Genomic DNA, 249,692 nt, shown 5'->3' with positions numbered 1-249,692 from the left:
AATGAACATATGCTTTATAATTGTTACATTTGTGATGACTTAATTTTTCAAGTGTTTTTTTTTTTTTTTCATTACATTTCACAGCATAACAGTGATCCAAAGCACTGTGAAACCAATAGACATTTCATACACATAGTACACAAATCAAAATCAAAAAGAAGAAGGTAGAGGTAAGGAAATGAATCTTCATGTATCAAAAAGTGCCCTTAAAACAGTACATAGGCGGCGCCACCATACACTGAAGTACCTAGACCCCACACCTAGTATTTTATATAGATGTGCACCCGTGCGACCGTGAGGGACAGAACATACGCAATGCGACAAAATTAAAAACACGTTTTAACATTTCTGACAACATACCAAAAACAACCTACGTAATTTGGTCGGGTTATTTGCTGCCCCTCCCCCATTTCATCTCTACATTATTATACCTCTATGGTTTATGTCATAGAGTCTCCTTTAAATTATAATACCCTTTGGTCTCAGAGCCTACCTAGCGCCACCGGAGAGATTAGGAACTATTATTTAAAGTTGAAAGCGGTCTCTTTTGCAACAATTCTGCCATAAGAGATTGGCATCCTTTCTATACCATCCATAGTTTTTATAAAGAGACACATCAAGTCAAGATCGCGTAGTCTTTGTCTACTGCTAAGAAACCGAGGTAGGTATAGGTGGTCAAGTTGATGCGTCACGCGGTGTGTCTTACGCATTACGCTGCGTAAGTTACGAAGCGTCTTACGTAAGCGAACAACTCGCGAACGCGAAGCGAAGCGGCGCGACGCGGCGGGCCCACGGCGTTCGCGTTCGCAACGAGATCGCTCACGTAGGACACTTCTATCAAAGGATTGATTCACCCCGCGCCGCATCGCTTCGCTTCGCGTTCGCGTGTTGTTCGCCTACGTAATACGCTGCATAATTTTTGAAATACGAGCGATAGAAATTGGGAATTTAGTGGCATTGACCACTTGTATTCAATTCTATTAGTGGAATTTAAATGCCTAGTGGTGGAGATATTATTGAACGAAATACACGAATTCGAGCGATCGAAATTCAAAACAGCTCTTTTCCAAAATGACGTAAGGAATTTTTAACGTGGGGATTTTTGAAATTTTTAATTTATTAATTCATCATAGCTTTCTTTTCGTTATCAAACAATAATTAAATGTATAAAAATATAAAAAAGGCACTTTTTACCTTTTTTGTAGTCGTATCCGATATCGGTTTGAGAATGAGAATGAGAAATTTATTGATAAAATTATAAATAATTTTATGAATTTGGACAATGTTAAAACGCTCTCAGGTCTAGGCTTGAAGTTGAAGCTGTTTCTAAAGTATTTTTTCAGTCATAAATAAAAATCAAGCAACCGTTTTTAACCATTTGAACGCAAGACGGCGAAGGGATATGCCGTGCTCCGGACGCCAAATTGAACTTTACCAGGCGTGGCTCTCTCCGCGATTTAGTCGCGTCGCAACAAGTACATGCGGCTTACACCAATTTTGGTGTCTAGGCATAGTAATTGCCGCGCACCGCTACGGAACGGACGCCTGCTGCCGCTTGTGCCACCTAGCGGTCATATCTGTCGTAATAAACGCGTTTTGTTAGAGTGTGAACCTTCTGTACCAAGTACTATTATTTATTCTGTGACTAGGAGTCCCGCGTAAGTCCCTATTGCATTGGCGAAGCTGACGGCTGTGGCCGTCGTTGGCGTCCTTGGCAAGACTCCGATGACGTCCACAGCCGTCTGTGGCGGTCAGGGTTTAAAAAAATATTCGTACAATGAATGCGATTAATATTTTAGTTTACATTACGCCATTTAGGTACACCGCTGTTTTGAAGGGGTTATATGTTTTGTGTCTAACCGTGTGTGTTTAAAGTAAGTAATAATATGTAGTTTATTTGTATTTTTTGATCCATTGCATGCTTGTTTACACATTAAAATGTTTTTAACCCTTTTAACGCCAAAGACGTACTTATTTAATATACCTATCATGATGGTTTAAAATATATACTTGTTATCTTGTAACAATAACATGTTGGCGTGGGAGTGATGTTTTTAGGGTTCCGTACCCAAAGGGTAAAAACGGGACCCTATTACTAAGACTCCGCTGTCTGTCCGCCTGTCTGTCTGTCTGTCCGTCTGTCACCAGGCTGTATCTCATGAACCGTGATAGTTGAAATTTTCACAGATGATGTATTTATGTTGCCCCTATAACAACAAATACTAAAAACAGAATAATATAAATATTTAAGTGGGGCTCCCATACAACAAACACAACACCAAACGTGAACAAACGTGATTTTTTTGCCATTTTTTGCGTAATGGTACGGAACCTTTCGTGCGTGAGTCCGACTCGCACTTGGCCGGTTTTTTATATGTAATATCATCATACCTATGGCGGTTTATCTGTATAGGGCCCTCCACACTCGTGCGCGAATCGCAGTGCGAAGCCGCGAACGCGAGTGTGGAGTCGATTTCGCTGAATAGCGAACTAGACTCCACACTCGCGTCCGCGGCTTCGCGGCGGGATTAGCGCATGAGTGTGGAGGGCCCTTAAGGTATAATTATACATATTGTAGGTATTAAATTCGCCATGTTTAGTCCTTACGAGATACTTTCAAAATAATTATTTTATGTTTACCTACATTACATGCATTCTTATGATTTCAGACCCGCCTGTGAAGAAAACGGTGAAGAAGAAACTATGCCAAAGTAAAGGTTGAATTTTTAGTGTAATTTTGCATTTATTATAAACAATAGACAATTTTGTATTGGGTGGGTAAGTTATAATATAAGGGCACGGACAGATCTGAGGAATAGTCAAATATTTAGAATGACTCGTCTGTCCTCACCTTATTACTGTGTTAGTTTTGAGTCATAATCTTAGAGGATATAACCAAACGGAGTAGCCATTAACAGGCGTTCCCCTCTGTCGAAAATGGTCATACACAATGTATGGACTGACGTTTATCTGATATGGTCTGTAACTTTCTGCCGATTTTTGCAGGGTGGGGCACGTCAAATGTATACGACCATTGGTCATAGAGTTTGGACAGAGGGGAACGCCTGTTAATGGCTACTCCGTTTGGTTATATTCTCCATGGATAATAAAAGAAATTATTTACATTACGAGTGTTGGATTAGCTGAATGCGAGTTATAAAAACATCACACGAGTGTTTATATATAAAATATATTATAAGCTCTCATTGATGTGTTCAGGAACCGCATGTTAAGGCCTTACGGCCGTCATTGTGGCATTTAATCACACTGCAATTTAAATCTCATTTCGAATGATCTCGACTTATACTAGAAAATTGAGGTAAAATCAAAAAGTTTTTCATAGATGTTCGAAATGTGAACTTCATAATTAAATCGATAGGTATCGACGTTAGAGTTAGACCAAGAAAAGTCTGCAGAGATTTTGACAGCACACGCAGTGCCAGTGTTATTTATACGTAATAATTTCATAGAAATTTGACGTTTAAAATAACACCTGCACTGCGTGTGCGGCCAAAATCCAGATCCGCAGACTTTTCTTGATTTGACTATTATTAGGCAATAATATAATTTTCACAGATAATACATTAGTTTTATATTAAAGGAAAAAATGGAAAAAATCCCGGAAAATGCCGGAAGTGTAACTTTTTCCATTTTTTCCTTTAATATAAAATTTGGAGTATCGCTCGCAGACGTATCTGCATGTTAAAAAATTGAATACATTAGTTGTAATTTATCTTTATGGTGAGCGTACCAGAGGGTTTATAAAACGCGTAGATAAATTTATTTTTATTTCAAAAATATGAGTATCCGTCCATTATGGTAATTAATGTTTATTAACTACAAGATAACCTATCTCATCAGCATCACTTAGTCGTTTACGAGTAGGTATATTTTGTGTTTCATTATTTATTCACATTATGTTATGATTATTACATTAAAGTAAGTAATATTTGTAAGGGTTTGATTTTATGATTTTAATGCATCCTAATATAATGGACAGAAGACGTTGATTTTCTATAGAATAGCATATTTATAGTTATATATAAACTGAGCAAGCTATTTATAATTTTAACGCGATTTTAAAACAGCTCAAACCAAATATTTTTAGATAATTTTTAGTTTCAATCGGATTCATTTTTTTTAGTTACAGAATGCATTTACATTTTTAAATAAGTGTCATTTTATTTTCCATGTGTATGCATTGACATAATTATGTATGTAAATGTGATGACATCAAGAGGTTCTTAAAATCTTTTTTAGTTTAAATTGGTAAATTAATTAAAAGCCAAGAGCGCACTACGATTTTAATTTTTGCGACACGATTTTAGAATCGCGCTGTAATACATATTTTTTGGTCGTGGTACAAAAAATCGTAGTGAGCGCTTGGCCTTTCTAGAAATGCATAGTTTTATTGTAAATGTTTTATTTATATTTATTTTATAATGATACAAGTTTACCTATATTTGCTCTCTCGATGATAAAAAAAATCTTTATTTAAATACATATACTCAAACACACACAAATTGTCAATAGAAAAAGGCGCAGAATTCAAACTTTCTATGGGCGATCAACCCTTCGCGCCTACATTTTTAAATTTGCCGCCTTTTTCTACTGACGAAGTGGCTGGGCCTAAAAAAAAATGAATTTAGAATTTAGAATCAACTGATTTCATAACGTTTTTTTCAAAAATCAGGTGATGTGTAACATAGGTATAATATATTATGAAAATAAAATATATTGGTCATTTCATTGTTTTACTTTGCCTAATTAACCTTTTCGACGCCGTGTCAAACACAAAAGCAGTCATCCAGACGCCACGTCACCGAAGTGTCAAAACTGAAATTGAACTTTATGCATATGCATGTAGGTCTATGTTGCTCTGTGGTCTATGACCGATTAATCGGTCTTTGGCGTTGAACCTACACCTACGGTGCGTATATATCGGTCATTGGCGTCCAAAAGGTTAACACACGTAAAGCCAATGTAAAAGGAACTAAAATAAAATAAAAGTACATTACATGCATAATTTATAACAGTACAAATGTATTTTCAAATAAATATATCAAACTGTAACATTGGAAATAACACCACAAATCCAAACGCAAAGACTGACAATAAAAATACGCGTAAATTTAGCTGGATGGCAATCGCAAATATTTTGGTATTTTAGCAACTATATAACCCTCATTTGCGACTGTTTCTGAATATATCTGTAATACTGCCTTCTTAATTATTTGAGATTGTAAAATATCAGCTTTATTGATATTGTCGCCATCTTTTATCTTACATGAGTCATCGTTTTTTAAAATTACTTTATATTCTGTAAAAGATGAGTTTTGAGACTTACAGGGGTCCATGTTGGTAAGAATTATTGCATCATCTTTACATGCATTTACTCGTTCCTTGATGTTCTGTTTAGTGTTACAATTTTTTGTCTGAATTTTCCTTGGTGCCTTTTTCCCACAATACCAACAAATTGGTTCACCTTTCTGGAATCTATTTTCCTTTCTTTTTGACGTATCCTTAGATTTCACAGTTTGGGAAGAAATTTCTACACCATCTTGACTTATAAATATAAAATCTTCGAGTGTTTTGTAAGGTTGCATTACTGGGTTTACTAAATGTGGAATATTCATGATGTAGTTAGCAGCAATCTGCCTTTTTTCTTTAATGTTGAAATTTGTTGGTCTATTTCCATCTACTTCAACACGACGATGACTAGTCAATTTCCTGGTCAAAATGTTGCATCTGCTACGAGAATCGCCTGATTCTAATTCGTCAAAAGATTCTTCACCGTTGAACAATTTAGCTTGATATTTATTATTAGCTTTCTTCGTTGTCATATTTAAATCACTTAAAATATTTACGAACTTTTTGCGTCTCAACATTTGTTCGCTTAGCGTCGTGTATGTTTCGTTATGTTCTCTGGAAATCTCATTCATAACAGTAATTCCAGCGAAGTCACTAGCTTTTACCATCATCATGGCGTTAAGCATTCTTTTAATTTCTACTACAGGTTTCGTAGGACCAACTTTATCTACTGTGTTATTACTCAGTTTCTTGACATAATTTTTTGCTGCAATATTATTCGAATAATTTTCTGTACGTGGTGTTTCTACATTTGCTATTAAATCTTCTAAACCAACCCCATGTGTAGTGTTCAATCTTGTCGCTTCCATAACGTAAATGGGTAATTTCTTGCCAAGGCACATATCATCGATTTGTGAGTGTGATTTTGAGATCGAAAGTGATTCCAGAGATTTATGAACTGAATTTTGTTGATCACTTTGTAAATCACCATTTGAGTTATGTTGTAAGTTAGAATATATCTTAGTGGCCTTCTGACCTTCTACGGCTGCTTCTTTAGGCACGTGATCTTTAACAATATGATCGGAGACTGGATTTCTGCTGTTTTTTGCTGCTGAGGTAATATTGGTAATGTTAATAAAAACCTTAACATTCTTGTTTGCAATTTTATTATCAGACTGCTCTATTGAGCATATGCGGTTATCAACCACGTGTTCTTGACATTTCGTTTGATTGTATGATTTTATGTTTTTGACTTTGTTGGAGTCAAAATTATGAATGGATATCTTAGTGATCTTATCACCGTTCTTTATTTTCAGACTTAACTTCACAGATTCACTTTTATTTAAATGTATGCGAGGTTTATCCGAAGAGTACACATTGTTTTTAAATGTGGGTATATGTGTAACGAATTTCGCATTTCTCATTTTCTTTGTTTTAATGTTATGAGTTTTTGTTTTCTGACACTCTTTGTCATCATAGTTAGAGCTTTCTTTTATTTTTGTTGCCCTCTCTTCTAGTTTACCGCATGATTTTATAAGATCAACACTGTTTTCGGTTCCATTCTGTATCTGACTGCTTTCACTAATTTCTTCCTGTCTTCTATTTTCGTCATCTGATTTCTGCCACTCTTTGTCATCATAGTTAGAGCTTTCTTTTATCTTTGTTGTCCTCTCTTCTAGTTTACTGCATGCTTTTATGAGATCAACACTGTTTTCGGTTCCATTCTGTATCCGACTGCTTTTACTAACTTCTTCCTGTCTTCTATTTTCTTCATCTGATTTTAGTTCGACGTTTTCTAGGTTAGTTTTACACGCTGTAGGTTTGCAATGATTATTGTTCTGATATTGTGGCACAAGGAGCTGACTGCATATACAATTTTGTTCAATTCTCTGTTCAGCATTTGCGGAGTTGAGTGAATAAATAGATGATAAAAGATGAAACTGACGTAAATGTTGTTGAAGAAAGGGAACTGAAGGGTTGAATGCAAATTTCATAAGATTGTTCTCGGCTGGAATATTGTGACTTGAGCGAACAAATCGCATTCGCTCTATAGGTTTTCTATAATTTGAGGTAAAATCTGGTTCTACATTTTTGCATTGTGACCCAGTAAATTTTATGGACACTGACATTTCTTCTGTTGTTTCATTTGGACATTTTACACGCACTAGAGGTTCACAAGATATAAGTTTTACTGCTGTTTCGCCTTTTTCGGTCTGAAGCGCGTGTACTGAGCTAGAAGATTGTATTGGGCTTGGTAGTTTTTCAACAATCAAGGGTTTCTTAGGTATTCCCACTTTTTCAGTAGTAAGCAAGGTGGGAGACGACAGTGAAAATTGTATGGGATGTATTGGTTCATAATGCGCGATAGAGTGTTTCTCCGACTCTACTTTTATTCCTTTTTGAAGAAATATGTGAACTGACCGAACAAGTCTTAAACGCTCAAATGGTATCTTTAACTTTTGAGGAAGTGGCTGAGGTCGAGAACTATTTAGAGGTTTATAAGGTTTATAAGAACATTTAGGTTCTGATACGATTGTGGGCGGTTGTACAAGGCGGTCTTGAGGTGATGGTGTTCTCGATTTGCACTTAGGTGTTTTTAATAACCCCATAAATAAATTCCAATAAACGGACAGTATAACAGGTTTTCTACAATATATACCGATTAGACTTTCTGAAATCGTCTTGTTTGCCTTGTCTCTCCATTGAACAAGATTATTGACGACACTGTGATTACTTCTTCTTTTGAAATTTTTTTTCGATCCTATTTTATTTTTAACTTTGTTTTCCGAGTAATCATGATTGTTTGTTTCCATGTCATTTTCTACATTTTCAAGGGTGACCGACAGATTATTTATATTGGCATCTTGATCATTAATGGATGAGTCTTTGTCACCTGAATATATGTAGTTTTCAGAGCGCAACAAGGAGTCATCGCTCAACGGCATCCAGATAAGACATTCTTGCTCAATGATTTTATCCACCAGAGAGCAACTCCTTATGGGGAACGATGTAGATGCAATATCGTTGTCCGTATAGTATTGTAGTTGTAAAAATGAGCTGAAAAATGTGAACATGCCTTATTAAAAGATAATATGAATGGTTAATGCTAATAAAGATTCTGCCTTTTATGTTTACTTATTTTTTCTTAATTACCGTAAAATGGTTTTAAAACATCATAGTTTGAATACAGTCACAAAATTAGGAGTAATTTTTACTAACCTACTCCTTGTTTTGGCATGAATAGCTGCATTACTATGAATTAATAACTATATGAATCTACCTACGACCAAACACCAGCATAAAAATATTATTGCTTAAAAACTGAAAATTGTAAGTCACCCCTGCATTTCAAACCGTGGTGTATACCGTATTATCTTGGTCCCAGTCAAAACTGGCGAAGTTGGACAGAATACAAATTTAATTTTATTTTATTCGGCAAACATAATGATACAATTATGAAATATTTATCAGTACTGATAAATATTTTGAAATATGTCTCACGATAGTTTAAGTGCGATACAATTATGTTTTAGACTTACTTAGTTGGCTTAGATTCCGACTCCCTTCGTGTTACATATTGTTCACAGTCTTCAGATCTCTCGGGAAAACGCAAACTTCGAGTCCCTTGGACCATATAAACATGTTTATTCGCCAGATAATTAGTAGTTCCATTCAAATCATATTTCTCATCACAAATCAAATCATCATCATCAATTATTGAATCTGATTGTATTGTTTCGTACTCAATTATTTTACATACTTGTTCATCGCTTGATGGGATTCTTTGCTCATTTTTTGTGGTAGGAACAGGACCAAAGAAATCCTTGGGTAAGTGTATTTTAAAATAGTTTGAACTAGGATAACTTCTACTATTTAATTTTTTTTTAAAAGGTAACTCGAATAAATAGGGTTTTGATCTATGGAGCAATTGTGTTTTCGATATCACTTTCTCGGTTTCATATTTCTTGTCGGTTTTCATTACATTTCCAGGCATATAAACTGGTCCAGGTACGATCATTTGAGGCATCATGTAAGCTTTAAGATTTTGCTTATATTTTGGATTATTGGATGACCTTGGAATTCTGGTCTTGGACTTATGTATGTTTTTTTTCGGCATTTTTTTGATTTCTGACACTGATATCTCATCGCTTTTCGCGTAATCTTTTATTCCCAATTGTTTGTAGACATTGTTGACAAGCTCGAATACTGTACTACTACTTTTAGTGTAAAAAGCTTTATTGGTCCACCGCATGTATAAGCCGTTGTTTTTACTGTCTTTCGAGCTATCTAAGAATTTTTTGATCCAGGTTTTGGGCATCTTTTCTTTATGTTTTTCCTTTGGGGGTTTTGGTTTTTTACGTTGCGGATTCCCTCCAATTTTGATCATGAATCCAGCTTTGTTATTTGCCTGACCTTGTTTCGCTGAATTTATTTCTGATAGCTGTTCCGGTCTAATTCTGTCTTTACTTGTTGTTTTCATAAATCCTTTCCCTATAGACATTTTGTCACTCAACCTTTCGTTACTACTATAATTACGCAAGTTTATTCCAGTAGCTTCTCTCTTTTTCCATGATAAACGTGATCTCAATGATTTTCTTTCTACTACCATATTGTCCTTCTTCGTTTTTATCTTGCTGCAAACATTTTTATTACTCATTTTTGGGTTTTCAGTTTGCAAAACCATATCTTTTTGTTGACCCTTAATGTTTGTTGATGACTTTTCGTCTTTCACGCCGCTGAAAGATTGGGCTTCCAATGAAGGTGGATCTGATGGTATAACATTTTTATAATTAGGAGCATTAGTTATGTCGGAACTACCCAATTCGTTTAACATCTTCTCTTCTTCGTATTGTTTAAGTGCACTTAATAATGCTTCAAGTTTGCTTCTAACCCCTGTAGCAGCTTTAAACTTCTCCGACGGATTTTCTTTCTGGTTTGGCAATTTCGAGGGTATTTGCACTCTCTGAGTGCAGATATCCCTGAGTGCAGCACTATTTGTGTTGTGGCATTCCAGATCATAAATATTTTGTAACAAAGAACGTGAAGAAAAATCTTCATGCTCTCTATCTTTTTGAAGTAAAGATAAGATCTTACAAATATCAAGTGACAAGTTATTTGCTTCTTTAGATAAATAATGAGTTTTCGGGTTATCATTATCTACGTCAGTATTAGTCGGTTGTTTTATATTGGTTGTGGTAGTACAGTCACACGTGAAGATTGGGGATAGTTTTCTAGTTACTTTCCTCGATAATTGTGTTTGTCTTTTAGGACAGTAGCTTGCTGTTTTGTATCTTGGTGCCTGGAACCTCTCCATTTCCTCGTGTTCCATGTATATGGAGGATGCCCTTCTTGTGTAATAACCATCAGGGTATCTTTCTCTTCTATACGGTCTGTCGAACACTTCGTTAGGATAGTAGCTTTCCATGTTATATCTTGGGTTTCCTAAATTAAAAATAAATCGTTATTCAAAATTTACACTTGGTAAATTTGTGTGGGCATTAAAAAACCTAAAATAATTACTCTCTTGCTAGGTTGTCTCTTACAGGTCTATTCACCAATGACACCAATTCTCACGCTGATTCGCGGCCTGCTATTTCAGTCAAGGCAAACCGGCTAACTCTATGGTTTTGGTTAGTATGGATAGGTACTAACTATACCTACATATTTTGTAGTAAACCTGAGGTGGATGAGTTTTCTGTAATATGAATATGACGAAACCATGGCTACTTATTTTTCATTGCTCAAATTAATTTAAGTAAGTACGCCAAGCCAAGGACTCAGGTAAAGTTAAAAAATTTGAAGATACATACGAACAAACATCATGGACTCGTCAGCACTGCTAGCCCCCCACTCGTTTTCTGGGAGGTACACCCTCCGCGCTCCGTACCTTTGACTTGCTCGTCCGTAGTTGGTAGAACTCCTGACGGTCTGGTAGTACACTGGTCTTGGTATCGTGCAGTACCTTGGCTGTGGAAACGGAGATAATAAGCCCTGTCATTTACGTACACTGTTTTATCATTACGACAGATGCGACAATTGTCAAAAAAACTAGCTTTGCTAGGATCCATAGCTTACTGTAGCTTCCAACCATCAGATGTGATGTATGCTTGTTTGCCACCGATGTGCCATTAAATTAACACTATTATAAACTACCGGACAAGTGCGAGTCGCACTCGCCCACCGAGGGTTCCGTACTTTTTAGTATTTGTTGTTATAGCGGTAACAGTAATACTATCACGGTTTATGAGATACAGCCTGGTGACAGACAGCGGAGTCTTAGTAATAGGGTCCCGTTTTTACCCTTTGGGTACGGAACCCTGAAAAAGTGGGCTACGTCTAATAGAGCTTCAGAATTAGCACTGTTTAAAAGCTGATAAAACTGACCTGCCTATATCTGTTAGCCTGGCACCCCAACTCCTGCATATACTTCCACCGCGGCACGTCGAAGATGTCGTACTCATAAGCCCTCAGTACGTCTTCTCTAATCTTCCTCTCGGTCACATTAACGCCTCTGTTTCTTAACATTTTATCAGCATCTTACTGTTCATTTTTAAATGGCACGGCAAATGAAGAACCTGTAAGGTTTTCGACAGTATTCAGGACTCTTATAGACTAATGTCAATGTGAGGAAGACAGTAAATACTCTTTCGTCGCTTTTAACTTGCGTTTGTATCAATACTCCACTTACAGAAGGTACGTGCTGGTTTAATTCACCTTACAAAAAGCTTTGATCTTCGGTTGAAATATTGTCTTCTCATACATGTGACGTAGTACTTAGCGTGTGAGCGTACGGTGTTGACCGGGAACCAAAGTGTAGAAATGCTGAAATCGCGAGGTAAGCCCTAAGATGATGACGGATGAGTGTTTAGATAATCTTGCACCTAAGTTTATCCCTAGTCTTGAATAAATGTTTTGTTGTATTGTATTTATTACATTTACCGTGTTTAAATGTGCTTCATAAAATTTAAACCATATCAATTATATCTGTTTTTTTGAGTTTTACTGAAATTTACATTAAATTCTCAAAATATTTACAACTGTCAATGTTCTTGACAGAAGATGAAGATGCAGATGCAGAAGCATATATTATTATACTCTTTGTGCAGAAGATTGCCTCTACTTTTTTACTTCTAAGAAGGATCCATATATTATGGTCTTAACGTTGTGTTATATGATTTTTGCCTTATGACATAAATACCTCTATATGTCCTATGTCATTTTGAATGTTGACACTGGACCATTTATAATTTTATTTACAATTTGTAGTAGTTTTTGAAGGAAGTTTTATTTAAACGTTTTTATTTTTACATATTTCTAGTGAAAATGAACGAAAGTGTTTCAGAAAAATAATAAGAACCTCATGTAAGAAATATTTCCATTTTTTATCCATTTACACGCTTTTATTTAGTTTCACCTGGTTTTTTACGATTTGCCGATAGAACTGAAATTTAGCATGAATTCTATGACAATGTTCTGGTCCCATCCAGCTGATCCAGCGGCCATTGGGAGTTTCTAATAAAACGACCTCATGGAGTCTGGGTTCGTTACAATCGTCTTGATTAGTACCTAGTAGATAACTTTCTAAAGAAAACGACAGTCCAAAATAAAACCATTATAATGAAGCAATGCATTGCTTTTAATTGTTATCTTTATTTGTTGATTTCAGAAACTCGATGGTTCCATATGCTAGCTAAGGAGCGACCTAAAAAAGTTAGAATTTATATTACTACTTACTCTAAACCCAAAACTAAATATATCGTCGAAATGAACAAAACTTACGGCTCCAGAAACGAAAATTCAAGATTCATATGCTCGATATGTCTAAATAGCAACGCAAGAAATGAGGAGCAAAAAAATGTCGACTGCGAAAAAAGAAAATCTAAATCATGTCCGATGTGTCAAGGAACTGCCACAAATATATCGCATGTCGCAATCAATAAAACTGACAAGACTGAAAATAAAGTCGTAGATAGCAGGATCAAAACCGTACCTCCGTCCAAAATAAATGCTGATCATGGACTAAATCTTCTAACTGAAGTGTTGACTGTTTTTCAAAGTCAAAAGGAACATAATGATAAAGAAAAAAGTAGATCTATCTTATTAAAAGACGCTTGTGTGTCAGCGGAATTAGGGAAGACTAAACCAAAATTGTCTTTTAGCAAAACTTTCCAATTATCTATTGAAGGAGGCTGTGTTCAAGAAAGCGGAAAATTTTGCTTAGTCAACGCATGCCAGCCTAAAGTAGCTACCAACTCCCAGTGTTCTATAGATCTGATAAAACACAAATCTTCTTCGATACCCCAAATGAAGATGGAAGAACTGAAGAATTCTTTGAAAGAGAAAACTAAAACTAATAAAGATGCTATAGAAGAAGTTAATAGAATGTTTGCTACTGTAAAAAGAGACGATAACTTCGATAATATAAACAGACCTCTGATTAGGAATGGACCAAGAGTATTGCCAGTGGTAAAAACCTCATCGGAGAAACCTTCTCAAAGACAATCAGATGAGGATTCTGATCAAAGCCATAAGGAAATCTGCAAATGTTGCCAGAATAACCAGAACTATTACTTGTCTAGTGGGGATTCTTTGGCGAAAAGGGAACGATGTGAGAAAGGTGTCAACGTGGAATGTTGCAACAAAAATCACAACCGTGTACCTAAAGAATTGAAAGTCTGTGAACATTGTCGGAAACCTAGTTATGGTTCTGATTATTAGATCAGTTTATGTAGATGAAATAAATCGTCGAGTAACTAGGTAACTTTTGTGGCTTTTCTTTGATATTCCAAAATTTACCTTACACATCTTGAATTTTCTGTTCGTTTTTTTTATTTATTTTATTTTTATCTTTCTCGCACTAGCTAGGAACGGACTCGCAATTCGACTCGAGTTTAAGAACACCAATCAATTGTGAATACTAGACGCATACATTCTTCATAATAAAAATACCTACGACGATTATGATGGCACAACCACATTCTGTCGCTGCAGACTCAGGTGGACTCTATTTTGACGGCAAGCACTTAATACATAAACACATTAATGATTAAAATTAAGTATTTAATAGCAGTAATAAGAGTAAATTTTACTGGTGGAAGATTTAGAGTCAGTCCATGCTAAGTTTGCATCGACTTAGCAGTGACAACGACAATGTATGGCTACGCCGCCGTAACACTTGGTCTCTACACTTAGCGTAGGACTACGTTGTATATAAAGAAACAATCGAAGTAAATTAAATCGTTTATTAAAGTAATAGTAATCCAATAATATAAATCTTACAACCTTGGCATTTTAAGTTTATGGATAAGGATATCTCCATCGTCACCACATTATTTTCTTTCTTTGGTTCGGGTTTTCGTTTTCTACCAATCTCTGGGAGAACTGTAACAAAAACGAAAAACGGCGGTCGTATGATGGTCACGATTACTTGCCGTCGGGAAGTTTCTATATTTGCGAAGTTTTCCACTTGATATAAATGGCGGCCAGCTAAAATATACTTATCACTACATAGTATAAAACGAAGTAGCTTCCTGCTATGTGGATGTCTGTCCCTATGTATGCTCAGATCTTTAAAACTACGCAACGTATTTTGATACGTTTTTTTAATAGATAGAGTGATGCAAGAGGAAGGTATATATGTATAATAAATACATCAGCATTGTAGAATATAGAAAATGACATGATTAAAAGAAAGAAGGAAAGAATGTAGCTTCAGGCACTAGATTTTTTTGATCCACTAGATAGGTTTCTAGTTTTATTACCGATGATAAAAGCTCTTACAAATAAACTATTCTATTCTATTCTATTCTATTCTATTCTTACTAAAGTGCCACTGGAAAGATTTCATAATTGTGAAATTTCTACAAGGGAAAAATTCGTAATTTTTTCATATTTCGTATGGAGATTGTACTGTACTTACTCTCCCAACCTCAAATCAAAGACCGGTTCAGCTCGATGCTCAGTCCTATCACTCCTACTCTTCGTATCCAGCTCCTTCGTGAGCACTTTCTTCAGCATGTTGGACGAATCCACAAACTTGCACATGTACTCGTTCAGGGTCTGCATCTTCTGGAACAGTTCGTTCTGGTCGTGGGGTTCTGTGGGGCAGTTCACTATCTTCTCCAGCTCGCTGGTGATCCGTTTGAAGTTGTCGGTTAACCCTTAAAAGGAATGGAGAATTAGACTAGAACCTTCTTAATGGTTTATGGGCGTAACTATGGACTAAGCTCGCCTTTGTACCTAAATTTATATGAATTTCATGTTAACAATTTTTGTTTTGTACAATAAGTGATTTACTACTACTACTACTAATTCCTAAAATAGTATTTTTTCTGTTCCTGATAGTATATATTTATAATAATGGTGAAACGAATGTTTGATTTACAATTTAATAATATAAGTCACAATTAGCTATGAAGCTACTGTATGAACTGTATCCTTAACTTTTGAGATCAGAAGAGACAATTTTTAGGGTTGCGTACCCAAAGGGTAAAAACAGGACCCTATTATTAAGACTCCATTATCCGTCTGTCCGTCTGGCTGTCTGTCTTTCCGTCTGTCTTTCACCAGGCTGTATCTCATGAACCGTGATAGCTAGAGAGTCTGTTGCCGCTATAACAACAAATACTAAAAACAGAATAAAATACATATTTAAGTGGGGCTCCCATATAACAAACGTGATTTTTTTGCCGTTTTTTGCGTAATGGGAACCCTTTGTGCGCAAATCCGACTCGCACTTGGCAGGTTTTTTTATGCTTGAGTATATATCAAATTAAAGAAGTAATATCGTAAAATGTTTCCAAGGAGCGAGATAAATCCTCGCTTGCCGCACACTCCCCCGCATCGGGTGACCGGCCGTAGCGTACATGACGTAAATCCTATCGTTTTTACAGTCCCCGAGTCCACAGACCACAGACCCACGGATTTTGTGCGTGAACTTTACTTTAGAAAATATGTGGTATTTTCTATAAAAAGGGACCTTATTGTCGATGCGGCTTACGCCATTATAAACGATGCTCCGATATAAATACAATCTCGCGCGACGCTGTGCGGCGTAAGCGCCATCGACAATAAGGTCCCTTTTCATAGAAAATGCCCCATATATGCTGATACCTGTATCCTCAGTATTAGTCGCCGTATGCTTCATTACCCTGACTCTCGGCGCTACAGTCTCCGTAAACTCTCCTTCTTGCAGCTGATATTCCATTTCTTGCGGTTTGTAGTATGTTTGTCTCCTGTAATCAAGAGTTATGAACACGTAAATATTCCCCATGTTTTTGCTTTTAGAATATGGAGATCTGAGGCAAAGACAATGGAATTGGTACTTTACATCTTAGAATTGATCATCTCATGACGTGGCAATCATTTCATGAAATGAAAAGTCAAACCTAACCTAACCATATCATGAAGTGATCAATTTCTAAATTTTATTATTTTGCCACGACATGCGGATTGTCAGAAGTTAGCACTCAACCTAGTTTTCCACCCATAAATTAGGCAAACATTAATTTCCGAGGTAAAATTTGCGGCTAAAACATTTTAAATTATCTTACGCGTCTCAGTTTCCTTTGTCTATGCCATGAACATAGAATGAGAAGAAACAAGAAACCCACTTATATTAAAGGTGACTCAAGGCGTACCTAAACGGGTCGGTGTTATTTTCCTCAGAGAGAGCGTTTTTCGTCTTCGCTATGACCAGCTTGAGTAGATTTTCGATGCCGATCTTGTGGTCATTCAGGAGGTGCCGGTCCAGGACTGTTATCCTGAAATTAAGTTGGATAAATGTGTAACCTATTCGTTCCTGGACCATAATTTTTTATCCGCAACGCAGGCTTTGTCAGGTGAACACAAACTCACAATCAGCTACAGGCTTCGTCACAAAATAATACAGCAATAAAATCTGCAACAGGCTTCGTCAACTTACTGTAAAATTATACATTAAAAACCCTACAAACAAAACACACCCTCTAACTCGCCGCCAGCAGACAGTGTGCCTAGCAGGCTGGCCGCATTTCCCCGTTGAATGGCGATGCTAATACCTATCTATAGTATCTATATTCGTTCCTACAAAATTACTTACGAGTTCATACTTAAGTCCTAGAAGATTATAAGGGCATTTTTACTTAAAAGTGTACCGTGTACCATCTACTTTTTTTCGAAAATCCATCAACTTTCGGGTTATTTCTACTCAGTGTCACGAGGACTATAGATGTAAAAAGAAAATAAAAATATGTCCCCAATAAAATTACAGTTTTGTAACGCATTTTCAAATACATTTCGTATGGACCGTTACAAAACTGACACCCAAAGTTTGAATAAAAAATTGGGGACACTTTTTTTCGGTTTTGAAAAAAGTAAATGGTACCATTTTTTCAGAAAACCCCCATGAACTACACGACAAAGTATGCTAGCAAGCCTAAGGGCCCTACCCTTAGGCTCTGTTGAGATTAAGTATTTCAGCAAAACAAGTCAAAACCTATCAGCCTCGAAATTGCAGAGATGACATCTGAAAGTCTCCCTCGGTAGTCGCTCGTGTCCTGCGAAGTCGCTTCGAGTGACCATCAGTGGTAGATCTTCTTTAAATGCCTTGGATGTACACTCGCTCAGCATGCACATGTCCTGGAAACCAAGTGTTATCTTTAACGGCCTTTTAGAGTTAAACCAAGAAAAGTGCAGAGATTTTGACAGCACCAGGGGTGTGAAACTCCTATAGCTTTGGGCCAAGTCGGCTCCGTTCGGCTCAGCATTGCTCCGAGCAGTTATTAGGTTTGGCACAACTTGACGTCCCTTTGCGTACACGACCACAGATAAGATAATGACTTAAAATTTTGACAACCCTAAATAGCTGAAAGGGATAGTTCCATATATTAGAAAGGGCATATGGCTATATGATTCAACCCTAAACCGCTGTCAAACTTCGGTTTTGTAGGAAGTTTCCTTTCTTTATTTATTCTGTGACAGCACAAACAGTGCAGGTGTTATTTTAAACGTCAAACTTCTATGAAATTATGACGTATAAATAACACGGGCACTGCGTGTACTGTCAAAATCTCTGCACTTTTCTTGGTCTAATTATAGTCTAGTCGGTAGTGACCCGGGCTCGAATCCTGGCAAGGTAGTCGTTTTTAGGGTTCTGTACCCAAAAGGTAAAAACGGGACCCTATTACTAAGACTCCGCTGTCCGTCTGTCCGTCCGTCTGTCTGTCACCAGGCTGTATCTCATGAACCGTGATAGCTAGACAGTTGAAATTTTCACAGATGATGTATTTCTGTTGCCGCTATAACAACAAATACTAAAAACAGAATAATATAAATATTTAAATGGGGCTCCCATACAACAAACGTGATTTTTTGCTGTTTTTTCCGTAATGGTACGGAACCCTTCGTGCGCGAGTCCGACTCGCACTTGGCCGGTTTTTTAAGGTTCTGTCTCCATAATAGTTTTATCATTTTAGGCACTTCATATTTTCCTGTGGACACCTTGTGCCATAATTTTGTGTGTAAATTTATATTTGACGAATGACGACCGGTCTGTCCTTGTGGGTAGTGACCTTATGCCTATGAAGCCGAGTTCTGGATTCAAATCCCGGTTCGTATCCTAATATAGAGTATACCCACCCATAGTGGGTACAGGCAAGCTCGGCCGAAATTCACCTTCCCATACAAACGGAGTTTCGTTCTCATTTTAAAACTACGTGTTGGATTGTAATGAAACTTTGCATATACAATTGGGTATTACATACCTAGTGTAATTAGTTTATATTTATAGCTCTAAAACAAATTTGTATGAAACACTTAAATTCGCTGTTTTTTTTTACTTTTGTATCTGAACCTACATAAACTAGTTACAGACCTAGATATACCTTATCCTATTGTAAGTACAAAGTTTCAGAGCAATCTAGGTAGTCGTTTTAAAATGAGAGCGTAACTACGTTTGTATGGAGAACCGAGCTTGCCGGGGACTTAAGGTACATTCGGTGTTTGTGAGGTGAGATACGCAGAGAGAGATTCACACTGAAACGGAGTCGGTGCCCGCTCTTCTTACCGTATTATCCTCGGCGGGGTCTTCAGGATGCGAGAACAGCGTGCGCCCGCGCCCAATGCGTGCGCGCAGCTTCTCGAACAGCCGCGTCGCCGACGACGTCCGAGCAGGCACTGTACCACATTCAAAGAGCCCATCAACGTGGTGAGAAATGAAAAGGTACGTTAGGAATATTTTCTATAATGTTAATATCAAGGGAGGAAAATGGGGACGTGTTTGAGAAGTGGTCACATGAGTTCGTCCCCTTTCGTCTGAATTTTCTCAGGGATTTTTAATGTTAAAGGTTATGTTAACTTACGTTTAAATTCTTTACTGGACTTTGCATGGATGAAGGTGGTCGTAGAAGTTCCAGCGAGAGTGTGACTTTTCTGGAAACTCAAATAAATTTAAAAAAATATGGTTGTTTGTAAAGCCGGTTTACGGACTATAGTTTTGCGTGATAACGTCATAAGAAAACATTGATGAAAAGTCCGTAACGTTACTATGGAAATCTGTGCACAACGTGACACTTTTTCGTGCATGCTACCGGTGTTATCACGTCAAAATGGCTGTAGCGATAAACCAGACTTGATTCTGGAAGACAACAATTTGAGAGTTCACTATTCGCAAACAAACTGTTTCCTCAGTTTGCAAAAATATCGTAAACCTAGAACCTAAGTTTTTTCTTAAAATAAGAAGAGGGAAATGAAAAAAAAAATACTCTGCCACGCATACGGTCCTTTGACTCGATCTTCGAGACACGCCCACGTTGCTAACTTTAGTCTGCGGCCGGCCTAGCGAAGGTGACAATCGCTATCGCTACGACAATGAAACTGTTTGTGTCTCTCTATCATTACGGAGCGCTTTCAGGTCGCTAATGGAGCGTTAGCGATTGGCATGTTGTCTACGGGGCCAGCCGGCCTAGAAAAGGTGACAATCGCTATCGCTTCGCCATCGAATCGCTGTGTGTCTCTCTATCACTCTTCCATATTAGTGCGACAGTGACCGTTGCGTTTCGTTCGCTTCGTAGCGTTAGCAATTGGCATGTTGTCTACGGGGCCTGTTTCCTCAGTTTGCAAAAATATCGTAAACCTAGAACCTAAGTTTTTTCTTAAAATAAGAAACAGGAAATGAAAAAAAAATACTCTGCCACGCATACGGTCCTTTGACTCGATCTTCGAGACACGCCCACGTTGCTAACTTCAGTCTGCCGACGGCGGCCTAGACAAGGTGACAATCGCTTGCGCTTCGCCATCGAATCGCTTTGTTTCTCTCTATCACTCTTCCATATTAGTGCGACAGTGACAGCGTTTCGTTCGCTACGGAGCGTTAGCGATTGTCATGTCACGTTGTCTACGGGGACAGCTAGCCTAGTTAAAGTGACAATCGCTATCGCTATGACAACGAAACGGTTTGTGTCTCTCTATCACTTTCAGGCCGCGTAGCCAACACGCCAATCGCTTAAGGGGCCCACTGACTATCAGTCCGCCGGACGATATCGGCCTGTCAGTTAGAACAAAAATTTGACAGTTCCGAACAACTGACAGGCCGATATCGTCCGGCGGACTGATAGTCAGTGGGCCCCTTACGCTCCGAAGCGATCGAAACGCAACTGTCACTGTCGCACTAATATGGACGAGTGATAGAGAGACACAAAGCGTTTCGTTGTCGTAGCGCAAGCGATTGTCACGTTGGCTAGGCCGGCAAGATCGCTAATAGAGCGATAGCGATTGGCATGTTGTCTACGGGGCCAGGAGGCCTAGCCAAGGTGACAATCGCTTGCGCTTCGCCATCGAATCGCTTTATGTCTCATCTCTATCACTCTTCCATATTAGTGTAACAGTGACAGTTGTGTTTCGTTCGCTACGTAGCGATAGCGATTGGCATGTTGTCTACGGGGCCTGTCGGCCTAGCCAAGGTGACAATCGCTTGCGCTTCGCCATCGAATCGCTTTATGTCTCATCTCTATCACTCTTTCATATTAGTGACAGTGACAGTTGTGTTTCGTTCGCTACGTAGCGATAGCGATTGGCATGTTGTCTACGGGGCCAGGCGGCCTAGCCAAGGTGACAATCGCTTGCGCTTCGCCATCGAATCGCTTTATGTCTCATCTCTATCACTCTTCCATATTAGTGTGACAGTGACAGTTGTGTTTCGTTCGCTAATGGTTCGCTACGTAGCGATAGCGATTGGCATGTTGTCTACGGAGCCTGCCGGCCTAGCCAAGGTGACAATCGCTATCGCTACGACAACGAAACCGTTTGTGTCTATCACTACGAAGAGCTTTCAGAAGCTTCCCTCTGGACCGCATCCAGCGAAGAGCGATTCGAATTGTCGACTGCCAGCGTATTTCGGAACGGCTTGACTCCTTGGCGCTGCGTAGAGATGTGGCCTCGCTCTGCATTTTTTATCGCGTGTATAACGGGGAGTGCTCCGAGGAATTGTGCGGATTAATCCCTGCAGCTTCTTTTCGCCATCGCCCTACGCGACAACATTACCATCCTCAACACTTAGATGGTTGGCAGTCCTCAACTGTGCGTTTCTCTAGAAACTTCCTGCCTCGCACAGCTAAACTGTGGAATGAACTGTCGTCTGCGGTATTTCCGGACCGATATGACCTTCAAACCTTCAAGAAAAGAGCGTATTCCTATCTTAAAGGCCGGCAACGCACTTACAACCCCTCTGGTGTTGCGGGTGTCCATGGGCGGCGGTAATCGCTTACCATCAGGTGATCCGTCTGCTCGTTTGCCTCCTATTTCATAAAAAAAAAAAAAGATTTTAAGAAACACCTACCGCTAGCTCGAGAAAGTTAAGTCTATGTCTTTAGGTTTTATTGTCTGTGGCGTGATGTAGCGAGAAAAGTGGCGCTGTATTGTGTCGGAGGCATGTTGGGTTATTGAGCCGACGAGGTGTCTTTGTTACCTTCATGTCGCAGGGATTGAACACTTCTCGGCTTGGATCCTCGTGATGAAGCTGCTGGTGCATGATGAGGGCACTCTCGAAGTTCGTGGTGAAGTCGCATTGGGGACAGCTGAAAAGAATCGGACAAGTTAGGGTCATTTAGAGATTTAAGGCTTTAGGTAGACCGTGCAGAATAGGACAAGTTAGGGTCATTTAGAGATTTAAGGCTTTAGGTAGACCGTGCAAATCGGACAAGTTAGGGTAATTCAGAGATTTAAGGCTTAGGTAGACCGTGCGACAACTTGCATGCGGGTTTCGTAACATTGCAGTATTTGATCGATAGATTTAATTGGTTATGCCGTAGTGGTACCTAAATGTGACGTTTTCAAGTAAAAAGGTACCACATTGTCGCTTACCATAAGGACGAAATTTGCTAGTATCTTTATACAAATAACCTGTCAGAGCGAGCGTCCTTATGGCAAGCGACAAAGTGGCACCTTTGGCTCGAAGACGATACAAATGTAACGAAATTCGCACGCGTCGTCTAAACGAGCGCACATTCGTGTCTTTCCTTTGGACATCGCCAAAGTTAGGCCTAATTTTTGGTAAGGCTTATAATCAGCATAAGAAACATCTCTTCTATAAATCTGAGCGATAAAAATTCAAAATTATTTTTTTCCACCGTTTAAACCAAACCGCTGGAGAGACGAAGTGCAGAAAGACCTCAGCGAACTCGGCGCCGTCGACTGGACAGAAACGGCTTTGGACAGAGTAGCATGGCGGTCTTTGGTGTCAGAGGCCAAGATCCACTTCGGGTCGTTGCGCCACAGCAGTAAGGTAAGTTTAAACCAAACGGTTAAAACGGTAAGTTGGCGTAACTTCGTGAATCACCGGCGTACGAGTATTTACGTCCCATTGCTCAAGCTAAGGCTTTACACAAGCCTCCCCTCATTACAGTGGCGTAACTGGGGGGGGGGGTCACGCGCCCTGGGCGCCGATCAAGGGGCCATTTCCTCTAGCTACTATCTGTCTCATTATATAAGTTTGGACTATGGTCCCCACACTCAGCTACACCACCTATGCATATCTTTACCTATGCAGAATTCCTCAAAATAGTTTCCGTCACCAAGTCGCTACTGATATAATAATTATAATATTACTAGCTTTTGCCCGCGACTTCGTCTGCGTGGAGTTAGTAATTTGGGTAGCTTATTTTTTATCCAATCTGCTTTTTATCGATTCCCTATACAAACTTCCACCTCCCTTTTCAAACCCATAAAGGATGATTTTTGGGATAAAAACTACCCTATGTCCTTCCCCGGGACTCTATACCAAACTAACTATCTCTATACCAAATTTCAACTAATCGGTTCAGTGATTTAAGCGTGAAGAGGTAACAGACAGACAGACACACTTTCGCATTTATAATATTAGTATAGATATTAGTTGATGTGGCTGAAAACTTATAAGTTGGAGGTGAATTGGATTGAACAACTCAACTGAAGGAACCCATGACCTCCGGTGACGGTTCCAAAAGATGGAATTCTTAGATTTTAGGTACTTACCAATAAGTCATAATTAAGTCTAAACAAAAACCTTAAATATAAATATATCGTTATTCAACACAAAATCTGTCAAAACTATCTTTAATGAAAGATGACAAAGAAGTAAGGAGACGGCAGCTTTAAGAAGTCTTCATGAATTTGTGATAAGGTTTGACAGCAGAGTCTGTAACATATATGGTACCATAGAGCACACAACTCAGTACCTATTGTACCTACATACGTTACTTAAGCCTTTCTATATACTTACTGTACTCTTTGTCTAAGCCTAAGTGAGACAATCGTGAGACAGGGTCTCTTTCAAGCATAGACATAGTAGTTATAGACATGAAACCGAGGGACCAGGGGTAAGAGACAGGTTAATGTATAGCAGCATAATCCTTTTTCTTTTTCACTTATAAATTTCGGTATTTCGCCATCGCCTCCTACCTATGCTGCCATAACCCGACCATGAAAAAAAACCCGGTCGCTGACAAGGACAAAGCAATAAGACTATCTTTCTCTATCAAAGACTGTCAGGCCCTTGCTTTCAAGTCTCTTAAAGAAATTGCAAACTGTCAAATGTCAATATATATATATTTGTATAACTCGTATATTTTCCCATTTCCCATTAATTTCCACAATTTCTGTGCATTTGAGACAATTGAGAATCGTTACCGTGTAGGTAAGTATAATTTTTAATAGTTGATAGACAGATAAATACTATAAATAGTAAAATCTTTCATACATAATTTTTTGCAGATAGGTATCCAATGGATATTCAGAAAATTCCTTGAAGGCACGGTATTCTGACGTGCACATAAGATGTAGCACGCGCTAGACCTGGTGAATATTATAGTATTGGTACCTACGTAAGGTAAGGTCAGTATTTTTATTTATGACACGGAACCCTTCGTGCGCGAGTCCGACTCGCACTTTTCCGGTTTTTCAACCCCCGACGCAAAAGGCGTTTCTGGCAAAAAATGGATTTTTTTGTCATATACTTAATGTAGGATGTTTTTTAGGATTCCGTACCCAAAGGGTAAAAACGGGACCCTATTACTAAGACTCCGCTGTCCGTCTGTCTGTCTGTCACCAGGCTGTATCTCATGAACCGTGATAGCTAGACAGTTGAAATTTTCACAGATGATGTACTTCTGTTGCCGCTATAACAACAAATACTAAAAACAGAATAATATAAATATTTAAATGGGGCTCCCATACAATAAACGTGATTTTTTTGCTGTTTTTGTAATGGTACGGAACCCTTCGTGCGCGAGTCCTACTCGCACTTGGCCGGTTTTTTTTTACATGGTTATTAGTGTTATTACAAATATAGTTGGTCAAGCAAATCTTGTCAGTAGAAAAAGGCGGCAAATTTAAAATATGTAGGCGCGAAGGGTTATCGGCCCATAGAAAATTTGAATTTTGCGCCTTTTTCTACTAACAAGATTTGCTTGACCCACCGCTGTGTGGCGCTGTCGTCGTGTACGGTCCCAATATGACATGCCTATATCGTCGCTACACTTACTCAACCTCATATCTGCAACAATAATTTGATGGAAATGTCGCTTTTCTTTCATTCGGAAAGCGGGTGTTTTTGTCATCAAATGAATGTTGCAGATACGAGGTTGAGTAAGTATAGCGGCGATATTTTAATATTGGCTTCTAAGGGCCTGTTTCACAGTGTCCAAGTAAAGTATTTGATAGTTAATTAACAAATATCTTAACTGCCAGATAAAACTACCTTCAGTTGTAAAGGTATTTATCTACCAGTTAAGCTTATTTGAAGATTGTGAAACGCCAACGATGACTTTATTCTTCAGATAAGTGGCATATTCAGGACTTTACTTGGACATTGTGAAACAGGCCCTAAATAAATGGAAATAGTCAACACTCAACATGCAACGATTTAGTTAATTATAATTTATAATATTCATACAATGCAACATTTACACAGTAGGTAAGTATGTATGTACATTTTCATCCAAAAAAAATGCATTGCATGCTCAGTAAATGTACGCAGGCAGGCAAGCGGGAACTAAAGAAAAAGCGTTTTCCCTATGGAGTTATGAAGTTTCTAGTAGAATTTATTTTCTTAAATGAAATTGGTACATTTCATGAGGATATAATACATTAAAATAAAAGTAAAAATGAATGAGCATCGCACATTATACAAAACAAACAAACCAAAAACAATAACAAATTAATTTAAAACTTTTTTTTTGTCACAAGTTCACAACAACAAGTAGGTAGCACACTGCAGGTAGCATTATAAACATATTATGTATGTGTATATACATATACAGTTTTTGTCTTTATACTTCATTTTTGTATCGCAAGTGTGATGAAAAACATTGTGTGTATCTCGGGGGGCGTAATAATATTGCAAACTCGAGTTTATAAATCGCTCCGGTAAGCCGTCGCGATTTAACTATACTCTCGTTTGCAATTTTTTTTTCACCTCAGCAGCTCGAACAAGCCTACTTTCGTCACTCCCTGGAGTGAGGAAAGTGCGACTTTCCTCACTCCAGGGAGTGAAACAATGTAGCTTTTTAATTTAGTGAAGGCCATGAACTTCATACTTTTATTACATTTTTTTTATGGTATGGTACGGTACGGTACGGTACGGTCCGGTCCGGTCCCGTATCGTATCGTACATATTATAATACTTTTTTTTCTGTTTATTCTGTATAATTCGAAATACATTTTAACCTTTAATATGTTCTCACTACTGAGGTGAAAAATTATGTGTGCAACACGAGAGCAAAGTTATTTTACATCTCGTGTTTTTGAGTCCCTCGCTACGCTCAAGATTCTACCTTAGAATCACTCGCTTCGCTCGTGATTCAATTAAAGAATCTTTCGCTTTCTCGGGACTCAAAATAAACACTCGCAAGAAAAACCAACTTTCCTCTCTTGTTGCACAAATAACTATTTTAACTTACGCCCCATGTTGCACAATGTATTATTATATAACAAACGACTTCAACGCGAGTCTGAAAAATGTGTCTGCACTTTGGTATGATAATACTACTTATTCTGTGACTGGTCTGCGGGTTTTTTTTTTCATAGATACAAAAAAAATACAAAATACAAAAAATTTTTTCGTTACCAGGCATAGATGAAATATAGGATAAAACAATTGGTTTAACTTACAAATATGTCAATTTGGTTAGCAGTAGCCCTCACACTAGGTCAAGCCTGTATCGTGAGGACTAGGAAATTCAGTAGATTTATCAATAACATGATGCGAAAAAAATCAGATAAAATACGAGTTGCAAATATGAATCTAAATTAAACTACGTTCATTAAAAATATACAAAACATATTAGTAATATAATAAGCCTTTATAAAAAAGCTTTACCTATATATTATGTCATGGGTATTCAAAATAAGCGAAAAAAAAACAACTACGAACCATCAGGGGGCCATTTCTCGAACGGTATTAGACTAATATTATTAGTCCACGAACTGTCAGATCGTATGGGTTACCATGGCAACACACTATAATATTAGACTAATACCGTTCGGGAAATGGGCCCCAGACCACCACCACCAGTCACCAGTCCTTTCTGTTTACTTGTGTACTTACCTATCGTTCTGCTTTAAGTAGATTTACATTCAAAATTGGTAATGAAGACCTTAAGATGCAGACAAAAAGTCGATTTTTTAATAACAGCTACCCAATCGCCTAAGGTTTAAAGTTATCAACACAGCTTAGACATTGAAACGTGTGAAATCTTAACTTTTTTCCATTCAAATCTCATACAATTACTTCTTTTTCTTGTACAAAGCGATAAATACTCCTTTGTAATTTTATCACGATTATTCCTTTAGACAAATTTAATTTTGCTCATAAAAAACCATAGTATCACTAAATTCACACTTACTCTTTTGAAATAAGGTTGTGGTTTGAAAACGCAGGTTAAATTAGAAAGTGAGGTTATGTTTGTTAATTGTATAGCCTTTTCTGAGCGGTAACATTGCATACCACTCAAACAGGTAGGAGGTATAGCAGTACCGTGCGGGGAGCCGCGTCCGTTGCACGCTTTTACGCTCAACTAAAACAAATCTTCAAACTCAAATTAAACACTCAAATAACACTTACAAAACATAAATAACAAAGCAGTTTCATTGATAAACTAACTATAAGTGAGTTCAACTTTGAAATAACGTCCAAAAACTTAGTAAAACAAGTTTTAGGTAGCAGTTACATAAAGCTAACTTTTCTCTTGTGCTTCTTTGTTTTGTGAATTCATCAAGTTTTAGTTTTTGAAGTGGTTTTTTGATCTTTGTGGAGTGAAATCGGATAATAGTCAGGTGAGTTGGGGACCTTTTTTAGCCGCTTTCACTTAGGGTTAAGCGTTTGGTTCGTTCGAGCGTTTCGTTCAAGGAAAGGTGTTTTATCAAGTTGTACCTACTTAAATATTAAAACCGTACATCGTACACGCAAGCCAGCGTCTATGTTGAAAACCAAAGGTTTGTGATACCATAAACGACCACTCTATCATTGAACCATTAAAAAGTTTTTAATTTAGAAAACGAATGTAATTTTTTCTGTTGATATTTATGGAGGTAGTACCAATTTCTTTATAAGTTATAGGAATGTCTTACTTATCTAAAAACAAGGCGTTTCCGTGTTGTTTTGCTATATATGGAAATGTAGGGTAAAAACAAAGAAATATATTAATGAAACAAGTTTGTAGAATGTGGCAAAAAAAAAAACAAAATAGCAACCTACACGAAAAATACATATGTTCTTGTTGTTATGGATTTATTTTCACAAAAGTAGCTACAGAAAACCCGTAGGTATAATTTCTTGGTTTTAAATCAACACTAAATTGGATATGAATGTTTTTTTACTGAGAGGGGACGACACAAAGGATTTGCCACACTGGATGCGTTCTGCGGGCAGCGGTCAGGTCAAACTTCAAAGGTTGCTGTCAATGTTGTTCATACATAATGCGGGTTTGACCTGACCGCTGACCGCAGAACAGAACGCATCCAGTGTGGCAAATCTTTAAAGGTACAGAGCCCCTGATAGACACAAATCGTTTTACAAGCTTTTATTTAAATTATAAACTGAAATAGAAATCATGCACTAAAGAAAACGTGACCAGTCCACCGGTGGCCGAGGCGGGAAGCAGGTATGTTTGGGTCAAAACTTGCAAGCTAAATTACACCTACTTCCCATTAGTCGATTGAACTGAAACTTCACATACATATGTAAGTTGGGTGACAATGCAATATTATGGTACCATCGAGCTGATCTAATGATGGCCACAAGGGGTGGCCATAGAAACTCTGTGATTAAAACAACGCAACCTAAGTGTGTTTGGGTTTGATTGGATGGGGCTCGATGAGTACAGATAGATGGATGATAATAGATGGATACAGTCTAAGGAAAAAACGTGCCTCAAAAAACACGAAAATTTAATTCTCGATCAGATGACGCCACTAGCTTTGGCCTACTCTCGTATAGAGGGCGTTGACGGATTCGTTTGTTATTTATAATTTTAACGCATATCAGTGAAAGAACATGGGTCAAAATCATATAAAAATAATTAATGCAAACAAAAAAATCATTTATCCATATCTATAATCCATATATATTTAAATACATTTTAACGTATTTTTATAAATCTTCATTTTTAGTTTTAATGTAGGTCGATAGATGGCAGTGAATTTACAGTGGTTACAAAATTTACTATGACAGTACCGCTCTATCTTATTATATCCTCTTTGGTAAAGTTGTTGTTGAATGAAAAGTACAGTCAGTAATAAAAGCTTTTTTCTACTCGTCGACTGTAATGCTTAAATCAAAGATAGATATAACTCCGTAATAGATGGATACAGTCTAAGGAAAAAACGTGCCTCGAAAATCAAGAAAATTTGATTCTCGTTCAGAGGGCGCTACTAGTTTTGGCCTACAGTCGTATAGATGGCGTTGACGGTTTCGTTTGTTATTTAACAATTTTAACGCATATCAGTGAAAGAACATGGGTCAAAATCATCAAAATAATTAATGCAAATAAAAAAAAATCATTTATCTATATTTAAATACATTTTATCGTATTTTTACAAATCTTCAATTTTAGTTTTAAAGTGTGTCGACAGATGGCAGTGAATTTACTGGGGTTACAAAATTTACTATGACAGTACCGCTCTAGTATATGTTACTCTATGCTTAAATTAAGATTTCGTATACCATATTATAATTGCGTACTTTTCAGTTTTCATGGGGATGGGTTCCCTACTCAACTATAATATTCATTTTCATATGCTGGCGCTGTAGTCAACTATAAAAGAATTTGATCAATCACGTGTTGCTATAGAAAAGACATTAACGGGCGACAACCCGACAACGACAATAGTCGCGCGTTTATGTCTTTTGTACTAAATTTTTGTGTACTTTTTGTATACTTACCAATTTTTCATTAATTATTTAGGTTTTATAATAAAAAAAGTATAATTTTAGATGACTCGTAGAAAAAGTATTATATACAATAGTGATATAATTAAGCTTTTCAATCTCGTACCTTATTTAGGCAACTCAGCAAGCTTCGTAGCCTAAACACGGTACTCGACTGAAAAGCTCTCTATTATATCACGAAAATATTTTTTTGAATGGCAATTAAAATTCAAATAAACATGAGATTTCATACCGCTAAATAGATTCAATTAAAAGATAGGTAGTAGGAACCATTTTAACCGTGTTGAATAAAACATTTGTGCCTACATACAAGTTCCCATACAAAGTTGTTCACTGGGCGTAGAACGGGTTACATTATAGCTAACACTTGAATGTGTCTTTGTATGTCAGCCTGTCGGAACGGGTTTAAAGTAAGCTAAACCACGGACGTAGCGGAGACTAGCACATTTACAGACTGTCAATATCCCATAAAAACGCATAATTTAATAATTGTAACACAAAAAATAGGTAAGTATGACAATTATGAAAGAACTTTCGCACATTGATTCAACCAAAAGAGTATAAGCAAAGAGGATATAAAAGAATAGAGCGGTACTGTCATAGTAAATTTTGTAACCACAGTAAATTCACTGCCATCTATTGACACACTTTAAAACTAAAAATGAAGATTTATAAAAATACTATAAAATGTATTTAAATATGGATAATTTTTTTATTTATTTGCATTAATAATTTTAATATGATTTTGAACCATGTTCTTTTACTGATATGCGTTAAAATTGTTAAATAACAAATGAAACCGTCAACGCCCTATATACGAGAGTAGGCCAAAGGTAGTGGCGCCATCTGATCGACAATCAAATTTTCGTGATTTTCGAGGCACGTTTTTTCCTTAGACTGTATCCATCTATTACGGAGTTATATCTATCTTTGGTATAAGGATAGAGGGGTGAGGGGTACTGTCAGTAAATTTTGTAGTCACAGTAAATTTACTGCCATCTATCGACACACAATTAAAACTAAAAAAAAAGCGCGCGATTGAAGTAAAACTTCTTTGACGATGATGTTTATCGCTATGTTGGCACTTTGTCGTGTGTCCTATCCTTCCGTCAGAAAAAAAACCGAGTTACGCTTGTTTAAATATGTTTTTTTTTTAAATTTGTACTTATTATTTTTATGATTTTGAATTTTTTGTGTTTGTTAAATAACGAAACCGTCAACGCCATCGGCCAAAGGTTGATATTTGTGGTAGCGCCGTCTGTGCGAGAATATTTTTTTTTTTATTTCCGAATCACGTTTTTTCCTTAGACTTTATTCATCTTATACGGAGTTATATAGGTCTTTGATAGTTTGAAGGTGGATATTTTATGTTTTTGCTGATCACTCGATTCCACGAAGACGAAATCCTCTCATGGTTGAAATTCCGGTGTTCCCTTATTTCAATCGCTTCACTTACCGTCGTCAACACTGTTAACTGACATTGAACCTTATGGGAATATCTTAAGGTTCACTTTAGGTGCTGTTAGTACTTTCCTGTTATGTATGTCGAAAACGGGCTGCACTGTTTTTCGAAGAATAGTATACAAGTAAGTACCTATGGTGTTTGCTGATGCTTGTTTTGCTAAACATACGTTGTTTATTGTTGTTTAAAATACACTTTATTATTATATATACTTTATTTATCAAGCAACATGGCTCATAAAAGCTGTGAAACATTAAAATAATTAAAATTAAAATGACTTGACTTTGACTTATGGTCCTATATCCCCTAGATGGGGCAGAGGGCATCCACAGTGCTCCGCCATCCCGTTCGGTCTTGAGCTTCGCGCTTCATTTCGCTCCACGTCTTGCCAATGGTCGCCGCCTCTGCGATGATCGTCCGCCGCCAGGATTGCTTAGGGCGACCACGTTTCCGCTTTCCTTGGGGATTCCAGTCTAGGGCTTGCCTCGGGATGTGATCCGGGTCCCTTCGGAGCGTGTGGCCGATCCAGTTCCACTTGCGGCGTTTGATCTGCTGGTCGATCGGAGTCTCACCGCAACGTTCCCACAGATCTACGTTGGATATTCTCTCGGGCCAGTATACACCGAGGATACGGCGAAGACAGCGGTTGATGAAGACTTGGAGCTGACGCGAGATGTTGTTAGTGACCTTCCACGTCTCACATCCGTACAGCAATACGGTTCTCACGTTGGACCGGAATATCTTGAGCTTAACTCTCCTAGTCAGTTTCCGCGATTGCCATACCGGACGGAGCTGTGCGAAGGTTGCTTTCCCCTTGGCGATTCTCGAAGCGATGTCCTCTTCGGTCCCTCCTGTTTCCGACACTACACTACCGAGGTACGTAAACTTGTGGACCTTCTCCACTCCCTCTGTGCCGATGAGCAACGGCAACGAGCTCGTCGCTCCGCACCTCATTTCCTGGGTCTTCCGGATGTTAATCTTTAGTCCCACCTCCAAAGCGTCTCGCCGTAGGTCGTCCAGTTTGGCTTGCATGTCGGCGCGCGTGTGGCTCAATAGGCATAGGTCATCGGCATAGTCCAAATCTTCCAAGACGTTGGACAGTCCCCACTCTATGCCGCGGCGCTTGCTGTTGGTGGTGTTATTCATGATGCCATCGAGGACGACAAGGAATAGGAGAGGTGAAAGGAGACACCCCTGACGAACACCCGCATGGACCGGTATGTCCTCCGAGACGAGGCCGTCGTGAGTCACCCTACAAGAATACTTCCTGTAGATGGCCTTAATCATGTTCGTGATCTTCTCGGGGACTCCAATTTCACGCAGCCGGTCCCAGATACAGCTCCATCGCAGCGTGTCGAAGGCTTTTTCGAAATCCACAAAGGTCAAGTACATTTCCCTCTGCCATTCTGATGCTTGTTCGAGTATTATGCGCAAGGTGTTGATCTGGTCCGTACACGATCGGTTGGGTCGGAATCCAGCCTGCTCTTTGCGAAGAAGAGGTTCGACGGCCCTCGACAACCTGTCCAGGATGATCTTGCAGAGCACCTTAGAAGGAATCGAGAGCAAAGTGATGCCTCTCCAATTGCCACATTCACTGAGGTCTCCCTTTTTGGGCACGGTGATAAGAAGCCCTTTGTTCCAGTCGTCGGGTAACTCCTCGGCTGACCAGATGTTCCGTAGTAGGGGCGTCAGCGCGTTCGCAGCGGTAGAGACGTCAGCTTTCAGCATTTCCGCTGTGATGAAGTCGACTCCTGGGGCTTTCCCGTTCTTCAGTGATCGGATGGCCTTCACTACTTCCTCTCCTGTAGGGGGAGACACATCAATGTCCAGCCTTTGTGCGGGCGAGCTGGCGGCAGGTGTGTCTGTAATAACGGGGTCGTTCGGGACTCGGAAGATCTCCTCAAAGTGCTCCCGCCAGCGTTGAAGCTGCCCCTCTGATGTCACAATCAACTGGCCTCTCTTGTCCTTCAAGGGCTTCTTCTTCCCTTCTTCTTCTTCTTCTTCAAAATTAAAATACAATTACCAAAATTCTATTGACCTATGGGAAACATGTCAGAAAATACAATTAAGATATAGAAAATTATAAACGTATTTTTATTTAATTAATATATTATACAGGGTGATCAATCCAAATGGGTCAGTATGGAGAAGTCAGAAACCATGAGAGATTTTTATGCATACATACATACTAATAACCTGTATATTTAAAGTAGCAGAGAAAACGTTAAACCCGCATTTGATTGACAGATAACAGAAATCGAAATTGCAAATGGAATTGTATACTTACAATACTTACATGCCATTTTTTTTGTATGTTCATTGTTCATCACAAATATTCCTGAGTTGTAGATGGATGATTGAATGATTACTTACTGACCTGTAAAACAAAATCACAAACGTTTTAATGCATTCAATCAATCAATTAAGTTAATCTAAAAATAAAATTAAGGATAGGTAAGTCTAATAGAATAAGTTTTTGACAAACATTTCTGACTGTGCTTTTCTTTCTACGGGCAACTAATACTCATCCAGACAATTCTAACAACCCCAAACAAAATTAGTTTGCATTGTTTTATCACACAGTTCCTATGGCCACCTCCTGTCTACATCATCAGATCAGCTCCATGTCCTCATAATATTGCATTGTCATCCGATTTACATACGTATGTATGCAAAGTTACTGCTCAATCGGAAATCGGGAAGTGGGACAAATTTACCTTCCATAATTCGACCCACACGGCAAGTTAAATAGTAAGCGTCCGGGGTAAGACAGATTCTGGTACTGGGGCAGGCATTTATGCAAATGACTTTAGTAGTAGCATAAGCATGGGCAATTACGCCACTGTCTTCCAAGCCGAGACATACGCTATAATTGCCTGTGCACATGAGAATATAGTTAGGCAAACCCAAGGGAAGAATATCTATATTCTCAGCGACAGCCAAGCTGCACTCAAAGGCGCCTAGAGTGGACTCTAGACTGGTATACAATGGCATCCAAGCTCTGAACAAGCTTGGAAGGCAAAACAAAGTGCAACTGGTGTGGATCCCAGGGCACGAGGGATTCATGGGCAATGAAAATGCAGATGAACTTGCCAGAGCCGGATCTGCAAACAACCTTATAGGTCCGGAACCATTCGTGGGGCTCTCACAGGGAACCATCACAACGGCTATCAAAGACCTTACTAAGACCAAACACCAGGAAGAATGGGACAGTCTGACGGGTCTAAAGCACTCAAAGCTCTTTATACAAGGGGTAGACTCTGGTTGGAGCAAAAAGCTTTGGAAACTTAGCAAACGGCAACTCCAAATAATAACGGGGGTGTTTACTGGCCATTATGGGGTCAAGGGAATCCTGGCCAAGATGGGGCACGCTGACAACACCGATTGTCGTATGTGTGGCGAAGAGGAAGAGACAATAGAACACCTTATGTGTGAATGTCACGCCCTCGCCAGACAAAGAATGAAGGACTTTGGAACAGGCTACCTGGTACCAAAGGAATTCAAAAAGCTACCCATAAGGTCCATCATCCGGCATATGGAGATGGTGGGGAAGGCTCTTGAGTAGCGGACGGATCTTTTCTAGGGGGTAACTGCACAAAAGATCCCTATGGGTCGAAGTGTATCCGAAAGGGCCCCCGAAATTATAAGATAAGATAAGATAAGCGTCCGGGGTTTTACCCCCTTTTGAAAACTGCCCAGACGGGTTTCGATTTGGAACAAATCCGGGAAAACCTGGAATGTGTGTAATTATGTTTAACAACTCATGAGTGGCTAACGTGACGTGAAGACACAAAAGAACCCCCTTATCTTATTTATGTGCATGCGCGTGCGCTTTAAGAACAGGTGTGATCTATTAGCGTTTAATCTATGGATATGGATGGTATAGAAAGGATGCCAATCTCTTATGGCAGAATTGTTGCAAAAGTGACCGCTTTCAGCTTTAAATAATAGTTCCTATTCTCTCCGGTGGCGCTAGTTAGGCTCTGGGACATGAGTATAACATGAACCATATAAGGCAACAAATAACCCGACCAAATTACGTAAGTTGTTTTTGGTAGCATTTCGGTGTATGGTGGCGCCGTCTAATTACTGTTTTTTGATGGACACTTTTCATACATAGAGATTTGGCTCTTTTATATAATCTCCATGGTTTAATCTTTTCGACGCCGTGTTGTCAAACACAAAAGCTGTCATCCAGACGCCACATCACCGAAGTGTCAAAACTGAAATTGAACTTTATGCATATGCACGTAGGTCTATGTTGCTCTGTGATCTATGACCGATTAATCGGTCTTTGGCGTTGAACCTACGGTGCGTATATATCGGTCATTGGCGTTGCTTAGAACCATGTAATAGGCAAATATTCTACCGTACGTGGATCGTGGACATTACAAATTGTAATGTGTAAATTATTTTTAATTATATCCATGTTTCAGAAGTATAAGTTTGTCTAATGATAGGCAGTTCTGTCATAGATTTACTACTTACTTACTCCGTTAGCTCAGCGACAAAAATGAGACTTGACGTCCGACACAAGACAGCGCCACTTTTCGGTCCTGTGCGACCTCTCGCCAATTGGTGACTCGAAGTTCGCGCAGATCCGCCTCCACCCTGTCGCACCAGAGATACCTGGGGCGTCCGATAGGACTTCCTGCTGGGCGGCCCAGTTATGCTGTTTTCACGTCACTGTCATAGATTTGCTTATCTTTTTCATCATTTTATTATTTTGTAGGTATCCTGTAGCCAAATGTTTCTAGGAAGCAACCAAGTGGGTTTTTTTTAATCTAGATTAAAAAGCTGATGCAAAAGCCAGTTTGGTGGGAAACGGCTTGCAATAACTTCAAATAAAACTGGTTACAAAAACACCGTGTTACCTACTATGGCTGCTATACTTGCATAAGGCAGCCTTTCCTCTGAGGCGGAGATGAGCGGAGACGAGAGGAGACGTGCGGGAATCATCCAAAAGCATCGCTTCGCTGGATCAATGGCGCCATTCAGTTATTACGTAAGACGATTTAGGGGGGGAGGTTGGAAATTATCTTATTTTTTCTTACAAGGGGGAGGGAGGGGGTTTTCATAGTTCTTACGTAAAATCACAAAGATGCGTAATTTTTTAGTTTCTATGAAATTTCGGTCTTCTATCTCCACCTGACTCTCCACCTCCCATTTTTCGCTCGTGTCGGCCCCAGAATCTTTCGCAGAATCTTCCTTTCCGCCGCTTTGACGTATTTCTAAGTACCTATGTTTTATCAGATGGCTTGGATCCTACCTACACTGACACGGAAGGTGTTTAATTAAACACACACGTACGAACATAATGACTACATCTTCCTCATAATTTAATTGATTGTGAGATAGGTAAAGGTATCTTATAAGGGTTTCTATTGTTTCCCATATAGTTTCAAGTCATAATGTATTGTTTGTCCACATTTTCGTTAGTCATAATTTGGTTTTTCTCAGAAACGCGTAACTTTTCGGGATTGCCATAAAACAAACCTAACCTAAAAGTTAGCCTTTTCAGAATTATGACTAATGACAATCATTATACATTATGACTTTCAATAATTATGTCAAACAAATTGACCCCATCTTGTAGCCATATTAATATGACTAATTATTAAACATAAAGTCAAACAAAAACGTCTTTGTACCTAAATTTGGAAAATAAAGCGAATTAATTTATTTTTGCCGAAATACAGCGACTATGAAATTTTACATCACAATGTACAAGTCATTATCAATGATACTATAGTTATATTTATAATATCGTTGGTAATTATAATAACTACCAGACTACCAGTCACCTACTGGTACCTGGTACCTTTACCTATTCTTCCTTATGGTTTATGGATTACCACGGAAGGTTAGAATCGTTAAGTAGCTATAAACAGTTATTGCAATTATTATATTACATAGTACGAATAGTGGAAGCAGTTATGAATCGCTATCGCTCCCATACATAACCCAAAAAAATATTATTAAGCTATGAGCTTTATCAATGTTCCTTGAGTAATTCTAAGCAATCAGAAATGTGCGTCTAGTCCGGGAGGGCGGGGGACAAAGATGGCCGCCACCCGTCGTCTTTTAAAATAGACATTTTAAATGTCTATTCTAAATACACATTTAGACAATTTATATTTGACGCGCCGAATGCTGATTCCTATGACAGTTCCTCTACGCCGGTTCGAATCCAGCCTTCACCATTAGAGGGTTTTGTCACCTATTTTTAATATATGACATCTATTTCAGTTCCTCTAAGTTAAAAATATATGTTACGATATTTCAAAGGTAAAAGATAGTTTTAAAACAACAATTAACAAATCAAATGTTTATTGTACAAAATATTTACCTAACTATTTAAAGCAAATACATAAATATTTAAAATATCACCAACCTTACGCGAAGACGTCTCGTTCTCAAGTGTCAAATGTCAACCGTGACGGACCGGTTGTAATGTAGCCATTCGTTTATTATGAATTTAGCTAGCAAAGTGTTGCCAGTGCAATATTAATAGTCACGTTACATATAGTTGAAGAAATATGTTTTACCGTATTTTTCAAAGACAAAGACAAAGCATTTCGATGCCTCGAATCGAGCCCTGAATTTAAAGCCCCTACGGTCAGACACATACTGTATTCAATAAATTGCAAGATTCATAACGGGGTTCGGTTAGGAGTCATCCATAAATTACATCACACGCACCAAACCGATAAGGAAAAAAATACACGAATAAAAACAATTTATCATTGTAAAAACTAGTTATTTAACTGTACCTACAAGAATTAGAAAAACGTACATTTTTAAAACAAATTTCGGTTATAGGTGAAGTTAAAGTGACGTCACAAAAGTTTGTGACTCCCCCTTCCCCCTTGTCACAACAAGTCGCATTCTCTTGACTCCCTCCCTTCCCATAAACGTGACGTAATTAATGGATGACCCCTTACGATATATTTGGCCGTCGTTATGTAGGTTTTTGATCCCGACTGTACGGGTCTAATAATAGTTCCCTGATTATCTGTCCATTAAAACCAGCTTATGCCTGGCGGGCGTTAGAAACCCTAGCCGCGCTTGAGCTTCTTTCACCGCTTTCATAACTAGTTCATGTGTTAACGCCTGCTTCATATTAATGTCCTGTAATAACAGCAAAGCCGATTCTAACGTTATCGGTGGTGTAGTGGTCAGGGGGCCTAGCCACAATGACAAACGAATAGAAAAACCAGACAAGTAAGAGTCGGGCTCGCGCACAAAGGGTTCCGTACCATTGCGCAAAAAAACGGCAAATAAATCACGTTTGTTGTATGGGAGCCCCACTTAAATATGTTATTCTGTTTTTAGTATTTGTTGTTATAGCGGCAACAGAAATACATCATCTGTGAAAGTTTCAATTATCTAGCTATCACGGTTCATGAGATACAGCCTGGTGACAGACGGACAGACAGACAGTCAGACATACGGACAGACGGACAGTTGAGTCTTAGTAATAGGGTCCCGTTTTTACCCTTTCGGTACGGAACCCTAAAAAACTTAAGTACATATGTGTTAGTTTAGAGTATATAGATAAAATTGCAATACCCTTACAGGGTGTCATGTTGTGATACATTATCGATTAAGAACATCTGTAATACCAAAGATAGATATAACTCCGTAATAGATGGATACAGTCTAAGGAAAAAACGTGCCTCGAAAATCAAGAAAATTTGATTCTCGTTCAGAGGGCGCTACTAGTTTTGGCCAACTGTCGTATAGATGGCGTTGACGGTTTCGTTTGTTATTTAACAATTTTAACGCATATCAGTGACAGAACATGGGTCAAAATCATAAAAATAATTAATGCAAATAAAAAAATCATTTATCTATATTTAAATACATTTTATCGTATTTTTATAAATCTTCATTTTTAGTTTTAAAGTGTGTCGACAGATGGCAGTGAATTTACTAGGGTTACAAAATTTACTATGACAGTACCGCTCTAGTATAAGTTACTCTATGGTAATACCAATGTGAAAGCAATAAATATATTATATTATATATTATTATATTATATTATATATATATAAACGAGATGACAGCAGATGCTACGGATGCACTTGGCCGGGTTTCTTTACTTATATGATAAGATGTATTTCATTTTATACTCCTGTTCCTTCTGTAGTTTGTAGTGGAGCTAATTTAAGTAAAAAAACGTGTGAAAATCACAGTTTATATCAGTTCATACGTAACCATAGTAACAACTTACAAGAAAACCCGACTAATCAACAAATACCACGCTGATTAATCTAATACACCAGTGCGTACCAAAAATGCGTTTGTTTACATTACCCAACGTATCCGGTGCGACGTAAGCCGGTTACGACACGCCGAGGCGGAAGACAGCTCGGTTGCCTTACAGTCGGTTACACCTACTTAACAACATTAACAGTTAATTGATCAGTGGACTTTATATCGTTGGAATAAGGTTTAGATTTATCAGGTCATAGTGTGTTGACAAGTACTTATGGCCCTGGCAGGGAAATGATGAAGATAATTTTACTGCGTGATAATTCTCAGATAAATTTTACTGGTAATATGAGTGTGTACTCTCTCTTGCGAAAATCGTTTTTTCCAGATCGCAATTGTTGCCATTCGCAGTTTTTACCATTTTATTTTTTTAAGCATTTCTAACCAATCGCATATTTTCCCATTAGTTTTATTTTCCATTAGCTTATTTTCCTATTACGTTTTCTAACCAGGCGCATCTTTTCCCAATTTTTAGAAAAGGTTAGAAAACCTAACAGAAAAATAAGCTATTCGAAAATTAAAAAAATGGGAAAATATGCGAATGATTAGAAAACGTAACAGGAAAATCTACCGGAAAATAAAATTAATGGGAAAATATGCGAATGGTTAGAAATGCTTTCGGGAAAGGAAGCTATTGAGAAAAAATAAAATGGTAAAAATTGCGAATGGCAAAACTCGCGATCTGGAAAAAACGATTTCCGGAAGAGAGAGTACACGCTCGTTTGTGAGTAGGTACAATTGTTGTCACGCATATTAGCGATTTTCTAAATTACCTTCCCCGTTTTCGAACTTATCCCAATGCACCTTAGATGAAATTTTGGTATGGAGATAGTTTGCGTCCCTATTTTTCTGATTGAACGTTGCGCGTTGATCCGCAGTATCCGCACGAAGGGATTAACTAAGTACACAAGCTGTTATGTGTTGCCTATTGTCCAGGAGTGTCAATTTATGTTTTAAAATCCGTGACCCATCACCCGAGCTAAGCCGACATTAAACAGGAAGCATACATGCGTGGGCGCATCTTTGGGCATGCGTCATTTCAACCGAAAACTGACCGAGAAATACCGAAAATTCCGGAGATACGAGTCCGGAAACTTCCTACTAAACGCTAGATTAGAAATACCATAAAATGTACCTACTTTGCTCCTAAATTTTTGCGGCAAAACTGGCAAACAAGCATACGGCCCGCCTGATAAGGGGCCCACTGACTATCAGTCCGCCGGACGATATCGGCCTGTCAGTTGTTCAGAACTGTCAAATTTTTGTATAGGCAGAGCTAATCGCAAAGTATTATTTATTTTTGCTTGTTCATTACTGCGTTTAAACCTATTGTAGGTAAATGATACATGTCGAATTTCTTAACATTTACCGTTCAAAACAGTTAGTGCGGTATTTCCGGATCGATACGACCTTCAAACCTTCAAGAAAAGAGCGTACTCCCATCTTAAAGGCCGGCAGCGCAATCGCTTACCATCAGGTGATTTGTTTGCTCGTTTGCCTCCTATCCTATACGAGTATCATTTGGAAAAGGTAAAGGAATTTTGTATTTACACGAACACATTGTTAAGGCTGACTCACACAACGGTCCGATTTCGAACTGAGGCGGCACATATCGTTTTCTATAGAAAGCGTCACCGATCACCTATCATAGAACGAAGTGTCGGACGCCTCGGGCCGGACTCGAACCGTTCTATCGTGTTATGTTTACCCTTCTCCTTCAAACAAATTATTATTGTTTTCTTTGTGATTTTAGAAGTGAATGTGATGAGCTCAGTTATCATCCTGAATATTTACGTGTAGCAAAGCTTGTTCACGATGCACTGCTGATCTATTTAAGGCACCTAAAATTAGTTTAGGCCATTTACTTAGGGCCGGTACAGATGGCTTGCCAGTGGCGTAGCTAGACGTGGGCGAAGGCCGTCGCCCACGGCCTCGCGCCCCAAGGGGGACCACGCGCGAGGCCCCTTCGGGCACAGTGAAAGAAAAGGGCCTCGCAGATGCGATTTCGCCCACGGCTAGATTAGTTCACGCTATTACGCCACTGCGGATTGCAACCCGACTTCAATTTATATGGAAACCGCACGCTGACTGCACGCCGACTGCACAGTTTCCATACAAATTGCAGTCGGGTTGCAGTCGGTATCGGCCCTTATACGTAGAAATGAAGCCAAATTGTATGTTTGTACATGTACCTATGTATTATAAAATCTTTAGAGAAAACTGAGACTAAGTATAGGGATTATTACATATATCCCTTTACATAACACTTTTGTACCCAATGTATAAGTATTACTGTCTAGTCTCCCAATTTGTGTGGCTGTGGCTCTAGCTGTTAAGGTACAATTGTCAACTTAAATAATAATAATAAACAAATAATAATAATAAACTGCTGAGAAGGTCTGGGAATAATATTTTGTCGTTTCCACTCCATGACCCTCATAGTAATAGTTATGATTGAATTTAAACTATCGTGAGACATATTAACTTAGCGGTTTCACTCACATGTCGCGCGAGTGACTAAAAATACGTGAGTGAAACCGCTAAGTTAGTTAAGTAATAGTTATGGTAATATTAGCAACTGTAGCAAAATGGAAGTGTACGGCGAAAAAATATAGATGTAATAAGCCAGTAACCCTTTATTTATCTATATTTTTACATACTTTTCATAAATATTTATTACTTTTGTAATTTGCGGATTATTATGTGTCATCTCATCACTGAATGGGTCCTATGGAAGACTAACGCAGGTTTCATAGCTAGCATTATGCAGAGTTGGTCCCATTTCGTGACGCACACTTAATGATCTGTTATTTCCGCTTTTGTTGTCTGTACATGTTCGTACATGTTTTGTAAACGTCACGAAAAAAACGCCTTGTTTTCTTTTATCCTTATTATGGTCAGTCCATTTATAGTTTAGGTATACCTATTCTATTTATGAACGTTGATAATTGGGGCTATTTACCGTAAGTAGGTAGTTTACAGAGACATAACTCAACACTCATCCCATTACCATCATACTCAACCGCTTTATTTAGAAATAACTGTTACGGCATGAGCATCACGGTATATAATAAGATACCAGAAGAACTAGGCCAGGAAATGAATGCTCAAATAATGTTATAGAGGGAAATGCTTGGAACACAATTTTTGACTTCAATTAAATTCAATTTTTTGTTTCAATGTGATACCATAATTAAATTTGGCACTCCCGATTGGCACTTCTTTGATGTACAGTCGAAGGCAAAAATATCGATCCAGACAAATAGCTCAAATATATGTGAACACGACTTTATTGTCTAAGGTGTAAGAGCGTACACATATTTTTGAAACTGGGAATGTATATATATTTATGCCCTTGACTGTAGATACCAAAATAAAATTGAGAGCCCCAAATAAACTTTCAATAGAGAATATCTTGTAAACTATTCAAGATATCGTAAAACTTGACTAAATTAAACTTGTAGGAAATTTAAGTAATCAGTTTTCGTTTTGTTTAAGTAGTCATGTCGCTAAGGCGCAAAGTTTCCAAGATATGTGAAAAACCAAAAAATGGAACGTTCAAACCCCCCTCTCCTTCCCGGCACCAGGCTTACGTCCGGGGACTTTTGATATGTTCACCTAACTAGTCCAAACAAAGTTACGGAGTTAAAAATTGTGTTTCTAGAATTTCCCTCTTTACCTTTTCTTATTGCTTGGCCTAAACTGCGGAAACTGAAAGATCCATTATTTTATGACAAAATAAATAAATGTTTTTACACAATCAAAGAATTTCTTGACAAATAATGTTAATAATAAATAATAAAAGTAATGTCAAGAAATATTACATTTGGAAATTTATACCTATATATGAAGTATGTGTAGTTGTGTAAGACAATAATGATACCTTTAAAGTAAATAATGTATATTCAATTGAATCAATTAGCTACAATGGAAAATCTGTGTCATGTAAATAGTTTATTGTGTAAATAATGTATATAGCTTAATTTTAAGATCAATATTTGCATCCTGCCATTGGCTAAACATGTGATACTGCTTATAATGATTATGTCAACTTAAAATTACCATGTTTAAATAAATTATCTTATCTTATCTGTTCTTACTCAATAGTCTCACAGATAATTATTTTCTTATAAGTCTGTTGTCAAAGTGATCTTATTCTGTGTTGGGGGCTTTCCCCAAATGCAGTTCTGGGGGCCTAGCTTGTAGTACAAACGCCGAAAGAAAAGAAAACTTATTGGGATGACAGATGATACGAAAAGTAATTAATGTCATTACCGGATCTAACGCGATTAATATTCATTATTTTACCTTTTCATTCATTGAATATATCTAAGCATATAACAAAACGCAATGCATGACAGTGACAGCTAACGTCACTTGATACATATTTCCGTATCCGTTTATATATTGCTATCTCTCTCTTCCCGAGTGTCCGTAACCTCGTTAACTTGTTGTGCGCGAATTCATTTTGTATTAATTATTATTGTACCAATCTTGACCTGCAAATGGTGCTTTTATTATGGAAATAAAAGCTCCGTATTTGTGTAACGTAAAGTGAAGTTTATTTTTAAGATTCCTCCAGTCCAGCCTAAGTGTGCAGTACACCAAATTCCACGCTGATACTACGCCGGTCCACCGCGACCTTTCCAATATAATTATGTGTACAAAACGCGAGAGTTACTGATATGATACGAAAAGTGACTAGAGTTAGACTTCATAATTTCATAAAAGTTTAAAATAAAACTTGCACTGCGTATGCTATCAAAATCGTTGCAGACTTTTCTTGGCCTAACTCTACCTATTTCCATACATTATTCAAGGTTTTATTGGTATTTTCTATCAAATTGTAGTTGTGTATTGAGGCATTTCAGCCCTTAAGAGCGTTTTTGTATAACACCATAAAAATGTAGACAGATCTTACATAATGATTTCTAATTTCGCGTCTTTTTCTACTTACAAAATTGGTTTGCCAGTACCAGACCATAGGCACTAAACAACCATTTTTCCGGCAACCATTAAAGACCTATCAACCCGCATTAGACGAATCCCAGCGAAAGTGAACAAAGAAAAGAAAGTTGAAGCCTTTTAAAGCTGCCTCCATCACATTGTTAACTGCCAATTTGAACCTTATCGCAAGTGTATAAGGTCTACTGGTGGTTTATGAAAGGTTCATTGTGCGATCATGCGCGAGGTTTCCCGCCAATTTAGGGCGTCGATTAAAATGATTGTTTACGTGACTTGTTTATGGTACGTTTGAGTAGACAATAATATACTCTGGCAAACCAACTTTGTCAAAATTCTGTGAAAAAGGCAGATCAGGTGCTTCGTGCTTACATTTTCAGGGCTCCATACCCAAAGGGTAAAACGGGACCCTATTATAGATAAAATTTTCTCTACTGAGCTCCTTCACTTACCTGTACTAACAATGGCATTCTGTTAAACAAAAGCCATTATTTCTTTTGGGTGAGCGTGTGGCCATTGTGCCTGAGCGCGTGGCCATTGTGTGTGAGCCTCAGGCACAAAGGCCACGCGCTCACACAGAATGCCATTGTTAGTACAGGTAAGTGACGGAGCTCAGTAGAGAAAATTTTATCTATACTAAGACTTCGCTGTCTGTCTGTCTGTCCGTCTGTCACCAGACTGTATCTCATAAACCGGGATAGCTAGACAATTGAAATTTTCACAGATTATGTATTTCTGTTGCGGCTATAACAACAAATACTAAAACCGGAATAATATAAATATTTAAGTGGGGCTCCCATACAACAAACGTGATTTTTTTGCCGTTTTTTGCGTAATGGTACGGAACCCTTCGTGCGCGAGTCCGACTCGCACTTGGCCGGTTTTCAAATTTGCCGCCTTATTCTACTGACAAAGCTGGGTTGCCATAGTATTTCATGTATTTCTGCATGCTCCATAGTAGTTTCTAATTCTTGCGTACGCATACTCCACTTACACAAGGTACTCCACATTGATAGATAGATAGATAGATAGATATATAGATAGATAGATAGATAGATATATAGATAGATAGATAGATAGATAGATAGATAGATAGATAGATAGATAGATAGATAGATGATTTATTTGTGCAGCTGCAATTACACACAATATAAATTTACAAACACATCAGAGAAAAAAATACTAATTACTACTTACACTAACAAAGAAAAACAATTGACCTTAACAAGTTTCTTATACTTAAGGGGCTACCTGAAGTTTTCATCGATTTTTGACAAGTTTTGAATCGTATCTCCTACTTTTGCACTACATATAAAATTATAAGACAAGCGGCTATCGGTTCTTCAATCTTTTATCTCCATTTTTGTCTACCGGATTGTGAAAAAAATGAATACTTATTTATTTATGATTGTTTTAAACATTGTCTAAAAAAACACTTTTTTCGTATCTTGATTGCTGTGAAAGATCTTACTTGTACGAAATCTACATATTTGGGTTCGTCTTAGACGTCTCTAAAAATTTGTCTAAGGTTTTAATTTTAAACTAATTAACACAAAAGTTATGGCCAGAAAACCAGTTTTTTGGCCTAAAATTGTTCAACTTTGATGGAAAACAATGAACTTTGAAGTAAATATGGGAAAAATATATATTGCTAAAATCCGTTGCTGTTAATATGATAAGCTAAAAAAAACATTAGAAAACTAAGGGATTCAAATCGAAGGTCATTGGGGCATGGGATCCCCTTAAGTGCTACTCTCGAATTTTTAGATCTAGTTATGTGACATTGCATACAATACTTTATTTACGACGGAACAACTTAGTTTAATACCTAAATAAAAACAATGGATGAGATGGATATTATGATTTTTGCATCATCATATTTTTTTTACTTTTTCTTGTCCTTCAAATACGACAAATTTTAATCGACAGTCATACATATTAGGGTTACGCTGCCGCTGCGTCTTAAGGGGCCCACTGACTATCAGTCCGCCGGACGATATCGGCCTGTCAGTTAGAACAAAAATTTGACAGTTCAGAACAACTGACAGGCCGATATCGTCCGGCGGACTGATAGTCAGTGGGCCCCTTTACGCTTCGCTTTCGCGTATTGTTCGCTTACGTAGTACCAAGTAGTACGCTGCACGATGCGTTAAACTGGACTGTTAACTCCCGAGTTTAAACGGTTAACTCAGTTAGTTGACTAACTCTGGAACACGGTGGCCCTTAGTTTGTTAATATGTACGATGCCCTTTTCTAAAGGGATTCCTAGTAAAAAAAAAAATCACAGATCCCATTACATCATTTTATCATATATTATTATGTAATTCGTTTTAAATGTTTGTATCCTCATATGGAAATATTTTTCGGATTAAATAATTTCATTCATTCATTCATTCATTACAGCAAATCTTATTTTATTTACCAGGAAATTCAAAATAAAATGACGCAGTATTCCAAAAGTCCAAACCGCGCTATCAGTGCAAAAGTTCGCTACGTCACTGTATAACTGTTAATTAACAATTCACCTTATTGTTAAGATAATAAGGTCCACCTTCGATCATTTAAGTTGGTGTTTATAGTCCGGCGGATGACACTGCGTGGTACATGCTTGCACACTGACCTGTTTGATGGTGTTATGCAACATGTATTCATATTTCAGCCATGACACTTGGCTGAGTCAGTTTGTTCGTTGTACTTGTTTTATGTATTTAGTTTTAGTATTGTGCTCGCACGAAAAAAATCTTTTTTAATTCTGATTGTATGTTACTAGCTTCTATTCGCGACTTCGTCAGCGTGGAATGGGGATGATTAATAAAAACTACCTTATGCCTGTTCCCAGGCCTCAAACTATCTCCATACCAAATTTCGTCTGTCGGTTCAGAGGTTTAAGCATGAAGAAATAATAGACAAAAATACATAGTTATTTTCGCATATCTAATATGGATTAGTAGGGATTTTAATTAAACGATACAGAATGCAAAAAAATCCAATACACTATTTTTTTAATAGCAGATTTGGGTGTCTTTTAATGTAGGGTTACCAGATACAAATTCCTGAGAAAATTCCTGAATGTGAATATTTTTCCTCCTCGTTGACGACGACGACGACTTGCCCTGATTAAACAAGATCATTTATCTACATGATTTTTGCAAATGCGACTATGCGAACATTTATGTATGTAAAGTACGGAGTAAAGATTTGTTAATTAATAATTACGAATTAAAAACTGTAATAGATGTCATATATTAAAGAAAAAGTGACGAAGCCCTCCAGTGGTGTCAGTGGTGAGGGCCGGATTCGAACCGGCGTCTTTAGCTATCGCGGCTAACGCCATGAACCCCTAGGCCACCCCGCCACGGCGGTGCCCGTCCGAATTTCTCGACTATATGCCATCTTAGTAAGACTAGGCGTAGGTAGTAGACTAGGTAGTGTGACTACTTAAAAAACACAAATCAAAATATTTAATAAAATAATTTGATTTGTTCCCAAACTTGTTAATAATTACGAAGTTATTAAGTTGAGCGGATCTCCGAATTTAAACTGTTGTGAGACATACTAACATTAAATAATTTTACGGTTTAAACACCTGTTTTAAATAGTCACTCGCTTGCTTATGTGGGTGTTTTATTCATGTTGAGTGGATCTCATTTATTTTATTTTTTTACATTGTTTTGGATTACATTTAAGCAAATAAAAAGGTACTTTATAAATAAATCATATTCAAAAAATTCCCGACATGTTCGTGTTCCGTCCGCATTCCTGACAAAAGACGAAAATTCCTGACATCTGATAACCCTATTTTATTGCGACACGCATCACCGAAATTGCTACACAACAATGTCGCTTATTATTGTTTATTGACAAGACAAGACAAAACATATATTGCGTACATATTAAGCACATAATTACATATTATGGACCCTCCAAGGGCGCAGCAATATTACAATTAAATAACAAAATAAAACTACTACAATAGTTTACATTAAATTATTTCTTATCATACATATTAATTAAACATTCTATCTTCAAATAACTCCTGCAGCGTGTAAATAGACTTTTAGTAGTAGTAGTAAACACTTTATTGCACAAAACAAGTACATAACACAGAGAGAATACAGTAAATGTGTACAAAGGCAAACTTATCCCCTTAAGGGATCTCTTCCAGCTAACCATTAAGTAACTAAGTAACTTGTCTATTAGATATACACTAAGCATGACATACATTGTAGTTGGGTTTTATGGTAATAATGAGGGCTATCGTTTTTTTGCTCACCAGTTGGCGCCTCTGTTGATGGTGGTCCAAAAGACTAAAGAACAGCTGTCAGTCATTGAAGTGACAAGTGACATTTGACATTTCGAACTATGGAAAAGACCACCATCTACACTAGCGCCCCTAGCGGCGAATTCATACGCGTTAGCCCTCATTGCACTGTATATAGGTCACTCTTAACAATAAGGCTTCAATTGGCTTGTTTCTTTCTGATTTGTTAGGAGTGGCCAATTACTATAGCAGAATAAGAATAAGAATAAGAATAAGAATAAGAATAAGAATAAGAATAAGAATAAGAATTACATTTATTTGTATAACCAAGTATAACACAGGTGATATAAAGGATCTTAATATACACAGTATATAGCAGTTACCCTACTCGTACCTACGTTTCAGATAACTCATTGTTGTTTCTGAGTTTACAGTGTATGACGAAGATTATATGGGTGTCTTCGTTAAAGTAAATAAAGCAATGCTTTATTTATTTAGTGAATTAGTGTGCTATAGTGAACTTTAGTCACGTGAACGTTTGTTTGATGAATATTTATTTACATCATCATCATCATCATGTCAGCCGATAGACGTCCACTGCTGGACATAGGCCTCCCCCAAGGCTCGCCACTCCGACCGATCCTGTGTCGCTCGCATCCACCGAATTCCCGCGACCTTCACCTTCAATAAATCTTCATATTTACATAGGGTGTTTCAAATGCCGGTAAAGTCAGTGCATTCAGAAATTCAAGTGTCGAAGAAAAGGATTACAATAAGAAAATAATAGCACGGAACGTTAGGTATAAGAATTATATCCCATAAACTTGCATCATTTTTATTTTTATTATTCAAAACATTTATGTTAAATAAATAAATATTAATAGCCTTTATTTCTACTATTACTACCTTCAAAGAGGGATATAATAAGATAGAGCGGTAGTCATATTAAATTTTGTAACCGCTGTAAATTAACTGCCATCTATCGACATACTTTAAAACTAAAAATAAAGATTTATAAAAATACGTTAAAATGTATTTAAATATGGATAAATGATTTTTTTATTTGCATTAATTATTTTTATATGATTTTGACCCATGTTCTTTCACTGATATGCGTTAAAATTATAAATAACAAACGAAACCGTCAACGCCCTCTATACGAGAGTAGGCCAAAACTAGTGGTGCCCTCTGATCGAGAATCAAATTTTCGTGATTTTCAAGGCACGTTTTTTCCTTAGACTGTGTCCATCTATTACGGAGTTATATCTATCTTTGCTACCTTACAATAATTTAACTTACAATTTAATATTTAGTAATTTTATCCTTAAACAGTTTTAATCACTTAAAGTCGTCGTCAATAGAACTTGCAAATAATGTAAACTAATATGACATATTTTGTTAGCGTTAGACACATAACCTGACATTTTTACGAAGGTTATTTTCCCTGAAATATTAAGATTTAACATTTATTTTATTACAAGGAGATATAACAGAAGCATACAAGTGAAGAACAATATAGACAGAATATACATAACTATTATAGATTATGTTGTTTCCTTAAGCATATCTATATATTTAATTTAACTAAAAAATTATATAAATAAAATATTTAAGTATTGTAACTGTTGATAACGTCATGGTCGTCCTTTTAAAGAGCGAGAATAAGTAATGAAGGTAAAATGGTTTGTTTACATCAAAGATAGATATAACTCCGTAATAGATGGATACAGTCTAAGGAAAAAACGTGCCTCGAAAATCAAGAAAATTTGACTCTCGATCAGAGGGCGCTACTAGCTTTGGCCTACTGTCGTATAGATGGCGTTGACGGTTTCGTTTGTTATTTAACAATTTTAACGCATATCTGTGAAAGAACATGGGTCAAAATCATAAAAATAATTAATGCAATTAAAAAAAATCATTTATCTATATTTAAATACATTCTATCGTATTTTTATAAATCTTCATTTTTAGTTTTAAAGTGTGTCGACAGATGGCAGTGAATTTACTGGGGTTACAAAATTTACTATGACAGTACCGCTCTAGTATAAGTTACTCTATGGTATTGGTAGTGAGCTCGCCTACAAAACAGGAGGACCCAGGTTTCGAATCCTGGTCAGGGATTTATTTGTGTGTTTTCCAAAAATATTTGTTCCTTTATAATTTAACTATATATGATAATTATATATATCATCGTCTATGATCCACAGCGGAACAAGTCTTATTGAGTTTACTGTAGGACCAAATCGACCTGTGTCAAATTCCGTACACGGCGGGAAGAAGTTGAAAAGAGGCGGGAAAAAATTGAAGAATTTTGAATCTTATGCAATTCTATTTCTAAGGGACACTTTTATTTTTCATTTCTACCTTATTGGGGTCAAGAATCACACCAATCTGTGCCAAAACTGATATTCAAGTAATGTTAGGAAAGTAGGACGCTTTCTACGAAAGGACATTAGAAGTCGTAACAGAACGTACGTTATAAAGTTAACGAAGTCGTTAATTAATGTCATAATATAGACCGTGATTACCATGATGCATGTAACTGCGTCGAAATATCGGGAGCTCACAAATAATACAAAAGGTAATCACGGTCTATATCCCGGTCAATATAAGTCTAGTGAAACTAACCGTGAATCATTCAAAACTCTAATGTCATAATACTCATAATTATGCTAATGAATCGGCCAGTTATGGACTAAAGTAATTTTTAGGGTTCCGTACCCAAAGGGTAAAAACGGTACCCTATTACTAAGACTCCGCTGTCCGTCTGTCTGTCACCGGGCTGTATCTCATGAACCGTGATAGCTAGACAGTTGAAATTTTCACAGATGATGTATTTCTGTTGCCGTTATAACAACAAATACTAAAAAGTGCGGAACCCTCGGTGCGCGAGTCCGACTCGCACTTGGCGGGTTTTTTTAAGTACTTAAGAGGAAAGGGGACGGCCGTTTCTCCATACAAACGTAGTCCCCATCTTTCTCTCTGTATTTTGACATTATGGAAAATATTTTTACATATTAACTATAGCCATAACCCCTTTGACTTTTTTTCATGTTTTGATTATAGTAAAATTAGGAGCGAAAAAGAGATTAAATACAAATTTTTAAATGCTTCTTTTATAAAAAAAAAGCAAACGTGGTTGATATACAATAGATTGTGTCAACATATTTTCAATAATCATAGTATCGAGAGAGGAAAAGGAGGACTATACGTTTGTATGAAAAGGCGATTTCGCGCGGGTCCTCCATTAGTTTTCGTCCTAAGGAAAACATTGAACGAATTTGCGGGGTCTTATAATAATATTATTATTATTATTCCATGTTATTGTGACCGTCACTTGCTACAATACAGTCAAGGAGAGAAGAGTTCGAATCGGAGTTTCCAAAAAAAATGGAAAAATTCGAGAAAATTTGAAAAAAAAAAACAGGAAACAAAGGAAACTTTCATTTTGGAAATGCAAAAACTCGATTCCGTATCCGAAATTTTTCCATGTGGAAATTTCACAGTTTCATAAACTTTTTGACGGCGACGGCACACCAGTAAATAAAAATTATAAGAGGAACAAATTGTGTCATGATACTCATGATTATCGAGATGTCGCTTGTCCTAGTTCCGCTGAACTTAAATCATCCCAGTAACCATGTTTCCAATTTTATCATGTACCTATACTTAAATAGGGGATATTACTGCAATGTTCTGCCACCAGAGTGCAACACTAGCCTTTTTAGTAAACCATAGAGTAACTTATACATATTTGTGAAGCGTCTTGCATGGTTACTCTAAATTATTCCCAACACAACAATGGAGGTACTTACAGGTACTCTGACTTAACCAGTCCTTTGCGATGCGTCCTCTTTGACCGCCCCAACCCAAGTGAACGAGTCTGTCCCCGTTACTCCGTGCCCCACCATTTGCTAAAACTCCCGTGTTGCCAACAGTATAATGTTACTTTCCCAGCTACCCCTGTATTAATCGGGGTAACGTACTAATGTTGCCACAGTAGAATTATTATTTAACTGCTATCTTAAATGTTAACATAAATCATGACATACTGTACCTTTAACAGGTTTTTGACAAGTTTTCAGACATTGATGCATCAAGGCGGTTTGTTTACAGAGGATCTACCGGGAAACGCGAATCCGAAATTTCGCTATCTGCCTCTTTATCGCTCGAATACGCAAGTGACAGAAATGTTAGTTAACGAAATTTCGATTTTCTTGTTTCGCGATCGCGATAGACCCTCAGATTGTAGTGGGGCCCCCTACGCAGAGTTTCGCGTAATATTCCCTATTATATGCAATTATTCATATTATAATGTTTCACAAGTTATGGGACTTAGGAGAAACTTTAATTCCTGTATTAACCCTATTTTATTAATGTAAACAAACATTTTTCCGCAGGTTTTCTAGGAAATATGCGAGGTAGCAATTTTTGTGGTTTTCCTCAGGACGGCCGTAGCAGTACCAACGGCCCAATTCGAACAATGCTTATTATAAATTGTCACAGCATGACATTTCTTCAACAAAAAACGTCACTTTTGACACAGACAGATCGGTATCGTAATCGTATCGCTGTGATAACTTATAAGCATTGTAAGAATTGGGACGCAAGTGGATGATTTGCAAAGAGTAATTAGACCTACGTGCGTGACTCACAGGTGAAAGGTACTCATCTAGTTTAACACAATCCTTATCACCGGTTATATATTTAGCTACACTACAATAGTACGTAAATATATTATATATATTAATAACGGGTCACTCACGTATTTTAAGTAGAAAAACGCTCGACATGTTTCACTCCGTACCGAGGAGTGTCATCAGGAGCTTGCGTTGACGGTGACTAGGTAAATAAGGCGGTGAGTAGGTAAATAAGTAAGATTTGGGAAAATATGAAATAATATTCTCTTATATGCTAGTATGTAAGTTTATCACGAAATAAATGATTTATGATATGATTATAATTTTTTTTCCTCTAATAAGTCTAATACATTAAAATACATTGCATAAAATATAGTTAAATCGAATTAAATAAAAACCGGACAAGTGCGAGTCGGACTCGCCCACCGAGGGTTCCGTACTTTTTAGTATTTGTTGTTATAATAATAATAATAAAATAATTTTACTTCGGACATAAATCCATAGTTGTTAGTTACATATTACATTAACTTATAATATAGTGTTAGAAGAATTACAAAACTAATCTTAACCTACATACCTAAGTATAAATTAACCTATTCTACTGCAGTGTGGAGTTTTGTCCACTGCTGCAGCAGAGGGGAGTCCCACCTATCCAACAACGCCATCATGATACTGTTAACGCTGCCCCGCCAGCGGCTAAGTAAAGAGGCGCACCGCTTCCGCATGATGGCCGCAAAGCCGTCGACTTGCGCCTCCGCAAACAGCGGAGGCGCAAGTTATAGCGGCAACAGAAATAAATTATTTGTGAAAATTTCACGGTTCATGAGATACAGCCTGGTGACAGACAGACGGACAGTGGAGTTTTAGTAATAGGGTCCCGCTTTTACCCTTTGGGTACGGAACTCTAAAAAAGTTAAAAAAAACTGTTATGTCTACCAACCCTTGCCCAAAATGTTCACTAATATTTATTTAATATTGTCTTCGGTTACCGCGATAGTTACTCATGAAATAAAACTATGAAAACGGATTATATCGCGTATATTGAATTTATAATACATCCCGACGTTTCGAACTCTTTACAGCGTTCGTGGTCAACGGGTGACTGAGGAAAAATTACAAAATGCAAAAATACCCACATACTAAAATAATGAACAATCATAGACTACAAACTTTAAGGCTGGTTGTACATGCAAAATCGGTTCATAAGGCTAGTTATACACTATAATTATTTTTCAAGTAAAGATATATATATATACGCGATAAAAATAAACTATGCCGGCTCCAACCCTACACCACGGACCCGAGAAGATTTAATTCCCTCCTAAATTGTAGGAGGGTATCCCAATATGCAATATCCTACAATTTAGGAGGGAATTAAATCTTCTCGGGTCCGTGGTGTAGGGTTGGAGCCGGCATAGTTTATTTTTATCGCGTATATATATATATCTTTACTTGAAAAATAATTATAGTGTATAACTAGCCTTATGAACCGATTTTGCATGTACAACCAGCCTTAAAGTTTGTAGTCTATGATTGTTCATTATTTTAGTATGTGGGTATTTTTGCATTTTGTAATTTTTCCTCAGTCACCCGTTGACCACGAACGCTGTAAAGAGTTCGAAACGTCGGGATGTATTATAAATTCAATATACGTAATATTTATTTTCTAAAGAAGGCGTATTGTGGGTAGTTTTCCTGTTCACGGATTTTTCCATACTGACTCTGTTTACACGAAATATACTGTTTGTTTGCTTGGTTAAAACCAAGACTTCATTCTGTCCGGATTTAATCTAAATCTAGGATCCAGGTATTATGTGCTTTATAAACCAAACAAATGAGATGTCTGACACATACTATTAACGAACATGTGCTGCTATATAGTTACGTACTGAGCTAATTATGTACTACATACACTGAACATACTACATACCTACATTGTTTACCGCAGACGTACGAATTAATTAATTAAACACCCAGGATCTTCCTCATTGTCATATCTTTTGAAGCAGTTGACACTTACACATTCAAGCCACCGCGCCATTTTCCATGCTTCAGAATCTTAAATGTTTATTTAAAAATAATCGTTGCGTTTCAAACATCTTGCATAAACGCATTCAATTATCACAGCAGTGTTATCCTACACGAGAATCGCTCATCATTACATTTACACCAATATCCAGCCCAATCATTCAGTCAGTGCGCCGCCGGACGGCAGGGTCGACGCGTGTTGTGTCAAAACTTAGTATCCAAGTCTTGAAAAAATTAAAAAAAAAGTGTGTCAAAATGGCCGAAGGTGAAATGCCGCTTGTTAGGAGTTTTGGAGGGAACGAAGTTGAATTTGGCGCGAACGCGAACGGGACCAAGGTCACTAAGAATTCGAGGTTAGTTTTTGTTTTTCAAGGTTGACATTATTGTTTATGTTTGGATTTTCATTCTGATTTTATTATGGGTTTTAGAAATAATGTTTTTTTCAATGTGAATGACTACATCGTATTGTAATAATCGATTGGAAAGCTGAAACGCGGTTGCGCCTTACTCAACAGTCGAATGGTTATGTTATGTAGGTTTGGACTTGAGCATACATGCGTAGATATTTTCTGTGATTACATGTTTATTACATTACTTAATTACTTATTACAAAGATTTGCCGGTTTCTAAACTATTCTTTTAAATACATCTTTTATTACGCTGTTTAACAATAGTTAACAGTTTTTTCACCTCTGTTATCACTATCAGATTCAGCTGAGTTGAATAAAAATGTAACTAAAAAAAAAACCACGGTCCATAACTACGTAGTAAAAAAACTTAAGAAGACTTTTTTTTTTCAATAAACCAGAGAGGACGGTTTCTTATTATGCATAATAAATATAGTTGGTTAAACCAAATTGTCAGTAAATAAAAACAAAAAAAACTATACTCATCCTTTTCTTTTGGGTGCTAGTTCTATTGTAAGACAAATGATAGTATGATTCTCTCTATATATGTTTGAAATGACAGTCCTTTGAGAAACTATAAGTAAAAATTGTAATGTCTATTTTTTGAGGATATTTGTAATCAGTATGTACTATAATTAATGTGCTGTTGAAGGAACACATGGTTTTTGCGTTGTACATAAATTATCCATATCCGATCCGACATCCGACCCCAGTATGATAATGCGGTAAAACTGTTGAACCGTAAATATACAAAAAAAAAAACAATATTGTAATGTTTTGGGAAATGGTAAATAAAAAGTGCGAATCGGACTCGCCCACCGAGGGTTCCGTACTTTTTAGTATTTGTTGTTATAGCAGCAACAGAAATACATCATCTGTGAAAATTTCAATTGTCCAGCTATCACGGTTCATGAGATAGACAGACAGACGGACAGAGGACTCTTAGTAATAACATAGAGTAACTTATACTAGAGCGGTACTGTCATAGTAAATTTTGTAACCCCAGTAAATTCACTGCCATCTGTCGACACACTTTAAAACTAAAAATAAATATTTATAAAAATACGACAAAATGTATTTAAATATGGATAAATGATTTTTTTTATTTGCATTAATTATTTTTATGATTTTGACCCATGTTCTTTCACTGATATGCGTTAAAATTATAAATAACAAACGAAACCGTCAACGCCCTCTATACGAGTGTAGGCCAAAACTAGTGGCGCCCTCTGATCGAGAATCAAATTTTCGTGATTTTCGAGGCACGTTTTTTCCTTAGACTGTATCCATCTATTACGAAGTTATATCTATCTTTGGTAATAAGGTCCCTTTTTTACGCTTTGGGTACGGAACCCTAACAACCAACTTTATATTTTATACCTATGCGTACAGTCCGACAAGAAATTGTAGAAGTTAAAGCTCGGTTCTCCATACAAACGTAGTTACGCTCTCATTTTAAAACGATTAGCTAAATTGCTCTGAAACTTTGTACTTACAATAGAATAAGATATATCTAGGTCCAACACTACCGCTCAAAGGTATTTAGGCACCCGCAATTTTCACCATACAATTGTATACAAAATATATTTTCAAAATCATACTGTTCGATCGTAGGCAAATGACTCTCTTACATATTGGATTGAATTTTTATTTAGGTAAATATATTGAGTCTCAAATTGTTGCCAAATACATCCTTTAAAATTTCAAGTTTACTTTATGCAACGATTTAAAAAACCCTTATGTACTAGTTCATGCAAAATAAAACGATTTTGTACTAGAAAACGATTTATGGATTTTTTTAAGCTTGCCATTTGGTAAATAGGCAATGTACACGAATATTCTGCTCATCATTTTGAAGCTCGATATGTATGTTAAATTAAAAAAAAAACTGCTACCCGACTGCGACTTAGCGGTATAATTCTGAAAGTCGATTTTGTATACAATTGTATGGAAAAAATTACGTGCCTAAATAGTTATGAGCGGTAGTGTATATGACATGACGTAAATGGGGTAACACTCGAAATTTCATTTTAGTGTTTGATATTTTAAACCAAGTTTATCTTTCATTTGTCACGTGACAAATGCTAAATGAGGCTACCCACAAAGACCGCAAGTCATAGGGATCTGACCTTTGCACTTGTCTGTTTTGGTCGTATATTTAGCCGCGCACGCGCACGCATATCTCGCGTGGTTCAACATAAACTCAAATGGTTTGCATCCGTTTGATGTACCTACTATTCTAATATTGTCAGATTAAGTAATTTGTGTTAAAAAAAATACTCTCAGTTCATGTGATGTGCGGAAAAAATACGCAGTTTACTTTATACGAAGGAATTAAAGTTTCCAAATAAACGTTTAATCTTTCTATTTGATCTATTAAAATAGGCACAAACTTTTTTTTTTATTTAGGGACAATCAAGCCACAGATCGACCTAGCCAAAGTTATACAGGGTGGCTAAAAATAAGTGCATTCCCGTTGCTAGGGAGGTTTTGGGATTATACTGAGCAACTTTTATTATGGGACCACCCACGAAATCGCGAAAAATAAATTACCCTCCCATAGAAAATCGACCAGCCAAAATGTATGAAACAGCCAAATTTTTTTTCTCGATTTCGGGGTTGGTCCCATAGCTTGCTCAGTATAATCCCAAAACCTCCCTGGCAACGGGAATGCACTTATTTTTTAGCCACCGTGTATGTAGTTAAATAGATAAATACTAATTTAGATACATTGACGGCTGTTATAACATACGTCTAATTCCTCGCATGTATTAGACAGCTGTTATTTGGTTTTAGCTGAAAATTTAAACAAGCTTGTGTTATGTACATATGTCCTTGCTATATAATTGTTATTGTTACATATTTGACGACCGGTCTGGCCTAGTGGGTAGTGACCCTGCCTATGAAGCCGATGTCCTGGGTTCGAATCCCGGGGCATTTATTTGTGTGATGAGCACAGATATTTGTTCCTGAGTCATGGATGTTTTCTATGTATTTAAGTATTTTATATATTATATACATCGTTGTCTGAGTGTCCATAACAAGCCTTATTGAGCTTACCGTGGGACTTAGTCAATTTGTGTAAGAATACTAAGAATGTCCCTATAATATTTATTTATTTAAATTTGCTGCTACTTATTTTTCAAGTGTTTTTCAATAAAAAGACACGTCAAGATATACCCTTATACTAATGCTAAAAAAGAAGAGGCATATAGGGATTATTACGACAGAGTTTTTCACGTGCTCTCAGATTGAATGTTCTGTGACAACCTAATCACAAGTACCTAATTTCGTCTTCCACTCATATTTGGGTCAGATCTTGTGAGCTATTTGGGGTAATATTATTATTCTGTTCACATATTCAGTCACCGCTTAATCAGCTACATATATGATGTTTCCTGTGTACTATATATATATATAATAATGTATATATGTATGTCTATTAATTTACTGGGAAGGTAATGTTCTGAATTGTTATTTTGTTGCATTATCCTGGAGACAACAGTGAATCTGTTTTTTTTTAAATATGAAACGAAAAATAAATTTGTATCGCTCGCAGACGTATCTGCTGCTTGATAAAAAAAATAAAAATAGTAAATCTGATTGTTTAATAAAACTGTCAAATACCTCATTACCATATCGAACGAGCTTATTCAATGGTCCTAATAACCACTAATTAAATTTAAGTTCTTAATAATAAATCATAAAGTTTTACTTAGACGACATATTAGGGTATTCTCCTGCTTGTCAAATTAGTTTCTTTTATGGAACTGTCAAAACGATTTGCTAATATGGAATTAAATGAAACATTACAATCACGGTCAACTCACCTACTTTTTATATTTCTATCCGATTTATTAAATAGACTTGTGTTTAAAAATAACTGCTATCTATGTTTTTTCTAATAATTATCTGGTGCTTTATTTCATGCATGGTGTGAAATAATTTATTTTAAATACAGGGCTATTATAGCAACGATTGACAAGAACCTAAATTACACCACTAAACTAAAATACATACGACTATTACGAAACTAAAGTTAATGTTTTTTGTTCTTTCTCAATATATTCGCAATTTAAAAATAATATTTATTTTTTATAATTTTATGTAGGTACCTACTTCATGTGGCTTAGAACTTTATCATACTTTACAAGATGCCTATCTGTATACTAAATAAAAACTGTTAAGCAATATTTACATTATAATTTCGCTGAATTTTTGCTGGCTACATATTACATAAACATTACATAGGTATCAAATAACTTGGTATGTGGGCTGAGGCTGAATCTATTCTTAGAAATGCTAATACAATTAGTATCAGCTGTTTATATATTTGATGTCTGAATTTTATTTGAATAGGTACGAGTACCTACTTGTGATTATTCAAATCAGTGTATTTAGAATTCTAGAAGCAACGTTTTGTTGACTACTGAAACACTGAATTAAACTTTCACGATTTTTGCACATTATTAAATTGTAAAACGGGACTTAGCCAGTCATCTCCGAGACCACGGGGAAATAAAAATAAAACCGGACAAGTGCGAGTCGACTCGCCCACCGAGGGTTCCGTACTTTTTAGTATTTGATGTTTCTTATAGCGGCAACAGAAATACAACATCTGTCACGGTTGAAGAGATACAGCCTGGTGACAGACAGACGGACAGAGGAGTCTTAGTAATAGGGTCCCATTTTTACCCTTTGGGTACGGAACCCTAAAAACACATCACATTAAATATAAACATTACCCTCCTTCTGACGCAGTCGGGTAAAAATTTTAACAACTCGTGGGACTTCTAGAGCAAGGAAAGTAAATAAATAATTTAATTGAAATTCATATACTAATCACTACATAGTATAAAACAAAGTCGCTTTCCGCTATCTGTCCGTCTGTCCCAATATGTGTGCTTATCTTTAAAACTACGCAACGGATTTTGATGCGGTTTTTTTAATATATAATGATTCAAGAGGAAGGTTTATATGTATAATTATTTAATTAATTAATTATAGTTGAACCACCCGTGCGAAGCCGGGGCGGGTCGCTAGTCATAATCATACATAAGTTAATCTGACACAAATATTTAAGTTTGCTTCGCGGCCGGTATTCGCAAGCAGTAGTATTGCCCTTGTCAACGATAATCGCATACGGTTCGCAATACATTGCGGCATTTGATCGATCGTTTGAAATCGTTGCTGCTGCTTAGCCAGCAACCTTAAGGAGGTAATGGAGTAAGTAGCCTTTCAGTAACTTACCCCTCTGTGAAAAACCTTGCAAAATGTGCAAAAAAAACGTATACAGACATTTCCATGTGTAATAATGTTTGTGTGCGTCAAAATGAGAATGACTGTGTAAAGGGGCCCACTGACTATCAGTCCGCCGGACGATATCGGCCTGTCAGTTGTTCGGAACTGTAAAATTTTTGTTCTAACTGACAGGCCGATATCGTCCGGCGGACTGATAGTCAGTGGGCCCCTTTAATTATGATTTAAATGTGCGTATGTCTCTTCGTGTTTCGACACATATTTTGTTTGCATGTGTGTTCTAAGTAAACTTCACGTTTAAATATTGATATTAAATATGTATGGTCCGTAAGGTCAGACAGAGGTCAAGAACTTCGAAATACAAAATTAATACTAGAATGTAGATTTAGACCTTGATGTAAAACTAGCACTTAGTTATATTGTACTTCTCCGGTTGCAAACAAATATATATACAGAGTGGCTAAAAATAAGTGCATTCCCATAGCCAGGGAGGTTTTGGGATTATTCTGGGCAACTTTTACTATGGGACCAAACACGAAATGTATGAAACAGACAAATTTTAGTTAAGCTTTCAAACAGGCCGGATTCGAACCGGCGTCTTTAGCAATCCGGGCTAACGCCTCGAACCCCTAGGCCACCCCGCCACGGCGGAACCGTTCCCAATTTCTCGACTATGTGCCATCTTAGTAAGACTAAATAGGCGTATTTGACCAACTTAAGGGTGAGCAGTACGCGCTTGCACCTCTTATACGAATTCCTTACGGAATTACGATATAGCGATATTTATATATAGTGTGCCTACTTTAAAAAAAAACATCAAAATATTTTATAAAATAATTTAACTTGTTCCCAAAGTTGTGTCTGTAAAATCTGTTGTTTTTATTTATTTATTATAAAATGACTAAATTGCATGTAGTAGTATAATTGCGTGTTTCATGAAAGAGTTACACGCGGCCATTATGAAATAAAAATGAAGGTTGAATCATCCTCGGCCTTAGCTCTAAAACACACTTTTATACTTAAACACCACTTAAATACTGAGTAATTTTAACAATTAAAAATAAGATACATCGTATGTTTACAGTACTTAAGCAGTTACGGAAAATTTCCAAAAAGTTGGAAATCTTCGCGGAAAATTGAGGAAAAACTCACGGGACAGTATTCCACGAAATTTCTCTTCTACAGTTGTCCCGTACAAACGCGAATTTTCTGCAGGTATTTTTAGTTTTTTATTTGATTTGCTGATTTGAGGATCGGTCGGAGTGGCGAGCCTTGGGGGAGGCCAGTGGACGTCTATCGGCTGACATGATGATGATGATGATGATGATGATTTGATTTGCTCACTTGCCCTGTTAGTATGTACTTAAATATGTTATTTTGTTAGTGTGGATCAAGAAGCTAGATTTGACCCACTTTCCGATTTCCGATTGAACTGAAATTTTGCATACGTACATATGTAAAATTGTAAATCGGATGACAATGCAATATTATGATGACATGGATTGATCTGATGATGAAGAACTCTGTGATAAAACAACGCAAACTAATTGTGTTTGGGATTGTTAGAATTGTCTCGATGAGTATTATTAGTTGCCCGTGGAAAGAAAAGTACAGTCAGCGATAAAAGCTTGAACCAAAAATGAAATTTTTAGCAAAGACTTATTGTCCTTTGAGCAAAATGAGCTAACTTAAGGTTTTAAGGCACTTTCCCTCCAGGGCCCATTCATTCTTTCCACACTGTATATATTATGTAACTAAAAAACAGCAAACCCATCTTTCCATATAAAATGACAGCGTGGCAAACGAGTAATAGCTCGGAATCCACTGAATCACATGTGACATACTCACATGTACGCCCCGCTCACATAAATGAGCAAAATGAGCTAACTTAAGGTTTTAAGGCACTTTCCCTCCAGGGCCCATTCATACTTTCCACACTGTATATATTATAGAACTAAAAAAACAACAAACCCATCTTTCCATATAAAATGACAGCGTGGCAAACGAGTAATCGCTCGGAATCCACTGAATCACATGTGACATACTCACATGTACGCCCCCCTCACATAAACGAGCAAAATGAGCTAACTTAAGGTTTTAAGGCACTTTCCCTCCAGGGCCCATTCATACTTTCCACACTGTATATATTATAGAACTAAAAAAACAACAAACCCATCTTTCCATATAAAATGACAGCGTGGCAAACGAGTAATCGCTCGGAATCCACTGAATCACATGTGACATACTCACATGTACGCCCCCCTCACATAAACGAGCAAAATGAGCTAACTTAAGGTTTTAAGGCACTTTCCCTCCAGGGCCCGTTCATTCTTTCCACACTGTATATATTATAGAACTAAAAAAACAACAAACCCATCTTTCCATATAAAATGACAGCGTGGCAAACGAGTAATCACTCGGAATCCACTGAATCACATGTGACATACTCACATGTACGCCCCCCTCACATAACATGTTTAAAAACACGTGTTGTACCATTGAGTGCCATCTCTGTATTGTTCCGTAAGTTTCATTAAAGCCTGTGCCAAATTGAAAAAAAATATAGATGTACGGTGTCGCCATCAGATATATCGGAGCGGCCGAGGTGTTCACAATATCTGAACACTCACTCTAACGCCCTGACAATAGAGGCGTGTTCAGATATTTGTGAGCACCTCAGCCGCTCCGATATATCTGATGGTGACTGTACAAGCCAACGCTCCAAAAATATATTATTTCATTTCTCATGCTCTGAAAGAGGGTCGTTGTTGTTCTAAAAGTTGTGTAGAAAATGATATATTTTTAATGAAATACAGTAAAAGTGGAAATATGACCTTGGACGTGATACAATATTCAATCAAATAAATAAGGGAAATAAATTTGATATATTTTCGTTATTAAAGTACACGAATGACAAAAATTATAGTCACAGGCGTCAGCGTCACAGCCAAAAAAGGCAGGATTTTGCAGTCATTAGAAGGTCAATTCATAGAATTTGTCATATATGTATAACGCTCAAAGTCACAGTTATATTGTTTCTAATTTTATTATGTAGTTTGATAACCACAAATGATTAAGGGAACCGTGCTCCTTGAAGATGTACATTCCAGGGATCGGAAACCGGTATTTGCTCCATACAAAAATACCGGTATTATTACGTTCTTTTTCGTTTTTTTGTTTATAATTTCATTTTTAATGGGACGTTTTAATAATGCAAAATTGTTTCCTAAATACATGATTCAGTCCTACGTAATGAGCATAAAAAAATTCAAAATATTGGGCTATTTCGGGGTTTTTAAAAAATACCGGTTCCGGGCCCTGGTACATTCATTTAATTTAAAGGATTTACCACAGCGTTTGTGGCCGGGTTTCATCGTGTACAGTATTTAGCAGTAAATGTACTATTCCCAAAACTAATATTTCTGTATTATTTTTTCAGGTAAGTTTCGAGATTAAGTAAAGGATAAGTCTGGTGACCTGTTTAAACTTCGCTTGTGTAAGTTAAAAATACATATATATTAATGTTTTCACATAAAGGAAAAATGAAAAAAAAATAAAACACTGTCTTGGGCGATAAATTCATGTTCACAATTATTCGATATCTTCTCCATTCAAAACATTAAGCGAGGTTTAGACTAGCAAGAACTTGCATGCAATTTTCATTACATTGCGTTATCTAATAAACATTTTGAATGCAGTTTACCTTAGTAGTCAGCAATGTAACATAAATTGTATGCAAGTTCTTGCTAGTCTAAACCTCGCTTTATGGTATCGATATCGTTAGCAGATATGTCTCTGCTTGATACGAAATTAATTAAAATTAAACACTTATCTACTAATTAAGCAAGGACAACCGCAACCGCTAATTAAATACTAAAAATTATATAAAAAATGAAATACTTAACCATAAAGCAACACATTTAATAACAAATAATTTACATTAACATTAAACATGTACAATTTAAACTTATGCTAACAAAACCTAAAACTAAACCTTAAATATAAAAGACTTCCCCCAAATCACCCCCTTCCGGCATGGTCGCAAGGACGCTAGCGGCGTTACCCCTCTGCACCGCCAGACTTAGCCTCTTGGCAAAGAAAGCGCCCGACCTATGATCGCCTGAGACGCCTATCAACCGGACCGACACTTCCTTTACAAAATTCCATAAAGTAATTATATAAAATGTAAGCTCCATGGAAACAGATTTAGAACAGAGCAGCAAAAACCTTAACTCTTGTTTGGAACGTGGCATTTAGCGATCACGACATTATGCCAGGTGACATTTTGCATACGCCGATTGATACCAATGATAAATGATTTCAAGCAAAACGACAAAAAATATGCATAATGCTGAGTGAATATTATACATCCTACATACGTCGTTTTTGTGACGATTTGACACAAAAGGTACCCCCTTTTCAGAAGTGTTAAGGTTGCTTTTTGATATCAAAATTTTGCCTATAAGCATTTTCATTTTAATGTTTACTTTAAAGCGCGACTTAATTTGTGTTTAAGTCTAACTGTCGCGTCCGGAATTCGGACTTGAGAAAAAGAATTTTTGGTAGTCTGGGCTCGATGCACAATGGACAGATCAATTGTTGGTTGGCAGAGCCTATATCGGACAAAGCAATCAGTGTTTACCACTTTATTGACCTCTCCCTTGAGTAGGGAACTATGATAGCACCCATGAGGCTGACATGTTCACCTAGTGTCCAAAGCCTCCATAAAAACCAGATAAAAAAAAAAAAAAGTGTCGCTATCCTGGCAATGAAAATATGTGAAAATGTGTAGGGTTTGACATTGACCGTGAGTTTTGTGACGATCGCTAATCGGCCGTTAATGGTACACAATTAAATGAAAACGGCCCAATTGGACAACCGGCAATAAGTAGCCTTTTGGTTGATAACGTCACATTTGACTAAGCATTTTGTGACATTGTAATTACATCATACGGCCTTCCTTTTCAATGGTATTGTTGTATCGAATCACTGGTAACAACTAATCGTATGAGTTTTTTCGCGCTTGTAATATTTGTAAATATTTATGTATTTATGTATATCTATAGACACGACAAGTATAACATAATTCGTAACATCTTGGAAGGGAAAATCGACGGCAATAGCATAGGAATAAGAAAGCTAACCTGGATAGACAACATTAAAAGCTGGTCCAATATTAATGACACTGCCAGTTTGTCTAGACTGGCACAGGATAGAACCAAGTTCCGTAAGATGGTCGCCGACATCCGCTGAGGATATGGCACAGCAAGAAGATGTATACAAATGTAACATATTTAGTTCATTTACAGTTGGAAGTTACATAAATTCGCTACCCATGTGCCCAAAGGTTGTGTGGAAGAGATAAGGCCCTATGTTGCTTTTACTTTTAAGATTGTGATTTTTTTTTTTTTTATTCACTTTAAATATTCATACAACTTTTGCCAGCATGCCACTATTGTAAACCTCTTTGGTTTATGTAATAGTTGGCGAGTTCGCGCGGTCCGATCGCGTTTGCTTAATACTATTAGGTATATAATTATATTATACTATTATATATATATAAAACTAATCTATACACATCAAATCTCTGCATCTATTTTATACATTACTCTAGACTTAGGTAGTATTTTTTTAGTCTTGGCATACATCTGCCGTGGTTTTCAACAATGTTAATGAGATCATACAGTACATTTTTAGGTAAGGTGTTTAGTATACATGGGAGTAGAAAGTCAGTTACTCTTTTACCGTACACATTGTTACTTTTTAGAGTTGTATATGCAGGTAGATAATCTAAGGTACGCAAATTATTGGAGCGAGTATTTTTATCTAATGATGGTATAATTTCACACTCCTCTGTAACTAAGGACAAGCAAAACCTATCAAAAACGTTAATAACTTTGCAATGTTTAAATAGACCCTTTTTATCATTTTTATACTTTCCTTTAATTTTATTTATCATTTTTATACTTTCCTTTAATTTTATTTGTAGGTAATGTTTTGGTAATCTTTTTGTACTGTGCTATAAAGAGAGTATTGTTGTGTTACGGTAAGTAAAATGGGGTGACTTTGGGAATTTTAGGGGTAATTTGGGTAATTCGGGGTCTCCTGTTACAGGTATATTTATACTTACTAGGAGACTCCATTAACTGTATTGTTAAAACTAAATATTTTACCTAAATAAATAATTTTTCATTTTCGTGATAAGCTGTATGCTTAAAAAACGTAAAAATGAAATATATTTTGTTGAGTCATTACTCATTATCACATTGAGTCATCTCACTGGCATTTAAGTCCCTTTATACCAATTTCCGTCATTTAGAAAATTATCCAAAAAACAAAATGACAGAAAAATAATATCTAACTACCCAACTTGCTCACAAAATTTTACCAGGATCGGTTGAGAAATACGACCTGTAGAGATCATCCGGACATACCAAGCTGAAACGGAGACCTTTCTACCGCTCGGTCAGTAAGATTTACGAGTTGTCAGTCAACAGTGTGGATGGTATTATGTACATAAAAGTCTATTAGATAATTTTCTTTGTCTTGTCTAAGCTAATGTATGGCTTGAGTGCTTGAGCATGACTCGGTAACTTGTTTATTCGAGATAAAGACGCAATAATCAGACAAATATCTTAGTCTTAATGAGCTAATAGCACAGCTAATAAGACTTCGGCATGTTCAGTTTTAGGTCGTGATGATTTTAGCCAGACAATGATTTATTATTATATTTGGTACGGTATTTTCGCTTTACATTTAACTAAACAATTACATAGTTTTATTGCACGCAGTTAAAAATAAATTATTGACCGCATAGTGTTAGCGAAGGTCTCCGTTTTGTCTCGGGCATTTTGCTTTCGTATATCCGATGTTCTCCTCTACAGGGGCCCGTTTCTCAAAAGCTTGTAGCTTGTAATACAAGTGGAAGTCCTTTTCCAAATGCTGTCAAAAAGTGACATCCGCTTGTATTACAATTACAAGTTACAAGCTGTTGATAAACGGGCCCCTGGTCGCAATTCTTAACCGATTCTCGTGAAATTTTATAACCAGATTCTATGAATAATTTTTTTTGTCTATCCAGTTTTTGGAAATTTTATAGCATAAATTTAAAAATTACCTAAAACAGACTTTCAAAGTGGTTCTAATTTAGCTTGCAAGATTTCATTCATTTCATTTATCATTTATTTCATGTAACCGTGACACATACATTTTGTTAGTAAAAACAGTTTCAAAAGGGTTATTTGACCCGAACAAACATATTATAAAAACAAATAACGGACTAATGTAAAAGCGGGCGGAGCGGCGGAAAGCGCCGAAATTTTAAAACGTAATAAATATAAGAGCCTCGGTAGAGAGTATCATTTCGTTCCATTTGGAGTTGAAACTCTAGGTCCATGGGGTCCCAGCGCGCATAAGTTGTTTGCAGAAATCGCGAAGCGTCTGGTCGACGTAACTGGTGACCGAAGAGCTGGTGGCTTTCTCGCACAACGTATCAGCATTGCGATACAGCGGGGAAATGCCGCCAGCATCCTTGGTACAATGCCTCAAGGGCCTATTTTAGATTTAAGCTAGTTATTAATTTCGTTTACGTAGTACCACTGTATATATCTTGTATGTAAATAAATTTGTGAATTAAAAATATACATACTCAAAAAAACAAAGTAAACAAACATTGCAAGTTAAATAAAAGCTTGTAAAAATTAATACCGGTGCTTGGTGTGGTTTCAAAACGTCTAATCCTAAATTACATCCGTCAATTGTAATTGTGTATGACATTTGACAATTTTCTACTGGACAGCTGTCGACATAATTAACGTTAATTGTTTCGTTAATGCTACTGCGGGTTGCATCAACTTTTAACGAGCTGACAATGTTAATTTTAAAGAATGGCTTGTAAAAACGTGAGATTTGGCATAGTTACTAATTTTAACCCAAGTAAGTTACGATCGCATCCATTATTCTCAGGGAAAAGGGATTTGTGTCACATTGGTATTGGTCTAATTACAAATAACTTTAGTAGTGGTAAGTAGTTTTAAAACACTATTGTAAGAAAAGCAAAACAAAACAGGAAAAATAACATTAGTCATTAGTACAAAGGCGATCTTATCCCTTTAAGGGAGTTTAACTTTAGTCTTGGAAGGGACCAATCCTCCTTGATTAACCTTATAAATATCTTCACAAAAGACTAAGTACCTAATTAAAAAATCATTTTCTTTTAGACACAAATTACTTTTTGACTATGAAAACCATGGTGTAATTTTTATGATTTCATATTATCTTAAGTTACATCGGTTAAGATAAGTTACATCCGCGATCGCTTATAAGCGACGATCGCTTCCTATTTAAACTGGTTACTCAGTCCTTTTTCTCCTCTCTCCTCCTCCTCTCCTCTCTTTTTTAGGGTTCCGTACCCAAAGGGTAAAAACGGGACCCTATTACTAAGACACCACTGTCCGTCTGTCTATCTGTCCGTCTGACTATCTGTCATCCGGCTGTATCTCATGAACCCTGATAGCTCTGCTACACAGCACATTGAACACAGATGATGTATTTCTGTTGCCGCTACAACAACAAATACTAAAAAGTACGGAACCCTCGGTGGGCGAGTCCCACTAGCACTTGTCCGTTTTTTTTTAATTCAGATAAAAATAAACAATAAGATAAAAGTTCTTCAAGCTCGCCAGGATGGTCGATTAAATTGATATTGCCCATTAATTTCTCATTATTATATGTAATTAAAGTGATTTATTCGTTATTATTGATTACATTGTTTAACAGGAAAGTGAATGAACGGATAAATGAATGGGACAAAGAGACATTCATTCGTTAGTGTGAGTAACAGTAACTGGAAGTAGTTTTGTAATATGACACAATACAATGCCACGTTAAGCTGTTAATGATCGGTGATTTTTTTTATAAATATGAAGTCATACTTAAGTTCTTATTGGTAACTTCTGTTAGTTAGCTAAGTACATGATAAAAGAATAAAAGAGGGCCCACTATATTACCCTGTGGAACACCAACCAGTTCTAGATACAGATAGCGTATTTAGAAACTATCTAACACGTGTCTATTTAGTTATTTGTCTATCTGTGGGCAGGTATCTGTGAGTAATACATGCGCATAATCAGGGGATGGTTGGAAAGAAATATATAATGGCATAGGTACATATTGTACCTTTAGAAGAATAGACTAGACTCTAGCTGCTAAGAGTCTAGCAGTACCATGTGGAACACCAATCAGTTACAGACATACTAACACAACGCGTGTCTAGTGAGTGTCTGGCCGTGGGTGGACATGTGCATATTCATATATAGCTGGATAGATGTATAATATTCGTAATTTAAAAATAAAAGTAGGCCTAGTGCAGTACCCTGTGGCGCACCAATTAATTTTGATATAAACAAATAAAAAGTTACATAATACCGATACAGATTTACAGATGCGTATTTAAAAACTATCTGACACGTGTCTAGTGCTTGTCTGGGCGTGGGTGTACAGTCGAGTTTATAAATATGTATACATTTTTTCACCTTATTGCAATGGATTAAGGTGAATAAATGTATACATATTTATGAACTCGACTGTACATGTACATTCGCGTAATCAGGAAACGCAATACGCCGGCAGATAACCTCCGCGTCTGCGCCTTTGTCCGCCTCCATTGTGAAACCGTGCAGAGTGTCGCGTTGCGATTGATTAATTACTTTATGTTTAGCTTTTATGATAATTGTTTTTAGCATTTGACTGATTAAACGTTTGAAGAAAAGTAGAGAGCCTAGTTTAGTACCTTGTGGGACACAAATAGTTTTTGCGCTGTTGCGTTTAGTTATCATTGAGTAATATGTTTAGTTTTTAGATAGGTTTGGAGAATAATGGATAATAATGTCCTTTTTACACAAAGAGTGAACAGCATAGTAAGTTTATACTTAATGAGAATAGTAATAGGACTAGATAGTACTTCGGGGACCACCGATACTTTTAGACCTTTTGAAAGTAAATCTAAAAAAACTGTTGAAAACTTCGGATTATGTTAATAATAGTTAGCCATAATTACAATAATTATTACTTGCCTAATTACTCAACCGAAGTCTGTAAGTACCTTTAAATTTTTTTTACTATGTGATTGTGCGTGACCACAGCGTGACGTTCCTGGTACAGTCGCCATAAGATATATCGGAGCGGCCGAGGTGCTCAAAAATATCTGAACACGCACTCTAACGCCTTGACAATAGAGGTGTGTTCAGATATTTGTGAGCACCTTGGCCGCTCCGATATATCTGATGGCGACTGTACTGAACAGTACCGGGCCTAGTATTGCACTTTGCGAATTAAGGTTTTGCAACTAAAAATATTCTCAAAGAATACAAACTTACTTTACAACGTGTTTTAGGTGTAGGTATACGAATATGATTTTTGATTTAATATGCTTCTAACCGAACGAAATGACTCACTAAACTAGTAAACATAGATGTGTAAGAAATATCGCGAATAGCTAAAAGCCTTGTCTAATTAAGATTTCACATGTAATACTGTTAATGCATGTTTTACATGACCACTGCTAACTCAGAATTCGTAATCCTCGTTACAAACAAAGATATAACTCCGTAATAGATGGATACAGTCTAAGGAAAAAACGTACCTCGAAAATCAAGATAATTTGATTCTCGTTCAGAGGGCGCTACTAGCTTTGGCCTACTGTCGTATAGATGGCGTTGACGGTTTCGTTTGTTATTTAACAATTTTAGCGCATATCAGTGAAAGAACATGGGTTAAAATCATAAAAATAATTAATGCAAACAAAAAAAATCATTTATCCATATTTAAATACATTTTATCGTATTTTTATAAATCTTCATTTTTAGTTTTAAAGTGTGTCGACAGATGGCAGTGAATTTACTGGGGTTACAAAATTTACTATGACAGTACCGCTCTAGTATAACTATGTTTCAAATAAGGTACATGTCGGTCATTTAATATCGTTATGGTGGTACTTTGATAACCGAATCGCGAGGGAAATTCCATAAAGTTCGTATTAACGAGAAGTTTATATAGGTATAGGATTTGGTTCGTTTAAAATAAGTTTTAGTTACAGAGGTAAAACCAACGAAATATTCGTATTATAGAGGTAAAACTTATTCTTTCTTCAGGTCTCAAATTTTCGAGGTGACGAAACAATACTTTTTTTATCTTTTATCTTTTTACCTTGTATCTTCAGAGGTCTTATTTAATTTTTCGAGTTAATAATAGAGGCTCAAACTTTATTGACTTTCAATGAAGGCAAATCTTTGATGAAGGGAATCGTTGGGCTCTTCGTCTTGAGGTTTAATATCGAGTTGTAGAGGATTTTGGCTTTGAAGGCAAGGGAATAACGTTAATTTCGTGATGTTAAGACGCTATTCCCTTCCCTCCATCGAGGTTCAAGTTATAGAGGTTCCACAGTATTTAGTCCAATGACCTGATAATGTGGTGACTGGTGACTGTAGTCACAAGGCCGTAATGGCCGGCGATAACCTCTAGTCGGCGGTCTTTGACAGCCTTTGTTATATTTAGCCATTCATGTCTGTCCCGTTGTTGCGGTTCAGGATGTTTCAAACGCGATTACATGTGTGGATAGAGTTAGAGCTTGAAGCACATATTATAGACATATATACGTATTATAAAATGCGGGTGTATCAATCGTTACTTTTGTAGGGATGAATTTATATTTTGTTTAGTCAATAATCCGAGTGCAGCTATAAGCGCTGCGCGCCGTACAGGACGGTCTAATGAGCGGCCCTCGGTTGCAGCGCTGACAGCGATGCATTGCGCCCGCCGCCCGCAGGCGCAGTGAGCCCTTGGAGACGCATGACTGTGTTATTCTTGCTGTCACGTAAAATTACATTTCAAATAATTTGTACGTTAAATAATTGTTTTGCATGCGGTTTCGCTCCTTCTCCTTCTATTTTATATAGATGTGTATAGTGCCTAAACTGTTACTCTAATAAATCGGTGTGTACAAAGTGGTGCCTAATTATTACCACATCTACACTTTCATGAATTGGTCCTACACGAGAGATTTTCGATTACGGGTACATTAAACTACCTCCATCTACTACCTACCTAGTACCTACTAGTCTAGTTCTACCACTAACGCCACTTAACCTATACATAAGTGATCATTTAGTGAGATAAATAACTTAAATAAGTACAAACATATTGAAATGAGTTATGATAACGTTCTTACGTTAATTTTGGCGTTTTTTTAACAAATTTTCAAAGTAACGGTTAAGGACAAACGGATAACAACAACATTTAGACATTATTTACACAACAGTTATTAATTTATTAACACTTGTAAAATGAATGTTATTAATGGCTTGTTCCCATCTACTACTAAAACAGGATCTATCAATAAAGCCGACGATTGAATCTGTTAACCATCAGTTCAACCCATCATGTCTTAATGAAATACAAATGGTTCAAAACAAAACACAGCTGTGTTAGTTTTTGGATCTATGTTATATAATTATTGCTCCGTGATTGATAATAAAATATAAAAGATACGTACACAGAGAAAGAGAAGTAGAGTAAAAATGTTACTCCTGTTCTCCAAAATAGATACAGATTGTTATCAAAAATTTGGCTGTGGGTCATATAACTCATATATTAAGCAATTATATTTTACACAATGAAAAATAGGACAATGCGATGAAAAAGAAACATCGCATAACATTAAAGTGATCATAATCAAGTATTATATTTCCACACACGCTCCACTTTAATTGTTGTGCAAGGACCCAGGTGAATTAAAATTATTAGAAATGCATCACAGTAAGGCATTACGCAAGAAGGATTACTGTAAGCTGTTGAGAATCGCAAATTGCAGTTACCAAATTGTACGAATTTTTACTTAGAGAATACTTAATGAGTAAGTTTTGCTAGGATTATTCGTAAACGCCTAGCACTAGTTTTTGGTCTCAACCTCCCACGGTTACAGGTTTTCTCTCCTGTTCATTAAAATGAGTAGAAATTTTATCTGAGGGTTTAAATTGACCCACTGGGAATAAATAGGTTAATAACTATTATATCATTATCATCAGCCAAAAGACGTCCACTGCTGGACTAGGCCTCCCTCCCCTTCGCCACAACCATTCTACATATACGCGTATTTATATCCTTTACTTTTTTTAATTTATGTTATATTTCCTCCGCTTATAAAAATATTTGTGAACGATTAAAAATTAGCGCTAAGCTGTCGTTATTATATCTCGCTCTAAATCTTTCAATCTTTTTAATACATTAAATCTATCAATCCGCAACAACTTTAATCTTTGAAGATTATGTGATTATTGTCATTTTTATGCGTATTATTTGAGTACTTACCTACCTAAACCTATCTACCTTACTTTTTTTTTAGAGGGGAAAATGCTTTTCGCATACCACCCAGGCGCGGGGACGGGCCTGGGATGGTTATGTGGGATTCCCGCATAGGCTCATGAGACCCACGGTTTACCCACTAAAAACCCCTCTTGACCGCCTCAGGGCTATAAGGCGAGGCCACAGGAACACTGGAGCACTCTCTTACCTACCTACTTAAACTGTATTGCTTATTGCATTGTCATACATTTACATTACACACCTAAATTGTACAGTCGAGTTTATAAATATGTATACATTTTTTCACCTTATTGCAATGGATTAAGGTGAATAAATGTATACATATTTATGAACTCGACTGTACCTTGAAAATGCCTTTCTTGTTTAAAAAAAACCAAATGATTGCGTCACTTGTTACTGAAGTTTCACAAGGCTCATACAACAGTCAACAATAGATTTTACGACTATAAATTACGATAGGAATATATAAATGCAAATTTAAACCAACAGTCAATTAAAAACCAGAGGTATATAGGTAATCTAAGCGTACATAACGTTAGTTGATCAATCAAATGTTGTCAATGCATCGTCATTGACGCAAACATCAGCGAACCCTCGCCTAGCCAAATGTTGTCAATGCATCGTTATTGACGCAAACATCAGCGAACCCTCGCCTAGCCAAATCTTAATGACACGGACCCATCGCCGATGACAATAAAAAAGATGAATGGAAACTTGTTCAAAACAAACGACGGCGGTCATTTAAACCAAAAGTCATTAAGGGTACCGCAACAAATACTTCCCTGGAATGAGTCGACGTGCAGTCTATATGCATGTTTCTTCAGCATCAATTCATCAACAGCTGACATAATAATAAATACAAAAAAAACCGGCCAAGTGCGAGTCGGACTCGCGCACGAAGGGTTTACGAAAAAAAACAGCAAAAAAATCACGTTTGTTGTATGGGAGCCCCATTTAAATATTTATATTATTCTGTTTTTAGTATTTGTTGTTATAGCGGCAACAGAAATACATCATCTGTGAAAAATTCAACTGTCTAGCAATCACGGTTCATGAGATACAGCCTGGTGACAGACAGACGGACAGACGGACAGCGGAGTCTTAGTAATAGGGTCCCGTTTTTACCCTTTGGGTACGGAACCCTAAAAAGCGATATCAAGTATCAACGTAAGGCCTCTACAAACGTCGCGTCGCCGATAATTACATACGATTTGCTTGCGTACCATTGCGGCTTTTGTATCGTACCATTCGTACCGCTTTAATCAACTCAAGAATACATAAAAGGGCAAAGTCGATATTTAGGTCGAACCATAATATTCTCATTCGATATGTAATAACACCACTAGAGTAATAAGGATAGACATATGTAAAAACAATAATACAAGACTGAGATAGCACCTTATGAATGAATAACACTTCCATTATGTCGTTGTTTCAATAAGCAAGTCCTTACAACACTAAAATCCGACTGGAAAATGATGGAAATGCCTTTAAAATAGGTACTGTACGTACTCCGTTAATAAAAACTAGTAGGTCAAGATTACTAAATACATGAATATGAATAGTCATTCAATCATTCATAGCACGCGTTGAAACTACGCACTACCTTTAATAGATCATTAACTGCCAACAAGTTTAACCGTCAAAATACGTATGAGCTCGAGATCGACCCCGATTCAACAATTTGTTATGGTTTTGATCTTGTTATGATACGACCTTGACGTTCGCTAACGCTGACTGGTCTGCGCGAAACGGTTTGTAAGGACGTAGTTTTGCAAACAAGAACCCACCACATGAATAAAAATTTGAAAATCGAACCAAATAGTGCTCAAAAAAACATGAATTAACATTTTTGTTAGAGATTTAGTGTGGGTTTGTTCCCGTTTGCAGAACTACATACGTACGTGTGACAGGAGCCGCGTCAATAGGCATCTTACGCGTACCAGCGAGACGTATCAAGGTAGTATCATAACAAGATCTAAACGATATTAATTTGTTTTCACAGAATCGGCTTCCTTATTTAAGTAAATTCTGATTAGCATCGTTGTGAAAAAAGATCGGGAAGATTGCATATTTTTGAGGCATTCTCAGATAAAAGTTAATTGATTAAGTAATTAGTGAAGAACTAATAATAGATAGTTTAAGAAGTGTAACGCTCTTACGGTAGATGTCGCTAGGGTCCCCTAGACCCATATAGTGGGAAGATTTGCTATGGGTGAGGTCTTGGTGGCTCAGTTGGCAGAGCGCTGGAGTATCGATCCAGAGGCCGTAAGTTCAAGTCTCACCCAAGGCAGTAATTTTTCCACATTTAAATTTATTCTTAGCTTAGAATCGTTCGCAGACGTTTCTGTCTGTTAAAAATTGAAAATTAATTTAATAATAAGTAGATAGACAGCAATCGAGTCTTGAAAACTGGTTGAGCAGGTGATCTTTGCTCTTTTTTCAAGTTACAATTTTGATGCACTCGTAATAGAAATCATAGTAAAATGGCACCAAAAAGTATCTATATAAGTTTAAAATCTATTTCTTTTTAAGCATTTATTAGCAGAAAGTATTAACAATAATGATCTCAATTGGTCTCTGATGTCAATAAATGATTTTTGAAATTATTTCACCCGTCGCCAAAAAGCCGCTCCCATGAACAACATGAACATTTCTACTATAATGTTTATGTACATAGACAATTAATCGTTAATCGTTATGCGTGTATTAGTTTATAGTTTATTATTGTACGCCCGAAATGGGCAAGCTGATGAACTTAAATGATATTTAAAGGACCTATGTACCAACACAGCTTTGACAATATATAAATCTTATCTTATCTATGTTCACAAAAGTAATTTGTAAAAGACACTAAAACTCCAAATTAGTTTACAATAGATTATTTATTTTGAGTTTTCCATAATTAAAACAATACAAATCTCTTATCCAACAACTTGCGTTTTTCTCTCTTCTTCTTCTTCTTCTTCTTTTAAAATTATGGCTTCAGCCCAGTGGGACTATTTCGCCAGTATCAAGGTATTGAGAGGTTTACAAACGACAAAAATTGTACGGTTGTACAAGACAGTGTACGGTGATTTGTTAGCTCTTGTAAATCGATAGCTAGTCTTTACAAGAAGCACGTGGACTACCGGCCGTTGACTCCAAGATGGTGGTTAAACGCGCTTCAAAATTAATTCTCCATTCACTGCACACTACCACATTAGTTTACTGTATAATAAGCTATCGATATTACACTTTAAACAATATTAATAAGCAAAAAACAAAGTAATTAATCACGATGCTAACTATCAAGATGGCGCTCGAACCGGAAGTCCCGTTTTTCTCTCTGTCTTAACTTAATCTCCTGTCAATGTCATTATTGTCCGAAACCGCGGCAAACCATCTGTCACTTGTCAGATATTTTAAAATTAAAACTAAAAGACCGTTTGGGATATCCTCAACATCTAATATTAATATTTGGAATAATCAAAGGTTAGAAACACATCATTCATTAATATGGATAGGTTGTAACTTATAACTCAACTGCAATGCCAACACTATGAATAATTCCAAACTTACCCAAATTAAAATGCAACTGACCCAAAATTCAAATTCGCAACATCTGTTCAAGCTGGCCTCCTTTGCCGCCATTGCCGCCGAAACCGGGTGAACGACCTTTTGACACAACAATGACCAACGTATTTCAAAACTAAACGGCAGTAAGCGTTAACAATAGTAGATTGTTAACCAAGGGATGAAAGGCAGTCATTTCTGCCGAGGTATTTTTGGCGCTCGAACGCAGTGAGAGCGCCAATAGTCCGAGGCTGAAATGATGCCTTTCACCCGAGTTAAACACTCTACTTTTCATTTCGAATACGAGGAAAGTAAAATGCATGTCTTTTTTAAAACATGACCAAGTATAATTTTTTATAGTATTTTTAGGTACCCTACCTTCAGTTAACAATTTAGGCAAAAGTGTCTCTATTTATAGAATGGAGAGTCAAATATCAGAATGGAAATTGTATAACAAATACATTTAAATTCAAATTTCAATTGCTTATCGTAAAAAAAAACAAAAAATCGTACTTCGAACGTAAAATGCTCTAGTGCAGACACGTATCATTTTCTGCACACCTTTTAGAACAACAATGACCCTCTTTCAGAGCATGAGAAATGAAAATACATTTAAAATTTAATCCTAAGCGTATAGCTTTAGATTTGGAATTACATTGCTTTTTCAGCTGGACTTATTTTGTTTTTAATTTTGTAACAATTTTACATTTGCGGGTAGCGAAACTTAAAACTAGAATCGCTTGGTACTGAATGCTTGTCAATTGTTTCACAGATGCAATATGTGATGGTAAATGTAAGTTTGTTTTCGTTCAGAAATGGGTCACAGATAAAGATAAAGCAACGTTTGCTTTTCTTGCGTGGAACGGAACGTAATTCTTCAGTAAACGCGGAAGTTTAGTCAGACCTATGGTCCGTAAGAATGCAACGAAAATATACTAAAACACACCCAATTTGTCAGTAGAAAAAGGCGTGAAATTCAAATTTCCTATGGTCGCTGTGCCAAAGTATGTATTGGTGTTTACACTATTGAGCGTAGGATTTGCTGTGGAAATGTCGATCATTTTAATACCAACATATTATCAAGAGGCCATTTGCTTCCGCCGTGTTTGCTTGTGTGAAGAAATTTCCTGATGGTATAGGCTAACCCAAAAACTGATGATTCCGAGGCGGATTTAGAAATTTAATTTAGAAAAACACGTTTTTTTTTCTTACCTAAGGAAGCCGTACAATATGCCAAAGTCTATTCCTATTTCTATTACATACTTCATTAAACAGCTAGGTTTAAGTCACGGAGTAGGATGGAGATGGCAAGTGGGCGTTCCCGTCTATCCGACAGTTAGTAGCGACCGACTCACTTTATGCACAGACTATGCTCAGTTGTTGTGTAAACTTCATGCTCGAATGACATTCACGTCGTACGTACGCTCGTCTAACAAAAATTGATAATTAAATTTAAAATGCCGTATTGTGCAGTATTAAGCTGCAGAAATCACAGCGGTTTAAAAAATCTTTCACGTGGAGGTATTTCCTATCACCGGTGGTTATTTATTTAAATATAATCCGATAAATCTGTTTATTTTTCATTATTTACGAATGTTGGTTAAGTAAATCTATATTTTATCAGTTAGAACTTAGAGTTCACAATCCTTTGTCACTATTCTTTACGTTTATCTGGAATATTCGCTATCCTAAATGTCAAATAACTTCGCTACTCAGATGCTGCGCAATGTCGATATTTATATCGATAAAGTTAAAGTTACGATATTTCAAGTTTGATGTTTGGTTCGGTAATAAATTATTATTTTAGACACGTTTCTAATTATTATTTGGGATAATCAATGTCTTAGTAAATATGGCAGCTCTGGTCATCAAGCACTAAGTTAAGTCGGGGTCATTTCATGGCAACCTTTCAAACCTTCGTATTCTTTTACATACGTTTTTGTTTTTTACACCCATCATATTTTCATCGTTAATATAATTAGACTAGGTACTTAATGCACTTATGCGTACAATGCATGCAATGTGCCATGAATAAACGTTTTATATTTTCTATTTTTTTATTATTAATTATTGTAGGTTACCACAAGATGCCGATATTAAAAATAAATGGATCAATGCTACTGGGCAAGAAAATTAGTTTCCGCAAAAATATAGCACCATTTGCTAGGAGCATTTCTTAGAGAAAGATTTCTGGGGATAAAATTGCCATACATCGCATCTAGCGTCCACACGCCTAAAACTTTGTTACTAATTTAGTAATTATTAGTGACATTCGGGCTCACTAAATTAATAAAAAGTGTTCCGTACCACGCAAACTAGCGTCAAATATTGGAATTTTGCCGCCCCCCTTCCTGATTTGATAGGTCACAATCTTACAATCAAATCAAGTGGGATCGATGAGCCAGTTTCATGTATGCTTTCACACCATACAATTAATATGACAATTTAATCAGGTTGTCCCATCTAGATTGACCTTAAATGCTGCTACAAGTAAATATATTGTTAAAGACGAATACTTACCTATGTAAGTAATTGCAGATTTGTGATTACAAAATAACAGCAATACCGAGTTAATAGACCTTTAAAGAACTATGATTTTATCTGTTTGACTTTAAGATATATTTAATGTTCACATTAACAACCTAGTTGGTCAATTAATAAGAAACAAATTTCTAGTTAGATATTTGTTGTACTGTACTACATATTATTTTTCATACAATCACAATTATCACTACCTATATTATAATCATAAATAAAGTATCATCTAAATGTGTTAAAACATACGGTAATGAAATATCAATACCTAACTGAAAACACAAATATCGATAAAACACTCCGATTACACTGTCCCCTCCCTATATCGTCGAATGGAAAGAAGTTCCAACGGTTAGCTACTCGCAGGCGTGTAGTGATCTCGAAAAGACCATTGTAACGTGACCGTGAGATCCGTAACAAACCATGCGTAATTAGACCTTACTTATACTGGTTTTTTAGCCCTTTTCTCGCCTGTAATAAGTAAGTGATTTTAAAATTATATAAAATAACGCCATCTGGTGTCAAGTAGTTGTATTAGGTGAACGTTGAGCGAGCTTTTGTGAGATGAATAAGATAATGAAAGAGTCGTATGTCATATAGCTTTGACATTATATTTTAAACCGTCAGTCATGTAGCCTACAGTTGATATTCGTTCGAGAAATGTCCACCGGTAATAACCTTTTGGTATGGAAAGTTGCTACGAATCAGAGCAATTTTGTAAGTGTGTGACGTATTTTAACGTGGCTATGAATGTGTGAGTTTAGCGACACTGGTTTTCATACTAAATAGGAGTCATTTCACATCCACTAGTTTATTAATTCGTGGTTTAAGTATCATTTAAAATTCCAACTGAGAGTGGGTTTGAATATTGTATTAGGGTATTTGACTGTATTTAAAATAAATTATTTTACACCATGCAAGAAATAAAGCACCAGAAGATTAATAGAATCGTAGACAGCAGTTAATTTTAGACACAATTTCTAATTTAATACCCGTTATACCCGTATATAACTGTAAAGAGTAGGTAATTTGATTGTGACGGCACATGCTAGTATTTCATATAAATTCCATAGTAGCAAATCGTTTTCACAGTTTGAAAAAAGGCTGTACAGTCAAATAATTAAATTTCCTACTTTCTACCCATTCATCCAATTTAATTTCGTACCTTGTCACAATGACAATCGATATGAAACTCGCAAGGGACCTCATACTATTTTTACTGTGGCAAGGTACAAAATGGGTAGGAAATTATATTCGTTTTACATTTATTTATGTACCTATTTGTATTAACATGACGTTTTATAACTTTTTTTTCGTTTACAGGTAAATAAACGGAATAGACCTTCAACTTCAAGTCACGTATTAAAGGTATCGAAACGTTTTCGGCTTAAACGAATAGGTAATTAGCTCCATGCATGAATTTGTTTTTATTTTTTGATTCATAATTTATATCGTTGGAACACCGGAAATGATAAAAATACTTTTGTAAACCTTAACATTATTTTATTAAAAAATATTTAAAATGTTGAAAATTTTTGAGCGGTTGAAACGCTCATCATTTTTGGCGCGAACTCGACAGAGCGTGATGACGTCACACGTTGGGCGGCCCAACTGACGTTTGTTACTAATGACACTAATCTGTCGAACGCGTGACGTCACGTGGCGTTTCGAGAGTTTCGCTCACTAGCTTTTCGCGGGCAAATTTTTGTACTTTTTATTTATAATTTTAAGTAATTAAATGGTAATTTAAAAACGGAAATGCATTTGTAACATGATATAACGGTAACAAACATCCGAATAAAACACATTTCGTTCAAATATAAACTTCATGCATGAGGCTAATTGTAAACTCACTTGTGTCCTTATTCAGCTTGGTTTCATTTAGCATTTTTTTTTTGTGACGAAAATGGCGAGCCAAAGCCAAACCATTTTCCGAACCGGTTAGTTTAAATTGTACGACCACTGGTTACCATGGGTTAGGAATAAAAATTATATACCTATAATTAATTTAAACATATTGTCCATATATGTAAGTAGGTACATATATTATAATCAACCCATTTTTACGAAATAGGGAATATTACGCGAAACTGCGTAGGGGGCGCCAGGGCGCCACTAACACTACAATCTGACGGTCTATCGCGAAGCAAGAAAATCGAAATTTAGTTATCTAGCATCTGTCACTCTTGTATATTCGAGCGATAAAGAAGCAGACACCGATAGGTCCTCCGAAAACAAACCGCCTTGAATACGCCTTGATGCACCAATGTCATATTTTATTTTCTTTGAAAACTTGTCAAAAACTTGTTAAAGGTACAGTATATATAAGTTACTCTATGGTTTACTAAAAAGGCTAGTGCTGCACTCTGGTGGCAGAACATTGCAGTAATACCCCCTATTCTTTCTTTTTAATGGGTCCATTCTGAGATGCAGGCTTTCTAATAAAAAAAGTTCGAAATAGGTTAATAAAACAAAACTTAGAAGGTTAAAACTATCGTTTCTGCTTAAAAAGCCTGTTTTAATGTTCACTCAAAATGTCTCGAATGATTATACTTATGATAGCACTGCAGAATGATGAAGTGCCAAAATCAACTGTAATCCACTGTTATTGTTTCGGCTGATTGTGCGCCATTGTGCGTGTGTTAAAAAAAAACAAAATGTCATGCCTTATTTATAAATAGAACAGCTGTGCGCAGCGTCGATAACATCTTGATTTTGCGAGTCTTCCTTGTATTTATGTCTAATTTCGTTTTTAGGGTTCCGTATCCAAAGGGTAAAAACGGGACCCTATTACTAAGACTCCGCTGTCCGTCCGTCCGTCTGTCTATCACCAGGCTGTATCTCATGAACCGTGATAGCTAGACAGTTGAAATTTTCACAGATGATGTATTTCTGTTGCCGCTATAACAACAAATACTAAAAAGTACGGAACCCTCGGTGCGCGAGTCCGACTCGCACTTGGCCGGTTTTTTTCACCAGCGATGGAATATAGATATAGTTGTTGTAGATACAAACCAAATTGTCAGTAAATAAGAACAAAAAAAACTACTCATCCTTTTCTATTGGGTACTAATGTAAGACAAAGATAATAATTATTATTCTCTCTGTCTGTTTGAAATGAGACAATCCTTTGACAAACTATAGTAGGACATATACATATATGTAGATGAAGGCTGACACTTATTTGACACATATCACTGAAAGTTATCCCTTCTCTTCTCCGTAAATACAGGGTGGAAAAAAATTATGGGCCCTCGAGGGAAATTAATTAAGTGCCTTTAAAACCATAAGTTAGCTCATTTTACTTTTTAAAGGAAACATTCTTTTATTTTAAAAAAGAAACAAAACTGCGTTCAAAGATTTTTTTAATTTCGCTTGTCTAGAAATATTCTTGAGTACTAAATGTTCGATTTTATGGATATTTTGTACGACAGACGATTGTAAGACCTAAAGGTTCTTGGAGAAATGTTATCATTAACATAACCTCACTGTATCGACTAGTAGAATTAAATAGCGAGTATTTATTTTTTGGAATTTTTAGTCGGTTCAATTCCCGGGAATTTAAAAAAATCTTTGAATGCAGTTTTGTTTCTTTTTAAAAATAAAAGAATGTTTCCTTTAAGTAAAATGAGCTAACTTAAGGTTTTAAGGCACTTTCCCTCCAGAGCCCATATTTTTTTCCACACTGTATACTATACTAAATATACCCCGCAAGCAGCTTTTATTACTTTGGAAGAGATTTCGAGGTTAGTGCTCATTCTATTGTGCTATATTCCCCTCGCGCTATTAGATATACATTCTGGTTTAGACCACATCGGATTGGATTCCCTTGCGTACTTCCGGAGGTCTGTCCTTTAGTTTAGATAACGGGCAGTGCCAGTGAGATGGGTTGATGTTGGGTTGGACACTATAAGTGGTGCTGGTGCAAAGGGTTCAGGTAGCATTGACTTTTTCGGAACTTTTTTATTTATTTATTTATTATAAACTGATCGGCGATTGGCCCTAGTCACACCTGATGGAAAGTGAAGACAGGGCCTAAGATGGAGCTCACCGGTTCGTAATAGCCTATTCACTCTTGCTTTAAAGAGACCGAGGTCATATTGATCAGGGAATACAGACGGCGGGAGCGCATTCCATTCCTTAGCCGTCCGTACCAAAAAGGAGGATGAACGTTTCGTGCGAACAGATGGAACGTGGACCACGAACGGGTGCATTCGCTCCCCGCGCCTGGATGTCCGATGATGGAAAGGGGAAGGTGGGATCAGGTCGTGGAGTTCCTGTGCGCACTCTGCTCACGCGAACTGTTCGAATCATACATACATACATATAATCACGCCTATTTCCCGAAGGGGTAGGCAGAGACCACGGATTTCCACTTGCTACGATCCTGACATACCTCTTTCGCTTTCTTCACTTTCATGACATTCCTCATACACGCTTGCCGGTTTAGGGTGCTCTTGACCTGGCCTTTCTTTAGGATTTCCCCGATCTGATCAGAGAAAGTCCGCCGAGGTCTGCCCCTTCCTACTCTTGAACTCCCGAACCCGAACTGTTCGAATCATCTGCGAAATAATCCAAAAGGAGATCCTTAACCTGGTTTTGACCAAAGCACATATGATCTGATCACTGGCTACAAAATACGATCCCTTACCCATAAGATAACTCCTTATCTCACATAGGCATTCTCGTACAGTACCTTGCAATAATAATTTTAGAGTTTTGAATGATTCACGGTTAGTTTCACTAGACTTATATTGACCGGGATATAGACCGTGATTACCTTTTGTATTATTTGTGAGCTCCCGATATTTCAACGCAGTTACATGCATCATGTTCACGGGTGACTGAAGATAGCGGGTGGGTGTCAAAGTTGTGTAGACAGCGCTCTGAGCTCAGAAATAATACAAAAGGTAATCACGGTCTATATCCCGGTCAATATAAGTCTAATAATAATGTTACTCTAGGCCGTAAAAATATATAGGACACGCTCTTATGGCTCTACAAATACTGTCCGCGCGCGAATTCCGTGCACGGCTGAGGAATTTTAGGAATGTTGGGCGTCATGACAGAGTAGTGTAATTTTGTACGTACGGGTGCGGCGCACACCCTCCCACTTCCTCGACCTCCGAATGCACGGAATTGGTGCGCGGACAGTTAGATCGTGTCAGATATTTTTGCGGCCTTCGTTGCAGGCTAGGTTGTTGTAGGGAACATATTATTGCAGGTGACTGTATTTATTTTGTAGTTAAGTATAAGAGCGCGACCCATCTTTAACCCCCGGCGAAAAAATAGGGGTGTCTGTCTGTCTGTCTGTCCGTGGCATCGTAGTTTAGTGGAAACTATACAAAATAGCTGAAGCAGGCGTGTCTCACTCCGCGATTTCGTCGCGTCGCTACAACGCGTTTTGTTAGGGAGTGAAGATTTATAAAAATAACAAACGAAACCGTCAACGCCATCTATACGACAGTAGGCCAAAGCTAGTAGCGCCCTCTGATCGAGAATCAAATTTTCTTGATTTTCGAGGCCATAGTATCCATCTATTAAGGTATTATATATTCTGTGGCTGAGGTAATATATAAGATTCGTTAGATTCGCAATGTAGACCTTGCTGGGCAAGGCTTGCTCACACCGCTAGTACAATCAAAGATAGATATAACTCCGTAATAGGTGGATACAGTCTAAGGAAAAAACATGCCTCGAAAATCACGAAAATTTGATTCTCGATCAGATGTCGCTACCTTACTCACTACCTTTGGCCTACTCTCGTATGGAGGGCGTTGACGGTTTCGTTTGTTATTTAACAATTTTAACGCATATCAAAAGAACATGTGAAAGAACATGGGTCAAAATAATAAAAATAATTAATGCAAATAAAAAAATCATTTATCCATATTTAAATAAATTTTATCGTATTTTTATCAATCTTCATTTTTAGTTTTAAAGTGTGTCGATAGATGGCAGTGAATTTATTGTGGTTACAAAATTTACTATGACAGTACCGCTCTATGCTCTATAGTATTATATTATATCCTCTTTGGTACAATTTATGACTTCATCGAATATTGGTCGGGAGCGTTTCACCACGTTTAATTAGCAATGGCCGATAGAAATGCGCGCGCAGTGACCGACTTTCTACCTAAGGGCGCCGTGCCCGGACTTGGCTACTGACATTTAGACCTGTCTTCATCTTCTCAAATGACTTTTTCGTCTAAGACGGTAATCTGTTAAACATAAGCCATTGTCTCTTTTGTGCGAACGGTCGGCCATTGTGTGCCATTGTGTGTGAGCGCCGCACGCGTCGTGGCACGCGCCAACACACAATGCGTTGGATATACCGAATCAAAAATTCGGTACAAAAAAAAAAGAAAAAAAAGAAAAATTGTCGTCATTTTATACACCGTGTTAAATGTGACCCTAATTACCGAACCGAACCGAACCGAAATATTTCTTGTATAAGTGCTAAATTACACGTGTAACGCAGAAGAAGTTGTTTTACTGCAAATCGATTTAATTTATGTTTTGGTACATTCAAGCGGGGCTCTAATAGGCTACAGAAATCCATAAGTGGTCACGATTTTTAATTTGTTGACTGTCTCTCATACTATACTGTAAGTACATACGTGACGGGCTATTTTTTGCACCCTCTCAATATACCTCGCGCGTCCAATGATGATGTCACGAAAAATGTTTGTAGACATTTGATGGAAGTAGATATAGCACATTAATTTTAACTATAAAACTCCCGTGAGACCTAAACTTATTAGATTATTTTAAACCGGGTCACTCACGTATTATTAAGTCGAATAGCTCGACATGTTTCGGTCCAATTTACGAGGACCGTCTTCACGGAGACACGACACGTCTTCACTGGTCGAGGGCGCGGCCCTCAATACTAAGAACAATACTCAATAATACGTGAGTGACCCGGTTTAAAATAATCTAGCACATTAATTTATTTAGAAATGTAACATTTAAATAATAAAAATAAGGTAAAAACATATTTTTTTATTTTTTTTATTTTATTAAGCCCAAGCAAAAGAGATTTGAAGTAACTGTCATATATGACAGTATGATGACCCTATAGGGATCATTATTCGACGCGACCATAGACATAGTATATACAAGTAGTTATAGACATGAAACCGAGCGAACAGGGGTAAGAGAAAGACATATTCATGTATTGACAGTTTCATGTATGGCAGCATAATCCCTTTCCTCTTTCACTCTTATAAATTTCGGTATTTCGCCATCGCCTCCTCTTGCTATGATGCCATGCCATAACCCGACCATGAAAAAATGCCCGGTCGGTAATAAAGACATTGCACTATTTTCTCTTTCCTCTTATAGGAATCGCAATAAGACTATCTTTCTTTATCAAAGAGTGTCAGGCCCTTGGACGCGACAGATATAACTACGTCATATTACCTAGATCTGTGGTACGGGTCCGTACCAGGCTCCGTTGGGCTTAGGCAAGCCTCTCAATAATATAAACGCATCAATTGCGTACGTATCAATGTGTGACCTCTTTAGTTGTGACCTTTTTAGTGTTTTGGTGTTGAAGCATTTCATTGTAGTTATTTAAAGGGAAATTAGGTCAAACGTTTAGGACTAGTGCTTTTGACTAGGATCGGAGGAATTTTCGAGGAAGTTGGCCAAATAAACTATCATTTCAAGTAGGTAGCGTCTGATGGGACAAAAGAAGACAAAGTAGATGTATCTGTATATCTATCTCTATCGAATCCCTTTCGTTAATTGAGCTTGTAGTATCAAATTACCAGCTTAAAATCGAAAGTAGGAAGACTTTAGAGTCACCGTATCGAATTCGTGAGTACTGAGTATTAAGTTACGTAACATCCGAGCGTGTCAGTGAAATGCGATAAAGGCTTTAAGTCAGAAATATTTTTTTTACATCACCAACTCGAAAAAGGGGTTTTTCTTCCCTGCTAGGAGGGATCAAAGTGGCACTTTTCTTCCCTGCTAGGAGGGATCAAAGTAACACTTTTCTGTTATAGGATATAGGACACGATTTTTTTTGCACATTTTTTTTAGCTTATATAATATTTTTAAACATCATAATTACCTCATAGGTGATATGAAAAGCAGTATGTGTCACATGGTAGCAAAATTATTTCCATCTTGGGCGTAACACACTTGAATCCCTCACTACGCTCAGGATTCTACTTTAGAATCGCTCGTTACTCTCGGGATTCTATTATAGAATCCTTCGCTTCGTTTAGGATTCAATGTATACCCTCGCCGTAAATATGTCATTTTGCTCCCTTGTAACACAATCTACTATTTCGCTATTTCAAGGTTGGTCCTATAGTAAAAATTGCTCAGTATGACCTGCTGTATATTCTCAATGCAAAATATTGCAGGCATATAAAAAGCAACTTGTATAAATAACCAATGAAATTTGCGCCTGTGTCTAAAATATTTTGGAGCGGTCTATTATGGCGAGTAACCCATAACATCTATAACCAGTAATAAAGTACCGTCCACAAAAAATAAAAAAAATACGAATACCTACACCGTAACAGAGAGGTTATGACACAGCAAAACTCAATGCACCATACAATTTACAACTGCCTTCATTATTTCCCAAGTACTTATAATACCTAATCTAAATTCATCAATCATAACTCATTTCCTAGAAAGCCATTTAAAACGTGTCATAGACATTTTTTTTTTCAACAATCTCTACACATCGCAGTCTATGGCACAATGATGTTGCCAGACAATTAACCGTTTATCTATGGTTAGGATTCCCACGTCTGTTGTGATAATTAAAAAAAAATTACGAGTGTCACGCATGTTGAGATTTGCGTTTTTTTATTTATTTCGTTGACTAGTCTAATTTTATTATTTGACATTTGATTAACATTCGCTGATGATTCGCTGATTCGTTTTTGCCTAATTTAGAGACTTCGCGTATCTATGACCGGTTTTATCTAGCGGTAAAAACGAGTATGAGGACAGCATCGTGTTGATTCCGCTTAAATTGAAATTGCTTACCACGTTTTAGTTTTTAGTTAAAAAAAATCAGAGCCAGACATAACGAGAGGAGTGTGACTGGGATTATTGTTAAATAATCAATACTCTCTCGACTCGGGGTGTAATAGATTCCTCTTAATTGCTTACATGCTGACTGAAAGAGATACCTTCGCCTTTGTACCTACTCTAAAGGGGCCCACCACTCCCACCAGTTAATCGCAAAAGGCCACACACACACTAACAGTTCTCGTTCAGGTTTCGAACACGAACCGATAGTGTGTGGCGGTAAATAGTTGCGGGATTCAAACCCAGAACCACTCGCAGGCGGCGAGTATAGGTATAATTTAATACCTCAATCTGACTTTCGTGAAGGAGTGAATTTTCTGTACGGTAGTACTATTAGTTATTCTGTGCCAGAACCTCCATCTTCATAAAGGCCTGTTTGTTTACACACTTTTTTTTTTTTGCTACTTTTAGTGACAAATGTTTGAACTCTCACTATTAAACAGTAAACACTAATCAATGTGTAAACAGGGCCTAGTTACAACTAGTCTACACAACTACAACAACAACACAACAACTACAACAACAACAACTACAACAACTACAACAACAACAACTACAACAACTACAACTAGTAAACATTTCTATTCTATTCTATTCTAGGGTTTACTAACATTAGGTACAAATGGAAAATTGTCCACTTGAAATTATACGTCAAAGTAGAAAAATGACTTAAAATACACCAACGCGCGTGTAATACCTCTGGTGTTGCAGGCGTCCATAGGCTACGGTAACTGCTTACCATCAGGCGGGCCGTATGCTTGATTGCCACCGACGTGGTATAAAAAAAATCAACTAGGAAAATTATCTATCCAGCATAATGTCGAAAAAGAATTATGTCCAATAGTAAAATTGTCAAATATGATACGGTCGAAAAATATTTGTCCAGTTTTGTTTACGTATGTCGTATACTCAGAAAAAATATCAATTGTAAATAATTTATAATGGACAAAATTCCTTACTGGCGAAATTAATTTACGATTACAAATTTGGTTAGAAATGGTGTTTAGCACAATTACATTTTGACTAGATTCACTTTGGGTACTTCACTTCACTTTGGACTTCAGAATGATCATTTCAAGTGGACGATTTTCCATTTGTACCTGTAATAACAGTAAACCCAGTCTAGGAGGCGTTGTTGCATATCCAGTGGCGTAACTAGGGGGGGGGGCAGAGGGGGCAAGTGCCCCGGGCGCCATCCAAGGGGGGGTGCCAAAATGGGCAAAAGGCAGCATCAGGGAAACTTTTGTCAGTCGTAACTTGAGGCTACTTTTCCACAGAGGTTGAGACGAGCGAAAATAAATCAACATTTGTTGTAATCCAGCGGAGCGGATAAGAGATACTTGTAGTAAAATACCACAAAAATACCAATTCGACTTGCAAATCCCGCAAACTCGAGGTCACATTACGCTGGTTCGTGCGAACTCTTGCGCGCGCAACTGATGGTCAGTCGGCCCAAGGTCACTGGTCGCGTGATACTTGTGTAAAAACTGTCATAACAAAAACACGATCGCTCAAACTCGATGGTTGGGAGAAACCAAATAGCTGATGATTTTGTAGTACCTAGAGGTAGCTGAGTTTTGGGACTATAACTACTTAGTATATGATTTTTTTTTCTTTTTTTTTTCTTAGCCTACGTGAGTGTCCCACTGCTGGGCAAAGACCTCTTCCCTGGTTCTCCATAACTCCCGATGTAGCGCTTCTTACGGCCAGTTTTTAACTTACTTAACATAATAAAAATATATTTCTACTTAAAGCGATGAGCGTTATCAAAAAAATGAATCTTAAAAATTGTTCAAATAGTTCTTAAAAAGCCGAAGAAAAGTCTAGAAGCTGTATGCTTTTTGACCTAATAGAAAGACCATGACTATCTATCAAGGGCCTGACACTCTTTGATAGAGAAAGATAGTCTTATTGCGATTCCTATAAGAGGAAAGAGAAAATAGTGCCATGCTTTGTCCTTATCACCGACCGGGTTTTTTTTCATGGTTGGGTTATGGCAGCATAGGTAGGAGGCGATGACGAAATACCGAAATTTATAAGAGTGAAAGAGAAAAAGTATTATGCTGCCATACATTAACCTGTCAATACATGAATATGTTTTTCTCTTACCCCTGGTCGCTCGGTTTCATGTCTATAACTACTATATTATGTCTATGCTATCTATCAATAGGTAGGTACCTTCATAGACATAGTATAGGTATACAAGTAGTTAAAGACATGAAACCGAGCGACCAGGGGTAAGAGAAAGAAATGTTCATGTATTTATTGACAGTTTCATGTATGGCAGCATAATCCTTTTTTCTCTTTCACTTATAAATTTCGGTATTTCGCCATCGCCTTGCTATGATGCCATAACCCGACCATTAAAAAATGCCCGGTCGGTGATAAAAACAAAGCATGGTGCTATTTTTCTCTTTCCTCTTATAGGAATCGCAATAAGACTATCTTTCTCTATCAAAGAGTGTCAGGCCCTTGCGGTACCTACGAGAAAACATTCTACATTTGTGCAGTAGGGGGGAAATAAACATTGCTCTATTGGCGAATCAAGTAAAAAATTTAAAAATATCGATAGGTATGCTTATTTCCTCGAAAAAGTCATAGAACCTCAAAAACGTGTATGTATACCTAATTCATCGATTTATTTGATCAAACAATTTTAGATATCACGAATGCCAATGTCATTGACAATTTAACAAAACAAGCAAACGACATCGAAGTTCCATTAAAATATTTACGATTTTTCTCACAACGCGCAACGATAATATCACTAACACAGTTAACTAATGTAAACCTTATGGCAGCGAAATAAAGTTTACTATTGATTAGTTAAATGTTGATGTTAGAACATACCTACTTAATTTTGTTAAGTTCCTAGAATTTTGCGAATCTAACAGGCCAATTCGAGCTTTAAGCCCGTTATCGATTTTAGTCGCAAAAATGTAAAATTGATAGATTTAGTCGCTGTAGTTTTTTGATACGTAATTTGGTAATAGAAATAACAAGTACTGGTTCCTATTAGCACGTCTTCTCATCTTGCCGTTTTACAGATCAATTTTTTGAAAACAGACCCAATAAATTAGTAATGTTTTTTTTTCTGATGGACGTTTAGGTAGACGCGCCAAAAGCACTGATTATGTCGCTCTTATTTGTAAATTTCGTAAAGTTTGGACGGTTAAAAATGGTATAATTTTGTATTACACATATCCTGTACTCCACCTCCACCGGACGATATTGGCCTGTCAGTTGTTCGGACTGTTTTTTGTTCTAACTTCTAACTGACAAGCTGATATCGTCTGACGGACTGGTAATGGGTGGGCCTCTTTAGTGACTCTATCTGTTTCCGATATGATTGCCATTTCTTCAACCAAAAACGTCACTTTTGACACTGGCAGATCAGTATCATATCGGTAACCGATCGAATAACTGAAACTCGAATAGGCCTGTTAATTATAGGTGCCCGTACTGCCCGTCTTACGTAAGCTCACTCTGTCTCAGTCTCTGGCGTCTCTGCACCCAATTTGCATTTTTAGGGTTCCGTACCCAAAGGGTAAAAACGGGACCCTATTACTAAGACTCCGCTGTCCGTCTGTCTGTCCGTCTGTCCGTCGGTCACCAGGCTGTATCTCGTGATCTGTGATAGCTAGACAGCTGAAATTTTCACAGATGATGTATTTCGGTTGCCGCTATAACAACAAATACTAAAAACAGAATAAAATAAAGATTTAAGTGGGGCTCCCATACAACAAACGTGATTTTTGACAGAAGTTAAGCAACGTCGGGCGGGGTCAGTACTTGGATGGGTGACCGTTTTTATAGTTAATGGTACGGAACCCTTCGTGTGTGAGTCCGACTTGCACTTGGCCGGTTTTTTTTTAAGCAGCGACAAAGTGTGGCCAGTGTAAAGTTCATAACTATTTTTATAGGAATTTGCATTAAAAAAAACTTTTATTCACAGCTCTTGCTTACAACTTACAACTAAATACTTAGGTATTATTCTTCTGCCAAACCACAGTGCTTTGTTGGCAGACGAAGCTCCTTTACGTTTGTGTAAGCTAGGTAGGTAGTTGATATGTAACTTAAACTTATCTTAAACTTAAACTTATCTACTTAACCCTTTACCGCTGCGCAGCCGCATATGGCAGTTATAGTTTACAATTCTATTGATAGCTATTTAAGTTCATTTTTAAACGAATACTTTTTTATTTATGACATGAAGGGGTTAACTTTATAATCTGAGCGTACAGTATAAAAATGCTGTCTTTCCACCGGGGAGCAGATGAGAGGAGACGTGCGGGAATCAACAAATAGCAATGGTTGTATAGTTTGAATCTTCTCAAATGATTTTTACGTCTAAGACCCGCTAAAGACCCTAATCTGTTAAACAAAAGCCATTGTTCCTTTTATGCGAGCGCGTGTCCATTGAGTCTGAGCGCGTGCCACGCCACGCCCTCAAATAAAAGGAACAATGGCTTTTGTTTAACAGATTAGGGTCTTTAGCGTAAAAATCATTTGAGAAGATTCAAACTATAATAAGCGAAGCGAGAAGAGAATCAATGCTATATGGTTGATTGATTCCGGCACGTCTTCTCTCACTTAACTCCGAGCTCCGTGGAAAGGCACACTGCTTATGAATCTCCATAAGTTACTCTTTATCATAATCTATAGCTTCCGCTCGCGACTCCGACTGCGTGGAATGATAAAGATGATGAAACTACCCTTTGTCTTTTCCTGGGCCTTAAACATCTTCATAGCAAATCTTATCTAAATCCGTTCAGCGGGTTAAGCGTGAAGAGGTAACAGACAGAGAGACAGACAGAACATATTAGTAGGGATTACTTTTTATTATAAACAGCGCCCTCTATTACCCTAAGAGTGTTTTCACATTGTCCGATCCGATATCGGATGTAGGATCCTACATCCGCGTAGTCAGGCCGCGGGGGCGCGCCCGGGCGCCTTTAGCGGTCACGCACACTACAACAAGCATTTTGCCTACACATACGCACATAAACAAATATTATCGGTCCGATAGCTGACGGGGGGCTCCGACATGGCTGAATTTATCGGAACTTTCCGATATCGGATTTCGGAAGGCGCCTATGACAAAAACAGCGACAGGAGAGTGCCATTGGCATTTAGTCCGCCTTTTTTGCGTTATTTATCGTTTTTTAGTAATAATGATTTATTAAATACATAAATAAATACAAAGAAACACATATATCTTACATTTTACTTTCTTCCGACATCCGATATCGGATCGGACAATGTGAAAACGCTCTAACGCTGTAACCACTCAAACCAAGATGGCGCGTGGAAAATGGCGCGCGATTTGAGGTTAAAAGTGAAAGAACCCGCCTCCCATTGTTCTGTATTGGCGACGTAAAGCGCCGTGAAATGTTTTACTAGTTTTTATTACAATATTTACAATACAAACCTTATTGAATAACTTGAGAACGAGCTTCTAAGCCAGACATTCGGTATTCTATCGGATACATTCCGGGGAGTGCGCACAGGAACTGCACGACCTGATCCTACCTTCCCCTTTCCATCATCGGACATCCAGGCGCGGGGAGCGAATGCACCCATTCGTGGTCCACGTTCCAATTGTTCGCACGAAACGTTCTTCCTCCATTTTGGTACGGACTGCTAAAGAATGGAATGCGCTCCCGCCATCTGTATTCCCTGATCAATATGACCTCGGTCTCTTTAAAGCAAGAGTGAATAGGCTGTTACTGAACCGGTGAGCTCCATCTTAGGCCCTGTCTTTACTTTCCATCAGGTGTGACTAGGGCCATCGCCGATCAGTTTATAATTTAAAAAAACATCTTGGGTTCGAATTCGAACCCCGGCTTGGACCAAATTCTCATCTGCTGCGGTACCATGTACGTATTTTTATCACTTGTCATGTCATGCGTTACATACTTGTTAAAACGTGACAGGCATGACAGATGATAAAAAACCGACCATCTTAGACCTACCGAATAACACAAAAATTGCGAGAAATAATTGTAGAAGTAACGTAAGTTTTGGCTATATACTCTGAGATCTTGAGGTTTTCCATATGATTTTTATTGGGAAAAGGTAAAAATTTGACAACAATTTTAGCTGATGGTAAGTGAAAATGAAGTAGAGGGTTGCATGCTTACTTAAAAGGTGTAATTCTGTCACGATTTAAAAAGATCTAGGTTCTAAGCTGGGGTACAGATTTAAGTAACTCGTCGAGTAGAGCTGAAAGAACCTTGCGGGTTGCGGTGGTCAGTGGCGTAGCTAGGTGTGGGTGGGCCGTCGCCCACGGCCTCGCGCCCCAAGGGGGGCCTCGCGCGAGCCCCTCGGGCACAGTGAAAGAAAAGGGCCTCGCAGATGCGATTTCGCCCACGGCTAGATTAGTTCACGCTACGCCACTGGCGGTGGTGGCTTAACATCAAACGCTTGCATAAAAAACCAGCCAAGTGCGAGTCGGACTCGCCCACCGAGGGTTCCGTACTTTTTAGTATTTGTCGTTATAGCGGCAACAGAGATACATCATCTGTGAAAATTTCAACTGTCTAGGTATCACGATTCATGAGATACAACCTGGTGACAGACAGACAGACGGACAGCGGAGTCTTAGTAATAGGGTCCCGGTTTTACTTTTTGGGTGCGGAACCCTAAAAAGCGTAGCGAAAAAACCGTTTGCATAAAAAAGCTGATGGAGTCAAAGAGAGAATAGTCCCGTAGAAAAAAGTCATCATCATCACTGATCAGTATGATAGGGAGCGTGCATCAACTATAGGGGGCAGCACTCGAGCCGTCAGATTATTGGCGTGAGGCGTAAATGTAAAGTTTATGCTTCCGATGTAGCCCACAAGATGGCATTCCTGATCAAATTGCTCATGACCCCGAAATCACCGAGTAGGTAGGTAGGATTACTTAAATGCACATTTTTATGCGACATTTAGAAGATTGTCATTGAGGGCTACCGTTTTTGTGCTGACCAGTTGGCGCCATTGTAGATGTAGGTCCAGAAAAACAGATCTCAAAATTCTTCTATCCTTATTTTTATAAAATCAATATTTTCTAATACACAAAGGTATTTTAACGTCTAAATGTGCCATTTTTTCAACCTGTTTAATTTTGCATATATTTTAGTTGGCACCTTTTTTAAACCACTAACATTTATTGAGCTATATCTATTGTTTACCATGATTAATAAAAGATGGACAAAATTTTACCACAATTATGAATAAGGACTAAAAATTCGCGACAAAAAAGCTTCAAACACCCAAAACTTCTATGCATTTGACATTTTGAAAGACCTCCATCTACACTAGCGCCCATATCGGCGAAATTAAACTCGGTAGCCCTCATAGTAAGCCGCTTTAGTGACCCACAGCGTCGTAACTTCATTTACCAGTGACATGACGAATGACGAGGCACTAAGTGTTAGAGTTAGAACATCTGTGTCTAGGTCACCGGTTGCTAAATACTGAATTATATAACACTTGTTAGGTACTCTTCTATATGGACATGTGAAGGTCTGCGGTCCCCGGTTCAACGCTAGACGAGTCGCCTAAGGACTTATCGCGAATATCGAAAATCGAAATTTAAAATATTTTTTTGTCAGACAACAGAGGCGTACATACTATAAGTACATTACAGACAAACATTCTTATCCTCATACTCATTTATTCATAATGTCAACATCAGAAAATAAATTATTATCATCACATAATTGAGAATACAATAATTAGGTATAATCTTAAAAATTAAGTCATTTTGCCGATACAGCAGTTTTTTAGGGTTCCGTACCCAAAGGGTAAGAACGGGACCCTATATTACTAAGACTCCGCTGTCTGTCTGTCCGTCTAGGTAGTAGCATAGAGTAACTTATACTAGAGCGGTATTGTCATAGTAAATTTTGTAACCCCAGTAAATTCACTGCCATCTGTCGACACACTTTAAAACTAAAAATAAATATTTATAAAAATACGATAAAATGTATTTAAATATGGATAAATGATTTTTTTTATTTGCATTAATTATTTTTATGATTTTGACCCATGTTCTTTCACTGATATGCGTTAAAATTGTTAAATAACAAACGAAACCGACAACGCCATCTATACGACAGTAGGCCAAAGCTAGTAGCGCCCTCTGAACGAGAATCAAATTTTCTTGATTTTCGAGGCACGTTTTTTTCTTAGACTGTATCCATCTATTACGGAGTTATATCTATCTTTGGTAGTAGGTACCATAATATTGCATTGTCACCGGACTTACTTGTATGCAAATTTTTAGCTACATCGGAAACCGAGAAGTGGACTGGAGTGGAGCAGACTCACAGACAGACAATGCGACAGGTGAAGCTAAATAAAAGCTTATAAAAATAATGTATGGCTACCATTTGGCTACAATTGATTTAACCCGGTTTTTTAGGGTTCCGTACCCAAAGGGTAAAAACGGGACCCTATTACTAAGACTTTATGGTGCACAATAATAAAGAATATTTACTTACTTACTTACTTATAAAGAATATTTACTTATTTACTTACTTACTTACTTACTCCACTGTCCGCCCGTCCGTCTGTCCGTCTGTCCGTCACCAGGCTGTATCTCATGAACCGTGATAGCTAGACAGTTGAAATTTTCACAGATGATGTATTTCTGTTGCCGCTATAACAACAAATACTAAAAAGAACGGAACCCTCGGTGCGCGAGTCCGACTCGCACTTGGCCGGTTTTTTTATCCATGTCATCTATCGGCTTTTTTAACTATTAGGTTACTAACCCAATAGCTACGTTAGGAAATAAGATGGTTAGAGCTCCTATATAAATAGGTACTTTTGTCAAACTTTTAAAAAACAGAATACCTAAATACTGTAATTTAACCGCACTGTTTTGTATACACAATCCATCATAAATTGATGGCCACTTAAATGTTACGTTACGATTATTACAAGGCCTTATAAATATCACGTACATTGACCATAAATGAACCTTAATAACTTAGTAATAAGATCCATCAGCTCAAGCAATGGTGAGTGACGCTGCAGATTTGACTTACAATCCTTCATCCATTGACATAAATGCCATTATAGATTGACAAATTGTTTAACCTTCTAAGTACCGAATTCCTTTTAAATAGTCAAAATTAAGTCGAATTTAGAACTTTAATGGAATTAAAGAAGATTCCAAATTCAAAACTGCGAAAATTACTGGATCTTATAAGGTTAATACGTTGATAATTTAGCTCCTTAATACGTTGACATAAAAGCCGTTATTGTGCGACAAAAATTGAAGTCTAATCATGTAATGCTGGTTGAAATTGACCCTCGAAAATTTCAATGTCAGTTTTGTGATGTATGTATTATTCCGCCGATGTAAATCAGTCGTGTGCAGGTCGTATGACAATGATAACTACAACTAGGACTTAAGTTTATGTGGCAAATAGCCGTAAATATAGGTAGAGTATAGATGTATACAGAGTGGATTTTTAAATACGTCAGTAGGGGTTCATGCTATTTGAATAATAACCATAGGTAATTGTTACTAACTTTTGTGTGAAGGCTTGTAAATTTACAAGTTAGGAAATACAGTTTCGCCTTGTGTGTGTGCAGCATTAACGTGTGTGTGTGTGTGTAATGTAATCGCAGCCCTCAATTAAATGATTTAATATTTATTTTTATCCAACAATTGAATACCTATCTGTGAGTAATTCTCATTCATTCACTCTCATTCCATAGGCTACGGTAACTGCTTACCATCAGGCGGGCCGTATGCTTGATTGCCACCGTCGTGGTATAAAAAAAAAGTTAACTGTGAGAAAATATTAAGGTAAAACCAACACGCGCGTGTTATGTCAACGCATCGTGTCGTGTCAACGACATCTCAACTTTTTAAATAGTGATGCGACTTGACCCATTAACATGAATAAAGAATAAAGTACCGATTTGAACCTTCGCGCACGGCTGCACAGATAAACCGGCATAAATTATAAACAAACATTAGATTATGTACCGTATAGTATTTAATGTACCGTAGGTCCAGAGAGCGGAGTTTTTGACAAGTCGTAACGCTTTTTTAGATCACAATACGGCTGCCAAAAATTTAATTAGTGAGTGAACACGAGCCTACGGGGCCTTAATACCTTGTGATAAGGTTTAGGAATGTAAGTGGGACGGCGATAATTGTAACCCAATTGTGTGTAAAGTTTATCGGCGGGTCAGCGGTTCAAAAAATTTATTTTAGTAGAACTTGTTCATAGAATAGAATAGAATGTAAGATAGAATATTCAAATTATTGTACATATTTCAGATAGGACATATTTACAATTGATATTTTTTTCTGAGTGTACGTAAACAAAAATGGACAAATATTTTTCGACCAGGGGCCCATTTCTCGAACGATATTAGACTAATATTATTAGTGTGTTGCTATGGAAACCCATACGATTTGACAGTTCGTGGTCTAATAAACTAATACTAATAATATTAGTATACTATTCGAGAAATGGGCCTCTGTTATCATATTTTACGTTTTTACTATTGGACATAATTCTTTTTCGACATTATGCTGGATTGTATAGACAATTTTCCTAGTTAATGTATTTTAAATTTTTCTACTTTGACGTATAATTTCGAGTGGACAATTTTCCATTTATACCTAATGATAGTAAACCCACGTAGCTACCTATAGACTGTCGGCAATCTTTATATATTTCACAATTATTAGTCTGTAGACTTCAGGCCGTTCCATCGGTTTGCCGCTGTCACTGTCACGTTTCGCAAGAAAGAACGGGATAGATCATGCGCGCCAAGCGTCAATTTTGATCGAATTTTGTTGATTTTTATTTTTTTTAAAAACGTTACCTTACAATATCGAAATTCGAAAGCTATGAAATTACTATTTAAGTTAAGATTGTTTTTTCTTCTTTTTTTGTTTATAGTATCACATAATAAATAACCGAGTAAAGTTGGATAAAAAATCCGAGTTAGAGGTTACTTTGGGAATTAATTGTATCGAGCGAAGTGTCATAATTCGTGTATTGGAAGCTATGATATTAAAGATAATATAGTCAAGAACTACATATATTTTTTCCACGTCTACGAATATCAACACCTCTTAGGAAAACATGATCATATAAGAAGATTTTTCGCCTTCTGGCTCAGGGAATAGGGTTGCCACCTTTTTTCTATACACATATAGTATTTTTGTCAAAATATTGAAAAAATATAGTATTTACTGGGTTTTTTTTTTAAAAAAAGGCACCGATTTGAGGCGAATTAAAAATCCAAGTCGCATACGATGCGATATCAGTGACATTTGTATACCCCATTCTTGAGTGATAAAAATATAGTATTTTTCGTACTATATTGTTTTTGTATAATATATAGTACAAGTGACTAAAATATAGTACGATACTATATATTATAGTATGGGTGGCAACCCTATCAGGGAACCGCCTTCAGTTTGACAGCAATCCTAACAATGCATGCACATATCAGAGCGCTATTGCAAAATTGTTACTAGGTCAGACGCACTATAGGAAAAACCTGGGGTCGTAGCACGGTACGCTTATCACCAAGCCTGTCACGTTCTAACAAGTATGTGAGTGCGAAAGTGACGGACTTAGTGATAGGGGAACCCTGCTGCGCGGGCTGGAGTCTTTTGTCTATTGGTACATAGCTCAAAATCCGTTGCACCGTTTGTCTATGATACCTAATTGTTTCGTGGCGTGGTATTGTCAAATATATTTATTTTAATTATGTTTGCATGTGTATAAACACTTTAATCTAAGTATTGTAAGCTAGTTTCGAAATTCAGCAATTAAATATTACAATTAGGCCAATGTTATAATAATTACTTATTCTGTGCCAATGTCGTCATGTAAGTGTGTTAATATTAAAATAGGCCCTCTTTTTAGGGTTCCGTACCCAAAGGGTAAAAACGGGACCCTATTACTAAGACTCCGCTGTCCGTCTGTCTGTCTGTCACCAGGCTGTATCTCATGAACCGTGATAGCTAGACAGTTGAAATTTTCACAGATGATGTATTTCTGTTGCCGCTATAACAATAAATACTAAAAAGTACGGAACCCTCGGTGCGCGAGTCCGACTCGCACTTGGCCGGTTTTTTTGTAGTACGAGTAGCATAAACGCTAGAAAAGTGTTTACAGCTGGCAGAGTTGAAGGAGACAGTAGTAAAAGTGCTCTCATTACCATATTAATACGGTTATCCTTGCGTGAAACTAATGCAATTAGCTCCATGCATGAATTTATTTTTATTTTTGGATTCATAATTTATATCGTTGGAACACCGGAAATGATAAAAATACTTTTGTAAACCTTAACATTATTTTATTAAAAAAATATTTAAAATGTTGAAAATTTTTGAGCGGTTGAAACGCTCATAATTTTTGGCGCAAATTCGACAGAGCGTGATGACGTCACACGTTGGGCGGCCCAACTGACGTTTGCTACTAATGACACTAATCTGTCGAACGCGTGACGTCACGTGGCGTTTCGAGCGTTTCGCTCACTAGCTTTTCGCGGGCAAATTTTTGTACTTTTTATTTATAATTTTAAGTAATTAAATGGTAATTTAAAAACGGAAATGCATTTGTAACATGATATAACGGTAACAAACATCCGAATAAAACATATTTCGTTCAAATATAAACTTCATGCATGACGCTAATTAATAATGGGCTCATTACTCATTAATGAGAGTTTAGTTATGATAATACTATTACTTATTCTGTGGTTTAGTCTAATTATGTATTATCACAGAATAAGTAACTTAGCATCATGTGGGCCTTATGCTTGTTTGCCACCGACGTAGTATAAAAAAAATCATCTAGCCTACTCGTATTGTAGCTTTGTAGCCAATACTTTTTCTTAAGGAAATCTTGTCTTTTTTCCCTGTTGGCGGTAACAACTACAGTTCAACTAAGTTCAACTGCACAGAAACCGCACAATCTAGCATTTTATCAGATGACGAAGCCCACTTCTGATGGTTGCGGTCGCACATTCTAATTCTAGGTACAGTCGCCATCAGATATATCGGAGCGGCCGAGGTGCTCACAAATATCTGAATACGCCTCTATTGTCAAGGCGTTAGAGTGCGTGTTCAGATATTTTGAGCACCACGAGCGCTCTCATATATCTAATGGCGACTGTACTTTCCAATTATTACAGAGGCTGTCATTTTCCTTGAGTGAGTCGAGCCGTGGGACCTTCGTGGGACCTATTAGCGCCACTTGCACCATCCCACTAACCCACTAAACCTGGTGGAGTTACCGTCCAATTTCACACTAAGTTATCGGTTTAACCGGTTAACCCCGGGTTATTGGCCTTAGTGGGATGGCGCAAGCGGCGCTTAGAGTCTGTCTAAGCTTAATATCGCCGCTATACTTACTCAATCTCGTATCTGCAACACTCATTTGATGACAAAAACCAATATATATTCGTATTCCGAATGAAAGAAAAGCGACATTTCCATCAAATGATTGTTGCAGATATGAGCATAGAGTAACTTATACTAGAGCGGTACTGTCATAGAAAATTTTGTAACCCCAGTAAATTCACTGCCATCTGTCGACACACTTTAAAACTAAAAATGAAGATTTATAAAAATACGATAGAATGTATTTAATTATAGATAAATGATTTTTTTATTTGCATTAATTATTTTTATGATTTTGACCCATGTTCTTTCACTGATATGCGTTAAAATTGTTAAATAACAAACGAAACCGTCAACGCCATCTATACGACTGTAGGCCAAAACTAGTAGCGCCCTCTGAACGAGAATCAAATTTTCTTGATTTTCGAGGCACGTTTTTTCCTTAGACTGTATCTATCTATTACGGAGTTATATCTATCTTTGATATGAGGTTGAGTAAGTATAGCGACGATATATATGCACCGACTAATACAACAAAGAATAATATATTAGGTATTTTCTGTAACAGGAGCATTAAATTAAGCTGTAGGCTGTACTCCTCAAACTGACCAACATTTGTTCAGCAACTTTAAAAAAAAACTAGTGTTTTGATTTTCATTACACTTTAAAGTTCATTCTAAGACGCAATGTATTGCAAAATTTGTTATGTTTAAAGGGTGACAAGCAACGTGAAACACGCAGATGGCAGCGTACATTGAAAATAATATTTAATTAGTATGAGAAAGATATAATCTAAAAATTTCATAATTTTAAAAAGTTGCTGAACAAATGTTGGTCAGTTTGAGGCGTAAATCCTCCAGTTTAATTTATTGCTCCTGTTACAGGAAATACCGTGTATACAACGAAGTGTAGTGGCACAGTATAACAATTATTCAGTGGTATCCTTATAAACATGTTTACATAGAAATATGACATCTAAAATTACATTTACACACGTCATTATCATTACAAATGCCATGCAGAATTAGCTTGACCTGACTCTACCTCATCAAAAGACAAAAATATAATTTAAAAAAACCGGCCAAGTGCGAGACGGACTCGCGCACCGAGGGTTCCGCACTTTTTAGTATTTGTTGTTATAGCGGCAACAGAAATACATCATCTGTGAAAATTTCAACTGTCTAGCTATCACGGCTGATGAGATACAGCCTGGTGACAGACGGACAGACGGACAGAGGAGTCTTAGTAATAGGGTCCCGTTTTTACCATTTGGGTACGGAACCCTAAAAAAGTGCGAAGCAATTAAATAATAAACCTTAAAGGGGCCCACTGACTATCAGTCCGCCGGACGATATCGGCCTGTCAGTTGTTCGGAACTGTCAAATTTTTGTTCTAACTGACAGGCCGATATCGTCCGGCGGACTGATAGTCAGTGGGCCCCTTAAGAATCCTTTGACGACGACAAGATTACCTACATTAACATCATGGACCAATAAAGAGTCTCTTTATTGGTCCATGATTAACATTATGCGTGTTCCAAGTCATAGAAATTATTAACGATGCTCCGATATAAATACGATGCCGCGCGACGCTGTGCGGCGTAAGCGCCATCGACAATAAGGTCCCTTTTTATAGAAAATACCACAATTAACAGTTCGTAAACCTTATTACAAAGAGCATAAGGTCCACGGATGGACAGAGTGTTGCTGTTTGTACTATATGCAATTTACTTTGCATCTAATTGCAACATAATTCCCTGTCCCTGTATATATTTTACTCCTTTTACAATATTTTAATGTCATATATTAGAATACCGCCGTTTTTTTCTTCTTCTTGATAGACTTGAGGGCGGTGTTGCCCGTAGCCAATGTCAAGTAAAAGGGTAGGAACAAAATAAATGCTCTTAGAGCACGACGTTGTTCGGTGGTTGTTGTAGTTGTCTCGTAAAACCGATAGCTGGATTTTACGAGAAGCACGTGGACTACCGGCCGTTGACTCCAAAATGGTGGTTAAACACGCTTTGAGATTAATTCTCCATTCACTGCACACTCCCACATTAAATTACTGTATAATAAAGCTATCGATATTACACTTTAAACAATATTAATGAGCAACAAACAAAGGAATTAATCACGAGGCTACTATCAAGATGGCGTTCGAACCGGAAGTCCAATACCGCCGTTTTTCATTTCACTATTTATGAATAAAACGTTTTTATTTTCAGGTAAGAATCGGATCTATTGCATCCAAGTTTCAACATCTTCGCTTCAGATGCGCGTACGCGTCCTATGGTTAGAGTTTTCCTTATTTTGCATTTTTCATAGCGTATATTGAACAACAATTTCAGTTTAGTTTAGTTCAGTGTTTTTGGCTATAAATTAAAGGTGACTGTACGAGAAGATTAAGAATTAATAATAGCCGATAGAAAAAAAGTTTATGTTTACGCATATAAGCTTTATATAATAACGTGAGGTGCGTTGGGGTAAGATTAAAAGGGTTTTTCATGATAAGATGAAAAGTTGCCCGTAATGCCCCCTCATGAAAACCTCTTTCAATCTTACCCCAACCCACCATATGAGCTTTACGTATACAGCTAAAAAGACGTCGGTCGGCTCCGCGACAATGTGTTTCACTCCTATTGCGTAGATATAAAGCTTTTTCTAACGCAAAAGCCGAACGGTTAGGGATGTTCTTATTTTAACTATAGATATATCCATAGAGTAACTTATACTAGAGCGGTACTGTCATAGTAAATTTTGTAACCCCAGTAAATTCACTGCCATCTATCGACACACTTTAAAACTAAAAATGAAGATTTATAAAAATACGATAAAATGTATTTAAATATGGATAAATGATTTTTTTTATTTGCTTAATTATTTTTATGATTTTTGACCCATGTTCTTTCACTTACATGCGTTAAAATTGTTAAATAACAAACGAAACCGTCAACGCCATCTATACGACAGTAGGCCAAAGCTAGTAGCGCCCTCTGAACGAGAATCAAATTTTCTTGATTTTCGAGGCACGTTTTTTTCTTCGACTGTATCCATCTATTACGGAGTTATATCTATCTTTGATATATCCATCCGTACTTATATTATAAATGCGAAAGTCTGTCTGTCTGTCTGTCTGTCTGTCTGTCTGTCTGTCTGTCTGTCTGTCTGTGTGTTCCCTCTTCACGCTTAAACCGCTGAATCGATTTAGATGAAATTTGGCATATAGATAGGTTGAGTCCCTGAGAAGGACCTAGGATAGTTTTTATCCCGATAATCGTCCCTTAAGAAAGTAAAAAGCGGGGTGGAATTGAGATAATTAATGAAGTGTGCTAATTTGTGTGCATAATATGCTCAAATTGAATAATTGCTATAAGACTTTCTCCAGGCGCTATTCTTACTCTAGCTGGGGTTACTAAGTCCACGCAGACGAAGTCGCGGGCAAAAGCTATAAGGTAATATTATAAATGCAAAAGTGTGGTACCTCTTCACGCTTAAACCGCTGAACCGATTTAGTTTAAATTTGGTATAGAGATAGTTTGAGTCCCGGGGACGGACAGGGTAGTTTTTATTCCAGAAATCATCCTTTAAAAGGTCGAAAAGTGGGGTGGAAGTTTGTATGGGGAATCGATAAAATGCAGTTTGGATAAAAAAGCTACCCAAATTACTAACTCCACGCAGACGAAGTCGCAGGCAAAAGCTAGTACTTATATAACTACGGATAAATGTAATAAACTCGGCCATCATACTCCTGCAGAAATATTGCGCTATCCGCCACGTCACCGCCACAGACAAACATGTGACCACATTTTCTACCTTACTCAATTGTAATAAGGCCTCCGTCTCTAAACTCCCGTTTGTATGCGCAAACGCACAGTCTCTAAATATGGAGTAAAATGAAATTTCGCGACGTCGCAGTCGGGCTACCAGTTTATTGCTTTTCATAAAACATGACGAGGAAAGGCGACGTTGAAACCCACAGACATAGATATATGAAACTTATATTTGAGAGAACTTTAATAATATACGAGCTATCCAATATGCAAACCTAGAATCTAAAGTCGAACTCACTTAGGTGTGACAGTTGACTCACACTTCAAACCCGTCAGCACAAAGTCAATGCAATATAGAACCTAAACTTATGCAAATAGAGCTGGTATTCGCGAAACAGGTTGCGAGATCATTGCACTTTATAGCAGAATCAAGATCTCGTCGCTTGGACTTTGATGTCAAGGGTTTGGGGCGTTTTGTTGGAAAACGGAACTTATGTAAACATGTTTAAGGTCGATTTTTAATGATTTGAAATTGTTTTATTTTAAGACAGGTAGATCATATTATTTGATAATGGTAGTCAGATCGTCTTAAGTTTGCGGATTTTATCAAATGCAAATCAGATTAAAGGTTATTCGCTATAACTTATAAAACTTAAATTTATAAAGTATTCAAAAGTACAGTCAGCTGCAGAGATAGTTTACCCCCTCTGCGTGGACTGTTTGTTTGCAGGGGGGTGTGGTTGGGGGGTCACCTCTCTCTGCAGCTGACAGTATTTTAGGGACCATTCTATGGTCTTGCTACTTTTGGGAGCGAAATTAAATGTCGGTTAGGGAAGGGAAGGGAGTTCCTATATCGATAAATTCAACTGTCGATGATTTTTCCATCGCTTTACATTTATTTAATCTTTATTGCACAATACATGAAGGTACATAAGGCGGACTTAATGCCTTAAGGCATTCTCTACCAGTCAACCAATGGGTTAAACCAGAAAGATTAAATAGTTGCAGTGGTGCAGTGTCTTTATAAGTAAATGAATTTGTAACCAAGACTAAATGAATATAAACTATATTGATAAATTTACACATATACTTAATATAAATAAACATACATACATAGATACTATATATATTTTATTATTGTAATGTATTTACATTGTATCGAATGTACAAAACGAGTACTAACAAAAAAGTATATGAATATGACGAATCAACTCAAATTAAATGTTCACGTTTATCCGGTAAGACCATCACATATTAATAGCAAATAAATATGATATTACGGTTTTTTGTCTTCCATTCCAACATTGTATTGTTAATTATTAATGAAATCAGTCAGTCGTTATCATATTATTTTTATTACATTTTATTTCCGTAGATTCTACAGGATGTTATGTTATAATACCGGTAATCGGTATACTTATCATAATACGTGCCGCTTAACTGACTTACTGTACGTCATTAGATATATCGGAGCTGCTAATGTGCGCACAAATATCTGAACATGCACTTCTTCACATTAGAGAGGTGTTCAGATTTTAGTGCGCACATTGGCCACCATATAGGTATATCCTCGTCCTGCCCATTGTAATTCCTAAAGGACATATTCCATTTCAGGAAAATCCTGGATAGGTTGAGGTTACACTGAAACTTCTTTTTTTACTTAAAACGTGAAACAAAGGAAAATGAACTCTATGTTCCAAATAATTTGGTTTAAATTTCAATGGCTTAAACTCAGTATGGTGGGTAGGACGAGGGATGGCGACTCGACTCTCAATTTAGTCCATGGCTACATATTTTTGACAACCAAAAGTTATTAATTCTCAAGTAGTGTGTTGTGTTTTGTTTGTGTTGATCTCATTATGCTTAGAGTGGATAAATAATTACAAAAGCTTTTTTATCACATCGGTGACAAAAAATCCTCCGTCAGAAGTGACACATACGCGTTATCGAAGCTTTAAAAACATGCATACTCCTATCCTATTATTTTTAAAGAACTTTTTTTAGCCCGACGTTTGACTGGAAGAGAATACCATTACGCATTAAATCCGCCATTTGAACATTATTTTTATATTTTGTGCAATAAAGTTTAAATAAAACGATGGTAAAAAGTTATTTAAAATATCCACGCACGATGAAATAAATTAAGAACACGTTCTATTATGTATTACCATCATCAATGCAAATTGGTTTTTATATCTGGCAAAAAGTTAAGCGAAAATGAACAAAAAAACATACAAAAACACATATTGCTTTTGCTTCCTCTGAAGGTATTTTTATTAGTTTCGAGAATTGAACAGGAAAATAACTAGATGAATCTAGATGTTAGATATAAATTGGCTTTTTGCGTCATCACAACGGCTTGTTTCTATAAATAAGTTTTGCATGTAAAAATCAGTTAATTTCAACGATTAACAATTAAATATGTAGTTTGCATTCTAAGCGACTCAAAAGTGAATGTTTTGATTCTGACGTTTGATGTTTGAAAGGCATAGTAATGTTCTTTTCTATCGATATCGATAATTTGTTATATGACGTTTGTGAAAAATTGATTAATTGGCAGAAATAGATATATTAATTTCCGCTACCTAAAGGTTGCCTGAAAGAGATCGCTTTTGGCGATAAGACCGCCTGTTGTACTTGTGTTGCTGTTTACTGATTTCTTTTTGTATTATTTTCTTCTATTGAGGTGTGCAATAAAGAGTATTTGTTTTTTTTTGTTTGACATAGACATAGACATTTGTATTCATCAATTTCATCATATGTTTTTTAAGAAACTAATTAATCAAAATTGTGAATGTGATTGCTAACTATAAGAAAGTTTGCGTCCAAAAACTAATAAGAAGGAACTATGATCATTGAACATATATTTAAATTTGTTTAGAAAAAAAATTCGATGCTTTTAAAAACGTCACATTTTGCCCTAAAATTTTCGCCTAAAATTGCCTTTAGAAGGACAGGGTCAGAGTGCGGAAGTGTAATCATAAACAGCAAATTTATATCAAAATATGATTATAATGGCACTTCTTGTTACATTTTATAGGTGCAGAGTTAGCTTGGACGAACTCTATTAACCAAAGTGAAAGGCTTAAAAATGTCTATCTTTAGTAAATAAGTATCTTAAGTAGTCGTAAATGTAACATTAAGCTCGTGTTGGTCAACAATCGAGTCCTTTGAGTCTTTTGCTTTTAGACTCAACTCAGTTTTTCAGACTTATAATTAGGTCAAAAGTGCCGACACAAGATTAAGCCTTCTATTTAGATCTAGACTAGATACAACATAAAAGTGTCGCTGTCAAAATGGATTAAGTATTTGTTATTTCAGCTTGTCGTTTTAAAATGAGAGCGTGACTTAGATTGTATGGCGGCGGCCAGGTTCGTATCGAGTCTTAAGCCTTCTAGATCTAGTTACAACAAATGGTAGGTGTCGCCGCCGGAATGAATGTACCGTCACGACTATTTCAGTGAAAGGTCAACGGCTGACTCACCGGCCTCTTGTTTCACCGGTTTAGGCAGTCATAATGTTTCGTAGTTTATGGAGTAGATAGATAGAATACTCTTTATTAGCACACCTAAAAGTTACAGCTTAAAGAAAAACGATTAACAGGCTTTCCCCTCTGTCGAAAATAGTCGAATGGTCATACACAATGTATGGACTAACGTTTATCTTCTTCTTCTTCCTCCTCGCCCTTTCCCGTTATACGGGGTCGGGCTTTCCTTATTCCGAGTCTCCAGGCAGTTCTATTCTGAGCGTCTTCCTTACATAAGTCTAGGCTAACTAGGCTTTCCATATCGCTCTCAATAATTTTCGTCCATGAGGCAAGTGGTCTTTCTCGTCCTCTTCTTATGGACTTATGGACTAACGTTTCTTCTTCTTCTTCTTTTTCTAGGGGCTATGTAAGGCTCCAGAGCCTATGTATCACTGCGACCATCTCTGATCTATTGTGATCGCCACCTACTACAACTCTCGATCCAAACCTGCAACTTCAAACAGCTGCAGGATCTTTTTGGTTTCGAGAGACTTTAACTCCTCCGGGCGCAATATATGTCCACCCAGGATCAAGTCACGAGTGCGCATTAGGCAGGGGCACTCTGTAAGGATGTGTAGGGGCGTCTCCTCTGCCTCCATACAGAGTCTGCACCGCCCCATGTCACGTTTCCCCATAGTGTGCATGTGCTTATTTAGGCCGCAGTGCCCGGTAAGCACCCTGACCAAGTTGCGCAGTTGGTTCCTAGGCAGCGCCAAGGCGCTCGAAGACGCCTTTTTGCTGAAGGCCTTGATAAGCGCTTTGGAATGGTTCAACCCTGGTTTTTCCCTCCAGAGTTGAATGGTTTTGTAGTGACAGTAGGTCTTTAGGGTGAGCCGCGTTAGGCTTCTGGGAATCCCACAAAACGGCTCAGGACTGTAGTTCTTCCCCTTAGCCCCTGCTCGCGCGAGTTCGTCGGCCTTTTCGTTTCCAACGATACCCGCATGCCCCGGGACCCAACGTAGAACAACCTTGTTCCTGGCTCCAAGGTTGTTCAATAATTGCCTGCAGTTCTCAACCAGCCTCGATGTGGTGACATCAGAGGTTAGGGCTAAGAGTGCCGCCTGGCTATCCGAATGGATATACCTATAGATAGTATGGTTGCCGTAGTTGCTTTGCAGATTTATTGACGCACATTCAATAATGGCGTATACCTCTGCCTGGAATATAGAGCAAAAACGCCCTAGGTTTAAGCTGATGCTTTTCCTGGGCGCTTCACCATATACTCCGCAGCCTACTTCAGATCCGGATTTGGAGCCATCAGTGTACCACCTCAGGCTTCCTTCTTTCCACTAACGTTTATCTGACATGGCTATTTTGACGTTACGTATATATTTGACGTTCCCCTCTCCCGCAAGAATTGGCAGACTTTTTTGTACAGCAAAATACAGACGTGGCGGCTCCGTTTGGTTATATCCTCCTAGATATAGGCAGACAACGGGCGGTCTTATCACTAAAGAGTTTTGTTACATATTTAAAAATTAAGTAACCAAGCGAAGGTCTCATTGTTATGAGTCAAATGTTATGAGCAGGTTCCATTGTTGTTTTTTTTTGTCTATTCAGTTCTTTCAAAATGAGGGAGCCATGGGGGTTTGCGAGGTCTACATAGCTCACAAGGCCACTAGTTTTAACAATTAAATTAAAATTAAATTAACCTAATATTGCCTTCGTTTACCGCGATAGTCACTCATGAAATAAAACTATGACATCGGATTATATCGCGTATATTAAATTTTGTATACATTCCGACGTTTCGAACCCTTACAGCGTTCGTGCATGGTCAACGAAGGAAAAACTACAATGTGCAAAACTTCCCACATACAAAAATAATGAACCATAATAAACTTTAAGGCTGGTTTTACAATTTACATGCAAAATCGGTCCCTAAGGCTAATAAATTACAACTATTTTTTAAGTAAACCACCAAAGCTACATACCACCACCACCCACCGTTGACCACGAACGCTGTAAAGGGTCCGAAACGTCGAGATGTATACTAAATTCAATATAAATTAAATAAATAAATAAATATTATAGGACATTCTTACACAGATTGACCAAGTCCCACGGTAAGCCCAAGGAGGCTTGTGTTATGGGTACTCAGACAACGATATATATAATATATAAATACTTAAATACATAGAAAACACCCATGATTCGGGAACAAATATCTGTGCTCATCACACAAATAAATGCCCTTACCGGGATTCGAACCCAGGACCATCGGCTTCACAGGCAGGGTAACTACCCACTAGGCCAGACCGGTCGTCAATATACGCGATATAATCTGATTTCATAGTTTTATTTCATAAATTAACGTAATTATTAACTGATTATAGTAGTGTTTCTACTTGAAATAAAAACAAATTAAAGTATTTTCTGAAAATAATTTAATTTGTTCTAATACTTCTAACAGTAACGTAATTATTGTAGGACAAATTTACACAGATTGACCTAGTCACTAGACTAATACTGCCTACAAGCAGGAGGTCCCGAGTTCCAATCCTGGTAATTGTTGTGTTTGTGATAAATATTTCCTCTTGAGTTATGGATGTTTTCTATATACAATATATAACAATATATTATATATATCGTATATAGCATAAGCCTTACAGAGCTTACTGTGAGACTAGGTCGATCTGTGTGAAATTTTCCGATTTAATTTATATCTATATTACCTACATTCATTTCTCTAAGAAAGCGGGTTAAACTAGTTATTGCTAAAAATACGCAAACCTGCTTTGCTAGTCATGCTGTGGACATTTCCTGGCTTTTACGAGTCTGGGAATCATGTTATAAGGACGATTCACTTCACTACATACACATACTATGTGGGTTATAGCTAACCGCTGATAGTAACTGCCGCCTGCTCACGTGTTAGTTAATCAATAGACTATTCAATATTCATTCGCAGGATAAAGACAATACGGATACTGATAAGTATCCACGTATCTGATAACGTGTCAACCCACATCCATTTTGCAATAAGATGTCAACTCAAATACAAACTAAGTCTTTCTCTTATGTAGTTAATAGCCACGGACCTATTTATATGTTATTTTGTTATGAAACTATAGGTCTGATTTTCTTGTCTTTAAACTAAGTTCATAAACTATGTATGACTGTTTGTTTCTGAATAAAAAAAAAAAAAAAAAAAAAAAAAATTGACGCTTAAAGTTGACATTTTATAAAAAAAATATGGGTGGGTTAACACATTTTTGCTAAACAGTGTTGATCAATCCGACAATTTGTGGTTGGCCTTAAGCAAAACAATAGATATTTGATATAGTATTGCCTACAAAATTAATGTTAGTATCCATTTAGGGTTCAAGCTAATTTGGTTGTCAACACTAACGGTATGAATTGTCCAATGTACAGTGACCCTAAATGGCTCAACAATTAAAGTCCGGGACAGTACGTTTTACAACGCGGGTTGGGGGCTTGCTGTAGAAGACAAGAATGGCGGTCCTGTTCGTAGAGGACGCTGCACGTTATGCAACGTTAGGGAGGGGCCATTTCTTTACTATCGATAAAAACCGGACAAGTGCGAGTCGGACTCTCTGTACTTTTTAGTATTTGTTGTTATAGCGGCAACAGAAATACATCATCTGTGAAAATATCAATTGTCAAGGTTCATGAGATACAGCCTGGTGACAGACAGACGGACAGAGGAGTCTTAGTAATAGGGTCCGGTTTTTACCCTTTAGGTACGGAACCCTAAAAAGTACAGGGTAATTTGTCAAAAAGGAGTAGCACATTATAACCCAAAGAATATGGAAAGTTCTAGATTCAACGGACATTAGTAATGAACTCTGAAGGGTCGATGTGGCACTCAAAAACCCCATAATAAAAGCATTTCAATTTTATACTTGCTTCCTTTTAAGATTCCTCTACATACACCACGATGGCCCAGCGCTGGACCAGTGAGATGGCCATGCGATGGTTGAGAGCACGCACTATGGAATAAGCCACGTGTTAGATGCGTACGCACCATTGCTGGCCCACTACTTTTGATGTGCGGACGAAAAACCGACACCGTGGCCATTCCATCGCCATCCCACCGTGCCATAAGCCATCCGACACCACTACCCTCTCTAGACGCTGGCCTATCTTAGTGGGCCAGTATGATGGCATATCGTGTAGAGGAGCCATTATACCTAACTGTACTTCTCTTTGCATCGTCCACTATTTGTCTTGAAACTGCATTTCTATCATTAAATCAATCAGCTAAATCAAGTCCATTGCACTACCAAATTTCAGCTTAATTGGATATCTAGAAGTAGATAGTAAAAAATGTTTTATTAATTTTAAACTTACATTACGTAGTAACGCAAGTTTATTAGTGACTCAAATAAATTTAAAATTTACGATATCCACAAAACGCTAAAATAGGAAAAAAACCGGTCATCAAACCCAAGATATCTTACCTTAATCTATAAAATCCACTTAGTAGTTGTAAAAAAACGAGAGATTAAATAATTAATTATACAAGTAGAATGACGCTCTAAAATATAGCCCAGTATTTACTAGCGCAGGTGAAAAACGGAAAAAACCACCGTATTATGATTTGCGAATAAAATGCTAATTTATATAATTTTATATTAATCGGCCGCCACAGCGATCTTTGACCTGTCATTACAGTATAGATATTGATTTGTTTACGTTTGGTTCTGAAGTTAAGCCGACTTTACTAATATATGTATCGGAGGTTAGTTTTGTTTACGTAATGATAGAATTCGTAGCAACATACGAATAAGGAAAACTGTTTGTTTGTTTTGATAATAAACGACTAGCCAGCACATATTAGCGTATATTTATCTGCTTATCAGTAATAAATATTAACATAATTAAACACATTATAATACATAGATAACACGCATACATGCACAATTTGTGTTGGCACCGTGATACCCTGTAACAAGTACGGAGTCAATGAAGTCATTGCCTATTTCATTAGAGGATAAGATAAAGATAAAAAATGTTTTTATTGCACAGAAAGAATACAAATGTAGTACATATCACAAGTTACTGAAAAGAGTTGGTGCATAACTGACTTGACATTCGGAGGTTCCAGAGTCCCCGCACTAGGCTAGGCCTGTATCGCGGGAGACCTGATGTACATTTTTATGTCATGCGAGTTAACTAGCAATTTTTAGTATTACAACTATAATAGTCTTATTATAGTTGTAAATGTTGTAATACAAAAAATTGCATTTATCTTAATCCAGGTATATAAACCTGAATCTCATTTGTCCTCAATTGTAAAAAATATCATTCTAGTTCAAAAAAATCAAAATCGCTCTCCTTCTTGATGCGACTGGCTAATCATGTTACCTTCTGGCAACCGGATTCCCCACCGGAACCCAATTAAAGCTAATTACGTATTTAAAGCTATCCTTCTTTGTGCTTTGGTTAGGTTATTACAGTCGATAATATGCTACGTTGTCAAGTCTTAAATAAAACAAAACTGAGAAACTGGGTAATAAACTTTATTTCTAAAAACAATTAATTATCTAGTGATATAAAGCATATATCACAAACTACCAGACCTACTACTTAACGGGAATGTGATATATTTCAGCTAGGTTAAAGTAATAGAGTAATAGTGTAAATTTCATTCGATTGCGTGACTAGACGTACGCGTTAACGTTAAGTGTCATTTTGTATGGGATTTTGAGTTTCCAAAACGTCCCGCTTGGCGCGCTATTCAAAATCCCATACAAAAATAGACATAACGCAAACGCGAATGCTTTTCACGCTATCGAATAGAATTTCGTCGCTATACTTACTCAACCTCATATCTGCAACAATCATTTGATGGAAATGTCGGTTTTCTTTCATTCGGAATACGGGTGTTTTTATCATCAAATGAGTGTTGCAGATACGAGGTTGAGTAAGTATAGCGGCGATTTACACTAGGGGTTCAGTATTCATCTAAACTTATAATACTAAAAGTTTACAAAACTGAGTCTTAATCAACTTAATTGAATATAAATATCTATCGATTACATGACTTGTGTCCTACCCCAACGCCCGTGTCACCCCGTATCAAGTACGGAACTGACCGGTTATTCAACCGAGCTGTATATCAATTTGCTATCATCAATAATATACTGTGATACCCTGAAATTACAGCAAAAGTTTTCTAAAAATAAACTGTGATTAAAAACATCGATAACACGCCACGTGTTCCATCCCTAAACGCACACATCTACGGCCTGCGCTTAAGCCCCTGTCATTCAACAAGTACGGAACTGGCCGGTTATGCAACCGCGCTATATCACATTTCACTATCGTAAATAATATACTGCGATACTGAAATTATTACAAAAGTTTTCTAAAAATAAACTGTGATTAAAAACATCGATAACACGCCACGTGTCCCATCCCTAAACACACACATAGACAAGTTGCGCTTACGCCCGTGTCACTCCGTAACAAGTACGGAACTGGGCGGTTATTTAATCGTATAACGCTGTATCGCGGCGGCGCGTGCTCGCGAATATGAATCGTCTCACGTGGGTTTAGAGTCGAGATTTAACTGGTGAGGGCTGGTTATGACTGGAGCGGTATTGTTTGGAAAAAAAATATGGCGTAGGGATTGTCTGCGGAGTAAGGTCCGATTAGTCGTACAGTCGCCATCAGATATATCTGAGCGGTCAAGGCTCTCACAAATATCTGAACACGCCTCTATTGTCAAGGCGTTAGAGTGCGGGTTCAGATATTGTGGCATTTGTGGCCGCTCCGATATATCTGATGGTGACTGTACCAAACTATCTCTGCACCGTCTTAGCAAGCTGTGCAAGCTTAGCAAGTGTGGAAGCGCCACCATACACAAATTAATATGAAAATAAGGCATTTATTATAGTGGCACTAACGCACTTAGTCACTGCTGCCTCACTGCAAAATCGGTGCACTATTACAGTTACCTAGACCAAGAAATGTCTGCAACGATTTTGATAGCACTCAGTGCAAGTGTTATTTTAAGTCGAATAGATGGCGTTGACGGTTTCGTTTGTTATTTAACAATTTTAACGCATATCAGTGAAAGAACATGGGTCAAAATCATAAAAATAATTAATGCAAATAAAAAAAATCATTTATCTATATTTAAATACATTCTATCGTATTTTTTTTATTTGCATTAATTATTTTTATGATTTTGACCCATGTTCTTTCACTGATATGCGTATATATTGTTATATAACAAACGAAACCGTCAACGCCATCTATACGACTGTAGGCCAAAACTAGTAGCGCCCTCTGAACGAGAATCAAATTTTCTTGATTTTCGAGGCACGTTTTTTCCTTAGACTGTATCCATCTATTACGGAGTTATATCTATCTTTGGTTCGTCTATTTGCTCCTCTATCGCTCGAATATGCAAGGTAGAGACTGTAGAGAGGCAGATAACGAAAATTCAAGTTTCGATTTTTGCGGTAGGCCCTAAAGGGGCTCACTGATTATCAGTCTGCCGGACGATATCAGCCTGTCAGTTAGTACAAAAATTTGACAGTTCCTAACAACTGACAGGCCGATATCGTCCGCCTAATCAGCGTAATTGGTAATCAGTGGGCCCTCCTCCTCCTCCTCACTATGTTTCTTTAGATTTCTAATAGCCTAGCTAGGTTTACCCCTCGTATGCTGCCTGTCAAATTTGATTATTGAAAAAGTGACCTTGACATTTAAAACAATAGATTTAAATTCCCACGCACGGATCCGTGTCTTTTTTTAACGATGTGGTAATGCTGTTACGCATACCCCCTGTGACCTAGAGAGGCGTCGGGGGTTATGTGGGACTCCCATCTCCCATTCCTTTCTCTTAGCAAAGATAGATATAACTCCGTAATAGATAGATACAGTCTAAGGAAAAAACGTGCCTCGATAATCAAGAAAATTTGATTCTCGTTCAGAGGGCGCTACTAGCTTTGGCCTTCTGTCGTATAGATGGCGTTGACGGTTTCGTTTGTTATTTAACAATTTTAACGCATATCAGTGAAAGAACATGGGTCAAAATCATAAAAATAATTAATGCAAATAAAAAAATCATTTATCCATATTTAAATACATTTTATCGTATTTTTATAAATCTTCATTTTTAGTTTTAAAGTGTGTCGACAGATGGCAGTGAATTTACTGGGGTTACAAAATTTACTATGACAGTACCGCTCTAGTATAAGTTACTCTATGCTCTTAGCGAGAAAAGGGGGAGAAGCCCTACCCACTAAACCCACATCGGCTTTACCCGCATTGCCGTATGGGAGACGTCATGGGATCGCGAACATTCTGCCATGAACGGATCCGTGTCTAAGCAAGTAAGCATACGAGAGGTTAAGGGCGCCATGATTACATTTTAAAGTTTAATGGGGCCCACTGACTATCAGTCTGCCGGACGATATCGGCCTGTCAGTTAGAACAAAAAATTGACAGTTCCGAACAACTGACAGGCCGATATCGTCCGACGGACTGATAGTCAGTGGGCCCCTTTAAGTGCGCCGCGGACTGAAAAAGATAGGGAACCCCCTAAAGGGGCCCACTGCCTATCAGTCCGTCGGACGATATCGGCCTGTCAGTTAGAACAAAAATTTGACAGTTCCGAACAACTGAGAGGCCGGCTCTTTGAATTTGCTCCGGCTTTCCTACAAAAACTTGCCGCACCGTAGGCTAAAGACGATGATGATGTCTCATTTATCAGATTAAATGATGACTTTGATGCATTCTGCAAAAACAAAGTTGATTGTGCATATTTTTTCCCTGTTAGTTTTGACCTCTAACTAAATTAAACTTTGAAGAATTTGCCGCCGTAAAAAACCCGCAGATGTTTGTTAATTAGGTTTATTAGTACAATCGCCACCATCAGATATATCGGAGCGGCCGAGGTGTTCACAATATCTGAACACTCATTCTAGGCTTACCAATTATCGAATTATGCAATTTGATAATTGTAAGCCTATTTTGTAACGCCACATTTACCCAATTAAATATTTTCTGCTTTAAATATGGGGCATTTTCTATGAAAAGGGACCTTATTGTCGATGGCGCTTACGCCCACGGTTTTCATACTAAATAGGAGTCATTTCACATCCACTAGTTTATTAATTCGTGCTTACGCCGCACATCGTCGCTGGGCATTGTATTTATATCGAAGCATCGTTAACAATGGCGTAAGCGCCATCGACAATAAGGTCCCTTTTTATAGAAAATATCACATATAGCCTTAAGCGTAAACCATCTGTATGCAAATTAAATCGAGTAACTTCTAATCTAATTTGAGTATATGTAAGTCGTCGTAATAATGATATCACTTTCACTTAATATTATGTTTCCGTAGGTCAGTGAAGGGACCGTTATTTAAGTCAGCCAACCATTAAGAGGAAAGGGGACGGCCGCTTCTTCATACAAACGTAGTCCCCATTTTCCTCTATTCGTGTTGACATTATGCAAAATATTTTTGCATAACGATGTAGGTATATTAACCATAGCTATTTCGTACAAATTTTTAAATGCTTCTAACTTTCATAATTAATAAAACGTATAGGGATATAGCTATGGTTGATATACAAAAAATTGTGTCAAAATAAATAAATATTATCCAGAGAGGAAAATGAGGACTACGTTTGTATGAAAAGCCGATTTTTCACTCGTCTTAAGAGAAACCAGAGACAGATAAATTAAGACCAAAGATCTACAACAATGTACAGTCGCTAATGTCGCCATCATATATATCGGTGCGGCCAAGATGCTCATAAAATATCTGACCACGCCTTTATAGTCAAGGCGTTAGAGTGTGTGTTCAAATAATTATAAACACCTCGGCCGCTGCGATATATCTGATGGTAACTGTACAAATAGCAATACTCTTGACTGTCTATCAGTGGACCTTATTACAAAAGGCGTAAGGTCTACAAAGGCATAAAGTCTACCGATCTCGGCGCGGGCCACCATTGGGCGCCATTTGGTTTGGTGGTGTCTGGTAGCTGATAATCCTAAGAACTGGTTGTCCGTGGGCCGGGGTTTGGAGACCCCTGTCCATCCATGGGATAAACCTGCTTATCTGTGTCTAAATTTAGGTTATACTACGTAATACATATGGGGCATTTTCTATGAAAAGGGACCTTATTGTCGAAGGCGCTTACGCCGCACATCGTCACGGGGCATGTATTTATATCGAAGCATCGTTAATAATGGCGTAAGCGCCATCGACAATAAGGTCCCTTTTTATATAAAATACCACATATATAAATAACCGTAGTATTTGTGTACAAACAAAGTTCGTCGCACGTTGGCCTCAGAAAGTCCTTGATGTCAGAATACTCGGAATACTAATATGTTTGTACACGTGGCTTTAATACGTGAAATCTCTTTGTTAATACGATACACCTTCAGAGTAAAAAATACATTGTTTTTAGCACATTATTATTAACTTCACTTGTCACGTAACCTTCTTTTAAGTGCTGTATCGATATGATATGGGGAATTTTCTATGAAAAGGGACCTTATTGTCGATGGCGCTTACGCCGCACAGCGTCGCGCGGCATTGTATTTATATCGGAGCATCGTTAATAATGGCGTAAGCGCCATCGACAATAGTTTAGTTTAGTTTAGTTTATTCATTAACCATAACGTAATATGATCATTACATGGTAAGTCAACATTTCATACAATATTATACTTATAGAGAGAGAATTATGGATTTACACAAGGTAAATACGCTTAATAATAATTGAAATCTAAGATTTACAGTTTGCGTCAATTAAAATATGTTTAAGCGCCATCGACAATATGGTCCCTTTTTATAGAAAATACCACATTTTAGATTTAAGCTAGTTATTAATTGCGATTAGTTGTACCACTGAATATATCTTTTATACAAATAAATGATAATTTATTGAATTGAATTAAATCGAATTAACTCATACATAATGTAACCTTCGGGTCCATAGGTAATAGACAAGATAGAGGTAATAGAGTAACAAAACAATCGCAAAATTCATTAGGTATATCTCAGTAAATAAACAGTAAATTATACACACCAGTAGTTTATCTGACTTTCATTCATTCAATTCAATTAACCACAAAGGCCTAATAAAGAAACTGCAGAACGCTGACGCTCCCAACAACATTATAAAACTATTAGAAAACTACTTAGAAGATCGATCGCTAATAGGAAAATTCCGCACTATGAATGGAGAAGTAAAAAAACTACCACATGGTGTGCCCCAGGGATCGATCCTAGGCCCCGTCATCTTCAACCTATACGTCTACGACATATGGGATAGTCACGATAGGATTCGAGGTCTGAAACTATCCCAGTACGCGGATGACTTATGTATCCTAAACAGAGCTAAGAACCCCGATCACGCTACCATGAGAGCGGAGTGGGCGGCAGAAACCATTGTAAACTACTATGATAGATGGGGTTTGAAATGCAACGTCGACAAAACAGAATGTATAATGTTTACAAAGAAGAAGAAATACAAACCAACGGTTAAGATTAAAACCCAGACGTTCGCTTATAAAAAAGACATAAAGTATTTAGGAGTCATCTTTGATAAGACGCTCAAAATGAACCCTCAAACAGACAAAGTTGTCAAAAAGTTAAAACAAGTAAGAGGAGCTCTGGGACCCATCATAGGCTTTAATGCCAAAACCGATGTAGAAGTCAAGTTAGCAATCATTCAAGCTTGCATCCTTCCTATCATGGATTATGGAGTGGTGCAGCTATTATCAAGGTACAGCAACTCGAACCTACAAAAAATTGAGAGACAATACAGGATGGCACTCAAGAATGCTGGCCAGTTCTCAAGACGTATACCCACGGAAACGCTCTGGGAAATCAGCGATCTTGAAGCGTGGCACCTTCGCGCCGCTGATTTAAATCGCAGAATGCTGGACAGAATCGCAGCTCTTGGTATTGAAGACCTCGACACACCAGGGGACGCTTACCTAGCTCACGGCGAACATAACCCACTATTAACAAACCATAGAATAGGTGAAATCTTATATGTACCAAATAAAGACATGAGACGCTGGCCCCGTGGGGCAGCGGCTCCTCGTCCCCTTAGAATTAAGTAAATGTAACATATGTAACACTATTACCAACATCTTTAACTCGACACTTGTGACACAACACCTCCAGCTTACACAGATCTTTTAGACATAAGTTAGCTGACACAATCCTACGGGAATAAAAAGATGTAACTCTGCTAATTGATAATAAACGATTTCTCATTCTCATTCTCATTCTCATAGTTTATCTGGTATGCGTCGGTATAAAAAAATAAAAAAAGTTTATGCCTGGATTAGGCCGGCTCCGAACGACCGGTCATTGCGTCCGTTTGAACGTTGATCGTAAAAATGTAAATTAAATGTTTTAAAATAGGTATCCTTAAATATACTGTATCTATAGACTGTGTGTACGTTTTCAATTTATAGAAACTGAAATAGGTATATTTTCGTGAAATGTGGTACAAAAGTATGTGGTAACATCGTGTAACTTGAAGACGCGGGTTCGAATCCGGCCTCCGCCGCTGACGAGCTTGGTTATGTTTTCTTTGGTATATGACATAGGTATATTCTATATTTTAGTTTATAATTTATATATAGAAGTTCCATACTTAATATTATAAATGCGAAAGTCTATCTGTCTGTCTGTCTGTGTGTTCCCTCTTCACGCTTAAACCGCTGAATCGATTTAGATGAAATTTGGTATAGAGATAGGCTGAGTCCCTGAGAAGGACATAGGATAGTTTTTATCCTGAAAATCATCCCTTACGAAAGTAAAAAGCGGGGTGGAATTGAGATAATTAATGAAGTGTCTGCTAATTTGTGTGTATAATATGCTCAAATTGAATAATTGCTATGAAAATTTTTCCAGGCGCTATACTTACTTTAGCTGCTGTTACTAAGTCCGCGCAGACGAAGTCGCGGGCAAAAGCTAGTAATTTATATATAGAAGTATGATTACTTACAAAACACAAATCAAGATATTTAATTATTTAATTTGTATTATTCCCTAAGTTGTGTTGTATAGATGATAGCACCATCTTTCTCGCTATTGATGATTCGTAATTCGTATTCGTATAAGTAGAAGATGTATGCACGTACTGCTCATCCAGACTTGGTCGAAGACGGCTCGTATTCCAATAATTGCATATACTCAAGTAAATGGTAATATGGGGCATTTTCTATGAAAAGGGACCTTATTGTCGATGGCGCTTACGCCGCACAGCGTCGCGCGGCATTGTATTTATATCGGAGCATCGTTAATAATGGCGTAAGCGTCATCGACAATAAGGTCCATTTTTATAGAAAATACTACATATTTCCTAGATATTGATTATTGTACTGGGTTAAATAATAGTTCTGCCTTATTCGTGATCGGATCTCACGATACACTGTTACAGTGCAGATTTAGATTTAGATATACTCGTACATACAATTAATACCTCATTATAAGTAGTAGAGTTCGCGCCGCTATCACGAATGGTCAAGGACTCATATAATTAAAAATGTTGCGAATACAATACGTATGTACTTGTTATGATACACTAGAGCTAGACGACCCGCCCCGGCTTCGCACGGGTAGTTCAACAAATTTACACAAAACCTGTACAAATTATACATATAAAACTTCCTCTTGAATCACTCTATCTATTAAAAAAAACCGCATCAAAATCCGTTGCGTACTTTTTTGTTTTTATTTAGTTATTTGGATGTAGGATCTAGGAATCTGTGTGCTGTCCAATGCTTTGTATACATTTGGCAACAATATGCATTTAAGGGTTAAATATCTAAGCATACATAGGGACAGACATACAGACAGCGGAGCGAAAAGCGACTTTGTTTTATACTATGTAGTGATATGCAATGGTTCTGATAATATTATGTGCAGATTGGACTGCATTATTTTGTTAGTAGCTGTGGAGCGACGTTCGGACATTGCTCAGGGTTTTGCTAATCAAAGTCAATTATTTTTCAATAAAATCTTACCAATAAGCACTTTGAATCATATTTTAGGTACAAATAACATCTTATGCTAGTTATCAGAGAAATTTATTAATGAAATAATTATAATAACTAAAATTAAAACCCCTGCTACGCCAAACGCCAAAAAAATATATTTTATGCCAAAAATACCTTAAATAATTTTGAAAAAGAGTTGATATATACTCTTCAAAATGCTGGATCGATTTCTATCAAACATAGCTAACTCGTTTTCACGTAAAATAACTGCATATGGAACTCGGTCCATCACAGACAGATAGACAGACATTGGCGTCAAACATTCACACCCCTCTTTTTGCGTCGGGGGTAAAAAATACGAGCGGGAATAAATGTGGTATTTACTATAAAAATACAATATGTAATTTAATTTAATATTTAATAATATAATATTAATATAATATTTAATTTGTAAATAGTAGGTAGTGATATCGGTTAATTATTTTCAAATACAGTACAAAGCCTGCACCAACAAACGTCTCTCTTTGGCCCAGTGGTTGACTGGTAGAGAATGCCTTAAGGCATTAAGTCCACCATTTGTACTTATTTTATGTGCAATAAAGTATAAATAAATAAAAAGGGAACTTATTGTCGATGGCGCTTACGCCATTATAAATGATGCTCCGATATAAATACAATGCCGCGCGACGCTGTGCGCCATCGACAATAAGGTCCCTTTTCATAGAAAACGCCCCAAATGTCATTATTAAGAAAATGGTATTTGCAATAAGTTAGTCCTATGCTAACTCCTATGTGAACCTTAATATCTTTGCGATAAGGTTCGAAATTGCCAGTTGTATTATGGACGATGGTGTTGCGCAAAACTTATACGAGTATTGAATCGATCGTATGGATTCCTTACATTGTCCTGTCATTGTATTTAATTAATTTGTTGTTAAAGACAAGTTGCATACTTATTTGCTAATATTACGTACATACCTACTTGCTCATTGAAGATTTTCTATTTTCATTCCACTAAAATAGGATTGTGTTTGAGTGTGGGTGTGTTTAAAAACCTACCAATGTCTGGAACCTGGAACTCTAAATCCCAAATTCGGTGAAATCAGGGTATTACAATATCATTGTTTTTGAAGCGTATTGCTGTTATGAAAATTTAGCAACGAAATAATTAGTGCCTTTAATTACTTATGTCTTGCCTATCATTTTTACCTTGGTTTTGAATTATAATATGTAGTGAAGGTAAAGCAAGGACAATATCCTTACAACTATCAGCACAAACTCTTCATTATCCTGACAAGACATAGTAGGAGAATTCCTGCGGGGTTTGTTGGCTAGAATAGTACATTATTGCAGAGGCCGGGAAATGGCAATTCGTGGATGAGTATCGATTTTGTCGGACGATGCGACACAGAGTCCGACAAAGAAAACGAATCCACGCTTTGCTATTCCTGCCGAGGCATATATAATGCTTTTCTCCAAACATGCGAGGAAATAAGTTAAAATAATCATTATTTAAGCATCAAGCATCACTCAAATCAAACCTTCATATCAAAAACGCCAAAAACAATTTCCCTCTTTAGTTACTTTTTAAATTTTTAAGGCACAACTAATACTGCCATTCAGTACCATTCACTATTCGTTCATTTAATTTAATTGTGCTATAAAAAGCTGTATGTGCACGCCTGAGATCCTTAAAAGAAATATAAAAATTATGTAGTTTTTGATTTTATTAAGCATATATCATACACGACATCTTGGGCGTAACACACTTGAATCCCTCAGTACGCTCAGGATTCTACTATAGAACCCTTCGCTTCGTTTAGGATTCAATGTAAGCCCTAGCCGTAAATATGTCATTTTGCTCCCTTGTGACATAAACTACTATTTCCTTTACATGTGTGAATTATAGTATATATATATTAAACCATCTTAATCTTATACTGATATTCTCCTTAAGTAATCACTAATCAGTAATTAATTCCACGTGTGTAAACAAGTGGTCGTGATGGTTTTCCACAATAATATTCTATCTATGTATCATTAATACAAGATTCCTTAACATCATATGCATTTTTGCTGATTCTAGTTATTATATTTTCCATGGTAAATGCTACTTATTATTACATACTCGTACTTGTGCCAGCATCAATAAAATTATTTTTATTTAATTATGTATCTGATCTGACCAATCACGATGGATATAAATTATACACACATAATTTGAAATGACTTTAACTAAAACAGGATATTTGCGTTACTTTTAGTACTTATCCAGAGACGTTTCGAACGTGGTATTACGTTCTTGGTCGGAGGTAGGCGCAAGGCGCAAACCCTTGTAAAGTCCTGTTTAAGTTGGGTCGAGTCGATCAATGTAAAATCGTAAAAGGCCATATTGCAGCCCTTTGCTATCTCAAGATTGCGTGGGAGGTACTCAAAAATCAAGCTCTTGTAATAATCTGGCTCGTAGTTTTATTTTTGTAAAAAGCACTCAACTAATAAACGATTTTCGCTTGTTTCAGGATGTCGACCCTGCTCTTCTGGCAGGGAAAGGGCAAGAGCAACGGCGCGCCCAACGGACGCAATTGGATACACGCCCCCGACGCACTCGTGAAAGGACATGTCGCATATTTAGTCAAGGTATGTGTCAGGATGTATCAGGATGTATCAGGATGTTGACCGTCATGGGTAGAAAAAGATAGCTAGCTAGATAGCATCAAGTGGGCTAACTGGGGACATGTAGGGTAGCCGCCAGGGACTCTCATCTCCCGGCTCTTTCTACTGAGTAAGAGGGGGAAGAGCCTATCCCACTAAACCCACACCGGCGTTTCACACAATGTGCCGTTTGGGGAGACGTCCTGGGTCATGGTAGAATGTTCATTCTACCATGACCCTGGTCTTGACGCGACGACCTCGCTTCTCTCGATCCAAAACCATATGACAATGCAGTTCTCATATATCTCTGCGATAAGGTTCGAAATTGCCAGTTATATTATGGACGACACACAAACATCTGATAAGGCACAATAAATCTAATTTAACTTGATACGTCTCCGCCCCTCGTAACTGGAGCTTTGATAAACAATTAATTAATTATAGGTTGTTTATTTATAGCTAATATTTTGAAATAAATAAATAGAAATAGAAATAGCTAAGGTCGTAGGTCGTAGGGCGTTCAACCAGGCACTTACAGGGTCATCATTATCAGATATAAATTATAAAAGTCTGATTTTTAAACAAAATTTATGAGATGCCATCGAATCCCGGAGGCTAGTAGGCGCTCGAATTGGAATATTAATTATTATATTTATTTGCCATAATCTTTTTTTGTGCCAATTGTCGAATCGGCAATTCAGTTTGTCGAGGACCCCGTAGCGGTGATTCTGATAAACACACAAACAAATGCCCTTACCGGAATTCGAACCCAGGATCTCTACCTTCGTAGGTAGACCTTCGTAGACATACTTCGTAGACTACCGACAGTACCGACTTGGCTAGGAGGCTGCTTGCCCTGAATACTGATGTGCCGTCGGAAATGAGGGCTACCGTTTTTGTGCTCACCAGTTGGCGCCACTGTAGGTGTAGGTCCAAAAAAATAGATCTCAAAATAATTTTATGCTTATTTTTGTAAAATCAATACGTTCTAATATACACAAAGGTATTTTAACGTCTAAATGTGCCATTGTTTCAACCTATTTAATTTTGCATATATTTAAGTTGGCACTTTTTTTAAACCACTAACATTTATTGAGCTATATCTACTGATTACCATGATATAGAATCCATTAGATCAAAGATTTGCCACAATTATGAATAAGGAGTGAAAATTCCCGATAGAAAAACTTCTATGCATTTGACATTTTGAAAGACCTCCATCTACACTAGCGCCCCTAGCGGTGAAATTGAAGTCCTGATTTTCTAAAATTGCGAAATTTCTACATGGTAAAATTTTGGAAATTTTATATATTTTTGTATGGGAATCGAAATTGTCCATTTCCAAAATGATAGTGTTCTTTGTTTCCTGTGAAATTTTCCTGAAATTTCCGAGAACTTTTCGAACTTTTTGCAAAACTTTTCACAACTTGTACCTACATCTGTAGCGTTGACTGACCTTATGTGTCTTGTTTCGCGACGGAAGGAACACAATTTGGGAACCGCGGAACCCAGCACCAAACTGTAGATTACGAGTATAAGACAATGGTAGCACGAAACGGTCATTATTCGTGCAATTAACTCATTAACATACAAACACAAGGCCCTGGGGTGGAATTTGTACTTTATAAATTTGATTTTGGTTTGATATAGTTACGTTAGACTAACAGCAACACTTAGGCTCTGTTTTTATATCCGAGATAAAAAATAATAATTTTTTTGGGCAAACTTTTATTTGCAATTAGTTATTTTTTATTTGTTTTCGTTTGTTACCTATTTACATAGTGTTTTAAGAGTTGTAAGTGTTTTGTGTTGTGTGTTTTATGACATGGATAAATGATCCATAAACAAACATACATATACATACATATGATAAACGATTTTATATGCACGGAGCGCGCAAGATGCATCACATCAAAATGAGATTTCAATAATTAGAATGCCGTCTCGGGTCGTGTGAATACTGTGAATCTCGTGCATGATGGACTTAATTATGTAATGCATTGTGTTGTGATGGCATAACGCTACGTTCTGAGAGAATTTTATAAAAGCACGACCTATAAAAAATATAAAATAATATTCCCAAACTTTGCTTCTCTAAATGGCATTTTTAATAAGATTTGAAACTAGGCTTAGTTTTCATAAGACGAATAGGTGGAGGAATATTGTTCCAACACCTGGTTGTGAAATACCGAAAACTGTGCTTCCAGGAGCCATCGTCTGGTAGATTGTAATATAAAATTTAATAAAAATGCTATCTATGAAACATGTCAAATTATAAAATTTTGTTTTTATTTGTTGAGGCGCTAGTTCCACGAATTAATAAACTAGTGGATGTGAAATGACTCCTATTTAGTATGAAAACCAGTGTCGCTAAACTCACACATTCATAGCCACGTTAAAATACGTCACACACTTACAAAATTGCTCTGATTCGTAGCAACTTTCCATACCAAAAAGTTATTACCGGTGGACATTTCTCGAACGAATATCAACTGTAGGCTACATGAGTGACGGTTTAAAATATAATGTCAAAGCTATATGACATACGACTCTTTCATTATCTCATTCATCTCACAAAAGCTCGCTCAACGTTCACCTAATACAACTACTCAACACCAGATGGCGTTATTTATATAATTTTAAAATCACTTACTTATTACAGGCGAGAAAAGGGCTAAAAAACCAGTATAAGTAAGGTCTAATTACGCATGGTTTGTTACGGATCTCACGGTCACGTTACACTGGTGTTTTCGAGACCTCTACACGCCTGCGAGTAGCTAACCGTTGGAACTTCTTTCCATTCGACGATATAGGGAGGGGACAGTGTAATCGGAGTGTTTTATCGATATTTGTGTGTTCAGTTAGGTATTGATATTTCATTACCGTATGTTTTAACACATTTAGATGATACTTTATTTATGATTATAATATAGGTAGTGATAACCGTGATTGTATGAAAAATAATATGTAGTACAGTACAACAAATATCTAACTAGAAATTTGTTTCTTATTAATTGACCAACTAGGTTGTTAATGTGAACATTAAATATATCTTAAAGTCAAACAGATAAAATCATAGTTCTTTAAAGGTCTATTAACTCGGTATTGCTGATATTTTGTGATCACAAATCTGCAATTACTTACATAGGTAAGTATTCGTCTTTAACAATATATTTACTTGTAGCAGCATTTAAGGCCAATCTAGACGGGACAACCTGATTAAATTGTCAAATTAATTGTATGGTGTGAAAGCATACATGAAACTGGCTCATCGATCCCACTTGATTTGATTGTAAGATTGTGACCTATCAAATCAGGAAGGGGGGCGGCAAAATTCCAATATTTGACGCTAGTTTGCGTGGTACGGAACACTTTTTATTAATTAAGTGAGCCCGAATGTCACTAATAATTACTAAATTAGTAACTAAGTTTTAGGCGTGTGGACGCTAGATGAGATGTATGGCAATTTTATCCCCAGAAATCTTTCTCTAAGAAATGCTCCTAGCAAATGGTGCTATATTTTTGCGGAAACTAATTTTCTTGCCCAGTAGCATTGATCCATTTATTTTTAATATCGGCATCTTGTGGTAACCTACAATAATTAATAATAAAGAAATAGAAAATATAAAACGTTTATTCATGGCACATTGCATGCATTGTACGCATAAGTGCATTAAGTACCTAGTCTAATAATATTAACGATGAAAATATGATGGGTGTAAAAAACAAAAACGTATGTAAAGGAATACGAAGGTTTGAAAGGTTGCCATGAAATGACCCCGACTTAACTTAGTGCTTGATGACCAGAGCTGCCATATTTACTAAGACATTGATTATCCCAAATAATAATTAGAAACGTGTCTAAAATAATAATTTATTACCGAACTACCAAACATCAAACTTGAAATATCGTAACTTTAACTTTATCGATATAAATATCGACATTGCGCAGCATCTGAGTAGCGAAGTTATTTGACATTTAGGATAGCGAATATTCCAGATAAACGTAAAGAATAGTGACAAAGGATTGTGAACTCTAAGTTCTAACTGATAAAATATAGATTTACTTAACGAACCTTCGTAAATAATGCAAAAGAAACAGATTTTTCGTATTTATCGGATTATATTTAAATAAATAACCACCGGTGATAGGAAATACCTCCACGTGAAAGATTTTTTAAACCGCTGTGATTTCTGCAGCTTAATACTGCACAATACGGCATTTTAAATTTAATTATCAATTTTTGTTAGACGAGCGTACGTACGACGTGAATGTCATTCGAGCATTCAGTTTACACAACAACTGAGCATAGTCTGTGCATAAAGTGAGTCGGTCGCTACTAACTGTCGGATAGACGGGAACGCCCACTTGCCATCTCCATCCTACTCCGTGGCTAGTTCGATTCCTGACCTGGCCTTTTAGTCATATTTCCTTTCGTATCTGACATCTACTTTAGCTTATAATAGTTATAACAAATATCATAGGTATTTCCTTACTATGCTCCTTTTTACAAGCTTTTATTTAACTTACAATTTTTGTACGATGTATGTTCGGGACAAATCGTGCAAGCCAAATTAGACCCACTTTCCATTATTCGATTGATCTGAAACTTCACATACATATGTAAGTTGGGTGACAATGCAATAGTATGTTACCATCGAGCTGATCTGATGATGGACACAGGAGATGGCCATAGGAACTCTGTGATAGCACAACATAACCTAATTGTGTTTGGGTTTGTTAGAATTGTTATTAGTTATCTGTTGAAAGAAAAATAGGTACCTACAGCTAAAAGCTTGTATCAAAAATGAAATCTGACAAAAAAGTTCTTGTTTTTATTAGTTACCCCGACTCCCAAGCGTGTCAACCCCCAGCAATTTAAAACGAGACCGAAGGCCGAGCTGCGGCAGTGCAGTGCTTCCAAGCGTTCTTGTTTTTATTAGTTACCTTGAAACTGCGGAAAAATAAGCCTTGTTTAAGCTCCCTGCATATTTGTTTTTCAAACTCTAAGCCCCCACTTTACCATTCCAGTTCCTCGGCTGCACCACAGTCGACCAGCCCAAAGGCATCGAGGTGGTGAAGGAGGCCATCAAGAAATTGCAGTTCACTCAGCAGCTCAAGAAGTCGGAGACCAAGGATGCCGCTAAGTGCAGGAAGGTGGAGATCACCATCTCCGTCGACGGAGTTGCCATACAGGTATTACCGGTTTTTAGGAAATCACTAGCGTCGGTGTCACATCACTATGACCTGAAGAAGTTATGGGGGGTTTTCAGACAAAAGTGTGCCATTTAATTTTTATGACATAATTATCAACGTTTGGGTTATTTCGACTCACAAGGATTTATTGAATAAAAAAAAAAGTGTTCCCTGTTTTTCATGCAATTTTTTTGATACAGTTTTGTTTTTTAAATGAATAGTCTTTTGATACTAAATCGAAATAAACCAATAATTGTTATTTTTGCGAAATAAAAGACGACTGAATTAAGTAAGAGGTATATCAAGGCTTTTAGATGTATGTAGCCCAACTTGTGCCCTAGCACAAGTCAAGTAGGGCCATGATGGACCTATCCACCATGGCCCTACTTACAACACTGAACTGACATATATCACAGTCAAGGTTGCGTAAGCGCTCGCGAAAAGTGAAAATAGTTGCCATATTCGTTCGCGTTTGCGTGAGGCAAATAATAAAACTATTATCCAATAGCATTGAGTAAATGTTGGTTATTCATAGAATGCGAGCGTGAGATTTTATGGAAACTGCTAGTTAAGGTTTTACGCTAGATCTAATTATTAGCGACCAAGGATACTTTGGCCGACATTTTACAAAATGTAAAAAGCGTTCAAACTTTTGATTAATTTTGTGCAGTACTATTAACACATAGGGCATTCAGATCTGCGAAATCGACTACACTCGCGTTCGCGGCTTCGCGCCGTGATTCGAAATTATCCCCGATACCTAAAAACTATATTTTTGTATGTCACGTCAGAAGTTCGTCATTTATGTACCGATTAGATTTTTTTATTAAATTCAGTTCTGATCCTTTTATGTCAAATGCAGTTCTGATGATGGGATACATACAGCTATTTTTGGAGGGATTTTATTTTTGGAGGGATTCTGTGCTCTGTTATTGAGGTGTACAATAAACAGTATTTGTATTCAGTCTTTAGGCAACGTGCGGACAGTAACTGAACGTCAGCGACATGATTACAGGAAGCCATTAGCTCGATGACACGAATTATCTAGTCTAGAGCCGACTAATTTGACGCTTTCCACGGCTCTATAGATAGACTAGGAAATGTGGTAAAGGCTAGGGACTATACTCTCTGTATCTTTAGGTATTTAAATAAAAGTAAACAAACAATTTGTAATATAACATTTTAAACTTTCGCGGTTTGAACACATGTTAAATCACATTTACAAACGGGTCTATCGCGAATTTATAAATTCGTTTATTCGTTCATAATTGTGATTTAATAAACAATTTGTATATTTTCGGGTAGTTATAACATTTATTGGTTAACCAACCAAATACAAAACCGCTTGGATCTGTTTTGCTTTTCACACGATAAACACAATGCATTTAGATTTTTTTGCAAAAAAAATGAGCTGAAACGGATCCGAGTCTTCTTGTTGAGTTGAAAAGAGCTCGAGCTGCTCGAGATCCGGCTTAATTATCACTACACCTTAAAAAACAATAACCCCGACAGGTCTGTCTGTGTGTATGTATGTATGTTCGCGATAAACTCAAAAACTAGGTACTAAACGGATTTTCATGCGGTTTTCACCTATCAATAGAGTGATACTTGAGGAAGGTATAGGTGTACAATTTGTTAGGGTTTTATTTAACCCGTGCGAAGCTTTTAATAGTCAAGTCTAAGTCGAGTCTTAAAGCAGGGGACTCAAAGGACTCGAGTCTTAACCAACACTTAATTTGGCAAGCCGGTAGACAATTTTATCGGCCTTGCAAATTGCAAGTCAAGACTTCAAGAGTATCAGTACGAGATTATTTATGACATTTCAAGCTTTTACATTACATTTTATGTTTAAGGTAAAGTATTATTTGTTCCCACATGATACCTACTTATTGATCTCATTGGGATGCTATTGACATGGTGGCATTATGCAAGTTATGTCAGTCAAGTGGCAGTTAGTTTAATGAGACCGTTACGTTCGAGCTTGGTAGAATATCTATTGCTGTTTATCTGGTAATGTAAATATCTTATTCAGCTTTAAAGCAAATAGTCGTATATTGATTTAAACTAATACGATTTTCACTCATAATTTTAAAACTAACACGGGACTTAATCGTGTAAAAACTTACGTTTTTTATGGCCTGACGTTTCCAACGTGACACAGGCAGACTGGCCAGGAATTGTATCAACATCTTGCTGTGCGGGTTTTGCGAACTACCCGCACTTGATCTTGATTATTAACTTGTACGCTAGGGTTGTCACTTTGCCTACACACAACTTTGGTGTCGAGTTGCCGCGTACCACTACGGAACGGACGCCTGCTCGCGCTTGTGCCACCTAGCGGTCATATCTGTCGCAATAGACGCGTTTTGTTAGAGAGTGAACTTTCTGTACCTAGTACTATTATTTATTCTTTGCGATAGGCTGGTATCGTTGCAAAAAGCCAAGTGAGATTATAACAATCTCAATAACTCCTCCAAACAGTCTGAGCCGCAATTGCCGCAAAGTGACATTGTAACAACGACAATAATTTCTTCGAGAGTGGTTAGTGAGCTGACTGCGTTTGGACAATTGAGTGATGTACCACAGCCGTACTCTATTATCGGTTTTCTACTCGGGCGGCCACGCTCAGCTGGTCATAAATCATGGTTCACGGCACTAGCGACGTCCGGTTCACTTTCCAATGGCAAGGCCGCTCTCTATTGTCTAGACTTGACGAGTGGATTGGATTGACCCTGACAAAGAAACTAAATGTTTCATGCTACACTATCTCTCAGGCCCTATTTCTCGTGTACCCTGCCTTCTCTTACTCTCCCTGATGGCATAGCCTGTTGACAGAAACGCCAATCGCACTTAAATAATATAAAATCCAAAGTTACTTAAATGCGTAAGCGTAAATATGTGCTTCTTAACTTTCCGATGTATACATGAAAGACGCGAACGAGTTAAACATATAAAAAAGTGTAGCTGCTATCTTGTAACGTTTAGAAAAACCAAACCTTTTTATCTTTAGTTTAAACCTTCTTACCTAAATGATTTTTACGCCAGACCCTAATCTGTTAAATAAAAGCCATTGTTTCTTTTATGCGAGCACGTGGCATTAGTGTCTGAGCGTGACACGCGCTCAAAAAAACAATGGCCTCGCGCTTAGACACAATGGCCACACGCTCCCAAAAAAAATTGCTTTTGTTCAACAGAATAATAGGGTCTTTGGCGTAAAAATCATTTGAGAAGATTCAAACTATAACTACGATTGCTGTTGCACATAATTTATGTAAAATTCGGACTAGACTGGATTAAGTGGCGTAAAAATCTCACTGTCGATGTCGCGTGGCTTGTAACCACATTTCTTAATAACCGTTCACCGCGTACGTAAATAATAACAAATTTTAAAAAGAAATATATATTTCCTTATTTCCAGGAGCCACGCTCAAACAACATAATGTACCAGTTCCCGTTACACCGGATATCCTACTGCGCGGACGACAAAGGAGCGAAGAAGTATTTCTCCTTCATCGCGAAGAACGGCGGCGAAGCGAATGGGCACGTTGAGAAGCATGAGTGCTTCGTGTTCATTTCTACGAAGTTGGCTTCGGAGATCACGCTTACTATAGGACAGGCGTTTGATTTGGCGTATAGGTATGTAATAGATCAACGTCTAGCCGTTATTCAAGCCTCGCTTAATTTGGAAATACGTCGAAGCAAATAAGTACTTCTTCATCATCGCGAAACGAACGGGCATATCGAGAAGTATTTATATTCTACGAAATTTGTTCCACAAATAACGAGTCTATTAAATATTATTATTACTCTATAACTAGGTATTAAACATGCGTTCGATTTTTTTTATTCTAAACATAGACTAAATTAATCTACTAAATGCTGTTACACTTTCCTAACTTAGATGAGTAAATAATAAGGGATGTTACATTTAGGTGCTTCCCACACCTTACTTAATTCAGTAGGGAACTGCCGACAGGGACACAGTATACGTTAGGCACGGTAGAGATAGAATTGCCGCGTCCCTGTCGTCAGTTACTAAACTAAGTAACGTGTGTGAAGCACTTTGGGAGGGTATAACAAGGCTTTAATAGAATACGTACATCAACAACATCATTGACGTCTTTATAGTGATGTACCTATAGAAGAAGTAAATACTCTAAATACCGGTTTTTAAACATTTGATTTGTAATTACCGTTTTTCGTTTCCAGGCGATTCATGAATGACAATGGCAAATATATCGAGATGCAGAAGCTGTCGCTGCAGAACAAGAAGTTGGAGTTACAGATGAACACGTACAAAAATCGTTTACAAGTAAGAATAACCTTAAAATTTTCATAACAAAACTTCTATGAGGCACAGCCATATCTAATATATTCCAACCGGTTACACTCGTATTTTTCGAAAAACCAGGTACATTTAAAACAGTATGAACAGGGGTCCCCAAACTAGGCATAGCCTGTATCTTGGGCGACCAGTTAGTGAATTAAAAACTAGATTGAAAAAAAAAAAAGAAAGTATGTCTAAAGATGAAGATAGGTGCTAGTGCTAATAACCTTAGCTACTAGGGATTTACGTTGGTCAGTCTGTCGGTCAAGTCTCTTACGGCTAAGTGTCTATACCTATAGGTTAAATGTCTAATTATGTAACATAGAGTACCACTACATATGGACAGAAATTGAGGCTTATGGCCGCGATATTTAAAGCATTATACAATTATACAATTTAGAGCATTATACAATGTTTCCTTTCTCCATACAAGTGCGCTGTAGCGTCACTGCACTATCTCCTCAGTCTTATTATAATCGATAGTTAGCAACCAGTCACAAATAACTCGCTTTGCCTGTGAAACAGGGAGGTCCTTGATGTAACAGTGTTTTAGTATTGAATTGTACACTGATGTTTTTAATTATTTACACATTATATATCTTTGTCTAAATACCCACAACAGTATCCTTTTTGAGCTTACTGTGGGTGGATTTACTAGGTCGATTTGTGAAAGATAGTTCCATTCTATTTATTTGTTTATTTACCTTATCCCTCTAACGGGCAAGACAGAAAAAGCCTTAATTCAAGCCTCATCGCCAATCTATAGTCCTAAAAATTCCGTACAACAAAAAATAATGTTATATGATGGTCTTATTTTAGACCTTTTCTCTATAGTGTTAAACTTTTGTCTTTATTTACACTAAGCTCCCAAATCGCATTTTCAGGAGCTATCAAAGATTACTTACAAAGACGACCTATCAGCGTACCTCGCGCGCAACAATCTGTCAGACATCGCCGAGTTCAAGGCGCCAGTTGACTTGGACAAGCAGATCGCGTCACTCACGCTGGCCAATGGATTCAGCGCTATGAATGGTACTAAGACTCCAGAGAGAAATAGCAACGGTTAGTATTAAAAAAATACATTTAAGGTCGTTGTTTTCAACAGGCAGACAAACAACATACCAGTACAAGATGTAGTTTAGTATAGCGGTTAATTAGGCTAAAAAGAAACTAAGTGCCACTTTTAAAGTAGAGTAAAGGTAAGGGAAGTCTGGGCCGGAAGACCAAAGGGCCTAGTCAAGTGATAATCATTTATAGTTGACACCAATTGAAACTTAAATAATCTATAGAAATGATCATCTGTTATTCCAAATGTGCCAAAATGTGATAGATAATATTGAGCCGAATACTGCTACTCAATCGTAATTTTTTTTGCTTTTATTTCCAGGCCAAGACGCGCTGTCGCACAACTCGTCCACAGACACGTTCAACTCCACCAACGACAACAACCTGCTGCTGTCGACGCCGCCGCCACAACACAATGGAAAGACGAACTTCAGCACTGGGTGAGCTACCGGTATATTGCCGGTTTTTTGAACACTAGTGTCGTTTCTCCTTGTTTCTATGATGACTCGTTAAAGTCGTGAAAACTTCCCTGACTAGATTTATTTTGTAAAAGCGCCTTATCCTGTAAACGTGTAAAAAATTAAAAATCTTATTCATTTATTTAATCGTATGGCCAAACAATAGATGTCTTTTAAGGTATTATAGAGGTACCATAGTATAGAGAGGAAATGGTAGAGCCGGAAAATGACCGAACGAGATGCTCTTATGGAGCTTTAAGTCCTTGTCACAGTCTCACATTTTTTTTATTCCGCACCGTAAATTTAATATGGTTTATGGTGGGCATCAAATAACCCGACCAAATTACGTAGGTTGCTTTTGGTATGTTGTCAGGAATGTTAAAACATGTTTTTAATTTTGTCGTATTGCGTATGTTCTATTCACGGGCGCAAGCGTATAGGCTATAGCACATCTATAGAAAATATACTAGATCTATGTGTGGTATAGAATTTAGTTCCCTTTAGAGTGGATTTTATAATTTATGATTATGTTTTTTTTTTACTTCTAGACAACAAATTAGATTCGTGAGAAAAGAAATCCAAATAACCGTTGTGTTATAGGTAGTTAAACAAAACAATTAATAAAATATAATGACCCTACTTTTGCATCACATTTCAGCAAGCTCCTGAGCGATCTGTCGGGCAAAAACCCAGTCGTCGGCACCAAATTGGAAGGCCTACTGCTCAACTCTGACTCGGACAGTGGTAAGTAATAATATCCTCCTAAGTCCCAATGTCCTTTTAAAAGGACAAAATCAAATCGAATAAAATAGTGAAATTAAAGAAGCTTTGAAATTCAAAACTGCAAAAATGACTGGGACTTAAGTAGGAGGATACTGTAGGGTCTGTAGGTACCTAATTTCAGTAAGTATTTACTGCACTTATACACAATTAAATTAAATTAAAGAGTTTGAACAAATCGAAAAGAAGACGCGAAAGGCTAAAGAGTGTTTGAAGGAAAACTACCAAAACGTACCATTTAATAAGTATCCTGATGGATCGCTTTGTTAAATGCTTAAGTTACTTGTACATCCTAATAAGTTCTGGAAACCATGAAATATTTGATTTGTTACAGATTTCGACCCACGCGCGTTCGAGGCGGAAACCACCCCACGCTACTCTACGCCGCCCGACCAAGGCGTCACCACCACACCACCGCTGCGTAAGTACACCAACAGTTATATAGTCCTCCTCATCAATTTCGATGACGGCGACCTCAGCAATTATGGATTACGCCTATTATGGGCTCGAATGTGGCTGGCCAGGCCGAACTTGGTCTTAAAGACTCTACTGCAGGTGCTACAATAGAGTTGGCCAGACGCGTTATACGTATACGCGTACGAGGGCTTTGGTCTCTCTTTACGTTGTTGGCGTTTGACATCTAAGATATTGAGGCGGTTTTCCTCAAACGATTTGATGCGGTTAAAGATGGTAGACCGCCAAGATGACCTGTCTGTAGCAAGCTCCTCCCAACGCTCAGGATGTTGCAAGCGTTCAGGTGTCTTTTTAGCACGTCCTTATAACGCAGATGCTGACCGCCGTGCTTCCGCTTGCCTTCCACGAATTAAATGCAATTAAATGCACTAACAGTTAAATGCAGTATATTATCGCGACATTGTGAATGTTAGCTATGTGCGAGATGCGTGAAGGGTGAATTAAAACCACCACGCTCATCATGACATTAATGTGACTTTTATAGGTTTTCTTGCTAATAGTCTCATTGCCGCCAGGCAGGCGCCACTGTCGCGCTGACAGCTAATACCTAAGTTGACGATGGCGACGCTCATATTAAATCATATTGATCGTCGACAGTTACAACTTATAAGAGTTCCGTGCTCGCCTTGGTCTTGGTTGATTGTCAATTCATTTGATAAAGCTTATTCCAAATCTTAAGTTCTAGTTCTGTCTTTTGTAGTGTAATTCTCGAAACGCCTTCACCGACACAGTTTGCGATGGACTCTAATTGAAAATTAACTGTCTTGTAATAATTGCATTGTGGTGTTCATTATTATTTAAAAGTTTAAAATTATAATTTTATTTTATTTGTTTCAGTGGCGCCTCCACCAAAAGCGTCGAAACGCCAGAACACGCCCCAACAGCCCTCCCCGCAGCACCCTCAAACCCCCCAAACCCCCGTACAAAACGGCAGCGACCTCTTCGGCTCCACCCCCTTCGCCGTCTCCAACCAATACACCCCTCAACTAACCTCACCCTTCGCCACCACAAAAACCAACCAACCCAACTACGACATTTCCGATTTTAACCTCCAAACATCGGTTTTTAACAACACTTCGTTCACAAACGGCCTGAGCGGGTACGACCCTATCGAGCAGAAGAACAATATCTTCGGCAATGGCTACGGCACCGCATTCAATGGCTTCGGCAATCTCAGTGAGAAGCAGACGGTCGAGCTTGACAGCAACTTCAACGGGTTCTTAGATAAAACTATTTCGGAGATGAAGGTTATTGTTTAATTTTTCTATTCTAGTTTACACTATAGAAGACAGTCCGTTTAGTGTTTAGTTAGATATACCGAACATTAAGTGTGCATCACGAAATGGACAAAACTCAGCATTATGCTTACTATTAATTTATTTAAATTTTAATGAAACCAGCGCTGTTCTTAAGTAGCCCATTCGGTGATGCCACGATATTAACACATAAATATTTCTACATATTAAAACATTACAAAAATAAATAATATTCATGAAAAATATAGACAAGATACAGATACATTGAGAAAACAGAAAAAACAGCCGCATAGAATTAGTTTGTAGTGCCGATAGTAAATTTGTTTGGTTGCGGTTTAAGTTATACGTTATCTAGGCACTGCCACGATGTTTTTTATTAGCAGTTGACCTAAACTAACGTCAGCAACAATGCCATTATCCAGGAATTAGTTTAGTAACTTACTGCTTTATCTCTTACCTTCCCATGAAATGGGTTTTTTTAGATTCTTCATAATGGCATCTTTTTTTTTTTCCATGCAATTCTGGGCTTAATACAGAAGACTCCATTTTAGGAATGATAGAGTAGATTAGAAATAAAATGATTAGGTTGTTTTATAAAAGAATATTTAGTATTTTAATTTGTTTTCTACAGCTCTGCGAATGGTGAGTTGTAGCTATAACGTTATTTTATTTTATTTCTTTGCATTCAATTAATATCAAGTATTTTAATAGAATTCTTGCACTTTAAATTCTAACCACTGTTAGAAACACACCACTATTACAAATAAAATCTATACTATTCTACATATCACTATATGTAGAATAGTATAGATTTTATTTGTATTAATTGTACATTTCATTTACAATTAGAATCGCTATCATCACAAAAATGCCCCACTGCTAGGCGTACCTTTGTAATTATGAGAAAATATTGGATTATTCGTTAGTTTCTTACTGATTTTTTTTTGTTCCCAGGATGGGTTCAGCAGAGGGATCACCTTTGGAAACGATGATTTTTCAATAGACAACTTTGACCCATTGAAGAAGAATTGAGTTTTACCGTTAAGAAATAAATAAAATAGATGAAATTATAGTTAATGAAAATATTGCTTTCATCCACACACTAAATGTAATTAATGCAAGATTACAATAAAAAAATATTAATTTTATTCTATAAGCGTTGCGTGGATTTAAACAATGTTTGCAAATTGTACGAAATTTTATAGTTCTGTATTGCCATGTTATGGTATAAATTTATCTTCTTTCATTGTAATTGGCAACAATATTATAAATTTCTATTAAATCCTATTTAATATAATTCTTATATCAGTTAATATATTTTCTAAAAAAGAATCTCAAAAAACCGGTAATGTATCTTCAAGACATTGCTTTGTTTATAAAAATTTTTAGGTATACATTTTGGTGATATATTTTAGATTGTACGCGGATATATACGCTCAATGTCATTCCAAAAGTGCCTTACATTACGATAACTCAAGTAATTAATTATACAAATAATTATTAACATTTTCTCTTGATTCGTAACGCGTGGTTTCACCAATAAATTTTGAATTAAAATATATTTTGGTAGAAATTGATGCTTTAGATGTGAAGTCAGTATTGTAAATTGATGGTAAGTTTCAAAATTACCCAGTTCGAATTAAATTTGAAGATCGCCTCAAATTATTCTGTGATAATTCTTTTCAAAGTTGAGGGACTTCAAAATGTATATTATATATTTAAAATCGTCCAAACATGACTGAATTTTATTGGAGGGAATTATATCATCGCTTGTAACCAGATGTAAATAAATAATATTATTTTAGGGTCGTTTATATACATTTTATTAGTGTACGGATGACATTGTAGCTTTTAAGGGTCAACATTCCATGAACTTTTAAAATGATATTGAATTATGTTACTATTTTTACTCCTGATTATTTACAAAATATATTAATTAATAGTTGTATATAATGTGCCCGTAATAAACTGTTGTATCGCCTTGTCTCGTTAGTAGAATATTATCTTAAGTACCTATTGTTTACACTAATGTAATGTTAAGGCCAAAAGAATACATATTGTGTATTTTTAATAATAAAATTTACATTTATATTATTATGTTTCATTGTTTATTTCATAAAATTATACAAAGTAGTAGGACCAAACCTTTCTCAAGTATTGAACATGTATTGAACAAAAAATAGTGTGACAGTTAAGTTATCTTCTCTCTGGCAGTGGCAAGACGTGAGCAAAGCGGCCTGTCGCGACAAACACATGAAAGAAAAGGATCTCGCAATGCGAGTGTGCCCACGGCTAGATTAGTTCACGTTACGTCACTGCTCACGGGCCTCTACGTTCAAAGGACGCGATGACGACTGGCGTCCTACACATATACATTTAAGCCAAAATTAAGACTGACAATTTAACAAAATTCAATTTAAGCTAGCAATTTTTTAGTGGGGTGGCAACAGTCAAAGGTTTGCATAGATGGCGCCATCATAGCTTGCCCCTTTCTCTAATTGTTTTATGAGACTTGGCTTAAAGGGCATCCAACCATAAAATTTAAAAAAACCGCGACGCGAGTGTGGATTCGATTTCGCAGATCTGCGACGCTCACTCACACTCGCGTCCGAGGCTTTGCGCCACGATTCGCGCACGAGTGTGGAGCGGGCTTAGGGATTGACAGGGCAAGCTATGCTGGCGCTATCATGGCGCTATCTGTAAAATATTTCGACCGGCCAACCCCATTAACCTCCAATGGAAGAAATCAAATCATGCAAGAGACGCTATTTTTGTCGGAAATTTGCGGCCACGTTCCCGGCTTGATTCGAAATTAATAACCCGTTTAAATATGTGAAGTGAAGTCCCTCACATGTCCTCATTACAGTGTTATACCGATATGTTTTATTGATATAAATTGCATAGATTTTCAAAGTAAAATCCCGATTTCTAGCTAAAACTATAACCAGTGTTGACTAAAAAACCGGAACGAGAAACAACTAACTACATCACTACAACTGTCACGCGCATTCGCATTGTATTGTATTTGACACTGTCGGTGTCGGAAAGAAGCGAACTTTCGCGACACATATTTTACTCTTGTTTTCTTATAAAACGGCAGTGGCAGTGAAAAATATGCTTTCCCTATAATCTTAACCAGTTTATGTAGTATACCGTCACAGTATTAGAGGGAAATATCTCAGTATTAGAGCAAAATGGTGGACTTAAGTGGGGGTCAAGATGGCCCGTTGGAACACGCATTTTCTAACTCCGTTTTCATCATTCCTGGGCTTGTTGTGATTAGTTTAACAGGTATTAAATACTTCTTTAGTACTTTATAGCCATAATTATATGCGACATCGAGATTATCGGCATGTAAATGGTAATTTTCAATTTGCTCGCAAGGCATATCAATTGTTTGAAACATTAGCGTTTGCGTACGAGATTTCTATGTTAATACGTAAAAAATTGGTTCTTTAGTCACGCATGGATTAGCTAACGTGCCATTTATGTGTTAATCGATTTGTTTGTCATACTTTACGCCTTGTATTTTATTAAATTGCATTTTATTCATGTGCCCACAACTTACTTAGGGCGGCCAACTTCACGGACACATGGAAAAAGCTGGAAGAGGCCTATACCTGAGGGTTCTGGTAAAATTTAGGTTTAATCTTAGGTTAAGTTACAAATCCTTTATATGTTAACCAAAAATAAATAGCTTTTTTTTATTATTTAACGGTATACTAAAAAAAATATATAGGTACATTTTCCGCTACGGCAGAGGTGTCAATGATGTTGTGTCAAAAATATCCATAAGTATATTCAATGCATAAATATTTTTATTTAATGTTTTAGATAAATATTTCATTATTTTTTAATTAGTATTAAATGGAATGTGGGTCATGCGAGAATCTTAAGGCTATTTATAGGACATTCTTTATCAACGTTCAAATGCGGCACTGAAGTATAAAACCTGGGACTGTTCGTAGAATCCGCGACGGTTGGAAAACTTGTTTTCGGAGCTCCGGGGCGAGGTACATCTTTAATGCTTGTCCTGCCTCGCTTAAACTCATTTACCCAAAGTCAAACGTAGGTAAAATCCTTTCATGGATTTGTTTCGCAGTTGCCTTCCAAAAAAAAAACTGAATAACTCCAATTTTTCCATTTTTGTTTGAACTACTGTTAAATGTCAAATAGCTGCCAAAAATGACATGACGCCACAGATTAAATATTCCATGTTTTTACGGTATTTTTTTTATATTTGTGAGTGACTTCCACCTCACTGCTTTAGGTAGTCTAGTAGTATTCCTTTGTACGGGCGATGAGAAAAATTGGTCTCATGTATTGGTTTTTTCATAGAGGTTTTTTTTTTAATGTTAATTGTAATAACTTCGTTTTTATACTAGAGGTTTTTTAGTAATATGCTGAGTATCCTATTGTAATTCTCAGTATTTCATTGCAATATTTGTCATATATTTGTATAAAATGACTAGTAAAATATGCAATCTACAAACTAACCTATATTGTTTACTCTATACATGCTCATACGAAAACACTCAAAGGTGATATATTATTGGCCGGTACTGTATGTCTTATAAATTATAAATTAAATGCCTTGATCGTTATATCAACCAATAATATATCCATAGTTATATCAAAGATAGATATAACTCCGTAATAGATGGATACAGTCTAAGGAAAAAACGTGCCTCGGAAACCAAGAAAATTTGATTCTCGCACAGATGGCGCCACTACCTTTGGCCTACTCTCGAATAGATGGCGTTGACGGTTTTGTTTGTTATTTTACAATTTTAACGCATATCAGTGAAAGAACATGGGTCAAAATTATATAAAAATAATTAATGCAAATAAAAAAAAACATTTATCCATATATAAATACATTTTATGGTATTTTTATACATCTTCATATTTAGTTTTAATAGATGGCAGTGAATTTACTGTGACTACAAAATTTACTATGACAGTACCGCTCTATCCTATTATATCCTCTTTGGATGTAATATTCGCTACTGGCTCTTTACAGATCAAACATTAAACACTTGTGGCAACTTGGCTTAATAATTATTATCAAAAATAATGACCCAAGTTATAAGATGAGGCGTAATACTATTATGTTCTTTACTAATCAATTTGCAGGCATTTTCTATTGTTTATTTTTTATTTACTCAATAAAAAATACACAGCAATATTCAGTAAACATATTTTTTTCGCCAAAATGCATATCAATTTGCTGGCGAACGGTAGCACTCAACATTCTTCCTTAATCTACTGTGGAAGGTGTAGGTACTAACATGCAGCTACACACTTACCCGACCAGTCGTTGGGCCTTATCTCATAGCAATAAGGTTCAAAACTGGTCAGAGAACTGTGACACCGATGAAATATTTGTTTTAATTCAAGTAACATACTTAAAATACAATCTTATATCTGGTGTATCTTAAAAACGAAAAGCAAGTTAACATGACGCTAATCTGTTTTTGTGTACCTGTCTATTAAAAGCATAAATGACAATAGGCTACAACAATTTGTTTGCCATTTCTCATAACCAAACATGTTGCGCATACGCCAACATTGTTGGTGCAAGCTGTCAAATTAACCTTTTTTTTAAACTGGCTTTTACTCCCTGCAATTTTGCACAGGGTGAATTTGCCAATGTCGGTGTGACCACACGTGAGGAGAATGTGAATAAACCTTACTGGAAAACATAAACACGACACCGTACATCATAACACTTGAGTTCTTTTTGTTTAAACGGTTAAAATTATAATACTTGGGGAACTAGCATCGTGAACTTAGAACAGTTAGAACTCACAGATAGTCGAATTTAAACTGTTGTGAGACATACTAACATGAAATAATTTCACGGTTTAGACTCACTTGTTTTAGTCACTCGCGCGATATGTTTCAGAGATAGTGTTATGGAATCGCAAACGGCAGCCTACGCAGGCTGCAGTTTTGCTTATTTCAAGATCCGCTTCTTTGCCATTATGCGACAGTTTTATTCCGATGCGTTTTCGTGAAGGGACAGTGGATATCACACTGTCCCCTCACGAAAACGCATCGGAGGCCGGAGCCTTACGATCGTCCGTACGAAAACAAATGTAGACATGTAGTTTTCATCCCTTAATTTTGACATTGATGCAAATTTATAGTGTAATTTTTATCCTGAAATAAATAAATCCATCTATCTATCTATCTTATTGTCAATATAAAAATTTACATACATACATATAATTACGCCTATTTCCCGGAGGGGTAGGCAGAGATCACGGATTTCCACTTGCTACGATCCTGGCATACCTCTTTCGCTTCCTTCACTTTCATAACATTCCTCATACACGCTCGCCGGTTTAGGGTGCTCTTGACCTGACCTTTTTTTCTTCATATAAAAATTTGCTATTCCAAAATCGCTATCTCTCATACCTTAACTCGCTTACGTGGCTCCACGTTACATTTTAAACTATAGATAACTCGCCGATATCGCCATATCTGTTTACTCTGTCGTCTTGCAATTACTAAAAACAATCCTTTAATAATGGCTGACAATTTGAACCTAGAAAATCTTGAAGAGTCAGAGCTCAAAGAGTTGCTCAAAAATGGAAATCCGCAGGAGCTTAGGAAGAATTTGCTGGATATGCTGGATGATGCTGAGTTGACGGAAGAAATGAAAGAGAATTTGAGGAATATGCTGAGTGGGAATACGCCTAAAGTGTTGGGAGGCAGCGGGCCGTGGTTGGGGGTACTGTTCGCGCTTCTGATATTCTCTGTTATATGTAAGTCTAGTTCTATACTAATAAGGTTGTACCTTGTTTTGCAGAAAATTGTTTCATAGAATGTAATGTTTCACAGAATTTTCGTTTCATACAAAACATCTTTTTTCACAAAGGGTCGCGGTTCCAACCTAACCTAACCTACTTTTCTGCTAGACCTAATAGGTTCTACACAATGATCTTTTAGGTGTACCTAAAAAGTTAACGGTTTTTGAAAAAAAAGTTTCTATGAAATGAAAATTCTGCAAAACTACATTCTATGAAACAATTTTCTGTGAAAGAAGCGGACACCATAGTAATAAGTTTTACAGTAGGCCGTTGAGGGTAGGAGAGTGAGCAGAGCAGGGACATAGTGTAAACGCCATCCTGGTCGTGCTTCTGACGCTACCCTAAGGTTGCCGTCAGAGACGGTTTTTCGGATAGTGGTAGCGTCAGAAGCAAGTAGGAATAGGGTATTCTCCTACTAGTCAAATCAGTTTCTTTTTTAGAACTGTCAAAACGATTTGCTAATATGGAATTTATATGAAACATTACACAACGACGTGACGGTCAACTCGCCTACTTTTTATACTTCAATCCGATTGAGTAAATATAAATCGTTTTGAACACATATTAAATCACATTTACAATCGGGTCTATCGCGAATTTATTCAGGTAACAAAATAAATTCGCGATAGACCCGTTTGTAAATGTGATTTAATATAAATCGTGTTTAAATATAACTGCTATGAGCTATCTATGTTTTTCTATAATAATTATCTGGTTCTTTATTTCATGCATGGTGGTGCTACTTTACCGCACTAGTGCGATCACGGAGTAGGATGGAGATGGCAAGTAGGCGTTCCCGTCTATCCGACAGTTAGTAGCGACCGACTCACTTTATGCACAGACTATGCTCAGTTGTTGTGTAAACTTCATGCTCGAATGACATTCACGTCGTACGTACGCTCGTCTAACAAAAATTGATAATTAAATTTAAAATGCCGTATTGTGCAGTATTAAGCTGCAGAAATCACAGCGGTTTAAAAAATCTTTCACGTGGAGGTATTTCCTATCACCGGTGGTTATTTATTTAAATATAATCCGATAAATACGAAAAATCTGTTTCTTTTGCATTATTTACGAATGTTCGTTAAGTAAATCTATATGTTATCAGTTAGAACTTAGAGTTCACAATCCTTTGTCACTATTCTTTACGTTTATCTGGAATATTCGCTATCCTAAATGTCAAATAACTTCGCTACTCAGATGCTGCGCAATGTCGATATTTATATCGATAAAGTTAAAGTTACGATATTTCAAGTTTGATGTTTGGTAGTTCGGTAATAAATTATTATTTTAGACACGTTTCTAATTCTTATTTGGGATAATCAATGTCTTAGTAAATATGGCAGCACTGGTCATCAAGCACTAAGTTAAGTCGGGGTCATTTCATCCTTTACATACGTTTTTGTTTTTTACACCCATCATATTTTCATCGTTAATATAATTAGACTAGGTACTTAATGCACTTATGCGTACAATGCATGCAATGTGCCATGAATAAACGTTTTATATTTTCTATTTCTTTATTATTAATTATTGTAGGTTACCACAAGATGCCGATATTAAAAATAAATGGATCAATGCTACTGGGCAAGAAAATTAGTTTCCGCAAAAATATAGCACCATTTGCTAGGAGCATTTCTTAGAGAAAGATTTCTGGGGATAAAATTGCCATACATCTCATCTAGCGTCCACACGCCTAAAACTTAGTTACTAATTTAGTAATTATTAGTGACATTCGGGCTCACTTAATTAATAAAAAGTGTTCCGTACCACGCAAACTAGCGTCAAATATTGGAATTTTGCCGCCCCCCTTCCTGGTTTGATAGGTCACAATCTTACAATCAAATCAAGTGGGATCGATGAGCCAGTTTCATGTATGCTTTCACACCATACAATTAATTTGACAATTTAATCAGGTTGTCCCGTCTAGATTGCCCTTAAATGCTGCTACAAGTAAATATATTGTTAAAGACGAATACTTACCTATGTAAGTAATTGCAGATTTGTGATCACAAAATAACAGCAATACCGAGTTAATAGACCTTTAAAGAACTATGATTTTATCTGTTTGACTTTAAGATATATTTAATGTTCACATTAACAACCTAGTTGGTCAATTAATAAGAAACAAATTTTTAGTTAGATATTTGTTGTACTGTACTACATATTATTTTTCATACAATCACGATTATCACTACCTATATTATAATCATAAATAAAGTATCATCTAAATGTGTTAAAACATACGGTAATGAAATATCAATACCTAACTGAACACACAAATATCGATAAAACACTCCGATTACACTGTCCCCTCCCTATATCGTCGAATGGAAAGAAGTTCCAACGGTTAGCTACTCGCAGGCGTGTAGAGGTCTCGAAAACACCAGTGTAACGTGACCGTGAGATCCGTAACAAACCATGCGTAATTAGACCTTACTTATACTGGTTTTTTAGCCCTTTTCTCGCCTGTAATAAGTAGTGATTTTAAAATTATATAAAATAACGCCATCTGGTGTTGAGTGAACTGAATTACCAACCAACCAACTGTATTAGGTGAACGTTGAGCGAGCTTTTGTGAGATGAATGAGATAATAAAAGAGTCGTATGTCATATAGCTTTGACATTATATTTTAAACCGTCACTCATGTAGCCTACAGTTGATATTCGTTCGAGAAATGTCCACCGGTAATAACTTTTTGGTATGGAAAGTTGCTACGAATCAGAGCAATTTTGTAAGTGTGTGACGTATTTTAACGTGGCTATGAATGTGTGAGTTTAGCGACACTGGTTTTCATACTAAATAGGAGTCATTTCACATCCACTAGTTTATTAATTCGTGAGTGCGATAATTAGCACATTAAGTGACTATGTCGAAAATTTAAAGGGTCATACGTACTGTAAAACGTTGTACGATACATGTGCGAATAGGTAATTCGCAACTCGTGTCAATTTAAAAAAAAACGTGCGAAGTCGGACTCGCGCACCGAGGGTTCCGTACTTTTTAATATTTGTTGTTATAGCGGCAACAGTAATACATCACATCTGAAAATTTCAAGTGTTCATGAGATACAGCCTGGTGACAGACAGACAGACAGACGGACGGACAGCGGAGTCTTATTAATAGGGTCCCGTTACTCCCGTTTTTACCCTTTGGGTACGGAACCCTAAAAAAGAACATTGTTGCTATCTCTTTCTCTTGACACGGCATCAATAAGTAAGTAAGTAAGTAAGTAAGTATTTATTTGCAAAGAATAAGTAGGTACAATAGTGTCTTAGGTGGTAAGTGACAATTAGTTGCTTATTCTGCTATTTGTACTATACAGGTTGTACTAGCATGCAAAAATCTTAAAACTAGAAACTACTACAAATAATATAGGTTTCTTATAATATTGTTGTTATCAATAATACAGGCCACGTTGGCTGGTTACGTAAACAACTATTTGATAACAAATATCAGTTGCTATTACGTTTGCTCATAGCCATAAGACTATTGATAGTTCATAGCAATTACTCGAGTTGCTGAATGCTGATATCTCCTTTATATCAAATCATATCATACCCACCTACAAATTGGATTAAAAAGTGTATGGAATGATTATAGATTTTAAGGGTCTCCGGCAAGCACGGGTCTCCATACAAACGTAGTTCCGCTCTCATTTTAAAACGAGTAGCTAGATTGCTCTGAAACTTTGTACTTACAATAGGATAAGGTATATCTATGTCTGTAATTAGTTTATGTAGCTTCAGATACCATAGTTAAAAAAATACAGCGAATATAAGTTTTTCATACAAAACTTGGTTTTGATCTATATCGTCTGTTTTATAAACTGAAGCTATGTAAACTAATTTCAGACCTACATATACCTCATATATGTGCAAAGTTTCATTACAATCTAACACGTAGTTTTAAAATGAGAGCGGAACTACGTTTGTATGGGAAGGTGCAATTCGGCCGAGCTTGCCGGGGACTCTTAACCTTCCATATGTGTGTAGTGGTCAAAAATCGTAGGTTCAAGCCTCGGTGTAGAATAAGCTGTTTATCTTAATAAATATTCCAAGACAGAAACCGAAATGAAAGCCGATATAAGAAAATTTAAATCAAAATAAATAAGGCCAAATGCTAAAAAGGGAAGAAATCCAAGAACTATAACTAGCATTTCATTGGTAGCCAGAAAATGTAATATTTGTGAGAAAGAACAATTTTAATGACATCTAAGCTAAATCCGAACTTATCACCACACGAGGCACACGATAACGATATCGCTATCGACTCTGACATTAGATATCGCCATGACACGTAATAAAGGCGAAGATAGTTGCAGTGCCAAATAAATCAGTGTGCCGATAATTGGCTAGTTTATCTATAGGTGTCGACCCGATTACACGCCGGTGAGATTAATAATAACTATTAATAATAACTAATAATTATTATCAAAATAATTACCTGGCGTTTTAGACTTTTAACCTGCAAGTGTTCTTTGCCTCTTTTTCTAACATATATGGTTGTTAGAAAGAGGCAAAGAGCACTTACAGGCTATAGGTTTTTATGAAACGGCCCCTAGGCCCCATTTTTTAAAGCTACAATTTTTTACAAGCTATACTGGCAACACTGAACAAAAAACATTTTTTTATGAAGCAGATACTTGTGCAAGCGATAAGAAAAAATGAAAAAATCCACCGCTTCTGGCAAGACTCGAACGTGCGACCTTTTGCGAGCGATGGGACCGGTGAACCAAAAGGTCGCAAGTTCGAGTCTTGCCCGATCCGGTGAGTTTAAAAATTTGCAACGTTGGACAAAGGCTTCGCATTAAAATTCAACTTTGCCATTACGATACACACACACACATGTGCTTTGTGCAAGTTGCGGAAAAAAATAAAGGAACTGCATTTTGGAAATGTTACCAAAAATGTCTCTAGAGTTGCAAATAAATCGCGTTTCCCATTTAATATTTGTCTAAATTTTTGGTCTATCAGTGAGCAAAAGGCAAATCGCTTGTTTTAACGTATACCTAACATAAAATCAGCATAAAATGATATAAAAGTAATATAATATTATTTATAAACGTTTTCTATTGAAATTTAAATGTCGTAAACAGATTAGTGTCGATATAAAAGTTGATTCGCCCATTTATCTTTATCTCTATCGAAAATCTCTCAATTTTACTAAATTGTAGCTTTAAAAAAATGGGGTTTTTAAATATTTATGCTCTTACACTTTACCGATATAGTCAAAAGCTACCATTAAAACTGAACAAACCATCCTTGAATCTGAACGCATACAAAAAAAAACTAATTGTCTTTGGTTTCCCGCCATAGCACAATGGCTGACGAAGTCATGGATTACGAAGACGCGCCAAAAATCAACATCGCTGGCGCCATCGGCGAAAAACTACAAGAGTCCATCAAAAACATGGACGTAATGTCTATGCTCAGAAACATGGTCGACCAAGTACCTCAAGACGAGGATGCTGAGGGTGTCCAAGATAGACTAAAAGATGTCATAGAGAAATATAACGCCATGACAGATGAGGAAAGGGAAGAGTTTACCAGTAAAATGAAGGAGGCCATAGTGAGCAAGATCTCGATGAAATTGCAGGATCCTAATGCGTTTGATATGAGCGGGATTCAGGAGGCCATTGAGGAGGCTGTTAGGTTTCAGCTGATGTTGATTGGTGGAGCTGCTATTCTGTTCCTGATACTTTTAGGTATGTAAAAGATATACCCGTCTAGGCCATACGTCAGGATGTTCCCTGACATGTCAGGATTTTTGGTCCTTTGTCAGGATTGCGGGGGACTTGGCGAGTGACAGCGGTTTAGAAGTCAACTAACTGCTCGAAGCTAAATCAAAGTTCGGAGTTGGGCAGAGGAAAGGGAAGGTTATATGCTACTAGGGCTTTCGAGGGTTGGTGGCCCACGAAAGATTTGGAATCAGGACTTTGATTGGCGCTTTTATACTTTATCACTATCCATCATTATCACTTATAGTTTTTACCATTACGAGAGGGGCGTGGAGGATTATTGTAGAAACGACCGTCAAGGAAACGTCAGGATTTGTCCGGACTTTTGTCAGGAAATTCCAATCTTTCATATCTGAACCCTGAATACATTTTTGAGGTGGAAAGAATGAGGTTAAGAAGGCTAACAATGAGAGTGCATAAGGGAGAAGTAGAAGCGGGAGTTGGAAGGGGTAGACCTCGGCGGACTTTAATCGGGGAAATCTTAAAGAAAGGCCACGTCAAGATCACCTTTAACCGGCGAGCGTGTATGAGGAATGTTATGAAAGTGAAGGAAGCGAAAGAGGTATGTCAGGATCGTAGCTAGTGAAAATCCGTGGTCTCTGCCTACCCCGGAAAATAGGAATGACTATATGTATGTATGTATTTTTGTGGTTACTAGACCAGCAGTCAGTTTAAAATAGATTAACCTTTTAGCTGCTGTTTGCTCATTCATCTTCACTACAATGTAATGCGTATAGTCTGCCTAGAAAACTGTTAGGTACTGGGGTCAAATCCTAGCAACAGAATTTATTTATTAGACTTATATTGACCGGGATATAGACCGTGATTACCAAATCACGTGGTCAACATAAGTCTAGTGAAATGCACCGTGAATCATTCAAAACTAGAATTTATTTATATTTATCACAAATATTTGTTCTTGAATTATGGGTGTTTTGTTCTATATTTAAGTATAATATAATATTAATGTCGTCGTCTAGTAAAGCGTTATCGAGTTTACTGGTGGGTGTTAGGCCGATTGTCCGTAGCGTTTCAGCTTGGGCAAAAGCATGTTCGCAATGTCTGTCACAGAGCCACTAGTATTTCGGGTCTACCGCGATTTAATTTCATTGTTTTTTCCTTAAATTCCGACGTTTCAGCTGCATGAGTTGCACCAGCTGTGGTCACGGAAAGACTTAACCGCGCACCGCTACCGCGATTGAATTTCATGATGCGATGAAATTAAATCGCGGTAGACCCGTTCGTATAATTAAATACGTGTTCAATACGCGAGTTTAAAACACTAGTATTTATTTATATTATTGCATGCCCACTCTACAGTACACTATTTATTATCTATAGCTGATTACATTTTAATCATAAAAAACCCGATACAATCTCGGACAAGGCGTTAAAGTTTGACAAACAATTAAGTTATCTCAAAATGATTACTGGCTCAGCGGGTCAGGTGTCCAAAAGTATCTGCACACGCTATTATTCTCTTAGCAAAATTGTGATCCTGCGGTGTTAGCATGGTTGCATTTTTATCATCTGTCACTATGCCTGTCATTTTCGCACTTACATACTTGTTAGAACGTGACAGGCATGGTGACAGGCGATAAAAATGCTACCGGTGCTAAGCCCGCAGATCATTTTGAGCTCGCCCGCTTAGCTATTCCTGCTGATAACACACATAAAAACAGAGATACTTCGTCAAAAAATTGTCCAAAAGGTTTCACTGGTCTTAATATGGCACCTGCAATAGAACGAAGTTTTATGTATACATGGTACAAAAAATTTCTCGACAAATTAAAATCCCTCCTCCTTTTAGAAATCGATTTAAAAATAAGAATAACTAATGCCGGGGCACACTAACGAGAAACGGCGGGAAACGCCGTTGATTATCGCGACCTCAGTGTGGCCGTATGAAAAACGTCCATTTAAAACCCCAGCGTAACAAGAACGTTTTTCTCATTCCAGTATTCTTCGGTTACAAACTCTACAAGTCCATAAAAGACAAAGAAGTAAAAAGAGAAGAAAAGAAGAAAGCCAAGCAGATGAAGAAGAAGAAATGACCTACCGACCTGGCCATCGATAAACTGTACTCTAGTTTTTATCGTTTTATCGCTGTGGATAAAACTTGTCATGTCAAGTTATATGTGATCACGAATACGTGTCGTGTTTTATCCTAAAGTCAATTTCATCGCGGTTAAGAAATGACATGACAATTTTATCGATATCGATAAGCGATATAAACGTGAACTATTTAGGCTCGAAGCATTTACCATTTAACAGTTTTTATTTCTTAAGAATATAATATAATTATGTTTTATTTATGTTTTCTGTTCAATATTACAACCCCACTTTAACCCTTAAAACGTTCATAGGATTTTTTTTAAATTTGACGTCATATTTATGTGTCAAATTATTTTTAAATATGAAAGGTTACTTTTATGCTCTATCATCTGAGCTACCGAGACTACACCCGGGACAGCGAATATTTCCACCATATTAGGGCCTAGTATCTTCAGTTCCAACAATCTGGCAATAGGGGGAAAATTTCAGGTGTCGGATTACGGAGCGCTTACTGTATCTATATTTATATATCTATATTTTATTAGTGGAGCACTTTGATGACATATACAGTGGGCGTTGAATTTTATCGTTTATTGTAGTCGTCTATAGTGACGTAACGACACGATTTATCGTCGCGACAAAGCAGGCGACCAAAATGTACTTATGAGATTGTATTCGATTTTATTCTATCTTCCACGTTTTACCGTTACCGTTCACGACAGTAGAAAAGGGACTGCATACAATCTCATACATTTAGGTGGTGCTTTGTCGTGGCGATAAATGGTGTCGTTACGTTACTATAGACGACTACAATAAACGATAAAATTGCGAAAACATTAGACATTCTTGGGCTTCTTGACGTTCAAAGGGTTTAGTATTTATTACGAAAACGATCCCTTGCTCTTTTGAGTAAGTATATTATTACAATTCTATCTCGTTGTTATAAGCACAAAGTTATGTCCAGTTTTTATTATAATTTATCAAACTTTTATTGATTCGACGTGTCTTTATTATATTACTTAGACCTATAGAATATGTTTCGAAACATTCCATTATTCTTGCATAACATATAATTAAATGGACGAATTTTAAGATTTAACTAGTATTGTCATTTATGTTATTCAGAATTTCATTTTGAATGTTATGCCTGATTTAGGCTAAGTTATTTTATTGTAAACAATTTTGCATGATACTTGTATCTTAAGAAAGCAAATAAAGAACTGAAACTAACCACGAAATTTAAACTAAAACAATTTTAAACAAAACCGTAGTTTCTAGTTTAATTACATATAGGTAAGAAAGAACTGCCTCGAGTTTATGTACGAGTAGACACACATAATTGATGTTTACTTACCTCATAATCTTAATCTGGAAGTTCAACTTGCATATAAGGCAACAAGCGTGGTATACAGCGCACGACATGGCATAAATGTGCACTTTTGTGGGTCTACAATAACTAATCATGCCCATAATACATAGGCACAAGGGGCGGTCCTTAAGTTTTTGAATTGTAGCTTTGTCCTCAACTCATGTTACGAGGGGCGGCTGATAAGTCCTAAGCCCAGGGTAGAAAAAAACGATATATAAAAAATAATTTATGTTTATTTTTCAATATTATCTCCCTCTAATTCAATGCATTTTTAACATTTTTTATACAATGCTTTTAGGCCGTTAAAAAAATATTCTTTAGATTGGCCTTCAAAATGCTCCTGTACGGCCTCTTTCATCTCTTCATCACTGCCAAATCGCTTTCCCCGTAAATCTCTATTTAAATTGCTGAACAGAAAATAATCGCTAGGGGCTAGGTCTGGACTGTAGGGTGGGTGGTCGGTTTCATCGAAGCCAATTTCCTTCAGAGCCTGCCTCGCAACCCGGGCGGTGTGAACGGGTGCATTGTCTTGCAAAAACAAAATGCCTTTCCTTAATTTGCCTCTCCTTTTCTCAACTATCGCTTTTCGCATCTGTCTCAATAGATTGGCATAATAAAGTGCATTTATTGTAGCACCTTTGGCCAAATAATCTTTTAAGAGAATGCCATCACAGTCCCAAAACACAGTGGCCATTAACTTAGAAGCCGATTTTTGCACTTTAAACTTCTTCGGTGGTCTTTCACCCTTTTCAATCCACTGCATGGATTCAGATTTACACTCCGGATCATACTGCCTGATCCATGTTTCATCAACAGTTATTATTCTTGAGCAAACTTCATCTATGCCATCTCCGCACAGATCTAAAAATGCCTGGGAAGTTTCAACACGACGTTCTTTATCGAACGCCGTCAGCATTTTTGGTACCCAGCGAGCGCTGACCTTAGTCATGTTCAAATGTTCATGTAAAATCTCTCCAACCCGTTCTTTACTAATGCCTACAGTATCAGCTATTTGCCAAACCTTAACTCTCCGGTCTTCTAATACCAATTTTCTGACTTTTCTTACATTTTCTTCAGTCACCACCGATATTGGCCTCCCTGAACGGGGATCGTCTTCAGTCGACTCCCTACCCAGTTTAAATAAGCGACTCCACTTTTTGACCGTAGCATAAGAAGGTCCAGAGGCACCATAAATACTAGCCATTTCTTCAAAAATACATTGCGGTGATTTAGCACTTTTTGTAAGGAACTTAATTACAGCACGGTGCTCAATTTTCGTAACATTTGTTGATAATTCAGACATGGTGAACTTTGTCGTTGAATATCTCAAGAAAAATTCAAACAAATATGACATGATTTTGTTTTTAATAATTCGTTTTTAAATGGCCTTTCTAGTGGCCAGTAACATAAACGCATATACGACCTCGAAATACCATAGGCTTAGAACTTATCAGCCGCCCCTCGTATAATATCTGTATTTTTGTACCTAAAAAAGTGTTTATTTCTTTGTTATCTAATACGTTAATTTAATATTAACTGAAATAACTATTTTTTTCGATTTGTTCTTATACCTAGATAATACTTAGATAAAATGTATGTTGATGTGGTGCATATAAAGTGGAAAATCTATTATTGTTTTATTTAAGGCTGGTGTAAACATCGATAAAAATATTTTGAAAAATCATAACATAACGCTCATAAGCGTTCTTGGCACTATGGGAAAAACTTACATAGTTTCTAGACATTTAAAAGTTAAAAGGCTCGGGTGAAGCGGCCTTTATGGCTTTAATTTTAAATGCGATGCATGCGATTTGCATACAATTATCTAAAACCGCATGCTGTTTGTTACACCGTCTGTAGAACTATCGTGAGACATATTTCAAAATATTAGTACACTACTTGTACTTCCGTCTGTACTCGTAGGTCTCAAGGGTACAGACATCCCTGTCTATTATATTTATTTATATGTAAACTAGCTTTTGCCCGCGACTTCGTCTGCGTGGAATTAGTAATTTGGGTACCTTAATTCTTAAATAAATCTGCTGGATGTATTAAAACATCCTTTTTTCACCCCCAAATTGGTCCACACTATACATTTCCACCCCATTTTTTACACCCTTAAGGGATGATTTCGGGGATACAATTATTCTATATCCTTTCCCACAGCTCAAACTATCCCCATACCAAGTTTCATCTAAATCGGTTCAGCGGTTATTGATTCCCCATACAAATTTCCACCCCCCTTTTCACCCCCTTGAGGGGTGAGTTCTGGGATAAAAAGTATCCTATGTCCTTCCCCGGGACTCAAACTATCTGTATACCAAATTTCAACTAAATCGGTTCAGCGGTTTAAGCGTGAAGAGGTAACACACAGACAGACAGACAGACTTTCGTATTTATAATATAAGTATGGATTGAATCTATGCTAGGGCTAGGGAATTAGGGTGTTTAGGGTTGACTAGGGCAGTAGGAGTTAGGCATAATAGAGTTACAGCTCTCTCATAGATAAAATAGTTGAATCCCTTCTGGATTTAACACTACTAATATTTTATTTTTGTGCGACAAAATAATAGTGAGAGAAACCGTACTGATCTAAATACGTCTGTATAACTATTTATTTTAACTAGCTGCATAAAAAACATTGCAAAAGACATATCTTTATCACTACATAGTATAAAACAAAGTCGCTTCCTGCTATGTGGATGTCTGTATGTCTGTCCCTATGTATGCTTAGATCTTTAAAACTACGCAACGGAATTTTGATGCGGTTTTTTTTTAAATAGAGTAATTCAAGAGGAGGCTTAGGTTTATATGTAGGTATATATATATATATATATAATACATCAGCATTGCACCCGTGCGAAGCCAGGGCGGGTTGCTAGTGTAATATAAACTGGGTCAATTTGGTTTTGATTGCGTTGCGTGTCTGAACCTAACATTTTCGCATAGTCATTTTCTACTAATAACTATATGAATAATTAATAGATAATTTTTACTTTTTTACATGTACATATTTCTCTACCTACGAACAGAAAATTATTTCCAAATCTGATGGATGGAGTAATAAAGGCATCTAAATTTAAGGGGCCCACTGATTACCAGTCCGCCGGACGATATTGGCCTGCCAGTTGTTCGGAACTGTAAATTTTTTGTTATAACTGACAGGCTGATATCGTCCGGCGGACTGGTAGTCAGTGGGCCCCTTTAGATCTTTAAACGGTCGTTTAAAAAGCGAGTATAACTGACAGACGCAACCAAAGAGTATATAACCATGGACGCAACATTAAAAACTGTCAAGTGTCAACATTATGCATCAATATTTAATGAAAATTCAAGGATTTCGTTAAATTAATAAATGAAAGCAAGAATCTAGAAATAGTCGCATTTTGTAAATACCTACGCCTGAAAGTTGTTGCCTGATAAATTAACGAAAATTTTATTTTACGCTTAACATTACCTTGGGGCTGAGCACGGTCGCATTTTTATCGCCTGTCACCATGCCTGTCACGTTCTAACAAGTATGGAAGTGCGATAGTGACAGACGAGATAGGCTACCCGTCTTTTACTAACTGTATGAATTAAAGAGGGACGGGTAGTCTATGTCGCGGCGAGATACTCTCGCGCCAATCATGTGCTAGCCCGGCTGGAGCTCGTAAGTTCGTCGAGCTAATGATTAAACTCTCGCCTCGTGGCTCGTCTCGGCCACAGCTGGTAAGCTCGTCGAGCTAATCAAATTTAAACACAAACGGCACGGTATAAGGTTTGTAACCGAATGACAGCCGGGCGTTATGTAAACAGCAAGCGTGCGTCTCTCGCGAGCCCCTTTGACTCGTGCTCAAAAAAACACACTCCCGTCTCGTGGCTCGCACGCGAATCTAAACGGACTTTACAAGTATAGGAGATATTACTGCAATGTTCTGCCACCAGAGTGCAGCACTAGCCTTTTTAGTAAACCATAGAGCAACTTACGCATACTGTACCTAAGCTGTACCTTTAACAGGTTTTTGACAAGTTTTCAAACATCAAACATTTATTCAGCAAATAGGCCACACTTTTACATGTCAATTTTTTTTTATAATAGAATATGACATTTAAGCATCAAGATAATAAAATATGACATTTAAGCATCAAGGCGGTTTGTTTACAGAGAACCTACCGGGAAACGCGAATCCGAAATTTCGCTATCTGCCTCTTTATCGCTCGAATATGCAAGAATGACAAAGATGTTAGATAACGAAATTTCGACTTTCTTGCTTTGCGATAGACCCTCAGATTGTGGTAGTGGCGCCACCTACGCAGAGAACCGCTGCTGATATCTGGGAGACGGCGGTGGGCCAGCCGGTGGCGGTCACTAAACTCACTGCGCGCGCAGCGCCATCAAAGATGGCTGCCGCTTCGCCGCAGTAACGTCAAAATATTAGCAAAATCATAAACATTTAGTTGTTTTACCCACATTTTAGTTAGTACCAGAGGACTATTAGCTTAGTACCTTTCTCATTTTAAACCGAGATAACAGAGAACCTGTCATGAATATGCCTGGTTAGTTTCCAGGTTGGTAAACTATAAATTGTAATGTAAAGAAAAAACCGGCCAAGTGCGAGTCGGACTCGTGTTCCAAGGGTTCCGTACATTACACAATTTAAACAATGTATTTTTTATGTGAAATGTCTTTAAAAAACCCGTAGGGGTCGGATCAAAAACTAAGTAATTAAGTCCGACTCACGCTTGACTGCACATTTCTAATTGGTCTTCCTGTGATCTATAGGTAAAGATCTATTTTGTTTATTTAAAAAAAAAATTTACTTGGCAGTTTTGGAGATAAAGGGGGGGATTGGTAATGTTTTGCCTATTTTCTAGAATAACTTCTAAACTGTTTATCTTAAAATTATAAAAAAAATATATTTGAGATTTTTACAATGAGCTCTTTCATTTGATATGTTTGAAAAACTTTTTATTTTATTTTCTTATTTACCCCCCAAAAGTGGCCCCTGTGTTTATAATTTATTTGTTTACCTTATATGCCCGTCTTTGGGTCACAAACTTACACATGTATACCAAATTTCAACTTAATTGGTCCAGTAGTTTCGGAGAAAATAGGCTGTGACAGACAGACAGACGCACGAGTGATCCCATAAATGCTTGGCCAAACACACTCGTGCGCGCATCGCGGCTACGCACCGCGATTCGCACACGAGTGTGGAGTGGGCTGTACAACATTTTTGTATTTAGTTTAATAGAGTTCATCTAAGCTAACTCTGCAAAGATTATGCAGTGACAAAGTGAGGAAATGCCACTAATAAACATCGTATTTTCAAGACGCACAAATAATAAAGAGCGGAAAATAAACAACATTTTTATTTTCTATTACACATCACGATATCGCCGAAATATTTCAATTTTGAAGAACGCTCAAATAACTATTCACAAGCTTGTTGACAGGCACTTAAACTTGAAAATCTATTATCATTTCCTTGGCATCCTCCATAATAAAACATTTGGCACTGCTGTGTCGTTGTATCGTATCCGTAGCTGAAAAATAAATAAGGTATTGTAATAGTGCTAACAGACGGGCGTACCAGACCGCGACCTTGGTCCGGTCAGCTAATCTGAGGGCCTACCGCGAACACCGAAGTTCGCAAGTTGCGGGCATCTTCCTCTGTCACTCTAATTACGCCTTCATTGGAGTAAAAGAGAAGGATCCCCGCAATTTGCGAATTTCGATTTTCGCGGTAAGCCCTCTGTTTGTCACTTTCACTCATAGCTGCGTCCTAAGCCCCCCATTCACACTCCTACATGGTAGTCCGCCTCATTATGTAGGATTGTGAATGTGGTCGCGGACTACATGGCGTCCTACAAAACCCAGGTAGGATAGACCTGTACCGCTGGCTATATTTTGACCCCTAGGTTATAAAAATATTAAAGTCAATTCTGTTTTCGCTTATGAATACTTTGTTAAGATGTAAATCTTACATTTTGTTTTGTGTCATATATATAATTTGCTTTTCTAGTAATTTGTTATTTTGTGGTAATTATTTTTTATTTTGAATTATTTTGGAGAAAAAAATATTCGAGAGAAAACATGTAACTGTGTTGCATTTAGGATAGTGTTTTTAGTGTGAAAACATAGTTTGTGTCAATTACGTCCACTGCAATCTGATACTATGTCATAATATTCTAAATGACACAAAAAAAAATTAGAGTTAAAAAAAATTACTTAGGTCGAATTTAATCGTTTAAATAGGTCCATTAAATGATTTTGTGTCTTATTAAGGCATAGCTTCATGAGATATTTGATGATTTTGTTGTAACAGGCTGTCACCGTTACAAAAGAATATTAAAGATATTAGAGTTTACATCTTATTAATTTGAAATGCGGGATAAATAAGATGTATGAATTTGTGTCACTTGCATCCACTGCATAAACAAATATTACAAAAATATTATTTGCGTTCAAACGAAGCTAGCGGGCGGTCTGAATGGGCAGCGGAGGCCGTTCAGGGTGGGGCCGCGGCGTGACCTTGCCGTACGCAACGCATGTTTACTTCGCCTGTGCGCCAAATTAACGCAACTTATTCAAAGAAGTTACGCAAACAACACAACAACAAGCAACAAGCAAGCAAAGAATGCGTCGAATTATCTTTTACCTATTTAAAACTCATAGATATTGTACAATGTCACCATTATGCAAAAGAACTGTAAGTACATGTTTGATTTGCGAGCGAGCTGGCAACATTGCGCAGGGAAATCTTAAAAATATCGCGTTTACGTGAACGCCACATACATTTGTGACAGTGATAGGGAAAAGGTACCACTAAAGTAAAATTTGGTTATTAATACCGTGACTTTCTTTCATTCTTTGATAAAAAAATTGCTATTTATGCAACAAGTGCGGAAATCATCTTTACGCACGTGTATCATACAATGTTTTACTATGCATTGTGCGAGTAAATAAAAAGCATATCATGGCAAATAAGTTTAATTATTAAAAGGAGTGTTTTAAATCGACACGAGTTGCGAATTACCTATTCGCACGTGTATCGTACGTTTTACAGTACATATGGCCCTTTAAACTTTCGACATATGCACGGTAAGTGCTCTTTTCCGCACTAGTGCGAGAAAGTAGCACCATATGTTCTGTAACTAGTGCCGAAAAGCAGTACTTTCCGCACGATATGGCTCCGTAGGAAACGCACTTTTCGAGCACATGCATTGTAAAAAAATATATAGGACTATCTCCTAAACCATGCGTCGTAGCGCAAAAATAATAAAATTTTCGTTCCCCTTTATGTAACCCAAAAGTAATACATGAAAAATACAATGAAAAAAAAAAGAAACAAAATCTTTATAGGGCTGTATTAGCTGTATCTCCTATATCGTGTATCGAAGCGCAAAAATAATAAAATTTTCGCTCCCCTTTAAGAAGCCCCTAATTAAGATTTAAAAACGCAAAAAAGAAAAAAAAGAGGAATAAATCTTTATATATAGGGCTGTATCTCCTAAACCGTGCGTCGTAGCGCAAAAATAAACGTTTCGGTCCCGTTTATGTAACCATTAATTTATATTTAAAAAAAAACGCAATAAAAAAAAACAAAAAAAAAAACTTTATAGGGCTGTATCTCCTAAACCGTCGTAGCGCAAAAATAATCAAATTTTCGTTCCCCTTTATGGAACCCCAAACTAATATACAAAAAACACAATGAAAAAAAAAGACAAAAAAAAAATCTTTATAGGGCTGCATCTCCTAAATCGTGCATCGTAGCGCAAAAATAATCAATTTTTCGTTCCCCTTTAAGAAACCCTTAATTAATACTTAAAAAAAAAACAAAAAAAAACAGGAAAAAATCTTTATAGAGCTATATCTCCTAAACCGTGCGTGGTAGCGCAAAAATAACAAAATTTTTGTTCCCCTATACGGAACCCCAAAGTAATATACAAAAGAAAATGAAAAAAAAAAAACAACAAAAAAATCTTTATAGGGCTGCATCTCCAAAACCGTGCATCGTAGCACAAAAATAATCAAATTTTCGTTCCCCTTAAGAAACCCTTAATTAAAACTTAAAAAAAAAACCAGGAAAAAAACTTTATAGAGCTATTATAGCTATATATATAGATATAATATCTCCTAAACCGTGCGTGGTGGCGCAAAAATAATAAAAGTTTCGTTCCTCTTTATGCAACCCATAATTTATATTTAAAAAAAACGCAATTTAAAAAAAAAAATATTATAGGGCTGTATCTCTTAAACCATGCGTCGTAGCGCAAAAATAATAAAAATTTCGTTCCCCTTTATGAAGCCCCAAAGTAATATACTAAAAACACAATGAAAAAAAAGAAAAAAATAACAAAAAACTTTATAGGGCTGTATCTCCTACACCGTGCATCGTAGCGCAAAAATAATTAAAAAAAACCCCTTTAAGAAACCCCTAATTAAGATTGAAAAACGCAAAAAAGAAAAAGAGGAAAAAAATCATTTTAGGGCTGTATCTCCTAAACCGTGCGTCGTAGCGCAAAAATAATAAAATTTTCTTTCCCCTTTACGGAACCCCAAAGTAATATACAAAAAACACAATGAAATAAAAAAACAAAAAAAAACTTTATAGGGCTGTATCTCCTAAACCGTCGTAGCGCAAAAATAATCAAATTTTCGTTCCCCTTTGTGGAACCCCAAACTAATATACAAAAAACACAATGAAAAAAAAAAACAACAAAAAAAATCTTTATAGGGCTGCATCTCCTAAACCGTGCATCGTAGCACAAAAATAATCAAATTTTCGTTCCCCTTTAAGAAACCCTTAATTAAAACTTAAAAATAAACCAGGAAAAAAACTTTATAGAGCTATTATAGCTATATATATAGATATAATATCTCCTAAACCGTGCGTGGTGGCGCAAAAACAATAAAATTTTCGTTCCCCTTTATGCAACCCATAAGTTATATTTAAAAAAAAACGCAAAATTTAAAAAAAAAATCATTATAGGGCTGTATCTCTTAAACCATGCGTCGTAGCGCAAAAATAATTTAAAAAACCCCTTTTAGAAACCCGTAATTAATACTTAAAAAAAAACAAAAAAAAAACAGGAAAAAAACTTTAAGAGCTGTATCTCCTAAACCGTGCGTGGTACCGCAAAAACAATAAAATTTTCGTTCCCCTTTATGCAACCCATAATTTATATTTAAAAAAACGCAAAATTAAAAAAAAAACTTTATAGGGCTGTATCTCCTAAACCATGCGTCGTAGCGCAAAAATAATAAAATTTTCGTTCCCCTTTATGAAGCCCCAAAATAATATACAAAAACACAAGAAAAAGAAAGAAAAAAATAATAACAAAAAAACTTTATAGGGCTGTATCTCCTAAACCGTGCATCGTAGCGCAAAAATAATCAATATCCGTTCCCCTTTAAGAAGCCCCTAATTAAGATTTAAAAACGCAAAAAAGAAAAAGAGAAAAAAATCATTTTAGGGCTGTATCTCCTAAACCGTGCGTCGTAGCGCAAAAATAATAAAATTTTCGTTCCCTTTTATGAAACCCCAAAGTAATAACAAAAAACGCAATGACAAAAAAAAGAAAAAAAACAACAAAAAAAACTTTAGGGATGTATCTCCTAAACCGTGCATGGTAGCGAAAAATAATCAAATTTTCGTTCCCCTTAAGAAGCCCTTAATTAAGATTTAAAAACGTAAAAAAGAAAAAGAAAAAAATCTATATAGGGCTGTATCTCCTAAACCGTGCGTCGTAGCGCAAAAATAATGAACTTTTCGATCCCCTTTATGTAAACATTAATTTATACAAAAAAAAACGCAAAAAAAAGAGTTTTTTTTATAGGGCTTGATCTCCTAAACCATGCGTCGTAGCGCAAAAATAATTAAATTTTCGTTCCCCTTTATGAAACCCCAAAGTAATATACAAAAAACACAATGTCAAAAAGGAAAAAGGAAAAAAATAAAATAAAAAAAACTTTATAGGGCTGTATCTCCTAAACCGTGCGTCGTAGCGCAAAAATAATCAAATTTTCTTTCCTCTTTATTCAACCCTTAATTTATATTAAAAAAAAAAACGCTTTCACTAAACTGCTGTAACTCGGAAACTTAGAATCCACAAAGGGGACTTTACTAAATTATGACACATATTAAAGCCTGACCAGTAATATATGATCATTGTCAAGAGGGCGCTGTTCATTCTCATGTATAGGGTGACAGTTCAGTATATAGGTAGTATGAAAAAATATTGTATTTAATGAACATCATCATCAATGTAATTAATGTTGCTTGCCACGCTTAAACATAACAAAAATCACAATAAATTGCGTCTTAAAATAAACTTAAAAAGTCTACTAAAAATTGAAACAAAAGTAATTTTTAAGTCGCTGATGTGACATTCTCAATCAAAAGGTACCACTTTGTCGTTTACCATAAAGACGAAATTTGATTATATCTTTATACAAATAACCTGTCAGAGAAAGTGGTTTTTTTAATTACATTTACATACCTACTCCCACACTACGGTAAGATTGGTAAGGTACCTTTTGATTAGGAACGTCACAAATGTTGGTCAGTATGAGGAGTGCAGCCTACAGTTTATTTTTAATTATATTTATATACCTACTACGGTAAGATTGATAAGACAATGTAATTATGCCTCCGAATGAAATAAATACACTGTATCGCAAAACTAAGTGGCGAGACAGCTCATAATGCCATCTCTTGGTTGGTCTTAACAAGGGTAAAGGAGATAGATAGTATTAAGATCTCAGTCGCCAGCTGATATTGCGGCAAGTATAATAAGCACCCCAACGTCACAAATGTTGGTCAGTATGAGGAGTGCAGCCTACAGTTTATTTTTAATTATATTTATATACCTACTACGGTAAGATTGATAAGACAATGTAATTATGCCTCCGAATGAAATAAATACACTGTATCGCAAAACTAAGTGGCGAGACAGCTCATAATGCCATCTCTTGGTTGGTCTTAACAAGGGTAAAGGAGATAGATAGTATTAAGATCTCAGTCGCCAGCTGATATTGCGGCAAGTATAATAAGCACCCCACCCGCGTAGGTACCCTTCCCCGCGCACGCCCTTCTTGCTCAATTGAGTTTTATTTTGCCAGATAGTAAAAAAACCGTGGATCAAAATGACCCAAATTATGAATGATGTCTCAATGTGGTATTATAATATTGTAGACGTAAACTTAATAATATGAATTTTTTTTTGTGGCAGATACAGGGTGTTAATTAGAAAAATTTTTTTTTTAAATAAAAGCGGTGGATGAATTTGACACAGATTTGTTTGAATAACATATAACAATGTTCTGTAAAGTACAACACTTCACTTACCGACTCTAATATTTTTTTAGGCGTTTTAGGATCAATATTAGGTATTTATTAAATGCCATTATAGCCGTGGATGAAAATGACACAAAATGCGTGTGTACGTCGGAAACCACTTTGCCTTTACAGGGAAACAAAGAATTTCGTCTCTAATATTTTTTTTACAGAATGCTGATTGAAAAAAGAAATACCTAAATTTCTACCTAAGCAAATACCTAGTATGACACAAAATATTATTTTTAGGTTTAGTATATGGTCTGGAAACTATATATAAAAAATAAGCAACATTAATATTCTTATAACCTCAGAAGTTATTGGTACAGGTCTAGGATGCCTCTTGGGTCCTACAAGTCCTACAAGCCCTGCCCACCACTTGCAGTCCGCCGCGCAGGATTGTCTGTGGTATAACGTCCTGCGTAGCAGGACTGTCATGTAGCGAATTGGACCGTGATTGTTAATGCAGGACTGCAGTCCGCAATTTTCTTTACAATGAAAAACACAGGCTTAGCAGGTTTTATTGAAATATATAAAGGAATGTGTATGTGATGTGATCAAAAATTACCGAAATAGCTATATTTTTTTTTAGAAATAGCACATAACGGTATTGCAAGAGCACCGACACGAGGGTCTACCGCGAAAAACGAATTGCGTAATTTCTTTATCTGCCTCTCTATCACTAGATATTCTAGTTTATCGCAAGAGCGATAGGGAGGCAGATAGCGAAATTTCGATTTTCGTCTTTCGTGGTAGGTCCTCTGGTAGGTAGGACTGCAATGTAGGAAGTGTGAATGGGGGGCTTTAATGGACATATGGCAAACGACCTTCCAATCGATCGAACAGGCCGCGGACCGTACCAAGATCGCGGTCCTGTACGCCCGTCTGTTAGGCGTTTCACTCATAAAGCTCTCTCCAGACTACTCGACGCGAAGCCGCGAACGCGAGTGTGGAGTCGATTTCGCTGATTAGCGAACTAGACTTCACACTCGCGTTCGCGGCTTCGCGCACGAGTAGAGGACCCTTATAACTTATTACCAAAGATAGATATAACTCCGTAATAGATGGATACAGTCTAAGGAAAAAACATGCCTCGAAAATCACGAAAATTTGATTCTCGATCAGATGTCGCTACTACCTTTGGCCTACTCTCGTATAGAGGGCGTTGACGGTTTCGTTTGTTATTTAACAATTTTAACGCATATCAGTGAAAGAACATGGGTCAAAATAATAAAAATAATTAATGCAAATAAAAAAAATCATTTATCCATATTTAAATACATTATATCGTATTTTTATAAATCTTCATTTTTAGTTTTAAAGTGTGTCGATAGATGGCAGTGAATTTACTGTGGTTACAAAATTTACTATGACAGTACCGCTCTATAATATTATATCCTCTTTGTTATTACGTAGCGACGCTCTCGTGCGCGCATCACGAGCAACTTAGTCGCAAGGCGATTTATTTGTCGTAAAGAAAAGAGACAAATAAATCGCGTCGCGTAGTCTGGAGCGGGCTTATAGGTACGGAGGTCAGAGGGCATATACCGCGAGCCACGTTCGACGTGTTGCCTCTCTGTCGCACTTATAAATTCGTACGTAAGTGTGACAGGGAGGCAACACGTCGAACGTGGTTCGCGGTAAGCCCTCAGGCTTGACATAAATTTCTGACTTGTATTGTTCCCATAAAAGATTTGATCCTCACTAAAACACGATTGGTTGAGATTGTGTGTATTATTATTCGCTTACCTCGGAATACTGGATCGACAAGGACCAATCACTATGGGCAGGTCACAAGCAGCGTCTATACAAAAATAACAAAAAATAAAGATACACAGTGCAAGTAGTAAAATCTGATAATATATATGTTAATATGTAATCTTTAATTGAACCTAATGTAAAATTTTATAATAATAATATGTTAAAATCTCCATCCCCCATGATGAGAATCTCGTGAAAGCCGAGAAGGACAAGTCCAGTAAGTACCTAGACTTGGCTCACGAGATAACCGCCATGTGGGATGTTGATTCGACGATCATTGTCCTGATAGTCGTTTCAGCGAACGGTCTCAAGGGCCCTCCACACTCATGCGCGAATCACGGCGCGAAGCCGCGAACGCGAGTGTGGAGTCTAGTTCGCTAATCAGCGAAATCGACTCCACACTCGCGTTCGCGGCTTCGCGCCGCGTAGTCTGGAGCGACCTTCATAGCGAAGAGTCTCGACCAACACCTAGAAACACTCTCGCTAGCATAGATTAGCGACTCAAATGTACTATCCGTTTTTGAACACGAAAAAGAGCCTTTACGAACTGTTGTGGTGAAAAACTATTACATACCTGCTGCGAAGCTCATCTTGAGAACCAGAGCAAAGAGGAAAAACAATACTAGAACCTTCTGCATGATTGCTGCTGTTTTCTTGTCTGTTTTTTTTGTCTGTTGTTTTCGCTTTTTATAGTCGCAGGTGGGGAGTAAAATTAGAATCAGTGAATAAAGTAAATTTACAAAAGCAATAAGCTGATTGAACCCTTGACTAATTGAATTTGTTTTTTAATACGAGTCAACCAGTATAGTCAGATGGCTTTGCATTTGCAAATATGTATACATAACTATGAAGTTAGGGTACCTCTTTTCGGTTTATTTTTTATATACTAAGCCTGATGGTAAGCAGCTATGGCCTATGGACGCCTGCAACTCCAGAGGTGTTACATCCGCGTTGCCGACCCTAAGAGCGTTTTCACATTTTCCGACCCGATATCGAAAGGAAGTAATATATGTAACACCTCTACATATATGTATATGTATTCTTCTAACAGTTTCCCTGTATTTGTTTATGCATTTAATAAATCATTATTACTAAAAAACGATAGATAACGCAAAAAGGCGGACTTAATGCCATATGGCACTCCTGCAGCTGTTTTCTCATAGGCGCCTTCCGAAATCCGATATCGGAAAGTCGCTTCCGATAATTTCAGTTCCCAGTATTTGTTTGTGTGCGTATGTGCAGGCATATTAATGCTTGTTGCAGTGTGCGTGACCAGCGTGACCGCTAAAGACCCCGAAGACGCCCCGGGTCCTGAATACGCGGATGTAGGATCCTACATTCGATATCGGATCGGACAATGTGAAAACGCTCTCACGCCAACACACCCCATCCTCGTTGAGCTCTGACAATTTTATCTATGATACGCCCTTACGCAGGCAAAACAATTGGGACGAGTTACCACCAAGTTGTTACCAGTGGTAACTACTGGGAATTTTTTTCCCACCTTTTACCACTGGTAAAAAAAAAACAGTATATTTACCACTGGTGGGATTTTTAAAAATCGAAATTTTGTATGATGTTATTAACGGACTATGAACGATCCCTTATATGATAACTAGTACGGAACCCTGCTGCACTTTTTGCAGCAGTAGACGTGACGTATTGTTTTCTTCAGTACCATACACCAGTTTTGTATTTACACAAGTGTAATGTACTTAACTGTTTTTGTAGGCATTTGACGTTAATGAAAGTACTTATTATAATAAAATTCAACGTTTATTTTCTTATAATAAGTTATAGACAGCCTCTAGCCCGCTCCAGACTACGCGGCGCGAAGCCGCGAACGCGAGTCTGGAGTCGATTTCGCTGATTAGCGAACTAGACGGCGCGAAGCCGCGATTCGCGCATGAGTGGGACTTGTGGAGGGCCCTTAAGCTTAAGGACCTACCGCAAATCGTTCGAATATGCGAGACTGATAGACAGGCAGACAAGGGAAAAAATCGTTTTTCAAGGTAATCCCTCTTTCTCTCTCTATAGGTCCCTCCACACTCGTGCGCCAATTGCGATGCGAAGCCGCGAATTTGAGTGTGGAGTCTAGTTCGCTAATCAGCGAAATCGACTCCACACTCACTCACGTTCGCGGCTTCGCGCCGCGTAGTCTGGAGCGCGCTTATGGTCTATGGTCGCGGAATAAATTGATCTGTGTGTCTGTGTCAATTTAATTTCTGATCAAATTGTGAATTTAATTGTCCCGTCTGGATGTCAACTTTCATATATATTATATTCATTTAAAGCTCCCTCCACACTCGCGTTCGCGGCTTCGCGCTGCGTAGTCTGGGGCGAGCTTTAAGTTGTTCGTACACAGCGTTTACATTTTATTGAACATTGGCTGAATGACTGTGTGTTCAAGAAACATCAGTCCAGTCTAGTAGAAAAATACTTAAATGCCAAATTTATGTCATTGTCAATGTCAATTTAATTCTTTTTGGTTGCTGGTTGCTGCGTATTGTTTATATAATTTATTCCTAGCAAATGTTACTTGTGACGTTAATATATGGTTAATATACAGATTCATGATTAATATAGGATAAAGACCACAATCATTATTTTAACCTTTCGTATGCGTATGTCAAAAAATTGCCATATAAATAGCAATCGTGACAACTTCATGTTTAAGTTGAATATATATGGAGCAGATCTGCTACTAAGCATACGAAAGCACAGATTAATAAATACGAAAGGTTAAATGTATGTTTCGAATCTTGATTAGTACAGAGGTTCCTCCAATATTATGTATTTGCAGTCAAACTAATAACTTACTGCCTCTCAAAAAAATATATTTAGCCTCGAGCATAATAGTCTCTTGGACAAGTCTCTCTTGGGTAACGTCTTACCTACTTACTTCACGTTTTCATAACCTTTGTTTTTTTTAACTAGGGACTGTCATTGGTTTAATCAAAGATAGATATAACTCCGTAATAGATGGATACAGTCTAAGGAAAAAACGTGCCTCGAAAATCAAGAAAATTTGATTCTCGTTCAGAGGGCGCTACTAGTTTTGGCCTACAGTCGTATAGATGGCGTTGACGGTTTCGTTTGTTATTTAACAATTTTAACGCATATCAGTGAAAGAACATGGGTCAAAATCATAAAAATAATTAATGCAAATAAAAAAAATCATTTATCTATATTTAAATACATTCTATCGTATTTTTATAAATCTTCATTTTTAGTTTTAAAGTGTGTCGACAGATGGCAGTGAATTTACTGGGGTTACAAAATTTACTATGACAGTAACGCTCTAGTATAAGTTACTCTATGGTTTAATATAGTTTGTCAAAGGACTGTCTCATTTTAAACATAGACAGAGAGATTCATACTCATCTTTGTCTTACACTAGTACTAGCACGTATGGGTTTGATGATAAAAAATATTTGAGTTTCAGTTCCAAGTATAGGGAACCCCCAAAATTTATTGTTTTTTTTTTCTATTTTTGTGTGAAAATCTTAATGTGGTTCACAGAATACATCTACTTACCAAGTTTCAACAGTATAGTTCTTATAGTTTCAGAGAAAAGTGGCTGTGACATACGGACGGAGAGACAGACAGACATGACGAATCTATAAGGGTTCCGTTTTTTGCCATTTGGCTACGGAACCCTAATAATAAAATAAATTCATTTGTATTTGTAAACTATAAACTATTTTATTGTAGTTCTTTTTATTATTAATTCAATAAAATAAAAAAAATTGGTAAAATTATTCTTATATTTTACTTGGATGAAGTTGAGCATTAGCGGTAAAATTAGGACTCCCTACTTACTTACTTCTCTTAAGTCTACTTAGTTCTCTTTACAATTGCAATATTAATGAGCCCAAACTTGATAAAAATTCTTCAAAAGAAAGAAAGGTCTGCCTTGTTTTCCTAAATTCTCTGTTAGAAATTTAGATCCATTATAAAGTAGTGAAAAAATAATTTAAATAAGGAATTATTTTTTAAATATTGTTTTAATCATAGGTAAATAAACTGAACATGTCACAAGTAATTTACTGTAAATATTTATTTATTTATAAATTTAAATCACCATGTAAACTTCCATAGTTCGCATAGATAGTATATATATATATTATAGTATGTATTTTTATTTTTTTTATTACTGTACGGTGCTTAGCCTACATACCGGTCGTTAACGCTCAGTAGCGTAGCGTAGTCTCCTTCTTCTTTTAAAATTATGGCTTCAGCCCAGTGGGACTATTTCGCCAGTATCAAGGTATTAAGAGGTTTAAAAACGACAAAAATTGTACGGTTGTACAAGACAGTGTACGGTGATTTGTTAGCTCTTGTAAATCGATAGCTAGACTTTACAAGAAGCACGTGGACTACCGGCCGTTGACTCCAAGATGGTGGTTAAACGCGCTTCAAAATTAATTCTCCATTCACTGCACACTACCACATTAGTTTACTGTATAATAAGCTATCGATATTACACTTTAAACAATATTAATGAGCAAAAAACAAAATAATTAATCACGATGCTAACTATCAAGATGGCGCTCGAACCGGAAGTCCCGTAGCGTAGTCATCTCTCTCTATTGCTCTTCCATATTAGTGCGACATTGACAGTTACGTTTCGTTCGCTACGGAGTGTAAACGATTGGCATGTTGGCTATGCACCCAGTTTACATTACAAAGATCTGTCAAGGGGCCCACTGACTATCAGTCCGCCGGACGATATCGGCCTGTCAGTTAGAACAAAAATTTGACAGTTCCGAACAACTGACAGGCCGATATCGTCCGGCGGACTGATAGTCAGTGGGCCCCTTTAGCGCGTCCGCGTCGCGCGACTGCGCATTGCGAACTAAACGCCGGGCGCCGGCTTTATCGAATGTTCAATTGTTCACCCCACCCGGCGTCCGCCACCAGAGGGGCTAAGGTGGCCGCCCCTTTATCGCCAGACAACATGCTGTCTTGTTCAAACATGTTAGTGAGAGAGTGACGCATGACACGACAGGCGGTGAAAGCTCGACCATTTTGTGCAGACATGCGCACTGCACCACGTACTCCGCTATCCACCGGTTAGTTACCCAGTCAGTCCCATACCGTGCAAATAATTTACTATTTAACTTCAACATGAGCGCTAAAAAACGAAAATACAACGATGATTACATCAAATACGGATTCGTGGCTATCGAAAAAGGTGACCGCCCGCATCCCATGTGTGTTATCTGCTACAAAGTTCTAAGCAATGATGCGATGCGACCGTGCCGTCTGGAACGACATTTGTTGACAAAACATAGTGATCTGCGATGTCAAACTAAAGAGTTTTTCGAGGCTAAAGCAGCGCCTTTGAAACGGATAAAAATAGAACAGAAAGAACCTGTAAATCAGATACCAGAAGATGCGTCTTTTGCTTTTGGTCCCGAAATGTTAGAACTAGAATATTCGGGATTTGGATCCGAAATAGAGCTACAAGCCTCCTACGAATTATCGCTTTTAATCGCAAAAGAAAAGGAAAGTCATAAAATTGGTGAAAGGCTTTTGAAACCCAGCATTGTAAAAGCAGTTGATATTGTACTTGGTACCGAGAGTAAACAAAAGGTATCTCAAATACAGCTGTCTGAAAACATTATAAAAAGAAACATTGATGATATGGCTGAAGACATAAAAAATCAGGTGGTCGCCGCTGTGGATCAATCACCATTCTTTGCAATACAATTATCGGAAAGTATAGATGTTGAAGAATGCTCTCAATTAATTATTTTCGTCAGATACATTCAAGATTTTAAAATAAGAGACGAGATTCTACTGTCCATGGAATTAGCAAGGACTACGGAAGCTGCTCGTGTTATGTCAATTTTATCAGATTTTATTGCAACACATGATCTTTCATGGGATAAATTGGTTGGAGTTTGCACAGACGGCGCTCCTGCGATTCTTGGCTCATGCTCAGAATTTTTACAATTGGTCAAAGAAAAGAACCCCAAAGTTACTGTAATTCATTGTTTCATACACCGATATGCTTTAGCAGCGAAAACACTTCCAAGCGGCCTTCACGAAGTTTTAAATTTGTGTATCACTATTGTCAACTACATCAAAAGAAGCGCGCAAAATACTCCACTGTTTAAAGTTCTTTTTGAAGACATGGGAGAAGAAATAAAAACATTACTGTTCCATACCGAGAACCGGTGGTTGTCGAAAGGAAATATGTTGGCAAGATTATTCGAACTTAGGGAACCAGTGATTTTGTATTTAGGAAAAAATAACCAGGATGGATTATGCGCACATTTTGGAAAACCAGGTGTCCAAATATTTTTGGCATATCTAGCAGATATTTTCGATTCATTAAATCATCTAAGTCTCAAATTAATGGGAGACTCGAATATAATTCATCATTGTGATACTATAAAAGCGTATGTTGACAAATTGAAATTATGGAACCGTAAGATATTAACAGACTCTTGCAACTATTCCTCTTTCCCAAGATTACATGCGATGTCCGAAGAAACGCAATTAAAGGAGATTTTTGAAGATGTTGTGATTAAAACACAAATATCATACCACTTGAAACATTTAAGCGAAGAATTCCAGCGATATTTCCCGAATCCGTACGACGACGCCATTTTCAGATTAGCAACGGATCCTTTCCATATCGAAATAGAATCTTTACCAGAAAACCTTCAGGAGCAAGCTTGTGAAATGAAGCATAACTCCTCTGCAAAATACGATTTTGATAAGACAAACAAAACTTTGTTCTGGGTGAAGTATTTGACAGTTTATCCCGAAATATCAGAACAGGCATTGCGATTATTCTTACCTTTTTCTAACACATATTTATGTGAGAAAGCGTTTTTGGCTGCTGTAGATATTAAAGCGAAACAGGATCATGAAATGGATATCGCGAGTGACTTGCGATGTTACATCTCTTCTATACCACCAAGAATTAGTAACATTGTTAAACATATGCAAGACAATCCTCTTTGTTGAACAATTATTCATATTTTTTAATTATCTCAGGCAATGTCAGTGGCGTCAGTGCTGTAATATAAAGACGAATTTATTCAATAATAATAGAATACCCGGTGTCTGTAATACATATTTTGCATTTTAAATAAATAATTCTTGAAATCTTTAGTGTTTTATTGTAACCCTTAACGTACCTAGAGTCCAAAGATAGATATAACTCCGTAATAGATGGATAGAGTCTAAGGAAAAATTTGCCTCAAAAATTTGATTCTCGATCAGATGGCGCCACTACCTTTGGCCTACTCTAGTATAGAGGGCGTTGACAGTTTCGTTGTTATTTAACCATTTTAACGCATATCAGTGAAAGAACATGGGTCAAAATCATATAAAAATAATTAATGCAAAAAAAAATCATTTATCCATATTTAAATACATTTTATCGTATTTTATAAATCTTCATTTTTAGTTTTAAAGTGTGTCGATAGATGGCACTGAATTTACTGTGGTTACAAAATTTACTATGACAGTACCGCTCTATCCTATTATCAAACCCCGTAATCGAACCCGCAAATCCGTAGCAAATGTACGTCAGGGTTGTCACTACCTATGTACTACTAATAAAAAAACACAATGTTATTGAAAATATCTTTATGAACTAAATATCTTATTTATCTCAACATTATTTTGAAATAAACTATGCTCCTGTATAATTACGTCCTTATCCATAAATGTAATGTATGAAAGGCACCATCGTGAATTATGATCCATCTGAACCTTCTGCTCTATTGTATATGGTCACTCGATGTTTCCAATTCATATGGCTAGGTACTTTAGCCTGCCCGCTACACATATGAGATAGCTGACCTGTTTCTCTCTTAAATAAGTGGTGAACTAAATCCCGACACATCTTTTTAAATAATTATTATATCTGGGATTTATTTAAAAATCAGTTTCTTTGTGACATGAAATATGACTTTGACAAATTAATTTTTTGAACACTGTTCTTTTTGTATTTGCGGCCAGGACTTTTGCAGGCAATCTAAGTCTGTATACATCTGATGAAAAATGTCGACAGAAATTAAGGACGTGTTCAATGTTCTATCGATCTTCAAAATAAATTATCATAATTTTTTCTAAATTTTTTGCAGTTAAACTGCGTCGCCTACTTGTGTAAATCCATTTTAAACTCGAAAACGAGCGTTCCACATCTACCGACGTCAATGGTAAATAATTTAAATATGTATACTTTTGTAATGTATTTTTATTAATGTTTGTTGTTAACTCAGTTTCTTCTCCTCTTAAAAGCTTCTTTATTGCTGTAACAGCAGCATACCCTGGATTATTCTTTAAAACCGTTTTAAATTTGTAATAAACTAGTTTTCCTGGGAAATGAAGCCTCAATCTGGAAAGCTTTTTTTCTGTGGCATTTACAATATTCAAAGCTTCACTGACAGTAAGTTTCGGATTTTGCAATTTTTTTATGGAAGATCGAATAATACTGCCTATGTTAATATTAACAAACCCCAAATCATTTCTTAAAATGGGATCTCGGAATACTTTTTGTGCTTTTCGAATGGACACTGCTTCATTTGAATTAAATGTATAAATTATTTCCTTAATTTGGTCAAAGTTCGTGTCATAATAGGCCACAGCATCTAGCCAAGTTCCCCATCTAGTCAATACTGGTTTGGGCGGGAGGGGCATATTTGGCAGGGTTTCCTTAAATTTTGCAATCCTTTTAGGTGCTTTGTTAAATATTTTTTTGACGTTATCAATTAAAGTATTTATTTTTGGATATAAATTTCTCACTTTTTCAGCTACTCGGTTTAATCCGTGTGCAAGACATGTCACATGTGTTAAGTTACTAAACATTTGTCCGAGAATTTTTCCAGCTTTGAGCATGTAAGAACCAGCGTCCGTAACAAAACATAAAAAATTATCCTTATTTTTCTGATAATTTGTTCCCCATAAGTCTTTTAGTGTATCCTCCACTAGATTTACAATAGAAGCGTGATTCGTCGTGTTTAAAACTTTTGATGCAATCAAGTGTGATTTCGACTCCTCAGATTGTGATAATTCGCCAACAAGGACATTAGCAACGTGTTTTCCCATACCATCTTGTGTTTCATCAACCATTAGATAAATTAAAGAATCTTTCAACTTTTCTCTTATACATTCTTTTTTCTCTTCGTATATTTTATTTAAGTAATTAATCCTCAAATTTGATTCACTAGGCAAAATAGTTTCCTTTGAATATTTGCCATTGATACAATTTGTCAGAAAATCTCTGAATTTAGGATTTTGCAGCTGATTCCACGGAATGTTGGAATGGACTAAAAAAGCTGTTAGATCCTTGTTGAATTCGAACTGATATTTTTTTGAAACATCACGATGTTTATCTGTCGTCAAATGAAGATCAATGTTATGTTTTCTTTGGACAATGTAAGTATTACATGAAATACAGTAAATTTTGTTATCTTTTACCTGTAATCCTGGTTTATCTTGTAAAAGAAAATCTAAATGTGAAGAGTAACCATCTTTCTTTTCTTGATGGCTTCTACTAGCTAAATGTTTAACGACGTTGTCTTTCTTTGATTTTATATTTGCTGCACATACGATACAAAAAATATTTTGTTCGTTTTTTTCTAGTACACCAATATTTTCAAGTAACAAAGATTCCATATTAATTCAAAATACGTGCTTTTATGAATAAAATGACAGACACATTAAAACGCATTTAACATTGATGACATTGACATAATTATTACTCTATTTTCTTTGTTAGAAAATCAAACTAGGTTTTATCTAAAGAAGGTCAGTAGGTTATTTTTACTTATCATTAATAAGTACTTATACGTGCAGTAGAGTAGGTAAATTATTCATCGTAATCGCCAACCCTGACATCAAACTGTCAAATGCTACAGATTTGCGGGTTCGGTTACGGGGTATGCCTATTATATCCTCTTTGCTAGAGTCGAACCAAGCTAACTCCGCACATTCTTTGCAGACAAAGATTGGAAATGGCATTACAATCGTCAAATTACTATGAATAAATATATAACGCTCATAACGGCTTTGCTATGTTAACCTTTTGGACGCCAATGACAGATATATACGCACCGTAGGTTCAATGCCAAAGACCGATTAATCGGTCATAGACCACAGAGCAACATAGACCTACGTGCATATGCATAAAGTTCAATTTCAGTTTTGACACTTCGGTGACGTGGCGTCTGGATGACTGCTTTTGTGATTGACACGGCGTCGAAAAAGTTAAAGTTAATACAGATCTTAAACAGACTATAGGATATATTAGTTTTCCTCGCATAATGGCCGCGTTAGAAATAGTTAGCTGTTGTCTGATTTGTATGTACAAATGTAGTGCATAATTGTTTTCCATTGTATTTTCTCAGAAACATTTCTTATTTGTCATGCTACTTCAGTCAACCTTAGTATTTTTTGTACCGAGACTGACTGAAATAGTTAAACACGTAGAAACACGTTATATACGTTAATACATCTGTACACTGTATGGCGCAAAATACCCGCTGGGTGTGTAAAAATAAAATAAATTGTGACGTCTTCAACCAAAAGGTACCACATTGTCGCTTGTCGATAAGGTTGATTTCGAATTGAAGCTATATGGAAATAGCGCCTTATTGACAACCGACAATAAGTACCCTTTTGGTTGAAAATGGCACAATTAATGGACTTAGGCTGTTTTTCATATTACATTTTTATATAGTACGTTATAGGTGAAAAAGTTGAGCATGTCGTTTTAAAATGACTTCGATTCGAATGCGTAACTTTGATTGTATGAAAGCGGCTTAATAAAGCAGTAGTTAATAATAAATGCACTTGTCCTTTATAAAGACCTCTGCGATCTAAGAGGTTAAATATTAGTGTTGTTGCGGTTAGTAACTATTTTGTTCTAGTTTGATATATTTCGTTACAGATGACCCGAAAACTGAGACAAATGCAGGCAACACAACGGCTGAGCAGGAAAACAACCTTTGGAAAATATTTATGATACAGTAGTGAAAACCGAGCTAGATGATGACAAAACAGAAAACAACACATCATCCGACAGTATAAATGATACAGATGTGAGAATAACTGATTGTTGCACTGCAGTTACAGAACTTGAGAACTACCCAGCACCCGACAATATTAATAATACAGGGCTGGAAACTGGGGCAGATGCTGACAATACAGCAAACAACGCATCATCGGAGAATAATAATGACACAGTTTTGCCAAAAACTGAGCCAAATCATTGCAATATAAAGCCAAAGCTCGAGAACTACCCATCACCCATCAATATTGCTGTCACAGTGTTAAAAACTGAGCCAGATGTCGATAGTGCAGAAAATAATGCAACCTCCGGTCATATTAATAATACAGTTGTGTTAAAAATTAAGGCTGATTTCTGCAAATATAAAACGCGCAAGGTTGAGAACTCATCACCAATCAATATCAAAGATACTCGTACAGTCCCTGAGCCTTATGTCGAAAAGCCCAGAAGAAAATACAAAACTAAGCCTAGAAAGGAACACGTCTGCGAAATATGTAACAAAAAATTGAAATATAATTTCTTACTAAGAAACCACAAACGGATTCACACTGGTGAAAAGCCGTTCACCTGCGAAACATGCAATTCACACGAAAAACCATCTTGAAATATCATCAGCGAACACACACTGGGGAAAAGCCGTTTAACTGCGATATTTGTAATAAACCCTTCGCTTATAAAACTCATTTAGTCGAGCATAAAAGAATTCACACTGGCAAAAGTCCGTACTCGTGCAAAGTATGTAACAAGCGGTTTAAGCGCAAAACACATCTATCGCTTCACGAACTAAATCATATGGATAAACCATACACCTGTAAAACATGTAACAAAAAATTTACACGCAAAATACTCTTGACGAGACATGAAAGGGTCCACACTGGTGAGAAGCCGTTTTCATGTGATATATGTAAAAAACATTTTTCGGAAAAACATAATTTAACGATGCATATTCGTGTTCACACTGGTGAAAAACCATACTTTTGTATTACATGAGACAAAAGTTTCTCTCATAAATACAACTTAGCTACACATGCTAATACACGTAAGGGACATGCCATATTTGTGTGATGTGTGCAAAAAACGATTTAGGCTTAAATCGAATTGGAGAAAACATACGCGTGAACACTGAAGTTGAAGTTGAAGTTGGAGTTATTTTAAAATACAACAGCTTACGGAAGAATTGGGAAACAGCGAATGAGCAAGAAAGGTATATATGTCAACATGTCAAAAAGCGGGATGTTCTATATCTGTAGGCCTACCCTTGCCAAATTAAGCCATTTTTGATATGTGGATATCCTCGATTGCTCCGTAAAACTACCACTTTTTTCCACTTTGCAACTCACACTTAGCCAGTTTTTATTATTTCTTGTTATGCAGTACCTACATTTTGTTTTACTATCATACCATTTGAAGTTCGGATCTTTAACCACTATAGAAATAAATAAATATTGTTTTTGGGGGACCCTCCTTAAATTTAAATTTTGTTTGTTAATGTTGTGGTAATAGAAGGTTTTTATTTGTTAACGTTGGGGAAAATAATCGTTGTATATAAAAAAGCAAATTTTATATATTAAAAAACAAGATTTTGTTTTTCATTAAGAACTAGTAAGAAATACCTAGTGATAATCTTTCTTCCCAAGTATGTATGACTTAAAACTTTAAGGCGTAAAGCGCTTCACACATCTTACACACCGTAATAGATGGATACAGTCTAAGGAAAAAACGTGCCTCGAAAATCACGAAAATTTGATTCTCGATCAGATGGCGCCACTACCTTTGGGCTACTCTCGTATGCGTTGACGATTTCGTTCGTTATTTAACAATTTTAACGCATATCAGTGAAAGAACATGGGTCAAAATCATAAAAATAATTAATGCAAATAAAAAAAAACATTTATCCATATTTAAATACATTTTATCGTATTTTTATAAATCTTCATTTTTAGTTTTAAAGTGTGTCGATAGATGGCAGTGAATTTACTGTGGTTACAAAATTTACTATGACAGTACCGCTCTATCCTATTATATCCTCTTTGGTTGAACGCATGCGATGAACCACGGAATGTGGGATAATTATAGGTACATTTTAAATCAGATAATCTAATGACGTCAAACGCAGCGGTAAGTCAATCAATACTGTAATCATAGAGTAACTTATACCACAGATTATATAATACTATCATAGTAAAATTTGTAACCTCAGTAAATTCACTGCCATCTGTCGACACACTTTAAAACTAAAAATGAAGATTTATAAAAATACGATAAAATGTATTTAAATATGGATAAATGATTTTTTTTATTTGCATTAATTATTTTTATGATTTTGACCCATGTTCTTTCACTGATATGCGTTTAAATTGTTAAATAACAAACGAAACCGTCAACGCCATCTATACGACAGTAGGCCAAAGCTAGTAGCGCCCTCTGAACGAGAATCAAATTTTCTTGATTTTCGAGGCACGTTTTTTCCTTAGACTGTATCCATCTATTACGGAGTTATATCTATCTTTGCTGTAATTATTGCATGTTAGTATAAGCTACAAGTAATTTTAGGTGTTAGTGTATAAGATCTTCTTTTTTAAACTTGTATGGTGCTGTATGTAAATTTTTCCAATAAACGTTTTCTATTCTATTCTATTCTTAAGTAAGCGCTGCGGTTAAAACCGATTATTTTGACTAAATTTAATCGATTATTGGAAACTTGAATATAAGGTCACGGTTATTTCCGGGTATTTATTTATGACTTAAATTCTATGGAATCTAATCTTCTTCTTCTGCTACCATGCCCTAGCGGGCGTCGGTGGCCACCTTTGCAAAGTCTTTTCTACTCTAATAATGACTACAAAATCCTGCCTTTTTTGGCTGTGAGTGCTGTGACACCTGTGATTATAATTTTTTCCCCTCACTAGCTCGGAAAGCCGTCTTTTATCCTTTAAAACAAGCGGGGAAAAACGCATTTTATCCACTAGTGGGGAAAGTAATTTGACCTTGGATGGAGCGTGTTTAAGTAGCTTGACAGATAACAAAACGTAAAACGCTCATAATAATGGTTCGTTCGATATTAATTATCATTAAATAAATGGTTTGAGAATCTAATAAAAAATACCAGATTTAGCTTTATTTAATAATTTTAAGTCATAAACCTTAAAATTCCATACGAAACGTTAGATTTTTTATAATGATGTTAAATATAATTCTGAACGCACAAGTTGAGTCGATGCAATTTCAAAACGCATCGTTGACATTTCATACGTCAGAACAGAAATGTCAACATTGTCAACAAAATTTTTATTGTTCTGCTCACCGACTCACGTAATAATTAGAATTTCTAGTGTTTTCTGTTATAATATCGTAGAAAAATTAGTGATTCCAGTGATGAAGATGATCTAACGCCTGTGGATGTTGCACTTTCCTCGCTATAGTGAGGGGAAAAGTTTTGTGTTACACACGGGTGCAAATGTATTTTACTTCTCGTGTGTTAAAACACTCGCGGGTAAAATAAAACTTTGCACCCTTGTATAACAAATAACTATTGTCATTCGTGTAGTTTAATAACGAAAACATTTTGATTAAATATTGTACCACGTCCAAGTTCATATTTTGACTTTACTGTATTTTATTAAAAAAACGAAGACTTATATTCACTTTCCCTAATACTGTACCTTTATTTTCGTAATTTTTTTAATTACTTGATTGTAAATTTATCATTTTTTGTCGAAAATAACCTTAACCAATTATAACCGATTGCCGGTTATCCTAGTAAGCGCATTGTCATTTTAGCCTAGTTCGGCCTACGTTATAGTAATTTAGTCAAGTGGCGAGTATTACGTGCCCGAACACCAAAAATGTAGTCGAGTAGATTGGTCAGTGATTTAGTCAAGTGGATCCATTTTATTCTATTTTTTCTGGCGAGTGAGTCTCCCCCCACCACTCTTACTCTATTCGACAAATTTTTTGGTGTTCAGACACGTTTAGCGTTTAGTAACTAAAATACTCAAACCAGCATTTCATGTTTTACTCACTTGTAACTGGCTGGTCTGATGTTAATTGATCAGTGGACCGATTTTAGTTGACTAAAACACTCGCCACTTGACTAAAACACTCGCCACTTGACTAATTACTAACGTAGCCGAACTAGACTTTTCTCTAAGCGCCCTCCACACTCGTGCGCGAATCGCGGCGCGAAGCCGCGCGAACCCGAGTGTGGAGTCTATTTCGCTAATCAGCGAAATCGACTCCACACTCGCGTTCGCGGCTTCGCGCCGCGATTCGCGCACGAGTGTGGAGGGCTCTACATTCCGTGCTCTACATTCCGTTGTTACTAAACGTGTCTGAACACCAAAAAAATTGTCGAGTAGAGTTCTTACTCTACTGGGGGGAGACTCACTCGCCAGAAAAAATAGAATAAAATGGATCCACTTGACTAAATCACTGACCAATCTACTCGACTACATTTGTTTTGTGCCGCTACGCACCAGGTCATTGTGCGTACGCACCCATAAGTAAGAGCGAGAAAGCAATATCTCTTCTCTTCCTCGCTAATGCGTGCGGCTGCGGTAATGTGTTAGCCGCTTTATGTTTCAGCTGATGGTCAAGTTGCCAATGCTCGTAATAAAAAAAAGTTTGAATTGTTTATTTGTTTATTGTCGAGCGAAGTCGACTTGTTGAGTATTTGCGTTTCAGTTAGATATCTTTTCTAATTTCTAATAATTAAATTTTAGATACCTTTTCTATTAATGATATCTGTGAATTTTCGCAATTTGTTGGATTAATTAGTTACATCAGCTTGAGGACACATGCTCGGTACATCATGCCCATAGAATTGTAAGTTTAGTTTTCTATTATTCGATCACATGCCGGTATTCGTTTCACAAATAAGTTTATAGTTAAACCCGAAAATAATAAGAAAACGATTTAATTTGTTTCAGATATGTAAAAAACCAGGAACTGGGTACTTTCTTAAGACTCAGATGTGTAGTCAACTACAGTTCCAAAATTTCGAAAGCAAATGAAAAAACTCTTCAAGTAAGAAGTGAAAATTTTCATATAAATGACTTGGCTACTGTTCGATTAGAATTTGAAAACAGCAAAAGTGCTTTTACATGCAAGATTTTAGCAGTAAATCATGAAAGCGCTAAAAATTGTAAAGTAAAAGTGAATGTGTCTTGCCAAGACGTTGATACTCCATTTTATTCAGAATGGATTTGTGATGATCAGTGGAAAGTATTTGGGAAAAAGAGTACATCTGATACAGATTTTCTGAATGTAGTCACTGATGTTTTAGATATTAATATTACTGCGTGTAAAGTCATCGAATCCTTCATTGTGAAGCTTTACAATGATGTTTACTTCACTGATTTCAAATTGAGCACGGTTGAAGGCAGTGTACCAGTTCACCGAGCATGTCTAGCGGTGTGCAGTGATGTATTCCAAGCTATGCTTACACGAGAATGGAAGGAGACATCCGAAGGCCGGATTGAGATAGAAGGAGTCTCTTTAAGAACACTTCAGCATCTTAAAGATTATATGTATCTGAACACGCTACCCGAAGATGGTCTGGAGCAGTTACTGAAACTCGCTTCATACTATTTGATTGATAGTTTGAAAGCGGAATGTGTTTCAAAGTTAGCATTAACCTCTAAGCCGCAAGATTGGGGTAGGCTGCTTGAGCTCTCCGTGATATACAAAATACCCGAGTTAATGTGTGCTGTGCAAATGATGGTGAATCCAGCATTGGCTTTGGACGGAAAAATAATAGGCTATCTAAATGTGTCAAAATAACATTCAGTGCCAGTGACCCAATAGTAGGGTTCTCTGTTCATAGTTGCTGTTTTTTATATACGGGATTACGCTCACTGGCACTGAATGTGTTAATTTAAATTAATATGTGACTTTCCTCGGGTAAAGTTACCTTATGGCAGTTGGCACGTGAGTAGCACCACGTTATTATTGGAGCGTTGTTAATAATAGCGTAAGCGCCAACCGCCATAAGGTACCTTTACCCGTGAAATGTCACATAATTTTCTTTATCTGATACAATTACTGTATAAGTATGTTGTAAAATATTACATTGAATAATACTGGAACATCATTTGACAGCAAATGGAGGAGCAAATTTTTTTTTATGTTGATTGTTTTAATAATTATTTAAATTAACATTTTTTTATTATCTGTTACAATTACTGTATAAGTATGTTGTAAAATGAGGAGTGTATTTTCAAAAGGGTTTATTTCTCTATGAAAAACCATACAAAAATAAGCCTTGTCAAAAGAAACACAAGGCTTATTTTTGTATGGTTTTTCATAGAGAAATAAACCCTTTTGAAAAGACACTCCTCAAATGTTACATTGAAATAATACTGGATCATTATTTGACAACAAATGGAAGATCTAAAAAAAATATATTTTTTAATGTTGATTCTGCTGTGTTCATTGTATTAAGTTTTTACTTTTAGGTATTTAAAATGTTTAAAAAATAGCATGCGACTGTCATGTGGCTCAATTTAAATTACTTATAGATAAATATGTATCTATGAATCATAGACTATGATTAACTGTTGTCTATAGTAGATAGGATTTTTTTTAATTCAGGTAGGGTAAGAGTACAGTAACAAAAGCAAGAGGAAGATTCATTCATTCATTCATTGTCATACATGTTGGATTCACCCCAATCAAAATAAACTGTTGCATTTACCCCTAAGACTTACTTAAAAAAAAAATGTTTATACTGGTTAGATATAAGAAGAAGTGAAGAAAACAAACCATTTCATTTAATTATTTCAGTTTAGTTTTGCTGAAGAGAAACTTAAGTTTAAAAAAGTAAAGTTTTAAGTTAAGTAGGGCCTACCCCATGGTACACATGATTGGAAACAAAACTTTATTTTTTCATATGTTTATTCTTTGAACTTGTTGTCTAACATTACTATAACGCTATTGGCACTTAATAAATGCATAATTTTGTACTTAAACATAATTCATTTCATCAAAACGGCGCATTTATTACATATTGCGTCGGCTGGATATATTATTTTTATTTTCTAAATAAATAGTTAAAATACTAAGCCATTTTTCATTCCAACTAGATCGGTAATAAATACAATTTTTTTTAATACTTCTAAGTACAACCCCATAACAACCCATTACAATTGTAATAAAATGTCCTAACCACAATAGTTATCTTTGCCCTATTATTTTACTGGACTTAAGTTACTTAATAGACAGTCATAAGTGCGTCATATCTGTGAGCAAATAATCATGCCCATGGCCATTTCACAAGCAAAAAAAAAACAATAAAAAAAATTACGCGACCACAGACCCAGTTTGAAATTGATAACTTCATAATACAAGCCAGCCGAGGCTCTTATTCCTAAGCAATAAGGCTCACTTTCGCTTGAGCACGCAGTTGTTTAGTACGTTATAGTTGAATCTGTATCCGTACTCGTTGACGTCATCTGTTACCAAGTTGTCGCTGTGGAAGTGGACGTATAGAGGGCCGGGCGGGGTAGCTGTAACAGAAAACAATGTGAGAATTTACGTAAGAGTGAGGGTAAAACAGTCTTACACACTTAAGGCACAGGGCGGACACGCTATACACCAAAAATCACTTGCGTTTCTATGTGTGAACAGTGTACAGACGTACACGCGTCATGTGTCATAGTGTGAGTAAGATGCTTAAAAATAGTACTGAGCGGCCGTCAATCTGCTGTCGCGGGGCGGGGCGGTGCGTGGCCGTTCTGTAAGATAACACTATTACTTATTCTGTGCTTAAGGTCAATCTGGAGAAAACCGTCTATAAGGGAAGATCGTCTACAAGCTCTTAAGTCTGCTTCAGACTACGCGGCGCGAAGCCGCGAACGCGAGTCTGGAGTCGATTTCGCCGATTAGCGAACTAGACTCCACACTCGCGTTCGCGGCTTCGCGCACGAGTGTGGAGGGCCCTTTACGTCGCTTTTAACGCTTACGTTTGTACACAATACAGGTTCCATTTATAAGTAAATAAGGTCGGTAAAATAGAAGGAGTGAAACTTCTGACTGTCTGAGCGCGGTCACCCCTGATTTTTTTTTTATATACCGGTCCCACATCTTAGCCAAAATCTTCCATTTAGCCTGTTTCAAACACCCGTCCTGAACAGACCATGAAGAAAGGGAACTTACAAGCTATAATCTGGTTGCTGGCACTCTCGCCGCAGAACTTGGCTCCTCTCAACCCGTCGGCCGTCTCAGCCTCAGGGATGAAGAGGTAGTCCTCAGACTGCGCCGCGCCTTGGGTGAACGGGTTGATTTGGCAGTCGGTGTCGAGGTACAGGTTGTCTTCCTGGCGATACGCCATGTCGAAACTTGCGGCTGTTAGCCTGTGGAAATAAATCAAAGTATGAAAATAGAATCCTGCTCTAATTATGTATTTCTATAGGGCCCTCCACACTCATGCGCGAAGCCGCGAACGTGAGTGTGGAGTCTAGTTCGCTAATCAGCGAAATCGACTCCACACTCGCGTTCGTGGCTTCGCGTCGCGTAGTATGGAACGGGCTTATCATTGCTAGCCACATCCACATTTATTTTAAGGTAGATTCTTCTTGACCTTCGTTATACATACAGGGTTCTGGCCGCGTAGCCAACATGCCAATCGCTTACGCTCCGTAGCGATCGAAACGCAGCTGTCACTGTCGTCTGTTTCAGAGATATCTACAGCCCCCTTGATTCTCGATGGGGTCGATTTCGCAGATCTGCGAACTCGACTCCACACTCGCGTTCGCGTGAAACGTCTCTATATCTGTCCTTGGTTGCTCAAAGAAATAGATCAAGAATGTACTCACTTAATACCGCACACGTCAGATGTTCGCTTAAAGCACGTGGCGTAAGCAAGGTTAGCAATATAAGGTCCGGCGCCTCTGTTGTAGTTGAAGGATTCGAAAGATCCAGAACGGTCTGGGTAATACTGCAGGCAACCGGGAGGAGCTGAAAGTAAAAGAACATGGTAAAGGAAATAAAGGCGGTAAAGAGCGTTTTAAAGTATTTATCATAGTTTCTTTTAATTTACTTTTTTATTCGTATTTTTTTTAGTTAATAAATGCAATGAAATAAAACTATGAAAACGGATTATATCGCGTATATTGAATTTATAATACATCCCGACGTTTCGAACCCTTTACAGCGTTCGTGGTCAACGGGTGACTGAGGAAAAATTACAAAGTGCAAAAAAAATAATGATGATGATGAAATGATGATGGATGTATTATAAATTCAATATACGCGATATAATCCGTTTTCATAGTTTTATTTCATGAGTAACTATCGCGGTAACCGAAGACAATATTAATAAATGCAATATTAAACTCGATGTTTTATCAAATGATAAACTTTTAAAGTTGAGTTGAGAAAACACGGTTTTATAAGCTAAAATAAAATAAGTACAATGATCAAAATTCGAGCTTCATTAATATGCCAAATAAAAGGCTGTGTGTCATATGCTATACTCGTAAAATGAGACTGAATTTCTAAATATAGGGTAGGTATGTGTGCCATGGCAAAACAAAAATTAATTGGCCATATATATCAAAAGTAATATTGCTTATAATAATAATACACTTACCAATAAGATATTCGTCTCTATCGGCGGAGGTGGACAGAGGCGATGACGGCAGAGACGAAGTGATTGCGTTCAGAATGCCATCGCGGTATTTGCTAAAAACCGAAAAGATAAGTATTAGGTGGTTAATATAGTCTGTTCGTTTTTCCAGTACTGTCATAGTAGATTTTGTAACCACAGTAAATTCACTGCCATCTATCGACACACTTTAAAACTAAAAATGAAGATTTATAAAAACACGATAAGATGTAATTAAATATGGATAAATGTTTTTTTTTTTATTTGCATTAATTATTTTTATGATTTTACCTATGTTCTTTCACTGATATGCGTTAAAATTGTTAAATAACAAACGAAACCGTCAACGCCATCTATACGACAGTAGGCCAAAGCTAGTAGCGCCCTCTGATCGAGAATCAAATTTTCTTGATTTTCGAGGCACGTTTTTTCCTTAGACTGTATCCATCTATTACGGAGTTATATCTATCTTTGGTTTTTCTAAGAACCAGTTCGCTATAGTAAATCTATGGAGAAACTGGCTCTTAAAAATCGGACAGGCTTCAAACAGGAGTCGAACAGGATCGCGTTTTATAATAGCTACAAGTTACAATGATGATCTTTACATAATTATAATTTGAACAAAAATGCCTACATATATATTAGAATTGCAGCAGTACGAAAGACACACAGAAAGTTAAATTTACCCCAAAGTGTTGAAGCACTCCAACTGAGTGACCTTGATCTTCCAGGTAGCCTGGGGCAAATTGGGCTGGGTATTGCGGTCGGCGATCTTGAAGTTAATGCGGATGGATCGGCTGTTGGTGGACGCGTTTACCCTGATGTACACTGTGGGGTAAAATGGTATAAGTTAGAAGAAAAATATTTTTTTGTCAGAAATAACATTTTTGATACAACCTTTTATCGCTGACAGTACTTTTCTTTCAACAGGCAACTAATACTCATTGAGACAATTCTAAAAAACCCAAACACAATTAGGTTGCGTTGTTTATCACAAGAGTTCTTATGGCCACCTGTATCCGTCATCGGATCAGCTCGATCCATAATATTGCATCGGTATTGTCACAGTGACAAGGTACGAAATGGTACTGAAACTAAATTCCTTGACCGTAGATTGCAAGGTAAATAAAAGCTTATAACAAAGACAACTTTATAATAGACGAGGATCAGCTGAATGTTAGCAGGTTAATGTTTGGCCAGTCCTCCATGACCTCTATGTTATCGGTAATATCGGTCATAATCGGCGAGCCAAATTGGCGTTTGCGTTGCACCACCTGATTTGATCATACAATTTAATCAGATGGCGAAAAATTATTGTTCCTACTTGGACTAGCCTTTACTCTTAAGTAGTATGCTTTGGGGCAAAACAGTAGGTTAGGAGTAAACCTAACACAACTTTAAAGTTAATGTAGGTTTAAGTTATGGCCTTTATGTTGGACACGTTTACCCTGACGTATACTGTGGGGCACAATGATACTTAGGGAAAACAAATATAATAGATGCGGATAGATAGTCTGTTAGTTTAAATAATAAAATAAAATAAAATCATTTAATTGAGAAAACATAGGTTCCATAATATGGTTAGTAACTCTTTACTTAAGAACTATGTTAGAATATTATTAAAAGGAAAGGAAAACTAAACTAAAATTAAATTAAATTAAAATTACAAAACAAAAACATATAAGATGCGGCCACCCCCTCCGCCGCTTCATGCATCCCGTGAACTCCTTCTCATAACATGCAGATCCATGAAGCGGCCGAGGACGGGCGAGTCCAGCCTGTCCGCTATCATCTGCAGTTTAGTAGATGTGTTTACTGATTAACTTTGATGTAAACTGTAGGGCAAAATGATACGTTAGGGGTAAAAATAACATAACTCATTATTGATTTTAGTGAAATTCTTAAAACGTAGATATCTCATTTAAGTAGATATTTGTAATGTCATCTCTTTCTACATTTTCTCGAGTTTATATTCTCTTCATTTTAGACAAATAGGTAAGATTAAATAGGTAAAAATAAAGATAAGTAGGTAAATACTGGCAGTAACTTTTAAATTCTTACAGTGCTGTCCATTGTTGTCGCCACAGAGGGGCGGGACGAAGTCAGAGTTGGCCTGAAGGTTGGTTACTTGGAAGATATCGTTTCTGCACGTGTAGCCCGGCCGTTGGGTGACGTTTTCCACGAGGTCGATCTGTAAAATCCATACTAATATTATAAATGCGAAAGTGTGTCTGTCTGTCTGTCTGTCTGTTACCTCTTCACGCTAAGCTGAACCGATTTAGCTGAAATTTGGTATAGAGTATATTGAATAGTAGGGTGCTAAGTTGAAGGTCTCGAAGTCAATTCTCATCTGTCAGACGTTGATAATTTCGACGCTGTATGAGCACTAGATGGCACTAGGCCTGATGATTCACGGTTTAGAGGAATATTTAAAATACCGCCATCTATTGACAAGTAGCGAAGCTTACCGTAGTCGGTGGCGCCAGATTGAACGTCTCGAAGTCAATCCTCATCTGACAAACATTGTTGTTGTTTATCTCGACGTTGTATGAACACTCCAACCCTGATGATTCACGGTTTAGTGGCGGGTTGATGAAGACCGCCACCTTGGTGTTGGTTCGAACGTCGCACGCGTTTACTGGAATTTAAAATACTATAAGTTGAATACTGAACCATGGAGACTATATAAAGGAGCCAAATCAAATCAAACCAAAGAGCAAGGGCAGACACGCTATACATCAAATATCACTTGCGTTTCTATGTGTGAACGGCACGTCTGTACACGCGTCATGCGTCATAGAGTGAGAAAGTTGCTTATAAATAGTACTGAGCGGCCGGCAAACGGCCGTCAATCTGCGACAGCAGCTTCTGGGATCGCTTTAAATTTATTTTATTGTTTTATTAATAGGTACCAATTGTTCGATTTCAATTTTAATTTTAATTTTATATTTGTTTTTATTATTTTTATGACATGTGTAAAAACTGATTATGAGCCTTGCAGCTTGAAATAAATGTTTTTTTATTTTTTTTTATTAACATTATAGAAAATATTCGATATCGAGTTGGGGCGGGGCAGTGCGTGGCCGTTTTGTATGATAATACTATTACATTACTTATTCCGCGGTCGAGCATATTGAGTAGTTATTATGGAAAACTTTCTCTGTTTTTTTTGGGGTTAAATGTTTCAAAACTTTATACTCACGGGAGCAACACGTAGCAAAGACTCCACAGAACCCAATAGCCTTCCCTCCTTGAGTGTTACACTGGTTTCTTGACAAGCAGACGCCACCAGTCGTCCTGTCGGAGCCGAGACACTGCTCGCCGTTGCCGACAGTGAAGATACTGCCTGGCGCTTGTCTGATTGCTGAAAAATGAAGCAAAATATAATAAACTCGGTTTGTGTGGTGTCTTTTCACCTTTAAGGTGACATTCGGATGATTAGGGAATATTACGCGAAACTCCGCGTAGGGGGCGCCAGGGCGCCACTTCCACAATCTGAGGGTCTATCGTGAAACAAGAAAATTTCTTTATCTAACATCTCTGCCACTCTTGCATATTCGAGCGATAAAGAGGCAGATAGCGAATATTTGGATTCGCGTTTCCCGGTAGGTCCTCTGTAAACAAACCGCCTTGATGCATCAATGTCATATTTTATTATCTCTGAAAACTTATCAAAAACCTGTTAAAGGTACAGTATGTATAAGATAAAAGTTACTCTATGGTTTACTAAAAAGGCTAGTCCTGCACTCTGGTGGCAGAACATTGCAGTCATGGAGACTGTATAAAGGAGCCAAATCTCTATGTATGAAAAGTGTCCATCAAAAAACAGTAATTAGGCGGCGCCACCATACACCGAAATACTACCAAAAACAACCTACGTAATTTGGTCGGGTTATTTGTTGCCTTATATGGTTCATGTTATACTCATGTCCCAGAGCCTAACTAGCGCCACCGGAGAGATTAGGAACTATTATTTAAAGCTTAACGCGGTCACTTTTACAACAATTCTGCCATAAGAGATTGCGATCCTTTCTATACCATCCATAATTGCAGTAATATCCCCTACGTCACTAATTTATCAAGGAAATTGGAAATTATTCATAAAACTTGAAACTTGGCCTGAATTACTTAAATTATGTTTTATCCCTTTCTTACAAATACATAAATCAAAATGACAGATAAAGACAAACGATTCAAAGCTAATTCACGCTTGTAATGCGTTTATGATTAACGCCATAAGACTATTGATAGTAACTAAGTAGGTACAACAAAGTTTTTACAACGAAGAAAGGTAACTTTGCTTGTATGTATGACACATAATTAGTTGTCTTAATTTTTTACTTAAGTATCTCTACTTCAAACTGAATTACATGCCATCGAGCCAAAGAGGATATAATAAGATAGAGCGGTACTGTCATAGTAAATTTTGTAACCACTGTAAATTCACTGCCATCTATCGACATACTTTAAAACTAAAAATGAAGATTTATAAAAATACCACAAAAATACGTTAAAATGTATTTAAATATGGATAAATGGTATTTTTATTTTATTTTTTTTAATTTATTTACACAAAGGGTACATGCTTACAAACAAAAGTTATGCATCGCCAAGTGATCGCCAAACTGTAACCAGTTTGTTGGCGATTGAAGCGCTCAATAACAAAATGGAATCATGCACCTGAACAAAATAATTAACAGCTTAGACAGTAATCCAGTAATTTATTTGCATTAATTATTTTTATATGATTTTGACCCATGTTCTTTGCGTGCGTGCTTTAAAATTATAAATAACAAACGAAACCGTCAACGCCCTCTATACGAGAGTAGGCCAAAACTAGTGGCGCCATCTGATCGAGAATCAAATTTTCGTGATTTTCGAGGCACGTTTTTTCCTTAGACTGTATCCATCTATTACGGAGTTATATCTTTGATCGAGCGCATATACTAACATCGGGATAACGTTAAGTCGGACGCCTCGCTGTACGCCACGGCGACTAGCAGAACTAATCTGCTTATTGAAGACAGCGCCATCTTGTGTTGAGTAGCTGCAATAGGAAACACTAGTTAGTTTCAAAATAGACTAAGAGCGCTAGGTGAGCAGACTATTTTTCTTTTATATTTTGATTTATCTTTGATTTTTCTGTTGAAACTGGTGTCATGACATGTTAAGGGGCCCACTGACTATCAGTCCGCCGGACGATATCGGCCTGTCAGTTGTTCGGAACTGTCAAATTTTTGTTCTAACTGACAGGCCGATATCGTCCGGCGGACTGATAGTCAGTGGGCCCCTTTAATGACAATGTTTTTTTAAGTAAAACTGCATTTACTGTACGCACTGTACGCAGCTCGCAAGGCTTGCTGTTTTTTAAAACTTCTCAAATAACTTAGGCACACATTATTTTATATTATATATGTATATTTTCTAAAGCTTTCTATCTAACATCAGAGTTACGATTAGGTATTATTTTTATTAATGTCGTAATTTAAATTTCCGTAGCCATATATACAGTTACTAGTTATGTATATAAATTACAAATACCTAACGGTTACCAATTAACGTATCCAAAAATAGAATCACAGTTACTTGTTACTTCTCATCAATTTAAAAAAAACTATTTATCAACCATAGACCACCCATAGACATACTGATAACGATAATTCAAACACCTCGTATCTGACACATAATAAAAGCTGCGAAAATGATTTTTATGCTATCAGTTTTAAAGCTGAATTTCAAATGATACTATAATCGGATATGAGGTTTTCGAATACCTATCGATGTTTCATGTCGAAATCATCCTAGTTTTGCCTAGCGGCGTACCAAAACCGGTCAATTATTGAACCAAAGCAAATCTCAACTCTATGCCTATGTATTAAGATTCAAAATCAATTTCACCTTTTAGATAAACAATTGGAAGTAGTCGTGAAAAATCAAACGAATTTAAACTTTGATGGGAAGTTTTTAGGTTGGTTTTAGATTGTTATTAGCGGATAGTTATTAGGTAAAAGTAAGTTATGATTGGATTGGTACATCAATAGTGCTAACCGGTTGGGGTCAATGAACTTTTAAGATGCAGTTTGCATGGTTAAACTACAGTTAATGTTTGGGCCCAGATTAACAGTAAACAGTAAGTTAATGTGCCATTCTCAATCAAAAGGGTACTTATTGTCGGTTGTCAATAAGGCGCTATTTCCATATAGCTTTAATTTGAAATCAACCTTATTGACAAGCGACAATGTGGTACCGTTTGGTTGAAAATGTCGCAAATATTCTATTTTGTTATAAGTTAAAAAAAGAAATAAAAAATAGATAGCAACCGGCGGTTTTATATCTAAAAGCGATCTCTTTAAGAAAACCTCTGAGTTACAGGCAACTAAGACCGAAATAAAATAAATTCCAATAAAAACATGACACAAAAATAAAGTATTCCCAAAGAAGATTGTGAGAAGTCTCCGATATTTTTCTGTGGGATTTTATGGGAATGTTGAAAATTGTTCATGCGTACATCGGAAGATGGTTGGATGTTGGAACCATAACATCGGCCTTTTGATACAGTAAATAGTTATTGATGGTTATACAACGGGTGCAAAGTTGTATTTTACCAGCGAGTATTTCAACACACGAGAAGTAATATACATTTGCACCCGTGTGTAACACAAAACTTTTCCCCTCACTAAAGCGAGGAAAGTGCAACATCCACAGGCGTTAGATCATCTTCATCACTGGAATCACTCATTTTTTTACGATAATATGATATTATAACAGAAAACTCTGGAAGTTGTGTATTTTTACGTGTCTGAGTCGGTGAGAAAATTTTTGTTGACAATGTTGACATTTCTGACGATGCGTTTTGAAATTGCATCGACTCAACTTGTGTGTTCAAATGTCAACAAAAATTTTACTTTAAAGTTTTCTCACCGACTCCGACTCACGTGAAAATACACAACTTCCAGAGTTTTATGTTATAATATCGGGCCAGATAGCCTCCTTCGAAAACAGGCAAACCATAGAGGTCAATAGACGTATTGACAACGCCTGGAAGAGCTTCTGGTCCATGAAGGCGCTATTGAAGGGCGACCTTCCCCTGTGTCTCAAGCGCAAACTCATCGACATGTGTATCCTGCCTATCCTAACCTACGGTGCTCAAACATGGTCATTAACTGAGGCGTTAAATTCCAAACTCAAGGTTTGCCAGCGAGCGATGGAGCGCAGTATACTAGGTGTTCGCAGAACTGATAGAATCAGAAACACGGAACTGCGCTCCAGAACTCGAGTTGTAGATGTAGGTGTCCAGACCGCTAAGCTTAAGTGGGACTGGGCTGGGCATGTCTGCCGCATGCACCCTGAAAGGTGGGCCAAAATGGTTACCGAGTGGGACCCACGGAACACCATAGATGGTGCTGGCCGGGGTGCAGGCAGGCCGAAAAGGAGATGGCGGGACGACTTAGACGCATTTTATCCGGATTGGCGGGACACTACAAACGACAGGGTCGAGTGGAGGAAACGAGAGGAGGCCTTTGCCCAGCAGTGGGACACTAAATTTGGCTAGTAAAAAAAAAAAAATATATCGTATTATCGTAAAAAAATTAGTGATTCCAGTGATGAAGATGTTCCAACGTCTGTGGATGTTGTACTTTCCTCGCTATAGTAAGGGGAAAAGTTATGTGTTACACACGGGTGCAAATGTATTTTACTTCTCGTGTGTTGAAACACTCGCTACGCTCAGGATTCTATTTTAGAACCACCCGCTTAACTCGTGGTTCAACTATAGAATCCTTTCGCTTGCTTGTGTTTCAATTCCACACTCGCGGGTAAAATACAACTTTGCACCCTTGACTACAAATAACTATTTCTTCGCACTTACTCGAAAAAGATCTTATTTCATGCAGGTGTACTGGTGTTCATAGGGCAAAGGCCTAAGTGCGTGTTCAGATATTTGTGAACACCTCGCCCGCTCCGATATATCTGATGGCGACTGTACCTTGTCCCCAGTGGTCAGTTGTAACTGTACTGTCAATTGTATTTGAATGGAAACTACGGAAAGTCTATAGGAATGTTTCTACACAATAGATCGTAAAAACGGGAAATTAGACATTGTCTAGGTCTAGGTTTTTGGTGAGTGTAAATGTAAACGTGGATGGACTAGTATGTATGCACATCTTTAGTTTATGTTACTTCACGTGTACGGTGTACGTACATGTACGTGTATATGGTGATTTTGAAATGGAGCATACCTTCAATCAAAGCAAAGATATTTTCTAAATGTTATTAATTGTACCAAATTTTCCAAACGTTTTATTTTGAAGTTTACATACTTTTATAATTAGATATCCTTTTAAAAACAGTTTTATTTTTCACAAAAAATACACCAATCATTCTTTAGAAATGCTTATACAATACATAGGCAATAAGGCATTGAACAAAATACATAGGTATATCGGTTAAATTAAAAATAGGAAACACTATTTTTGTGCCCAAGTATTTCATATGCAATGCAACTCTGACTATAAATAGTTTGTTAAAATTATTTTTAAATTATTCTTAATTAATTTATTAAAAAATCGATGTAAAAAAGGAACTTTAAAAGGATAAAAATTTTCAGAAAAAAGGAGACTTGCGTGGGAAATCCTAACATTGACTGGAAAACTAAAACCTACAAGCGAAAATAACCTAAAATTGCGTAAAAATAGAAAAAAAGTACGTACGTGAGAGGCCGCGTCGATCGGCAGAAAGCTTTCTTCGTAAGCTAGCGGGGGCTTTTATAGCGGACCTTGGCATTGCCCTACAGCGTAGACATTCATGAATCCGGTCTACTGGTGATTCACAAAGCTATCTGACTGAGCAGCGAAACTATGGCCACAGGGCGGACACTACATTTTTGTATAACTCAAAAATCACTTGCGTTTCTGTGTAAACGGCACGTCTGTACACGCGGCATGCGTTATAGTGTGAGTAAGTTGCTTGAAAATAGTACTGAGCGGCCGGCAAACGGCCGTCAATCTGCTGTCGCGGGGCGAGGTCAATCGAGTCGGGGCGGGGCGGTGCGTGGCCGTTTTGTATGATAATACTATTACTTATTCTGTGCTAGATCTATGGGGCTGGCAACTGTCAACGGTTGCATAGCTGGCGCCATCATAGCTTTCCCTTATCTCTTTTGTTCTATGAGATTTGGCTTAAAAGGCTGGCACCTAGGGCAAAAAAAAAAAAAATCAAGAGTTTGACACAATTCTAGGGATTGACAGAGCAAGCTATGCGCGCAATTTCTAAAATACTTCGGCTGGCCAACCCCATTCGCGAGCCTGAGGCGCCCAAAAAGCTCTAAATTCCATACAATATTGCTATATCAAAAGGACGCAGAGGCCGGGCTGTAGCCCTGGGGTCAGAATTTTTGAAGACCGCTGTTCTAGTGTGATGTATACTAGTTATGTGGCAATGGGCTGAGAACAGTGACGCCAAAGATAGAAATAACTCCGTAATAGATGGATACAGTCTAAGAAAAAAACGTGCCTCGAAAATCAAGAAAATTTGATTCTCGATCAGAGGGCGCTACTAGCTTTGGCCTACTGTCGTATAGATGGCGTTGACGGTTTCGTTTGTTATTTAACAATTTTAACGCATATCAGTGAAAGAACATGGGTCAAAATCATAAAAATAATTAATGCAGATAAAAAAAATCATTTATCCATATTTAAATACATTTTATCGTATTTTTATAAATCTTCATTTTTAGTTTAAAGTGTGTCGATAGATGGCAGTGAATTTACTGTGGTTACAAAATTTACTATGACAGTACCGCTCTAGTATAAGTTACTCTATGGTGACGCTAACAGAAAGTATCTAAAGTTGTGCAACTTTTCATAAAATATTTATTTCTCAATAGGTATGTATGTATATAGGATATTGTTCGAAAAATTCGAAAACTTTCCAAGCTTTTTGAAGCTTTCTGCTAACAATTTAAAAAAGAGAGCGTTCTTTCATAACGATTTGATTAATCTATTTGCATAAAAAAAGCTATGTCTCATTTTTGGGCAAAAATAATAATATAATCTTTTAAAAATCTTTATTATATATTTATTTTTTGCAGCAAAATGCACACGTTGAGATAAGCTTACGATACGATTCCATTACCTAATCGATTATTCGAAACAAAAAATATCGATTACTATTTATTCGAATAATAATACATCGATTTGTGTGCCTACGAGTTGCATACGAGAGGTCAAGATTAGACTGGTTTGACATTATCGTGAAATTTAACCGTTTTGTGAATCGCCCGCTGATAGAAACACAAATCGCGGGGAACGCTCGATTGAGTATTTAGTTTGTTTTATTTATTTATACGAAATTTACATTACAATTACAAGGGAGTTTATTTCGGCGATGAGGCTATGCAATACATCATATATTTGAAATAATTTCAAATAGAAGATAATATTTATTCATTTAAAACTTATGCTAATTGGTTTTATACAATGGTAAATATACAATTTATACTTAAATACTAGTACATTCATAGATTCAACTCAAAATATGTACATAGTTCGAGTTTGGTTCGAGCAAGTTAAATATTCTATAGGGAATATTACGCGTAACTGCGTAGCATCACCACCACAATCTGAGGGTCTATCGCGAAACAAGAAAGTCGAATTTTCGTTATCTAACATCTATCACTCTTGCATATTCGAGCGATAAAGAGGCAGATAGCGAAATTTCGGATTCGCGTTCCTCGGTAGCACTTAATATAGGTATTTACACAGGTAAATCGAATGGTACGAAAAGTAACACTTGCACATATTGTAAGAATGTGCTTATGTAGGTTTTTGTAACCCGTAAGAAGCCGAAGCGGGTCGCTAGTTACTTGTTATTACATGAAAGTTAATTTTTAAAACTTTTTAATTTTAATCCTTATGTAAGTATACGTAAATTAGAAAAACAGGGAAGTTTCCGTTTTGCTATTGGAAAATGCAAAAACGCGAGAAGTCTCCGAAAATGTTCGATACATTTCCCAATTTTGGAAATTTCTTATTCGAACTAGAAGCTAAATTTCCTCGTGCCAAGTTAACCTATAAGCGCCACTTGCACCACCCATAACCCGAGGTTAAGCAGTTAAACCGTTAACCCAGTGTCAAATTGTACTGGTAACCATGGTAACTCCAGGTTTAATCGGTTAACCCCGGGATAGTGAGATGGTGCAAGTGGCCCTATGCGCATTTTTTGGGATAAGTAAATAAATAAAATAATAAATACATGAATGATGAGATGACGGCCGATAGAGTGGTACGAAAGAAAAAGGCATGTTGCGTCCACAAGTGAATGGGATAAGGGCAAGCTAATGATGATGATGATATTGTGTTCTGAATGGTAGTAGGATGAAACTGTCTGCACTTGAACCATTTCATTATCATCTAAATAATAATCTCAATCATATTTCAGTCAGAATTTTTAAAAACCCTTATCGTCATAAACATACAGTTTAAAATAGAACCGAGTGCCACATAAGATCCTTATAAGTCCTAGCAAACCTAGCATAATGTGTTTCTTGTTTCAGTTGTTAGCTGATTCAAGGAATTTTCATTATGTTTTACTTAAAAGGTATTTTCTTTGGATTCACTCCGATTCCTTTTACTCTAGTTTTTGTTTGTCTAGTAATTTGTTTGTTTAGTGTGTGTGTGTGTGTGTGTGTGTGTGGTTTAAATTTTTTTAATTTATAGTTTTCATTTTTGTTTGTAAGCTTTAGCTTTAGGTAATTTACTTTGTAATTTTTAAATATAATAAATAATAATGCCTGTATTAGGTACCTTATACCTATTAAGGTCTAGACATGTTTTCATTTTTTGCTAAACTTAAATTTCTGATAGCTTTTCAAATAGAAATTCGGCAACTAAGGCTAAGGGTTGATAAAATATCCTTTTATGCCTTATTACAAAACAATAAAGATCAATACCCGACGTCGACGTATAATAACATCAATCGCACATTCTTCGTCAATTTCCACTCACGCGCAGTCAACGGCCGCCGTTTTACAGGTCATGTTTACTCTTACGCAACGCATTATGGTCATCATTCTAGGAGCCGCGAAATCTGTATCTGTCTCTGTCGCTCTTGTGAAGTGTGTAGATAGACGGTATTTTGGATTTTAAAATTCCGATTTCGTGGTGGTCCTTCACTGCATACCGTCTTTTGTTTTTTCTCATCAATTTTCTACAGAAATTCTGATATAAAGGTCGTTATTGGCACATGAACCATCCCCTTCTCTGATGGGACGCCACTAGGGTATGCCGTATCCGAAAAGTATGAAATTATCCGGATCTGGATCCGAATCCGCGGATCTTCCCATACATTTCAGATCCGTCGTGCAAACCCTATACCCCACATATGTTGAAATCTGAAACGAAGTGCGGCCCCAATGGCTAGACGCTCGTTGATGTCTTTTGTTCTACAGTTTAGTTTGGTCTTTTTTTATTTTCATTTAATAAATGTTAATACAGTATTAATACAGTATTCTTAATATACTCATAGCCCCGCGAAACTCAATAAAGAGTTTGACTGTGGGGCATCAGTCTCTAATTACATATGTACTTCACTTATTTAGCTAACTTAATTTTAGTAGTGCAATTACTGCAAAATATTGTGGTAGTGTATTTTTAACATATATTTTAATTTAGACTTATTATTTTCACATCTTATGGCTTCGGGCAAACTATTAAGTATGGAATTCTTGTCTTCAGACATGCGATGGTCAAACTGTAAGTAAAGATGTCAAGATCTTTTCGAATTGTCATAAAGTAAGATCGAATCGGCCGATTTCCTGGACACTCCAAATGGCATAAATTTTTTTTTTCTAGCAGTCATTGGCCCCCGTATGACAAGTTATGTTTGCCAGTTACCAAAGATATATGTAAGTCCGTATAAGATACGTGAAGTCTAAGAATAAAACGCCTCGGAAATGCAAGAAATAATTATGCTCGAATAGACGCCGCCATACCTTTGGCCTATACTGGTGTAGATGGCGTTGTCGTCACCGTTTGATATTTAACAATTTTAACACATATACCATCATTGTAAGAACATTGGTCAAAGTCATATGGCGTTCTAAAAAAACATTTATCCATACAGATAGTTATATAATTTTGATATTTTTGTTCTTTTTTATTTTTAGTTTAATTCGTGTGTCGAAAGATGGCAGTGATTTTACTGTGACTACCAAAGATAGATATAACTCCGTAAAAGTCCGTTACTCTATGGTGACTACAAAATTTACTATGACCGTAACCCGTAACCCTCTATACACTCTATTCTCTTTGCCCGTTACGCAATGGCTCTAGAGTCAATCTCCATATGCCTAAACACTTGAGACAGACAAACAGACAGGTCAAGGAACTTTCGACAACGCATTTTACCGAAAAAAGTAGAAAAAAGTCTCTACCACTTTAAGAATAGGATTAAATTTCGTATGTTAGTTTTTTGCTTAGATAATCTATTTGTATTTGTATTAATTAGCCATAATTTTTTGGCTTTACGTTTTTCTAAAACGGTTTAGTCGGTAACTAGTTTTTATAAGTGGGTTTGCATGTAACGCACTGGGGATTTTTGTTAACTAACAAATTAGTATAAAAACACGAAAATTCGTTTTTTTGTGTGATATCGATCTATTGCGAATTAAATTTCAAAATAGGTTGTTTTAGGGGTTTCTAAAATAAACTTGCTTTGCCAAACTTACCTACATATATGTGAAAAGTTTAATCCAGAAACCCTAGTGTTAATTTGATTCGATAGCGTGACGTGCGTTCGCGTTTGCGTTATGTCATTTTTGTATGGGATTTTGAACAGCGCGCCAAGCGGGACGTTTTAGAAACTCAAAATCCCATACAACATTACACTTAGTGCAAACCGTACATCACGTCACGCTATCAAATGTTTACACTAGGGTTAGGTAATTTACTTTTTTTCATTTGCTCGTCTATCAAGTACTTTTCCAAGACCTAATGAGCCAAAACACGATGTGTATGACTCATCTATCCAAAAAAACTGGCCAAGTGCGAGTCGGACTCGCGCACGAAGGGTTTCGTACCATTACGCAAAAAACGGCAAAAATATCACGTTTGTTGTATGGGAGCCCCACTTAAACATTTATTTTATTCTGTTTTTAGTATTTGTTGTTATAGCAGCAACAGAAATACATTATCTGTGAAAATTTCAACTGTCTAGCTATCACGGTTCATGAGATACAGCCTGGTGACAGTACTGACTGACTGACGGTGTGGTACGGAACCCTAAAAAATTATGTACCTAAAGACAAATCTATTTAAAATCTGCATAATGTTAATGAATGCTAAAAAAAACTGGCTTGGTCGCTACGGCGCTTTTCATAAAAAGTTATTTTTCTTTGAGAGTTTTTATGGAATATGTTATCTATGGTCAGACAGATGAAAAATATCCACATTAAGCTATAACATAAAAGTAAGTTATTTTTAATCCGACTTCAATATAGAGGAGGATATATGGTTCTCAAAACGTTGTGATCTTTGTTTTTAGGGTTCCGTACCCAAAGGGTAAAAACGGGACCCTATTACTAAGACAAAGTCGCTGCGGGCAAAACAAGAATAAAAAAAACCGGCCAAGTTCGAGTCGGACTCGCGCACTAAGGGTTCCGTGCCATAACGAAAAAAAAACAGCAAAAAATCACGTTTATTGTATGGGACTTAGTTAAATATTTATTTTATTTTGTTTTTAATAGTTATTGTTATAGCGGCAACAGAAACACATCATCTGTGTAATATAAACTGTCTAGCTATCACGGTTCATGAGATATAGCCTGGTGACAGACGGACAGACAGACAGCGGAGTCTCAATAATAGGGTCTCGTTTTTTTCCCTTTGGGTACGAAACCCTAATAACTAGCTCTTCTATCTAAATACCTGGTCCACAGTCACAAACGATTGTATTTTATTTGGGTCTCCGTCAAATATTTCGCTTTCCAAACGAGTTCCATCACCAAAAAAGTTTGAGAACCGCTAGTACAATCGTGTTTTTAAGTAGTAATTTTATTAAAAATCGTTTTAACTAAATGAAAAATAAATAAATGATTATGAAAATTGCTCAGAACCATGTAGACTGTTCTGATCTACTAGCCAACTTGAATTTCACAGTCCCCCCACGCATATCCTCTCGCACCAAAAAAACCTTCCATATTCCCTCCGTTCATACTAATTACAGGAAAAACTCCTTCCTTCTAAGAGCTGGTAAGTCTTTCAATCAGCTTTGCAAACATCATGATCTCATCGATCTGTTCTGCGATAGCTTTAGTTCGATACGTAAGCTAATGACTCAGGACTTTTCCCACTGTTAAGTGTTAACAGTCGAAAAAGTGTTAACTCAACATTGTATCTCTATCCTGTTCTTTTTTCTCTCTTTTGTTCTTCTTGTTAACTGTTTAAACCAATTTTCCCTCTCTAGTAAGATAAGTAAAGTATATTTATAAGTTAGTAAGTATTATTACTTAGTTGTAATTTCGCACACCATGCACTTTACGCAGTTTCTATCTGTGGAAACTTGTAATTGGCTCACTGCTTCTATGTTATTACCTAACGTGTTACTTCAGCTGTAAGTTTTCCTAATAAATAAAATAAAATAAAAGAAATTAGTGTTACTAATAAAAAAGAAAATAAAGGCATTCTTTAATTAACACGGCTTTAAAATCGTTATTACAAGTAGTGATCATGATAGTGCCGCCATTTTTTAAGCATCTCTTTTAGACTGCGGATGTATTGAGTGAGCGGGGCAAGTAGCGGAGCGAGTAGCGGATGGCACAGCTGTTTCACTTTTTTTTAGTAACCGCAGCTAGAGTAAGAATAGCGCCTGGATAAAGTGTAATAGCCATCATGCAATTTGAGCGTATTGCTTAATTGCTTATGTACACAAATTATCGGTCACTTCATTAATGATTTAAATTCCACCCCGCTTTCGACCCTCTTAAGGGATGATTTTCGGGAGAAAATCTATCCTACGTCCATCTCCGGGTTTCAAACTATCTCTATGCCCAATTTCAACTAAATCGGGTCAGCGGTTTAATCGTGAAGAGGTAACACACAGACAGACAGACTTTCGCATTTATAATATTACTAGCTTTTGCCCGTGACTCGTCTTCGACTTAGTAACAGCAGCTGAAGTAAGTATAGCGCCTGGAAAATTTTTCATAGCAATTATTCAATTTGAGCATATTATTGGCACACAAATTAGCAGGCACTTCGTATTCCACCCCGCTTTTTACTTTCTTAAGGGATGATTTTCGGGATAAAAACTATCCTATGTCCTTCTCAGGGACTCAACCTATCTCTATGCCAAATTTCATCTAAATCGATTCAGCGGTTTAAGCGTGAAGAGGGAACACACAGACAGACAGACAGACAGACAGGCTTTCGCATTTATAATATTAGTATATATATATAAGTATGGAAGTAATGGAAGTATAGATAGTATGGATTTGTAGAGCCGACGCGCGCTTAACCCCCACAGCCGTTTCGACCCAAAACGCCTCAAAAATGTATAAAAGTATAAATGTATTCTCGCTCCGCTCACACACACCCGCTCACCCTACGTTTAATACCATCATACTGGTATAAATTAAATACATCCGTATGTCAATGTTTTACGTGAGAAACCGCGGGCAATGGCTTTATAATACTTTATATAGGTTTTATTGCCCTACAAGCATTGACTACCTCCCGTAGACTGTCCACTTTGAACGCAGGTCACCAAAAATAAAGATGTATTCCCATTTGTCCCCGCCCCACGTGACCGCCGCCATAAATAAGGAGGGGACGAATGGGAAATGGGAATGATTTATATGAAGCGCCTAGTCCCATCCGTACCTGGCGGGGACAAATTCCAAAATACATATACATATACTTAAATAACAATGTAGGATTTGCAACTAACTATTGTTCGGTAATTCGGTTATCGTTTTTAAATTTTACAAATAGCTGTACATAATTATACAGATGACATAATTATCTGGTATAAATAAAATAAAATAAAAATAAAAAACCTTTTATTCTAAGCACTGAGTTTTCCTAGTTACATATACTCGTATTGTATAAAGAAAACATTTTTATTTGAAATTTGTTTTAGGTTTTTTATATATTCTTGTTTTGTGCGTTAGACCCCTTCTGGGTGAAGGCCTCCTCCATCGATTTCCACTTGTCTCTGTCTTGAGCCATTCGGATCCAGTTTTTTCCAGACGTTTTTTTGATGTCTTCGTCCCATCTTGTACATGGTTTGCCGCTACGTCGTTTGCCTAGAGGGCCACCCCATTTTGTGATCTCAGATGTCCATCTGTCATCTTCGAGTCGTGCCACATGACCTGCCCATCGAAATTTCAATTTTTTTGCATAGCACAAAGCATCTATAGTTTTTGTTACACTTCTTATTTTAGTGTGCCGAACTTTCTCAATTTTTTTAATTTTTAGGATGCTGCGTTCCATGGCTCTTTGGCATGTAGTGCAACTAACTATTGTTCGGTAATTCGGTTATCGTTTTTAAATTTTACAAATAGCTGTACATAATTATACAGATGACATAATTATCTGGTATAACCACCCAATAATTAAAAATGAAATTGCTGGCAGAAACTTAATTATCATATTAAATAAGTGTTCCCTCTTCATCGCTCGTTCTAACCTCTCCATTCAAAATAACCACAATCCCATCTTCTAGCACCATCTAGAAGATTAGATCTATAGTATACAAGTTATTCTGTTGTTCTTTTATTATCTAAAAGTGATTGTAAAGTCTCTTTAATCTAAAAGTGATGACGGTTTATAAATGTAATTCTTTATTCTTTATTCAAACAAACACAAGTATAAGTTTACAGCGACCTACGCCAAGACACTTATACTGTTAATACATAGTCAGTATCATAAACATGTATACATTTTTCGAACTACGAGTATGTCTAGGAACTTAAATTAAACATACATACTACAAAGTTACATAGGTAGAGTTTAAAAAAATCCTGACAGTACTTTGTAAGGACGGCCACTTGTCTGCGAATATGTCTGCGTTTTGGACTGAAGCTAAGAAGTTATTTAGTAATTCTATTGCTCGGTACGTGGGTGCGTTTGAACCGTGATAGGTGCGGACATTTGGATATGCGAAAAGGTTTCTGGCTCTACGTGCGCTACGCCCTACTGCAGCTATGTAGTTGTCTGGGGTAAAAATACGCATACGCTCCAGAACAGATGGGTTGTCAATTTGATTTCTTAGAAGTAGACAGTAGTGTAAGGCAAGCGTTTGCTTACGCCTTAGCTCGAGAGACTCCAACCCTACCATTCCCAGTACAAAGGATGACGGAAATAAGTACGGGTAGTATCCATAATACCTTTTGTAAAGATGTCTAGTAAATTTACGTTGGACGCGCTCGACCATGATGTTATACTTTGCTTCCCGAGGGTCCCATGCGATGGAACTGTACTCAAGCTTGCTACGGACATAGGCATTATATAGAATTATTGCAATTTTTGGGTCACGAAATGAAATTAATTTTAATGAAATTAGGTACAGTCATGCTTTATTTGCTGGCTAATGTAGAATGTAAAAGACATTCGATTGAAAAAGTGCAAGTGCAAGTGTTATTTTTAACGTCAAATTTCTATGAAATGTCACCCTACTAGATAGGGTGAGAAACGAGCACATCCACGGCAGCCTTAAGATCTAGCCAATAGAAGATAAGCTCTGGCGAATGACTAGGAGAGCCGAACCCAAATAAAATGGAAAAAGTCTGGGCAATGAAGAAATTCTCACTTTTTCAATCGAATGTCTTCTAATAATCTGGTCTTCAAGCCTGGTCGAGTGACATGGGAAGTAGCGAGGAAATAGGCAGCGTTAGGTACTTATCATGCATGCCGCAGCCGCACGCATTATCCTCACCATGCCCACATCTCCCTATTCTATCGGTTTTTTTGGCACGAGTCAAAGGACCAGCAGTCCAGCAATACCTAGTGCGGGGAGCGTCGCGATTAATGCATGAGTAGAGCAGTGTGTGGCCAGAGAGGGCACTATCGCGGCAGCGCGGGGAGCAGCGAGAGGAGCATAGTGTAGCGCGGATTCTCTAACTCCAGCGCCGTAGCCGTAGGTAAGAAGCCGGCCTCCAAAGTGACAATCGCTTTGTTGTGTCACTCTATCACTCTTTCGTAGTAGTGAGACGGTGACAGTTGCGTTTCGCGGCCACGCGGCCTGATAGGATTGCAGTTTTTTAAGCCTTCCCCTTCACACGCACCAGCTGCATAGTACTACCACATAAAATCGTTTGAGGAAAACCGCCTCAATATCTTAGATGTCAAACGCCAACAACGTAAAGAGAGACCGAAGCCCTCGTACGCGTATACGTATAACGCGTCAGGCCAACTCTATTGTAGCACCTGCAGTAGAGTCTTTAAGACCAAGTTCGGCCTGGCCAGCCACATTCGAGCCCATAATAGGCGTAATCCATATTTGCTGAGGTCGCCGTCAACGAAATCGATGAGGAGGGCTATATATATACTCCCGTCCCGATAGTTCTCGCTACTTCTTCCACCCCGTGCTGATGCTGCGAGCTATATCATAATCATGTGTCATCACAGTTATATCTTACGTAAAGATGATTCAATTAAATCATCTTCAGTATTGATATAACTTATAATTCACTCCACACACCAATCAAGGTCAAGTACACACCAGTTAACAGTAACAGTTAGCTAACAGTTATACAAATATCTGTTTAATCGACCTGTCAAACTCAACAGAAGGTGTGACGTAAGTCGCTCGTCAAGTCGCTTAATGAATATCGCATTGTCGACACAATTAATTGACCGATGGTAGTCACTATTCCAAATATGTTAAGAGCTAAGTTCGTTATGCAGCTGTATATCAGTGGGCCTAGCCAAGATGCCAATCGTTTGCGCTACGACAACGGAACGCTTTCTGTTTCTCTATCACTCTTACATGTAAGTGCAACAGTGTCAGTTGCGTTTAGTTCGCTACGGAGCGTAAACGATTGTCATGTTGGCTATTATACGCACCCAGCATCACACAACACACACGGAGCGACGCTGCGCTTCGCACCGCGGCGTTTCGTTGCCAAGCAAATGCGGAGGAAGCGTAATAACCTATTCATTTGACGTTTTCAATCAAAAGGTACCACATTGTCGATTAACATAAGGACGAAAATTGCTTGTATCTTTATACGAAAACCTGTCAGACCTTTTGCATGAAAACGACACATTATTTCTATAAACCTTGTGTATCACAAGATTATGCAATGCGTTCTTAGGGGAAATAATAATAAAAAATTAATATTAATGTAAAAAACCATAGGAAATTTTCAGTGTCATAGTGTTACTTATTACCAAGTGGACAATGTTTCTGAGAATTTAGAGGTTGAAACGTGCAGATGAAATATCTAGGCACAATTTTTTTTCGCAAGAAAACGTGTTATGTAGCAATTTTGCCCCGTTCCACATCACTCAAATCAAAAATCAAAAAGAAAAAATACAAACGGCTGAAGTGCTCAAAAATATCTGTACACAGTCTAACGCCTTGACAATGGGGGCGTGGTCAGATATTTGTGAGCACCTTAGCCGCTTCGATATATCTGATGGCGACTGTACCAGCGTACGACTTTGTACCGTCGCTAACTTTGGGGTGGCGTATGAGGGGTAGAGGCTGCGACCCCCGTTCCAGCTGATGTTTTTATGTATGCTTGATTGCCACCGACGTGGTATAAAAAAAAAGTATCTCGTACTATGTAAACGGCACTTGTTAAATTAGCCGCACCGCTCCGTATGTGTGCGTGTCAACAGCAACTAACTGTACACAATCGCTAGAGCTATGACAGCGAAACACTTTGCGTCTCTCTATCACTCTTCTATACCTCCTATGTCCCAGCTTTTTTTACACGTCATAGTCCTAGAGGCCTCTTGTTAATTTTTTTGCACATAATAAATATTTGCTGCTGAGACTATTTACAACTCTATGGTCTGTCAGAATACTCCGCGCGAGCATTCAAATTTGAAAGCGGGGGGCATCTAAATATTTTGTACCGAAATATGTACTATCGGTGTTTATTACTATAGTAATGTACTTAATTCTGGCACTGAAGGGTGACTTTTATTATGTACAAAATTTGGTACCGCAGGACTTAGGAGGCTTGAGACAGTGACGAGTAAATGATTGGCATGTTGGCTACGAACCCCAGGGTTGGTTGGGTTGGATTACTGTTCGTTGTTGTGCCAACAAAATTAGCGGTCAATAATAAGCTGAAACCGCTCTTTTTATTTTAGCCGCGCCGCTCCGTGTGTACACGTGTCAACAGCAACTAACTGTACTGGGTTTGGATTACTAGATAACCTGTTCGTTGTTGTGCCCACGAAACTAGCATCCAGCAAGTAAGGGAGTTTTCTTACTACATAGTCTGTGTGAGACATTCCTTATTTAACCCCAATCGTAGTAACACCTTCGCGTGATGTTCGGAGAGTTGACCGCAAATAAAAACTAAAACAACTAAAACAATATATATAAATGAATACATGAAACGTATAAATAATTATAAATTCTAAATATAATATAATATAATATAATGTAACGCGGCAAGTGTGATGGGCACCTTTGCACCCGGTACAGCTCGCGGAGGTCTTTTTGAATAAAATATTTTAGTTAGTTTTGTAGTTTATTGTTTAATTCCATTTTTTTTTTATTTAGAATAGTATTGTAATGTAATTAAATTATATATTGTAGAAGTCTTAATAAAGTATCTAATAATAATACACAGGTTATTTATATAGTTAGATGAATGTAACAAATAAACATATATGTAATGAATTGTAAATATAATTGTCATTAAGACTGTCTGCCTAAAAAACCTCAACTTTACCACGTGTATGTAGATTGTAGGTTTAATATGTATAAAACATAAACAGACCTGTAACGATTGTTATCAATAAAATTTCATTTTCATTTTCATTTTCATTTTCATTAGCCACAAGTGCCACAACGGAATCAAGAACCTCCTCCTTCTATAAAATTGAAGTCGGTTAAAACGGTGACACCGTTGACATCTTCTCACCTTTTTCATGTGTCATATAGTATTTTTCAACTCGGTGGTTACGCTGACAGGTGTCATCTCAATACAATTTTGCGAGATTTGGCGTTTTTAGGTTATAAATTATATAGAGATGACACCTGTCATCCAACCCATCAAGTTTGAAAAATACTATTATGATAATCAAAAATTATAATTGTAAAAGAAACAGTGACAATTAAGTTGAGAAATAGATTGGATTAGGTTTATTTATTTATACAAATGTCAATACAGATAAAAACCGGCCAAGTGCGAGTCTGGCTCGCTCACGAAGGGTTCCGTACCATAGCGCAAAAAAAAAACGGTAAAAATCTAGTTTGTTGTATGGGAGCCCCACTTATTTTATTCTATTTTTAATATTTGTTGTTCTAGCTGCAACAGAAATACATCATCTGTGAATATTTCAACTGTCTAGCTATCACGGTTCGTGAGATACAGCCTGGTGACAGACGGACAGACAGACAGATAGACAGACAGACAGCGGAGCGTAATAGAGTCCCGTTTTTACCCTTTGGGTACGGAACCCTAAAACATCATCAAATATCAATAGCAAAATAAATATTAAAACACTATAATAATATGAAAGAATACCGAAGATTAATGGCGGTTAAACTTTGTCGCAACCTTGCGGAAGTTTTTGCGCTTCCATACAGTAAGTAACTAATGCCAATTCACTAGCGTAGCGGTCCGCTCGCACCGCGCGCGCGCGCGCGCGCGTGTTGCGGAGTAATCTCCGCGAACTTCATGGCCCCACATAATTGCCCAGTCCACTATAAAGTGGAAATATTTTTTAATACTAGTTCATTGCCTCTAGTTTCGTCATTATTTGGATATCGGCCTGGGTTCCTCAAGGTGCACAAGCTGGTTAGTGTGGTTTTAACACGGTTTTAACCAGACCTCGGAACCGGTTTTCTTGGAAAAACCTGAAATAGCCCAATATTTTTAATTATTTTTTGCTCTTTACGTAGGAGTTACGACTGAATCATGTATAATGTATTTGGGGCATTTTCTATGAAAAGGGACCTTATTGTCGATAGCGCTTGCGCCGCACAGCGTCGCGCGGCATTGTATTTATATCTTCATCGCATCGTTAATAATGGCATAAGCGCCATCGACAATAAGGTCCCTTTTTATAGAAAATACCACATTTAGGTAACAACTTCGTATTATTAGATTGTCCCATTAAAAACCGGCCAAGTGCGAGTCGGACTCGCGCACCGAGGGTTCCGTACTTTTTAGTATTTGTTGTTATAGCGGCAACAAAAATACATCATCTGTGAAAATTTCTGTCTAGCTATCACGGATCATAAGATACAGCCTGGTGACAGACGGACAGATGGACAGACGGAATAATAAATCACAGAACGAAAAAGAACGTAATAATACCGGTATTTTTTGTATGAAGAAAAAACCGGTTCCTATCCATACTAATATTATAAATGCGAAAGTCTGTCTGTCTGTCTTTCTGTCTGTGTGTTCCCCCTTCACGCTTAAACCGCTGAATCGAAATAGATGAAATTTGGCATAGAGCTAGGTTGAGTCCCTGAGAAGGACATAGGATAGTTTTTGTCCCGAAAATCATCCCTTAAGAAAGTAAAAAGCGGGGTGGAATTGAGATAATTAATGAAGTGCCTGCTAATTTGTGTGCATAATATGCTCAAATTGAATGATTGCTATGAGAATTATTCCAGGCGCTATAATTACTTTAGCTGCTGTTACTAAGTCCACGCAGACGAAGTCGCGGGCAAAAGCTAGTATTATATAACTAAATGCGAAAGTTATTTTGTCTGTCTGTCTATCTGTTTGTCTGTCTATCCGTTACTTCCTCACGCTTAAATGTATTGATATCAACAGCAACTGCATTACTGTTGCAGCGTGGACGTTGCCGCCGCTGTATCTGTTAATTTCTTTGATAAAATGAGTAGGTATGGAATATTTGAAATGTCAACGATTTTTCATCGTGATCTGATTCGCCTCGGTCTATCCTAAAGAAAGCAATTATTAAATATATTAATAACGGGTCACTCACGTATTTAATATGTCTATGTCTCACGGAAGTTTTGTTATTAAAAAAGCAATTATTGCACTGCACAAAAGTTGTATAATCAATAAAATTATCTTATTAAATTAAATATTTATTTCCAAGGCTCAGTTTTCAGGCCCGGGTACTGAAGGCTTTATTTTATTTATTTATTTATTTTATTTTATTTTTTACAGGTATAATAAGCTGATCCATAATATCGTAATTTTGCAATATCAGCTACTCTAATTATTTATTTACAAAATAATTCATGTTTTTAAGTTCACCAGAAAGCACATGTTCCAGATTTCTAAAAACCGAATATTGTGTATAAATTAAAGTGGTATTAAATATGTTAAAGTTTTTTGTAACTTTAATTTTATATTTACAAAGTTATTAGCAAAAATTGTAGGTTATAACAGACTTAAGGATGACTCACGTTAGACGGGGCCGTGACCGGGCCGGAGCTTCCGGCGCTTACTTTTCTATGACATGACAGGTGATCACGTGATGCTTTCCATAGAAAACGAAGCGCCGGAAGCTCCGGCCCAGTGACGGCCCGGAAGGGGCCCACTGACTATCAGTCCGCCGGACGATATCGGCCTGTCAGTTAGAACAAAAATTTGACAGTTCCGAACAACTTAACCTTAATATGTTATTAATATGTTATTATTGTGTGTTGTATATGTTTAATATGTGTGTCCCTCATGGAAGTTTTGTTATTAAAACTGAACCTTGGAAATAAATATTTAATTTAATAAAATAATTTTATTGTTTATACATATTTTGTGCAGTGCAATAATATAGTAGTCAACCTAATATTTGCTATCATATTACCTATTATGTACATTATATATAATACTTATAATATAAACTATAACAAGTACCTACTTATCTTCAAAAATCTCCATAAATGTTAGAAAACTAATAATCTAGGTTCATTGTAGGAAACCTGGTATTTGGTTAGGGATAGGGGCGGATCAGCCACAAAAGGCAAGAGGCATGAAAGAAAACGCAAGGCAACGGATGCATATTTTAATCCTAAATTATTACCCTGCGGAGTATTTATAGAGATGATAAATCGCCCGAAAAATGAGATTTTGTACAAGCTTTTATTTAACACTAGCGACCCGCCCCGGCTTCGCACAGGCACAAACACACGCACACCTAAACCTCCCTCAAGAATCAAACCACATGAAAATCCGTTCAGTAGTTTTTAAGTTTACCGCGAACATACATACACACAAACAGACAGACGAGTCGGAGGACTTTGTTTTAAAAGGTGTAGTGACGTAGGTAATGTTTATTTATAATAATAATATATTGCTGCCGATTACATAACTGCAGGAAATGTTATGTGCTGGTTTATTCTTAACCCAACCGGTACCTTAATTTTTATTTACTTGTCATTAAATAATTTTGGTTACCTACTTTTATTTTTATGAATTTGAAAGTTTTTTTAGGAAATAAACTTCTAGCTCCTCCTCCTCCTTCCTCCTCCTCCTCCTCCTCCTTCCTCCTCCTCCTCCTCCTTCCTCCTCCTCCTCCTCATCCTCCTCCTCTTCCTCCTCCTCCTCCTCCTCCTCCTCCTCCTAAGATATGACATAGGTGCATCAAGGCGGTTTGTTTACAGAGGACCTACCGGGAAATACGAATCCGAAATTTCGCTATCTGCCTCTTTATTGCTCGAATATGCAAGTGACAGAGATGTTAGATAACGAAATTTCGATTTTCTTGTTTCGCGATAGACCTCAGATTGTGGTAGTGGCGCCCCTGTGCATATAGTTTCGCGTAATATTCCCTATTAGTATTCTTTTTTCGTACTTATACAAAGTTGAAGCGCCAATTGAAAGATGGACCAAAAAGTTTCTTTAAGGTTGTTTTTCTTTTTGTAGCTTATCGTGCGCTTAAGTCATATCCAATCATTCTTCACTCAATAATGTTTTTGCGATTAGTACTCTGGGTAGCCGTGTGTGTAATCGCTCACCTGAACCAAAGAGGAGGAGGATATAATAAGATAGAGCGGTACTGTCATAGTAAATTTTGTAACCACAGTAAATTCACTGCCTTCTATCGACACACTTTAAAACTAAAAATTGTTAAATAACAAACGAAACCGCCAACGCCCTCTATACGAGAGTAGGCCAAAGGTAGTGGCGTCATCTGATCGAGAATCAAATTTTCGTGATTTTCGAGGCACGTTTTTTCCTTAGACTGTATCCATCTATTACGGAGTTATATCTATCTTTGCCTGAACTCTCCTGCAGATACCTACATAATTTTGATAAAAATAAGATTTTTAAACGCAGGTGGTATTACCAGCTCTATACGCGTTGTGCATTCAGAAATGACGGAGCCGCAGTCAGTCCGCAATAAGTCTGGATTTGAAACATTTGTGAAAGACTCCATGTGGCTAGGCGGGTGCGAAATCAGGGTACATGCGAAATGGCTAATCTTTCAGTTATAGGATTATTCGAAATTACGATGAAATAAAGTAAAACAGTGTTTATCAATCCATGGGTCGCGAGCGGGTAACTAAGGTGATGGGAACTCGCTATGCCTTAGTAAATAAAATACAGCTTACAAACAGTCTAACAGCGGAAGAAAGGTGTAATAATCTCCTCCTTTTTTGAAGTCTGTTAAAAAATAATTTCATGTGAAAGCAATGAAAGGGAATCTCGAAAGATTAAAAAAGGATAATAATAAAATGAAATAATATTTCAGCCTATATACGTCCCACTGCTGGGCACAGGCCTCCTCAAAAAATTATGTGCATAGAAAACTGCATGAAAAAACGCGGGGCGTGGTAGTTCGAGTCGGGGCGGGGCGGTGCGTGGCCGTTCTGTATGATAATACTATTACTTATTCTGTGCCGTCTGTATCGGCCCTGACAAGGAGTAACGCTGAAGGAGTAGTGCTTCTTCAGTCGTAATCCGAATGCATTGATTGATTTATTTATTTATTGGTAAAATCATTGTTTTACAGGTCAAGATTACAATTCTTCTTAGCATTTCGTTATTATGGCCGGTGCTTAGATCTTACTGTCCCTTTTGTTTAAAAATTTATTTCATCTTCAGTAGTTCTCTTACGCTGCGTCTTACGCGAACACTCGCGAACGCGAAGCGAAGCGACGCGGCGCGGCGCGTTGGCCCAAGGCGTTCGCGTTCGCAACGAGATCGCCCACGTAGGACACTTCTATAGGTATCAAAGGATTAATTCACCCCGCGCCGCATCGCTTCGCTTCTCGTTCGCCTACGTAGTACGCTGCGTCGCGAAGTATCGAAATGGTTTAAAAATCTGGACATTTCCAAAACTGTCGTATTTAACATACTCCCGTAACTCAACCCTCTAGAGCCGCATTATTGAACCCGTATTCAGCGCTAACTACTCTGCCTTATTGTTCCAGTTTTTTACAAACGTCTAAATATTTACAGATTACATGCTACTTACCCCATGACATTGTGAAAATTGGAAATTAGAAACTTAAGAGGATATATTAGCTCTGCTGAGCCCCTTCTTAGATTTGAGAATTTTAGGTAAACATCTCCGTCGCGCTGACGGGGACGGCTCCTAAGATTAGTGCGATAAGGACAACTGCAGCTCAGGCGAAATATCCTGCGTAAAAAATCTCAGAAATTGAGGTTATGTTCTCGACATTTTCCTCCTCCAAAACATAAGGGTCCCCGGCAAGCTCGGTCTCCATACAAATGTAGTTCCGCTCTCACTTTAAAACGAGCTAGATTGCTCTGAAACTTTGTACTTACAATAGAATAAGGTATAGGTATCTATGTCTGTAATTAATTTATACAGATATTATATTTATTATTTGTTCAGATACCATAGTTAAAAAAATAAAACGAATTTAAGTTAATCATACAAAACTTGTTTTTGCTCTATTTCGTTTGTTTTATAAACTGGAGCTATATAAACTAATTACAGACCTAGATATACCTCATTCTATGTGCAAAGTTTCATTACAATATTTACAATCCAACACATAGTTTTAAACTGAGAGCGGAACTACGTTTGTATGGGAAGGTGCAATTCGGCCGAACTTGACTCTTAACTTAACCAATCGTAACGAAAATTTGGGAACGCAATGGGAATTGAAAGAGATGGCTTATAATTTTGCTTGTTGTAATTTATATTAAGTATTTTTAATTTGAAACTGTAATAGATGTCATATATTAAAGAAAAAGTGACGAAGCCCTCCAGTGGATTCGAACCGGCGTCTTTAGCTATCGCGGCTAACGCCATGAACCCCTAGGCCACCCCGCCACGGCGGTGCCCGTCCGAATTTCTCGACTATATGCCATCTTAGTAAGACTAGGCGTCTTTGACCAGCTCTAAGGGCAAGCAGTGCGCGCTTGCACCTCCTAAACGAACTCCTTACGGATTTACGTTGTAGCGAGAGAGACTGGTGCTGCCATCTATGAACAAGTTTGGGAACAAATCAAATTATTTTATTAAATATTTTGATTTGTGTTTTTTTAAGTAGTCACACTACTATATATAAATTAAAAACTGTAATAGATGTCATATATTAAAGAAAAAGTGGTGAAGGCCGGATTCGAACCGGCGTCTTTAGCTATCGCGGCTAACGCCATGAACCCCTACGGCGGTGCCCGTCCGAATTTCTCGACGACTTTAATATATGACATCTATTACAGTTTTTAATTTATATATAGTAGTGTGACTACTTAAAAAAACACAAATCAAAATATTTAATAAAATAATTTGATTTGTTCCCAAACTTGTTTATTTTTAATTTGTTTTGTTTATATAGTATCTTTCAATTTTTATAATATTCCCAAACACCAGTGTCACATTATATAATTATAGATTTTATACAATACACGCACAAAATCCCGTATTACGTCACAGACTGTTAACAAAAAAGGACGAGTCACTCAAACGATATTAACGGAACACCTGATCCGGGCCGGTGGCGCGAGTTTAACTGGAGTTTAAACATCGGTTAATTACGGATCTGTTATTATTTGGCGACAACCCCGATACAAAGATAGTAACCAATTTAGCAATAAAATTACAAAATGCCCACTGTTTTAATTTCTGTCGTAATATTTTCTATATTGTACTTTTATTTTATGTTACAATTATTAAATTGTCAATTACATATTTGCATGCCGTGGCCTCGACTGAATACTGATACATGTAAAACCTTTTCTGTTGTCATCTTGTACCATACGTATCAATCAATCAATCAATCGCGTATTCTGGCAAATAAAGAAATTCTATTCTATTCTATTCTAAAGATGTTCAGAAACACTACTACATGACTACATAACTTACGTAATCGAAATAAACTTGTGCAAGCAAATCCAGCTAACCTCCAAATGTTCAGTAAAGGCCCTTACTCAATGTCCATTCGAATTTATAACCACGTCCCTCAGTTTATAAGAAATGAAACCAAATATTATAATTTTGTAAACAAGCTCAAGAGCTACCTTCTAACTGAATGCCCATACACCCTACAAGAATTTATGAATAATTAGACAAATAATAATAATAATAATGTACTTAATAAAAATGGAGCATGATAAATGTTATAGTGATATAATAATATAGACAATGTATGATTTTAATTATTGTAATACTATAAATATTTGATTTTAATTATCTATTCTATTTGTTATTATTGTTTATAGATTTATTTTATAAGACTACCTTAGAAATAAGTAGATATAAAATGTTGCTACGCCCTAGTAGGGTCCATGATTGTACTCACTTTATTTTAAGAACATCTGTAATACCATGGTTGCAACGAATAAATGAGATGAAATGAAAATGAAACGACACATGAAAAGGTGCAACATCGAGCCCTCTCAGTGGGAAGGTTTGGCAGATAGGCGTCCTACTCCTGAGTGGCGCAATCTGGTGCAAGATAAAGTGCGTGATTTTGAAGAGCAACGTAAAGTTGACCTCGACGCAAGGCCTGACACTCTTTGATAGAGAAAGATAGTCTTATTGCGATTCCTATAAGAGGAAAGAGAAAATAGTGCCATGCTTTGTCCTTATCACTTATCACCGATCGGGTTTTTTTTTTCATGGTCGGGTTATGGCAGCATAGGTAGGAGGCGATGGCGAAATACCGAAATTTATAAGAGTGAAAGAGAAAAAGGATTATGCTGCCATATATATTAACCTGTCAATACATGAATATGTCTTTCTCTTAACCCTGGTCGCTCGGTTTCATGTCTATAACTACTATACTATGTCTATGCCTCGACGCTACGAACTGAAAACGCGCCAGGCTGCTCCCATTTACTACCACCAAAGGATATAATAGGATAGAGCGGTACTGTCATAGTAAATTTTGTAACCACAGTAAATTCACTGCCATCTATCGACACACTTTAAAACTAAAAATGAAGATTTATAAAAATAATGTATTTAAATATGGATAAAAGATTTTTTTTATTTGCATTAATTATTTTTATGATTTTCACCCATGTTCTTTCACTGATATGCGTTAAAACTGTTAAATAACAAACGAAACCGTCAACGCCCTCTATACGAGAGTAGGCCAAAGGTAGTGGCGCCATCTGATCGAGAATCAAATTTTCTTGATTGTCGAGGCACGTTTTTTCCTTAGGCTGTATACATCTATTACGGAGATATCTATCTTTGCTAGTTTACAATAGCATACTCATGTCGGATCACTTTAACTTGTGATTTTTTGCAATGACAAAGTGTGGAATGACATCATTTATTTCAAATTTCTATGAATAATGACACTGGCTTACTTTGTTAGATGTTCTCAATGTATAACAATGATAATTAAAACCGAATATTAATGTTAAGCTCCGAACATTAAGCTCCGGTTAAAACACAGTGCGACCGGCCGCCTGAGACGCCCGCTCAAAGTTTGCGACCACGTTATTTATTTACGCCATTAATTTCATAGAAATTAGTCCTGTCACATCGTTTACGGTAATTGGAAGTATTTTATATAAATACAACTCAATCTAGCTGCGAGGCAGACAGAGTTAGACCAATGTGTACCACTTAGGGCCACTTGCGCTTCCCAGGGTAAGACAACTAATAGTGTAAGCTGTACGCAAAAAAAGTGTGTGCGTGTAATCTTTACGCACGATTGAAGTAAAACTTCTTTGACGATGATGTTTATCGCTATGTTGGTACTTTGACGTGTGTCCTATTGTGCGTGTGTCACTACTGAGCGTTACTTCCGTCAGAAAAAAATCAGTTACCCTCTAGTCGCGCCTAAAGAAGTTTTACTTAAAAACCGGCAAATAGATGTACCTATACAGGTTAGCCGTTTGGCACACGCATACTAGAGGTCAAAACGAACTCTTTGACCCGCGGTTCCTAAAAAAATTTTCCTTAGGAAGGGAGTGCTGTCAGTAGGTGTTTTTTGTAGGCATGGGAAATTTTTTTTTTTAAAAACCTTTCGTATGTGGTATCTATGAAAGGGCTTTTTGGGACGATTCTAAAAATATAGCACATTTCAGCAATTTTTTTTAATTATAAAAATAATATTCAAAACATACCAAGTTTGGGCTTCTCCAGATAAAATATGGCTGATTTTTTTGTACAATATACCACAAATGTTAAGTGATACCTTCATATCTAACCCCAAGAAAGCAATTTTGAAAATAATTCGATTTAGTATGTTTTCGAAATATTGAAAAATTGTACACATAAAAAATATTTAAAAAAAAACTAAATAAAATTATTTTACATCGATTTGCGGTTTTTCTATGAAATTAGGCTCGTACGGCTTTCACTAAATACTGTATAAACGGCTAACGCAGCGTACTACGTAGGCGAAGAACACGCAAACGCGAGGCGACGCGGCGCGGCGCGGCGCGGAGCGAGGTGGATCAATCCTTTGATACCTAAAGAAGTGTCCTACTTGGGAGTTCTCGTTGCGAACGCGAACGCCTTGGTCCCGCCGCGCCGCACCGTTTCGCTTCGCGTTCGCCTATGCAGCGGTCTGAACTCTATCTGTCAAGGACACTGTCTTAATAGTTGGCAGCGTCAATCATGAATCCAAGCCATAGTACATATATAGGCATAGATGTAGGTAAAATACTTACATCCATGTATATAGGGCAATTTCTATGAAACGGGACCTTATTGTCGATGGCGCTTACGCCGCACAGCGTCGCGCGGCATTGTATTTATATCGGAGAATCGTTAATAATGGCGTGAGCGCAATCGACAATAAGGTCCCTTTTTATAGAAAATACCACATATAATAAGATTAATTGATTTGTTATAAATACTTGCTTCAAATTTGACAGCTAATGAAGATGGCGCTATACGTCTGCGAATCAAGGGCCTGACACTCTTTGATAGAGAAAGATAGTCTTATTGCGATTTTTATAAGAGGAAAGAGAAAATAGTGCCATGCTTTTTTTTTATTGATGCAAAAAAATTACACAGCATTACAGCAAACTAATACACTGTAAAATTTAAAACAGACAGTATCATACAGACTAGGTACATTATACGGTCTTAAGTAGAGGACAAACAGTAGGTACAAATGCAAAAATGAAAAACTAATACAAAACAGAAGATTCACGTTTATCCATCCACTCACAGAACTTCATGCACTCTTTACACAGATCCATCCAACTACTTGCAAATACATCACATTCCGGTGCTGATGCGAGGAGCTTTGTCCTTATCACCGACCGAGTGGCATAGTTAGGAGACGATGGCGAAATACCGAAAATTATAAGAGTGAAAGAGAAAAAATCCTATGCTGCCCAAATTTTATATGAATATTCTTTCTCTTACCCCCGGTCGCTCAGTGCCGCGTCTATAACTATGTCTATGTCTGCGAATATATTGCTCTGGAATATGGAAGGTAGAGATAAGGAAATGAATCTTCATGTATCAAAAAGTGACCGTAAAAAACAGTAAATAGGCGGCGCCACCATACACTGAAGTACCTAGACCATACACCTAGTATTTTATATAGATGTGCACCCGTGCGACCGTGAGGGACAGAACATACGCAATGCGACAAAATTAAAAACACGTTTTAACATCCCTGACAACATACCAGAAACAACCTACGTAATTTGGTCGGGTTATTTGCTGCCCCTCCCCCATTTCATCTCTACATTATTATACCTATATGGTTCATGTCATAGAGTCTCCTATATATTACTATACTCTTTGGTCTCAGAGCCTACCTCTAGCGCCACCGGAGAGATTTGGAACTATTATTTACAGCTGAAAGCGGTCACTTTTGCAACAATTCTGCCATAAGAGATTGACATCCTTTCTATACCATCCATACTCCGGAACACTGCATGGTTGTCAAAAGTTGACGTTTGGTAAATCTGTGAAATACTTGTTGTCAATTAAGGCTCAAATATATCTGGCGCTCATTTGAAAATACACGAAGTATCAAGTCAAAGGTAAAATAACGGCAGAGGCTAAAAACTCGGGGTAAGCATCATTGGCGCATATACTGTAAACATACTCAGTTTGGGAGTATTAGAGTAGGGCTGGGCGAGAAAAGTTATCGATATCGATAAAAAAAACAAGAAATGAAGCTATCGCTTACAATACAAATACTCTTTATTGCACACGTCAATTAAAGCAAACAGAAACACAAGCAGAGGTAAACAACAGGCACACACATTCACATTTTGACTTCTATATTGTATTATTTTCAACCCTGCACTGCAACTCCCCGCTATCTCAAAAACCGCTTTAGTTATCGCTGTTCAGCTAGGTCCGCCCACAAGTTTATTGTTTCTGTCCCCTCTTCCGCTTCAAAATTCTATAGTAATAATTCCTATACTTATAAATTTACACTAAAGAAAGTGACCAAGTCCACCGGTGGCCGAAGCGAGAATCGAACCCGCGTCTTCAGCTTACGCGGCTAACGTCCTGACCACTAGACCACCCAGACACGAATAATAATAATGATTCAATTTGTCCTCTAGTTCAATTCCTACTTATCAAGCTGTTCGACTTCGGAATTCTCTGCCTCTTGACTCAATGTGTGTTCAGTCTCCTAACTCTTTCAAGAGACTACTTAAACTCCATTTCTTATCTCTTCCTTGATACTTTTATCTGGTTACTTTTTCTCTATGGCTGGCACTGTTATAAATGTATAATTTAATTGCCTACCTATACCCACCTATAGTGCTAATTACCGCACTAGGGCGGTAAAGTAGCACAATAGTACATTAAAAAAAAACAATTTGTAACGAGTGGCGATAAATTAAAACACGACCGAAGGGAGTATTTTAAATCGACATGTGTTGCGAATTACCTATTCGCACATGTATCGTACAACATTTTACAGTACATATGGCCCTTTAAATTTTTGACAATAGGCACGCACGTATGCTAATTACCGCAAAGCAAAGTACAAGTTAAAAAAAGTAACTATTTGGACCTGCATGTACCTAAGATTTATCTCCTGGTAGAAAGCCATGGGCAATATCAAATTAGATACTATCGATAGTTTTATCGACATCATCATTTACACCTTTCGCAGCCCTATTGCCCCGACTCTCAACGGTGCATTCACAAAAACCTTATATTTCGTATTTTTTGCGATGCAAACAGTTGCATTCATTTTGAATTAAAAATATATATTTGAAAGGCTAATTCTTTGAAAATCCGTACATTTGATACATTGATGTTTTTTCTTTGAGTTTTGTATGGAAGTATTTGGGGTGATTGGAACTGTGAGGTAATGCAAGTAATCATGCTCGGAAAATATGTATTAAGTAGGTATTTAAACTAGCTTTTGCCCGCGACTTCGTCTGCGTGAAATTAGTGACAGCAGCTAAAGTAAGTGTAGCGCCTGGATAAAGTCTAATGGCAATCATTCAATTTGAGCATATGCTTGAATATTACGCGAAACTCTGCGTAGGGGGCGCCAGGGCGCCACTACTACAATCTGAGGGTCTATCGTGAAACAAGAAAATTTCTTTATCTAACATCTCTGTCACTCTTGCATATTCAAGCGATAAAGAGGCAGATAGCGAATTTTCGGATTCGCGTGTCCCGGTAGGTCCTCTGTAAGCAAACCGACTTGATGCATCAATGTCATATTTTATTATCTCTGAAAACTTGTTAAAAACCTGTTAAAGGTACAGTATGTATAAGTTACTCTATGGTTTACTAAAAAGGCTAGCGCTGCACTCTGGTGGTAGAACATTGCAGTAATATCCCCTATTGCTTACATCCCCCCGTTCACCCTCTTAAGGGATGATTTTCGACATAAAAACTATCCTATGTCCTTCCCCGGGACTCAAACTATCTCTACGACAAATTTCAATTTTCAACTTAAATCGGTTCAGCGGTTTAAGCGTGAAGAGGTAACACATAGACAGACAGACAGAGACTCTCGCATTAATAATATTAGTATGGATATGTATTATTTGTTGTGTTGTTGTATTTATATATTCAGAGTAAGTACTCAATTAAGATAAAAGATAAATATGTATGTTAAATTTTAATTTAGCTTTGCGTATTATATTTTGTTAGTAGTAGTAGCACCGCCCACAATCTCTCTGCTTTGCCCTAAGGTTGACTGGTAGATATTGCTTTTGGCATTAAGTCCACCTTTTGTACGATAAGTATTTCTTTTGTGAAATAAAGATTAAATAAATAAATAAAAACTCCTCGCGGTGGCTAAATCTTCCGTCGCAAGATTCCATTGCTCTCAAACCTAAATTTTGAACTTAGAATTAATATTTATAAATGCCAAATCAACTTACGATAACTATAATGATATTTAGTAAAGTTCAGCATCGCTAGGGTTGGCGACAATGCCCCGCGCACCGGACGCCGCTAATTGGTACAGCCCTAGGCGCTCCAAGTCGGCGGATGCATATTTTTCTGGATTAAAAATGAGTGGAGTCGCTTTTTTTTTGATGTAGCGAAATAGTTTTAAAAATCAAATGCTTCTTTAAAAAGAAAATATCTTGGCTTAACTGAAATAGATTTTTAGAGTTAGGGGGGGTAATGGAACCATGGGGCAAGAAAACTCCTTGTAGAGAAAATAAACAGATAGAGATACTTAAAGATATTAAAAGTCAAATGATACTAAAAATAAGACGTAATAAAATTAACTTAAAAAATACTTAGGTATGTACAGGACTTTTCTCATACGATAATCGAAATTTTGTTATGGACTTCTCTATCGCTCTTGCATATTCTATTAGCGACTGAGAGTAAAATAGAAAAATTTCGAAATTAGTTTTTCGCGGTACGTATCAGTTACATTTTATTATAAGAAAAGGAGTGTACTATTACTATACTGACCACCATTGGAGTTGTAAGTATCCAGAGGCTAAGACGGTCATCGCTTACGATAAGGTGCGTAATGTATGTTATTTGGGTTCTTATGTCTTTGGTATTATGAAAATATTAATAGTGCTATTCATAAAAGCGCTACAAGCCTAATTTAGCCATTATTAATTTCTCATAAATGAGAGCGACACTTCTCAAGTGTATGTGGTGTGAGATTACAAGATAGAATTAGGAACAGTGTGATAAGGGAAAAGTGTGGACTGAGCGAAGATGTAGTGACAAAAATTGAGAAAGGTATGTTGAGATGGTTTGGACACGTGGAAAGAATGAGTGAAAGGAGGCTAACAAAGAGAGTGTATAAGGGAGAGGTAGAAACGGGAGTTGGAAGGGGCAGACCTCGGCGGACTTTCTCTGATCAGATCGGGGAAATCCTGAAGAAAGGCCAGGTCAAGAGCACCCTAAACCGGCGAGCGTGTATGAGGAATGTTATGAAAGTGAAGGAAGCGAAAGAGGTATGTCAGGATCGTAGCAAGTGGAAATCTGTGGTCTCTGCCTACCCCTCCGGGAAATAGGCGTGATTATATGTATGTATGTAATAATTTCTCCTAATCTTTCATTTTTACTTATGTATTTGTAAGATAGTGCGATAAAACGTAAATAAGTTAGGTATTTGAGACTCGTAAGGAATTAATAAGGGATTGAGTATTTAACACCAATGTCTACTCCACACATTTCCCTGTTCGCCGAAGTTGAGTAAGAATGTTAGTTATTCACAAAAATATATAATATAGTGCGCAGGAAACTCAGTGTGTTGATACTTTCTCTTGTTAGCTCCATACACGACATTGTACTTGTACGATGTTAGAAGTGCGTGTATTTTAAAAATGCTTACAGTATTTTTCAGTATAATCAAAACAGTATTATTAAATATGTATATTAATACGGAGATTCAACATTGTCTGCGTCGGTCCGCCAACGCGTGCTCCCGTTGGAGGTCCTCGTTATGGAGCGATACATGTCGAGCTTTTTCGCTTTAATAGCAAGCCTGCAATTTGGAATCCCACTAAAAACATTTTCAATGTAAAATGTTGCCAAGACGAGACCATATAATTTTAAATTTAAGCGTTATGTTGTATCTTCTTGCTGTGTACCTTTTTCTTATTTAACTATTTGTTCATTGTGTTATTTTATGTCTTTTTTATTCATGTCTGTTACCTTCCGTGATTCTTCTCACCTGATGGTCTTATCGGAAGATCAGCGCTGGAAGCCACCAGCAACATGCTGAGATGAGGCAATTTCGTGGCACTTAATCTCATTTTATGTTTTCTTTTATATTATGTAATGTCTTGTTTGTTTGTGCTTACGTATGAAATCTTATTCTATTCTATTCTATATGGCTCGCACTGTTAAAAAGTTATCAGATCTCGTGTAGAGCCAAGCTTCTAACTCTACAAGCCCTAACTTCACAAACTCTACACCTTAGTCAAAATATGTGGCTTGGCCGTTTCGCTACCGTCACATGGGCGTAAGGTACAAAAAAAAATACTGTACTTTTCTGTTATACTATATATAGTTCTTGTAAAAACGAAACGTAACCAAGAAAAAAAGAAAGGCACCCTTGTACCTTTAGTGTAAATTTCAAAATGGGTCGGAAATTAAATTCTTTGTACTATTTGCACGTCGGCCGGTTACGAAAATCCATCAACTTTGGGGTTATTTCTACTCAGAATCGTCCTCGTGATTCGAAAGCGATTCTGTCGATTTAAAAAAAAAAAAAATGTCCCCAAAAAAAGTTCAGTTTTGTAACGCATCTTCACATACATTTTGAACGGACCGTTACAAAACTGACACCCAAAATTTGTATGAAAAGCTTTCTTTCTTTCTTTCAATAGTAGTCAAAATAACCCAAAAGTTGATGTTTTTTCGAAAAAAAGTAAAAAAGAAAACATTTATTTCAAGCTGCAAGGCTCATTAACCAGTTATTACAATATTACCTAAACCATTTACCATGATACCATTTTTTCTGAAAACCCCCTTACATGTCGATGGTTTCTCTGGGACAGCCAATTTTTTTTGATATCCTAAGAATATTAATAATACTTAATATCCACCGACAGGGCATCTAAGGCTGGTCCAGAAAATGCACTTATATATAGCAAAGATAGATATAACTCCGTAATAGATGCATGGATACGGGAACACCCAAATATTCCGAAATACGTTTTTCCGATTTTTTAACCACGATTTTCATAATCCCGATTTTATGATGTGGGTTTCCGAAAACTTTAAATCCGATTGTCACTTGACCGAAAGCTTAAAGTTCCGATTTTACACTTTTCCGAAAATATTTTTTTTCGAATTCATTGTCCGATCGGAAATTAAATAATTCGGTATACAGAAATTCAAAGACTCACGTTTTAGTAATTATTACGGGTGCCTGTGTTAAATTCGGCATAAAATATTTTTGGCATAAATATTCGTCATAAATAAATTAGGCAGAATTGCGACCCCCAAGAAAACGAATATAAACGCATTAGATTTACACTAATGTGCCGACAAGCATGGTACGAACTGCGCCAAGAAGGTTCAACCGTGTATTCTGTTCGGAGGTGTGTTCTTAAATACCTACAGAAAGTTTCGTTTATTGTCGTCGTTTAACGTTGCGTCTTACATAGGCGAACACCACTCTTTAACAATATATTCGGAATATCGTTATTCGGAGATTTAAAAATTGGGATATTTAAAATAGGAATCACGTCATCGAACTTAAACTATCGTGAAACATATTTTAAAATATTTAGATCAGTACGGTTTTTACTCACTATTATTTATAGTCGCTTTTGGCGACATGTTTCGGATTCTTTGGGAATCCTTCCTCAGGCACGAGTGTCCGCGGCGGTTGTACGTCGTGCACGTAAAAACCGTACTGATCTAAATATTTAGGAATCGCGTCAATTCGGAATTCGTGATTTTGAAAATCGTAAATGTTAATTTCGGCGTTTGTCACTTGCGGCTTGTTTGGCGGAATTGTTATAATCGGAATTATGCGGTTCGGAATTTAAAATTTCGGAATAATGGCAATTCGGAATTCGTGATTTCAAAAATTTCAAAAATTGCCACCATAGGAAGGTCCTCTGCAAGCAAACCGCCTTGATGCATCAATGTCATATTTTATTATCTCTGAAAACTTGTCAAAAACCTGTTAAAGGTACAGTATGTATAAGTTACTCTATGGTTTACTAAAAAGGCTAGTCCTGCACTCTGGTGGAAGAACATTGCAGTAATATCCCCTATTAAATTAAGACTAATCACTGCTCTTAACTACGCTTAGTTATGTAATAATTTTTTGCAAATTACTCGTATAACTTAGTAATATGGGTTAAGTCTTCGTTGACTGGACTATGTACATGTATATAAAGGTGACTTAAAAACCGGCCAAGTGCGAGTCGGACTCGCGCACCTAGGGTTCCGTACTTTTTAGTATTTGTTGTTATAGCGGCAACAGAAATACATCATCTGTGAAAATTTCAAATGTCTAGCTATAATGGTTCATACGGACAGACGGCCAGACGGACGACGGACAGCGGAGTCTTAGTAATAGGGACCCGTTTTTACCCTTTGGGTACGGAACCCTAAAAACGTACCTGAAAATGCTTATAGACCAGCACGTGTGCCCGCATAAGATCGTGCTTAAATACGCCCGTGTTGTACTGAAAACCATATTATTATATCATACGTATGGCTAGTTAACACGCATATAACTAATATTAGTTAGGTTATGGACTGAAGAAAATCAGTCATTGAACCTTAAACCGTCATAAGATCTTGCTTAAGTCCCCGGCAAGCTCGGTTCTCCATACAAATGTAGTTAGGCTCTCATTTTAAAACGACTAGCTAGATTGCTCTGAAACTTTGTACTTACAATAGGATAAGGTCTGAAATTAGTTCTTGTGGCAAGCTCGGCCGAATTTCACCTTGCCATACAATAGTTATTTGTGCAACAAGAGAGGAAAGTTGGTTTTTCTTGCGAGTTGCGAGCGAAAGGTTCTAAGGTAGAATCTTGAGCGTAGCGAGGGACTCAAAAACACGAGATGTAAAATAACTTAGCTCTCGTGTTGCACACATAATTTTTCACCTGATTAGTAAGAACATATTAAAGGTTAAAATGTATTTCGAATTACACAGAATAAACAGATAAAAAAAGTATGATAATATGTACCATACGATACGATACGATACGATACACTACAACACGACACGATACATACCATACCATACCAAAACCATACAGTACCGTACAGTACCGTACCGTACCGTACCAAACCGTACCAAACCATACCATACCAAACCATAAAAAAAATGTATTAATAAAAGTATGAAGTTCATGGCCTTCACTAAATTAAAAAGCTACATTGTTTGACTCCCTGGAGTGAGGAAAGTCGCACTTTGCTCACTCCAGGGAGTGACGAAAGTAGGCTTGTTCGAGCTGCTGAGGTGAAAACGGAGTTTTTGTTCTCATTTTAAAACTATGTGTTGGATTGTAATGAAACTTTGCACACACAATGAAGTATATCTAGGTCTGTAATTAGTATTAGTAGTTTAGTATATAAAACAAACGGAATAGAGCAAAAACAAGTTTTGTATGAAAAAATTATATTTGCTGTATTTTGTACTATGGTATCTGAAGCTACATAAACTAATTACTAATTATATACCTTATCTTATTGTAGTACAAAGTTTTTGGGCAATCTAGCTACTCGTTTTAAAATGAGAGCGTAACTGCGTTTGTATGGAGAACCGAGCTTGCCGGGGACTCTTAAGATTAGTATACAGTTGCTATCTTGTACTCAATTAGCATCAATAGTAAGAAATTTATTTATTTATTTTATTTACGCATTTTATTTATTTTTCCTTTATTTATTTTTAGTCTTAGGCTAGGCTTTATTATTAATAAAATAAATAAATTGCGTTTATTTTCAGACAAATCATAGGTCCATAGCATTGTTAGTAAGTTCTTAACTAAAAATTAAAACTAAAATTATTAATACTAAATACTAAAAAACTAAGATACTACAACTAAAATGAGTTAGTATTACTTAATAACATTTTATTTTGGACATTTCTAAAACATAGCATTAAAGGAATCTGTTCCTTGGAATACTTTTCTTAATAGAGATATATAGTTTGGCAAGCTCTTTCCATCAGTAGAAAAAGGAAATTAAAAAAAAAACCGGCCAAGTGCGAGTCGGACTCGCCCACCGAGGGTTCACTTTAGGGGTCGTGTCGTATCAAAAAGTCAAAGAGCTGGCGCGGGATAGGGAAAGCTGGAAGATACTCCACCGACAAGAGAATAACTCTTAAGTTAATGATGATGAAGAATAAAATAGAATAGAATAGAATAGAATTTCATTTATATAATGAAGTAGGATTTTACAATCTCTTTTGAATCGTCAAAAGTACATTACAACTAAATTAAAAAATAAATAACAGCTTACAAAATACAAAATTCAACAATTAAAATTTCAAATACAATACAAATACATTTCATAATTTATTCATTTACTTATAGAAGGCCATGCATCTTTATATTCTTTATCATTAATATACTCTTCGACTAAGGTTTTAAACCGAAGTACTGGCACACAAAAAGTAACCAAGCTCTCCGATGGTGGTCGGGTTAGCCGCGTAAGCTGAAGGCGCCGGTTCGATTCCGGCCTCTGTCGCTTATGGTGGTAAAAATTGGCACTAACTAATTGGAACTAATTCGTTCCATTTGGAGTTGAAACTCTAGGTCCATGGGGTCCCAGCGCGCATAAGTTGTTTGCAGAAATCGCGAAGCGTCTGGTTGACGTAACTGGTGACCGAAGAGCTGGCGGCTTTCTCGCACAACGTATCAGCATTGCGATACAGCGGGGAAATGCCGCCAGCATCCTTGGTACAATGCCTCAAGGGCCTATTTTAGATTTAAGCTAGTTATTAATTTCGTTTACGTGGTACCACTCTATATATCTTGTATGTAAATAAATGTGTTTTTTATTGGAACTAATTTACGATTATCCCCGGATTGGGCAGCGTTCTCGATTAAAGCTCTCAGCCAGCGTGATTTTTTCCGACTTAATTAGCAAATATCGTCATATTTCAATCAATTTACACAAAACCTTAACAAATTGTACGCCTTAAGGCCCTCCTAAAGGTCCTCCTTAAGGGCCTTAAGGTTAACCTTCCTTAAGAATCACTCTATTCATATGTGAAAGCCGCATAAAAATCCGTTCAGTAGTTTTACAAACAACAAACAAATTATTACGATTTAGGTACTTACTTCTCGCTTAATAGTTTCGACAAAATACGAGCCTATAGTTGCAACCGCTGTGTGGCGCTGTCGACGTGCACGGTCCCAATTCTACCTTCAAATCAGATAACGAATTGAACCGACACGCATTAAAATTGACACCGTAATCCTATCACATATCATTATCCGCGTTAAACATGGTTACCGATTAATGTCAGCACAAATGTGGTTATATCAATTCCATTCACTCATTTCATTCACTCACAAATTGCGTTCCACTGTACGCTGTAACGCCTGCAGCTATATTTCAGCATTTTCAGTACACAGTTCTGCACTTCAACTGAATTGACCATATTGTATATTGGGGACATGTTTAATTCTTATAATTTACACTACCAATTAATTGCAAATTACATTCAGTGTCGAGGCGTCAGTAGAATTCAATCTCCAGCTTGCTTAGTTTTCTAAAGAAAGCAATGTTAGAGGATTTCACACAGTATGTCTCTATACGTATGTAAAACAATTCGATTGTAACAGGATATTACGCGAGTTGTATTGATATACTCTGGCAAACCCATGATGACAGTAGAAAGAGGCGCGAAATTTAAATTTTCAATGGAAGGACAACATGGCAACCCTTCGCGCGTACATTTTTAGGGTTCCGTACCCAAAGGGTAAAAACGGGACCCTATTACTAAGAGTCCGCTGTCCGTCTGTCTGTCACCAGGCTGTATCTCACGAACCGTGATAGCTAGACAGTTGAAATTTTCACAGATGATGCATTTCTGTTGCCGCTATAACAACAAATACTAAAAAGTACGGAACCCTCGGTGGGCGAGTCCGACTCGCACTTGGCCGGTTTTTTTTTTAATTTCCTTTTTCTACTGATGGAAAGAGCTTGCCAAACTATATATCTCTATTTAGAAAAGTATTCCAAGGAACAAATTCCTTTAATGCTATGTTTTAGAAATGTCCAAAATAAAATGTTATTAAGTAATACTAACTCATTTTAGTTGTAGTATCTTAGTTTTTTAGTATTTAGTATTAATAATTTTAGTTTTAATTTTTAGTTAAGAACTTACTAACAATGCTATGGACCTATGATTTGTCTGAAAATAAACGCAATTTATTTATTTTATTAATAATAAAGCCTAGCCTAAGACTAAAAATAAATAAAGGAAAAATAAATAAAATGCGTAAATAAAATAAATAAATAAATTTCTTACTATTGATGCTAATTGAGTACAAGATAGCAACTGTATACTAATCTTAAGAGTCCCCGGCAAGCTCGGTTCTCCATACAAACGCAGTTACGCTCTCATTTTAAAACGAGTAGCTAGATTGCCCAAAAACTTTGTACTACAATAAGATAAGGTATATAATTAGTAATTAGTTTATGTAGCTTCAGATACCATAGTACAAAATACAGCAAATATAATTTTTTCATACAAAACTTGTTTTTGCTCTATTCCGTTTGTTTTATATACTAAACTACTAATACTAATTACAGACCTAGATATACTTCATTGTGTGTGCAAAGTTTCATTACAATCCAACACATAGTTTTAAAATGAGAACAAAAACTCCGTTTTCACCTCAGCAGCTCGAACAAGCCTACTTTCGTCACTCCCTGGAGTGAGCAAAGTGCGACTTTCCTCACTCCAGGGAGTCAAACAATGTAGCTTTTTAATTTAGTGAAGGCCATGAACTTCATACTTTTATTAATATATTTTTTTTATGGTTTGGTATGGTATGGTTTGGTACGGTTTGGTACGGTACGGTACGGTACTGTACGGTACTGTATGGTTTTGGTATGGTATGGTATGTATCGTGTCGTGTTGTAGTGTATCGTATCGTATCGTATCGTATCGTATCGTATGGTACATATTATCATACTTTTTTTATCTGTTTATTCTGTGTAATTCGAAATACATTTTAACCTTTAATATGTTCTTACTACTGAGGTGAAAAATTATGTGTGCAACACGAGAGCAAAGTTATTTTACATCTCGTGTTTTTGAGTCCCTCGCTACGCTCAAGATTCTACCTTAGAATCTTTCGCTTTCTCGGGACTAAAAATAAACACTCGCAAGAAAAACCAACTTTCCTCTCTTGTTGCACAAATAACTATTGTATGGCAAGGTGAAATTCGGCCGAGCTTGCCACAAGAACTAATTTCAGACCTTATCCTATTGTAAGTACAAAGTTTCAGAGCAATCTAGCTAGTCGTTTTAAAATGAGAGCCTAACTACATTTGTATGGAGAACCGAGCTTGCCGGGGACTTAAGCAAGATCTTATGACGGTTTAAGGTTCAATGACTGATTTTCTTCAGTCCATAACCTAACTAATATTAGTTATATGCGTGTTAACTAGCCATACGTATGATATAATAATATGGTTTTCAGTACAACACGGGCGTATTTAAGCACGATCTTATGCGGGCACACGTGCTGGTCTATAAGCATTTTCAGGTACGTTTTTAGGGTTCCGTACCCAAAGGGTAAAAACGGGACCCTATTACTAAGACTCCGCTGTCCGTCGTCCGTCTGGCCGTCTGTCCGTATGAACCATGATAGCTAGACAGTTGAAATTTTCACAGATGATGTATTTCTGTTGCCGCTATAACAACAAATACTTAAAAGTACGAAACCCTCGGTGCGCGAGTCCGAATCGCACTTGGCCGGTTTTTAAGTCACCTTTATATACATGTACATAGTCCAGTCAACGAAGACTTAACCCATATTATTAAGTTATACGAGTAATTTGCAAAAAAATATTACATAACTAAGCGTAGTTAAGAGCAGTGATTAGTCTTAATTTAATAGGGGATATTACTGCAATGTTCTTCCACTAGAGTGCAGGACTAGCCTTTTTAGTAAACCATAGAGTAACTTATACATACTGTACCTTTAACAGGTTTTTGACAAGTTTTCAGAGATAATAAAATATGACATTGATGCATCAAGGCGGTTTGCTTGCAGAGGACCTTCCTATGGTGGCAAGCACCGAATTTAACAATTACGATTTTTGAAATCACGAATTCTGAATTGCCATTATTCCGAAATTTTAAATTCCGAACCGCATAATTCCGATTATAACAATTCCGCCAAACAAGCCGCAAGTGACAAACGCCGAAATTAACATTTACGATTTTCAAAATCACGAATTCTGAATTGCCCTTATTCCGAATTGACGCGATTCCTAAATATTTAGATTACCTCTACCATCAGTTGCCAGAGTAAATTTCACTTACTTTAAGTGAATAAACGCGCCGTACGTCACATATTTACGTCGGTTTACGTATTATGTGCCCAACTTCACTCCACTGCAAACGATGCTGACCCTTTCTAAGTATACTAAAAAACTGAGCAAGAATTATATCGGAGTATTGTACAGCGCCTCTAGGTGTCACCTAAAGAACTAAATATCAAACGTATGAGTAAACGGTAAATTACCTATCGAAATCCTTAGCAAACTACCAGTTTTGACATTGACATATTTACTCACGTCTACGCGGTCAACGTAATTTACTTTCTTGTATATATGTATGTGTTTATTGTTAATTTAATATTAATAATATTATTTAAGGTATCATATAATGTTTATATGTTTATAATTCTCTGAATTCAAAATTCTGGGCTAAATCATCAGTGGCGTGCCTAGAGTTTTGGAGTAAGGGAAGCCGAAAGATTATGTTTTCGTAATAACTGTATCTTCACTCTTTGTACTCAAATGAATTTCCTAGCGTATCGAGGCCAGCTAATCATAGCGCACAGGGCATACTCATACTACTACTAGATATAATTTTACAAACATATCAGGGCCTACCGCGAACACCGAAGTTTGCAAGTTGCAGGCAACAACAATCCCTTGTGTTTTGTAAACGGCCGTACAGAATTTTCTCTTATGCGACTGACTTATCTGAGAATACAAAAGTCGTGTGTTGATTTTGGCGCGGAAATGATATCCCGTTTTTCTACAAAGTTTAACGATTTTACCTTGCCTTCGTTGAGTAATACGTGGAAACATCCCTTCCCTTCACAAGAAACGACTTCATCCATAGTTAATGTAGCCACTTTCATAAGTTTTACAAACAAATTAGAGGACAAATTTTATTGTAAGTACAAACGCGTAACTGAACAAGGCCACGTCGACTAAATAATAATATACTTGAAGTTGATTATTAAACACGAACTATGCAGCTAACTTCATACCAAATAAAATTGCTATAGTTTGTCAAACATGAATCTAGATTCATGCTCATTTCAAACATAGACAGAGAGAATCATACTATCTTTGTCTTTCACTGGTACTAGCACCCAAAAGAAAAGGATGAGTATAGTTTTTTTGTTCTTATTTACTGCCAATTTGGTTTAACCAACAATAGTCGGTAAATAAGGCCCCATACGCACGAGAGTTTTTTCAACGCGCGTTAAAAAAGCGTTTGAATGACAAATGGATAACCATGTATGTATTCACACGAAGGCGGTTTTTAAGCGCGGCGCTTTTTAGGGTTCCGTAGCCAAATGGCAAAAAACGGAACCCTTATGGATTCGTCATGTCTGTCTGTCTGTCTGTCTGTCCGTCCGTCCGTATGTCAGAGCCACTTTTTTCCGAAATTATAAAAACTATAATGTTAAAACTTGGTAAGTACATGTATGTTGTGAACTGCATTAAGATTTTCACACAAAAATAGAAAAAAAAAATTTAGAACTGAAACTCAAATTTTTTTTCATCAAACCCATACGTGTGGGGTGTGGGGTATCTATGGATAGGTCTTTAAAAAATGATATTGAGGTTTCTAATATCATATCTTTCTAAACTGAATAGTTTGCGCGAGAGACACTTCCAAAGTAGTAAATGTGTCCCCCCCCCCCCTGTAACTACACTGTTTAAATACAAAATTAAATACAAAAATACATTGTTTAAATTGTGTAATGTACGGAACCCTCGGTGCGCGAGTCCGACTCGCACTTGGCCGGTTTTTATCGAGCACTGTTCGATTTTCGGCGTTGAGCGTTGGCCGTAAATTGAATTGAGCATACGGAACTCCGTGTATCTGTTCCCACAAGCGTTATAAAAGCGCCGGCGCTGCTGTCAGATGGCTGTCGAGTGTCAATCTTTGGTGTCAATCGTCATGGCTCTGCCGAGACGCGTTTGAATACATAACGCATATCGTACCATTCGTAACAAATAACTATGTGGGAGCTCGATCCCGAATTATTAATTCAAGAAATCGAGTCCCGACCACTTTTACCGGAATACGGAAATAAACTACTTAAAAAATGACGCGTGTTTTTATTACTACACTTCCACAAGGCAGGGACTGCAGGGAGTACGACTCACAAGTGATTTTTAAGCGTTCATATGAACACAAATATCAGAAACGGTAAAAAAGCTCCAACGTCGGGTTTTAACGCGACGCTTTTTAAGCTCTCGTGCGACTGGGGCCTAATTTAATATGTGTTCAAAACGCGAGTTTTAAATGTTATGCACCTCTTGCTAAACCATAGTGTTGTTTTGATTACACATGATTTTCTGTATCAGAAACTGTATGTGTGAACTGGGTCTAATGACAAGCAGATTAGATCCACGCAAAAGCAAACAAAAATGGTATTACTATGATAATCTAAATTATCAAATCTCATATAGTCTTATTTATATACTTATATATGAAGTTAGTATGAGATGTAGTTATTACTGTTAGTTGTACATACTTACCAAATATGCTACAAACCTATTAAACAAAAAATACCACTTCATTTTATTGTTATTTATTACAACCTTGGAAATATTGTTGCGTTCCAGAAGGTACATCATTTTTCTAGCAAGTGTTCACAAAGTTAAATATCTAGCATAATCTACCTCTATGACTATATAACATTTTTAGAATTTCCAGTTGCCTGTGGCCTGTTTTATTTACTAATTGCATTGATATGTAGTTCGAAGCGGTTAAAGTACCTAAAGATTACTCAGGTTTAGGTGATTTATCAACTATACATCTAACTTCCACTACCAACATATTTTTAGTTCTTATTTAGTTTTTAAAAAGCACTGTATAACACTATATTCTTCAGATATCTTCCTGTTTTTATAATTTCTGAATGTGTAATGATGTTTACTGGCCAAGTCACATCCAGAATACTGCACATTCGGCCACATCAGATGATGTGGCTGTGATCATACAGTTCCATAGCTGTTACTTAAGTTTCCAAGTTTCATCAGCTACTATCATTGTTGTTATACTCCTGAAAAAGAATAAGTTTATAGGTTATTTAGTTGTAAGTTTAATGCTACCTACGTTAAGCATTATACACATTCATACTTTATACATTAGTCACTAATCATATGGTATATTTACCTTGCATTTTGAAAAGGTATCGGGACATCATAAAGACATCGATGGACAGACATGGCAGGTTGTCTGATAGGATTAGGCCTTACAATAACACTCCATCATTATATTTGTGGGGTTGTTTTCTTGGAGGAACAAAAGTTTTACTATAAGGCGTTTAATTCGACCGAACTTTACACAGTGTAGTTATTTATTTTAATATTATTTTCTAAACGGGCACTCTTGTTTGACTGTTTGACACTCTTAGCGTACGTTCAAATACTTCTGTTTTTTCGTGTGTTTTAGGTAAGTAGTGATAAAACTACAATGATTAACTAAGCATTTAAACGATAATTTAAAGACGGAAATGCATTTGTAACATGATAAAACGGTAATAAACATCCGAATAAAAATATTTCGTTCAAATATTGTTGTTTTTAAGTTGACAGAAAATGTCACATCGAAAACGCACGTATTTTTCGATGACAGCTGTCACGTTTATTCGCGTAAACGGCGTAAAGTATTTACCTAGAATAATTCTGGCTCAGTTTTTGTTATATAGTTAGAAAGAGAACGTTATAGGTGTGAAGTTAGGCATGTATCGAAAACTCACGTTAAAACGTTTGTGACTCATGGTGCCAGTTGATTTTTTTAGTTTTTTACGTGACCGGTAGAGGCACTGTACAATTACTCCATACATTGTCCTTAACTTTCTCACTTTCGACTGTCATTTACGGAACTCATGGTAGCCGTACAGTACGGTTTTTACGTGCACGACGTACAACCGCCGCGGACAGTCGTGCCTGAGGAAAGATTCCCAAAGAATCCGAAACATGTCGCCAAAAGCGACTAAAAATAATAGTGAGTAAAAACCGTACTGATCTAAATATTTTGAAATATGTCTCACGATAGTTTAAGTTCGATGACGTGATTCCTATTTTAAATATCCCAATTTTTAAATCTCCGAATAACGATATTCCGAATATATTGTTAAAGAGTGTTCGCCTATGTAAGACGCAGCGTTAAACGACGACAATAAACGAAACTCTCTGTAGGTATTTAAGAACACACGGTTGAACCTTCTTGGCGCAGTTCGTACCATGCTTGTCGTTTACTATTATGTACTACTATATTAGTGTAAATCTAATGCGTTTATATTCGTTTTCTTGGGGGTCGCAATTCTGCCTAATTTATTTATGACGAATATTTATGCCAAAAATATTTTATGCCGAATTTAACACAGGCACCCGTAATAATTACTAAAATGTGAGTCTTCATTTTAATATCACGGATTTCATTTTTCAGACCTTACAAAAAACGGAATTTCTGTATACCGAATTATTTAATTTCCGATCGGACAATGAATTCGAAAAAAAATATTTTCGGAAAAGTGTAAAATCGGAACTTTAAGCTTTCGGTCAAGTGACAATCGGATTTTAAGTTTTCGGAAATACCACATCATAAAATCGGGATTATGAAAATCGTGGTAAAAATCTTTTGGTGTTCCCGTATCCATCTATTACGGAGTTATATCTATCTTTGCTATATGTAAGTGCATTTTCTGGACCAGCCTTAGGTGCCCTGTCGGTGGATATTAAGTATTATTTCATTAATATCCATTAATTACTGAGCATCCTGTATATTTGATATTTAGTATTATTTCATTATTTCCTATTTCTAAATTAGTGGATCGATTTTAATTACTGTTGTGTCTATAGATTTGTTACTTTAATACTTACCCGGCCATCATCATCATCACTTACAAATTACAATACTTACCCATGGTACGTTACATGTCAACGTTTCAATACTTACTGGAACACTGCTTATACTTACACTAGCTTCTGTCCATGACTTCGTCTCCGTGAGATGATATAGGTAAAAATTATCCTATGTCCTTCCTTGGACCTCAAACCGTTGAACCGATTTAAGGGCTCCACTGACTATCAGTCCGCCGGACGATATCGGCCTGTCAGTTAGAACAAAAATTGGACAGTTCCGAACAACTGACAGGCCGATATCGTCCGGCGGACTGATAGTCAGTGGGCCCATTTAGACAAAATTTGGTATGGAGATATATATACCGAATTTTCTTTAGGTTTGGTCATCACGTTTCACAGGAAAAAACACTTGTTACAAAGCTTTTTTTCATATAGTTAGCTCTCTATTTGGCATACTGAAATCTTAATTAATGTAATCATCACTACATAGTATTAAAAAAAGTCGCTTTCCGCTGGCTGTCTGTCCCTATGTATGCTTAGATCTTTAAAACTACGCAACGGATTTTTATGCGGTTTTTTTAATATATAGAGTGATTCAACAGAAAGGTTTAGGTGTATAATTTGTTAAGGTTGTGTGTAAATTAGCTGAACTACCCGTGCGAAGCCGGGGCGGGTCGCTAGTTAGGTATATAAATAATTATTTTGTCTGATTATTGATTTACTTCTCGTTGTGCCTTTGTAGATTAATTTATTTTCACGGAATTATAATAGCGCCATCTATTGGTCAAGCAAATCTAGTCAGTAAAAAAAGGCGCGAAATTCTATGGGACGATATCCCCTCGCGCCTACTTTTTATTAAACTTGCCGCCTTTTTCTAGACCTTAGATTTGCTTGACCAACTATAGTAAACAAACACCTACAATACCAGCCATGTTGAGCCTATTTATAGTCCGACAAGAAATTGTAGAAAATAAACGAGGGCGCCACTTCCTACGTAACTGTCACATTTTTGACGTAAAATGCTTAAACATGGCAACAATTTAGTATGATTTATTTAAGTTCCATTTTATTTTATTTTACTATTTTATGTGGCACCATAATAAGTATTATTTATTTATTTATCCGAATGCACTTTTCTGGGTGACTCCTGCTATACATGAGGCGGGGACAAATGAGAATAACTCATATGAATGCAACTATACCATGCAGCGGGGAGACAAATGGGAATACACCCTCTTTTGTAGAAATAGTCTGACAAACCAATCTCTCAGTAGAAAAATGCTGAAACTGCGAAATTCAGTTTTTATGGAAGAACGGTCCTTGGTTTGCCAGACTACCCACAGCCATCTTATTATTTATCATCATGATTCTAACCGAATCTAACTAATCCAAACTCTATTGTTTTATAACATATTGACCGTCTTCCGTCTCCATTTGATTATCAGATTCGTTTTATGTGTATAAATTGTTAAATAAAACTATACTAACTATACTAACTTATGCTTTATTTCGGCTATCACCTAATCCACAACGCTACTCATGCACTGTGCTTGAAAAAGGAGAGCTAGGCTCTCTGAAACGGGCCTCTATTGATTCCCATAAAGTTTTAAGTCATAATGTATTGTTTGTCCACATTTTCGTTAGTCATAATTTGGTTTTTCTCAGAAACGCGTAGCTTTTCAGGATTGCCATAAAACAAACCTAATCTAACCTAACCTAATCTATCATAACCCGAGGAAAATCCTGAAAAGTTAACGGTTTCAGAATTATGACTAATAATAGTCTGACAATCATTACATTATGACTTTTAATAATTATATTAATTATGTCAAACAAAGGGACCCCCTCTGGGAACATGTCGCGCGAGTGACTAAAAACGCGTGAGTTAAACCATTCAAACAGTAAATTAGCTTAATGTTAAGGAAATAACAAGACGATTTTAAGTTATACATATTTATTTATTGCTTATCACAGACATGTACCTAATGCAAGAACAAATTGAGAAATATATGGATGTACTAAATGAGTATATTTGTTATATAAATGTGGCAAAAAAATATACAAATTACAGAATTCCAATTACAATACCATAAACGGAGTAAACATGAATAAAATGAGAATTCAGCTCAAGTTCAAGGTTCCTGTTAAGCACAATATTTTACAGTAATTTACGTAGTTTCTTAGTCTTTATTGGGTAACACTATAGAGTAATAAGTATAAGTATTTTATGGCAGTGTTGGCCGCACAGTTGGCCGAAACGTCAATGCAATTAACCGGTCTGGCCTAGTGGGTAGTGACCCTGCCTGCGAAGCCGATGATCCTGCGTTCGAATCCCGGTAAGGGCATTTATTTGTGTGATGAGCACAGATAAATATTTGTTCCTGAGTCATGGGTGTTTTCTATGTATTTAAGTATTTATATTATATATATATATATCGTTGTCTGAGTACCCATAAGACAAGCTTCCTTGGGCTTACCGTGGGACTTAGTCAATCTGTGTAAGAATGTCCTATAATATTTATTTATTATTTATTAACCAGTACAAATTGAACCGTAAACTGTAACCGTCCGTTACGGTTTAATCAATCAATCTTTTATTGATAAAATATAAGTAAATATTTTACATATCAATACAATACTTACAGCTCATGGGAACAGCATTTTATTATATTTTCAATATAGGGTACATCATTATTTTTGGGTCAAAATTTATTTTATTCTATTTTAATTCGAATTATACAGGATAATTACGGTTTACGGTTCAATTTGTACTGGTTAATGGTTAATTGCAATTAACGCTTGGCCAACACTGTTCTATGGTAACACCAGGGTGCGTAGCCAACATGTCAATCGTCTACACCCCGTAACGAACGAGACGTACTGTCATACTATTATGGAAGAGTCGTAGAGATACACAAAGTGTTTCGTTGTCGTAGGGCAAGCGATTATCACCTTGGCTAGGCAAACACAAAATTAAACATATTAATAACGGGTCACTCACGTATTTTAAGTCGAAAACGCTCGACATGTTTCACTCCGTACCGAACAAAAAATACGTGAGTGACCCGTTATTAATATGTTTAATATGTCTGTGTTTCACGGAAGTTTTGTTATTAAAACACAAAATTATCTAAAGGAAAAGGACATAGGCATAAAACAGTATCACTCAAATCTCAAATCAACTCAAATCTTCTGTCTTCTTAATAGATCCCCACGACGAAATTGTAAAGAATATGCCCTTATCAGTTCTCCGTCCAGTAGTATAAACACACAGGGCAAGAAGAATGACAAGGGCACATCGCAATACATTCAAAAATCTTCATTTTGACCCACTTTTGCCTTCAACTTCAACTTTTGAGTACAGCGCCATCTGTCGTCGAGTAGCCGAACTAACGAGTTGTAGTGAAACTTTTAGTTCCACCGAAGAAATATAGATGGCGTTTCATACCCTGCATCCTAAATGTAAGCTATGTGTGACATAGTTACTAGGTAAAATGCAGGAAATGATCGGTTTTTGACTTGTTTGTTGTGCAGCTCCAAGCTCCTTTGATAATCTGTAACAATGAAAAAGAAATATTAGATATTTTAATAACAAAACTTCGTGGGACACTGACATTATTAGACATGTTTCTATGTAAGTAATTATTAGTTGATCCTTAGAGCGGTACTGTCATAGTAAATTTTGTAACCCCAGTAAATTCACTGCCATCTGTCGACACACTTTAAAACTAAAATTGAAGATTTGTAAAAATACGATAAAATGTATTTAAACATAGATAAATTATTTTTTTTATTTGCATTTATTATTTTGATGATTTTGACCCATGTTCTTTCACTGATATGCGTTAAAATTGTTAAATAACAAACGAAACCGTCAACGCCATCTATACGACTGTAGGCCAAAACTAGTAGCGCCCTCTGAACGAGAATCAAATTTTCTTGATTTTCGAGGCACGTTTTTTCCTTAGACTGTATCCATCTATTACGGAGTTATATCTATCTTTGATCCTACCTAAGTAGTAGCGTAGTAGGTAAAGTAAGTGTTTTAATAGGGCAATGTTTTTAGGGTTCTGTACCCAAAGGGTAAAAACGGGACCCTATTACTAAGACTCCGCTGTCCGGCTGTCTGTCACCAGGCTGTATCAGGTATGTCATGAACCGTGATAGCTAGACAGTTGAATTTTTCACAGATGATGTATTTCTGTTGCTGCTATAACCACAAATACTAAAAAGTACGGAACCCTGTTTGTTATTTAACAATTTTAACGCATATCAGTGAAAGAACATGGGTCAAAATCATAAAAATAATTAATGCAAATAAAAATAAAAACATTTATCCATATTTAAATACATTTTATCGTATTTTTATAAATCTTCATTTTTAGTTTTAACTGTTTTGTGTGTCGACAGATGGCAGTGAATTTACTGGGGTTACAAAATTTACTATGACAGTACCGCTCTAGTATAAGTTACTCTATGGTAATAGGGTCCCGCTTTTACCCTTTGGGTACGGAACCCTAAAAACACATAGTATATGCAGATTTTCCGTTTATTTAATAGCTATTAGCCTAAGAACCACCATTACCTTATGCCCATTACGCCAAAAAACTATAATACAAAAACCCCAAACATCGAAACATTGTTAATTCCACCTGTCGCCTACAGTCCGCCATAATTTATTGTCGAACTACCCGCTCGTAGCAGATTTTTCAACCACGCTCTATTGACCCGACCCGACTGTACTTTGAACGGTCTTAAGCGACCACGAAAACTATGAAGTGTGAGCGTTTTTAAAGGGAAGGACTGAAAAGTTGGGGGACCGTTTTCTTAATGTTTTCTTGTATTTCTTTATTTCAGTCACATGCATAAACTTACTGCTTATGCGGTAGAGACAATGTAGTTTAGCCTCAGCCACCCGTTGACCACAAACGCTGTGTAGGATTCGAAACGTCGGGATAATTTCATAGTTTTATTTCATGAATAACTATCGCGGTAACCGAATACAATATTAGGTACAAGTTTAAAATTTATTAATTATACGTTTAACCATAACTCCCATTCCTCCTATATTTACTTATTAAATAAGAAAACTGATGTACGGAGTGAGCACTCTATGCCTTCCTATTTCTCTATGGTATCACAACGTTTTGGTTGTATGCTTGTACTCTCAGCAATGCCTCTTGCTACCTAATGTTAGTAGGTCAATTATCATTATTATTATTATTAGTGACATCATTAAATAACGGCCCTGCCACGAAATCGCGCGTGGCGGCAGCGGCGAGCGGCGGCCATAGGTTGGAGCGAGACACAGCGATCGGAGCTTTCGTTCCCACTTATGGCCGCCGCTCGCCGCTGCCGCCGCCGCGCGATGTCGCGGCCGGGCCATAAGGCCTGAGTGGACGCTCGAAGCGGAGCGTTCCGCGGGGCGTGCAGCGTGGCGTCGGGCTCACAAGTGATTTGAGCAGCGTGCACTAAGGCCGCTCCTATACGTTTGCTTTTGTTTAACATGCACGCTGCACGCCCCGCCCCGCTGCACGCCCAACTCGAGCGTCCACTCAGGCCTTACAATTAGTTAGTAGTAGACGTAGATAAAGTTCTAAAAAGAGAAGAACATCAATCCAAAACACCAGCGTAATATACTTTTTTCACGGCGTTTCAAAATTAAGGACGTTCAATATGTATCAGTACGGTTTTTACTCACTATTATTTTTAGTCGCTATTGGCGACATGTTTCGGATTCTTTGGGAGTCCATCCTCAGGCACGAGTAGGCACGAGCGACGAGGCGGGCGGCGTGGGCAGTGCACGACGTACAACCGCCGCGGACACTCATGCCTGAGGATGGATTCCCAAAAAATCCGAAACATGTCGCCAAAAGCGACTAAAAATAATAGTGAGTAAAAACCGTACTGATAAATGTTTTGAAATATGTCTCACGATAGTTTAAGTGCGACGTTCAATATGAATAAGCAAATAAAGAAAGCTTAAAAAGGCGCAAAATTCGGACCAATGCCGAAAAATTTAAGAAAGTATATCGCCTTTTTAGTGGTAGGAAACGGTCACCTACTTTTACAAAATGTTAATACCCAACTTAGTATGGCTGTTGCGGCGCCGTGATCGATAGTTTACCCTCGTCAAAGTTCTCATTAGTGCTCCAGCTATGATTGGCTTGTATGTTTGTTTATGGTGAACATTGGATCCGCACGCCGCTGCGGTGTGCGAGCGGGACATACACAATACAAGGTGTTGTTTTCAACACTTAGCCCATTACGAGGTAAAAACAGCCTGCCCAGGTAGCAAAGTGACGTCAGCGACGTCCTAATGACGTAATAATGACGTCATTGTGAAGTCATAATGACGTTGCTGACGTCATAATGACGTATAAATGCTACCTGGGTGTATACTGATCTGGACACCGGAGCGGCATGCTAATCAGATTTAGTGTGTAGGTAAACATTGTAACAAGAATGCTGACAACCCATTCTATTATAAAGGTGTCCCAAAAAGGACGCAAGATTTGAAATTGATGAAAAACACTTTTTTTTTTTCGTTATAATTCATTTGTATATAAAATCTTGATATACATAAATGGTTGTGGGCTTATTGGCATAGACTTTAGACAAAATAACCCTAAAAAGAAGTCTAAAGGCGTCTTCTCTTGCGATTTAGCAAGATCTAGGGGGCTAATTCTGATCACCGAATCGAGAGATCACACGACTAGGAATTTTCGAACCGTATACCCGCCAAACTTTCATTACTTTTGAAATATTGTTCAATAATAAAAACGCGTTGATCTTTCGTATAACCCGCCATTTTTACAAACCCTAAACATTCAGCTGCCAAATAGTTTTTTTAGGGTTGCCAGCACTAAAATACAAATTTTTGTATACGTTTTTGCATAGTTTTTTGCTGAGACTGTATCCATCTATTACGGAGTTATATCTATCTTTGGTTTTTGGGAGACACGTTACATATGAAGGGTACACGGAAAGAACATGTCTAGTCACTTTTTTTTTGGAAAATGACATTTTAATCTCAAAATGTAGAGCCCTTAATAAACTATTAGTTACAACTTCTGTTACCACCACAATTATAAATATAACTCCTTTTTGTCTCACTTTAAAAATACCTATACACGAAAATAATATGGTTCATTACCCACATCGTTCCTTTCAAACCGCGATAACTCAAAATGTTGTCAAAGTGACTAGACATGTTCTTTCCGTGTACCCTTCATATTATGTGATATTCAGTGACTGAAAATTGACAATTCCAACCTTCTGATCCCGGAGTTTTATAAAGCGTTAAGGATGACTCACGTTAGACCGGGCCGTGTCCGGGCCGGAGGGAGCTTCCGGCGCTTACTTTTCTATGACATGACAGGTGATCACGTGATGCTTTCCATAGAAAACGAAGCGCCGGAAGCTCCGGCCCGGACACGGCCCGGTCTAACGTGAGTCATCCTTTAATAGTGCTCATACAAGTGTGATAACCGCGTCTAGGGTTGTCATATGGATAATTTAACATCCTGACAAAAGTCCCGACATCGCACTAAAAATTCTGACATTTGCCGTACAGTAGTTTCTCCAAAGTCAAAAAGCGCTTTCGTAACCTTAAGAGGGTCACTAGCATAAATGTGTCGTTATCAAGCAAAAGGTACCATATTGTCGCTTGCCATAAGGACGCTCTGACAGGTTTTTCGTATAAAGATACAAGCAATTTTCGTCCTTATGATAAGCGACAATGTGGTACCTTTTGATTGAAAAGTCACATATATGCTGTAGCTAGGTACCTTTTTTCTGCTCAACTCCAACCTACTGGTGGTCATTTGAATTTTGAGGTTTCTAAAAAGCCCTCTGAAACCCGCCAAGTCCCCGAAATCCTGATAAAGGACCAACAATCCTGACATGTCAGGGTTTCGAGGAATTATCACATAAAACAGATACGTATAAAAAACTGAATAATATAATGTATAAATGACTATGTCTCATGCGATACGTGATAAAAGATCCCTTAATCAAAGATAGATATAACTCCGTAATAGATGGATACAGTCTAAGAAAAAAACGTGCCTCGAAAATCAAGAAAATTTGATTCTCGTTCAGAGGGCGCTACTAGCTTTGGCCTACTGTCGTATAGATGGCGTTGACGGTTTCGTTTGTTATTTAACAATTTTAACGCATATCAGTGAAAGAACATAGGTCAAAATCATAAAACTAATTAATGCAAATGAAAAAAATCATTTATCCATATTTAAATACATTTTATCGTATTTTTATAAATCTTCATTTTTAGTTTTAAAGTGTGTCGATAGATGGCAGTGAATTTACTGGGGTTACAAAATTT

At 36.9% G+C, this 249,692-nt stretch overlaps 7 protein-coding genes and 1 non-coding gene across 10 annotated transcripts; 4 read left to right on the top strand and 4 right to left on the bottom strand.

The window, feature by feature from the left end:
- Nucleotides 1-6,349: 6,349 nt before the first annotated feature.
- Nucleotides 6,350-11,853, bottom strand: LOC134752629 (uncharacterized). The gene is made up of 4 exons (XM_063688299.1): nt 11,695-11,853; nt 11,121-11,277; nt 9,917-10,752; nt 6,350-6,421 (listed from the first exon to the last, which is right to left on the bottom strand). Exons 1-4 carry the CDS (start codon nt 11,833-11,835, stop codon nt 6,350-6,352), a joined length of 1,206 nt encoding a protein of 401 aa, XP_063544369.1. The 5' UTR covers nt 11,836-11,853.
- A 698-nt stretch (nt 11,854-12,551) lies between these two features.
- On the top strand, nt 12,552-14,115 carry LOC134752715 (uncharacterized). Its single transcript, XM_063688401.1, has 2 exons — nt 12,552-12,672; nt 12,977-14,115. Exon 2 carries the CDS (start codon nt 12,994-12,996, stop codon nt 14,026-14,028), a length of 1,035 nt encoding a protein of 344 aa, XP_063544471.1. The 5' UTR covers nt 12,552-12,672; nt 12,977-12,993; the 3' UTR covers nt 14,029-14,115.
- Nucleotides 14,116-14,622: 507 nt separating this feature from the next.
- On the bottom strand, nt 14,623-20,063 carry LOC134752628 (uncharacterized). The gene is made up of 8 exons (XM_063688298.1): nt 20,052-20,063; nt 19,650-19,719; nt 19,355-19,464; nt 17,786-17,928; nt 16,950-17,072; nt 16,423-16,544; nt 15,230-15,470; nt 14,623-14,691 (listed from the first exon to the last, which is right to left on the bottom strand). The coding sequence occupies exons 1-8, from the start codon at nt 20,061-20,063 to the stop codon at nt 14,673-14,675; spliced, it is 840 nt and encodes a 279-aa protein (XP_063544368.1). The 3' UTR covers nt 14,623-14,672.
- A 7,747-nt stretch (nt 20,064-27,810) lies between these two features.
- Nucleotides 27,811-142,971, top strand: LOC134752808 (PTB domain-containing adapter protein ced-6). Of its 3 annotated transcripts, none has more exons than XM_063688546.1 (11): nt 27,811-28,095; nt 127,191-127,308; nt 132,356-132,520; nt 135,939-136,156; nt 136,730-136,832; nt 137,732-137,909; nt 138,235-138,352; nt 139,029-139,114; nt 139,485-139,571; nt 140,462-140,871; nt 141,835-142,971. In XM_063688546.1, the coding sequence occupies exons 2-11, from the start codon at nt 127,192-127,194 to the stop codon at nt 141,910-141,912; spliced, it is 1,560 nt and encodes a 519-aa protein (XP_063544616.1). In that variant the 5' UTR covers nt 27,811-28,095; nt 127,191; the 3' UTR covers nt 141,913-142,971. The 3 variants fall into 3 exon arrangements, with proteins under 3 accessions (XP_063544616.1, XP_063544615.1, XP_063544617.1); XM_063688545.1 differs by lacking the exon at nt 27,811-28,095 and adding an exon at nt 55,833-56,191; XM_063688547.1 differs by lacking the exon at nt 27,811-28,095 and adding an exon at nt 82,319-82,342.
- Trnas-cga (transfer RNA serine (anticodon CGA)) lies at nt 48,192-48,264 on the bottom strand. The gene has a single exon. It is a non-coding gene; the product is annotated as a tRNA-Ser (tRNA).
- A 9,041-nt stretch (nt 142,972-152,012) lies between the features above and the next one.
- Nucleotides 152,013-155,750, top strand: LOC134752691 (uncharacterized). The gene is made up of 3 exons (XM_063688370.1): nt 152,013-152,090; nt 153,018-153,406; nt 155,399-155,750. The coding sequence occupies exons 2-3, from the start codon at nt 153,022-153,024 to the stop codon at nt 155,491-155,493; spliced, it is 480 nt and encodes a 159-aa protein (XP_063544440.1). The 5' UTR covers nt 152,013-152,090; nt 153,018-153,021; the 3' UTR covers nt 155,494-155,750.
- A 29,899-nt stretch (nt 155,751-185,649) lies between these two features.
- Nucleotides 185,650-187,113, top strand: LOC134752652 (protein roadkill-like). Its single transcript, XM_063688322.1, has 2 exons — nt 185,650-185,810; nt 185,915-187,113. The coding sequence occupies exons 1-2, from the start codon at nt 185,797-185,799 to the stop codon at nt 186,765-186,767; spliced, it is 867 nt and encodes a 288-aa protein (XP_063544392.1). The 5' UTR covers nt 185,650-185,796; the 3' UTR covers nt 186,768-187,113.
- Nucleotides 187,114-188,293: 1,180 nt separating this feature from the next.
- LOC134752687 (uncharacterized) lies at nt 188,294-195,635 on the bottom strand. The gene is made up of 9 exons (XM_063688366.1): nt 195,542-195,635; nt 193,793-193,954; nt 193,059-193,228; nt 192,652-192,781; nt 191,277-191,418; nt 190,576-190,667; nt 189,800-189,941; nt 189,141-189,337; nt 188,294-188,491 (listed from the first exon to the last, which is right to left on the bottom strand). The coding sequence occupies exons 1-9, from the start codon at nt 195,621-195,623 to the stop codon at nt 188,367-188,369; spliced, it is 1,242 nt and encodes a 413-aa protein (XP_063544436.1). The 5' UTR covers nt 195,624-195,635; the 3' UTR covers nt 188,294-188,366.
- Nucleotides 195,636-249,692: the final 54,057 nt, after the last annotated feature.

Source organism: Cydia strobilella, chromosome 25, assembly GCF_947568885.1.
Source record: "Cydia strobilella chromosome 25, ilCydStro3.1, whole genome shotgun sequence".
Taxonomy (NCBI): domain Eukaryota; kingdom Metazoa; phylum Arthropoda; class Insecta; order Lepidoptera; family Tortricidae; genus Cydia; species Cydia strobilella.
The sequence above is the reverse complement of the archived record's forward strand: the minus strand, read 5'-3'. Positions and strand labels throughout refer to the sequence as shown.

Bases quoted from the DNA above. Each gene is read 5' to 3' on its own strand.
- LOC134752629 (XM_063688299.1), bottom strand. From the start codon at position 11,835: ATGTTAAGAAACAGAGGCGTTAATGTGACCGAGAGGAAGATTAGAGAA. The intron at 11,278-11,694 runs GTCAGTTTTATC...CCGTTTCCACAG, and splicing joins AGGCTAACAGATATAGGCAG to CCAAGGTACTGCACGATACC. The intron at 10,753-11,120 runs GTATGTATCTTC...TTTTTAATTTAG, and splicing joins CGAGTCCATGATGTTTGTTC to GAAACCCAAGATATAACATG.
- LOC134752715 (XM_063688401.1), top strand. From the start codon at position 12,994: ATGCTAGCTAAGGAGCGACCTAAAAAAGTTAGAATTTATATTACTACT.
- LOC134752628 (XM_063688298.1), bottom strand. The intron at 19,465-19,649 runs GTAAGTTAACAT...AATGTGGTACAG, and splicing joins GTCCAGTAAAGAATTTAAAC to TGCCTGCTCGGACGTCGTCG. The intron at 16,545-16,949 runs GTACGCCTTGAG...TCTTGATTACAG, and splicing joins AATAACACCGACCCGTTTAG to GAGACAAACATACTACAAAC.
- LOC134752808 (XM_063688545.1), top strand. From the start codon at position 55,857: ATGCTTCAGAATCTTAAATGTTTATTTAAAAATAATCGTTGCGTTTCA. The intron at 127,309-132,355 runs GTATGTGTCAGG...TTACCATTCCAG, and splicing joins ATGTCGCATATTTAGTCAAG to TTCCTCGGCTGCACCACAGT. The intron at 136,157-136,729 runs GTATGTAATAGA...TTTCGTTTCCAG, and splicing joins GCGTTTGATTTGGCGTATAG to GCGATTCATGAATGACAATG.
- LOC134752691 (XM_063688370.1), top strand. From the start codon at position 153,022: ATGGCTGACGAAGTCATGGATTACGAAGACGCGCCAAAAATCAACATC. The intron at 153,407-155,398 runs GTATGTAAAAGA...TTCTCATTCCAG, and splicing joins TCTGTTCCTGATACTTTTAG to TATTCTTCGGTTACAAACTC.
- LOC134752687 (XM_063688366.1), bottom strand. From the start codon at position 195,623: ATGGCGCTGTCTTCAATAAGCAGATTAGTTCTGCTAGTCGCCGTGGCG. The intron at 192,782-193,058 runs GTAAGCTTCGCT...TGGATTTTACAG, and splicing joins ATCTGGCGCCACCGACTACG to ATCGACCTCGTGGAAAACGT. The intron at 188,492-189,140 runs GTAAGTTCCCTT...TTTCTGTTACAG, and splicing joins CAGCAACCAGATTATAGCTT to CTACCCCGCCCGGCCCTCTA.